We start from the raw sequence: 288358 nt of genomic DNA on the forward strand, positions 1-288358 counted from the left end.
TAATCAATATGAGTGGAAGAAGGGAGGAAATGGGTGGAGGAACATAGTAATGTCACTCTTAAATATTGTGCAATATGTTCCAGGACTCCTGGTTCTCCTGTTCTGTATTCATCACTTTCAGATAACAATCAGATTAAAGGCTTCTATTTGGCAAGGGAGAATTGGGTGCTTGGTTGGTTGTTTGGTTTTGTGTCAAAAAGTTCAAATAGACAAAACTTCTGATACCTTGAAAAAAAAGGATTTTTTAAAAAAAGCTTTAAGTCAAAACAAATTAGATGGTGTGAGAAATACTTAAAGGGTAACATACAGGTTCAAGGAGTGATTTGGCATATTTGACAGAATTTTAACCATTCAAAAGTTGTCTGTTGGTCACAAGAGATTTAGTTAAATCAAATTTGTCTCAGTTCTTGCTGAGGCTCCTTTTCAAGATTATACAGAGTTTCAGAAGTCACATGAGTGCTCTGCATCTAATATACATTTTTTCCAGGTGCAAGAATTCCGGAGGACAGCTTACAGACTCAGCGTAAAAGGGGGAAAAAAGCTATCTTTAATGTGGAAAATAGTGATTTCACAACAGGAAGAATTACTACATTTTCCCTTCTAGGTATTCCCTTGGACCTTTCTTTAATGAGATGCCTAGGACCTAATCTGAATAAAAATAGTATAGAATACAGTATAGAACCTTCTTTGAGAAAAATTAAATCTGAGACAACTTCCATGTAACAGTCTAAGCCAACACAGTAGCCATAGCTCCTCACTACTTTGAATAGTTTTGTACCTTATGCAGCTGCACCTGCCAACCCATTACATTGTGTACAACATTATTCACTATCCCCTTAAAAGATCTGTAAAAGTTTTCTACAACAAGGAAAATCCCTAGATTTCTTTTCTTTCTGTTTTGTTTTTGTTTGGTTGGTTTTTGTTTTGGTTTGGTTTTTCCCCTGGCCTTTGCTAGGAGGGAATTGGCAAGTTATTTGGTTTATTTAGCTTTCCTTTTGTTTATTTGTAATCGTATTATAGATATGAGGAACAGTGAGCCTTATCTTGTGTTCTGTGAAAAACTATTTGGTTGATTCTTGAAGGTGCAGTTTAACCAGCAACTGGTCTGTTCTAATGGTTCAATGCCACTGAAAAGCAGTCCCACTAACTCTTTCAACTACCCAATCCTGTCCTATTCCTTGTGATGGCTCAGATGTTCAGTGAACTCTTCATGGAACTGATTCAGCCCATTAATCTAACAGAAAAAGTATCAACTTTCACTGGATTGTCTGCCAGGTTCTGCCATGAACTGGTTCATGCATGAGTCTGATGGGTACCTGGGCTGATGGGAAGTACACTCAGCAAGAATGGGGGAGACTGGAGCAGTCTCTCTGGCAGAAGAGAGATTAACACACTGTGTGTGACTTCACCCTGAAGCTGTAGTTTAATGGTATGCAGGCTCTGACAGCAGAGCTGACCCAGGAGGAACTTTGTGAGCTCCATCACTGAAGCAACAAAACTCACTCAAAAAAACCCTGAGTTTTCCAATCCTTAATTAAACATACCCCACTTTTCAGTTACTTACACAGACAGCTTGCTTCAGAAGTATCTTGACAAGTACTAGTAGCAACAAAACTATTGTAACCCTCCTGAAACAGAAATTTGCTGGATCCTTTTTCTTTGTGCAATAAATACATTAACTCTCTAATCAATCCTAAAACTTTCTAAGACCAATGAAATGGGGAGGGTAGAAGAAAAAGAGGAAGAATTAAAAGAGAGTACAGAAATTAATTTTAACTTTTATATCAATTCAAAAGGAGCTTAAAGCTGGCCATTTCTAATATATTGCCCTCAACAGGTCACATGTGAGGAACCTACTCTTCTCAACACAACTGTACTTTCATGTGTATATGAAAGATCCAGCTTTGTAATTGTGGCTGGTAAGAAAGTGTTAGAATAGATAGTAGTTAACTCTGACCATGGGGTACAGCTGGTTTCTATTTTTTCCCAACAGAGGCACTGCAGAGAGGATACGGAAGGTGCTGGACAGTCCAGGAACTTTCTTTGACCTGAAGTCTGATGGATCCTCCAGTCCCAGCTCTCCAGAATTCCCCAGGAGGATAAGCAAGTGAGTTGAAAATAATTTTAGTATTTGAAATACACTCAGTGTGTCTGGTATTGACTTAAGCATGGTGCATGTCTTGCTCTCTTGGAGGATTTACTAAGATTGCCCACACCAGGCATTGCAGTATCTTAAAAGTTGTATGTCTGGCCATGGAACAGTAATTCAAGCATGCAAGTAAGTAAGTCAGCTTTCTTAAACAGCCAGTGAATAAAGATTGAACCATTTAAAGGTGATTTGGCTGTATCTTTACTGTAATGTTAGTTTGCATCCAACAGGATACACAAAGCCCTAGCAGTTCAGTTGTCCATGCTTACTCATGTATTTTTTTCCTCTGTAGTTTGCTCTGGGTTGATTTTGGAGCTTCATGGAGAAGCTTGGACAAGGGTTTGTTGGAATGTTGAGTTGTGTTCAAGTTCTGCCCCTTCAAGCAGGATTCACGCTGCTGCTCCAAACCAGTCTGAACTACTAGTCTGTTTTCAGTCCCCCCAAAGTGTTACAGTGGGGTCTCGTGTGTTGCACCTAAGTTTCATCGCTAAAGTACGCCATACCATACCTAGTGTACTCCTGCAAAATACTTCACGTGGTAGTCTGCAAAATAGTTCTTCAGTTTCTGGTGGTCAAAAACTATATAAAAATGTACTTTCCTGGTAGTGCATCTTTGCTGTTGCTAAGCTGCATTATGCTGGGATGTGATCCTATCTAGGATACTTCAGGACTTAATGGAAACTATACATTTACATTTACAAGATTCCAGAGCAGCCTGTCTCTAAATCCAGGACTGCAGCTGACTTTCTGGAACAGCTTGCCACACCTGATTTTTTTCATGAGAACTTGGATGAGACCTGTGGCAAAAAGGGCACTGAGTACTTTGTAGTAAGGCATGTCCCTTTCTCAGGACTGGGGCTGCTCTAGGAAACTTTCGGGAAATGCTCTAGAGCCAGGCCTGTGTGTTGCTCCAGGTGCCAAGTCTGATAAGGAAGGGCCTTCCTTCCAGGTAGATCCAAAGCTCCATAAGAATTGCAGGCTGGTGACTATCTGCAGTAGTTCAGCTGTGCGACTACCCAAAATGTTGTCACAGCCAAGGTGCAGAGTTCTGGTAAATATGTTTTTGTGATACTAGTTTTTGGTTTAGGTGGGTGTCCAAAATTTTGGTGGAGGATGAGAGCACAGCTAGGAGATATAGACCATTTAAGATGCTAGCTCTGGCAGCAAACGATAAGAGAGAATGCAGGACATGGAATCACTGATTGGTCAGCAGCTCCTTCCAGCCTTACCACATTATTCTACCTCCCCATCCTCATACTGCCTGGGACCTTGTTAATGAATTAGAGGTTCACACGTGAAGGACTCTTGCTCTGATTAGGCAGATGAAGTAACCTTGCATAATCAGCAAGAATTCTGCCTAGTAAGAAAACATCTCATAATTTGGTTAGTCCTGGTTAGCATACTGTAGAATGTGTGCATGTCCTGGAAGAAAATGATGAAGCTTTCTTGACATCTGTTCCTGATTTCTACATTTGATTGCGGGCTTCATCCACTTCCCAGCCCCCAGTGTCTATTCATCAGCTGAGGTGAACCAGATGCAATGGCTGTTTCAAATTGATATGACATGCTTTCAGAGAGCAAACATACCATGGGATTTCACTGACAATACTTGCATGAATATTGTTTATGCACATGAGGCATGACCTGTACGATTTGGCAGTCTATTTCTGTCACCAGGATTCTCTCTGAGCATCTTTTTCCAGTCCTGGATCCAAAACCACTTGTACAATCACCAGAAGAAGTCTTTTCACAGTTGTGGTAGTTTAGCTCTTTCCTGGACAGTTTGTTTACAAGGTGGGATGTAACATGGAGTTTAGTACAACTGGTGATTAGCCAGAGTTAGAGTTGTAATTTCAGAGTTAGGGACCAGCCCATGTACAAGTCATAGCTTCTGCATCATAGCTGGGACAGGGAATCAAGGACATGGAATTCCACCACATAGAGCGCACTATATTCGCCAAAACAGTATTAGCACATTATTGCAGTAACAGTCTAGGAGTTTAATTCTAACAGGCTATCTCAAAGATAGTTCTACTGAAATAGTATTGTTCATTAATTGTGAAGCCACAAATCAGGATTGTGATATAGGCATATTTCTAATGCAAAAAGAGTTCCAGCTGGTTCTAGAGCAATTTCTGCAGCCCATATTAAAAATGTCATCCCTGGCAGTATGTCAATCAATCCACTCCTGGTTCTCCCCAGAGAGTAGTGTCACAGGAAATTTCTCTGTCACAAAAATGTTCAGCATGTTGCTGCTGGTCTTAAATAATAATTACAGATTCTAGACCGAATCAAACCCTTAGTCCATGTTGTGCTAAAACCAAGCTGGAAATAATGTAAAGGGAACACAGATTAATTCTTTTACAGTAGCGCTCTCTTTCCTCACATGCTGATTGCCAACACACCATTCTGCAGTGATTAGCTTGCAGTCCATGAAACTGCATTGTTCAGTTGGGCTTCTCTACCACGTGCAGGGACAATTACCCTTAGTTTTTCTGCTTTACTGTCCAGGTAGGCTTCCAAATAATCCTTCTTCCCATGGGATAGACTTAAAAGAATGAACCCCGCCTAAGTAACCACATAGCAAACCTCCTCAGGATCAGATGGCTTTCTGGGTTGCATCTGAAAAATCAAGCACTGTACTGTGTACACCCAAATCCTAGGAAAAGTTTTTTTGTGTTTTCCATCCTTAGACTCATCTGAGTAGGGACATCAAGCCAATCAAGCGCGGACCAGATGCTTCTCTGTCATTGGTTACCTACTGAAGATACCGGCAAGACTTTCGGGGTGAAATGAGAGCCTTGGCTAAGAGGAGCATGAACTTACTTAGAGGACCTCAAGGACTGTGGAGAGACCAAGTGGCACCATGTAATGCTCCACTGGCAGTTCCAGGAGCAGGAGTCCTGGGAAAGGGACGTGTCCAGATAACTTCTATTGGAGCATTTTGGCTCTAGCCCATTCCCATTGCCCAGTTAGCAGCCATTGAAACAGCCTCTACTAGTGATGAGGGAAAGAGGCTGCTGCTGAGTGCCTCTCCTTCTCTTCCCCTCCCCTCTTCTCAGATGAGCCAGAAGAGAACAGCTTCGCCTGCAGAAGGCAAGAGCAGACAAACATCTTTCCACCTCTGTCTCTACTGTCTTTGGATGACATAGGTCAGTAGGTGAGGATGGAGAAACCTGCTGAGGAAGGATGCTGAGAAGGAGATACTTTGTAAAAATCTGGGCTCTAACTCACTTAAATTCATGTTATTGATTTGCTCTGCCAATAGAGAAGCGTGTTGGTCTTCATTTCCTCCAAAATATATTTCCTAACCTCCTGAGGAAATACCTTTGGCCTATATTGGCCCTGTCTTTACTGTTCTCCCTGTTGCATGCTGGCATGTGATATGCCTGGGACTTTAGGTTTCATTACTGCTTGTAGGTCAAGACTGGCCACATTTTGCAGTGTTTCTGAAGGAATAAACATATTTAGTATCTTGAAGGTGTCTTATCTTTCTTGCCTCTCCTAGCTTTTTTGGGTTTCTTAACATTTTTAAGCACTCATCTCTCTCTTATTGGCTGATCTCTTCTGCAGGCAGTGAGTATTTCACCATAAATGTTAGGTTTACATGCACAGTGCACCTTCCACCATGTGAGCTTATCAGCCTCATGAACTGCTCTTTCTCCTAGATGACTGTAAGCAGTGGATCCCAAATTCTGAGCTGGGAGAAGCTGACCTAAAGGGTCCTTTTTGACAGATATGAAACATGGTATATATCATGGCTATCTCAGTGACCATGACATTTGAGAGAGTGGCAGTCAAGTGATCCAATAGATTTTGCTTTGAATGTTCCTATTGTAATGGCCCTGTGGGAGCTAAAAGTCTAGTGGGATGGACCTACAGGAGCCTGGCTACTGGCAGCTGTGCACATACAAAATCACCAGGAAGGGCATCCTCACCTAGGTATGTTCCTATCTGTAAGCAGGAGGACCTTTCTGACATGTCTGTGCAAGAGCTTGACACTCAATCCTAATGGCTTGGCACTGAGACATCCTAAAATAATGCAGATCTCAGTAATTTGTTTGTGCCTTCCCATTGCTTCCTTGAATTTTCTTAGTTAATAATTCTATAATACTGGTTAATGTCTCTAAGTTTTCCTTACTCCTCCTGTTAAAACTGTCTGGAAACATAGCAGTAACAATTCATAAGCTCTACGACATGAAAAGTGTGCTTTTATAGCTTCCTTGTACTGTCTGGAATTTCACCAGACCAAACACAATAGGCTGAGAGTGGATGTGGGTGGCCAAGGCTGGGTAGTGCCTTGCCTTTATACTCAGTTTAACACCTCAACATGTTGTATTTAGGCTTCTAAAATCTCTAATCTCCAAAGTGAAGGCATCTGTTGATTTTAATGAATGTCTAGAGGTTAACAGTGCTTAAATGCAGGTGGTTTGACTCACTCTGCTTGAAGACACTTAGGTCTGTGACTTAAAAATTCAGTCTTGTCCTTTGATTATAGTTATCCAGCATGGAAACAAGAAGTGGTGTTTCTACTAAATGAAGTAGCAACTAGAAATTAAGGAATGCAAGCCAGTTCACCAGAATTGGAAAAACTAGCTGTGGATGAATAATTTCCTGTTGCTGACTACTATATGGTAAAGTTATGTCACAAAAAGTGCAAGCCTATGTGTAACAATAAGCCTGATAATGTTGAATGCTTACATTTCACAGAATGCTCAGGAGTCAGACTTCAGGATACTGCGTGTTGCAGCCATTCTCACGTTCTTCATCCAGTGTAAGCAGTTGCTGTAGTAGTTTGAGGGAAAATGAAACATCTGAGGAAGAGGAGAATGACAGGGTGGGTGTATGAACTCTAACAGGCTACCCTCCCTGATTTTACCAAGTGCTTTATTAAAACACGTCTTCTTTGCCCTCTCCAGGAGCTGAGGTGCTCTCTTAAGGGCCTTCCAAAACAGGATTCAAAGGTTCAGACTATGTGGCTGGATGACAGTGACTGCACACCCAGTACTTCCAGCTCACCAGGTAAAAAAGAAAGAAAGAAAAACAGAAAAAATCCTCTGGTTATGCTTCTAGAAACATATGTGATGTTGAGCTACAATCATTTTGGAAAATCTTTCGTATGCCATCCTTGAGATTTGGGAAAGCATAGGTAGATAATAGGCTGAGAGAAATGGGAGAGAAGCCAGCATGCAAATCCTAATGGGGAATGGAGAATGGGAAGTGTGTTCCAGTAGCATGAATAAATATTGCTGTACACACTGCAGAAGGAGCTACAGTAGATTGCAAAGAATGAGTGTGTTCCTGTGTGAGTGTGTTCATGTGTTTCTATGGAGAACAAGCAAGAACAGAACAAGCAAGGGCTCAGTTAGCTTTAATTTTCTTAGGACAGTCTCAAGATGATATTCGAAAGAAATTACAGAAACTGGAGGGGGCACAATTACGAGATCTGGATGTTATGTTAGAAACAGCCTGGAAAGTTAATAATAAGAGAGAAAAGGAACAGTCAAGGCATTATCAGCAAGACCTGTTGTCCAAGGAGAAGGTGGGGGAGTAGGAACAGGAGTCCGTGGTAGATGAATTAGAAACGGTCAAGGGCGTGGTTTTTGGAATGTTCAGGGAATTCCTTTGGGACCTGTTGTAAAGCTTGGTTCAAATCAATGTGCTTATTGTAAGCAGCAAGGACACTGGAAAAACGAATGCCCGAACTGTCCCGGTTCCATGAGTTGGGTACCAAATGCAGTAGGAAATGCAGTACAAACTATAGTGCTGGGGGAGTATAGTAATGACAGCTGACTATATGAAAGCACAAAAATGGATACCCAGAATAAGGAGCCCTTAGTGACGGTACAAGTGGGAGACCAGGATGTGAGATTTTTTGTGGACACAGGGGCTACCTATTCTGTGCTAAATTCCTTACAGGGAACAGTAGGTCATAAAACGACAACGATTGTTGGTGCCACAGGGAAGGAAGAAGTACGGCCATTCCTACAACCCTTAGATTTGTGTTTTGGAGGAAAGGAATTAACCCACAAGTTCTTATATGTTCCAGACTGTCCAGTTTCCCTTTTAGGACGGGATTTATTGACCACATTGGATGCCGTAATAACATTTGAGGATGGAAACCTGGTAATGAAAATTCCAGAATCTAAGGTAGGACAAATTCTGTTATTAAAAGAAAACCTGGTAGTGAAAATACCACAAGCAGTGGAGGAGGCTGTGATGGACTGACATACCTGGGAAATCAAAACCAGCCCAGCCTGTAAAAGTGGAACTGAAGGAAGATGCCAAGCCAGTACAGTTGAGGCAGTACCCACTGAAACTAGAAGCTAGGTTAGGCATAGTACCTCTAATTGAAAAATTCTTGAAATATGGTATTCTAGAGGAATGTGAATCAGAATATAATACTCCAATTTTTCCAGTAAAGAAACCTGATGGTAGTTATCAATTAGTCCAAGATTTGCGGGCTGTAAACCAGATCACTAAGGACATTTATCCGGTAGCTGCAAATCCATATACCTTGTTAACATCTGTGAAAGAGAAATATAAATGGTTTACTGTACTTGATTTAAAAGATGCCTTCTTCTGCATACCCCTTGACCATGAAAGCAAAAATTCCCATTGCCTTTGAATGGGAAAATCCACACAATGGGAGGAAAACTCAATTAACCTGGACACACCTTCCACAAGGGTTCAAGAATAGCCCAACCATCTTTGGAAATCAACTAGCCAAGGAACTCGAGGAATGGACTACAAAAGGTCATATCATGATCCCTCGACAATGGTATTTGTTGCTACAATATGTAGATGATATTCTGATTGCGACTATGGGAAAAAGGATAGAAGAGTTTGTATCCCATATGGTGACAACAGTATTGGAACAAAAGGGGGGCCATTGGCTTTCCTCAAGCAGAATGATGAAATACCAGGTAATTCTGACAGAACAAGATGATGTTGTTCTAAAAATTACTAACCTAATGAATCCTGCGGAGTTTTTGGGTGCAGGTACTGAAGAAGGAGATCTGGAACATGATTGTGTGGAAGTCATCGAATACACCCATGCAAGTCGTCCTGATTTGAGAGACACCCCGCTGGCAGAAACTGACTGGGAACTCTTTAGTGATGGCAGTAGCTTTGTGGAAAGTGGAGTATGGTATGCAGGATATGCGATCACTACTGTCAAGACAGTAATTGAGGCCAAACCCTTACCACCAAACACCTCAGCACAAAAAGCGGAATTAATCGCCTTGACTAGGGCATTGGAACTCAGTGAGAACAAGAAAGGTAACATATGGACTGACTCAAAATATACTTTCGGAGTTGTTCATGTGCATGGAGCCTTTGGAAAGAGTGGGGACTGCTCTCTTCACAAGGAACAAACATTAAATACCAGAAGGAAATACTGAACTTGATTAATGCCATTCAGAAACCATCACAAGTTGCTATAATGCACTGTAAAGCTCATCAAAGTGGAACATTGAAAATTATTGGGGGAAATCAGCTTGCTGATCAAACAGCTCGGTCGGTGGCACGGCAAGTGAGAACAATGGTGGGTCTTGTCTCCCAGAAGGTAAGAGCAATTGATTTATTACCTTCAGAGCCACCTAAATATTCCATAGAAGATGAAAAACTTGTAAGTCTAGTAAGAGCCAGCAAGAATAATTCTGGGTGGTATGTAACCACCAATGGACAAGTTGTGGTGCCAAGCACTATTATGAGAGGAATACTTCAGACAGAACACCAGAAGTGTCACTGGGGTGCAGAAGCATTGGTAACTTATCTAAGGAAACAAATTATCTCGGTCCAGATGTTAACAATGGCAAAGTCTATTACAGCTAAGTGTGAAATTTGCTTGAAAAATAATCCTCTAGTAAAAAGAAAAATAGAAATGGGGAAAATTAAGACAGGCATGCAACCCGGGGATTATTGGCAAATAGATTACACGGAACTCCCCAGAACTCGTGGATGTAGATATCTACTCGTTGTGGTGTATACCTTTTCTGGATGGCCAGAAGCCTTCCCTTGTCACACCAATCAAGCAAAAGAAACTGTGAAATGGTTATTAAAAGAAATAATCCCTAGATTTGGGGTACCAATAGGAATATCATCCGATAGGGGGCCCCATTTTGTGGCACAACTGATAAAGGAGGTTAGCAGATGTTTAGGGATTCATTGGCATCTGCATACTCCCGGGAGGTTTTCTCGGTAAGGACCAGCTGATTGTTTCCAGGGTTTAAGGTGTTTAGGTGCAGAGGGTTCTGTTTCCGAAGGTGCAAGACACGGCACATCCAATTCTAAAGCGTTACTGCTACTGTTTTCTATAGCCATACACGTGCCCTCCGGTGGCCACTGTACTTCACTAGGCAGGTCATATTCAGGCCACCGGCGAGTACAATATTCAGTTAATTTCTTTTTACTCATTGATTGTCCGAATCCACCCTCCTTCCAATGTTTCAACAGGCAATCTAATGGTGACATCTTTGTATTGCACGTATCAACACAGAAGGATATAGATAACTAACACAGAAAGATAACACAGGTAACTTTACCAGAACAACAGTAAACACGGATCAAATCACCAGTTTCAACAGTAAATACAGATTAAATCACCAGAACTACAGACCAGGTGCTGAGCAGCACTAATAACCAGACCAGGTGCACACAAATTACCAGACCAGACCAGATGCCGAGCCCGCAGAGGTTTCCCTCTGTCTGACGGACGGCTGCCTAGGCAATACCCCGGGAGCTCCCTGCCCAACCGAGCGTGGCTTTCGCTGCGTCTGACCGGCAGGCTACCAGATGCCTGACCAGCAGGCTACCAGACCAAAACCAGACCAGGTGGGTAGCCAATAATCCAGATAAAACACCTTCTTACCAGTCAGAGGTCCGTCATGAGCAGCAGAGGGTCAGTCGCATCCGATGCACTCCCCAAGAATACCTCGGTGCTAGCCGGAGCAGGATCGAGACGTGACCCACCTCAGCAGCCCACGAGGTCCCACCTGGGTCGCCAAAATGTTAGCAATAAGGACACATAACCACAGGCGTAGTTATATGCGGTGCTTTATTTCAGCGCTGGGAAACCAGGGGTTCACACCCAAAGCTGGCTTCCCTGCTCAGTTTAAGTTACACAGTATTTATACAGTCCATTCACATACATATTCGTATATTCATTAAGATACGTAACGGTTACTCAACATTGATTGCAACATCGATTGCAACATCTTGGAACTATTTTGATCATGTGCAGTGTCCTCTGGTGGTCTTTCAGGGAGTCTTCAGGATGAAGTAAGTAGTCTTCATCACTTCTGTCCCTTTCACCTTTGGGTACTGCACAGGCGAGCTACTTCTATAGCTAGATAACTGCTGACTTGCTCAACCTCCGGAGATACTGCATGTACTTCTCCTCACTCTATGCGTATTTAGGCTAAGATAAAGCTAGGTTGTTAAGATAAGAGTATACTCGAACACGATATGCTTGAACATCCTTTCAGGGACAGTTTACAAAACTGATTCATCATTTCAGGAACGTTTTGTAAAACTGGTTCTGTTACTAACACACACATAGGATTCCTCACCGAAAAACACGCAGAAGCCTTTCCACAAGCTTCTAGGTATATGCGCCCATACGTGCACGCATACGCAGCTAGAGAAAAGCACCTACCTTTTCATGCACACTTCTGCAAGCACGCCCTCTCACTTCTACTTACAGGAGGACGTACGAGAAACGCACTTTCATGCTGGAGGGTAAACACGTCTGTTTAAGATGGAGACACTGCACACACGTACACATGGCTTCATATTTGGAGGGTACCCCCAGATATGCTCCTGTTTTGGGATCAAACTGTGTGTGAATGAAGTTGTGCTTATAAATACTCGTCTGTCCACGTGCGTGTGCCTGGTTGTGGGTTCCATTCATGTTTGAGCTTAAATGAGTGTACAGCTGTGGTGTTTGTTGGAACGCTTCTGCATCTCTCCAGTTGTACAGTCCTGCATTTCTCATGTGGACAGACGCAAGGGAGCTCTGCTAGGAAAGAATCAGCGACAGACATAGGCAGAACTGAACGCTGAGCCATGGTACTTCTCATCCATGGCAAATGCTTCACAGTCACCTGAGGAAAGACACTTAGCAATCAACCTACAGGAGAAACGGAACAGAACATGTCATAACAAGAAAGTGCAACAGAGCATCTCTTCACAAGCTTGTCCCTGATCTATAGCTGAAGGCAAACACTTGTGTGCTTGTGTGAGAGGCAGTGTCTTTCCTGTCACCGTCTGGTAGTTTTGCACAGTCACAGGTGCTGGCACGACTGTCAACGTCTAGGATACCTGCAGACTTGACCCAGTGCTTGTGGAGACAGTGTCCCTGAAAGTCTCTGTGTGCCTTAGCGCCTGCTGAATCCAGCCATTTCTCAACCCGCATGTGAGTCCCTCTTTCTCTCCACACACATGGGTGTTTATTTCGTCTCCTGTGTGCATCTGCACTGGTGTTGTGCTCCAGTGAATGTGTCTGCTGACACTTTGTGTGTGTTGGTTGTGCCTGTGTGCAACAGAACAATCATGACACCTCAAGTGAACAGAGAAAACGGGAATCATCTAGGTAGAGGAGACAAAGGCAGAACAAGGCAGGATTGAAATGTGTTTATGTAGACGCTTTCCCTGTGCTGACTTTTCACAGTTATACCAGAAAAAAATCCGAGAGGTAGCCCTACCCGAGAAACGCTTCCAAAGAGGTCATTTAGCGAAAGAACAGCAGAGCCTGTGCGATATGACTGCACGTGTAGCCATTCGTGTATCAAACGTCTGCATAGAAATTTGTCAGTCTGCACAGACATAGACGTGCTTGTACTTTTATACACGACGGTGGTGGTGCATAATTTTGAACGGAGTCCCGTGTTTGTACACGCTTGTGAGACGGTCCGATGGGGTGTACAGGCTCGTGCGTTTATTTGGAGTCTTGTTTATACAAGAGCTGAAGCATGTGCACAAGTGTGAGTGTTTGGGGAAGAGTTTCTGCATATATGGAGCTGACCTCTCCCCTGCTTGCGTGTGGACACAGATGCGATAGGAATGGAAGCTGCTGAAGCAATATAGACTGTGGACAAGGTACAAAGGACTTACCCATCCTCAAGCAATGCCATGATACCTGCTCTCTAACCACCTGCAGAACGAAGGGATATTTTTCAAATTTTAGATCCTCCAGCACGAGGACGTGCGGACAGAAGATTAAGTTGTATAGAAGCAGGGTTCTTAGCTTATATTTGACTAGAAATTAATAGATCTACTGGATGTAAGGAACTAATAATTTTCTTCGTGTAAGTGTGTACCAGTTGCGCTTCAGAGGAGAACTGCCAGCGTGGAGAGGTAGATCGTCAGACAGATAAAAAGACCCTCAGAATCTCCGCCGAAACAGACTGCATGTCCTGCAATTGACGCTAGATAACATCAGTAGCCTGCTTTTAGGCCATTCTTTCTCCTGTAGACGCTTGGTATGTGAAAAATTGCCCCAAATTGTTATGAATATGCAAGAATTGGAGCCTACTGCTTTCCTTTTTCTTTTCCGCATGCACACATAGGCTCCCTCACCGAAACACAGGCAGAAAGAAGCCTTTCCACAAACACACAGATGTGTGCAAAAGCTACCGCCTGCGTGCTCACGCAGCTACGGAAAAGCACCTACCTGTTCCCACAGTGATATAGAATGTTTCCAAATAGGTCATTTAGCCAAAGAAGAGTGGAGCGTGGTATCAGGGAAAAATCATATCTGAAGGACCTTGCGCTAATTCCTGCTAGCAAGGAAAGGCTTCCAACTTCAGCACCTCTTCTTCCTCTCTATTTCTCTTTCAGACTATGTTCCTTCTTCTTTCCTTTACAATTGCCTAGGACGTGCTCCCCTCCATTCCAACCCGGCTCATCAGCCCTTCTGGGATACTCACACTTGTGCACCTGCTGCAGCTCTTGTAGAAAGAAGTTTCACACACGCTCATTCCATCCTTGCAATCATAAATCGAGCTGAACACACATGCACGGTTGTGATCTCACACCATTCTACACATACCATTTCCTATACACCTATACAGAGCCACAAAATCCCAAGGTCTCACAGACCTTCCAAGAGCACATAGGCTTGTCTCTGATCTATAGCTGAGGGTAAACACTTGTGTGCTTGTTGGAGATCATCCGTCTTTCCTGTAAGTGTTGGAGTGTTTCGCTCAGGTCTAATGTGCTCAAGCTCGATAATCAAGGTCTAGGATATCTGCAGACCGGTCCCTGCTTGTGTAGAGACAGTGTGCCTGAAAGTCTGTGTTCGTTAGCGCCTGCTGTATCTAACCGTCGCTCCATACTCGTCTGAGTCTTTCCCTCCAAAATCATGGGGGTGAATTTCGTCGCACATGTGCATCTTGCGCTAGTGTTGAGCTCAGCTGAGTGTGTGTCTTGACGCTTGGTGTGCGTTGGCTGTGCCCGTGTGTAACACAGCACAGTCAGGAGTGCGCAAGTGAACAGAGAAAAGGAAAATCGCATAGGTAGAAGCAACGAAGCAAAACCGATTCAGGATTGACGTTTGCTCGACAGAGACAGATTCCCCGCGCTGACATTTCACAGTTACACGAGAAGAAAGCTGAGCGGTACATCGACCGGAGAAATGTTTCCGCAGAGGTGATGTAGTGAAAGAACAGCAGTGTGCGCGGCAGTCAGGACTGTGCCTGAAAAGCGCCAAAACCCGCAGAGCCTGCGTTCAAAAGCTGGTGGCGATGTGACTACACTGAGGCACGTTCCCGTGTCTGCGACTGTATAGAGTGCTGTTTCATGTTCACACAAAGGCTCACGGTCCGCTTTTTCTTCTGTGTGTGCACACGAGTTTCCGTTGTCTCTTCCGAACACCGGTACCTCTGTGCGTGCAGAACGACGTGGTCAAACGCATCTGCCTGTGTTTTGGTAAACAATGGAGTGTACGTGTTCGGACAGCGGCATCTCCACAGACGTCTCCACAGACCCAGTTCTGAAAGCCCCGCACCCTTGGACTGAACGTAGAAACAACCAATTGCATCGGTGTGCGCAATCACATATTCAAGACGGACGTCTTTAATCTCACAGAAACACTACTGTATTTGCGTTCAAGCATGTATCCGAAACGATGTGTGATCAGATGAGCTGCCGGTATTTGCTCTGTTCTGCATGCTTCGTTGTAGCTCTCTTGACGGCCGCAGGCTTATCGGCTTGCTTTATACGACTGTGTAAAGGGATAGCTTGAGAAAGCTTGCCTTTTGCCTACTTCAGCGCCGGAAACTAGTTGCTACGCCTTCCCTTTTTTCCACGTGCACACACACGATTCCTCACCGAGAACCACGCAGAAACCTTTCCACAATCACCCAGCTGTGTGCACACATCGCCACGTGCACGCACACGCAGCTAGAGAAAAGCACCTACCTTTTCACGCACCGATGAGTAAAGCAAACGCCTGGCCACACACATGCACACTTCCACAAGCGCGCCCACTCCCGTCTCTTGACAGAAAGACGTACGTGAAATGTAGTGACATGCTCGAGGGTATACAAGTTTGTTGATGTGTAGCGTACTGCAAGAAAGCATACATGCGTGCACGAGAATACACCTTTTAAGGATATCTGTAGAAATGCGCCTGCTGCTCGGGTTTATGACACACGTGCTTTCCTATGGGCTTTGTGTCACACACATTGTCCATGGCGGTTTGTGACACACACACTGTCTAATGGGGTTTATGACACACGCACTGTCCAAGGGGGTTTGTGAAATACACACTGTCCATGGGAGTTTGTGATATGAACACTGTCCACTGGGGTTTGTGACAAACACGCATTCCAAAGGGGATTGTGACACACGCGATATCCACGGGTGTTTGAGACACACACGCTGTCCAATGGTTTTTTGACACATGCACTGTCCAGGAGAGTTTGTGACACAGACGCTGTCCAATGGGGTTTCTGACACATACACTGTTTAGAAGGGTCTGAGACACACACAGTATGCTGTGGGTTTTGTGACACACACACTGCCCGGGGGGGTTGTGACACATACCCTGTCCAAAGGAGATTGTCACACTCATGCTGTCTAATGGGGTTTGGAACACACAAACACTTTAATGATGCTTGTGACACACAAGCTGTCCAGGGGCGTTTGTGACACAAATGATGTCATATCGGTTTTGTGAGACACAAGCTGTCCAGTGGAGTTTGTGAGACACACACGGTCCATGGCGGTTTATGACACACACGCCGTACAATGAGGTTTGTGAGACACACACGGTCCATGGCGATTTGTGACACACACACTGTCCAGCGGGGCTTTGTGACATGCACACAATCCAATGGGGTTTGTGACACACAAACTGTGCAATGATGCTTGTGACACACACACTATCCAAGGGTGTTTGCGACACACACACTGTCCAATGTGGTTTGTGACACACACACTGTCCATGGGAGTTTGTGACACATACACTGTCCAATCGGGTTTGGGACACACACTGTCCGATGGGGTTTTTGACACGCACTCTGTCCAGGGGCGTTTTTAACACATACACAGTCCAGGGGGGGTTTGTGACACACACTCTGTCCAAGCGGGTTTGTGACACACACACTGTACAAAGGGGTTTGTGACGCACACACTCTCCAATGTGGTTTGTGACACACACACTGTCCATGGGAGTTTGTGACACACACTGTCTAATGGGGTTTTTGACACACAGACAGTACAATGGTGTTTGTGACACACAGACATTCCAATGGGGTTTGTGACACACACACACTGTCCAATGGGATTTGTGATACACACACTCTCCAATGCGGTTTGTGACACACACACAGTCCATGGGGGTTTGTGACACACACACACTATCCAATAGCGTTTATGACACACACACTGTCCAATGGGGTTTTGACACACACTCTTTCTAATGGGGTTTGGGACACATGCACTGTCCACGTGCGTTTGTGACACACACACTGTCCATGGGGGTTTGTGATACACACACTGTTCAATGGGTTTTTGAAAAAGCACTGTCCAGGAGACTTTGTGAGACACACGTCATCCAATGGGGTTTGTGATACACACACTGTCGAGGGGGGGTTGTGACACACTGTCCATTGGGATTTGTGACACACAAACTCCACCTTAAGCTCGAATGGAGCATCAAGGCACACGCATGCTCTCTCTTTCCCTATACCGAGTCGTGTATAGAAACCGCTAAACCTGCGATCCGCAGTAAGATACCACGAAGCATGCCGTACGGAGAAAATACCAAAAGATCCTCAGTTCACACATTGTTTCTGATACATGCTTGAACGCAAATACGTTTTTGCTGCTGTGGTATAAAAGACGCCAGTCAGAATATGTGATTGCACGCACCGGTGAAATTGTCACATAGCCACCCGCTTTTGAATGCAGGCTCTGCTGGTTTTGGCACTCTCCAGGCACACTCCCGATCACAGACCCGATTGGACAGCATATGTGTCACAAACGCCCCTGGACAGGGTGTGTGTCACAAACCCCATTGGAAAGTGTGAATGTCACAAATCCCATTGGACAGAGTGTGTATAAGAAACCCCATTGAACAGCGTGTGTGTCAAAAACCCTATTGGACAGCGTGTATTTCACTTACCCCATTGGACAGTATGCGTGTCAAAAATCCCCTGGACAACATGTGTGTAATAAACCCCATTGACAGCGTGTATGTCACTAACAACCCTTGACAGCCTGTCTATCACTAACCCCATTGGAAAGTGTGTGTGATGCAAACCCCGTTGGACTTTGTTTGTGTCAAATACCCCCCTGGATAGGGTGTGTGTGTCACAAAACCCATTGGACAGTGTGCTTTTTACAAACCACGTTAGACAATGTGTGTGTCACAAACACCATTGGACAGTGTGTGTTTCACAAACCCCATTGGACAGTGTCTCTTTCTCAAACCCCATTGGACTGTGTGTCTGTCACAAACCGTCCTGGACAGCGTCTCTATCTCAAACCCCATTGGCCAGCGTGTGTGTCACAAATCCCCCTGGACAGCGTGTGTGTAACAAACCTCATTGGACAGTATGTGTGTCACAAACCCCATTGGACCGTGTGTGCCTGTCACAAACCCCATTGGACAATGTGTGTTAGAAACTCCTTTGGACAGTGTGTGTGTCAGAACCCCTCCTGGACCGTGTGTGTGTCTCAAACCCCATTGTACAGTGTGTGTGTCACAAACACTTCTGGACAGCGTGTCTGTCACAAATCTCATTGGACAGTATGTGTGTCACAACCCCCCTTGGACACTGTGTGTGTCACAAACTGCCATGGACCGTTTGTGTGACAAAAACCCATTGGACAGCATCTACTTCAGAAACGCCCCTGGACAGGGTGTGTGTCACAAACCCCATTGGACAGCGTGTGTGTCACAACCACTCCTGGGCATTGTGTGTGTCACATACCCCATTGGACAGCGAGTATGTCACAAACCCCTTTGTACTACATGAGTGTAACAATCCCTGTTTTACATTGTGTGTGTCACAAACCCCAATACACAGTGTATGTGTCAGAATCCCCCTTCGACATTGTGTGTGTCACAAACCCTCTTGGACACTGTGTGTGCCACAAACCACCATGGACCGTCTGTGTGACACAAACCCCATTGGACAGCATCTGTGTCACAAACCCTATTGGAGAACGTGTGTCTAACAAACCCATAGGACAGTGTTTGTGTCACATACCCCTTTGGACAGAGTGTGTGGGACAAACACCATTAGATAGAGTGTCTGTCTTACATCCCATTTAACTGTGTGTGTGTCACAAGCCCCATTAGACAGTGTGTGTGTCACAAACCCCGTTCGACGGCGTGTGTTACAACCCCCCTAGAGAGTGTGTGTGTCACAAACCCCTTTGTTCAGTGTTTGTGTCACAAACACCATTCGATAGAGTGTGTGTCACAAACACAATTGGACAGCGTGTCAGTCAGAGACCCCGTTGGACTGTGTGTGTGTCACTAACCCGATTGAACAGCGTGTGTGTCACAAACCTCATTGGACAGTGTGTGATTCAGAAACACCATTGGACTGTGTCTCTGTCTCAAACCCCATAAGACTCTGTGTTTGTCACAAACCACATTAGACAACAAGTGTGTCATAAACCTCACTGGACAGTGTGTGTTTCACAAACACAATTAGGCTGTGAGTGTGTCACAAAGTCTCCTGGACACTGTGTGTGTCACACACCCCATTAGACAGAGTATGTATCACAAACCCGATTGGACAGCGTATGTGTCACAAACGCCCCTGGACAGGGTGTGTGGCACAAACCCCATTGGAAAGTGTGAATGTCACAAATCCCATTGGACAGAGTGTGTATAAGAAACCCCATTGAACAGCGTGTGTGTCAAAAACCCTATTGGACAGCGTGTATTTCACAAACCCCATTGGACAGTATGCGTGTCACAAATCCCCTGGACAGCATGTGTGTTATAAACCCCATTGACAGCGTGTATGTCACTAACAACCCTTGACAGCCTGTCTGTCACTAACCCCATTGGAAAGTGTGTGTGACGCAAACACCGTTGGACTGTGTTTGTGTCAAATACCCCCCTGGATAGGGTGTGTGTGTCACAAAACCCATTGGACAGTGTGCTTTTTACAAACCACGTTAGACACCGTGTGTGTCACAAACACCATTGGCCAGTGTGTGTTTCACAAACCCCATTGGACAGTGTCTCTTTCTCAAAACCCATTGGACTGTGTGTCTGTCACAAACCCTCCTGGACAGTGTCTCTATCTCAAACCCCATTGGACAGCGAGTGTGTCACAAACCCCCCTAGACAGTATGTGTGTCACAAAACCCATTGGACAGTGTGTGTGTGTCACAAACCCAATTGGACAATGTGTGTTAGAAACTCCTTTGGACAGTGTGTGTGTCAGAACCCCACCTGGACCGTGTGTGTGTCTCAAACCCCATTGTACATTGTGTGTGTCACAAACACTTCTGGACAGCGTGTCTGTCACAAATCTCATTGGACAGTGTGTGTGTCACAAACCCCCTTAGACACTGTGTGTGTCACAAACTGCCATGGACAGTTTGTGTGACAAAAACCCATTGGACAGCATCTGCTTCACAAACGCCCCTGGACAGGGTGTGTGTCACAAACCCCATTGGACAGGGTGTGTGTCACAACCACCCCTGGACAGCGTGTGTGTCACAAACCCTATGGGACAGTCTGTGTGTCACAAACCCATTTGGACTCTGTGTGTGTCACAAGCCCCATGGCACAGCGTGTCTGTCAAAAACCCCGTTAGAAAGTGTGTGTCAGAAACCGCGTTGGACAGTGTGTGTGTCACTAACGCCCCTGGGTAATGTGTGTCTCACAAAAACCATTGGACAATGTGCTTGTTACAAACCACGTAGACAACGTGTGTGTCACAAACCCCATTGGACAGTGTGTGTTTCACAAACACCATTGGACAGTGTCTATGTCTCAAACTCCATTGGACTGTCTGTGTGTTACAATCCCCATTAGACAGTGTCTCTGTCTGAAACCCCATTGGACTCTGTGTCTGTCACACCCCGCCGCGGACAATGTCTCTCTCTCAAACCCCATTGGACAGCGAGTGTGTCACAAACTCCCCTAGGTAGTGTGTGTGTCTCAAACCCCATTGGACTGTGTGTGTGTGACAAACACCATTAGACAGTGTGTCTGTCTCAAATCTCATTCAACTGTGTGTGTGTCACAAGCCCCATTGGACAGTGCGTGTGTCACAAACACCATTGGACAGTGCGTGTGTCAGAAACCCTCCTGGACAGCGTGTGTGTCTCAAATCCCATTGGACAGTGTGTGTGTCACAAACACCCCTGGGCACTGTGTGTGTCACATACCCCATTGGACAGCGAGTATGTCACAAACCCCTTTGTACTACATGAGTGTAACAGTCCCCGTTTTACATTGTGTGTGTCACAAACCCCAATACACAGTGTGTGTGTCAGAATTCCCCTTCGACATTGTGTGTGTCACAAACCCTCTTGGACACTGTGTGTGCCACAAACCACCATGGACCGTCTGTGTGACACAAATCCCATTGGACAGCATCTGTGTCACAAACCCTATTGGAGAACGTGTGTCTAACAAACCCATAGGACAGTGTATGTGTCACAAACCCCTTTGGACAGAGTGTGTGTGTCACAAAACCCGTTGGACAGCGTGTCAGTCACAGACCCCGTTGGACTGTGTGTGTCACAGACCCCCATTGAACAGCGTGTGTGTCACAAACACCATTTGACAGTGTCTCTGTCTCAAACCCCATTGGACTGGGTGTGTGTCACAAACCCCATTGGACAGTCTGTGTTTCACAAACACCATTGGACAGTGTCTCTGTCACAAACCCCTTTGGACTGTGTGTGTGTGTGTCACAAATCCCATTGGACAGCGTGTCTGTCAAAAACCCCGTTGGAAAGTGTGTGTAAGAAACTGCATTGGACAGTGTGTGTGTCACAGACCCCACTGGACAGCGTGTGTGTCACAAACCACGTTGGACAGCGTGTGTGTCACAAACCCCACTGGACAGCGTGTGTGTCACAAAACCCATTGGACAGTGTGTTTGTCACAAACCACGTTAGACAACAAGTGTGTCATAAACCTCAGTGGACAGTGTGTGTTTCACAAACACAATTGGACTGTGAGTGTGTCACAAAGCCTCCTGGACACCCCTGGACAGCCTTTGTGTCACAGACGCCCCTGGATAGATTGTATGTCACAAACCCCATTGGACAGCGTCTCTGTCAAAAAACTTGTTTGAACGTGTGTGTCACAAATTGCGCTGGACAGTATGTGTGTCACAAACCCTATTGAACAGCCTCTGTCTCATAAAATCGATTAGACAGCGTGTGTGTCACTGACTACACTGAACAGCATGTGTGTCACAAATCCCATTGGACAGCGTGTGTTTCACAAACCCCATTGGATAGCGTGTGTGTCACAAACCCTCCAGGACAGTGTGTGTGTCACATACTCCCGGCTACAGTATGTGTGTCTCAAAACCCCTTGGACTGCCTGTGTGTCGCAAACTCCATTGGACAGCGTGTGTGTCACAAACCCCATTCCACAGCGTGTGTGTCACAAACCCCAATGGACAGCATCTGTGTCTCAAATCCCCATGGACAGTGTGTGTCACAAACCCCACTGGAGAGCATGTGTGTCACAAACCTTATTGGACACTGTGTGTGTCACAAACCGCCATGGACCGTGTGGTTCTCTCAAACCCGATTGGACAACGTGTGTATCACAAACCGGAGACGACAGTGTGTGTGTCACAAACCCTCCTGGACAGCGTGTGTCTCACAAAACCCCCGGACAGCGTGTGTCTTACAAACCCCATTGGACTGTGTGTGTGTCACGGACTCCTTTGGACAGTATGTGTGTGTCATAAACCACATTGGACAGTGTGTGTGTCACAAACCCCCTGGACAGTGTGTGTGTCACAAACCTCACTGGACAGTGTGTTTGTCACAAACCTCATAGGACAGTTTGTGTGTCATAAACCCCATTGGAAAGCGCATGTGTCACAAACCCCCCTGGACAGTGTGTCTGTCACAAACCCCATTAGACAACGTGTGTGTCACAAACCCATTTGGATATTGTGTGTGTCACAAACACCTTTGGACTGTGTGTGTGTCACAAAGCTCATTGGACTGCGTGTGTGTAACAAATCCCATTGAACAGTGTGTGTGTCAGAAACCCCCCTGGGCAGTGTGTGTGTCACAAACCCCCATTGGACAGTGTGTGTGTCACAAACCCCATTGGACAGCGTGTGTGTCACAAACACCAGTAGGCAGTGTGTGTGTCATAAACCCCCATGGACAGTGTGTATTTCATAAACTCCCATGGACAGTGTGTATTTTATAAAGCCCCTTCGACAGTTTCTGTGGATAACAAGCCGCTTTGGATAGTGTGTGTGTCACCACCACCATTAAACTGTGTATGTGTCACAAACCCCATTGAACAGTGTGTGTGTCACAAACCTGACTGGACAGTGTGTGTATGACAAACACCCCTGGACAGTGTGTGTGCCAGAAACGACCCTGGACAGGCTTTGTGTCACAAAACCCTTTGGACAGGGAGTGTTTCTCAAACCCTATTGGACATCGTGTGTGTCACAAACCCCCCTGTATACAGTGTGTGTCACAAACCCCATTGGAGAGTGTGTGTATCACAAACCCCGTTTGACAGCGTGTGTGTCACAAACCCCCTAGAGAGTGTGTGTGTTTCAAACCCATTTGGACTGTGTGTGTGTCACAAACTTCATTAGACACTGTTTTTGTCACAAACCCCCCTGGACAGTATCACAGTATCACAGTATCACAGTATGTTTTGATTGGAAGGGACCTCAAAAGATCGTCTAGTCCAATCCCCCTGCTGGAGCAGGAATTCCTAGGTGAGGTCGCACAGGACCATGTCCAGGTGGGTCTTGAATGTCTTCAGAGAAGGAGACTCCACAACCCCCCTAGGCAGCCTGTTCCAGTGCTCTATCACCCTTACTGAGAAGAATTTTTTTCTCCAATTGAAGTGGAACCTCTTGTGGTCCAGCTTGATCCCATTACCCCTTGTCCTATTATTGTTTGCCACCGAGAAGAGCCTGCCATCCTCGTGGCACTCACCCTTTATATATTTATAAACATTAATAAGGTCACCCCTCAGTCTCCTCTTCTCCAAACTAAAGAGACCCAGCTCCCTCAGCCTTTCCTCATAAGGGAGGTGCTCCATTCCCTTAATCATCTTGGTTGCCCTACGCTGGACGCTCTCCAGCAGTTCCCTTTCCTTCTTGAACTGAGGGGCCCAGAACTGGACACAATATTCCAGATGTGGTCTCACCAGGGCAGTGTAGAGGGGAAGGAGGACCTCTCTTGATCTACTAACCACCCCCCTTCTAATACACCCCAGGATGCCATTGGCCTTCCTGGCCACAAGGGCACAGTGCTGGCTCATGGTCATCCTGTTGTCCACCAGGACCTTCAGGTCCCTTTCCCCTACACTGCTCTCTAATATGTAATTTCCCAACCTATACGGGAACCTGGGGTTGTTCCTGCCCAGATGCAGGACTCTACACTTTCCCTTGTTAAATTTCATCAGGTTATTCCCCGCTCAACTCTCCAGCCTGTCCAGGTCTCGCTGGATGGCAGCACAGCCTTCTGGCATGTCAGCCACTCCTCCCAGCTTAGTGTCATCAGCAAACTTGCTGATAGTACACTCTATTCCCTCGTCTAAATCGTTAATGAATATATTGAATAATATTGGCCCCAGTACTGACCCCTGAGGCACTCCACTAGATACTGGCCTCCAACTAGACTCCGCACCATTGACTACCACTCTCTGGCTTCTCTCCTTAAGCCAGTTTGTAGCCCACCTCACTACTCTATTGTCTAGACCACACCTCCTCAACTTAGCTGTGGGGATGCTGTGGGAGACTGTGTCAAAGGCTTTACTGAAGTCAAGGTAGACCACATCCACGGCTCTGCCATCATCCATCCACCTTGTTACATTCTCATAAAAGTCTATGAGGTTGGTCAAGCATGACCTACCCTTGGTAAAGCCATGCTGACTGCCCCTAATAACCCTCTTATCCTTGATATGCCTTGAGATGGCACCAAGGATAAGCTGTTCCATTACTTTCCCAGGGACAGAGGTGAGGCTGACCGGTCTATAATTACCCGGGTCCTCCTTCTTGCCCTTTTTGAAGACTGGAGTGACATTTGCTTTCCTCCATTCCTCGGGCACCTCTCCCCTTTCCCAAGACTTGGCAAAGATGATGGAGAGCGGTCCAGCAATGACTTCAGCCAGCTCCCTCAGCACCCGCGGATGCATCCCATCTGGACCCATGGATTTATGGATGTCCAGACTATTTAATTGCTCCTTAACCCAGTCCTCATCAACTAAAGCAAACTCCTCCATGGACCTGGCTTCATCCGGGGTCTCAGGGGTACAGGGCTCCCCAGGACAGCCTCCGGCAGAGTAGACAGAGACAAAGAAGGCATTCAGTAATTCTGCTTTCTCTGTATCTTCCGCCACCAGGGCACCCACCCCATTCCTCAGTGGGCCTACATTGCCTCTGGTATTAGTTTTATCCGCTATGTATTTGAAAAAGTTCTTTTTGCTGTCCTTGACACCTCTCGCCAGCTGTAATTCTAAGGAGGCCTTGGCTATCCTAGCTGCCTTCCTACATCCTCTAACAGCAGCCTTATATTCTTCCCAAGTGGCCAGCCCCTGCTTCCATGACCTGTAAACTCTCCTCTTCTGCTTGAGCATACCCAACAGATTCCCTATTCAACCATGCAGGCCTCCTGGCACCCTTCCTTGACCTCCTACGTGTGGGGATGCTCTGATCCCGAGCGTGGAAGAAGCAATCTCTGAATGCAATCCAGCTCTCTTGGGCCCCTTTTTCTTCAAGCAGTCTTGCCCATGGGATTTCCCCCAGCAATTGCTTGAAAAGGCCAAAGTTAGCCCTGCTAAAGTCCAGGGTTGCAATTCTACTTGCTATTCTGTTCCTGCCACACAAGATGCTGAACTCCACCATCTTGTGGTCACTGCAACCCAGGCAGCCCCCAACCTTTACTGCTTCGACCAGACCCTCCTTGTTAGTGAGGATGAGATCCAGCAGTGCACCTCTCCTAGTCGGCTCCTCCACCATCTACATGAGGAAGTTATCATCAATGCACTGGAGGAACCTTCTGAACTGTGGCTGGCTGGCTGAATGGTCCTTCCAGCAAACATCAGGGAAGTTAAAATCACCCAAAACAACCAGGGCCTGTGACTGTGAGGCCACTCTCAGCTGCCCATAGAAGGCCTCATCAACTTCCTCAGCCTGATCTGGTGGCCTGTAATAGACACCCACAACAGTGTCACCCCTGCCAGCCTGCCCCTTGATCCTGACCCATACACTCTCAACTCGCTCATCCTCCACTCCTGGGCAGAATTTAGTACATTGTAGTTGCTCTCTCACATAGAGAGCAACTCCACCACCACGCCTGGCTGGCCTGTCTTTTCTGAAAAGGGCATAGCCATCCATGACCACATTCCAGTCATGTGAACTGTCCCACCATGTTTCTGTAATTGCCACCAGATCATAATCTCCCGACCGGACATAGGATTCTAACTCCTCCTGTTTATTCGCCATGCTGCGCACATTGGTGTAGAGGCATTTCAGGGAGCGAGTGGAGCACACTCATTTCTCCCTAGGGACATAGGAGGCCACCCGGCCCTCATCAGTTTTAGAATGCTGCCCCACTGGGACAAGCCCAGCTACAACCCCATCCCCCTTCCAGCCTAGTTTTAAAGCTCTCCAAATGAGCCCAGCTAATTCCTGCCCCAGCATTCTTCTGCCGCTACGAGATAAACCTTTCCCACGTGACACTGTCCGGATTGGTGTCTTATAGAACCAACCATTATCAAAAAATCCAAACCCCTGCCTATAGCACCACTCTTGGAGCCAACCATTTAGAGAATGAATTTTCCTATTCCATCCCACATCGTCACTTGAAGATGGAAGGAGTGAAGAGAAGATCACTTGAGCCCCTGAGTCTTTCACCATCCTTCCCAAGACCTTGAAATCATTCTTCATTCCCCTCAGACTACACGAAGCAGCTTCCTCCCCATCTGTCTGGAAGACCAGCAGCGGGTAGTAGTCTGTCGGGTGCGCCAGTTTGGGGAGCTTTCTAGTGATATCCTTGATCCGGGCTCCAGGTAGACTACAAACTTCCCTAAGATGAGGATCAACTCTGCATACTGGGCCCTCTGTTCCTTTCAGAAGGGAATTTCCTATTACTATCACCCTTCTTTCTTTCTTATCAGAGGCAGTCTTAAGTTGTGGAGTCAACCACCTCTTCCTATGTGATCTTGTAGGCAGGCATGGCACCGCCTCCTCACCTACCTCTTCTTCAAGATCCAGGGCCTCAAACCTATTACGGAGGGGCACCTGGGGAGACAAAGCAGGCAGGGAGGAGGGCTGCCCGTGACGCCGAACCGGAACACGCTTCCAAGCCTCGTCGTCTTTTAGGTCCCCTACCTCTGCCTGACAGCAACAAGGGTGGGGCCGACTCAGGACTTCTGCCTCTGTCCGAGAGGACAGGAGGTCCATCTCCTTTTGGGGGGTACCTCCCTGGGACCTTTCCGACTGGCAAGTCAGGATGTTACTCCACCAGTCAATCTCCCTTTCGCACTCCCTGATAGTGGGATCTGAAAAAGCTGTTCAAAGGGGTTCGTGAGACACACACTGTACAGGGGTATTTGTGACACACACTCTGTCCAATGGTGTTTGTGACACACACACTATCCAAAGTAGTTTGTGACACACATGTTGGATAGCATGTGTATCACAAACGCCCCTGGACAGCGTGTATATCATAAACCGCCCTGGGCAGTGTGTGTGTCACAAATCCCATTGGACAACGTGTGTGTTACTAACCCAGGTGGACAGTGAGTCACAAACACCATTAGACAGACTGTGTGTGTCACAGACCCTATTGGACAGTGCGTGTGTCACAAATCCATTTGGACAGTGTGTTTGTCACAAACCTCATTGGACATTTGGTGTGTCAGAAACCCCATTAGACAACGTGTGTGTTCACTCTACTCCGTTGGACAGTGCATGTGCATCACAAACCCCATTGGACAGTGTGTGTGTCACAAAGCCCCCTGGACTGTGTGTGTCAAAACTCTCCCTGGACAATGTGTGTGTCACAAACATCATTGAAAAGTTTGTCAGTCACAAGCCCCATTGGAGAGTGTGTGTGTCACAAACCCCTTTGGACAGCGTGTATGTCACAAACCCCATAGACAGTGTGTATTTCTCAAACCAATTTAGACTGTGGGTGTGTCACAAACCCCATTGGACACTGTGTTTGTCAAAAACCCCCCTGGACAGCGTATTTGTCACAAACCTTATTGTACAGTGTATGTGTCACAAACCCTCAATGACAGTGTGTTTGTCAAAAACCCCATTGCAGAGCATGTGTGTCTCAAACCCCATTGGACATTGTGTGTGTCACAAATCCCACTGGACAGTGGATCTGTAACAAACACCATTTGACAGTGTGTGTGTCACAAGCACCATTGGACTTTGTGTATTGCACAAACTCCATTGGACACCGTGTGTGTAACAAACCCCATTAGACAGCGTGTGTAGTCACAAACGCCATTGAACAGCTTGTTTGTCACAAACCCAATTGGACGGTGTGTGTGTCGCAAACCCCTTTGGACAGCGTGTGTGTCACAAACCCCACTGGAAAGCATGTGAGTAACAAACCCCATTGGACAGCGTGTGTCTCATAATCCCCTTTGAACAGCTTGTGTGTCACAAACCCGAGTGGAGAGCGGGTGTGTCAGAAATCCCACTGGACACCCTGTGTTTAACAAACCCCCCTGGGCAGTGTGTGTGTGTCACAAACTCCATTGGACAACGTGTGTGTCACAAACCACGGTGGACAGTGAGCGTGTCACAAACACCATTGGACTGTCTGTCTGTCGCAAACCCCATTGGACTGTGTGTGTTTCACAAATCCCATTAGACAGCATGAGTGTCACAAACATCACTGGACAGCGTATGTGTCACAACCCCCCCTGGACAGTGTGTGTGTCACAAAACCCATTGGACAGTGTGTGTGTCACAAACCCCCTAGGAAGTGTGTGTGTCTAAAACCCCACTGGAGTGTGCGTGTGTCACATACCCCATTGGACAGTGTGTTTGTCACAAACGCCCCTGGACAGTGTGTGTGTGATAAACCTTATTTGACAGTGTGTATGTCACAAACCCCCATGGACAGTGTGTGTGTCACAAACCCCATTGGAGTGTGTCTGTGTCAAATACGCCATTGGACAGCGTATGTGTCACAAATCCCCCTGGACACCGTGTGTGTCAAAAACCCATTGGACACTGTGTGAGTCATACACCCTATTTGACAGCGTGTGTTTCACAAACCCCATTGGAGAATGTGTGTGTCACAAACCCAATTGGACAGTGTCTGTCTCACAAACGCCCCTGGACAGCGTGTGTGTCACTAACCCAATAGGACAGCACGTGTGTGTCACAATCCCAATAGGACAGCATGTGTGTGTCAAAAACCCCATTGGACAGTTTTGTGTGTAACAAACCCAATTGGACTTAGTGTGTGTTTCACAAACCGCATTAGACAGTGTTTGTGTCACAAACCCCGTTGGACAGCGTGTGTGTCAAAAACCTCCATGGACAGTGCGTGTGTCACAAACCCCATTGGACAACGTGTGTGTCACAAACCCCATTGGACAGTGTATGTGTCACAACCCCCCCTTGACAGCGTGTGTGTCACAAAGCCCATTGGACAGTGTGTGTGTCACAAACCCCCTAGACACAGTGTGTGTCTCAAACCCCATTGGAGTGTGTGTGTCACATAACCCATTGGACAGTCTGTTTGTCACAAACCCCCCTGGACAGTGTGTGTCATAAACCCTATTTGACAGTGTATGTGTCACAGACCCCATGGACAGTGTGTGTTTCTCAAACCACATTGGACATTGTGTGTGTCACAAACCCCATTGGACAGTGTGTCTGTAACAAACACCATTTGACAGTGTGTGTGTCACAAGCACCATTGGACTTTGTGCATTGCACAAACTACATTGGACACCGTGTGTGTAACAAACCCCATTAAACAGCGTGTGTAGTCACAAACCCCATTGAACAGCTTGTTTTTCACAAACCCGATTGGACAGTGTGTATGTCGCAAACCCCTTTGGACATCGTGTGTGTCACAAACCCCACTGGAGAACATGTGAGTAACAAACCCCATTGGACAGCATGTGTGTCACAAACCACGGTGGACAGTGAGCGTGTCACAAACACCATTGGACTCTGTGTGTCACAAACCCCATTGGACAGTGTGTGTGTCACAAACCTCCTAGGAAGTGTGTGTGTCTAAAACCCCACTGGAGTGTGTGTGTGTCACATACCACATTGGACAGTGTGTGTGTCATAAACCTTATTTGACAGTGTGTATGTCACAAACCCCCATGGACAGTGTGTGTGTCACAAACCCCTTTGGACTGCATGTGCGTCGCAAACTCAATTAGAGAATGTGTGTGTCACAAAGCCCATTGGACAGCGTGTGTGTCACAAACCCCCGTTGGACAGTGTGTGTATCTCAAACCCATTTGGACTGTGCGTTTTACACATACTCCATTGGACACTGTGTTTGTCACAACACCCCCTGAACAGTGTGAGTCTCAAAAGCGCATTGGACAGTGTGTGTGTCACAAAACCCTTTGGACAACATTTGTGTCACAAACCCTATTCCACAGCATGTGTATTACAAAACCCTTTGGCCAGCATGTGTGTCACATACCCCAAAAGCAGTGTGTGTATCTCAAACATATGAACCCCCATGGACAGTGTGTATTTCATAAACCCCCATGGACAGTGTGTATTTCATAAACCCCCTTCGACAGTTTTTGTGGGTAACAAGCCCCTTTGGATAGTGTGTGTGTCACAACCACCATTAAACAGTGTGTGTGTCACAAAAACCATTGGACCCTGAGTCTGGAACAAGCCCCAATGAACAGCGTGTGTGTCACAAACCTGACTGGACACTGTGTGTGTGACAAACACCCCTGGACAGCGTGTGTGCCAGAAACGACCCTGGACAGGCTTTGTGTCACAAAACCTTTTAGACAGAGAGTGTGTCTCAAACCCTATTGGACATCGTGTGTGTCACAAACCCCCCTGTACACAGTGTGTGTCACCAACACCATTTGACAGCGTGTATGTGACAAACCCCCTAGACAGTGTGTGTGTTTCAAACCCGTTTGGACTGTGTGTGTGTCACAAACCCCACTGTGTTTTTAAAAAACCTCCCTGAACACTGTGTGTGTCAACACCCCACTGACAGCATGTGTGTCACAAACCTTATTGGACAGTGTGTGTCACAAACCCCATTGGACAGCGTGTATGTCACAAACCCGATACGACAGCATGTGTGTCACAAACAGCATTGAACAGTTTGTGTGTCACAAACCCCATTGGAGAGTGTGCATGTCACAAACCTCATTGGACAGAGTGTGTGTCACAAACCCCCTATACAGTGTGTGTATCTGAAACCCATTTGGACCGTGTGTGTGTCTGAAACCCCATTGGACAGTGTGTGTGTCACAAACCACCTTGACATTGTGTGTGTCACCAAACTCATTTGACAACGTGTGTGTCACAAACCGCATTGGACTGTGTGTTTACCACAAACCCCCATTGGACAGCGTGTGTGTCACTAATTCCATTGGACAGTGTGTGTGTGTTACAAACCCCACTGGACAGTGTGTGTGTCACAAACCCAGTAGGACAGCATATGTGTGTCACAAACCCCATTGGGAAGTTTTGTGTTTCACACAACCAATTGGACTTCATGTGTTTCACAAACCCCATTCCACAGTGTTTGTGTCGCTGTCGAGGGTTAAGATTGCGGGGTGACAATAAAACCCTGGCAGATGTATTGTTAACCCCCTCTTCCCCCCCGACTCCCCCCTTTTGCCCCTCCCTCTCCCCCCTTCCACTCAGGACAGGTGATCGGGAGAGAAAAAGAAGGACAGAGAGAAGAGAGTTAAAAAAATTAAAGATGTTTTACTAATGCTACTAATAAGAATAGAGAAAATAATACAAAATATACAAAACCAATCTTGAAAGTCTCAGCAACTGCAGAGCCAGCACCCAAAGTCCTGGATTAGACTCCACAGCCAACCAGAGCTGGATTCAGTCTGTCACTAGGCCTCAGTTCGCAGGGACGACTAGCAAGGTCCTCTCCTAATGTCGGCCATAGGGAAAAGGGAAAAGAAGGGCCGAGATCCTTGTGATCTCCCATTTTATATGAAGTATTCATGTGAATGGAATGTTATACACAGTTGGTCAGTTGTTCCTCGTCGCCCCTCTCGCGAGATGTCCATCCATGCTTATCAATAAGTTTGCATTCCATTGCTAGGTTTTACCAAAACATGTGTCTGGTTCTCCAGGAAAATGCAGTTAATATGAAGGCTTTAGCTGACAGGCAAAATTCACTGAAAGAGAAACTTGTTTTTAACAAAACCAGGACATTTCACCCCTTATAATATGCCATTCACTGAATGCTTAGATCTTATCAATACAATCTATCAATACAATCTAATGAATCACTACTACTATATATATATATATACATATGTACATATATACCCAGGAGTAATTAATCTTAATCAGTGGACCATCCTTTAAAAAGTTCATTAAGTTCATTTTGTCACAACAGTCTCCCAGGGCAGGAAAAATGGTACAAGTGCATTTCATGACCACTGTTTGTGGGTTAAAGACATCAACTTCGAAGAAGTTGTCAGGCGCCACTCGAAGAAGCTAGCTCTAGTTTCATCATCCCTGTCTTGATCTGAAAGACACTTATTAAATACTGTTAGTACGACAATTCACATCATGCAGTTCAGTATTGAATATTTTCACCTAAGCTCAAATCCCCTTGAGGTACACACCGAACTTCTCCATCCTTAAGCATCACCCACCAGGTGCTGCCAGGTCCCTGGGCAAAAACAATCCCACGAATGGGCTTGCCTTTGCCTGAGGCAGGAGTAACCCAGACTGCCTTTCCTAACATATTTTTCATGTGTACTACAGGGACTTTATCTCCTTCTACAGTCCGTAGAATTTCTGATTGGGCAGGCCCGGCTCGATTGGTTGATCCCCTGGTGTTGACCAACCAAGTGGCTTTTGCTAAATGTGAATCCCAGTTTTTAAAGGTTCCACCACCAAGTGCCTTTAGTGTAGTTTTTAGCAAACCGTTGTACCTTTCAATTTTCCCAGAGGCTGGTGCATGATATGGAATATGATATACCCACTCAATACCATGTTCTTTTGCCCAATTGTCTATAATACTGTTTTTGAAATGAGTACCATTGTCTGATTCAATTCTTTCTGGCGTACCATGTCGCCAAAGGACTTGCTTTTCAAGGCCCAAGATAGTATTTCGGGCTGTAGCATGAGGTACAGCATATGTTTCCAACCATCCAGTGGTTGCTTCCACCATTGTAAGTACATAACGCTTACCTTGACGTGTTTGTGGAAGTGTAATATAATCGATCTGCCAAGCTTCTCCATACTTATACTTTAACCATCGCCCCCCATACCATACAGGCTTTAACCGTTTCGCTTGTTTGATTTCGGCACAAGTTTCACATTCATGAATAACCTGTGAAATAGTGTCCATAGTTAGATCCACCCCTCGATCGCGAGCCCATTTATATGTTGCATCTCTACCTTGATGCCCTGAAGCATCATGGGCCCACCGAGCTAGGAAAAGTTCACCTTTATGTTGCCAGTCCAAGTCCACCTCAGCTACTTTAATTTTAGCAGCTTGATCCGCTTGTTGGTTGTTTAGATGTTCCTCGGTGGCTCGACTTTTAGGCACATGAGCATCTACATGACGAACTTTCACAGGCAGGCTCTCTAGCCGAGCAGCAATGTCTTGCCACAGTGTGGCAGCCCAAATGGGTTTACCTCTGCGCTGCCAGTTGCTTTTCTTCCATTGCTGTAGCCACCACCACAAGGCATTTGCTACCATCCATGAGTCAGTATAGAGATAAAGTATTGGCCACTTTTCTCGTTCAGCAATGTCCAAAGCCAGCTGGATGGCTTTCACTTCTGCAAACTGACTAGATTCACCTTGTCCTTCAGTGGCTTCTGTAACTTGTCGTGTGGGACTCCACACAGCAGCTTTCCACCTTCGATGTTTTCCTACAAGACGACAGGATCCATCTGTGAACAGTGCATACTGCTTATCAGTCTCTGAAAGAGTATTATACGGTGGTGCTTCTTCAGCACGTTTTACTTCCTCCTCATCTGGAGACATCCCAAAGTCTTTGCTTTCTGGCCAATCTGTAATCACTTCTAAGATCCCTGGGCGATTGGGACTTCCAATTCGAGCTCGTTGTGTGATCAATGCAATCCATTTACTCCACGTAACTTCGGTCGCATGATGTGGAGAGGGAACCGTCCCTTTGAACATCCAGCTCAGCACCGGCAGTTGAGGTGCTAGGAGGAGCTGTGCTTCAGTACCGATCACTTCTGAAGCAGCTCGAACTCCTTCGTATGCTGCTAGTATCTCTTTTTCAGTTGGAGTATAGTTGGCCTCAGATCCTTTGTATCCTCGACTCCAAAAACCTAAGGGTCGACCTCGGGTTTCTCCTGGTGCTTTCTGCCAAAGGCTCCAGGTAAGTCCATTATCTCCGGCTGCAGTGTAGAGCACGTTTTTAACATCTAGTCCAGTCCGAACTGGTCCAAGGGCCACCGCATGAGTTATCTCACGCTTAATTTGTTCAAAGGCTTGTCGTTGTTCAGGGCCCCACTCAAATTGGTTCTTTTTACGAGTCACTCGATAGAGAGGGCTCACAATCTGGCTGTAGTCAGGAATATGCATTCTCCAAAAACCTACAATGCCCAAGAAAGTCTGTGTCTCCTTTTTATTAGTAGGTGGAGACATTGCAGCAATTTTGTTGATCACATCCATTGGGATCTGGCGACGGCCATCTTGCCATTTTATTCCTAAAAACTGGATCTCTCGTGCAGGTCCCTTGACCTTACTTCGTTTTATGGCAAAACCAGCATCCAAAAGAATCTGAATTATTCTCTCACCTTTCTTGAAGACTTCTTTCGCTGTGTCGCCCCATACGATGATGTCATCAATATACTGCAAGTGTTCTGGAGCTTTACCTTGCTCCAGCGTGGTCTGGATCAGTCCATGGCAGATGGTAGGACTGTGTTTCCACCCCTGGGGCAAGCGATTCCACGTGTACTGGATGCCTCTCCAGGTGAAAGCAGACTGCGGCCTGCACTCTGCTGCTACAGGAATAGAGAAAAATGCATTAGCAATGTCAATTGTAGCATACCACTTAGCTGCCTTTGACTCCAGTTCAAATTGCAGTTCTAGCATGTCAGGCACAGCAGCACTCAGTGGTGGCGTAACTTCATTCAGGCCACGATAGTCCACAGTTAGTCTCCACTCATCACTAGACTTACGCACTGGCCAGATTGGGCCGTTAAAAGGTGAGCGAGTCTTACTGATCACACCCTGGCTTTCCAATTGACGGATCAACTTCTGGATAGGAATCAAAGAGTCTCGATTGGTGCGATATTGCCGGCGATGCACTGTCGTGCTAGCAGTTGGCACCTGCTGATCGTCAACCATCAGCAGTCCTACAACAGAAGGATCATCTGAAAGACCAGGCAAATCAGACAGCTGTTCAATTTTCTCAGTGTCCACAGCTGCTATACCAAATGCCCACCTATACCCTTTTGGGTCCTTAAAATACCCTCTCTTGAGGTAGTCTATGCCAAGGATGCATGGAGCATCTGGACCAGTCACAATGGGATGCTTTTCCCAGTTTTTTCCAGTTAGGCTCATTTCAGCCTCTACAACAGTCAGTTCCTGGGATCCCCCAGTCACTCCAACAATATTGATGGATTGCGTTCCTTTATAATTAGAAGGAATTATTGTGCACTGTGCACCAGTGTCCACTAAAGCTTTGTACTCCTGGGGGTGTGTTGTACCAGGCCATCGTATTTGTACAGTCCAATAAACTCTGTTACCCCTTTCCTCCACCTGGTTGGAGGCAGGGCACCTCTAATTTCTGTTTTGCACAGTCTCTGGGTGTGAATTAGAGGTTCCTTCAAGAGCATCAGAATCTCTTCTGCTCCTTTTGTAAACTGGAGCAGCCACCTTCCTAGGAGTTTTTCCTTTGATCTCACGTACTCGTTCTTGAAGCTCTGAGGTAGGCCTCCCATGCCACTTATTCATGTTTTCTCCCTGCTCATGTAGGAAGAACCACAGTGAACCTCTTTTTGTGGGCTGCCTCTGTCCTCTCTCTCGAGATTGGAAACGCCTTTTCCTAACAGCTGAAACATAGGTTTGTGCAGGTCGTGAATGGTATGTGTCCTCTCTGAGTTCTTTGATTTCTTGCAATAGCTTTTCAAACCGGTCATCAGATTTTTCACACAGTTTCTCCACAGCAGAGACACAAGCCCGTAGAGAACCAGCAAGGCTGTCCTCAAATTCACGGAGCTGCTCAATCACTTCAGTAATATCTTGTCCAACTCTAGATGACCAGAGCATTCCTGCCAATGACTTAGCATATGCAGGTGATGCACTTTGTACAAATCTGCGCCACAGAGGTCGTGAACAATTGATTCTATCTGGGTCTGTTCCCTCTTGGCTGTTTGGTCCAAAATAGATGATCTCTCGCACAGCTAATTCTCTCAGGAACTGAATACCTTTCTCCATAGTATTCCATTTCCCTAACCTGGATATACAGTCTTCCTTGTAGGGAAATCTTACTTTCATAGCTGCCAGGAGTCGGGTCCAGAGAGTAGTGGCATTAGACTCTCTTGAAATTGCCCTATCAATGGTGGAATCTCTTGACAGAGATCCCAGCTGCCTGGCTTCACCACCTTCCAGTTCAATTGTATCTGCCCCATTGTCCCAGCATCGGAGCAGCCAGGTTAAAATATTCTCGCCTTCACGACGACTAAAGTCTTTTCGCAGATCTCTCAGCTCACCTGGAGAAAAGGACCGAGTGGTGGTCACTTCATCTCCTCCCTGTCCTGATGGTGCCCCTTGAGTTGATGTTGGCCCTGTGCCATCATCTGCTGCACGGGTGGTCTTTCTAGTGACTTTCTTACAACCAGCAACTGATGCTGATATGGGTTTACCATCATTTGATTCATTTCCAGAGTCTCAATGACTGTCACAGTGATCGCTATGGTTACAGCAGCAACAGTGTCCAGTGTGTGAAGAAGGGGGGGCTGCCTTTAAGGCTGCAGACTTAGTGTTATCAGAAGTGACCTTGGCAGAAGAACTCTGTGTAGGAGCTGTACCTTCAGCCTGCGAAGGCGCCGTGGCGGGGACAGCAGCTGCAACGGCAGCTTTCACTGTTTTGCTCTTACTCGAGCGGCTCGGAGTGCTTTTTGCCGAAGCTTCCGAAGACGCACCGCAAATCTCAGGACAACAAAGAGACGCAAACCTCCTGTTGAACGCCATTTCTCTTAACAGAAGCACAAACTGACACACATTCAGCAAACCAGATAACACCATCACAGTTCTATCAAAACTCCAAGGGTATTCGAAATTCTCTAAAACATTTGCGAACTGTCCTAGCGAAAAAACGAAAGTATTGTTAGTCAGCCTTTCTAAAGGTTCGCTTGACCAATTAGCAAACACAGACCCGTACGGCTCTTTAATCTCTCCTGGAGGCTTTTCAAGGTAAAGCAGAAGCGAGTAGAAATTCATTAGCGGCTGCAGTATAATGAAATAAACCAGTGACAAACCACACAGTATCATCATGAGCATTGTCCAGTTCCTTGTTGTTATATAATGAATACTTCGATTTAAAAAGAAAGCCCAACACAGATATGGAATCAGTGAGCACAATGCAGAAAATAACTGATACAACTTGAGCCATAACATCTTTAAATCAGTGGAATTCACTTTGCCTTAATAGCACTAAATAATATCCGAAGCAAACAGGCGCGCGAGTATCACAACTCTATGAGTTGGCACCGTGCCAAGAAAATTGAAAGGCACGTCAGAGCCGTAGAAAAGCCAAAAAATCTCCAAATTTACCCCTTTCTCTTGCCCCACGCTGGGCGCCAATTATCTGTCGAGGGTTAAGATTGCGGGGTGACAATAAAACCCTGGTAGATGTATTGTTAACCCCCTCTTCCCCCCCGACTCCCCCCTTTTGCCCCTCCCTCTCCCCCCTTCCACTCAGGACAGGTGATCGGGAGAGAAAAAGAAGGACAGAGAGAAGAGAGTTAAAAAAATTAAAGATGTTTTACTAATGCTACTAATAAGAATAGAGAAAATAATACAAAATATACAAAACCAATCTTGAAAGTCTCAGCAACTGCAGAGCCAGCACCCAAAGTCCTGGATTAGACTCCACAGCCAACCAGAGCTGGATTCAGTCTGTCACTAGGCCTCAGTTCGCAGGGACGACTAGCAAGGTCCTCTCCTAATGTCGGCCATAGGGAAAAGGGAAAAGAAGGGCCGAGATCCTTGTGATCTCCCATTTTATATGAAGTATTCATGTGAATGGAATGTTATACACAGTTGGTCAGTTGTTCCTCGTCGCCCCTCTCGCGAGATGTCCATCCATGCTTATCAATAAGTTTGCATTCCATTGCTAGGTTTTACCAAAACATGTGTCTGGTTCTCCAGGAAAATGCAGTTAATATGAAGGCTTTAGCTGACAGGCAAAATTCACTGAAAGAGAAACTTGTTTTTAACAAAACCAGGACAGTCGCAAACCCCATTGAACAGCGTGTGTGTCAAAAATCCCATAGACAGCCTTTGTGTCTCAAACCCCAGTGGACTGTGTGTCACAAACCCCATTGGAGAGTGTGTGTGTCACAAACCCAGTAGGACAGCATATGTGTGTCACAAACCCCATTGGGAAGTATTGTGTCACAACCCCCCCCGGACAGTGTGTATGTCACAAAAGCCATTAGGCAGTGTATGTGTCACAAACCCCATTGGACACTGTGTTTGTTACACCCCCCCTGGACAGTGTGTGTGTCAAAAGCGCATTGGACAGTATGTGTGTCACAAACCCCTTTGGAAAACGTGTGTTTCACAGATCCCATTGGACAGTGTGTGTGTCACAAACACCACTGGATAGTGTGTGTGTCACAAACCCTTCTGGACAGTGTGCTTGTTACAAACCCCATTGGACAGCGCCTGTGTCACAAACTCCTTTGGACAGTGTGTGTGTGTCACAACCCCATTTGACAATGTGTGTTTCACAAACCCCTTTGGACAGTGTGTGTGTCACTAATTCCATTGGACAGTGTGTGTGTTACAAACCCTATTGGACAGTGTGTTTGTGTCACAAACCCAATAGGACAGCATGTGCGTGTCACAAACCCATTGGACAGTGTGTTTGTCACAAACCTCATTGGACAGAGTGTGTGTCATAAATCCCATTGGAAATCGTGTGTATTACAAAACCCACTGGAGAGTTTGTGTGTTACAAAGCCCATTTGACAACTTTTGTGTCACAAAACCCTTTGGACAGAGTGTGTGTCACAAACACCATTGGACAGTGTGTGTGTCACAAACCCAATAGGACAGCATGTGTGTGTCACAAATCCCATTGGACAGTTTCGTGTGTCACAAACCCAATTAGACTTCATGTGTGTTTCACAAACCCCATTCCACAGTGTTTGTGTCACAAACCCCATTAAACAGCGTCTGTGTCAAAAACCCCATAGACATCGTGTGTCTGTCGCAAACCCCATTGGACTCTGTGTGTGTCACAAAACCCTTTGGACAGTGTGTGTGTCACAAACCCCATTGGAAATCGTGTGTGTCACAAACCAGCCCGGAGAGTGTGTGTCTCACAAAACCTATTTGACAACATGTGTGTCACAATCCCCTTTGGACAGTGTGTGTGTGTCACGCACACCATTGGAAAGTGTGTGTGTCACAAACACCATTAGACTGTGTGTGTGTCACAAACCCGATTGCACAGAGTGTGAGTCACAAACCTCCACGGACATCGTGTGTGTCACAAAACCTATTGGACAGTGTGTGTGTCATAAACACAATAGGACAGCATGTGTGTGTCACAAACTCAATTGGATAGCATGTTTGTCTCACAAACCCCATTCGACAGTGTGTGTGTCACAGACCCCATTGGACAGCATGTGTGTCACAAACCCCATTGGACATTGTGTCTGTCGAAAACCCCATTGGACTGTGTGTGTGTCACAAACCCTTTTAGACAGCATGAGTGTCTCTAATCCCATTGGACAGCATATGTGTCACAACCCCCCCTGGACAGTTTGTGTGTACAAAAACCCATTGGACAGTGTGTGTGTCACAAACCCCATAGGAGAGCGTGTGTGTCACAAACCCGAATGGACAGTGTGTGTGTCTCAAACCCCACTGGAGTGTGTGTGAGTCACATACCCCATTGGACAGTGTGTGTGTTACGAACCCCCATGGACAGCCTATGTCTCACAAACCCCTTTGGATTATGTGTGTGTCACAAACCCCATTGGACAGTTTGTGTGTCACAAACTCCTTTGGACAGTGTGTGTGTTTCAGAAAACCCATTGGACAGTGTGCTTGTCACAAACCTCCTTGCACAGTGTGTGTGTCATAAACCCCATTGGAAATCGTGTGTGGCACAAACACCCCTGGAGAATGTGTGTGTCAGAAAACCCTTTTGACAATGTGTGTCACAAACCCCATTTGACAGTGTGTGTGTGTGTCACAATCCCATTGGGCAGTTTGTGTGTCACAAAACCCCATGGATAGTGTGGGTGTCACAAACATCCTAGACAGTGTGTGTGTCACCAACCCCATTGGACAGCATATGTGTCAAAATCCCCATAGACAGCATGTGTGCCTCAAACCCCACTGGACTGTGTGTCACAAACCCCATTGGACAGTGTGTCTGTCGCAAACCCTATTGGACTCTGTGTGTGTCACAAACCCCATGGGACAGCGTGTTTGTCAAAAACCCCCCTGGACAGTGTGTGTGTCAAAAGCCTATTGGACAGTGTGTGTGTGTCACAAACCCCCTAGATAGTGTTTGTGTCTCAAACCCCATTGCAGTGTGTGTGTGTCACATACCCCATTGGACAGTGTGTTTGTCGCAAACCCCCCTGGACAGTGTCAAAAAGCCCATTGGACAGTGTGTGTGTCATAAACCCTATTGGACAGCGTGTGTGTTACAAACCTCCATGGACAGTGTGTGTGTCTCTAACACCCTAGACAGTTTGTGTATCTCAAACCCATTTGGACTTTGTGTGTGTCACAAAACCCATTGGCCCTGTGATTGTCAAAATCCCGCCTGGACTGTGTGCAGGTCAAAAGCGCATTGGACAATATGTGTGTCACAAACATCTTTGGAAAACGCCTGTGTGTCACAAACCCCCTGGACAGCTTGTGTGTCACAAAGCCCTTTGGACACTGTGTGTTTGTCACAAACTCCATTGGACAGCGTGTGTGTGTCACAAACCCCATTGGACAGTGTGTGTGTTAATAACTCCAGTAAACAGCGTGAAACAAACCACCTAGACAGCCTGTGTGTCGCAAACCCCATGGGACTGTGTGTGTATCACACACCCCTTTAGAAAGCATGATTTTCACAAACTCCATTGGACAGCGTGTGTGTGTCACAACCCCCCCGGACAGCCTGTGTGTCACAAAACGCGTCGGACAGTATGTGTCTCACAGACCCCCTAGAGTGTGTGTGTCTCAAACCCCACTGGAGTGTGAAGGACGACGTTGCCCAGTCCTGCAAACAAAGGGGAAAAGCTCAGACCCTTCAACATGGCCCCGGATTTGTCGAGACTTGTCGATCTTTCGCAATCACCCCTTTCCCCCGCAGACTCTTCTCTACTCGGAGGGCTATAAAAAAAGCTCGCTTAAAACAGCACTGATAGGGAATCCACCACCCTGAGGACCCTCAGCCCACCAGCCTCACCACGGGAACTAGACTAGACATCGGAGGATGCTGCCCTCCTAAACTACAAACCCCAGCATCCTCGCTGCGGGACACTGGAGGGCATACACACATCTCATCATCCATGCTGTGGAGCCCTAAGAGTGACTGGATCCCTCATCTGTTTTTTTCTTCCTTTCTCTCTGCTCTTTCCGCCTCTCCTTTTTTCTATACCCCCATTTCTTTGTCTCTCCTTCTGTGAATGGTGATATATTACTCTCTTTCTCTCTCTCTTACACCTTAGTTTTCCTTCCCTCTGTACCACTCTTTTTCTCTCACTCTTCCTTTTGAACATATAAGAGTAACATTATCTTAAGCTCTGCTGTTGGATTCTTCTAAGTCCCATATTATAGCTACTAATGGTTGCCAATACATGGCTCGTAGTAGGACTCTTGCTGTTAATGTATTGATAAGTTCTGTGATATCATAAACTATTTTTGCAAAGCCACTATTTGCTGTAACTAGTATTCCAACACATACTTTTAGTAAAACTCATAACTGAATTGGACCCCTGGAGTGATTGTCTGTCATTCACTTCACATAACCGCACAGAATTAACCGACAGTTAACTCACACCTGGTCTCATCTGTTGAGTCAGGGCGTGTGTCGCATTCAGAGTTAACTCATCCCTCATCCCATCTGTTGGGACAGAACAGAGGGGAGGCTCTACAGCTTCCTCACAAGGGGAGAAGGAGGGACAGGCACTGATCTCTTCTCTCTGGTGACCAATGACAGAACCCAAGGGAATAGCAGGAAGATGTGCCAGAGGAGGTTCAGGTTGGACATGAGGAAAAGGTTCTTCACCCAGAGGGTAGTGGAGCATTGGAACAGGCTCCCGAGGGAGGTGTCACAGCCTGTCAATATTCAAGAAAAGACTAGATAGTGCCATCAGGCATACAGTGTGAACTGTGGGGTTGTCATATGCAGGAACAGGAGGAGATGGACTCGATGATCCCTGTGGGTCCCTTCCAACTCAGGACATTCTATGATTTTAATTTTCTCATTGCAAAAATTGATTCAAATAAATAAATGCCATTAATATTCCAATTTAACCACAAGGCACTAAAGCTTAAGTAAATGGGAAAATGGATGGAAAAAAATTTTCCTTCAGTCTCTTAAGTACTAGAATATTCTCAAGGCAGAATGAGTTAAACGCCCTTTTGAAAAGCCTTTACAGAAAATCCTGCATTGGCTCTAGGGTCCTGACTGGGACTATTTCATTAAATGATACAGGCAACCCTATTACAGTAACCAAAACAATGGCATTGCAGACAGGGAAAGATGAAAACAATAGTAGGAAGAGACAAGACAAACGGTAACCTTCCCCAGCTCTTTCTCATGTCATTAAATGAAATCCAGTAAATTTCTGTGCCCTATAAAACAGAAAGCAAGACAAGAACTAGGACCCTATGCCCCTCATCAACATGAAGCTATCAATGTTCCTTGTGCTATGTCCCTGATCAATATGAAGCTATCATATATACCAGGCTCCCCATAGCACAAGGAACAATAGAAGGTGGTTACTCCACTCCCAGCACACTTGTTGGTGGGAAAAGAGATGGGTATCCTGTCCAAATTTTTATATTCTCGGTGTTCTTGTAGATTTCCAAGGCATAAGGACCAAATCAACATTTCTACATAATACGAGACATAGCACTTTGATTAAAATGTTTCTACAATAGAAACATCACAGAACCTGAGCTTCTGTATATTTTCTTCTCTCTCAGCATGACTGAAAGTTGAGCATAAAGTTACATAGGCATCCATACAGAGTCATGTTACAGTGAAAGAGCTGTGTGCAAAAGCTGCAGACAGGGAATTGGTTTTCTAGTAGAGCTTCTTTCAACTGGAGGGCCCAAACAGGTAGCACTTCCCTGACAGATGGGAATCCTGTTCTGGGATCCCCTGAAGCAGATGTAGCTGGTTTGAATTCCATAGATTAGGCCAACCAGCTGCATCTGAGCTGCAGTCTCCAGCAGGGCAACCTCTCAGCGCTGTGCTCTGCAGCATGAGCAATGCAGACATAGCTTTCAGTTAGGTGAATGAGTTTTACCTGACTTATATGATGCAAGCAATACATCCCCCAAAATGGCATAAATTTTTCCTTGTGCTCTTTGATGTAAACAACAACAACAACAAAAAATCTGAATTTGTCCTGCTTCAATTCCCAAGCTTTAAGCTTCAGAAATTCATCAGCCCCTTTGAAAAACATACAAGTATATTCTAGTTCCATGTGTAGATTCTTAATAAATTGATTGAATTACTCTTTCATTTTCTGTTTGCTAGGTAGAGGCACTAAGCAGTCCTGCAGTAAAACACTTGCATTCCAGAATCTTGGTCTTTGTCAGCCTCACCTCCTAGCCCCATCCAGATAAAAATGTATTTATGAAATCTGAATACTCAACAAACATGAACAGAGATTGCTAAATAGCAGCAGCCACACTAAATAGGGAGGACCTATGTGAACCTATAGAATAGAGAACAGCATAGCAGACTGGAGACTCCTGGTCAGAGAACAGAGAGTGTGTGAAGGGCAAGGAGAGATGGTGGCAGCTACTGGATTTCTAGGTCTACTGGTAATAGATCTAATTATTGCCTTTCACTGAAAATTGATGCAAAGAAATAAATACCATTAATATTCCATATTGATCAAGTTTGCTAAAAGTGCAAGCAGAGCTGTTAGGATGACAGCTGGCTGAATCCGCACCTCTTCCAAAAGCCCAAGAACAGGTTTCCACTTCAAGGATCAATATCAGCAAATCAGTACAGAGGAATCTATTGGCTCTGTTCACCTTGTAGAAAGTGTCCCCAGTTGTGTCATGAGTGAGCTGAACTACCACATAAGCGTGTAGGAAATTAGAAGCAATCATATCAGGGACAAAAGGTGTGCTTTCATCCTGGAAGATGATGGCTACAATGTCATTCCCAATGTGACGCTTCCGCTGAAGCTAGAGACAGAAAAATAATAAAGTGAGAAGGCAGGTGAAAAAGAGTAGAACAGTACAATGGGCCCTTAAATACCAGTCTATTTAACATCTTCAGTCCATCTGTTGAACCAAACCCCTCATCAATTAATTTTACCATTACTCCAGCTATAATTCCCACTGTTATGCAATTAGGCATTCGCCCCTCTAACTAGCCCCACATTGAATACCCCTCCCCTCTTAGCCACACAACTGAATTCCTTAGTTCCCCTTCCAATACCTGCTGGGAATCTCCCTCTGTGAAGGGCAGCTTTGTAGACACAGGAAACATGATCTCCTTGCCTCGGAAATTTGTATACACTGACTCAGTGCCCGTTTGACATCTAGTGACATCCAAGCCTCCCCGAGACCTGAGCAAATCCATACCACACCATAGATAAGGCAGGACAGAGATGAGGAAGTGGAAAGAAATGAAAATATATCAGTAACAGTACCTTGGTACATCAATATTATCAAAGGTGATTTTAAGAAATCACTGATAGTGGGGCATCACATCTTCCCAAAACAAATGCACTGCCTGAAGCAGCACAATGTTTCTGCTGATGAACATGCTCGCTAAAAGCTATGAAGCTAAACCAGGAATCCTCAAAGGAGCTACTTTATTTGGCATTCTTCTGAGAAACACAAACCGTATTTTAGAACTACCAAAAGGACAGGCTACCCCACAGAAAGAGACTGAAACAATACTGACCCCTATTATTGTGAAACAAACTTACATTCGCACAGTCAAATAAAATTATTCTCTGCTGCCACTGTGGGTCAGATTGAGACACCAGAAGAGAAACGAAACACACCATGCCTTAAAGCGAAAGAGCAACAGGGCGCACTGCGCAGGATTGTCCCTGATCTATAGCTGAGAGCAAACACTTGTGTGCTTGTCAGAGAGATTGTGTCTTGTGTGTAAGTGTCTGGGAGTTTGGCACAGGTCAGTGTGGTTGATTCGATAATCAACGTCTAGGATACTTGCAGAGCGGTCCCTGTTGGTGTGGGGACAGTCTGCGTGTAAGTCAGTCTGTGCTCGTTAGCGCCTGCTGTAGCTATCCGTCGCTCTGCACGCGTGTGGGTCCATGTCTTTCTCTCCACAAGCATGTGAGCTGATTTCGTCGCACATGTGCATCTGTGCTAGTGTTGAGCTCAGCGGAGTGTGCCTCTCGACACTTGGTGTGCTTTGGCTGTGCCTATGTGTAACACAGCACAGCCATGACTGCTCCAGTGAAGAGAGACCAGGGAAATCATCAAGGCAGAGTCTAGAGGGGAAAACCGAAGAGGGATTGACATGTGCTCGACAGAGACGGATTCCCTGCGCTGACATTTCTCAGTAACACGAGAAGGAATCAGAGCTGTAGATCGACCGGAGAAATGTTTCCGAAGACGCCATTTAGCGTATGAACAGCAGCGTGCGCAGCTTTCAGGAGTGTGCCTGAAGAGTGCCAAAACCAGCAGAGCCTGTGCTCAAAAGCTGGTGGCTGTGTGACTGCATTGATGCACGTTCGCGTGTCTGCGAGTGTATAGACGGCTGTTTCATGTTCACACAAAAAGGCACCTGGTCGGGTTTTTCTTCTATGCGTGCACACGCGTTTCCGTTGTCTCTTCGGAACAGACGTACCCCTCTGCATGCTAAACGACGTGGTAAAAGGCGTCTGCCTATATTTTGGTAAACAACCGAGTGTGCGTGTTCCGACAGCGGCATTTCCGCAGACGACTCCACAGAGCCAGTTCTCAAAACCCCGCACACCAGGATTGAACGGATTAACCAAGCAATTTCACCGGTGCGTGCAATCATATATTCTGACGGACGTCTTTCATGCCACAGCAGCACGAACGTATTTGCGTTCAAGCCTGTATCAGAAACAATGTGTGGACCGAGGATCTGTTGGTATTCTCTCCGTACGGCATGCTTCGTGGCAGCTTACTTGCGGATCGCAGGCTTAGCGGTTTCTATACACGACTCGCTATAGGGAGAGAAAGAGAGCGCATGGGAAAACTTGCGTTTTCTGCGCCGGAACCTAGTTGCTACGCCTTCTGTTTGTCCACGGGAACACACACGATTCCCCACTGAAAACCAAGCAGAAATCTTTCCACATGCTCCCAGGTATGTGCACCCACCACCTCGTGCACGCGAACGCAGCTAGAGAAAAGCACCTACCTTTTCACAAACTGATGCGTAAGCAAACGCCTGGCCACACACATGCACACATCCACAAGCGCGCCCACTCCCATCTATGGGCAGAAAGACGTAAGCGAAGCGTACCGACGTGCTTGAGGGTAAACACGTCCGTTGATGGTTGGCGTACTGCAACACGCATACGTGGCTGCACGAGAATATTCTTTTGGAGGGTACCTGCAGATATGTCCCTGTACTTGGACGACCGTGTGCGTGAAAGCGTTTGTGTCTACAAACCACTGTCTGTCCACATGCGTGTGCCTTGGTGCGGGCTCCATTCGTTCTTAAGCTGGAGTGCACAGCTGCGCCGTTTGTTTTCAACGTTCCGCGTGTTGCACGACGTTGCCCAGTCCTGCATTTCTCACGCCACAGCGTGCAGGAACGTATTGCGTTCAAGCATGTATCAGAAACAATGTGTGGACCGAGGATCTGTTGGTATTTTCTCCGTACGACATGCCTCGTGGTAGCTTACTTGCCGAGCACTTAGCCGCTTAGCGATACACACGCTGTCCAATTGGGTTTGTGACACATACACAGTCAAATTTCAGTGTGTGTCAAAAACCCCCATGGACAGGGTGTGTGTCAGAATTCCCCTTGAACATTTTGTGTGTCACAAAACCCCTTGGACACTGGGTGTCTCACAAACCGCCATGGACCCTCTGTGTGACACATTCCCCATTGGACAGCATGTCAGTCACAAACCCCGTTGGAATGTGTGTGTGTCACAAACCCCGTTGGACTGTGTGTGTGTCACAAACCACAATGGAAAGCGTGTGTGTCACAGACCCGAGTGGAGAGCGAGTGTGTGACACAGAACATTGGACTGTGTGTGTGTCACAAACCCCTTTGAACGGCGTGTGTGTCTCAAACCCCATTGGACAGGGTGTGGGACTCAAACCTCATTGGAGAGTGTGTGTCACAAACCCCATTGGACAACGTGTGTGTCACAAACCCCTCTGGACAGCGTGTGTGTCAGAAACACCATTGGACAGTGTGTGTGTCACAAACACCATTGGACTCTGTGTGTGTCACAAACCCCATTGGATAATGTTTGTGCCTCAGACTCCCCTGGACAGTGTCTGTGTCACAAAAGCCATTGGAAAGTGAGGTTGTCATAAACCAGATTAGAGAACGTGTGTGACACAAAACCAATTGGACAGTGTGTATGTCAAAAACCCCATTTGAAAATGTGTCTGTCTCAAACCGAAATGGACTATGTGTGTGTCACGAACTCCCCTGGACAGTGTCTCTATCTCAAACCCCATTGGACAGCGAGTGTGTCGCAAACCCCCCGAGACAGTGTGTGTGTCTCAAACTCAATGGACTGTGTCTTTCTGACAAAAAACAATAGACTGTGTGTCTCAAACGCCATTTAACTGTTTGTGTGTCACAAACCCTTTTGGACAGTGTGTGTTTCAGAAACACCATTGGACAGCGTGTGTGTCAAAATCGCCGTTAGACAGCATGTGTCACAACCCCCCTGGACAGTCTGTGTGTCAACAAATACCACTGGACAGTGGGTGTGTAACAAACCCCATTTTACAGTGTGTGTGTCACAAAGCCCCATTGGACAGTGTGTGTCTCACAAACACCATTGGACAGTGCGTGTGTCACAAACACTCCTGGACAGCGTGTGTGTCTCAAACCCCATTAGACAGCGTGTGTGTCACAAACACCCCTGGGCACTGTGTGTTTCATGTACCCCATTGGACAACGTGTATGTCACAAACCCCTTTGTACTACATGTGTGTAACAGTCCCCGTTTTACATTGTGTGTGTCACAAACCCCAATACACAGTGTGTGTGTCAGAATCCCCCTTCGACATTGTGTGTGTCACAAACCCTCTTGGACACTGTGTGTGCCACAAACCACCATGGACCGTCTGTGTGACACAAACCCCATTGGACAGCATCTGTGTCACAAACCCTATTGGAAAACGTGTGTCTAACAAACCCATAGGACAGTGTATGTGTCACAAACCCCTTTGGACAGAGTGTGTGTGTCACAAAACTCGTTGGACAGCGTGTCAGTCACAGACCCCGTTGGACTGTGTGTGTCACAGACCCCCGTAGAACAGCGTGTGTGTCAAAAACACCATTTGACAGTGTCTCTGTCTCAAACCCCATTGGACTGTGTGTGTGTCACAAACCCCATTGGACAGTCTGTGTTTCACAAACCCCATTGAACAGTGTCTCTTTCTCAAACACCATTGGACTGTGTGTCTGTCACAAACCCTCCTGGACAGCGTCTCTATCTCAAACCCCATTCGACAGCGAGTGTGTCACAAACCCCCCTAGACAGTGTGTGTGTCTCGAGCCCCATTGGACTGTGTGTGTGTGACAAACACCATTAGACAGTGTGTCTGTCTCAAATCCCATTTAATTGTGTGTGTGTCACAAGCCTCATTGGACAGTGTGTGTGTCTCAAACCCCATTGGACAGTGTGTGTGTCACAAACCCCGTTCGACAGCGTGTGTCACAACCCCCCTAGACATTGTGTATATCACAAACACCCCTGGGCAGTGTGTGTGTTACAAACCCCATTGAAAAGTGTGTGTGTCACAAATCCTATTGGACAGAGTGTGTAAAACAAACCCCATTGGACAGCGTATGTGTCAAAAACCCTATTGGACAGCGTGTATGTCTCAAAACCCATTGGACTGTATGTGTGTCACAAACCCCCATGGACAGCGTATGTGTCAGAAACCGCGCTGGACAGTGTGTGTGTCACTAACGCCCCTGGATAATGTGTGTGTCACAAAAACCAATGGACAGTGTGCTTGTTACAAACCACGTAGACAACGTGTGTGTCACAAACCCCATTGGACAGTGTGTGTTTCACAAACACCATTGGAAAGTGTCTATGTCTCAAACCCCATTGGACTGTGCGTCTGTCACAAACCCTCCTGGACAGCGTCTCTATCTCAAACCCCATTGGACAGCGAGTGTGTCACAAACCCCCCTAGACAGTGTGTGTGTCTCGAACCCCATTGGACTGTGTGTGTGACAAACACCATTAGACAGTGTGTCTGTCTCAAATCCCATTTAATTGTGTGTGTTCACAAGCCCCATTGGACAGTGTGTGTGTGACAAACACCATTAGACAGTGTGTCTGTCTCAAATCCCATTTAATTGTGTGTGTTCACAAGCCTCATTGGACAGTGTGTGTGTCTCAAACCCCATTGGACGGTGTGTGTGTCACAAACCCCGTTCGACAGCGTGTGTCACAATCCCCCTAGACATTGTGTGTGTCACAAACCCCTTTGTTCAATGTGTGTGTCACAAACACCATTCGATAGAATGTGTGTCACAAACACAATTGGACAGCGTGTCAGTCAGAGACCTCGTTGGACTGTGTGTGTGTCACTAACCCGATTGAACAGCATGTGTGTCACAAACTGTCATGGAATATTACCCCGAGGGACAACAGGGTCCAAAGCAGCCTTTATTAAACTGGTGAAACAGGGTTTTAATATTCCAAAGTGACTTAAATACAGGTTCGAATATCAGCTGGAAACTTATTTAGGGGCGGCAACCACTACAGCAGGCGGTCCACAGAGTGCATGCACGTGGCTTCACTCAAAACAATGCCGGAGTCGCCCCTGAGTCCCGGAGAAGCACACACTTGCCCAAGCCTATCCGTAATTATTTTAAAGAGATAATTTAAAGTATGTGTGCAAACGTGCACAGAAAGTATGAATATACTCGCAATCCTGCGAGAAGTTTTACTCACGGCCGTGACGGCGAGGCAAGCGGAAACTCCGTTCCGGGGAGCTGGGTGGGGGGCCGTAGCTCCTGGCGGCAGTGGCTAAGCTCGTTCTCCGAGAAAACTCCAGGGCCAAAGAGAAGTTTTCGACGAGTGTCCCGTTTTAAGAGCTTGACCTGACTGCAGTCATTCCTCCTATTCCCGAAAGCCCCCCAAAAACATCCCCCACCCTGGGTGTGGGCGCCCAGCGGCTTTTTGCCCCTAACGACTCTGGTGTGGGTGCTCTGGGGCCAGACAAAGAAGTCATTAGGCCCATGGCAGCCAGGAGAGAGGGGGATGTGCCCACTCCTCCATACTGAAGGAGGGAGGGGGAGAGTGGGGGCAGAAGAGGGGGAGAGAGGCGAGGGGGGGGTTGCATTCTGCCACAATCCCACCCTGTGACTACAGTCATGGTCAAGTCATAACTCCAGAGTGGTGTGACAGCCACCTCTTGCCTCCAAAGTAAAAGGGGACATTCCTGCCAGTGAGCCTTAATGTCCACTGTGGATCGCCATATCTCATGTGTTGACTTACCCCTGCCAAACAGTTATTAATAACAATATACAATAGAATCGAGGTAATTGCAACAATCAACAATTGCCCAAGGTAATTAATGAGTCCCAGCATCAGTCACAGTTCATTAGTGTTTCCATTCCCGTGACTGTCTTCCTTCTGAATGACTTGCTGGTTTTAGCTGGATCCTTTTCCACCCCGTCATTGTTGTCGGTGTTTTCAAGGCATCTGGATGCTTTTCCATCCCTTGCTGGTGTTAGCTGGATCTTCTTCCACAACAGGAACAGAGATTTTGTAGAAAGAAAACCTACAGCAACACTCATCAGCTGTTTTAACCTGAGCATTTGGCTTATGCAAGAGTAGCAGCTTTATTCTGCATTCCCCATCAGGCACTCGTGCACACACATTAAATCACACGCGCCCGGACACCCATAGGCCATGTGGGGTCCCCGGCTGCTGCAGCAATGGGGAGCTGGTGTAGCTAAAACTTCACACCAAACACACACAAGCAAACACCTTAAGACAACTACTGCAATGGGGGTTTAAGTTAAAAGGTTAAGCTTCTGCTGTAACAAAACGGGCTGTATACAGCAAAATACACGTGCCTCTTTTAACCCTCCAAAGTAATGGCTTATTATTATTATTATTATTTTGTGCAAATTTTAAAATCTTCAAATATGCATAAAAGCAATATCAACAACAAAAGTTGTTAAGTCTGCTAATACTGAAACTTCCGTAATGCAAAGGCACATGTCCAGGCCGAAGCAAAGGCTAGTGCCATGATTCTGCTTGCTGCTGGTCAGAATCCTCTATTAGTCTCTTAATAGGAGACAGCTTGTTGTGGAGATACACGCATCTGTACTTCTCTTCCACCCTGTCATCTTCCTTTGCCCTGCAAGAAAACACAAAGAACAGACCTCGGTCCCTTTGGAACCGGGCTTTCATAGTCAACATGTTAGACTAGCTCAGAAGTTCTGAGCAGAAAATATCTCTTGGACCTTTTGTTTTAGGGGCAGGTCTTTATCGAGTTGCTGCCTGTTATTGACTCTTTATCAAAATCATTAATGACCTCCATAATGCCTCATTTAGCTGCAGTGGAGTGCCAGTAAATTTTTTTGATAGCAAGTAATATTAGCAGCTACTTTTAGCAAGCAGCAGTGCTAAGGCACATTGCCGGGTCCTAATGGGAGCTGCCTCTGAACCTCAGAGAGCACTGAGCCGGGACGGGGTTGCTGGTCGCAAGCCGCGGCTTTTTTTTTTTTTTTTTTTTTTAACTTCAGTTTGCAAGCCGGGGTGGGGGGGCGCTCCCGCCCGCAGTGAGTCGGGGGGGGGCGGCCAGCCGGAAGGTGGTTGCCTGCCCGCGCTCGCGAGGCCGGGCCGCCCCGCCCCACACCACCAGGACTTAGGGTCCAGGAACGGTGGCGGGCCGGGGGGAGATGCGCAGAGAGGCGACAGAAGTTTTACGGGGGGAAGTTTGCGTCCGTTATTCGGGTTATGCCCGTACTGGACATGCGTTTCTAGCAGCTCTCTCAGGCCGCTCCGTTTCATGCCGCCAGTCCCGGGGCAGTCGCCGGCACTCGCGGGGTGGGGCTTTGCTATGCCAGACCCCCCGAGTTGCCGGTACGGGGAGGGGGCCGTCTGGACACCGCGGCTTTTTATTTGCCTTTCTTCAAGATCATTAACAACCTCCGTAGTGCCCCGTTTTGCTGCATTTAGCAGGGGGGAACGTGAGGTACAGGTTATTGTAGATGTGGGTGGAGCAGGAGCAAGTTGCAAGGGTGCAGAGGTAAATGGCAATATTTTAATACAGGCTACCTCTACCCTGTGACTTCCAAAGCTCCAAATCTCCCCATTAGGTAAGCACCATCGTCTACCTGCCAAAATATCGAATCCCAATATGTTCGCTTTATAAGGACTCAGGGCAACTTCCACAGCCGTTGTCCGCTTTTTCCCAGGCAGCAAAAGGTGGATTCGAGCTAAAGGACATCTCTCTGCTACACCCGTTACCCCTACTATATTGATGGCCTTCCTTGATGGTTTAATCCCGAGTTTGTCAGCTTGCCCCCTGTTCAAAACACTGATTTGTGCGCCCGTGTCAATTAGAAATTTCACACTTATCCGCCTTGGACCAACGGGGATATGTATGTATGGTTTTTTATCACTGGACCATTGGCAAGAGAATACAGAGCGGGTGGGGCGGTCCCGGTTCCCATCCGCCTTTACTAGTTTTTTGATTCCCTTTGTGAGGATGCGAAAGGGTTAGTGTTTCGCTTGTCCTCGGAGGGGGGGGGCGGTTGCCGGTGCCTTCTCTTTGTTCTCTGATCTTCCCTCTAAGTATTCCACTAGCTCCTGTAAATGCTCAGTGGAGAGCTTTGTGCACCAGTTTTCGAGGCACGCCCAAAGCGGCTGCACGGTGCCAGAGGTCGCTCCGCTGCAAACTGCTACTCTGATTTGACTGGCAGCCAAAACGCTCCGGTTTCTGTGACGGGAGGGGCGGCCTGGTGGGGGGGGGGGTCCCTGAAGAGGCTCGGCTCGGCTCGTCTTCCGGACCGCCCGGCTTCTATACGGGCTGCCGCTCGGGTCTACCCACCCCATCTCGCGCCCATGTGTAACCACATTGTGTAAAATTTCCGCCCAGGTTAATACATGTTCAGGAGGACTTCGGGGATTTTGCTTACTGCGATCGATAGCCCCCTGAATTTTTTCCTTAAGGGATTGGACATATATTTTTAAGGCATCCGGTAATCCTTTAATAAGCAGCCAAAGGTGGACCGGATCCACCGGCGCCGCCATAGGGGGGGACTGCCGGCCTCTTTCATACATTGCTTGTATACAAGCCGCCTTTTGAACTCCCTCGGCAAGGTCCGATAAACCTTTTATAACAATTGCCACTGGCTCCCCACGTTCCCTGGGATCTATACCACCAGCCCAGTAAGCTACACGAGATGTGATGGACTGATCACCGTCTGGACCATCACTTAAAAATACCCCTGGGCCCCAGAAACCTGTGGCCTCGTCCTTACTCAATAATATTCTATCACCCCCAGTAAGTGAAACGCGCCAAAGATATTCAGTCTCTGTCTCGCCCGGCTTCCGTGAGAATCTAGTTTGTAAATCCCCTAGCTCCAGTCCTGAATATGGCGTGCTATGGGTAGCCGTGCGTGGATTTCTGCCTCGGCCGTCCGTATGTGTTTCAGTTCTAATAAGAGGACGCACGTTCTTAGTCTCTACCCTCCCTTCATCAGCGCTGTTTTCAGAGTCAGTATCTCTGTTGAGAAGCGGGGGGGCCGAGGAGCACGCCTGAGCTGGGGGGACGCTAGAGGAAGCTCTCATATTAATTAACAAAAACTCAAGTTTTTGTTCCAAAAAACCAAGTTTCTGTTCTAACAAGCCAAATCTCTTCTCTAAGTAATCCGATCGTATGCTTTGTCGCGAAAAGTCCTGTATTAGACAATCAAACTGTTCGCTCTGCCGCGAGAGGTTTTGCTTTAAAAGGTCAAACTCTTTGCCTTGTCGCGAAAGGTCCTGCTTTAAGGAGTTAAACTGTTCGCTCTGCTGCGAAAAGTCCTGCTTTAAGGAGTCAAACTTTTCGCTCTGTTGCGAAAAGTCCTGCTTTAAGGAGTCAAACTTTTCGTTTTGCTGCGAAAAGTCCTGCTTTAAGGAGTCAAACTTTTCGCTTTGCTGCGAAAGGTTTTGCTTTAAAGAGTCAAATTGTTTGGTTTGCCACAAAAGGTCCTGCTTTAAGGAGTCAAACTTTTCCCTTTGCCGCGAGAAGTTTTCCTCCATTCGGTGCTTAAGTTTACACAGATCCTGAGCTACCTTTAAGCAAACACACAAACTGAAGCACATTGCGCACCACATAATGAAAAACCACGCCGCAAAATGCCAGGTTTCTGCAGAAATGTTACTCAACCCTCTAAAAAGTACCTCCATGTCTGATATCCTGCCGAATACGCCAAATTGTCACGGAATATTACCCCGAGGGACAACAGGGTCCAAAGCAGCCTTTATTAAACTGGTGAAACAGGGTTTTAATATTCCAAAGTGACTTAAATACAGATTCGAATATCAGCTGGAAACTTATTTAGGGGCGGCAACCGCTACAGCAGGCGGTCCACAGAGTGCATGCACGTGGCTTCACTCAAAACAATGCCGGAGTCGCCCCTGAGTCCCGGAGAAGCACACACTTGCCCAAGTCTATCCGTAATTATTTTAAAGAGATAATTTAAAGTATGTGTGCAAACGTGCACAGAAAGTATGAATATACTCGCAATCCTGCGAGAAGTTTTACTCACGGTCGTGGCGGCGAGGCAAGCGGAGACTCCGTTCCGGGGAGCTGGGGGGGGGGCCGTAGCTCCTGGCGGCAGTGGCTAAGCTCGTTCTCCGAGAAAACTCCAGGGCCAAAGAGAAGTTTTCGACGAGTGTCCCGTTTTAAGAGCTTGACCTGACTGCAGTCATTCCTCCTATTCCCGGAAGCCCCCCAAAAACATCCCCCACCCTGGGTGTGGGCGCCCAGCAGCTTTTTGCCCCTAGTGACTCTGGTATGGGTGCTCTGGGGCCAGACAAAGAGGCTGTTAGGCCTGCGGCAGCCAGGAGAGAGGGGGATGTGCCCACTCCTCCATACTGAAGGAGGGAGGGGGAGAGTGGGGGCAGAAGAGGGGGAGAGAGGCGAGGGGGAGGTTGCATTCTGCCACACAAACCTCATTGGACAGTGTGTGATTCAGAAACACCATTGGACTGTGTCTCTGTCTCAAACCCCATAAGACTCTGTGTGTGACACAAACCCCATTGGAGAGTATCTGTGTCACAAACCCTATTGGAGAACGTGTGTCTAACAAACCCATAGGACAGTGTATGTGTCACAAACCCCTTTGGACAGAGTGTGTGTGTCACAAAACCCATTGGACAGCGTGTCAGTCACAGACTCCGTTGGACTGTGTGTGTCACAGACCCCCATTGAGCAGCGTGTGTGTCACAAACACCATTTGACAGTGTCTCTGTCTCAAACCCCATTGGACTGTGTGTGTGTCACAAACCCCATTGGACAGTCTGTGTTTCACAAACACCATTGGACAGTGTCTCTGTCACAAACCCCTTTGGACTGTGTGTATGTGTGTCACAAACCCCATTGGACAGTATGCGTGTCACAAATCCCCTGGACAGCATGTGTGTAATAAACCCCATTGACAGCGTGTATGTCACTAACAACCCTTGACAGCCTGTCTGTCACTAACCCCATTGGAAAGTGTGTGTAACGCAAACCCCGTTGGACTGTGTTTGTGTCAAATACCCCTCTGGATAGGGTGTGTGTGTCACAAAACCCATTGGACAGTGTGCTTTTTACAAACCACGTTAGACACCGTGTGTGTCACAAACACCATTGGCCAGTGTGTGTTTCACAAACCCCATTGGACAGTGTCTCTTTCTCAAACCCCATTGGACTGTGTGTCTGTCACAAACCCCCCTGGACAACGTGTGTGTAACAAACCTCATTGGACAGTATGTGTGTCACAAACCCCATTGGACAGTGTGTGCGTGTCACAAACCCCATTGGACAATGTGTGTTAGAAACTCCTTTGGACAGTGTGTGTGTCAGAACACCTCCTGGACCGTGTGTGTGTCTCAAACCCCATTGTACAGTGTGTGTGTCACAAACACTTCTGGACAGCGTGTCTGTCACAAATCTCATTGGACAGTATGTGTGTCACAAACCCCCTTGGACACTGTGTGTGTCACAAACTGCCATGGACCGTTTGTGTGACAAAAACCCATTGGACAGCATCTGCTTCACAAACGCCCCCGGACAGGGTGTGTGTCACAAACCCCATTGGACAGCGTGTGTGTCACAACCACCTCTGGACAGCGTGTGTGTCACAAACCCTATGGGACAATCTGTGTGTCTCAAACCCATTTGGACTCTGTGTGTGTCACAAGACCCATTGGACAGCGTGTCTGTCAAAAACCCCGTTGGAAAGTGTGTGTCAGAAACCGCGTTGGACAGTGTGTGTGTCACAAACGCCCCTGGATAATGTGTGTGTCACAAAAACCATTGGACAGTGTGCTTGTTACAAACCACGTAGACAACGTGTGTGTCACAAACCCCATTGGACAGTTTGTGTTTCACAAACACCATTGGACAGTGTCTATGTCTCAAACCTCATTGGACTGTCTGTGTGTTACAATCCCCATTAGACAGTGTCTCAAACCCCATTGGACTGTGTGTGTGTGACAAACACCATTAGACAGTGTGTCTGTCTCAAATCTCATTCAACTGTGTGTGTGTCACAAGCCCCATTGGACAGTGTGTGTGTCACAAACACCATTGGACAGTGCGTGTGTCAGAAACCCTCCTGGACAGTGTGTGTGTCTCAAACCCCATTGGACAGCGTGTGTGTCAAAAACCCCTTTGTACTACATGTGTGTAACAGTCCCCCTTTTACATTGTGCGTGTCACAAACCCCAATACACAGTGTGTGTGTCAGAATCCCCCTTCGACATTGTGTGTGTCACAAACCCTCTTGGACACTGTGTGTGCCACAAACCACCATGGACCGTCTGTGTGACACAAACCCCATTGGACAGCATCTGTGTCACAAACCCTATTGGAGAACGTGTGTCTAACAAACCCATAGGACAGTGTATGTGTCACAAACCCCTTTGGACAGAGTGTGTGTGTCACAAAACCCATTGGACAGCGTGTCAGTCACAGACCCCGTTGGACTGTGTGTGTCACAGACCCCCATTGAACAGCGTGTGTGTCACAAACACCATTTGACAGTGTCTCTGTCTCAAACCCCATTGGACTGTGTGTGTGTCACAAACCCCATTGGACAGTCTGTGTTTCAAAAAAACCATTGGACAGTGTCTCTGTCACAAACCCCTTTGGACTGTGTGTGTGTGTGTCACAAATCCCATTGGACAGCGTGTCTGTCAAAAACCCCATTGGAAAGTGTGTGTAAGAAACCACATTGAACAGTGTGTGTGTCACAGACCCCACTGGACAGCGTGTGTGTCACAAACCACGTTGGACAGCGTGTGTGTCACAAACCCCACTGGACAGCGTGTGTGTCACAAAACCCATTGGACAGTGTGTTTGTCACAAACCACGTTAGACAACAAGTGTGTCATAAATCTCACTGGACAGTGTGTGTTTCACAAACACAATTGGACTGTGAGTGTGTCACAAAGCCTCCTGGACACTGTGTGTGTCACACACCCCATTGGACAGAGTATGTATCCAAACCCGAATGGACAGCGTATGTGTCACAAACGCCCCTGGACAGGCTGTGTGTCACAAACCCCATTGGAAAGTTTGAATGTCACAAATCCCATTGGACAGAGTGTGTATAAGAAACCCCATTGAACAGCGTGTGTGTCAAAAACCCTATTGGACAGCGTGTATTTCACAAACCCCATTGGACAGTATGCGTGTCACAAATCCCCTGGACAGCATGTGTGTAATAAACCCCTATTGACAGCGTGTATGTGACTAACAACCCTTGACAGCCTGTCTGTCACTAACCCCATTGGAAAGTGTGTGTGACGCAAACCCCGTTGGACTGTGTTTGTGTCAAATACCCCCCTGGATAGGGTGTGTGTGTCACAAAACCCATTGGACAGTGTGCTTTTTACAAACCACGTTAGACACCGTGTGTGTCACAAACACCATTGGACAGTGTGTGTTTCACAAACCCCATTGGACAGTGTCTCTTTCTCTAACCCCATTGGACTGTGTGTCTGTCACAAACCCTCCTGGACAGCGTCTCTATCTCAAACCCCATTGGACAGCGAGTGTGTCACAAACCCCCCTAGACAGAGTGTGTGTCTCAAACCCCATTGGACTGTGTGTGTGTGGCAAACACCATTAGACAGTGTGTCTGTCTCAAATCCCATTTAATTGTGTGTGTGTCACAAGCTCCATTGGACAGTGTGTGTGTCACAAACACCATTGGACAGCGTGTGTGTCACAAACACCAGTATGCAGTGTGTGTGTCATAAACCCCCATGGACAGTGTGTATTTCATAAACCCCCATGGACAGTGTGTATTTTATAAACCCCCTTCGACAGTTTCTGTGGATAACAAGCCCCTTTGGATAGTGTGTGTGTCACCATCACCATTAAACTGTGTGTGTGTCACAAACCCCATTGAACAGTGTGTGTGTCACAAACCTGACTGGACAGTGTGTGTATGACAAACACCCCTGGACAGTGTGTGTGCCAGAAACGACCCTGGACAGGCTTTGTGTCACAAAACCCTTTGGACAGGGAGTGTTTCTCAAACCCTATTGGACATCGTGTGTGTCACAAACCCCCCTGTACACAGTGTGTGTCACAAACCCCATTGGAGAGTGTGTGTATCACAAACCCCGTTTGACAGCGTGTGTGTCACAAACTCCCTAGAGAGTGTGTGTGTTTCAAACCCATTTGGACTGTGTGTGTGTCACAAACTTCATTAGACACTGTTTTTGTCACAAACCCCCCTGGACAGTATCACAGTATCACAGTATCACAGTATGTTTGGGATTGGAAGGGACCTCAAAAGATCATTTAGTCCAATCCCCCTGCTGGAGAAAGGAATTCCTAGGTGAGGTCGCACAGGACCATGTCCAGGTGGGTCTTGAATGTCTTCAGAGAAGGAGACTCCACAACCCCCCTAGGCAGCCTGTTCCAGTGCTCTATCACCCTTAATTTTTTTCTCCAATTGAAGTGGAACCTCTTGTGGTCCAGCTTGATCCCATTACCCCTTGTCCTATTATTGTTTGCCACCGAGGAGAGCCTGCCATCCTCGTGGCACTCACCCTTTATATATTTATAAACATTAATAAGGTCACCCCTTGTGGCAGAATGCAACCCCCCCTCGCCTCTCTCTCCCTCTTCTGCCCCCCACTCTCCCCCCTCCCTCCTTCAGTATGGAGGAGTGGGCACATCCCCCTCTCTCCTGGCTGCCATGGGCCTAATGGCTTCTTTGTCTGGCCCCAGAGCACCCACACCAGAGTCGTTAGGGGCAAAAAGCCGCTGGGCGCCCACACCCAGGGTGGGGGATGTTTTTGGGGGGCTTCCGGGAATAGGAGGAATGACTGCAGTCAGGTCAACCTCTTAAAAAACGGGACACTCGTCGAAAACTTCCTTTTGGGTTGGAGTTTTCTCAGAGAACGAGCTTAGCCACTGCCGCCAGGAGCTACGGCCCCCCCCCCAGCTCCCCGGAACGGAGTCTCCGCTTGCCTCGCCGCCATGGCCGTGAGTAAAACTTCTCGCAGGATTGCGAGTATATTCATACTTTCTGTGCACGTTTGCACACATACTTTAAATTATCTCTTTAAAATAATTACGGATAGGCTTGGGCAAGTGTGTGCTTCTCCGGGACTCAGGGGCGACTCCGGCATTGTTTTGAGTGAAGCCACGTGCATGCACTCTGTGGACCGCCTGCTGTAGTGGTTGCCGCCCCTAAATAAGTTTCCAGCTGATATTCGAACCTGTATTTAAGTCACTTTGGAATATTAAAACCCTGTTTCACCAGTTTAATAAAGGCTGCTTTGGACCCTGTTGTCCTTCGGGGTAATATTCCGTGACAATTTGGCGTAGTCGGCAGGATATCAGACATGGAGGTACTTTTTAGAGGGTTGAGTAACATTTCTGCAGAAACCTGGCATTTTGCGGCGTGGTTTTTCATTATATGGTGCGCGATGTGCTTCAGTTTGTGTGTTTGCTTAAAGGTAGCACAGGATCTGTGTAAACTTAAGCACCGAATGGAGGAAAACTTCTCGCGGCAAAGGGAAAAGTTTGACTCCTTAAAGCAGGACCTTTTGTGGCAAACCAAACAATTTGACTCTTTAAAGCAAAACCTTTCGCAGCAAAGCGAAAAGTTTGACTCCTTAAAGCAGGACTTTTCACAGCAAAGCGAAAAGTTTGACTCCTTAAAGCAGGACTTTTCGCAGCAGAGCGAACAGTTTAACTCCTTAAAGCAGGACCTTTCGCGGCAAGGCAAAGAGTTTGACCTTTTAAAGCAAAACCACTCGCGGCAGAGCGAACAGTTTGACTGTCTAATACAGGACTTTTCGCGACAAAGCATACGATCGGATTACTTAGAACAGAGATTTGGCTTGTTAGAACAGAAACTTGGTTTTTTGGAACAAAAACTTGAGTTTTTGTTAATTAATATGAGAGCTTCCTCTAGCGTCCCCCCAGCTCAGGCGTGCTCCTCGGCCCCCCCGCTTCTCAACAGAGATACTGACTCTGAAAACAGCGCTGATGAAGGGGGGGTAGAGACTAAGAACGTGCGTCCTCTTATTAGAACTGAAACACATACGGACGGCCGAGGCAGAAATCCACGCACGGCTACCCATAGCACACCATATTCAGGACTGGAGCTAGGGGATTTACAAACTAGATTCTCACGGAAGCCGGGCGAGACAGAGACTGAATATCTTTGGCGCGTTTCACTTACTGGGGGTGATAGAATATTATTGAGTAAGGACGAGGCCACAGGTTTCTGGGGCCCAGGGGTATTTTTAAGTGATGGTCCAGACGGTGATCAGTCCATCACATCTCGTGTAGCTTACTGGGCTGGTGGTATAGATCCTAGGGAACGTGGGGAGCCGGTGGCAATTGTTATAAAAGGTTTATCGAACCTTGCCGAGGGAGTTTAAAAGGCGGCTTGTATACAAGCAATGTATGAAAGAGGCCGGCAGTCCTCCCCTATGGCGGCGCCGGTGGATCCGGTCCACCTTTGGCTGCTTATTAAAGGATTACCGGATGCCTTAAAAATATATGTCCAATCCCTTAAGGAAAAAATTCAGGGGGCTATCGATCGTAATAAGCAAAATCCCCGAAGTCCTCCTGAACATGTATTAACCTGGGCGGAAATTTTACACAATGTGGTTACACATGGGCGCGAGATGGGGTGGGTAGACCCGAGCGGCAGCCCGTATAGAAGCCGGGCGGTCCGGAAGACGAGCCGAGCCGAGCCTCTTCAGGGACCCTCCCCCACCAGGCCGCACCCCCCCGTCACAGAAACCGGAGCGTTTTGGCTGCCAGTCAAATCAGAGTAGCAGTTTGCAGCGGAGCGACCTCTGGCACCGTGCAGCCGCTTTGGGCGTGCCTTGAAAACTGGTGCACAAGCTCTCCACTGAGCATTTACAGGAGCTAGTGGAATACTTAGAGGGAAGATCAGAGAACAAAGAGAAGGCACCGGCAACCGCCCCCTCCCCCGAGGACAAGTGAAACACTAACCCTTTCGCATCCTCACAAAGGGAGTCAAAAAACTAGTAAAGGCGGATGGGAACCGGGACCGCCCCACCCGCTCTGTATTCTCTTGCCAATGGTCCAGTGATAAAAAACCATACATACATATCCCCGTTGGCCCAAGGCGGATAAGTGTAAAATTTCTAATTGACACGGGCGCACAAATCAGTGTTTTGAACAGGGGGCAAGCTGACAAACTCGGGATTAAACCATCAAGGAAGGCCATCATTATAGTAGGGGTAACGGGTGTAGCAGAGAGATGTCCTTTAGCTCGAATCCACCTTTTGCTGCCTGGGAAAAAGCGGACAACGGCTGTGGAAGTTGCCCTGAGTCCTTATAAAGCGAACATATTGGGATTCGATATTTTGGCAGGTAGACGATGGTGCTTACCTAATGGGGAGATTTGGAGCTTTGGAAGTCACAGGGCAGAGGTAGCCTGTATTAAAATATTGCCATTTACCTCTACACCCTTGCAACTTGCTCCTGCTCCACCCACATCTACAATAACCTGTACCCCACGTCCCCCCCTGCTAAATGCAGCAAAACGGGGCACTACGGAGGTTGTTAATGATCTTGAAGAAAGGCAAATAAAAAGCCGCAGTGTCCAGACGGCCCCCTCCCCATACCGGCAACTCGGGGGGTCTGGCATAGCAAAGCCCCACCCCGCGAGTGCCGGCGACTGCCCCGGGACTGGCGGCATGAAACGGAGAGGCCTGAGAGAGCTGCTAGAAACGCATGTCCAGTACGGGCATAACCCGAAAAACGGATGCAAACTTCCCCCCGTAAAACTTCTGTCGCCTCTCTGCACATCTCCCCCCGGCCCGCTACTGTTCCTGGACCCTAAGTCCTGGTGGTGTGGGGCGGGGCGGCCCGGCCTCGCGAGCGCGGGCAGGCAACCACCTTCCGGCTGTCCGCCCCCCCGCCCCGACTCGCTGCGGGCGGGAGCGCCCCCCCCACCCCGGCTTGCAAACTGAAGTTAAAAAAAAAAAAAAAAAAAAAGCCGCGGCTTGCGACCAGCAACCCCGCCCCGGCTCAGTGCTCTCTGAGGTTCAGAGGCAGCTCCCATTAGGACCCGGCAACGTACCTTAGCACTGCTGCTTGCTAAAAGTAGCTGCTAATATTACTTGCTATCAAAAAAAATTTACTGGCACTCCACTGCAGCTAAATGAGGCATTATGGAGGTCATTAATGATTTTGATAAAGAGTCAATAACAGGCAGTAACTCGATAAAGACCTGCCCCTAAAACAAAAGGTCCAAGAGATATTTTCTGCTCAGAACTTCTGAGCTAGTCTAACATGTTGACTATGAAAGCCCGGTTCCAAAGGGACCGAGGTCTGTTCTTTGTGTTTTCTTGCAGGGCAAAGGAAGATGACAGGGTGGAAGAGAAGTACAGATGCGTGTATCTCCACAACAAGCTGTCTCCTATTAAGAGACTAATAGAGGATTCTGACCAGTAGCAAGCAGAACCATGGCACTAGCCTTTGCTTCGGCCTGGACATGTGCCTTTGCATTACGGAAGTTTCAGTATTAGTAGACTTAACAACTTTTGTTGTTGATATTGCTTTTATGCATATTTGAAGATTTTAAAATTTGCACAAAATAATAATAATAAGTCATTGCTTTGGAGGGTTAAAGAGGCACGTGTATTTTGCTGTATACAGCCCGTTTTGTTACAGCAGAAGTTTAACCTTTTAACTTAAACCCCCATTGCAGTGGTTGTCTTAAGGTGTTTGCTTGTGTGTGTTTGGTGTGAAGTTTTAGCTACACCAGCTCCCCATTGCTGCAGCAGCCGGGGACCCCACATGGCCTATGGGTGTCCGGGCGCGTGTGATTTAATGTGTGTGCACGAGTGCCTGATGGGGAATGCAGAATAAAGCTGCTACTCTTGCGTAAGTAAAATGCTCAGGTTAAAACAGCTGATGAGTGTTGCTGTAGGTTTTCCTTCTACAAAATCTCTGTTCCTGTTGTGGAAGAAGATCCAGCTAACACCAGCAAGGGATGGAAAAGCATCCAGATGCCTTGAAAACACCGCCAACAATGACGGGGTGGAAAAGGATCTAGCTAAAACCAGCAAGCCATTCAGAAGGAAGACAGTCACAGGAATGGAAACACTAATGAACTGTGACTGATGCTGGGACTCATTAATTACCTTGGGCAATTGTTGATTGTTGCAATTACCTCGATTCTATTGTATATTGTGATTAATAACTGTTTGGCAGGGGTAAGTCAACACATGAGATATGGCGATCCACAGTGGACATTAAGGCTCACTGGCAGGAATGTCCCCTTTTACTTTGGAGGCAAGAGGTGGCTGTCACACCACTCTGGAGTTATGACTTGACCATGACTGTAGTCACAGGGTGGGATTGTGGCAGAATGCAACCCCCCCTCGCCTCTCTCCCCCTCTTCTGCCCCCCACTCTCCCCCCTCCCTCCTTCAGTATGGAGGAGTGGGCACATCCCCCTCTCTCCTGGCTGCCATGGGCCTAATGACTTCTTTGTCTGGCCCCAGAGCACCCACACCAGAGTCGTTAGGGGCAAAAAGCCGCTGGGCGCCCACACCCAGGGTGGGGGATGTTTTTGGGGGGCTTCCGGGAATAGGAGGAATGACTGCAGTCAGGTCAAGCTCTTAAAAAACGGGACACTCGTCGAAAACTTCCTTTTGGGTTGGAGTTTTCTCAGAGAACGAGCTTAGCCACTGCCGCCAGGAGCCACGGCCCCCCCCCCAGCTCCCTGGAACGGAGTCTCCGCTTGCCTCGCCGCCACGGCCGTGAGTAAAACTTCTCGCAGGATTGCGAGTATATTCATACTTTCTGTGCACGTTTGCACACATACTTTAAATTATCTCTTTAAAATAATTACGGATAGGCTTGGGCAAGTGTGTGCTTCTCCGGGACTCAGGGGCGACTCCGGCATTGTTTTGAGTGAAGCCACGTGCATGCACTCTGTGGACCGCCTGCTGTAGTGGTTGCCGCCCCTAAATAAGTTTCCAGCTGATATTCGAACCTGTATTTAAGTCACTTTGGAATATTAAAACCCTGTTTCACCAGTTTAAAAAAGGCTGCTTTGGACCCTGTTGTCCTTCGGGGTAATATTCCGTGACACCCCTCAGTCTCCTCTTCTCCAAACTAAAGAGACCCAGCTCCCTCAGCCTTTCCTCATAAGGGAGGTGCTCCATTCCCTTAATCATCTTGGTTGCCCTACACTGGACGCTCTCCAGCAGTTCCCTTTCCTTCTTGAACTGAGGGGCCCAGAACTGGACACAATATTCCAGATGTGGTCTCACCAGGGCAGTGTAGAGGGGAAGGAGGACCTCTCTTGATCTACTAACCACCCCCCTTCTAATACACCCCAGGATGCCATTGGCCTTCCTGGTCACAAGGGCACAGTGCTGGCTCATGGTCATCCTGTTGTCCACCAGGACCTTCAGGTCCCTTTCCCCTACACTGCTCTCTAATATGTAATTTCCCAACCTATACGGGAACCTGGGGTTGTTCCTGCCCAGATGCAGGACTCTACACTTTCCCTTGTTAAATTTCATCAGGTTATTCCCCGCTCAACTCTCCAGCCTGTCCAGGTCTCGCTGGATGGCAGCACAGCCTTCTGGCGTGTCAGCCACTCCTCCCAGCTTAGTGTCATCAGCAAACTTGCTGATAGTACACTCTATTCCCTCGTCTAAATCGTTAATGAATATATTGAATAATATTGGCCCCAGTACTGACCCCTGAGGCACTCCACTAGATACTGGCCTCCAACTAGACTCCGCACCATTGACTACCACTCTCTGGCTTCTCTCCTTAAGCCAGTTTGTAGCCCACCTCACTACTCTATTGTCTAGACCACACCTCCTCAACTTAGCTGTGGGGATGCTGTGGGAGACTGTGTCAAAGGCTTTACTGAAGTCAAGGTAGACCACATCCACGGCTCTGCCATCATCCATCCACCTTGTTACATTCTCATAAAAGTCTATGAGGTTGGTCAAGCATGACCTACCCTTGGTAAAGCCATGCTGACTGCCCCTAATAACCCTCTTATCCTTGATATGCCTTGAGATGGCACCAAGGATAAGCTGTTCCATTACTTTCCCAGGGACAGAGGTGAGGCTGACCGGTCTATAATTACCCGGGTCCTCCTTCTTGCCCTTTTTGAAGACTGGAGTGACATTTGCTTTCCTCCATTCCTCGGGCACCTCTCCCCTTTCCCAAGACTTGGCAAAGATGATGGAGAGCGGTCCAGCAATGACTTCAGCCAGCTCCCTCAGCACCCGCGGATGCATCCCATCTGGACCCATGGATTTATGGATGTCCAGACTATTTAATTGCTCCTTAACCCAGTCCTCATCAACTAAAGCAAACTCCTCCATGGACCTGGCTTCATCCGGGGTCTCAGGGGTACAGGGCTCCCCAGGACAGCCTCCGGCAGAGTAGACAGAGACAAAGAAGGCATTCAGTAATTCTGCTTTCTCTGTATCTTCCGCCACCAGGGCACCCACCCCATTCCTCAGTGGGCCTACATTGCCTCTGGTATTAGTTTTATCCGCTATGTATTTGAAAAAGTTCTTTTTGCTGTCCTTGACACCTCTCGCCAGCTGTAATTCTAAGGAGGCCTTGGCTATCCTAGCTGCCTTCCTACATCCTCTAACAGCAGCCTTATATTCTTCCCAAGTGGCCAGCCCCTGCTTCCATGACCTGTAAACTCTCCTCTTCTGCTTGAGCATACCCAACAGATTCCCTATTCAACCATGCAGGCCTCCTGGCACCCTTCCTTGACTTCCTACGTGTGGGGATGCTCTGATCCCGAGCGTGGAAGAAGCAATCTCTGAATGCAATCCAGCTCTCTTGGGCCCCTTTTTCTTCAAGCAGTCTTGCCCATGGGATTTCCCCCAGCAATTGCTTGAAAAGGCCAAAGTTAGCCCTGCTAAAGTCCAGGGTTGCAATTCTACTTGCTATTCTGTTCCTGCCACACAAGATGCTGAACTCCACCATCTTGTGGTCACTGCAACCCAGGCAGCCCCCAACCTTTACTGCTTCGACCAGACCCTCCTTGTTAGTGAGGATGAGGTCCAGCAGTGCACCTCTCCTAGTCGGCTCCTCCACCATCTGCATGAGGAAGTTATCATCAATGCACTGGAGGAACCTTCTGAACTGTGGCTGGCTGGCTGAATGGTCCTTCCAGCAAACATCAGGGAAGTTAAAATCACCCAAAACAACCAGGGCCTGTGACTGTGAGGCCACTCTCAGCTGCCCATAGAAGGCCTCATCAACTTCCTCAGCCTGATCTGGTGGCCTGTAATAGACACCCACAACAGTGTCACCCCTGCCAGCCTGCCCCTTGATCCTGACCCATACACTCTCAACTCGCTCATCCTCCACTCCTGGGCAGAATTTAGTACATTGTAGTTGCTCTCTCACATAGAGAGCAACTCCACCACCACGCCTGGCTGGCCTGTCTTTTCTGAAAAGGGCATAGCCATCCATGACCACATTCCAGTCATGTGAACTGTCCCACCATGTTTCTGTAATTGCCACCAGATCATAATCTCCCGACCGGACATAGGATTCTAACTCCTCCTGTTTATTCGCCATGCTGCGCGCATTGGTGTAGAGGCATTTCAGGGAGCGAGTGGAGCACACCCATTTCTCCCTAGGGGCATAGGAGGCCACCCGGCCCTCATCAGTTTTAGAATGCTGCCCCACTGGGACAAGCCCAGCTACAAGCCCATCCCCCTTCCAGCCTAGTTTTAAAGCTCTCCAAATGAGCCCAGCTAATTCCTGCCCCAGCATTCTTCTGCCGCTACGAGATAAACCTTTCCCACGTGACACTGTCCGGATTGGTGTCTTATAGAACCAACCATTATCAAAAAATCCAAACCCCTGCCTATAGCACCACTCTTGGAGCCAACCATTTAGAGAATGAATTTTCCTATTCCATCCCACATCGTCACTTGAAGATGGAAGGAGTGAAGAGAAGATCACTTGAGCCCCTGAGTCTTTCACCATCCTTCCCAAGACCTTGAAATCATTCTTCATTCCCCTCAGACTACACGAAGCAGCTTCCTCCCCATCTGTCTGGAAGACCAGCAGCGGGTAGTAGTCTGTCGGGTGCGCCAGTTTGGGGAGCTTTCTAGTGATATCCTTGATCTGGGCTCCAGGTAGACTACAAACTTCCCTAAGATGAGGATCAACTCTGCATACTGGGCCCTCTGTTCCTTTCAGAAGGGAATTTCCTATTACTATCACCCTTCTTTCTTTCTTATCAGAGGCAGTCTTAAGTTGTGGAGTCAACCACCTCTTCCTATGTGATCTTGTAGGCAGGCATGGCACCGCCTCCTCACCTACCTCTTCTTCAAGATCCAGGGCCTCAAACCTATTACGGAGGGGCACCTGGGGAGACAAAGCAGGCAGGGAGGAGGGCTGCCCGTGACGCCGAACCGGAACACGATTCCAACCCTCGTCGTCTTTTAGGTCCCCTACCTCTGCCTGACAGCAACAAGGGTGGGGCCGACTCAGGACTTCTGCCTCTGTCCGAGAGGACAGGAGGTCCATCTCCTTTTGGGGGGTACCTCCCTGGGACCTTTCCGACTGGCAAGTCAGGATGTTACTCCACCAGTCAATCTCCCTTTCGCACTCCCTGATAGTGGGATCTGAAAAAGCTGTTCAAAGGGGTTCGTGAGACACACACTGTACAGGGGTATTTGTGACACACACTCTGTCCAATGGTGTTTGTGACACACACACTATCCAAAGTAGTTTGTGACACACATGTTGGATAGCGTGTGTATCACAAACGCCCCTGGACAGCGTGTATATCATAAACCGCCCTGGGCAGTGTGTGTGTCACAAATCCCATTGGACAACGTGTGTGTTACTAACCCAGGTGGACAGTGAGTCACAAACACCATTAGACAGACTGTGTGTGTCACAGACCCTATTGGACAGTGCGTGTGTCACAAATCCATTTGGACAGTGTGTTTGTCACAAACCTCATTGGACATTTGGTGTGTCAGAAACCCCATTAGACAACGTGTGTGTCCACTCTACTCCGTTGGACAGTGCATGTGCATCACAAACCCCATTGGACAGTGTGTGTGTCACAAAGCCCCCTGGACTGTGTGTGTCAAAACCCTCCCTGGACAAGGTGTGTGTCACAAACATCATTGAAAAGTTTGTCAGTCACAAGCCCCATTGGAGAGTGTGTGTGTCACAAACCCCTTTGGACAGCGTGTATGTCACAAACCCCATAGACAGTGTGTATTTCTCAAATTGGATAGTGCGTGTGTCACAACCACCATTAAACAGTGTGTGTGTCACATAAACCATTGGACCCTGAGTCTGGAACAAGCCCCAATGAACAGCGTGTGTGTCACAAACCTGACTGGACACTGTGTGTGTGACAAACACCCCTGGACAGCGTGTGTGCCAGAAACGACCCTGGACAGGCTTTGTGTCACAAAACCTTTTAGACAGAGAGTGTGTCTCAAACCCTATTGGACATCGTGTGTGTCACAAACCCCCCTGTACACAGTGTGTGTCACAAACATCATTGAACAATTTGTGTGTCACAAACACCATTTGACAGGGTGTGTGTGACAAACTCCCTAGACAGTGTGTGTGTTTCAAACCCGTTTGGACTGTGTGTGTGTCACAAACACCATTAGACACTGTGTTTTTAAAAAACCCCCCTGAACACTCTGTGTGTCAACACCCCACTGACAGCATGTGTGTCACAAACCTTATTGGACAGTGTGTGTCACAAACCCCATTGGACAGCGTGTGTGTCACAAACCCGATACGAGAGCATGTGTGTCACAAACAGCATTGAACAGTTTGTGTGCCACAAACCCCATTGGAGAGTGTGCATGTCACAAACCTCATTGAACAGAGTGTGTGTCACAAACCCCCTATACAGTGTGTGTATCTGAAACCCATTTGGACCGTGTGTGTGTCAGAAACCCCATTGGACAGTGTGTGTGTCACAAACCACCTTGACATTGTGCGTGTCACCAAACTCATTTGACAACGTGTGTGTCACAAACTGCATTGGACTGTGTGTTTACCACAAACCCCCATTGGACAGCGTGTGTGTCACTAATTCCATTGGACAGTGTGTGTGTGTTACAGACCCCACTGGACAGTGTGTGTGTCACAAACCCAGTAGGACAGCATATGTGTGTCACAAACACCATTGGGAAGATTTGTGTTTCACACAACCAATTGGACTTCATGTGTTTCACAAACCCCATTCCACAGTGTTTGTGTCGCAAACCCCATTGAACAGCGTGTGTGTCAAAAATCCCATAGACAGCCTTTGTGTCTCAAACCCCAGTGGACTGTGTGTCACAAACCCCATTGGAGAGTGTGTGTGTCACAAACCCAGTAGGACAGCATATGTGTGTCACAAACCCCATTGGGAAGTATTGTGTCACAACCTCCCCCTGGACAGTGTGTATGTCACAAAAGCCGTTAGGCCGTGTGTGTGTCACAAACCCCATTGGAATGTGTATGTGTCACAAACCCCATTGGACACTGTGTTTGTTACACCCCCCCTGGACAGTGTGTGTGTCAAAAGCGCATTGGACAGTATGTGTGTCACAAACCCCTTTGGAAAACGTGTGTTTCACAGATCCCATTGGACAGTGTGTGTGTCACAAACACCACTGGATAGTGTGTGTGTCACAAACCCTTCTGTAGAGTGTGTTTGTTACAAACCCCATTGGACAGCATGTGCGTGTCACAAACCCATTGAACAGTGTGTTTGTCACAAACCTCATTGGACAGAGTGTGTGTCATAAACCCCATTGGAAATCGTGTGTATTACAAAACCCACTGGAGAGTTTGTGTGTTACAAAGCCCATTTGACAACTTTTGTGTCACAAAACCCTTTGGACAGAGTGTGTGTCACAAACACCATTGGACAGTGTGTGTGTCACAAACCCAATAGGACAGCATGTGTGTGTCACAAATCCCATTGGACAGTTTCGTATGTCACAAACCCAATTAGACTTCATGTGTGTTTCACAAACCCCATTCCACAGTGTTTGTGTCACAAACCCCATTAAACAGCGTCTGTGTCAAAAACCCCATAGACATCGTGTGTCTGTCGCAAACCCCATTGGACTCTGTGTGTGTCAGAAAACCCTTTGGACAGTGTGTGTGTCACAAACCCCATTGGAAATCGTGTGTGTCACAAACCAGCCCGGAGAGTGTGTGTCTCACAAAACCTATTTGACAACATGTGTGTCAAAAACCCCTTTGGACAGTGTGTGTGTGTCACGCACACCATTGGAAAGTGTGTGTGTCACAAACACCATTAGACTGTGTGTGTGTCACAAACCCGATTGCACAGAGTGTGAGTCACAAACCTCCACGGACATCGTGTGTGTCACAAAACCTATTGGACAGTGTGTGTGTCATAAACCCTATTGGACAGCGTGTGTGTTACAAACCTCCATGGACAGTGTGTGTATCTCAAACACCCTAGACAGTTTGTGTATCTCAAACCCATTTGGACTTTGTGTGTGTCACAAAACCCATTGGCCCTGTGATTGTCAAAATCCCGCCTGGACTGTGTGCAGGTCAAAAGCGCATTGGACAATATGTGTGTCACAAACATCTTTGGAAAACGTCTGTGTGTCACAAACCCCCTGGACAGCTTGTGTGTCACAAAGCCCTTTGGACACTGTGTGTTTGTCACAAACTCCATTGGACAGCGTGTGTGTGTCACAAACCCCATTGGACAGTGTGTGTGTTAATAACTCCAGTAAACAGCGTGAAACAAACCACCTAGACAGCCTGTGTGTCGCAAACCCCATGGGACTGTGTGTGTATCACACACCCCTTTAGAAAGCATGATTTTCACAAACCCGACTGGACAGCGTATGTGTCACAACCCCCCCGGACAGCCTGTGTGTCACAAAACGCGTCGGACAGTATGTGTCTCACAGACCCCCTAGACAGTGTGTGTGTCTCAAACCCCACTGGAGTGTGAAGGACGACGTTGCCCAGTCCTGCATTTCTCACGCGGACACATGCAAGGCAGTTCTGCTAGTAAGAGAGCATAGACAGTCGTAGGCAGTACTGAATGCTGCTCCGAGATACTTCTCACTTATAGCTAATGCTTCACAGTGGCCCGAGGAAGGACCCTCAGCAGTCGATCTACAAAGAGAAAAGAAACAGATCATGCCTAAAAGCGAAAGAGCAACAGGGCGTCTCTGCGCAAGCTTGTCCCTGATCTATGGCTGAGAGCAAACACTTGTGTGCTTGTCGGAGAGAATGTGTCTTGTCTGTAAGTGTCTGGGAGTTTTGCGCAGGTCAGTGTGGCTGGTTTGATAATCAACGTCTAGGATACCTGCAGAGCGGTCCCTGTTGGTGTGCGGCCAGTGTGCCTGTAAGTCAGTCTGTGTTCCTAGCGCCTGCTGGATCTATCCATCGCTCCACACGCGTGTGAGTCCATGTCTTTCTCTCCACAAGCACGTGTGTTGATTTCGTCGCACATGTGCATCTGTGCTAGTGTTGAGCTCAGCAGAGTGTGTCTCTTGACACTTGGTGTGCGTTGGCTGTGCCTGTGTGTAACACAGCGCAGCCATGACTGCTCCAGTGAAGTGGGAGTCCAGTGAACAAGGAAAATCATCTAGGCAGACTCAAGAGAGGAAAACCAAAGAGGGATTGACGTGTGCTCGACAGAGACGGATTCCCTGTGCTGACAGTTCTCAGTAACAGGACAGGAAAGCAGAACTGTAGATCGATCGGAGAAATGCTTCCCTAGACGACATTTTGCAAGTGAACTGTGCGCGGCTTTCGGGAGTGTGCCTGGAGAGTGCCAAAACCAGCAGAGCCTGCATTCAAAAGCGGGTGGCTATGTGACAATTTCACCGGTGCGTGCAATCACATATTCTGACTGGCGTCTTTTATACCACAGCAGCAAAAACGTATTTGCGTTCAAGCATGTATCAGAAACAATGTGTGAACTGAGGATCTTTTGGTATTTTCTCCGTACGGCATGCTTCGTGGTATCTTACTGCGGATCGCAGGTTTAGCGGTTTCTATACACGACTCGGTATAGGGAAAGAGAGAGCATGCGTGTGCCTTGATGCTCCATTCGAGCTTAAGGTGGAGTTTGTGTGTCACAAATCCCAATGGACAGTGTGTCACAACCCCCCCTCGACAGTGTGTGTATCACAAACCCCATTGGATGACGTGTGTCTCACAAAGTCTCCTGGACAGTGCTTTTTCAAAAACCCATTGAACAGTGTGTGTATCACAAACCCCCATGGACAGTGTGTGTGTCACAAACGCACGTGGACAGTGCATGTGTCCCAAACCCCATTAGAAAGAGTGTGTGTCAAAACCCCATTGGACAGTGTGTGTGTCATAAACGCTATTGGATAGTGTGTGTGTGTCACAAACCCCCATGGACTGTGTGTGTGTCACAAACCGCATTGGAGAGTGTGTGTATCACAAATCCCATTGGACAGTGTGTGTGTGTCACAAACCGCATTGGAGAGTGTGTGTATCACAAACACCATTGTACTGTCTGTGTGTCAAAAACCTCATTAGACAGTGTGTGTCACAAACTCCCATGGACAGTGTGTGTGTCACAAACCACATTGGAGAGTGTGTGCGTCACAAACCCCTTTGTACAGTGTGTGTGTCACAAACCCGCTTGGACAGAGTGTGTGTCACAAACCCCCCCTGGACTGTGTATGTGTTAAAAACGCCCCTGGACAGGGTGTGTGTCAAAAACCCCATCGGACAGTGTGTGTCCCAAACCCGATTGGACAGTGTATGTGTCACAAACTCCCATGGACAGTGTGTGTGTCACAAACCACATTGGACAGTGTGTGTGTCACAAACACCCTTGGATAGTGTGTGTGTCACAAGCATCATTGCACAGTTTGTGTGTCACAAACCCCATTGGATTGTGTGCATGTCACAAAGCCCCGCTGGACAGTGTGTGTGTCACAAATCGCCATGGACCGTGTGTGTCTCACAAACCCCATTGTACAGCGTGTGTGTCATAAACCGCCATGGACCGTGTGTGTCTCACAAACTCCACTGGACAGCTTGTGTCTCACAAAACCGATATGACATCATTTGTGTCACAAACGCCCCTGGACAGCTTGTGTGTCACAAGCATCATTAAAGTGTTTGTGTGTTCCAAACCCCATTAGACAGCATGAGTGTGACAATCCCCTTTGGACAGGGTATGTGTCACAACCCCCCCGGGCAGTGTGTGTGTCACAAAACCCACAGCATACTGTGTGTGTCTCAGACCCTTCTAAACAGTGTATGTGTCAGAAACCCCATTGGACAGCGTCTGTGTCACAAACTCTCCTGGACAGTGCATGTGTCAAAAAACCATTGGACAGCGTGTGTGTCTCAAACACCCGTGGATATCGTGTGTGTCACAATCCCCTTTGGAATGCGTGTTTGTCAGAAACCCCATTGGACAGTGTTCATATCACAAACTCCCATGGACAGTGTGTATTTCACAAACCCCCTTGGACAGTGCGTGTGTCATAAACCCCATTAGACAGTGTGTGTGTCACAAACCGCCATGGACAGTGTGTGTGACACAAACCCCATAGGAGAGCACGTGTGTCACAAACCCGAGCAGCAGGCGCATTTCTGCAGATATCCTTAAAAGGTGTATTCTCGTGCACGCACGTATGCTTTCTTGCAGTACGCTACACATCAACAAACTTGTATACCCTCGAGCATGTCACTACATTTCACGTACGTCTTTCTGTCAAGAGACGGGAGTGGGCGCGCTTGTGGAAGTGTGCATGTGTGTGGCCAGGCGTTTGCTTTACTCATCGGTGCGTGAAAAGGTAGGTGCTTTTCTCTAGCTGCGTGTGCGTGCACGTGGCGATGTGTGCACACAGCTGGGTGATTGTGGAAAGGTTTCTGCGTGGTTCTCGGTGAGGAATCGTGTGTGTGCACGTGGAAAAAAGGGAAGGCGTAGCAACTAGTTTCCGGCGCTGAAGTAGGCAAAAGGCAAGCTTTCTCAAGCTATCCCTTTACACAGTCGTATAAAGCAAGCCGATAAGCCTGCGGCCGTCAAGAGAGCTACAACGAAGCATGCAGAACAGAGCAAATACCGGCAGCTCATCTGATCACACATCGTTTCGGATACATGCTTGAATGCAAATACAGTAGTGTTTCTGTGAGATTAAAGACGTCCGTCTTGAATATGTGATTGCGCACACCGATGCATTTGGTTGTTTCTACGTTCAGTCCAAGGGTGCGGGGCTTTCAGAACTGGGTCTGTGGAGACGTCTGCGGAGATGCCGCTGTCCGAACACGTACACTCCATTGTTTACCAAAACACAGGCAGATGCGTTTGACCACGTCGTTCTGCACGCACAGAGGTACCGCTGTTCGGAAGAGACAACGGAAACGCGTGTGCACACACAGAAGAAAAAGTGGACCGTGAGCCTTTGTGTGAACATGAAACAGCACTCTATACAGTCGCAGACACGGGAACGTGCCTCAGTGTAGTCACATCGCCACCAGCTTTTGAACGCAGGCTCTGCGGGTTTTGGCGCTTTTCAGGCACAGTCCTGACTGCCGCGCACACTGCTGTTCTTTCACTACATCACCTCTGCGGAAACATTTCTCCGGTCGATGTACCGCTCAGCTTTCTTCTCGTGTAACTGTGAAATGTTAGCGCGGGGAATCTGTCTCTGTCGAGCAAACGTCAATCCTGAATCGGTTTTGCTTCGTTGCTTCTACCTATGCGATTTTCCTTTTCTCTGTTCACTTGCGCACTCCTGACTGTGCTGTGTTACACACGGGCACAGCCAACGCACACCAAGCGTCAAGACACACACTCAGCTGAGCTCAACACTAGCGCAAGATGCACATGTGCGACGAAATTCACCCCCATGATTTTGGAGGGAAAGACTCAGACGAGTATGGAGCGACGGTTAGATACAGCAGGCGCTAACGAACACAGACTTTCAGGCACACTGTCTCTACACAAGCAGGGACCGGTCTGCAGATATCCTAGACCTTGATTATCGAGCTTGAGCACATTAGACCTGAGCGAAACACTCCAACACTTACAGGAAAGACGGATGATCTCCAACAAGCACACAAGTGTTTACCCTCAGCTATAGATCAGAGACAAGCCTATGTGCTCTTGGAAGGTCTGTGAGACCTTGGGATTTTGTGGCTCTGTATAGGTGTATAGGAAATGGTATGTGTAGAATGGTGTGAGATCACAACCGTGCATGTGTGTTCAGCTCGATTTATGATTGCAAGGATGGAATGAGCGTGTGTGAAACTTCTTTCTACAAGAGCTGCAGCAGGTGCACAAGTGTGAGTATCCCAGAAGGGCTGATGAGCCGGGTTGGAATGGAGGGGAGCACGTCCTAGGCAATTGTAAAGGAAAGAAGAAGGAACATAGTCTGAAAGAGAAAAAGAGAGGAAGAAGAGGTGCTGAAGTTAGAAGTCTTTCCTTGCTAGCAGGAATTAGCGCAAGGTCCTTCAGATATGATTTTTCCCTGATACCATGCTCCGCTCTTCTTTGGCTAAATGACCTATTTGGAAACATTCTATATCACTGTGGGAACAGGTAGGTGCTTTTCCGTAGCTGCGTGAGCACGCAGGCGGTAGCTTTTGCACACATCTGTGTGTTTGTGGAAAGGCTTCTTTCTGCCTGTGTTTCGGTGAGGGAGCCTATGTGTGCATGCGGAAAAGAAAAAGGAAAGCAGTAGGTTCCAATTCTTGCATATTCATAACAATTTGGGGCAATTTTTCACATACCAAGCGTCTACAGGAGAAAGAATGGCCTAAAAGCAGGCTACTGATTATTTCACAGTCTTTGCTGTTATCTAGCGTCAATTGCAGGACATGCAGTCTGTTTCGGCGGAGATTCTGAGGGTCTTTTTATCTGTCTGACGATCTACCTCTCCACGCTGGCAGTTCTCCTCTGAAGCGCAACTGGTACACACTTACACGAAGAAAATTATTAGTTCCTTACATCCAGTAGATCTATTAATTTCTAGTCAAATATAAGCTAAGAACCCTGCTTCTATACAACTTAATCTTCTATCCGCACGTCCTCGTGCTGGAGGATCTAAAATTTGAAAAATATCCCTTCGTTCTGCAGGTGGTTAGAGAGCAGGTATCATGGCATTGCTTGAGGATGGGTAAGTCCTTTGTACCTTGTCCACAGTCTATATTGCTTCAGCAGCTTCCATTCCTATCGCATCTGTGTCCACACGCAAGCAGGGGAGAGGTCAGCTCCATATATGCAGAAACTCTTCCCCAAACACTCACACTTGTGCACATGCTTCAGCTCTTGTATAAATAAGACTCCAAATAAACGCACGAGCCTGTACACCCCATCGGACCGTCTCACAAGCGTGTACAAACACGGGACTCCGTTCAAAATTATGCACCACTACCGTCGTGTATAAAAGTACAAGCACGTCTATGTCTGTGCAGACTGACAAATTTCTATGCAGACGTTTGATACACGAATGGCTACACGTGCAGTCATATCCCACAGGCTCTGCTGTTCTTTCGCTAAATGACCTCTTTGGAAGCGTTTCTCGGGTAGGGCTACCTCTCGGATTTTTTTCTGGTATAACTGTGAAAAGTCAGCACAGGGAAAGCGTCTACATAAACACATTTCAATCCTGCCTTGTTCTGCCTTTGTCTCCTCTACCTAGATGATTCCCGTTTTCTCTGTTCACTTGAGGTGTCATGATTGTTCTGTTGCACACAGGCACAACCAACACACACAAAGTGTCAGCAGACACATTCACTTGAGCACAACACCAGTGCAGATGCACACAGGAGACGAAATAAACACCCATGTGTGTGGAGAGAAAGAGGGACTCACATGCGGGTTGAGAAATGGCTGGATTCAGCAGGCGCTAAGGCACACAGAGACTTTCAGGGACACTGTCTCCACAAGCACTGGGTCAAGTCTGCAGGTATCCTAGACGTTGACAGTCATGCCAGCACCTGTGACTGTGCAAAACTACCAGACGGTGACAGGAAAGACACTGCCTCTCACACAAGCACACAAGTGTTTGCCTTCAGCTATAGATCAGGGACAAGCTTGTGAAGAGATGCTCTGTTGCACTTTCTTGTTATGACATGTTCTGTTCCGTTTCTCCTGTAGGTTGATTGCTAAGTGTCTTTCCTCAGGTGACTGTGAAGCATTTGCCATGGATGAGAAGTACCATGGCTCAGCGTTCAGTTCTGCCTATGTCTGTCGCTGATTCTTTCCTAGCAGAGCTCCCTTGCGTCTGTCCACATGAGAAATGCAGGACTGTACAACTGGAGAGATGCAGAAGCGTTCCAACAAACACCACAGCTGTACACTCATTTAAGCTCAAACATGAATGGAACCCACAACCAGGCACACGCACGTGGACAGACGAGTATTTATAAGCACAACTTCATTCACACACAGTTTGATCCCAAAACAGGAGCATATCTGGGGGTACCCTCCAAATGTGAAGCCATGTGTACGTGTGTGCAGTGTCTCCATCTTAAACAGACGTGTTTACCCTCCAGCATGAAAGTGCGTTTCTCGTACGTCCTCCTGTAAGTAGAAGTGAGAGGGCGTGCTTGCAGAAGTGTGCATGAAAAGGTAGGTGCTTTTCTCTAGCTGCGTATGCGTGCACGTATGGGCGCATATACCTAGATGCTTGTGGAAAGGCTTCTGCGTGTTTTTCGGTGAGGAATCCTATGTGTGTGTTAGTAACAGAACCAGTTTTACAAAACGTTCCTGAAATGATGAATCAGTTTTGTAAACTGTCCCTGAAAGGATGTTCAAGCATATCGTGTTCGAGTATACTCTTATCTTAACAACCTAGCTTTATCTTAGCCTAAATACGCATAGAGTGAGGAGAAGTACATGCAGTATCTCCGGAGGTTGAGCAAGTCAGCAGTTATCTAGCTATAGAAGTAGCTCGCCTGTGCAGTACCCAAAGGTGAAAGGGACAGAAGTGATGAAGACTACTTACTTCATCCTGAAGACCCCCTGAAAGACCACCAGAGGACACTGCACATGATCAAAATAGTTCCAAGATGTTGCAATCGATGTTGCAATCAATGTTGAGTAACCGTTACGTATCTTAATGAATATACGAATATGTATGTGAATGGACTGTATAAATACTGTGTAACATAAACTGAGCAGGGAAGCCAGCTTTGGGTGCGAACCCCTGGTTTCCCAGCGCTGAAATAAAGCACTGCATATAACTACGCCTGTGGTTATGTGTCCTTATTGCTAACATTTTGGCGACCCAGGTGGGACCTCGTGGGCTGCTGAGGTGGGTCACGTCTCGATCCTGCTCCGGCTAGCACCGAGGTATTCTTGGGGAGTGCATCGGATGCGACTGACCCTCTGCTGCTCATGACGGACCTCTGACTGGTAAGAAGGTGCTTTATCTGGATTATTGGCTACCCACCTGGTCTGGTTTTGGTCTGGTAGCCTGCTGGTCAGGCATCTGGTAGCCTGCCGGTCAGACGCAGCGAAAGCCACGCTCAGTTGGGCAGGGAGCTCCCGGGGTATTGCCTAGGCAGCCGTCCATCAGCCAGAGGGAAACCTCTGCGGGCTCGGCATCTGGTCTGATCTGGTTATTTGTGCCGCAGGCTCGGCACCTGGTCTGGTTTGGTAATTTGTGCGCACCTGGTCTGGTTATTAGTGCTGCTCAGCACCTGGTCTGTAGTTCTGGTGATTTAATCTGTATTTACTGTTGAAATTGGTGATTTGATCCGTGTTTACTGTTGTTCTGGTAAAGTTACCTATGTTATCTTTCTGCGTTAGTTATCTATATCCTTCTGTGTTGATACGTGCAATACAAAGATGTCACCATTAGATTGCCTGTTGAAACATTGGAAGGAGGGTGGATTCGGACAATCAATGAGTAAAAAGAAATTAACTGAATATTGTACTCGCCGGTGGCCTGAATATGACCTGCCTAGTGAAGTACAGTGGCCACCGGAGGGCACGTGTATGGCTATAGAAAACAGTAGCAGTAACGCTTTAGAATTGGATGTGCCGTGTCTTGCACCTTCGGAAACAGAACCCTCTGCACCTAAACACCTTAAACCCTGGAAACAATCAGCTGGTCCTTACCGAGAAAACCTCCCGGGAGTATGCAGATGCCAATGAATCCCTAAACATCTGCTAACCTCCTTTATCAGTTGTGCCACAAAATGGGGCCCCCTATCGGATGATATTCCTATTGGTACCCCAAATCTAGGGATTATTTCTTTTAATAACCATTTCACAGTTTCTTTTGCTTGGTTGGTGTGACAAGGGAAGGCTTCTGGCCATCCAGAAAAGGTATACACCACAACGAGTAGATATCTATATCCACGAGTTCTGGGGAGTTCCGTGTAATCTATTTGCCAATAATCCCCGGGTTGCATGCCTGTCTTAATTTTCCCCATTTCTATTTTTCTTTTTACTAGAGGATTATTTTTCAAGCAAATTTCACACTTAGCTGTAATAGACTTTGCCATTGTTAACATCTGGACCGAGATAATTTGTTTCCTTAGATAAGTTACCAATGCTTCTGCACCCCAGTGACACTTCTGGTGTTCTGTCTGAAGTATTCCTCTCATAATAGTGCTTGGCACCACAACTTGTCCATTGGTGGTTACATACCACCCAGAATTATTCTTGCTGGCTCTTACTAGACTTACAAGTTTTTCATCTTCTATGGAATATTTAGGTGGCTCTGAAGGTAATAAATCAATTGCTCTTACCTTCTGGGAGACAAGACCCACCATTGTTCTCACTTGCCGTGCCACCGACCGAGCTGTTTGATCAGCAAGCTGATTTCCCCCAATAATTTTCAATGTTCCACTTTGATGAGCTTTACAGTGCATTATAGCAACTTGTGATGGTTTCTGAATGGCATTAATCAAGTTCAGTATTTCCTTCTGGTATTTAATGTTTGTTCCTTGTGAAGAGAGCAGTCCCCACTCTTTCCAAAGGCTCCATGCACATGAACAACTCCGAAAGCATATTTTGAGTCAGTCCATATGTTACCTTTCTTGTTCTCACTGAGTTCCAATGCCCTAGTCAAGGCGATTAATTCCGCTTTTTGTGCTGAGGTGTTTGGTGGTAAGGGTTTGGCCTCAATTACTGTCTTGACAGTAGTGATCGCATACCCTGCATACCGTACTCCACTTTCCACAAAGCTACTGCCATCAGTAAAGAGTTCCCAGTCAGTTTCTGCCAGCGGGGTGTCTCTCAAATCAGGACGACTTGCATGGGTGTATTCGATGACTTCCACACAATCATGTTCCAGATCTCCTTCTTCAGTACCTGCACCCAAAAACTCCGCAGGATTCATTAGGTTAGTAATTTTTAGAACAACATCATCTTGTTCTGTCAGAATTACCTAGTATTTCATCATTCTGCTTGAGGAAAGCCAATGGCCCCCCTTTTGTTCCAATACTGTTGTCACCATATGGGATACAAACACTTCTATCCTTTTTCCCATAGTCGCAATCAGAATATCATCTACATATTGTAGCAACAAATACCATTGTCGAGGGATCATGATATGACCTTTTGTAGTCCATTCCTCGAGTTCCTTGGCTAGTTGATTTCCAAAGATGGTTGGGCTATTCTTGAACCCTTGTGGAAGGCGTGTCCAGGTTAATTGAGTTTTCCTCCCATTGTGTGGATTTTCCCATTCAAAGGCAATGGGAATTTTTGCTTTCATGGTCAAGGGGTATGCAGAAGAAGGCATCTTTTAAATCAAGTACAGTAAACCATTTATATTTCTCTTTCACAGATGTTAACAAGGTATATGGATTTGCAACTACCGGATAAATGTCCTTAGTGATCTGGTTTACAGCCCGCAAATCTTGGACTAATTGATAACTACCATCAGGTTTCTTTACTGGAAAAATTGGAATATTATATTCTGATTCACATTCCTCTAGAATACCATATTTCAAGAATTTTTCAATTAGAGGTACTATTCCTAACCTAGCTTCTAGTTTCAGTGGGTACTGCCTCAACTGTACTGGCTTGGCATCTTCCTTCAGTTCCACTTTTACAGGCTGGGCTGGTTTTGATTTCCCAGGTATGTCAGTCCATCACAGCCTCCTCCACTGCTTGTGGTATTTTCACTACCAGGTTTTCTTTTAATAACAGAATTTGTCCTACCTTAGATTCTGGAATTTTCATTATCAGGTTTCCATCCTCAAATGTTATTACGGCATCCAATGTGGTCAATAAATCCCGTCCTAAAAGGGAAACTGGACAGTCTGGAACATATAAGAACTTGTGGGTTAATTCCTTTCCTCCAAAACACAAATCTAAGGGTTGTAGGAATGGCCGTACTTCTTCCTTCCCTGTGGCACCAACAATCGTTGTTGTTTTATGACCTACTGTTCCCTGTAAAGAATTTAGCACAGAATAGGTAGCCCCTGTGTCCACAAAAAATCTCACATCCTGGTCTCCCACTTGTACCGTCACTAAGGGCTCCTTATTCTGGGTATCCATTTTTGTGCTTTCATATAGTCAGCTGTCATTACTATACTCCCCCAGCACCATAGTTTGTACTGCATTTCCTACTGCATTTGGTACCCAACTCATGGAACCGGGACAGTTCGGGCATTCGTTTTTCCAGTGTCCTTGCTGCTTACAATAAGCACATTGATTTGAACCAAGCTTTACAACAGGTCCCAAAGGAATTCCCTGAACATTCCAAAAACCACGCCCTTGACCGTTTCTAATTCATCTACCACGGACTCCTGTTCCTACTCCCCCACCTTGTCCTTGGACAACAGGTCTTGCTGATAATGCCTTGACTGTTCCTTTTCTCTCTTATTATTAACTTTCCAGGCTGTTTCTAACATAACATCCAGATCTCGTAATTGTGCCCCCTCCAGTTTCTGTAATTTCTTTCGAATATCATCTTGAGACTGTCCTAAGAAAATTAAAGCTAACTGAGCCCTTGCTTGTTCTGTTCTTGCTTGTTCTCCATAGAAACACATGAACACACTCACACAGGAACACACTCATTCTTTGCAATCTACTGTAGCTCCTTCTGCAGTGTGTACAGCAATATTTATTCATGCTACTGGAACACACTTCCCATTCTCCATTCCCCATTAGGATTTGCATGCTGGCTTCTCTCCCATTTCTCTCAGCCTATTATCTACCTATGCTTTCCCAAATCTCAAGGATGGCATACGAAAGATTTTCCAAAATGATTGTAGCTCAACATCACATATGTTTCTAGAAGCATAACCAGAGGATTTTTTCTGTTTTTCTTTCTTTCTTTTTTACCTGGTGAGCTGGAAGTACTGGGTGTGCAGTCACTGTCATCCAGCCACGTAGTCTGAACCTTTGAATCCTGTTTTGGAAGGCCCTTAAGAGAGCACCTCAGCTCCTGGAGAGGGCAAAGAAGATGTGTTTTAATAAAGCACTTGGTAAAATCAGGGAGGGTAGCCTGTTAGAGTTCATACACCCACCCTGTCATTCTCCTCTTCCTCAGATGTTTCATTTTCCCTCAAACTACTACAGCAACTGCTTACACTGGATGAAGAACGTGAGAATGGCTGCATCACGCAGTATCCTGAAGTCTGACTCCTGAGCATTCTGTGAAATGTAAGCATTCAACATTATCAGGCTTATTGTTACACATAGGCTTGCACTTTTTGTGACATAACTTTATCATATAGTAGTCAGCAACAGGAAATTATTCATCCACAGCTAGTTTTTCCAATTCTGGTGAACTGGCTTGCATTCCTTAATTTCTAGTTGCTACTTCATTTAGTAGAAACACCACTTCTTGTTTCCATGCTGGATAACTATAATCAAAGGACAAGACTGAATTTTTAAGTCACAGACCTAAGTGTCTTCAAGCAGAGTGAGTCAAACCACCTGCATTTAAGCACTGTTAACCTCTAGACATTCATTAAAATCAACAGATGCCTTCACTTTGGAGATTAGAGATTTTAGAAGCCTAAATACAACATGTTGAGGTGTTAAACTGAGTATAAAGGCAAGGCACTACCCAGCCTCGGCCACCCACATCCACTCTCAGCCTATTGTGTTTGGTCTGGTGAAATTCCAGACAGTACAAGGAAGCTATAAAAGCACACTTTTCATGTCATAGAGCTTATGAATTGTTACTGCTATGTTTCCAGACAGTTTTAACAGGAGGAGTAAGGAAAACTTATAGACATTAACCAGTATTATAGAATTATTAACTAAGAAAATTCAAGGAAGCAATGGGAAGGCACAAACAAATTACTGAGATCTGCATTATTTTAGGATGTCTCAGTGCCAAGCCATTAGGATTGAGTGTCAAGCTCTTGCACAGACATGTCAGAAAGGTCCTCCTGCTTACAGATAGGAACATACCTAGGTGAGGATGCCCTTCCTGGTGATTTTGTATGTGCACAGCTGCCAGTAGCCAGGCTCCTGTAGGTCCATCCCACTAGACTTTTAGCTCCCACAGGGCCATTACAATAGGAACATTCAAAGCAAAATCTATTGGATCACTTGACTGCCACTCTCTCAAATGTCATGGTCACTGAGATAGCCATGATATATACCATGTTTCATATCTGTCAAAAAGGACCCTTTAGGTCAGCTTCTCCCAGCTCAGAATTTGGGATCCACTGCTTACAGTCATCTAGGAGAAAGAACAGTTCATGAGGCTGATAAGCTCACATGGTGGAAGGTGCACTGTGCATGTAAACCTAACATTTATGGTGAAATACTCACTGCCTGCAGAAGAGATCAGCCAATAAGAGAGAGATGAGTGCTTAAAAATGTTAAGAAACCCAAAAAAGCTAGGAGAGGCAAGAAAGATAAGACACCTTTAAGATACTAAATATGTTTATTCCTTCAGAAACACTGCAAAATGTGGCCAGTCTTGACCTACAAGCAGTAATGAAACCTAAAGTCCCAGGCATATCACATGCCAGCATGCAACAGGGAGAACAGTAAAGACAGGGCCAATATAGGCCAAAGGTATTTCCTCAGGAGGTTAGGAAATATATTTTGGAGGAAATGAAGACCAAGATGCTTCTCTATTGGCAGAGCAAATCAATAACATGAATTTAAGTGAGTTAGAGCCCAGATTTTTACAAAGTATCTCCTTCTCAGCATCCTTCCTCAGCAGGTTTCTCCATCCTCACCTACTGACCTATGTCATCCAAAGACAGTAGAGACAGAGGTGGAAAGATGTTTGTCTGCTCTTGCCTTCTGCAGGCCAAGCTGTTCTCTTCTGGCTCATCTGAGAAGAGGGGAGGGGAAGAGAAGGAGAGGCACTCAGCAGCAGCCTCTTTCCCTCATCACTAGTAGAGGCTGTTTCAATGGCTGCTAACTGGGCAATGGGAATGGGCTAGAGCCAAAATGCTCCAATAGAAGTTATCTGGACACGTCCCTTTCCCAGGACTCCTGCTCCTGGAACTGCCAGTGGAGCATTACATGGTGCCACTTGGTCTCTCCACAGTCCTTGAGGTCCTCTAAGTAAGTTCATGCTCCTCTTAGCCAAGGCTCTCATTTCACCCCAAAAGTCTTGCCAGTATCTTCAGTAGGTAACCAATGACAGAGAAGCATCTGGTCCGCGCTTGATTGGCTTGATGTCCCTACTCAGATGAGTCTAAGGATGGAAAACACAAAAAAACTTTTCCTAGGATTTGGGTGTACACAGTACAGTGCTTGATTTTTCAGATGCAACCCAGAAAGCCATCTGATCCTGAGGAGGTTTGCTATGTGGTTACTTAGGCGGGGTTCATTCTTTTAAGTCTGTCCCATGGGAAGAAGGATTATTTGGAAGCCTACCTGGACAGTAAAGCAGAAAAACTAAGGGTAATTGTCCCTGCACGTGGTAGAGAAGCCCAACTGAACAATGCAGTTTCATGGACTGCAAGCTAATCACTGCAGAATGGTGTGTTGGCAATCAGCATGTGAGGAAAGAGAGCGCTACTGTAAAAGAATTAATCTGTGTTCCCTTTACATTATTTCCAGCTTGGTTTTAGCACAACATGGACTAAGGGTTTGATTCGGTCTAGAATCTGTAATTATTATTTAAGACCAGCAGCAACATGCTGAACATTTTTGTGACAGAGAAATTTCCTGTGACACTACTCCCTGGGGAGAACCAGGAGCGGATTGATTGACATACTGCCAGGGATGACATTTTTAATATGGGCTGCAGAAATTGCTCTAGAACCAGCTGGAACACTTTTTGCATTAGAAATATGCCTATATCACAATCCTGATTTGTGGCTTCACAATTAATGAACAATACTATTTCAGTAGAACTATCTTTGAGATAGCCTGTTAGAATTAAACTCCTAGACTGTTACTGCAATAATGTGCTAATACTGTTTTGGTGAAAATAGTGCGCTCTATGTGGTGGAATTCCATGTCCTTGATTCCCTGTCCCAGCTATGATGCAGAAGCTATGACTTGTACATGGGCTGGTCCCTAACTCTGAAATTACAACTCTAACTCTGGCTAATCACCAGTTGTACTAAACTCCATGTTACATCCCACCTTGTAAACAAACTGTCCAGGAAAGAGCTAAACTACCACAACTGTGAAAAGACTTCTTCTGGTGATTGTACAAGTGGTTTTGGATCCAGGACTGGAAAAAGATGCTCAGAGAGAATCCTGGTGACAGAAATAGACTGCCAAATCGTACAGGTCATGCCTCATGTGCATAAACAATATTCATGCATGTATTGTCAGTGAAATCCCATGGTATGTTTGCTCTCTGAAAGCATGTCATATCAATTTGAAACAGCCATTGCATCTGGTTCACCTCAGCTGATGAATAGACACTGGGGGCTGGGAAGTGGATGAAGCCCGCAATCAAATGTAGAAATCAGGAACAGATGTCAAGAAAGCTTCATCATTTTCTTCCAGGACATGCACACATTCTACAGTATGCTAACCAGAACTAACCAAATTATGAGATGTTTTCTTACTAGGCAGAATTCTTGCTGATTATGCAAGGTTACTTCATCTGCCTAATCAGAGCAAGAGTCCTTCACGTGTGAACCTCTAATTCATTAACAAGGTCCCAGGCAGTATGAGGATGGGGAGGTAGAATAATGTGGTAAGGCTGGAAGGAGTTGCTGACCAATCAGTGATTCCATGTCCTGCATTCTCTCTTATCCTTTGCTGCCAGAGCTAGCATCTTAAACGGTCTATATCTCCTAGCTGTGCTCTCATCCTCCACCAAAATTTGGGACACCCACCTAAACCAAAAACTAGTATCACAAAAACATATTTACCAGAACTCTGCACCTTGGCTGTGACAACATTTTGGGTAGTCGCACAGCTGAACTACTGCAGATAGTCACCAGCCTGCAATTCTTATGGAGCTTTGGATCTACCTGGAAGGAAGGCCCTTCCTTATCAGACTTGGCACCTGGAGCAACACACAGGCCTGGCTCTAGAGCATTTCCCGAAAGTTTCCTAGAGCAGCCCCAGTCCTGAGAAAGGGACATGCCTTACTACAAAGTACTCAGTGCCCTTTTTGCCACAGGTCTCATCCAAGTTCTCATGAAAAAAATCAGGTGTGGCAAGCTGTTCCAGAAAGTCAGCTGCAGTCCTGGATTTAGAGACAGGCTGCTCTGGAATCTTGTAAATGTAAATGTATAGTTTCCATTAAGTCCTGAAGTATCCTAGATAGGATCACATCCCAGCATAATGCAGCTTAGCAACAGCAAAGATGCACTACCAGGAAAGTACATTTTTATATAGTTTTTGACCACCAGAAACTGAAGAACTATTTTGCAGACTACCACGTGAAGTATTTTGCAGGAGTACACTAGGTATGGTATGGCGTACTTTAGCGATGAAACTTAGGTGCAACACATGAGACCCCACTGTAACACTTTGGGGGGACTGAAAACAGACTAGTAGTTCAGACTGGTTTGGAGCAGCAGCGTGAATCCTGCTTGAAGGGGCAGAACTTGAACACAACTCAACATTCCATCAAACCCTTGTCCAAGCTTCTCCATGAAGCTCCAAAATCAACCCAGAGCAAACTACAGAGGAAAAAAATACATGAGTAAGCATGGACAACTGAACTGCTAGGGCTTTGTGTATCCTGTTGGATGCAAACTAACATTACAGTAAAGATACAGCCAAATCACCTTTAAATGGTTCAATCTTTATTCACTGGCTGTTTAAGAAAGCTGACTTACTTACTTGCATGCTTGAATTACTGTTCCATGGCCAGACATACAACTTTTAAGATACTGCAATGCCTGGTGTGGGCAATCTTAGTAAATCCTCCAAGAGAGCAAGACATGCACCATGCTTAAGTCAATACCAGACACAGTGAGTGTATTTCAAATACTAAAATTATTTTCAACTCACTTGCTTATCCTCCTGGGGAATTCTGGAGAGCTGGGACTGGAGGATCCATCAGACTTCAGGTCAAAGAAAGTTCCTGGACTGTCCAGCACCTTCCGTATCCTCTCTGCAGTGCCTCTGTTGGGAAAAAATAGAAACCAGCTGTACCCCATGGTCAGAGTTAACTACTATCTATTCTAACACTTTCTTACCAGCCACAATTACAAAGCTGGATCTTTCATATACACGTGAAAGTACAGTTGTGTTGAGAAGAGTAGGTTCCTCACATGTGACCTGTTGAGGGCAATATATTAGAAATGGCCAGCTTTAAGCTCCTTTTGAATTGATATAAAAGTTAAAATTAATTTCTGTACTCTCTTTTAATTCTTCCTCTTTTTCTTCTACCCTCCCCATTTCATTGGTCTTAGAAAGTTTTAGGATTGATTAGAGAGTTAATGTATTTATTGCACAAAGAAAAAGGATCCAGCAAATTTCTGTTTCAGGAGGGTTACAATAGTTTTGTTGCTACTAGTACTTGTCAAGATACTTCTGAAGCAAGCTGTCTGTGTAAGTAACTGAAAAGTGGGGCATGTTTAATTAAGGATTGGAAAACTCAGGGTTTTTTTGGGTGAGTTTTGTGGCTTCAGTGATGGAGCTCACAAAGTTCCTCCTGGGTCAGCTCTGCTGTCAGAGCCTGCATACCATTAAACTACAGCTTCAGAGTGAAGTCACACACAGTGTGTTAATCTCTCTTCTGCCAGAGAGACTGCTCCAGTCTCCCCCATTCTTGCTGAGTGTACTTCCCATCAGCCCAGGTACCCATCAGACTCATGCATGAACCAGTTCATGGCAGAACCTGGCAGACAATCCAGTGAAAGTTGATACTTTTTCTGTTAGATTAATGGGCTGAATCAGTTCCATGAAGAGTTCACTGAACATCTGAGCCATCACAAGGAATAGGACAGGATTGGGTAGTTGAAAGAGTTAGTGGGACTGCTTTTCAGTGGCATTGAACCATTAGAACAGACCAGTTGCTGGTTAAACTGCACCTTCAAGAATCAACCAAATAGTTTTTCACAGAACACAAGATAAGGCTCACTGTTCCTCATATCTATAATACGATTACAAATAAACAAAAGGAAAGCTAAATAAACCAAATAACTTACCAATTCCCTCCTAGCAAAGGCCAGGGGAAAAACCAAACCAAAACAAAAACCAACCAAACAAAAACAAAACAGAAAGAAAACAAATCTAGGGATTTTCCTTATTGTAGAAAACTTTTACAGATCTTTTAAGGGAATAGTGAATAATGTTGTACACAATGTAATGAGTTGGCAGGTGCAGCTGCATAAGGTACAAAACTATTCAAAGTAGTGAGGAGCTATGGCTACTGTGTTGGCTTAGACTGTTACATGGAAGTTGTCTCAGATTTAATTTTTCTCAAAGAAGATTCTATACTGTATTCTATACTATTTTTATTCAGATTAGGTCCTAGGCATCTCATTAAAGAAAGGTCCAAGGGAATACCTAGAAGGGAAAATGTAGTAATTCTTCCTGTTGTGAAATCACTGTTTTCCACATTAAAGATAGCTTTTTTCCCCCTTTTACGCTGAGTCTGTAAGCTGTCCTCCGGAATTCTTGCACCTGGAAAAAATGTATATTAGATGCAGAGCACTCATGTGACTTCTGAAACTCTGTATAATCTTGAAAAGGAGCCTCAGCAAGAACTGAGACAAATTTGATTTAACTAAATCTCTTGTGACCAACAGACAACTTTTGAATGGTTAAAATTCTGTCAAATATGCCAAATCACTCCTTGAACCTGTATGTTACCCTTTAAGTATTTCTCACACCATCTAATTTGTTTTGACTTAAAGCTTTTTTTAAAAAATCCTTTTTTTTCAAGGTATCAGAAGTTTTGTCTATTTGAACTTTTTGACACAAAACCAAACAAACAACCAAGCACCCAATTCTCCCTTGCCAAATAGAAGCCTTTAATCTGATTGTTATCTGAAAGTGATGAATACAGAACAGGAGAACCAGGAGTCCTGGAACATATTGCACAATATTTAAGAGTGACATTACTATGTTCCTCCACCCATTTCCTCCCTTCTTCCACTCATATTGATTATTCTCCTTTACAAAGAGCCCTTTTTGTTTTGTTTGTTTCTGTCAATTGTCCATTTCTCCATTAACTCATAATGAGGCTTTTCTTCCCATTCCAACCATTTCCATTTCCATACTCATTCCTGTCAATTACCTTTCTGTCCTTATACATGCCTTTCTATCTCCCCTTTCTCATCTCCTTCTATGTTTTTTTTTTTTTTCTGTCTTTGTCTCATCTTCCCACGGCTCATACCTCTTTTCCTCCCGTATGTTCTCAATGCCAATGGCACTACTCCGTCGCCCATGGAACCAGCTAGCTCGAGTACGTGAGGGGCTCCTACCAGGCAAGGTAAAAGACTAGAAAAAAGGAAAGTGTGACAGAAAAGAGAGCGGGAAACATGACGGGAAACACTGTGGAGAACTGAAAGCATGGAAGAGAGTTTGCAATGTGGATCCAGATCCTCTCCTTTGCTTTGCAATACAATAGAACAGCTCAGCTCCACTGGTGCAAGGAGTACTTTCTGTCAGTGAGAAACATAATCTAGGGCTTACAAAGGTGGTACAAGAAAGAGACTGAAAGATACAGAAACAAAGTCAGAACAAGATACACAGCCACTATACAGAGAAAGAGGCTCAGGAAGGGAGGTATCCCCATGTGATGAGAGAAGGAGAGGCAGAATCAGGAAGGCAGAGAAAAATAGAAGTTAAAGGAGAGAAGGAGGCAGCAAACTCATCATTACTACGCTGTGAATTAGTTGTGCTGACATAAGGAATGCATACAACTGAGGAAACTGTCACCAATAAATTTCCATACTGAAAGGAACCTTCTTGGCTTACTCAGAGATGTGTTTTTGTAGTTTGCCTGTATACTGACATCACTAGTGCAAAGACCATAATCAGCTAGATGCACTTTGGCCAAAGTGACCATAATTCCAGTATCAGAAACATGGATCCTTTTCTGGTAACATTTGTCATGGATTTGTTATGCTCACACTGATCACATACGTTTGGTATCCTTATCAAATAAGAAAGCCTTTGATAGTGACTAGAAATATTCACTCTTTCTCACCCCAAACTTTATTAACTCTGCTATTTGTTCCCAACATACAAATTATGTTTACAGCAAAAACGCACCTTGAATAAGCATTGCACACCTGTTTATATTACAGAAAAGAATCTGATTGGTGAAATTGAAGAAAATGGAACAGATCTAGTGTCTTTATATTCTCAGCTCTTGCCATATGAGAATACAGCACCATTCTAGTCAAACCACAGTACATGCATTTTTTTAAGGTATGGCAACATACAGGATCTAATCCAGGATAGATATCTGATGCAGAATCATGTTTGGCTTTCTCCTCCCAGTCTGCATCAATCTCAGCTCTAGTTTACACATGAACTGAGGCTAGAGATAGGCACAGACAAAACAGATTGCAACACGTGCTGTCACCACTTGTGAGATGGGATTGTACAACAGAAAGACATTCACAGAAAGACAAAAGGACAAACTAATAGAGAAAGAGAACTAAGAATGTATGGATGGCTCACAAAGGTATGCCAGGTTTCTTCTTACAGCCCACTCAAATACCTTACCGCAGCAATGGCCTTAGGGCCCTCGGTGACACTCTGGCTGAGGGCAAGGCCAGGTGTAGCTGGGCGGCTGGGCAGGGTGGCTGGCTGCTGCTTTCTCATGGATATCCCCATGGTATCCAGGCTCTGGCTGCGGCCTCTAATCACCCGCTGAACAGTGGGGAAGCAGGGAAACAAACAAACACAGATACACATATAGACCTGCACACAGTAGAGCAGTAGGAAAAGTACCACAGTTTGGGTGGAAAGGTGTGATAAACCAGCACCAAAACCACAGAAATCCTAATTCCTAGAAGACAGCATCTTAGATATTACCCATTTTTGGTCCTAGCCAATTCATGGAGCTCACTGCCAGTGGAGATCTCTTCCTCAAGTTTATTCTCTACTTTCACTTCCCTTTTCCTGTTGCAAAAAATAGAGATTCCCTACCAGTATCCCAGCAGATTGGATAAGACAGCATAATCTGAAGAATTCTTACCCAGTACAGGCTACAAAACAGAAAATCAAACTCCTGTTCAAGACTGTAAGGTTCAGTCTTGCATGAACTTGGGTGTTGGTTCCAAAGGGAAAGGAGCCATACTAAAGTCTGCAGCATCTGGAAAAGCTATTTTTGAGTTTACTCAGCCTTTTCCAGCCTTCTGCAAAGGTCATATGTCTACATGACATGCAAATCACAGCATCTGCTATAAGTCAGAAAAGGACATTTTGGGATAATTAGTGTAAGACCCAGATGGGTAGGAAATTCCTGTTTAGCAGCAAAGGCAGGATAGACTGATTGTATGTAAAAACACACCTCATCAAAGCATCCCAGTTCTGACCAAAGCTACGCATATAACTATATGTAAATGGATTAGTTTGACAGCCCTTAACAACTCTAACTAGCCCACCATGGTCATCTGAAGAAATAATGTATTTCTCTGTCCAGACAGCTAACTTACACAAAAGAAGTGGTGAGGCACTTCCACAGAAGTGGGAGAGGAAAAGTAGATAGGAAAATGATATAAGATTCTCAGTTCAAAACTCAGTTTTCCTGTTTGTACAAAAACTTTCCTATCTCGTATCATCTTGATCACTTTTAAAATAAGTTCTGCCACCTGATTAAAAAAAAAAAAAAAAGAAAAAGAAAAAGAACAAAGTGTAATCTACACTGAACAAAAGAAAGTAAATTATCTCTGGCTTTTAGAGAGTAAGTAAAGCATCACAGTTTCTCTAGATGGTACACTCACAGATACATTAGAAACGCTCTTGCAGTGGCTCTTGCAAATATTTCAGTTATGAGGAAAATTAAGTGAAAGAGATATGCTGTAGGAACTGAAAGCTGCTTGCTACTAGGTATTACTATTCCTCTTGCAAACACTCATTCCTTTTTCTGTAAGTCATGGAGTGACACCTCGTCTAACATTAGACGACAGCATGAAGCATAAAGAATTTCATTTCTTAGGGACAATAAGGAATTCCACCCTAAGCCACACTGTAGCTCTGTAGAAAGGCGCACAGGAAGGGGAAAAATTTTTCTTGAGACATATGGCAAAGGACAGTTGAAGATGCTCTAGAGAAAGGCTGCTGGATTGAAAGACTTCTTCTGTCTCACCCTAAGCACAGTTGACCAGCAGGGTGAATATTCCTTGGAGGGACACACAATGAGCTTGAGAAAATTATGAGCAACTGGGTAAAGGAATCAATCCACTATGGCTCACCTTGAAATTCTCAAGGAAGCTCCCACTGCCATTCTCTATCTTGTCATCCTCCCCTATGGGCAACCCCATCATACTGCGGCTGCGAAGCTGCAGCTCCTCAAAAAGGCTCTCCAAGAGGGCACTCCGAGTTCTTTCCTGCGTCAACATTAGGAATGAAAACACAACTATTATTGGGGGCGGAGGGATTATTTTTCCTGTTTTTGCAATGTCTCACGTCTGTCTTAAAAAAACAAAAACAAAACCAAACATCATGAAGATTATTTTAAACAGTATGAAGTGGTTTTAGATGTGGTTTTAGTGGTTTAGATTTTATGGAACATATTACAATAGTACCTAGCCATTTTAAACTCTTTCTAAAGCAAGTCATAAAGGACACCGGTACTTTTTTTACAGGTGATGAAAAAGAGGCATGAATTGAGGGCATTTTTTTCTAGATCAGGTAAGCAGCAGAGTGTGGAACAGAATTTTAGTACCTTGAACCAAAATCAGTGAGATCAGTACACATCCTGCAGCACAATACTGAGTTTCAGCTAAAACAGAATTTCCTCCAGCAAAATGCATGCATCATATTCCCACTCTTACTTGAGGATTAGATCTTTACATTAGGAGGTACCTGTTCATATTCTATCACACCGGCTGTGAAATACAAAGGAAGTATCACATAGCCAAGTATCATAACATTTCATCTTCCTTTTTTAAGCAACACAAAATAAGAAGTAAAAAGTTATACTGTATTTTCTTAATCTGGCAGTAATATAATTTTATAATTTTTAATGCAAACAACAAGGTAATAGACCCACCTCTAATTTAGCAAATTTATCAGCTCGATAGCAGCTGTACTCAGCATTGATGAGCTTGGCCAAAAGGAATTCACGAAACTCTGCACTCTGCAAAACAGGATGAAGACTAGACTAGAAATGAAAACAATAATAAAAATATCACATGAGAAAAGCTCTGCCTTTCTGCTCTTTAGACCTCCAAAGTCATGTAGCCAGACTGACAACACTGACTCAGAACTCCAGGGTATGTACCATATTACCCTGCCATCTAACAGTGGACAAGAGAAACAAGCCTTTCTAAATATGGCTGGATTTGGCAGAGGGGGTCCAAAGAAGGGGACCATATTACCATATTACCCTGCCATCTAACAGTGGACAAGAGAAACAAACCTTTCTAAATATGGCTGGATTTGGCAGAGGGGGTCCAAAGAAGGGGACGTCATCTCGGGCTGTGACTGAAACCTGAAAAAATATAAGCGGGAAAAAATAAGTATCATAATACAAGTGAGACTATCAAAGCCTTCAGACTGCTATGGTATATCTGATCCCTCCTGAATAATTCACATATCGAAAAGAACTCAAATATGTTATCCCATGCATCCAGCTCTTTCTGAACTCAGTGAATAAATGTGCTGATTTATCTTCCAGAAATTCAGTCAGCTAGATGTGCACACAGTAAAAGCAACAAAACCAATAAAGTGAATTGGTTTTTAGAAATCTTTAATAACAAGCAGTATATTTGGAAAAAAAAAAAAAAAGCTTCTATTCAGCCGGCAAGATTTACCTCCACTAGAAGAACCTCTGTCAATGTGATTATAGTGATCTTTTTTTTTTCTTTTTTTTGACAGAGAATTTTCAGTGGAACTACACTGCACAGTGAGGGGAGTATCTCAGTGACACCACCTCTCTGAGACACATATGGTACACATACAAAAGCACTTTCTCAGCAAGAGATAAGGATATCCATGTGGTTTTTTGTCTTTTTTTTTTTTTTTAACCGTGCTCCTGCCCGACATATCAATGCCAAAAAAGTTACTGTAATGAAGTTTTTATATAGTCAGTTGGCTCTTCACACCATTTACTTGTAATTATACACAGCTATCTTACCAGATACACACAGCAATTAAGAATATTTCACAGGCTTTTTTTTGCCAAGTTTGATGTGGTAGTTCAGATTTCTCACATCATAGGCCAGCACCCTTAATTACAAGGCCTCTCACACCCTCCCAATAGATATCTACCAGTTAAAATCCTGCCTTGCATTTTGTCAGGCATGTCAGCATCATATCTGTGCCTCGCAAAATTATGGAGAAGATTATTCTAGAAGTTACTGAAAAACATCTGAATGACAACACAGTCCTGCTTAACAAACTTAATTTCTTGCTACGACAAGGTTACCCACCTAGTTTACCAAGGGAAGCCTGTCGATGTGATCTTTTTGGATTTCAGTAAAGCCTTTGATACTGTCTCTCACAGCATCCTCCTGGACAAGATGTCCAGCATACAGCTGGAAAAACACTTGTGGGTGAGTAATTGGCTGATGGGCTGGGCTCAGAGGGTTCTAGTAAGTGGGGTTATGTCAGGTGGTGACCAGTCACTAGTGGGGTTCCTCAGGGATCCATCTTAGGGCCAGTGCTGTTCAATGTCTTCATAAATGACTTGGACACAGGACTTGAGGGAATACTAAGTTAGCCAATGACACTAAACTGGGAGGAGCTGTTGACACTCTCAGATGCAGAGAGGCCCTGCAGAGTGACCTGAGCAAATTGGAGAAATGGGCAATCACCAACTGCATGAAATTCAACAAGGGCAAGTGCCAGATATTGCACCTGGGGCACCGCAGCCCTGGCTGTACATACAGACTGGGGAACAAGATACTGGAGAGCAGTTCCGTGGAGAGGCATCTGAGGGTTCTGGTCAACAGCAAGTTGAACATGAGCCACCAGTGTGTCCTGGCTGCCAAGAGGGCCAACCATGTCCTGGGTTGCATCAAGCACAGCATTGCCAGCTGGACCAGGGAAGTGATTGTCCCGCTCTCCTCTGCACTGGTGTGGCCTCACTTGGAGCACTGTGTGCAGTTCTGGGCACCACGGTATAAAAAAAGATACTGGAGAGTGTCCAGAAGAGGGCTACAAAGTTGGTGAAGGGTTTGGAGGGGAAGCCATATGAGGAGCAGCTAAAGTCACTTGGTTTGTTCAGCCTGGAGGAGGGTGTTGTGTATTGATAAGGATCATGGCTGAAAACATTGTAGCGAAACTAGTTCATCCAGCCACAGGAGATGACACATTCAGTATAGGGTGAACTGCGATTTACATATCAACAACAAGCTAACAAGCCACAGCCCAGGCCAGCTGGCCAATACTGGAGGTGGGGGGATGAGCTGGAGGGTACATAGCTCCATCTTCTGATATGCACAGCTTGGCAAACAAAGGGGAAAAGCTCAGACCCTTCAACATGGCCCCGGATTTGTCGAGACTTGTCGATCTTTCGCAATCACCCCTTTCCCCCGCAGACTCTTCTCTACTCGGAGGGCTATAAAAAAAGCTCGCTTAAAACAGCACTGATAGGGAATCCACCATCCTGAGGACCCTCAGCCCACCAGCCTCACCACGGGAACTAGACTAGACATCGGAGGATGCTGCCCTCCTAAACTACAAACCCCAGCATCCTCGCTGCGGGACACCGGAGGGCATACACACATCTCATCATCCACGCTGTGGAGCCCTAAGAGTGACTGGATCCCTCATCTGTTTTTTTCTTCCTTTCTCTCTGCTCTTTCCGCCTCTCCTTTTTTCTATACCCCCATTTCTTTGTCTCTCCTTCTGTGAATGGTGATATATTACTCTCTTTCTCTCTCTCTTACACCTTAGTTTTCCTTCCCTCTGTACCACTCTATTTCTCTCTCTCTTCCTTTTGAACATATAAGAGTAACATTATCTTAAGCTCTGCTGTTGGATTCTTCTAAGTCCCATATTATAGCTACTAATGGTTGCCAATACATGGCTCGTAGTAGGACTCTTGCTGTTAATGTATTGATAAGTTCTGTGATATCATAAACTATTTTTGCAAAGCCACTATTTGCTGTAACTAGTATTTCAACACAAACTTTTAGTAAAACTCATAACTGAATTGGACCCCTGGAGTGATTGTCTGTCATTCACTTCACATAACCGCACAGAATTAACCGACAGTTAACTCACACCTGGTCTCATCTGTTGAGTCAGGGCGTGTGTCGCATTCAGAGTTAACTCATCCCTCATCCCATCTGTTGGGACAGAACAGAGGGGAGGCTCTACAGCTTCCTCACAAGGGGAGAAGGAGGGGCAGGCACTGATCTCTTCTCTCTGGTGACCAATGACAGAACCCAAGGGAACAGCAGGAAGATGTGCCAGAGGAAGTTCAGGTTGGACATGAGGAAAAGGTTCTTCACCCAGAGGGTAGTGGAGCATTGGAACAGGCTCCCGAGGGAGGTGTCACAGCCTGTCAATATTCAAGAAAAGACTAGACAGTGCCATCAGGCATACAATGTGAACTGTGGGGTTGTCATATGCAGGAACAGGAGGAGATGGACTCGATGATCCCTGTGGGTCCCTTCCAACTCAGGACATTCTATGATTTTAATTTTCTCATTGCAAAAATTGATTCAAATAAATAAATGCGTGTGTCACAAATCCCATTAGACAGCATGAGTGTCACAAACATCACTGGACAGCGTATGTGTCACAACCCCCCCTGGACAGTGTGTGTGTCACAAAACCCATTGGACAGTGTGTGTGTCACAAACCCCCTAGGAAGTGTGTGTGTCCAAAACCCCACTGGAGTGTGCGTGTGTCACATACCCCATTGGACAGTGTGTTTGTCACAAACGCCCCTGGACAGTGTGTGTGTGATAAATCTTATTTGACAGTGTGTATGTCACAAACCCCCATGGACAGTGTGTGTGTCACAAACCCCATTGGAGTGTGTCTGTGTCAAATACGCCATTGGACAGCGTGTGTGTCACAAATCCCCCTGGACACCGTGTGTGTCAAAAACCCATTGGACACTGTGTGAGTCATACACCCTATTTGACAGCGTGTGTTTCACAAATCCCATTGGAGAATGTGTGTGTCACAAACCCAATTGGACAGTGTCTGTCTCACAAACGCCCCTGGACAGCGTGTGTGTCACTAACCCAATAGGACAGCACGTGTGTGTCACAAACCCAATAGGACAGCATGTGTGTGTCAAAAACCCCATTGGACAGTTTTGTGTGTCACAATCCCAATTGGACTTAGTGTGTGTTTCACAAAACGCATTAGACAGTGTTTGCGTCACAAACCCCATTGGACAGCGTGTGTGTCAAAAACCTCCATGGACAGTGCGTGTGTCACAAACCGCATTGGACAACGTGTGTGTCACAAACCCCATTGGACAGTGTATGTGTCACAACCCCCCCTTGACAGCGTGTGTGTCACAAAGCCCATTGGACAGTGTGTGTGTCACAAACCCCCTAGACATAGTGTGTGTCTCAAACCTCATTGGAGTGTGTGTGTCACATAACCCATTGGACAGTCTGTTTGTCACAAACCCTCCTGGACAGTGTGTGTCATAAACCCTATTTGACAGTGTATGTGTCACAGACCCCATGGACAGTGTGTGTTTCTCAAACCACATTGGACATTGTGTGTGTCACAAACCCCATTGGACAGTGTGTCTGTAACAAACACCATTTGACAGTGTGTGTGTCACAAGCACCATTGGACTTTGTGCATTGCACAAACTACATTGGACACCGTGTGTGTAACAAACCCCATTAAACAGCGTGTGTAGTCACAAACCCCATTGAACAGCTTGTTTTTCACAAACCCGATTGGACAGTGTGTGTGTCACAAACCCCATTGGACAGTGTCTCTTTCTCTAACCCCACTGGACTGTGTGTCTGTCACAAACCCTCCTGGAAAGCGTCTCTATCTCAAACCCCATTGGACAGCGTGTGTGTCACAAACCCCCCTAGACAGTGTGTGTGTCTCGAACCCCATTGGACTGTGTGTGTGTGACAAACACCATTAGACAGTGTGTCTGTCTCAAATCCCATTTAATTGTGTGTGTGTCACAAGCTCCATTGGACAGTGTGTGTGTCACAAACACCACTGGACAGTGTGTGTGTCACAAACCCTCCTGGACAGCGTGTGTGTCTCAAACCCCATTGGACGGTGTGTGTGTCACAAACCCCGTTCGACAGCGTGTGTCACAATCCCCCTAGACAGTGTGTGTGTCACAAACCCCTTTGTTCAGTGTGTGTGTCACAAACACCATTCGATAGAGTGTGTGTCACAAACACAATTGGACAGCGTGTCAGTCAGAGACCTCGTTGGACTGTGTGTGTGTCACTAACCCGATTGAACAGCGTATGTGTCACAAACCTCATTGGACAGTGTGTGATTCAGAAACACCATTGGACTCTGGACTCTGGACTCTGGACTCTGTCTCAAACCCCATAAGACTCTGTGTGTGACACAAACCCCATTGGACAGCATCTGTGTCACAAACCCTATTGGAGAACGTGTGTCTAACAAACCCATAGGACAGTGTATGTGTCACAAACCCCTTTGGACAGAGTGTGTGTGTCACAAAACCCATTGGACAGCGTGTCAGTCACAGACCCCGTTGGACTGTGTGTGTCACAGACCCCCATTGAGCAGCGTGTGTGTCACAAACACCATTTGACAGTGTCTCTGTCTCAAACCCCATTGGACTGTGTGTGTGTCACAAACCCCATTGGACAGTCTGTGTTTCACAAACACCATTGGACAGTGTCTCTGTCACAAACCCCTTTGGACTGTGTGTGTGTGTGTCACAAACCCCATTGGACAGTATGCGTGTCATAAATCCCCTGGACAGCATGTGTGTAATAAACCCCATTGACAGCGTGTATGTCACTAACAGCCCTTGACAGCCTGTCTGTCACTAACCCCATTGCAAAAGTGTGTGTGACGCAAACCCCGTTGGACTGTGTTTGTGTCAAATACCCCCCTGGATAGGGTGTGTGTGTCACAAAACCTATTGGACAGTGTGCTTTTTACAAACCACGTTAGACACCGTGTGTGTCACAAACACCATTGGACAGTGTGTGTTTCACAAACCCCATTGGACAGTGTCTCTTTCTCTAACCCCACTGGACTGTGTGTCTGTCACAAACCCTCCTGGACAGCGTCTCTATCTCAAACCCCATTGGACAGCGTGTGTGTCACAAACCCCCCTAGACAGTGTGTGTGTCTCGAACCCCATTGGACTGTGTGTGTGTGACAAACACCATTAGACAGTGTGTCTGTCTCAAATCCCATTTAATTGTGTGTGTGTCACAAGCTCCATTGGACAGTGTGTGTGTCACAAACACCACTGGACAGTGTGTGTGTCACAAACCCTCCTGGACAGCGTGTGTGTCTCAAACCCCATTGGACGGTGTGTGTGTCACAAACCCCGTTCGACAGCGTGTGTCACAATCCCCCTAGACAGTGTGTGTGTCACAAACCCCTTTGTTCAGTGTGTGTGTCACAAACACCATTCGATAGAGTGTGTGTCACAAACACAATTGGACAGCGTGTCAGTCAGAGACCTCGTTGGACTGTGTGTGTGTCACTAACCCGATTGAACAGCGTATGTGTCACAAACCTCATTGGACAGTGTGTGATTCAGAAACACCATTGGACTCTGGACTCTGGACTCTGGACTCTGTCTCAAACCCCATAAGACTCTGTGTGTGACACAAACCCCATTGGACAGCATCTGTGTCACAAACCCTATTGGAGAACGTGTGTCTAACAAACCCATAGGACAGTGTATGTGTCACAAACCCCTTTGGACAGAGTGTGTGTGTCACAAAACCCATTGGACAGCGTGTCAGTCACAGACCCCGTTGGACTGTGTGTGTCACAGACCCCCATTGAGCAGCGTGTGTGTCACAAACACCATTTGACAGTGTCTCTGTCTCAAACCCCATTGGACTGTGTGTGTGTCACAAACCCCATTGGACAGTCTGTGTTTCACAAACACCATTGGACAGTGTCTCTGTCACAAACCCCTTTGGACTGTGTGTGTGTGTGTCACAAACCCCATTGGACAGTATGCGTGTCATAAATCCCCTGGACAGCATGTGTGTAATAAACCCCATTGACAGCGTGTATGTCACTAACAGCCCTTGACAGCCTGTCTGTCACTAACCCCATTGCAAAAGTGTGTGTGACGCAAACCCCGTTGGACTGTGTTTGTGTCAAATACCCCCCTGGATAGGGTGTGTGTGTCACAAAACCTATTGGACAGTGTGCTTTTTACAAACCACGTTAGACACCGTGTGTGTCACAAACACCATTGGACAGTGTGTGTTTCACAAACCCCATTGGACAGTGTCTCTTTCTCTAACCCCACTGGACTGTGTGTCTGTCACAAACCCTCCTGGACAGCGTCTCTATCTCAAACCCCATTGGACAGCGTGTGTGTCACAAACCCCCCTAGACAGTGTGTGTGTCTCGAACCCCATTGGACTGTGTGTGTGTGACAAACACCATTAGACAGTGTGTCTGTCTCAAATCCCATTTAATTGTCTGTGTGTCACAAGCTCCATTGGACAGTGTGTGTGTCACAAACACCATTGGACAGTGTGTGTGTCACAAACCCTCCTGGACAGCGTGTGTGTCTCAAACCCCATTGGACGGTGTGTGTGTCACAAACCCCGTTCGACAGCGTGTGTCACAATCCCCCTAGACAGTGTGTGTGTCACAAACCCCTTTGTTCAGTGTGTGTGTCACAAACACCATTCGATAGAGTGTGTGTCACAAACACAATTGGACAGCGTGTCAGTCAGAGACCTCGTTGGACTGTGTGTGTGTCACTAACCCGATTGAACAGCGTGTGTGTCACAAACCTCATTGGACAGTGTGTGATTCAGAAACACCATTGGACTGTGTCTCTGTCTCAAACCCCATAAGACTCTGTGTGTGACACAAACCCCATTGGACAGCATCTGTGTCACAAACCCTATTGGAGAACGTGTGTCTAACAAACCCATAGGACAGTGTATGTGTCACAAACCCTCAATGACAGTGTGTTTGTCAAAAACCCCATTGCAGAGCATGTGTGTCTCAAACCCCATTGGACATTGTGTGTGTCACAAACCCCATTGGACAGTGTGTCTGTAACAAACCCCATTAGACACCGTGTGTAGTCACAAACGCCATTGAACAGCTTGTTTTTCACAAACCCAATTGGACGGTGTGTGTGTCGCAAACCGCTTTGAACAGCGTGTGTGTCACAAACGCCCCTGGACAAGGTGTGTGTCACAAACCCCATTGGAAAGTGTGAATGTCACAAATCCCATTGGACAGAGTGTGTATAAGAAACCCCATTGAACAGCGTGTGTGTCAAAAACCCTATTGGACAGCGTGTATTTCACAAACCCCATTGGACAGTATGCGTGTCACAAATCCCCTGGACAGCATGTGTGTAATAAACCCCATTGACAGCGTGTATGTCACTAACAACCCTTGACAGCCTGTCTGTCACTAACCCCATTGGAAAGTGTGTGTGACGCAAACCCCGTTGGACTGTGTTTGTGTCAAATACCCCCCTGGATAGGGTGTGTGTGTCACAAAACCCATTGGACAGTGTGCTTTTTACAAACCACGTTAGACAATGTGTGTGTCACAAACCCGATTGGACAGTGTGTGTGTCACAAACCCCATTGGACAGTGTCTCTTTCTCTAACCCCACTGGACTGTGTGTCTGTCACAAACCCTCCTGGACAGCGTCTCTATCTCAAACCCCATTGGACAGCGTGTGTGTCACAAACCCCCCTAGACAGTGTGTGTGTCTCGAACCCCATTGGACTGTGTGTGTGTGACAAACACCATTAGACAGTGTGTCTGTCTCAAATCCCATTTAATTGTGTGTGTGTCACAAGCTCCATTGGACAGTGTGTGTGTCACAAACACCATTGGACAGTGTGTGTGTCACAAACCCTCCTGGACAGCGTGTGTGTCTCAAACCCCATTGGACGGTGTGTGTGTCACAAACCCCGTTCGACAGCGTGTGTCACAATCCCCCTAGACAGTGTGTGTGTCACAAACCCCTTTGTTCAGTGTGTGTGTCACAAACACCATTCGATAGAGTGTGTGTCACAAACACAATTGGACAGCGTGTCAGTCAGAGACCTCGTTGGACTGTGTGTGTGTCACTAACCCGATTGAACAGCGTATGTGTCACAAACCTCATTGGACAGTGTGTGATTCAGAAACACCATTGGACTGTGTCTCTGTCTCAAACCCCATAAGACTCTGTGTGTGACACAAACCCCATTGGACAGCATCTGTGTCACAAACCCTATTGGAGAACGTGTGTCTAACAAACCCATAGGACAGTGTAGGTGTCACAAACCCCTTTGGACAGAGTGTGTGTGTCACAAAACCCATTGGACAGCGTGTCAGTCACAGACCCCGTTGGACTGTGTGTGTCACAGACCCCCATTGAGCAGCGTGTGTGTCACAAACACCATTTGACAGTGTCTTTCTCAAACCCCATTGGACTGTGTGTGTGTCACAAACCCCATTGGACAGTCTGTGTTTCACAAACACCATTGGACAGTGTCTCTGTCACAAACCCCTTTGGACTGTGTGTGTGTGTGTCACAAACCCCATTGGACAGTATGTGTGTCATAAATCCCCTGGACAGCATGTGTGTAATAAACCCCATTGACAGCGTGTATGTCACTAACAACCCTTGACAGCCTGTCTGTCACTAACCCCATTGCAAAAGTGTGTGTGACGCAAACCCCATTGGACTGTGTTTGTGTCAAATACCCCCCTGGATAGGGTGTGTGTGTCACAAAACCTATTGGACAGTGTGCTTTTTACAAACCACGTTAGACAATGTGTGTGTCACAAACCCGATTGGACAGTGTGTGTGTCACAAACCCCATTGGACAGTGTCTCTTTCTCTAACCCCACTGGACTGTGTGTCTGTCACAAACCCTCCTGGACAGCGTCTCTATCTCAAACCCCATTGGACAGCGTGTGTGTCACAAACCCCCCTAGACAGTGTGTGTGTCTCGAACCCCATTGGACTGTGTGTGTGTGACAAACACCATTAGACAGTGTGTCTGTCTCAAATCCCATTTAATTGTCTGTGTGTCACAAGCTCCATTGGACAGTGTGTGTGTCACAAACACCATTGGACAGTGTGTGTGTCACAAACCCTCCTGGACAGCGTGTGTGTCTCAAACCCCATTGGACGGTGTGTGTGTCACAAACCCCGTTCGACAGCGTGTGTCACAATCCCCCTAGACAGTGTGTGTGTCACAAACCCCTTTGTTCAGTGTGTGTGTCACAAACACCATTCGATAGAGTGTGTGTCACAAACACAATTGGACAGCGTGTCAGTCAGAGACCTCGTTGGACTGTGTGTGTGTCACTAACCCGATTGAACAGCGTGTGTGTCACAAACCTCATTGGACAGTGTGTGATTCAGAAACACCATTGGACTGTGTCTCTGTCTCAAACCCCATAAGACTCTGTGTGTGACACAAACCCCATTGGACAGCATCTGTGTCACAAACCCTATTGGAGAACATGTTTCTAAAAAACCCATAGGACAGTGTAGGTGTCACAAACCCCTTTGGACAGAGTGTGTGTGTCACAAAACCCATTGGACAGCGTGTCAGTCACAGACCCCGTTGGACTGTGTGTGTCACAGACCCCCATTGAGCAGCGTGTGTGTCACAAACACCATTTGACAGTGTCTCTGTCTCAAACCCCATTGGACTGTGTGTGTGTCACAAACCCCATTGGACAGTCTGTGTTTCACAAACACCATTGGACAGTGTCTCTGTCACAAACCCCTTTGGACTGTGTGTGTGTGTGTCACAAACCCCATTGGACAGTATGCGTGTCATAAATCCCCTGGACAGCATGTGTGTAATAAACCCCATTGACAGCGTGTATGTCACTAACAACCCTTGACAGCCTGTCTGTCACTAACCCCATTGTAAAAGTGTGTGTGACGCAAACCCCGTTGGACTGTGTTTGTGTCAAATACCCCCCTGGATAGGGTGTGTGTGTCACAAAACCCATTGGACAGTGTGCTTTTTACAAACCACGTTAGACACCGTGTGTGTCACAAACACCATTGGACAGTGTGTGTTTCACAAACCCCATTGGACAGTGTCTCTTTCTCAAAACCCATTGGACTGTGTGTCTGTCACAAACCCTCCTGGACAGCGTCTCTATCTCAAACCCCATTGGACAGCGAGTGTGTCACAAACCCCCCTAGACAGTGTGTGTGTCTCAAACCCCATTGGACTGTGTGTGTGGGACAAACACCATTAGACAGTGTGTCTGTCTCAAATCCCATTTAATTGTCTGTGTGTCACAAGCCCCATTGGACAGTGTGTGTGTCATAAACACCATTGGACAGTGTGTGTGTCAGAAACCCTCCTGGACAGCGTGTGTCTCTCAAACCCCATTAGACAGTGTGTGTGTCACAAACCCCGTTCGACAGCGTGTGTCACAACCCCCCTAGACAGTGTGTGTATCACAAACACCCCTGGGCAGTGTGTGTGTTACAAACCCCATGAAAAAGTGTGTGTGTCACAAATCCCATTGTACAGAGTGTGTATAAGAATCCCCATTGGACAGCGTGTGTGTCAAAAACCCTATTGGACAGCGTGTATGTCACAAAACCCATTGGACTGTACGTGTGTCACAAACCCCCCTGGACACCGTATGTGTCAGAAACCGCGTTGGACAGTGTGTGTGTCACTAACGCCCCTGGATAATGTGTGTGTCACAAAAACCATTGGACAGTGTGCTTGTTACAAACCACGTAGACAACGTGTGTGTCACAAACCCCATTGGATAGTGTGTTTGTCACAAACCTTATTGGACAGTGTGTGTGTCATAAACTCCATTCAACAGTGTGTGTGTGTCACAAACCGCATTGGACAATGTGTGTGTCACAAAATCCTTTGGACAGTGTGTGTGTGTCTCAAATCCCATTGGACAGCGAGTATATCACAAACCCCTCTAGGCAGTGTGTGTGTCACAAACCCCCCTGGACAGCGTGTGTGTAACAAACCTCATTGGACAGTATGTGTGTCACAAATCCCATTGGACTGTGTGTGTGTGTCACAAACCTCATTGAAGTGCATGTGATTCACAAACACCATTGGTCTGTGTGTGTGTCACAAAGTCCCTTTGGACTGCGTGTGTGTCGCAAACTCCATTGGACAGTGGTATGCAACACATCCCCTAGGCGGAGTGTGTGTCACAAACCGCATTGGACTGTGTGTGTGTCACAAACACCATTGGACAGCGTGTATGCCACACATCCCCTAGACGGAGTGAGTGTCACAAACCGCATTGGACAGTGTGTGTGTCACAAACCCCATTGGACTGTGTGTGTGTGTCACAAACTCCCCGGACTGTGTGTGTGTCACAAACCCAATTGGAAAGAGTGTGCGTCAGAATCTCGATTAGACCGCGTCTGTGTCACAAAGCCATTGGACAGCGTTTGTGTCACAAACCCCCCTGGACAGCGTGTGTGTAACAAACCTCATTGGACAGTATGTGTGTCACAAACACCATTGGACTGTGTGTGTATGTCACAATCCCCCCGGACTGTGTGTGTGTCACATACCCAATTGGAAAGAGTGTGCGTCAGAATCCCGATTGGACAGCGTCTGTGTCACAAACCCCATTGGACAGTGTGTGTGTGTCACAAACCCCATTGTACAGTGTGTGTGTCACAAACACTTCTGGACAGCGTGTCTGTCACAATTCTCATTGGACAGTATGTGTGTCACAAACCCCATTGGACAATGTGTGTGTCACAAACTCCTTTGGGCAGTGTGTGTGTGTCACAAACCCCATTGGACAGCGTGTGTGCCACACATCTCCTAGACAGAGTGTGTGTCACAAACCGCATTGGACAGTGTCTGTGTCACAGACCCCCTAGACAGCGTGTGTTTCTCAAAACCCATTGGACTGTGTGTTTGTCACAAATCCCATTGGACAGCATGTGTTTTCACAAACCCCATTGGATAGCTTGTATCACAAACCCCCCTGGACAGTGTGTGTGTCATAAACACCCCTGGACAGTAAGTCTGTCACAAACCCCATTGGAAAGTGTGTGTGTCACAAAACCCGTTGGACTGTGTGTGTCACAAACCCCATTGAACAGCCTGTGTGTCACAAACCCGATTGGATAACGTGTCTCTAACAAATCCTGTGGGATAGTGTGTGTGTCACAAACACCCCTGGACAGCGTTTGTGTCACAGACGCCCCTGGATAGATTGTATGTCACAAACCCCATTGGACAGCGTCTCTGTCAAAAAACTTGTTTGAACGTGTGTGTCACAAATTGTGCTGGATAGTATGTGTGCCACAAATCCTATTGAACAGCCTCTGTCTCATAAAACCGATTAGACAGCGTGTGTGTCACTGACTACACTGAACAGCATGTGTGTCACAAACCCCATTGGACAGCGTGTCTTTCACAAACCCCATTGGATAGCGTGTGTGTCACAAACCCTCCAGGACAGTGTGTGTGTCACATACTCCCGGCTACAGTATGTGTGTCTCAAAACCCCTTGGACTGCCTGTGTGTCGCAAACTCCATTGGACAGCGTGTGTGTCACAAACCCCATTCCACAGCGTGTGTGTCACAAACCCCAATGGACAGCATCTGTGTCTCAAATCCCCATGGACAGTGTGTGTCACAAACCCCACTGGAGAGCATGTGTGTCACAAACCTTATTGGACACTGTGTGTGTCACAAACCGCCATGGACCGTGTGGTTCTCTCAAACCCGATTGGACAACGTGTGTATCACAAACCGGAGACGACAGCGTGTGTGTCACAAACCCTCCTGGACAGCGTGTGTCTCACAAAACCCCCGGACAGCGTGTGTCTTACAAACCCCATTGGACTGTGTGTGTGTCACGGACTCCTTTGGACAGTATGTGTGTGTCATAAACCACATTGGACAGTGTGTGTGTCACAAACCCCCTGGACAGTGTGTGTGTCACAAACCTCACTGGACAGTGTGTTTGTCACAAACCTCATAGGACAGTTTGTGTGTCATAAACCCCATTGGAAAGCGTATGTGTCACAAACCCCCCTGGACAACGTGTCTGTCACAAACCCCATTAGACAACGCGTGTGTCACAAACCCATTTGGATAGTGTGTGTGTCACAAACACCTTTGGACTGTGTGTGTGTCACAAAGCTCATTGGACTGCGTGTGTGTAACAAATCCCATTGAACAGTGTGTGTGTCAGAAACCCCCCTGGGCAGTGTGTGTGTCACAAACCCCCATTGGACAGTGTGTGTGTCACAAACCCCATTGGACAGCGTGTGTGTCACAAACACCAGTAGGCAGTGTGTGTGTCATAAACCCCCATGGACAGTGTGTATTTCATAAACCCCCATGGACAGTGTGTATTTTATAAAGCCCCTTCGACAGTTTCTGTGGATAACAAGCCCCTTTGGATAGTGTGTGTGTCACCACCACCATTAAACTGTGTGTGTGTCACAAACCCCATTGAACAGTGTGTGTGTCACAAACCTGACTGGACAGTGTGTGTATGACAAACACCCCTGGACAGTGTGTGTGCCAGAAACGACCCTGGACAGGCTTTGTGTCACAAAACCCTTTGGACAGGGAGTGTTTCTCAAACCCTATTGGACATCGTGTGTGTCACAAACCCCCCTGTATACAGTGTGTGTCACAAACCCCATTGGAGAGTGTGTGTATCACAAACCCCGTTTGACAGCGTGTGTGTCACAAACCCCCTAGAGAGTGTGTGTGTTTCAAACCCATTTGGACTATGTGTGTGTCACAAACTTCATTAGACACTGTTTTTGTCACAAACCCCCCTGGACAGTATCACAGTATCACAGTATGTTTGGGATTGGAAGGGACCTCAAAAGATCATCTAGTCCAATCCCCCTGCTGGAGCAGGAATTCCTAGGTGAGGTCGCACAGGACCATGTCCAGGTGGGTCTTGAATGTCTTCAGAGAAGGAGACTCCACAACCCCCCTAGGCAGCCTGTTCCAGTGCTCTATCACCCTTACTGAGAAGAATTTTTTTCTCCAATTGAAGTGGAACCTCTTGTGGTCCAGCTTGATCCCATTACCCCTTGTCCTATTATTGTTTGCCACCGAGAAGAGCCTGCCATCCTCGTGGCACTCACCCTTTATATATTTATAAACATTAATAAGGTCACCCCTCAGTCTCCTCTTCTCCAAACTAAAGAGACCCAGCTCCCTCAGCCTTTCCTCATAAGGGAGGTGCTCCATTCCCTTAATCATCTTGGTTGCCCTACGCTGGACGCTCTCCAGCAGTTCCCTTTCCTTCTTGAACTGAGGGGCCCAGAACTGGACACAATATTCCAGATGTGGTCTCACCAGGGCAGTGTAGAGGGGAAGGAGGACCTCTCTTGATCTACTAACCACCCCCCTTCTAATACACCCCAGGATGCCATTGGCCTTCCTGGCCACAAGGGCACAGTGCTGGCTCATGGTCATCCTGTTGTCCACCAGGACCTTCAGGTCCCTTTCCCCTACACTGCTCTCTAATATGTAATTTCCCAACCTATACGGGAACCTGGGGTTGTTCCTGCCCAGATGCAGGACTCTACACTTTCCCTTGTTAAATTTCATCAGGTTATTCCCCGCTCAACTCTCCAGCCTGTCCAGGTCTCGCTGGATGGCAGCACAGCCTTCTGGCGTGTCAGCCACTCCTCCCAGCTTAGTGTCATCAGCAAACTTGCTGATAGTACACTCTATTCCCTCGTCTAAATCGTTAATGAATATATTGAATAATATTGGCCCCAGTACTGACCCCTGAGGCACTCCACTAGATACTGGCCTCCAACTAGACTCCGCACCATTGACTACCACTCTCTGGCTTCTCTCCTTAAGCCAGTTTGTAGCCCACCTCACTACTCTATTGTCTAGACCACACCTCCTCAACTTAGCTGTGGGGATGCTGTGGGAGACTGTGTCAAAGGCTTTACTGAAGTCAAGGTAGACCACATTCACGGCTCTGCCATCATCCATCCACCTTGTTACATTCTCATAAAAGTCTATGAGGTTGGTCAAGCATGACCTACCCTTGATAAAGCCATGCTGACTGCCCCTAATAACCCTCTTATCCTTGATATGCCTTGAGATGGCACCAAGGATAAGCTGTTCCATTACTTTCCCAGGGACAGAGGTGAGGCTGACCGGTCTATAATTACCCGGGTCCTTCTTCTTGCCCTTTTTGAAGACTGGAGTGACATTTGCTTTCCTCCATTCCTCGGGCACCTCTCCCCTTTCCCAAGACTTGGCAAAGATGATGGAGAGCGGTCCAGCAATGACTTCAGCCAGCTCCCTCAGCACCGGCGGATGCATCCCATCTGGACCCATGGATTTATGGATGTCCAGACTATTTAATTGCTCCTTAACCCAGTCCTCATCAACTAAAGCAAACTCCTCCATGGACCTGGCTTCATCCGGGGTCTCAGGGGTACAAGGCTCCCCAGGACAGCCTCCGGCAGAGTAGACAGAGACAAAGAAGGCATTCAGTAATTCTGCTTTCTCTGTATCTTCCGCCACCAGGGCACCCACCCCATTCCTCAGTGGGCCTACATTGCCTCTGGTATTAGTTTTATCCGCTATGTATTTGAAAAAGTTCTTTTTGCTGTCCTTGACACCTCTCGCCAGCTGTAATTCTAAGGAGGCCTTGGCTATCCTAGCTGCCTTCCTACATCCTCTAACAGCAGCCTTATATTCTTCCCAAGTGGCCAGCCCCTGCTTCCATGACCTGTAAACTCTCCTCTTCTGCTTGAGCATACCCAACAGATTCCCTATTCAACCATGCAGGCCTCCTGGCACCCTTCCTTGACTTCCTACGTGTGGGGATGCTCTGATCCCGAGCGTGGAAGAAGCAATCTCTGAATGCAATCCAGCTCTCTTGGGCCCCTTTTTCTTCAAGCAGTCTTGCCCATGGGATTTCCCCCAGCAATTGCTTGAAAAGGCCAAAGTTAGCCCTGCTAAAGTCCAGGGTTGCAATTCTACTTGCTATTCTGTTCCTGCCACACAAGATGCTGAACTCCACCATCTTGTGGTCACTGCAACCCAGGCAGCCCCCAACCTTTACTGCTTCGACCAGACCCTCCTTGTTAGTGAGGATGAGGTCCAGCAGTGCACCTCTCCTAGTCGGCTCCTCCACCATCTGCATGAGGAAGTTATCATCAATGCACTGGAGGAACCTTCTGAACTGTGGCTGGCTGGCTGAATGGTCCTTCCAGCAAACATCAGGGAAGTTAAAATCACCCAAAACAACCAGGGCCTGTGACTGTGAGGCCACTCTCAGCTGCCCATAGAAGGCCTCATCAACTTCCTCAGCCTGATCTGGTGGCCTGTAATAGACACCCACAACAGTGTCACCCCTGCCAGCCTGCCCCTTGATCCTGACCCATACACTCTCAACTCGCTCATCCTCCACTCCTGGGCAGAATTTAGTACATTGTAGTTGCTCTCTCACATAGAGAGCAACTCCACCACCACGCCTGGCTGGCCTGTCTTTTCTGAAAAGGGCATAGCCATCCATGACCACATTCCAGTCATGTGAACTGTCCCACCATGTTTCTGTAATTGCCACCAGATCATAATCTCCCGACCGGACATAGGATTCTAACTCCTCCTGTTTATTCGCCATGCTGCGCGCATTGGTGTAGAGGCATTTCAGGGAGCGAGTGGAGCACACCCATTTCTCCCTAGGGGCATAGGAGGCCACCCGGCCCTCATCAGTTTTAGAATGCTGCCCCACTGGGACAAGCCCAGCTACAAGCCCATCCCCCTTCCAGCCTAGTTTTAAAGCTCTCCAAATGAGCCCAGCTAATTCCTGCCCCAGCATTCTTCTGCCGCTACGAGATAAACCTTTCCCACGTGACACTGTCCGGATTGGTGTCTTATAGAACCAACCATTATCAAAAAACCCAAACCCCTGCCTATAGCACCACTCTTGGAGCCAACCATTTAGAGAATGAATTTTCCTATTCCATCCCACATCGTCACTTGAAGATGGAAGGAGTGAAGAGAAGATCACTTGAGCCCCTGAGTCTTTCACCATCCTTCCCAAGACCTTGAAATCATTCTTCATTCCCCTCAGACTACACGAAGCAGCTTCCTCCCCATCTGTCTGGAAGACCAGCAGCGGGTAGTAGTCTGTCGGGTGCGCCAGTTTGGGGAGCTTTCTAGTGATATCCTTGATCTGGGCTCCAGGTAGACTACAAACTTCCCTAAGATGAGGATCAACTCTGCATACTGGGCCCTCTGTTCCTTTCAGAAGGGAATTTCCTATTACTATCACCCTTCTTTCTTTCTTATCAGAGGCAGTCTTAAGTTGTGGAGTCAACCACCTCTTCCTATGTGATCTTGTAGGCAGGCATGGCACCGCCTCCTCACCTACCTCTTCTTCAAGATCCAGGGCCTCAAACCTATTACGGAGGGGCACCTGGGGAGACAAAGCAGGCAGGGAGGAGGGCTGCCCGTGACGCCGAACCGGAACACGATTCCAACCCTCGTCGTCTTTTAGGTCCCCTACCTCTGCCTGACAGCAACAAGGGTGGGGCCGACTCAGGACTTCTGCCTCTGTCCGAGAGGACAGGAGGTCCATCTCCTTTTGGGGGGTACCTCCCTGGGACCTTTCCGACTGGCAAGTCAGGATGTTACTCCACCAGTCAATCTCCCTTTCGCACTCCCTGATAGTGGGATCTGAAAAAGCTGTTCAAAGGGGTTCGTGAGACACACACTGTACAGGGGTATTTGTGACACACACTCTGTCCAATGGTGTTTGTGACACACACACTATCCAAAGTAGTTTGTGACACACATGTTGGATAGCATGTGTATCACAAACGCCCCTGGACAGCGTGTATATCATAAACCACCCTGGGCAGTGTGTGTGTCACAAATCCCATTGGACAACGTGTGTGTTACTAACCCAGGTGGACAGTGAGTATGTCACAAACACCACTAGACAGACTGTGTGTGTCACAGACCCTATTGGACAGTGCGTGTGTCACAAATCCATTTGGACAGTGTGTTTGTCACAAACCTCATTGGACATTTGGTGTGTCAGAAACCCCATTAGACAACGTGTGTGTCCACTCTACTCCGTTGGACAGTGCATGTGCATCACAAACCCCATTGGACAGTGTGTGTGTCACAAAGCCCCCTGGACTGTGTGTGTCAAAACTCTCCCTGGACAATGTGTGTGTCACAAACATCATTGAACAGTTTGTCAGTCACAAACCCCATTGGAGAGTGTGTGTGTCACAAACCCCTTTGGACAGCGTGTATGTCACAAACCCCATAGACAGTGTGTATTTCTCAAACCAATTTAGACTGTGGGTGTGTCACAAACCCCATTGGACACTGTGTTTGTCAAAAACCCCCCTGGACAGCGTGTGTGTCACAAACCTTATTGGACAGTGTATGTGTCACAAACCCTCAATGACAGTGTGTTTGTCAAAAACCCCATTGCAGAGCATGTGTGTCTCAAACCCCATTGGACATTGTGTGTGTCACAAACCCCATTGGACAGTGTGTCTGTAACAAACCCCATTAGACAGCGTGTGTAGTCACAAACGCCATTGAACAGCTTGTTTTTCACAAACCCAATTGGACGGTGTGTGTGTCGCAAACCGCTTTGAACAGCGTGTGTGTCACAAACGCCCCTGGACAAGGTGTGTGTCACAAACCCCATTGGAAAGTGTGAATGTCACAAATCCCATTGGACAGAGTGTGTATAAGAAACCCCATTGAACAGCGTGTGTGTCAAAAACCCTATTGGACAGCGTGTATTTCACAAACCCCATTGGACAGTATGCGTGTCACAAATCCCCTGGACAGCATGTGTGTAATAAACCCCATTGACAGCGTGTATGTCACTAACAACCCTTGACAGCCTGTCTGTCACTAACCCCATTGGAAAGTGTGTGTGACGCAAACCCCGTTGGACTGTGTTTGTGTCAAATACCCCCCTGGATAGGGTGTGTGTGTCACAAAACCCATTGGACAGTGTGCTTTTTACAAACCACGTTAGACAATGTGTGTGTCACAAACACCATTGGACAGTGTGTGTTTCACAAACCCCATTGGACAGCATCTGTGTCACAAACCCTATTGGAGAACGTGTGTCTAACAAACCCATAGGACAGTGTAGGTGTCACAAACCCCTTTGGACAGAGTGTGTGTGTCACAAAACCCATTGGACAGCGTGTCAGTCACAGACCCCGTTGGACTGTGTGTGTCACAGACCCCCATTGAGCAGTGTGTGTGTCACAAACACCATTTGACAGTGTCTCTGTCTCAAACCCCATTGGACTGTGCGTGTGTCACAAACCCCATTGGACAGTCTGTGTTTCACAAACACCATTGGACAGTGTCTCTGTCACAAACCCCTTTGGACTGTGTGTGTGTGTGTCACAAACCCCATTGGACAGTATGCGTGTCATAAATCCCCTGGACAGCATGTGTGTAATAAACCCCATTGTCAGCGTGTATGTCACTAACAACCCTTGACAGCCTGTCTGTCACTAACCCCATTGTAAAAGTGTGTGTGACGCAAACCCCGTTGGACTGTGTTTGTGTCAAATACCCCCCTGGATAGGGTGTGTGTGTCACAAAACCTATTGGACAGTGTGCTTTTTACAAACCACGTTAGACACCGTGTGTGTCACAAACACCATTGGACAGTGTGTGTTTCACAAACCCCATTGGACAGTGTCTCTTTCTCAAAACCCATTGGACTGTGTGTGTGTCACAAACCCTCCTGGACAGCGTCTCTATCTCAAACCCCATTGGACAGCGAGTGTGTCACAAACCCCCCTAGACAGTGTGTGTGTCTCAAACCCCATTGGACTGTGTGTGTGGGACAAACACCATTAGACAGTGTGTCTGTCTCAAATCCCATTTAATTGTCTGTGTGTCACAAGCCCCATTGGACAGTGTGTGTGTCATAAACACCATTGGACAGCGTGTGTGTCAGAAACCCTCCTGGACAGCGTGTGTCTCTCAAACCCCATTAGACAGTGTGTGTGTCACAAACCCCGTTCGACAGCGTGTGTCACAACCCCCCTAGACAGTGTGTGTATCACAAACACCCCTGGGCAGTGTGTGTGTTACAAACCCCATGAAAAAGTGTGTGTGTCACAAATCCCATTGTACAGAGTGTGTATAAGAATCCCCATTGGACAGCGTGTGTGTCAAAAACCCTATTGGACAGCGTGTATGTCACAAAACCCATTGGACTGTACGTGTGTCACAAACCCCCCTGGACACCGTATGTGTCAGAAACCGCGTTGGACAGTGTGTGTGTCACTAACGCCCCTGGATAATGTGTGTGTCACAAAAACCATTGGACAGTGTGCTTGTTACAAACCACGTAGACAACGTGTGTGTCACAAACCCCATTGGATAGTGTGTTTGTCACAAACCTTATTGGACAGTGTGTGTGTCATAAACTCCATTCAACAGTGTGTGTGTGTCACAAACCGCATTGGACAATGTGTGTGTCACAAAATCCTTTGGACAGTGTGTGTGTGTCTCAAACCCCATTGGACAGCGAGTATATCACAAACCCCTCTAGGCAGTGTGTGTGTCACAAACCCCCCTGGACAGCGTGTGTGTAACAAACCTCATTGGACAGTATGTGTGTCACAAATCCCATTGGACTGTGTGTGTGTGTCACAAACCTCATTGAAGTGCATGTGATTCACAAACACCATTGGTCTGTGTGTGTGTCACAAAGTCCCTTTCGACTGCGTGTGTGTCACAAGCTCCATTGGACAGTGGTATGCAACACATCCCCTAGGCGGAGTGTGTGTCACAAACCGCATTGGACTGTGTGTGTGTCACAAACACCATTGGACAGCGTGTATGCCACACATCCCCTAGACGGAGTGTGTGTCACAAACCGCATTGGACAGTGTGTGTGTCACAAACCCCATTGGACTGTGTGTGTGTGTCACAAACTCCCCGGACTGTGTGTGTGTCACAAACCCAATTGGAAAGAGTGTGCGTCAGAATCTCGATTAGACCGCGTCTGTGTCACAAAGCCATTGGACAGCGTTTGTGTCACAAACCCCCCTGGACAGCGTGTGTGTAACAAACCTCATTGGACAGTATGTGTGTCACAAACACCATTGGACTGTGTGTGTATGTCACAATCCCCCCGGACTGTGTGTGTGTCACATACCCAATTGGAAAGAGTGTGCGTCAGAATCCCGATTGGACAGCGTCTGTGTCACAAACCCCATTGGACAGTGTGTGTGTGTCACAAACCCCATTGTACAGTGTGTGTGTCACAAACACTTCTGGACAGCGTGTCTGTCACAATTCTCATTGGACAGTATGTGTGTCACAAACCCCATTGGACAATGTGTGTGTCACAAACTCCTTTGGGCAGTGTGTGTGTGTCACAAACCCCATTGGACAGCGTGTGTGCCACACATCTCCTAGACAGAGTGTGTGTCACAAACCGCATTGGACAGTGTCTGTGTCACAGACCCCCTAGACAGCGTGTGTTTCTCAAAACCCATTGGACTGTGTGTTTGTCACAAATCCCATTGGACAGCATGTGTTTTCACAAACCCCATTGGATAGCTTGTATCACAAACCCCCCTGGACAGTGTGTGTGTCATAAACACCCCTGGACAGTAAGTCTGTCACAAACCCCATTGGAAAGTGTGTGTGTCACAAAACCCGTTGGACTGTGTGTGTCACAAACCCCATTGAACAGCCTGTGTGTCACAAACCCGATTGGATAACGTGTCTCTAACAAATCCTGTGGGATAGTGTGTGTGTCACAAACACCCCTGGACAGCGTTTGTGTCACAGACGCCCCTGGATAGATTGTATGTCACAAACCCCATTGGACAGCGTCTCTGTCAAAAAACTTGTTTGAACGTGTGTGTCACAAATTGTGCTGGATAGTATGTGTGCCACAAATCCTATTGAACAGCCTCTGTCTCATAAAACCGATTAGACAGCGTGTGTGTCACTGACTACACTGAACAGCATGTGTGTCACAAACCCCATTGGACAGCGTGTCTTTCACAAACCCCATTGGATAGCGTGTGTGTCACAAACCCTCCAGGACAGTGTGTGTGTCACATACTCCCGGCTACAGTATGTGTGTCTCAAAACCCCTTGGACTGCCTGTGTGTCGCAAACTCCATTGGACAGCGTGTGTGTCACAAACCCCATTCCACAGCGTGTGTGTCACAAACCCCAATGGACAGCATCTGTGTCTCAAATCCCCATGGACAGTGTGTGTCACAAACCCCACTGGAGAGCATGTGTGTCACAAACCTTATTGGACACTGTGTGTGTCACAAACCGCCATGGACCGTGTGGTTCTCTCAAACCCGATTGGACAACGTGTGTATCACAAACCGGAGACGACAGCGTGTGTGTCACAAACCCTCCTGGACAGCGTGTGTCTCACAAAACCCCCGGACAGCGTGTGTCTTAAAAACCCCATTGGACTGTGTGTGTGTCACGGACTCCTTTGGACAGTATGTGTGTGTCATAAACCACATTGGACAGTGTGTGTGTCACAAACCCCCTGGACAGTGTGTGTGTCACAAACCTCACTGGACAGTGTGTTTGTCACAAACCTCATAGGACAGTTTGTGTGTCATAAACCCCATTGGAAAGCGTATGTGTCACAAACCCCCCTGGACAGTGTGTCTGTCACAAACCCCATTAGACAACGTGTGTGTCACAAACCCATTTGGATAGTGTGTGTGTCACAAACACCTTTGGACTGTGTGTGTGTCACAAAGCTCATTGGACTGCGTGTGTGTAACAAATCCCATTGAACAGTGTGTGTGTCAGAAACCCCCCTGGGCAGTGTGTGTGTCACAAACCCCCATTGGACAGTGTGTGTGTCACAAACCCCATTGGACAGCGTGTGTGTCACAAACACCAGTAGGCAGTGTGTGTGTCATAAACCCCCATGGACAGTGTGTATTTCATAAACCCCCATGGACAGTGTGTATTTTATAAAGCCCCTTCGACAGTTTCTGTGGATAACAAGCCCCTTTGGATAGTGTGTGTGTCACCACCACCATTAAACTGTGTGTGTGTCACAAACCCCATTGAACAGTGTGTGTGTCACAAACCTGACTGGACAGTGTGTGTATGACAAACACCCCTGGACAGTGTGTGTGCCAGAAACGACCCTGGACAGGCTTTGTGTCACAAAACCCTTTGGACAGGGAGTGTTTCTCAAACCCTATTGGACATCGTGTGTGTCACAAACCCCCCTGTATACAGTGTGTGTCACAAACCCCATTGGAGAGTGTGTGTATCACAAACCCCGTTTGACAGCGTGTGTGTCACAAACCCCCTAGAGAGTGTGTGTGTTTCAAACCCATTTGGACTGTGTGTGTGTCACAAACTTCATTAGACACTGTTTTTGTCACAAACCCCCCTGGACAGTATCACAGTATCACAGTATGTTTGGGATTGGAAGGGACCTCAAAAGATCATCTAGTCCAATCCCCCTGCTGGAGCAGGAATTCCTAGGTGAGGTCGCACAGGACCATGTCCAGGTGGGTCTTGAATGTCTTCAGAGAAGGAGACTCCACAACCCCCCTAGGCAGCCTGTTCCAGTGCTCTATCACCCTTACTGAGAAGAATTTTTTTCTCCAATTGAAGTGGAACCTCTTGTGGTCCAGCTTGATCCCATTACCCCTTGTCCTATTATTGTTTGCCACCGAGAAGAGCCTGCCATCCTCGTGGCACTCACCCTTTATATATTTATAAACATTAATAAGGTCACCCCTCAGTCTCCTCTTCTCCAAACTAAAGAGACCCAGCTCCCTCAGCCTTTCCTCATAAGGGAGGTGCTCCATTCCCTTAATCATCTTGGTTGCCCTACGCTGGACGCTCTCCAGCAGTTCCCTTTCCTTCTTGAACTGAGGGGCCCAGAACTGGACACAATATTCCAGATGTGGTCTCACCAGGGCAGTGTAGAGGGGAAGGAGGACCTCTCTTGATCTACTAACCACCCCCCTTCTAATACACCCCAGGATGCCATTGGCCTTCCTGGCCACAAGGGCACAGTGCTGGCTCATGGTCATCCTGTTGTCCACCAGGACCTTCAGGTCCCTTTCCCCTACACTGCTCTCTAATATGTAATTTCCCAACCTATACGGGAACCTGGGGTTGTTCCTGCCCAGATGCAGGACTCTACACTTTCCCTTGTTAAATTTCATCAGGTTATTCCCCGCTCAACTCTCCAGCCTGTCCAGGTCTCGCTGGATGGCAGCACAGCCTTCTGGCGTGTCAGCCACTCCTCCCAGCTTAGTGTCATCAGCAAACTTGCTGATAGTACACTCTATTCCCTCGTCTAAATCGTTAATGAATATATTGAATAATATTGGCCCCAGTACTGACCCCTGAGGCACTCCACTAGATACTGGCCTCCAACTAGACTCCGCACCATTGACTACCACTCTCTGGCTTCTCTCCTTAAGCCAGTTTGTAGCCCACCTCACTACTCTATTGTCTAGACCACACCTCCTCAACTTAGCTGTGGGGATGCTGTGGGAGACTGTGTCAAAGGCTTTACTGAAGTCAAGGTAGACCACATTCACGGCTCTGCCATCATCCATCCACCTTGTTACATTCTCATAAAGGTCTATGAGGTTGGTCAAGCATGACCTACCCTTGATAAAGCCATGCTGACTGCCCCTAATAACCCTCTTATCCTTGATATGCCTTGAGATGGCACCAAGGATAAGCTGTTCCATTACTTTCCCAGAGACAGAGGTGAGGCTGACCGGTCTATAATTACCCGGGTCCTTCTTCTTGCCCTTTTTGAAGACTGGAGTGACATTTGCTTTCCTCCATTCCTCGGGCACCTCTCCCCTTTCCCAAGACTTGGCAAAGATGATGGAGAGCGGTCCAGCAATGACTTCAGCCAGCTCCCTCAGCACCCGCGGATGCATCCCATCTGGACCCATGGATTTATGGATGTCCAGACTATTTAATTGCTCCTTAACCCAGTCCTCATCAACTAAAGCAAACTCCTCCATGGACCTGGCTTCATCCGGGGTCTCAGGGGTACAGGGCTCCCCAGGACAGCCTCCGGCAGAGTAGACAGAGACAAAGAAGGCATTCAGTAATTCTGCTTTCTCTGTATCTTCCGCCACCAGGGCACCCACCCCATTCCTCAGTGGGCCTACATTGCCTCTGGTATTAGTTTTATCCGCTATGTATTTGAAAAAGTTCTTTTTGCTGTCCTTGACACCTCTCGCCAGCTGTAATTCTAAGGAGGCCTTGGCTATCCTAGCTGCCTTCCTACATCCTCTAACAGCAGCCTTATATTCTTCCCAAGTGGCCAGCCCCTGCTTCCATGACCTGTAAACTCTCCTCTTCTGCTTGAGCATACCCAACAGATTCCCTATTCAACCATGCAGGCCTCCTGGCACCCTTCCTTGACTTCCTACGTGTGGGGATGCTCTGATCCCGAGCGTGGAAGAAGCAATCTCTGAATGCAATCCAGCTCTCTTGGGCCCCTTTTTCTTCAAGCAGTCTTGCCCATGGGATTTCCCCCAGCAATTGCTTGAAAAGGCCAAAGTTAGCCCTGCTAAAGTCCAGGGTTGCAATTCTACTTGCTATTCTGTTCCTGCCACACAAGATGCTGAACTCCACCATCTTGTGGTCACTGCAACCCAGGCAGCCCCCAACCTTTACTGCTTCGACCAGACCCTCCTTGTTAGTGAGGATGAGGTCCAGCAGTGCACCTCTCCTAGTCGGCTCCTCCACCATCTGCATGAGGAAGTTATCATCAATGCACTGGAGGAACCTTCTGAACTGTGGCTGGCTGGCTGAATGGTCCTTCCAGCAAACATCAGGGAAGTTAAAATCACCCAAAACAACCAGGGCCTGTGACTGTGAGGCCACTCTCAGCTGCCCATAGAAGGCCTCATCAACTTCCTCAGCCTGATCTGGTGGCCTGTAATAGACACCCACAACAGTGTCACCCCTGCCAGCCTGCCCCTTGATCCTGACCCATACACTCTCAACTCGCTCATCCTCCACTCCTGGGCAGAATTTAGTACATTGTAGTTGCTCTCTCACATAGAGAGCAACTCCACCACCACGCCTGGCTGGCCTGTCTTTTCTGAAAAGGGCATAGCCATCCATGACCACATTCCAGTCATGTGAACTGTCCCACCATGTTTCTGTAATTGCCACCAGATCATAATCTCCCGACCGGACATAGGATTCTAACTCCTCCTGTTTATTCGCCATGCTGCGCGCATTGGTGTAGAGGCATTTCAGGGAGCGAGTGGAGCACACCCATTTCTCCCTAGGGGCATAGGAGGCCACCCGGCCCTCATCAGTTTTAGAATGCTGCCCCACTGGGACAAGCCCAGCTACAAGCCCATCCCCCTTCCAGCCTAGTTTTAAAGCTCTCCAAATGAGCCCAGCTAATTCCTGCCCCAGCATTCTTCTGCCGCTACGAGATAAACCTTTCCCACGTGACACTGTCCGGATTGGTGTCTTATAGAACCAACCATTATCAAAAAATCCAAACCCCTGCCTATAGCACCACTCTTGGAGCCAACCATTTAGAGAATGAATTTTCCTATTCCATCCCACATCGTCACTTGAAGATGGAAGGAGTGAAGAGAAGATCACTTGAGCCCCTGAGTCTTTCACCATCCTTCCCAAGACCTTGAAATCATTCTTCATTCCCCTCAGACTACACGAAGCAGCTTCCTCCCCATCTGTCTGGAAGACCAGCAGCGGGTAGTAGTCTGTCGGGTGCGCCAGTTTGGGGAGCTTTCTAGTGATATCCTTGATCCGGGCTCCAGGTAGACTACAAACTTCCCTAAGATGAGGATCAACTCTGCATACTGGGCCCTCTGTTCCTTTCAGAAGGGAATTTCCTATTACTATCACCCTTCTTTCTTTCTTATCAGAGGCAGTCTTAAGTTGTGGAGTCAACCACCTCTTCCTATGTGATCTTGTAGGCAGGCATGGCACCGCCTCCTCACCTACCTCTTCTTCAAGATCCAGGGCCTCAAACCTATTACGGAGGGGCACCTGGGGAGACAAAGCAGGCAGGGAGGAGGGCTGCCCGTGACGCCGAACCGGAACACGATTCCAACCCTCGTCGTCTTTTAGGTCCCCTACCTCTGCCTGACAGCAACAAGAGTGGGGCCGACTCAGGACTTCTGCCTCTGTCCGAGAGGACAGGAGGTCCATCTCCTTTTGGGGGGTACCTCCCTGGGACCTTTCCGACTGGCAAGTCAGGATGTTACTCCACCAGTCAATCTCCCTTTCGCACTCCCTGATAGTGGGATCTGAAAAAGCTGTTCAAAGGGGTTCGTGAGACACACACTGTACAGGGGTATTTGTGACACACACTCTGTCCAATGGTGTTTGTGACACACACACTATCCAAAGTAGTTTGTGACACACATGTTGGATAGCATGTGTATCACAAACGCCCCTGGACAGCGTGTATATCATAAACCACCCTGGGCAGTGTGTGTGTCACAAATCCCATTGGACAACGTGTGTGTTACTAACCCAGGTGGACAGTGAGTATGTCACAAACACCACTAGACAGACTGTGTGTGTCACAGACCCTATTGGACAGTGCGTGTGTCACAAATCCATTTGGACAGTGTGTTTGTCACAAACCTCATTGGACATTTGGTGTGTCAGAAACCCCATTAGACAACGTGTGTGTCCACTCTACTCCGTTGGACAGTGCATGTGCATCACAAACCCCATTGGACAGTGTGTGTGTCACAAAGCCCCCTGGACTGTGTGTGTCAAAACTCTCCCTGGACAATGTGTGTGTCACAAACATCATTGAACAGTTTGTCAGTCACAAACCCCATTGGAGAGTGTGTGTGTCACAAACCCCTTTGGACAGCGTGTATGTCACAAACCCCATAGACAGTGTGTATTTCTCAAACCAATTTAGACTGTGGGTGTGTCACAAACCCCATTGGACACTGTGTATGTCAAAAACTCCCCTGGACAGCATGTGTGTCACAAACCTTATTGGACAGTGTATGTGTCACAAACCCTCAATGACAGTGTGTTTGTCAAAAACCCCATTGCAGAGCATGTGTGTCTCAAACCCCATTGGACATTGTGTGTGTCACAAACCCCATTGGACAGTGTGTCTGTAACAAACCCCATTAGACAGCGTGTGTAGTCACAAACGCCATTGAACAGCTTGTTTTTCACAAACCCAATTGGACGGTGTGTGTGTCGCAAACCGCTTTGAACAGCGTGTGTGTCACAAACCCCACTGGAAAGCATGTGAGTAACAAACCCCATTGGACAGCGTGTGTCTCATAATCCCCTTTGAACAGCTTGTGTGTCACAAACTCGACTGGAGAGCGGGTGTGTCAGAAACCCCACTGGACACCCTGTGTTTAACAAACTCCCCTGGGCAGTGTGTGTGTGTCACAAACTCCATTGGACAACGTGTGTGTCACAAACCACGGTGGACAGTGAGCGTGTCACAAACACCATTGGACTGTCTGTCTGTCGCAAACCCCATTGGACTGTGTGTGTGTCACAAACCCCATTAGACAGCATGAGTGTCACAAACATCACTGGACAGCGTATGTGTCACAACCCCCCCTGGACAGTGTGTGTGTCACAAAACCCATTGGACAGTGTGTGTGTCACAACCCCCTAGGAAGTGTGTGTGTCTAAAACCCCACTGGAGTGTGCGTGTGTCACATACCTCATTGGACAGTGTGTTTGTCACAAACGCCCCTGGACAGTGTGTGTGTCATAAACCTTATTTGACAGTGTGTATGTCACAAACCCCCATGGACAGTGTGTGTGTCACAAACCCCATTGGAGTGTGTCTGTGTCAAATACACCATTGGACAGCGTGTGTGTCACAAATCCCCCTGGACACCGTGTGTGTCGAAAACCCATTGGACACTGTGTGAGTCATACACCCTATTTGACAGCGGGTGTTTCACAAACCCCATTGGAGAGTGTGTGTGTCACAAACCCGATTGGACAGTGTGTGTCTCACAAACGCCCCTGGACAGCGTGTGTGTCACTAACCCAATAGGACAGCACGTGTGTGTCACAAACCCAATAGGACAGCATGTGTGTGTCAAAAACCCCATTGGACAGTTTTGTGTGTAACAAACCGAATTGGACTTAGTGTGTGTTTCACAAACCCCATTAGACAGTGTTTGCGTCACAAACCCCATTGGACAGCGTGTGTGTCAAAAACCTCCATGGACAGTGCGTGTGTCACAAACCCCATTGGACAACGTGTGTGTCACAAACCCCATTGGACAGTGTATGTGTCACAACCCCCCCTTGACAGCGTGTGCGTCACAAAGCCCATTGGACAGTGTGTGTGTCACAAACCCCCTAGACACGGTGTGTGTCTCAAACCCCATTGGAGTGTGTGTGTCACATAACCCATTGGACAGTCTGTTTGTCACAAACCCCCCTGGACAGTGTGTGTCATAAACCCTATTTGACAGTGTATGTGTCACAGACCCCATGGACAGTGTGTGTTTCTCAAACCACATTGGACATTGTGTGTGTCACAAACCCCATTGGACAGTGTGTCTGTAACAAACACCATTTGACAGTGTGTGTGTCACAAGCACCATTGGACTTTGTGCATTGCACAAACTACATTGGACACCGTGTGTGTAACAAACCCCATTAAACAGTGTGTGTAGTCACAAACCCCATTGAACAGCTTGTTTTTCACAAACCCGATTGGACAGTGTGTGTGTCGCAAACCCCTTTGGACATCGTGTGTGTCACAAACCCCGCTGGAGAACACGTGAGTAACAAACCCCATTGGACAGCATGTGTGTCACAAACCACGGTGGACAGTGAGCGTTTCACAAACACCATTGGACTCTGTGTGTCACAAACCCCATTGGACAGTGTGTGTGTCACAAACCCCCTAGGAAGTGTGTGTGTCTAAAACCCCACTGGAGTGTGTGTGTGTCACATACCACATTGGACAGTGTGTGTGTCATAAACCTTATTTGACAGTGTGTATGTCACAAACCCCCATGGACAGTGTGTGTGTCACAAACCCCTTTGGACTGCATGTGCGTCGCAAACCCAATTAGAGAATGTGTGTGTCACAAAGCCCATTGGACAGCGTGTGTGTCACAAACCCCCGTTGGACAGTGTGTGTATCTGAAACCCATTTGGACTGTGCGTGTTACACATACCCCATTGGACACTGTGTTTGTCACAACACCCCCTGGACAATGTGAGTCTCAAAAGCGCATTGGACAGTGTGTGTGTCACAAAACCCTTTGGACAACATGTGTGTCACAAACCCTATTCCACAGCATGTGTATTACAAAACCCTTTGGCCAGCATGTGTGTCACATACCCCAAAAGCAGTGTGTGTATCTCAAACATATGAACCCCCATGGACAGTGTGTATTTCATAAACCCCCATGGACAGTGTGTATTTCATAAACCCCTTTCGACAGTTTCTGTGGGTAACAAGCCCCTTTGGATAGTGCGTGTGTCACAACCACCATTAAACAGTGTGTGTGTCACATAAACCATTGGACCCTGAGTCTGGAACAAGCCCCAATGAACAGCGTGTGTGTCACAAACCTGACTGGACACTGTGTGTGTGACAAACACCCCTGGACAGCGTGTGTGCCAGAAACGACCCTGGACAGGCTTTGTGTCACAAAACCTTTTAGACAGAGAGTGTGTCTCAAACCCTATTGGACATCGTGTGTGTCACAAACCCCCCTGTACACAGTGTGTGTCACAAACATCATTGAACAATTTGTGTGTCACAAACACCATTTGACAGGGTGTGTGTGACAAACTCCCTAGACAGTGTGTGTGTTTCAAACCCGTTTGGACTGTGTGTGTGTCACAAACACCATTAGACACTGTGTTTTTAAAAAACCCCCCTGAACACTCTGTGTGTCAACACCCCACTGACAGCATGTGTGTCACAAACCTTATTGGACAGTGTGTGTCACAAACCCCATTGGACAGCGTGTGTGTCACAAACCCGATACGAGAGCATGTGTGTCACAAACACCATTGAAGAGTTTGTGTGCCACAAACCCCATTGGAGAGTGTGCATGTCACAAACCTCATTGGACAGAGTGTGTGTCACAAACCCCCTATACAGTGTGTGTATCTGAAACCCATTTGGACCGTGTGTGTGTCAGAAACCCCATTGGACAGTGTGTGTGTCACAAACCACCTTGACATTGTGTGTGTCACCAAACTCATTTGACAACGTGTGTGTCACAAACTGCATTGGACTGTGTGTTTACCACAAACCCCCACTGGACAGCGTGTGTGTCACTAATTCCATTGGACAGTGTGTGTGTGTTACAGACCCCACTGGACAGTGTGTGTGTCACAAACCCAGTAGGACAGCATATGTGTGTCACAAACCCCATTGGGAAGTTTTGTGTTTCACACAACCAATTGGACTTCATGTGTTTCACAAACCCCATTCTACAGTGTTTGTGTCGCAAACCCCATTGAACAGCGTGTGTGTCAAAAACCCCATAGACAGCCTTTGTGTCTCAAACCCCAGTGGACTGTGTGTCACAAACCCCATTGGAGAGTGTGTGTGTCACAAACCCAGTAGGACAGCATATGTGTGTCACAAACCCCATTGGGAAGTATCGTGTCACAACCCCCCCCTGGACAGTGTGTATGTCACAAAAGCCGTTAGGCCGTGTGTGTGTCACAAACCCCATTGGAATGTGTATGTGTCACAAACCCCATTGGACACTGTGTTTGTTACACCCCCCCTGGACAGTGTGTGTGTCAAAAGCGCATTGGACAGTATATGTGTCACAAACCCCTTTGGAAAACGTGTGTTTCACAGATCCCATTGGACAGTGTGTGTGTCACAAACACCACTGGATAGTGTGTGTGTCACAAACCCTTCTGTAGAGTGTGTTTGTTACAAACCCCATTGGACAGCATGTGCGTGTCACAAACCCATTGAACAGTGTGTTTGTCACAAACCTCATTGGACAGAGTGTGTGTCATAAACCCCATTGGAAATCGTGTGTATTACAAAACCCACTGGAGAGTTTGTGTGTTACAAAGCCCATTTGACAACTTTTGTGTCACAAAACCCTTTGGACAGAGTGTGTGTCACAAACACCATTGGACAGTGTGTGTGTCACAAACCCAATAGGACAGCACGTGTGTGTCACAAATCCCATTGGACAGTTTCGTGTGTCACAAACCCAATTAGACTTCATGTGTGTTTCACAAACCCCATTCCACAGTGTTTGTGTCACAAACCCCATTAAACAGCGTCTGTGTCAAAAACCCCATAGACATCGTGTGTCTGTCGCAAACCCCATTGGACTCTGTGTGTGTCACAAAACCCTTTGGACAGTGTGTGTGTCACAAACCCCATTGGAAATCGTGTGTGTCACAAACCAGCCCGGAGAGTGTGTGTCTCACAAAACCTATTTGACAACATGTGTGTCACAAACCCCTTTGGACAGTGTGTGTGTGTCACGCACACCATTGGAAAGTGTGTGTGTCACAAACACCATTAGACTGTGTGTGCGTCACAAACCCGATTGCACAGAGTGTGAGTCACAAACCTCCACGGACATCGTGTGTGTCACAAAACCTATTGGACAGTGTGTGTGTCATAAACACAATAGGACAGCATGTGTGTGTCACAAACCCAATTGGATAGCATGTTTGTCTCACAAACCCCATTCGACAGTGTGTGTGTCACAGACCCCATTGGACAGCATGTGTGTCACAAACCCCATTGGACATTGTGTCTATCGAAAACCCCATTGGACTGTGTGTGTGTCACAAACCCTTTTAGACAGCATGAGTGTCTCTAATCCCATTGGACAGCATATGTGTCACAACCCCCCCTGGACAGTTTGTGTGTACAAAAACCCATTGGACAGTGTGTGTGTCACAAACCCCATAGGAGAGCGTGTGTGTCACAAACCCGAATGGACAGCGTCTGTGTCACAAACCCCACTGGACAGTGTGTGTGTCTCAAACCCCACTGGAGTGTGTGTGAGTCACATACCCCATTGGACAGTGTGTGTGTTACGAACCCCCATGGACAGCCTATGTCTCACAAACCCCTTTGGATTATGTGTGTGTCACAAACCCCATTGGACAGTTTGTGTGTCACAAACTCCTTTGGACAGTGTGTGTGTTTCAGAAACCCCATTGGACAGTGTGCTTGTCACAAACCTCCTTGCACAGTGTGTGTGTCATAAACCCCATTGGAAATCGTGTGTGGCACAAACACCCCTGGAGAATGTGTGTGTCAGAAAACCCTTTTGACAATGTGTGTCACAAACTCCATTTGACAGTGTGTGTGTGTGTCACAATCCCATTGGGCAGTTTGTGTGTCACAAAACCCCATGGACAGTGTGGGTGTCACAAACATCCTAGACAGTGTGTGTGTCACCAACCCCATTGGACAGCATATGTGTCAAAATCCCCATAGACAGCATGTGTGCCTCAAACCCCACTGGACTGTGTGTCACAAACCCCATTGGACAGTGTGTCTGTCGCAAACCCTATTGGACTCTGTGTGTGTCACAAACCCCATGGGACAGCGTGTTTGTCAAAAACCCCCCTGGACAGTGTGTGTGTCAAAAGCCTATTGGACAGTGTGTGTGTGTCACAAACCCCCTAGATAGTGTTTGTGTCTCAAACCCCATTGCAGTGTGTGTGTGTCACATACCCCATTGGACAGTGTGTTTGTCGCAAACCCCCCTGGACAGTGTCAAAAAGCCCATTGGACAGTGTGTGTGTCATAAACCCTATTGGACAGCGTGTGTGTTACAAACCTCCATGGACAGTGTGTGTGTCTCTAACACCCTAGACAGTTTGTGTATCTCAAACCCATTTGGACTTTGTGTGTGTCACAAAACCCATTGGCCCTGTGATTGTCAAAATCCCGCCTGGACTGTGTGCAGGTCAAAAGCGCATTGGACAATATGTGTGTCACAAACATCTTTGGAAAACGTCTGTGTGTCACAAACCCCCTGGACAGCTTGTGTGTCACAAAGCCCTTTGGACACTGTGTGTTTGTCACAAACTCCATTGGACAGCGTGTGTGTGTCACAAACCCCATTGGACAGTGTGTGTGTTAATAACTCCAGTAAACAGCGTGAAACAAACCACCTAGACAGCCTGTGTGTCGCAAACCCCATGGGACTGTGTGTGTATCACACACCCCTTTAGAAAGCATGATTTTCACAAACCCGATTGGACAGCGTATGTGTCACAACCCCCCCGGACAGCCTGTGTGTCACAAAACGCGTCGGACAGTATGTGTCTCACAGACCCCCTAGACAGTGTGTGTGTCTCAAACCCCACTGGAGTGTGAAGGACGACGTTGCCCAGTCCTGCATTTCTCACGCGGACACATGCAAGGCAGTTCTGCTAGTAAGAGAGCATAGACAGTCGTAGGCAGTACTGAATGCTGCTCCGAGATACTTCTCACTTATAGCTAATGCTTCACAGTGGCCCGAGGAAGGACCCTCAGCAGTCAATCTACAAAGAGAAAAGAAACAGATCATGCCTAAAAGCGAAAGAGCAACAGGGCGTCTCTGCGCAAGCTTGTCCCTGATCTATGGCTGAGAGCAAACACTTGTGTGCTTGTCGGAGAGAATGTGTCTTGTCTGTAAGTGTCTGGGAGTTTTGCGCAGGTCAGTGTGGCTGGTTTGATAATCAACGTCTAGGATACCTGCAGAGCGGTCCCTGTTGGTGTGCGGCCAATGTGCCTGTAAGTCAGTCTGTGTTCCTAGCGCCTGCTGGATCTATCCATCGCTCCACACGCGTGTGAGTCCATGTCTTTCTCTCCACAAGCACGTGTGTTGATTTCGTCGCACATGTGCATCTGTGCTAGTGTTGAGCTCAGCAGAGTGTGTCTCTTGACACTTGGTGTGCGTTGGCTGTGCCTGTGTGTAACACAGCGCAGCCATGACTGCTCCAGTGAAGTGGGAGTCCAGTGAACAAGGAAAATCATCTAGGCAGACTCAAGAGAGGAAAACCAAAGAGGGATTGACGTGTGCTCGACAGAGACGGATTCCCTGTGCTGACAGTTCTCAGTAACAGGACAGGAAAGCAGAACTGTAGATCGATCGGAGAAATGCTTCCCTAGACGACATTTTGCAAGTGAACTGTGCGCGGCTTTCGGGAGTGTGCCTGGAGAGTGCCAAAACCAGCAGAGCCTGCATTCAAAAGCGGGTGGCTATGTGACAATTTCACCGGTGCGTGCAATCACATATTCTGACTGGCGTCTTTTATATCACAGCAGCAAAAACGTATTTGCGTTCAAGCATGTATCAGAAGCAATGTGTGAACTGAGGATCTTTTGGTATTTTCTCCGTACGGCATGCTTCGTGGTATCTTACTGCGGATCGCAGGTTTAGCGGTTTCTATACACGACTCGGTATAGGGAAAGAGAGAGCATGCGTGTGCCTTGATGCTCCATTCGAGCTTAAGGTGGAGTTTGTGTGTCACAAATCCCAATGGACAGTGTGTCACAACCCCCCCTCGACAGTGTGTGTATCACAAACCCCATTGGATGACGTGTGTCTCACAAAGTCTCCTGGACAGTGCTTTTTCAAAAACCCATTGAACAGTGTGTGTATCACAAACCCCCATGGACAGTGTGTGTGTCACAAACGCACGTGGACAGTGCATGTGTCCCAAACCCCATTAGAAAGAGTGTGTGTCAAAACCCCATTGGACAGTGTGTGTGTCATAAACGCTATTGGATAGTGTGTGTGTGTCACAAACCCCCATGGACTGTGTGTGTGTCACAAACCGCATTGGAGAGTGTGTGTATCACAAATCCCATTGGACAGCGAGTGTATCACAAACCCCATTGGAATGTCTGTGTGTCACAAACACCATTGTACTGTCTGTGTGTCAAAAACCTCATTAGACAGTGTGTGTCACAAACTCCCATGGACAGTGTGTGTGTCACAAACCACATTGGAGAGTGTGTGCGTCACAAACCCCTTTGTACAGTGTGTGTGTCACAAACCCGCTTGGACAGAGTGTGTGTCACAAACCCCCCTGGACTGTGTATGTGTTAAAAACGCCCCTGGACAGGGTATGTGTCAAAAACCCCATTGGACAGTGTGTGTCACAAACCTGATTGGACAGTGTATGTGTCACAAACTCCCATGGACAGTGTGTGTGTCACAAACCACATTGGACAGTGTGTGTGTCGCAAACACCCTTGGATAGTGTGTGTGTCACAAGCATCATTGCACAGTTTGTGTGTCACAAACCCCATTGGATTGTGTGCATGTCACAAAGCCCCGCTGGACAGTGTGTGTGTCACAAATCGCCATGGACCGTGTGTGTCTCACAAACCCCATTGTACAGCGTGTGTGTCATAAACCGCCATGGACCGTGTGTGTCTCACAAACTCCACTGGACAGCTTGTGTCTCACAAAACCGATATGACATCATTTGTGTCACAAACGCCCCTGGACAGTTTGTGTGTCACAAGCATCATTAAAGTGTTTGTGTGTTCCAAACCCCATTAGACAGCATGAGTGTGACAATCCCCTTTGGACAGGGTATGTATCACAACCCCCCCGGGCAGTGTGTGTGTCACAAAACCCACAGCATACTGTGTGTGTCTCAGACCCTTCTAAACAGTGTATGTGTCAGAAACCCCATTGGACAGCGTCTGTGTCACAAACTCTCCTGGACAGTGCATGTGTCAAAAAACCATTGGACAGCGTGTGTGTCTCAAACACCCGTGGATATCGTGTGTGTCACAATCCCCTTTGGAATGCGTGTTTGTCAGAAACCCCATTGGACAGTGTTCATATCACAAACTCCCATGGACAGTGTGTATTTCACAAACCCCCTTGGACAGTGCGTGTGTCATAAACCCCATTAGACAGTGTGTGTGTCACAAATCGCCATGGACAATGTGTGTGACACAAACCCCATAGGAGAGCATGTGTGTCACAAACCCGAGCAGCAGGCGCATTTCTGCAGATATCCTTAAAAGGTGTATTCTCGTGCACGCACGTATGCTTTTTTGCAGTACGCTACATATCAACAAACTTGTATACCCTCGAGCATGTCACTACATTTCACGTACGTCTTTCTGTCAAGAGACGGGAGTGGGCGCGCTTGTGGAAGTGTGCATGTGTGTGGCCAGGCGTTTGCTTTACTCATCGGTGCGTGAAAAGGTAGGTGCTTTTCTCTAGCTGCGTGTGCGTGCACGTGGCGATGTGTGCACACAGCTGGGTGATTGTGGAAAGGTTTCTGCGTGGTTCTCGGTGAGGAATCGTGTGTGTGCACGTGGAAAAAAGGGAAGGCGTAGCAACTAGTTTCCAGCGCTGAAGTAGGCAAAAGGCAAGCTTTCTCAAGCTATCCCTTTACACAGTCGTATAAAGCAAGCCGATAAGCCTGTGGCCGTCAAGAGAGCTACAACGAAGCATGCAGAACAGAGCAAATACCGGCAGCTCATCTGATCACACATCGTTTCGGATACATGCTTGAACGCAAATACAGTAGTGTTTCTGTGAGATTAAAGACGTCCGTCTTGAATATGTGATTGCGCACACCGATGCAATTGGTTGTTTCTACGTTCAGTCCAAGGGTGCGGGGCTTTCAGAACTGGGTCTGTGGAGACGTCTGCGGAGATGCCGCTGTCCGAACACGTACACTCCATTGTTTACCAAAACACAGGCAGATGCGTTTGACCACGTCGTTCTGCACGCACAGAGGTACCGCTGTTCGGAAGAGACAACGGAAACGCGTGTGCACACACAGAAGAAAAAGCGGACCGTGAGCCTTTGTGTGAACATGAAACAGCACTCTATACAGTCGCAGACACGGGAACGTGCCTCAGTGTAGTCACATCGCCACCAGCTTTTGAACGCAGGCTCTGCGGGTTTTGGCGCTTTTCAGGCACAGTCCTGACTGCCGCGCACACTGCTGTTCTTTCACTACATCACCTCTGCGGAAACATTTCTCCGGTCGATGTACCGCTCAGCTTTCTTCTCGTGTAACTGTGAAATGTTAGCGCGGGGAATCTGTCTCTGTCGAGCAAACGTCAATCCTGAATCGGTTTTGCTTCGTTGCTTCTACCTATGCGATTTTCCTTTTCTCTGTTCACTTGCGCACTCCTGACTGTGCTGTGTTACACACGGGCACAGCCAACGCACACCAAGCGTCAAGACACACACTCAGCTGAGCTCAACACTAGCGCAAGATGCACATGTGCGACAAAATTCACCCCCATGATTTTGGAGGGAAAGACTCAGACGAGTATGGAGCGACGGTTAGATACAGCAGGCGCTAACGAACACAGACTTTCAGGCACACTGTCTCTACACAAGCAGGGACCGGTCTGCAGATATCCTAGACCTTGATTATCGAGCTTGAGCACATTAGACCTGAGCGAAACACTCCAACACTTACAGGAAAGACGGATGATCTCCAACAAGCACACAAGTGTTTACCCTCAGCTATAGATCAGAGACAAGCCTATGTGCTCTTGGAAGGTCTGTGAGACCTTGGGATTTTGTGGCTCTGTATAGGTGTATAGGAAATGGTATGTGTAGAATGGTGTGAGATCACAACCGTGCATGTGTGTTCAGCTCGATTTATGATTGCAAGGATGGAATGAGCGTGTGTGAAACTTCTTTCTACAAGAGCTGCAGCAGGTGCACAAGTGTGAGTATCCCAGAAGGGCTGATGAGCCGGGTTGGAATGGAGGGGAGCACGTCCTAGGCAATTGTAAAGGAAAGAAGGAACATAGTCTGAAAGAGAAAAAGAGAGGAAGAAGAGGTGCTGAAGTTAGAAGCCTTTCCTTGCTAGCAGGAATTAGCGCAAGGTCCTTCAGATATGATTTTTCCCTGATACCACGCTCCGCTCTTCTTTGGCTAAATGACCTATTTGGAAACATTCTATATCACTGTGGGAACAGGTAGGTGCTTTTCCGTAGCTGCGTGAGCACGCAGGCGGTAGCTTTTGCACACATCTGTGTGTTTGTGGAAAGGCTTCTTTCTGCCTGCGTTTCGGTGAGGGAGCCTATGTGTGCATGCGGAAAAGAAAAGGGAAAGCAGTAGGCTCCAATTCTTGCATATTCATAACAATTTGGGGCAATTTTTCACATACCAAGCGTCTACAGGAGAAAGAATGGCCTAAAAGCAGGCTACTGATGTTATCTAGCGTCAATTGCAGGACATGCAGTCTGTTTCGGCGGAGATTCTGAGGGTCTTTTTATCTGTCTGACGATCTACCTCTCCACGCTGGCAGTTCTCCTCTGAAGCGCAACTGGTACACACTTACACGAAGAAAATTATTAGTTCCTTACATCCAGTAGATCTATTAATTTCTAGTCAAATATAAGCTAAGAACCCTGCTTCTATACAACTTAATCTTCTATCCGCACGTCCTCGTGCTGGAGGATCTAAAATTTGAAAAATATCCCTTCGTTCTGCAGGTGGTTAGAGAGCAGGTATCATGGCATTGCTTGAGGATGGGTAAGTCCTTTGTACCTTGTCCACAGTCTATATTGCTTCAGCAGCTTCCATTCCTATCGCATCTGTGTCCACACGCAAGCAGGGGAGAGGTCAGCTCCATATATGCAGAAACTCTTCCCCAAACACTCACACTTGTGCACATGCTTCAGCTCTTGTATAAATAAGACTCCAAATAAACGCACGAGCCTGTACACCCCATCGGACCGTCTCACAAGCGTGTACAAACACGGGACTCCGTTCAAAATTATGCACCACTACCGTCGTGTATAAAAGTACAAGCACGTCTATGTCTGTGCAGACTGACAAATTTCTATGCAGACGTTTGATACACGAATGGCTACACGTGCAGTCATATCGCACAGGCTCTGCTGTTCTTTCGCTAAATGACCTCTTTGGAAGCGTTTCTCGGGTAGGGCTACCTCTCGGATTTTTTTCTGGTATAACTGTGAAAAGTCAGCACAGGGAAAGCGTCTACATAAACACATTTCAATCCTGCCTTGTTCTGCCTTTGTCTCCTCTACCTAGATGATTCCCGTTTTCTCTGTTCACTTGAGGTGTCATGATCGTTCTGTTGTACACAGGCACAACCAACACACACAAAGTGTCAGCAGACACATTCACTTGAGCACAACACCAGTGCAGATGCACACAGGAGACGAAATAAACACCCATGTGTGTGGAGAGAAAGAGGGACTTACATGCGGGTTGAGAAATGGCTGGATTCAGCAGGCGCTAAGGCACACAGAGACTTTCAGGGACACTGTCTCCACAAGCACTGGGTCAAGTCTGCAGGTATCCTAGACGTTGACAGTCGTGCCAGCACCTGTGACTGTGCAAAACTACCAGACGGTGACAGGAAAGACACTGCCTCTCACACAAGCACATAAGTGTTTGCCTTCAGCTATAGATCAGGGACAAGCTTGTGAAGAGATGCTCTGTTGCACTTTCTTGTTATGACATGTTCTGTTCCGTTTCTCCTGTAGGTTGATTGCTAAGAGTCTTTCCTCAGGTGACTGTGAAGCATTTGCCATGGATGAGAAGTACCATGGCTCAGCGTTCAGTTCTGCCTATGTCTGTCGCTGATTCTTTCCTAGCAGAGCTCCCTTGCGTCTGTCCACATGAGAAATGCAGGACTGTACAACTGGAGAGATGCAGAAGCGTTCCAACAAACACCACAGCTGTACACTCATTTAAGCTCAAACATGAATGGAACCCACAACCAGGCACACGCACGTGGACAGACGAGTATTTATAAGCACAACTTCATTCACACACAGTTTGATCCCAAAACAGGAGCATATCTGGGGGTACCCTCCAAATGTGAAGCCATGTGTACGTGTGTGCAGTGTCTCCATCTTAAACAGACGTGTTTACCCTCCAGCATGAAAGTGCGTTTCTCGTACGTCCTCCTGCAAGTAGAAGTGAGAGGGCGTGCTTGCAGAAGTGTGCATGAAAAGGTAGGTGCTTTTCTCTAGCTGCGTATGCGTGCACGTATGGGCGCATATACCTAGATGCTTGTGGAAAGGCTTCTGCGTGTTTTTCGGTGAGGAATCCTATGTGTGTGTTAGTAACAGAACCAGTTTTACAAAACGTTCCTGAAATGATGAATCAGTTTTGTAAACTGTCCCTGAAAGGATGTTCAAGCATATCGTGTTCGAGTATACTCTTATCTTAACGACCTAGCTTTATCTTAGCCTAAATACGCATAGAGTGAGGAGAAGTACATGCAGTATCTCCGGAGGTTGAGCAAGTCAGCAGTTATCTAGCTATAGAAGTAGCTCGCCTGTGCAGTACCCAAAGGTGAAAGGGACAGAAGTGATGAAGACTACTTACTTCATCCTGAAGACCCCCTGAAAGACCACCAGAGGACACTGCACATGATCAAAATAGTTCCAAGATGTTGCAATCGATGTTGCAATCAATGTTGAGTAACCGTTACGTATCTTAATGAATATACGAATATGTATGTGAATGGACTGTATAAATACTGTGTAACTTAAACTGAGCAGGGAAGCCAGCTTTGGGTGTGAACCCCTGGTTTCCCAGCGCTGAAATAAAGCACCGCATATAACTACGCCTGTGGTTATGTGTCCTTATTGCTAACATTTTGGCGACCCAGGTGGGACCTCGTGGGCTGCTGAGGTGGGTCACGTCTCGATCCTGCTCCGGCTAGCACCGAGGTATTCTTGGGGAGTGCATCGGATGCGACTGACCCTCTGCTGCTCATGACGGACCTCTGACTGGTAAGAAGGTGTTTTATCTGGATTATTGGCTACCCACCTGGTCTGGTTTTGGTCTGGTAGCCTGCTGGTCAGGCATCTGGTAGCCTGCCGGTCAGACGCAATGAAAGCCACGCTCGGTTGGGCAGGGAGCTCCCGGGGTATTGCCTAGGCAGCCGTCCGTCAGACAGAGGGAAACCTCTGCGGGCTCGGCATCTGGTCTGGTTTGGTAATTTGTGTGCACCTGGTCTGGTTATTAGTGCTGCTCAGCACCTGGTCTGTAGTTCTGGTGATTTAATCTGTATTTACTGTTGAAACTGGTGATTTGATCCGTGTTTACTGTTGTTCTGGTAAAGTTACCTGTGTTATCTTTCTGTGTTAGTTATCTATATCCTTCTGTGTTGATACGTGCAATACAAAGATGTCACCATTAGATTGCCTGTTGAAACATTGGAAGGAGGGTGGATTCGGACAATCAATGAGTAAAAAGAAATTAACTGAATATTGTACTCGCCGGTGGCCTGAATATGACCTGCCTAGTGAAGTACAGTGGCCACCGGAGGGCACGTGTATGGCTATAGAAAACAGTAGCAGTAACGCTTTAGAATTGGATGTGTCGTGTCTTGCACCTTCGGAAACAGAACCCTCTGCACCTAAACACCTTAAACCCTGGAAACAATCAGCTGGTCCTTACCGAGAAAACCTCCCGGGAGTATGCAGATGCCAATGAATCCCTAAACATCTGCTAACCTCCTTTATCAGTTGTGCCACAAAATGGGGCCCCCTATCGGATGATATTCCTATTGGTACCCCAAATCTAGGGATTATTTCTTTTAATAACCATTTCACAGTTTCTTTTGCTTGGTTGGTGTGACAAGGGAAGGCTTCTGGCCATCCAGAAAAGGTATACACCACAACGAGTAGATACCTATATCCACGAGTTCTGGGGAGTTCCGTGTAATCTATTTGCCAATAATCCCCGGGTTGCATGCCTGTCTTAATTTTCCCCATTTCTATTTTTCTTTTTACTAGAGGATTATTTTTCAAGCAAATTTCACACTTAGCTGTAATAGACTTTGCCATTGTTAACATCTGGACCGAGATAATTTGTTTCCTTAGATAAGTTACCAATGCTTCTGCACCCCAGTGACACTTCTGGTGTTCTGTCTGAAGTATTCCTCTCATAATAGTGCTTGGCACCACAACTTGTCCATTGGTGGTTACATACCACCCAGAATTATTCTTGCTGGCTCTTACTAGACTTACAAGTTTTTCATCTTCTATGGAATATTTAGGTGGCTCTGAAGGTAATAAATCAATTGCTCTTACCTTCTGGGAGACAAGACCCACCATTGTTCTCACTTGCCGTGCCACCGACCGAGCTGTTTGATCAGCAAGCTGATTTCCCCCAATAATTTTCAATGTTCCACTTTGATGAGCTTTACAGTGCATTATAGCAACTTGTGATGGTTTCTGAATGGCATTAATCAAGTTCAGTATTTCCTTCTGGTATTTAATGTTTGTTCCTTGTGAAGAGAGCAGTCCCCACTCTTTCCAAAGGCTCCATGCACATGAACAACTCCGAAAGCATATTTTGAGTCAGTCCATATGTTACCTTTCTTGTTCTCACTGAGTTCCAATGCCCTAGTCAAGGCGATTAATTCCGCTTTTTGTGCTGAGGTGTTTGGTGGTAAGGGTTTGGCCTCAATTACTGTCTTGACAGTAGTGATCGCATATCCTGCATACCGTACTCCACTTCCCACAAAGCTACTGCCATCAGTAAAGAGTTCCCAGTCAGTTTCTGCCAGCGGGGTGTCTCTCAAATCAGGACGACTTGCATGGGTGTATTCGATGACTTCCACACAATCATGTTCCAGATCTCCTTCTTCAGTACCTGCACCCAAAAACTCCGCAGGATTCATTAGGTTAGTAATTTTTAGAACAACATCATCTTGTTCTGTCAGAATTACCTGGTATTTCATCATTCTGCTTGAGGAAAGCCAATGGCCCCCCTTTTGTTCCAATACTGTTGTCACCATATGGGATACAAACACTTCTATCCTTTTTCCCATAGTCGCAATCAGAATATCATCTACATATTGTAGCAACAAATACCATTGTCGAGGGATCATGATATGACCTTTTGTAGTCCATTCCTCGAGTTCCTTGGCTAGTTGATTTCCAAAGATGGTTGGGCTATTCTTGAACCCTTGTGGAAGGCGTGTCCAGGTTAATTGAGTTTTCCTCCCATTGTGTGGATTTTCCCATTCAAAGGCAATGGGAATTTTTGCTTTCATGGTCAAGGGGTATGCAGAAGAAGGCATCTTTTAAATCAAGTACAGTAAACCATTTATATTTCTCTTTCACAGATGTTAACAAGGTATATGGATTTGCAACTACCGGATAAATGTCCTTAGTGATCTGGTTTACAGCCCGCAAATCTTGGACTAATTGATAACTACCATCAGGTTTCTTTACTGGAAAAATTGGAGTATTATATTCTGATTCACATTCCTCTAGAATACCATATTTCAAGAATTTTTCAATTAGAGGTACTATGCCTAACCTAGCTTCTAGTTTCAGTGGGTACTGCCTCAACTGTACTGGCTTGGCATCTTCCTTCAGTTCCACTTTTACAGGCTGGGCTGGTTTTGATTTCCCAGGTATGTCAGTCCATCACAGCCTCCTCCACTGCTTGTGGTATTTTCACTACCAGGTTTTCTTTTAATAACAGAATTTGTCCTACCTTAGATTCTGGAATTTTCATTATCAGGTTTCCATCCTCAAATGTTATTACGGCATCCAATGTGGTCAATAAATCCCGTCCTAAAAGGGAAACTGGACAGTCTGGAACATATAAGAACTTGTGGGTTAATTCCTTTCCTCCAAAACACAAATCTAAGGGTTGTAGGAATGGCCGTACTTCTTCCTGCCCTGTGGCACCAACAATCGTTGTCGTTTTATGACCTACTGTTCCCTGTAAGGAATTTAGCACAGAATAGGTAGCCCCTGTGTCCACAAAAAATCTCACATCCTGGTCTCCCACTTGTACCGTCACTAAGGGCTCCTTATTCTGGGTATCCATTTTTGTGCTTTCATATAGTCAGCTGTCATTACTATACTCCCCCAGCACCATAGTTTGTACTGCATTTCCTACTGCATTTGGTACCCAACTCATGGAACCGGGACAGTTCGGGCATTCGTTTTTCCAGTGTCCTTGCTGCTTACAATAAGCACATTGATTTGAACCAAGCTTTACAACAGGTCCCAAAGGAATTCCCTGAACATTCCAAAAACCACGCCCTTGACCGTTTCTAATTCATCTACCACGGACTCCTGTTCCTACTCCCCCACCTTCTCCTTGGACAACAGGTCTTGCTGATAATGCCTTGACTGTTCCTTTTCTCTCTTATTATTAACTTTCCAGGCTGTTTCTAACATAACATCCAGATCTCGTAATTGTGCCCCCTCCAGTTTCTGTAATTTCTTTCGAATATCATCTTGAGACTGTCCTAAGAAAATTAAAGCTAACTGAGCCCTTGCTTGTTCTGTTCTTGCTTGTTCTCCATAGAAACACATGAACACACTCACACAGGAACACACTCATTCTTTGCAATCTACTGTAGCTCCTTCTGCAGTGTGTACAGCAATATTTATTCATGCTACTGGAACACACTTCCCATTCTCCATTCCCCGTTAGGATTTGCATTCTGGCTTCTCTCCCATTTCTCTCAGCCTATTATCTACCTATGCTTTCCCAAATCTCAAGGATGGCATACGAAAGATTTTCCAAAATGATTGTAGCTCAACATCACATATGTTTCTAGAAGCATAACCAGAGGATTTTTTCTGTTTTTCTTTCTTTCTTTTTTACCTGGTGAGCTGGAAGTACTGGGTGTGCAGTCACTGTCATCCAGCCACATAGTCTGAACCTTTGAATCCTGTTTTGGAAGGCCCTTAAGAGAGCACCTCAGCTCCTGGAGAGGGCAAAGAAGACGTGTTTTAATAAAGCACTTGGTAAAATCAGGGAGGGTAGCCTGTTAGAGTTCATACACCCACCCTGTCATTCTCCTCTTCCTCAGATGTTTCATTTTCCCTCAAACTACTACAGCAACTGCTTACACTGGATGAAGAACGTGAGAATGGCTGCATCACGCAGTATCCTGAAGTCTGACTCCTGAGCATTCTGTGAAATGTAAGCATTCAACATTATCAGGCTTATTGTTACACATAGGCTTGCACTTTTTGTGACATAACTTTACCATATAGTAGTCAGCAACAGGAAATTATTCATCCACAGCTAGTTTTTCCAATTCTGGTGAACTGGCTTGCATTCCTTAATTTCTAGTTGCTACTTCATTTAGTAGAAACACCACTTCTTGTTTCCATGCTGGATAACTATAATCAAAGGACAAGACTGAATTTTTAAGTCACAGACCTAAGTGTCTTCAAGCAGAGTGAGTCAAACCACCTGCATTTAAGCACTGTTAACCTCTAGACATTCATTAAAATCAACAGATGCCTTCACTTTGGAGATTAGAGATTTTAGAAGCCTAAATACAACATGTTGAGGTGTTAAACTGAGTATAAAGGCAAGGCACTACCCAGCCTCGGCCACCCACATCCACTCTCAGCCTATTGTGTTTGGTCTGGTGAAATTCCAGACAGTACAAGGAAGCTATAAAAGCACACTTTTCATGTCGTAGAGCTTATGAATTGTTACTGCTATGTTTCCAGACAGTTTTAACAGGAGGAGTAAGGAAAACTTAGAGACATTAACCAGTATTATAGAATTATTAACTAAGAAAATTCAAGGAAGCAATGGGAAGGCACAAACAAATTACTGAGATCTGCATTATTTTAGGATGTCTCAGTGCCAAGCCATTAGGATTGAGTGTCAAGCTCTTGCACAGACATGTCAGAAAGGTCCTCCTGCTTACAGATAGGAACATACCTAGGTGAGGATGCCCTTCCTGGTGATTTTGTATGTGCACAGCTGCCAGTAGCCAGGCTCCTGTAGGTCCATCCCACTAGACTTTTAGCTCCCACAGGGCCATTACAATAGGAACATTCAAAGCAAAATCTATTGGATCACTTGACTGCCACTCTCTCAAATGTCATGGTCACTGAGATAGCCATGATATATACCATGTTTCATATCTGTCAAAAAGGACCCTTTAGGTCAGCTTCTCCCAGCTCAGAATTTGGGATCCACTGCTTACAGTCATCTAGGAGAAAGAGCAGTTCATGAGGCTGATAAGCTCACATGATGGAAGGTGCACTGTGCATGTAAACCTAACATTTATGGTGAAATACTCACTGCCTGCAGAAGAGATCAACCAATAAGAGAGAGATGAGTGCTTAAAAATGTTAAGAAACCCAAAAAAGCTAGGAGAGGCAAGAAAGATAAGACACCTTTAAGATACTAAATATGTTTATTCCTTCAGAAACACTGCAAAATGTGGCCAGTCTTGACCTACAAGCAGTAATGAAACCTAAAGTCCCAGGCATATCACATGCCAGCATGCAACAGGGAGAACAGTAAAGACAGGGCCAATATAGGCCAAAGGTATTTCCTCAGGAGGTTAGGAAATATATTTTGGAGGAAATGAAGACCAACACGCTTCTCTATTGGCAGAGCAAATCAATAACATGAATTTAAGTGAGTTAGAGCCCAGATTTTTACAAAGTATCTCCTTCTCAGCACCCTTCCTCAGCAGGTTTCTCCATCCTCACCTACTGACCTATGTCATCCAAAGACAGTAGAGACAGAGGTGGAAAGATGTTTGTCTGCTCTTGCCTTCTGCAGGCGAAGCTGTTCTCTTCTGGCTCATCTGAGAAGAGGGGAGGGGAAGAGAAGGAGAGGCACTCAGCAGCAGCCTCTTTCCCTCATCACTAGTAGAGGCTGTTTCAATGGCTGCTAACTGGGCAATGGGAATGGGCTAGAGCCAAAATGCTCCAATAGAAGTTATCTGGACACGTCCCTTTCCCAGGACTCCTGCTCCTGGAACTGCCAGTGGAGCATTACATGGTGCCACTTGGTCTCTCCACAGTCCTTGAGGTCCTCTAAGTAAGTTCATGCTCCTCTTAGCCAAGGCTCTCATTTCACCCCAAAAGTCTTGCCGGTATCTTCAGTAGGTAACCAATGACAGAGAAGCATCTGGTCCGCGCTTGATTGGCTTGATGTCCCTACTCAGATGAGTCTAAGGATGGAAAACACAAAAAAACTTTTCCTAGGATTTGGGTGTACACAGTACAGTGCTTGATTTTTCAGATGCAACCCAGAAAGCCATCTGATCCTGAGGAGGTTTGCTATGTGGTTACTTAGGCGGGGTTCATTCTTTTAAGTCTATCCCATGGGAAGAAGGATTATTTGGAAGCCTACCTGGACAGTAAAGCAGAAAAACTAAGGGTAATTGTCCCTGCACGTGGTAGAGAAGCCCAACTGAACAATGCAGTTTCATGGACTGCAAGCTAATCACTGCAGAATGGTGTGTTGGCAATCAGCATGTGAGGAAAGAGAGCGCTACTGTAAAAGAATTAATCTGTGTTCCCTTTACATTATTTCCAGCTTGGTTTTAGCACAACATGGACTAAGGGTTTGATTCGGTCTAGAATCTGTAATTATTATTTAAGACCAGCAGCAACATGCTGAACATTTTTGTGACAGAGAAATTTCCTGTGACACTACTCTCTGGGGAGAACCAGGAGTGGATTGATTGACATACTGCCAGGGATGACATTTTTAATATGGGCTGCAGAAATTGCTCTAGAACCAGCTGGAACTCTTTTTGCATTAGAAATATGCCTATATCACAATCCTGATTTGTGGCTTCACAATTAATGAACAATACTATTTCAGTAGAACTATCTTTGAGATAGCCTGTTAGAATTAAACTCCTAGACTGTTACTGCAATAATGTGCTAATACTGTTTTGGCGAATATAGTGCGCTCTATGTGGTGGAATTCCATGTCCTTGATTCCCTGTCCCAGCTATGATGCAGAAGCTATGACTTGTACATGGGCTGGTCCCTAACTCTGAAATTACAACTCTAACTCTGGCTAATCACCAGTTGTACTAAACTCCATGTTACATCCCACCTTGTAAACAAACTGTCCAGGAAAGAGCTAAACTACCACAACTGTGAAAAGACTTCTTCTGGTGATTGTACAAGTGGTTTTGGATCCAGGACTGGAAAAAGATGCTCAGAGAGAATCCTGGTGACAGAAATAGACTGCCAAATCGTACAGGTCATGCCTCATGTGCATAAACAATATTCATGCAAGTATTGTCAGTGAAATCCCATGGTATGTTTGCTCTCTGAAAGCATGTCATATCAATTTGAAACAGCCATTGCATCTGGTTCATCTCAGCTGATGAATAGACACTGGGGGCTGGGAAGTGGATGAAGCCCGCCATCAAATGTAGAAATCAGGAACAGATGTCAAGAAAGCTTCATCATTTTCTTCCAGGACATGCACACATTCTACAGTATGCTAACCAGGACTAACCAAATTATGAGATGTTTTCTTACTAGGCAGAATTCTTGCTGATTATGCAAGGTTACTTCATCTGCCTAATCAGAGCAAGAGTCCTTCACGTGTGAACCTCTAATTCATTAACAAGGTCCCAGGCAGTATGAGGATGGGGAGGTAGAATAATGTGGTAAGGCTGGAAGGAGTTGCTGACCAATCAGTGATTCCATGTCCTGCATTCTCTCTTATCCTTTGCTGCCAGAGCTAGCATCTTAAATGGTCTATATCTCCTAGCTGTGCTCTCATCCTCCACCAAAATTTTGGACACCCACCTAAACCAAAAACTAGTATCACAAAAACATATTTACCAGAACTCTGCACCTTGGCTGTGACAACATTTTGGGTAGTCGCACAGCTGAACTACTGCAGATAGTCACCAGCCTGCAATTCTTATGGAGCTTTGGATCTACCTGGAAGGAAGGCCCTTCCTTATCAGACTTGGCACCTGGAGCAACACACAGGCCTGGCTCTAGAGCATTTCCCGAAAGTTTCCTAGAGCAGCCCCAGTCCTGAGAAAGGGACATGCCTTACTACAAAGTACTCAGTGCCCTTTTTGCCACAGGTCTCATCCAAGTTCTCATGAAAAAAATCAGGTGTGGCAAGCTGTTCCAGAAAGTCAGCTGCAGTCCTGGATTTAGAGACAGGCTGCTCTGGAATCTTGTAAATGTAAATGTATAGTTTCCATTAAGTCCTGAAGTATCCTAGATAGGATCACATCCCAGCATAATGCAGCTTAGCAACAGCAAAGATGCACTACCAGGAAAGTACATTTTTATATAGTTTTTGACCACCAGAAACTGAAGAACTATTTTGCAGACTACCACGTGAAGTATTTTGCAGGAGTACACTAGGTATGGTATGGCGTACTTTAGCGATGAAACTTAGGTGCAACACATGAGACCCCACTGTAACACTTTGGGGGGACTGAAAACAGACTAGTAGTTCAGACTGGTTTGGAGCAGCAGCGTGAATCCTGCTTGAAGGGGCAGAACTTGAACACAACTCAACATTCCAACAAACCCTTGTCCAAGCTTCTCCATGAAGCTCCAAAATCAACCCAGAGCAAACTACAGAGGAAAAAAATACATGAGTAAGCATGGACAACTGAACTGCTAGGGCTTTGTGTATCCTGTTGGATGCAAACTAACATTACAGTAAAGATACAGCCAAATCACCTTTAAATGGTTCAATCTTTATTCACTGGCTGTTTAAGAAAGCTGACTTACTTACTTGCATGCTTGAATTACTGTTCCATGGCCAGACATACAACTTTTAAGATACTGCAATGCCTGGTGTGGGCAATCTTAGTAAATCCTCCAAGAGAGCAAGACATGCACCATGCTTAAGTCAATACCAGACACACTGAGTGTATTTCAAATACTAAAATTATTTTCAACTCACTTGCTTATCCTCCTGGGGAATTCTGGAGAGCTGGGACTGGAGGAACCATCAGACTTCAGGTCAAAGAAAGTTCCTGGACTGTCCAGCACCTTCCGTATCCTCTCTGCAGTGCCTCTGTTGGGAAAAAATAGAAACCAGCTGTACCCCATGGTCAGAGTTAACTACTATCTATTCTAACACTTTCTTACCAGCCACAATTACAAAGCTGGATCTTTCATATACACATGAAAGTACAGTTGTGTTGAGAAGAGTAGGTTCCTCACATGTGACCTGTTGAGGGCAATATATTAGAAATGGCCAGCTTTAAGCTCCTTTTGAATTGATATAAAAGTTAAAATTAATTTCTGTACTCTCTTTTAATTCTTCCTCTTTTTCTTCTACCCTCCCCATTTCATTGGTCTTAGAAAGTTTTAGGATTGATTAGAGAGTTAATGTATTTATTGCACAAAGAAAAAGGATCCAGCAAATTTCTGTTTCAGGAGGGTTACAATAGTTTTGTTGCTACTAGTACTTGTCAAGATACTTCTGAAGCAAGCTGTCTGTGTAAGTAACTGAAAAGTGGGGCATGTTTAATTAAGGATTGGAAAACTCAGGGTTTTTTTGGGTGAGTTTTGTGGCTTCAGTGATGGAGCTCACAAAGTTCCTCCTGGGTCAGCTCTGCTGTCAGAGCCTGCATACCATTAAACTACAGCTTCAGGGTGAAGTCACACACAGTGTGTTAATCTCTCTTCTGCCAGAGAGACTGCTCCAGTCTCCTCCATTCTTGCTGAGTGTACTTCCCATCAGCCCAGGTACCCATCAGACTCATGCATGAACCAGTTCATGGCAGAACCTGGCAGACAATCCAGTGAAAGTTGATACTTTTCCTGTTAGATTAATGGGCTGAATCAGTTCCATGAAGAGTTCACTGAACATCTGAGCCATCACAAGGAATAGGACAGGATTGGGTAGTTGAAAGAGTTAGTGGGACTGCTTTTCAGTGGCATTGAACCATTAGAACAGACCAGTTGCTGGTTAAACTGCACCTTCAAGAATCAACCAAATAGTTTTTCACAGAACACAAGATAAGGCTCACTGTTCCTCATATCTATAATACGATTACAAATAAACAAAAGGAAAGCTAAATAAACCAAATAACTTACCAATTCCCTCCTAGCAAAGGCCAGGGGAAAAACCAAACCAAAACAAAAACCAACCAAACAAAAACAAAACAGAAAGAAAAGAAATCTAGGGATTTTCCTTATTGTAGAAAACTTTTACAGATCTTTTAAGGGGATAGTGAATAATGTTGTACACAATGTAATGGGTTGGCAGGTGCAGCTGCATAAGGTACAAAACTATTCAAAGTAGTGAGGAGCTATGGCTACTGTGTTGGCTTAGACTGTTACATGGAAGTTGTCTCAGATTTAATTTTTCTCAAAGAAGGTTCTATACTGTATTCTATACTATTTTTATTCAGATTAGGTCCTAGGCATCTCATTAAAGAAAGGTCCAAGGGAATACCTAGAAGGGAAAATGTAGTAATTCTTCCTGTTGTGAAATCACTATTTTCCACATTAAAGATAGCTTTTTTCCCCCTTTTACGCTGAGTCTGTAAGCTGTCCCCTGGAATTCTTGCACCTGGAAAAAATGTATATTAGATGCAGAGCACTCATGTGACTTCTGAAACTCTGTATAATCTTGAAAAGGAGCCTCAGCAAGAACTGAGACAAATTTGATTTAACTAAATCTCTTGTGACCAACAGACAACTTTTGAATGGTTAAAATTCTGTCAAATATGCCAAATCACTCCTTGAACCTGTATGTTACCCTTTAAGTATTTCTCACACCATCTAATTTGTTTTGACTTAAAGCTTTTTTTAAAAAATCCTTTTTTTTCAAGGTATCAGAAGTTTTGTCTATTTGAACTTTTTGACACAAAACCAAACAAACAACCAAGCACCCAATTCTCCCTTGTCAAATAGAAGCCTTTAATCTGATTGTTATCTGAAAGTGATGAATACAGAACAGGAGAACCAGGAGTCCTGGAACATATTGCACAATATTTAAGAGTGACATTACTATGTTCCTCCACCCATTTCCTCCCTTCTTCCACTCATATTGATTATTCTCCTTTACAAAGAGCCCTTTTTGTTTTGTTTGTTTCTGTCAATTGTCCATTTCTCCATTAACTCATAATGAGGCTTTTCTTCCCATTCCAACCATTTCCATTTCCATACTCATTCCTGTCAATTACCTTTCTGTCCTTATACATGCCTTTCTATCTCCCCTTTCTCATCTCCTTCTATGTTTTTTTTTTTTTTTCTGTCTTTGTCTCATCTTCCCACGGCTCATACCTCTTTTCCTCCCGTATGTTCTCAATGCCAATGGCACTACTCCGTCGCCCATGGAACCAGCTAGCTCGAGTACGTGAGGGGCTCCTACCAGGCAAGGCAAAAGACTAGAAAAAAGGAAAGTGTGACAGAAAAGAGAGCGGGAAACATGACGGGAAACACTGTGGAGAACTGAAAGCATGGAAGAGAGTTTGCAATGTGGATCCAGATCCTCTCCTTTGCTTTGCAATACAATAGAACAGCTCAGCTCCACTGGTGCAAAGAGTACTTTCTGTCAGTGAGAAACATAATCTAGGGCTTACAAAGGTGGTACAAGAAAGAGACTGAAAGATACAGAAACAAAGTCAGAACAAGATACACAGCCACTATACAGAGAAAGAGGCTCAGGAAGGGAGGTATCCCCATGTGATGAGAGAAGGAGAGGCAGAATCAGGAAGGCAGAGAAAAATAGAAGTTAAAGGAGAGAAGGAGGCAGCAAACTCATCATTACTACGCTGTGAATTAGTTGTGCTGACATAAGGAATGCATACAACTGAGGAAACTGTCACCAATAAATTTCCATACTGAAAGGAACCTTCTTGGCTTACTCAGAGATGTGTTTTTGTAGTTTGCCTGTATACTGACATCACTAGTGCAAAGACCATAATCAGCTAGATGCACTTTGGCCAAAGTGACCATAATTCCAGTATCAGAAACATGGATCCTTTTCTGGTAACATTTGTCATGGATTTGTTATGCTCACACTGATCACATATGTTTGGTATCCTTATCAAATAAGAAAGCCTTTGATAGTGACTAGAAATATTCACTCTTTCTCACCCCAAACTTTATTAACTCTGCTATTTGTTCCCAACATACAAATTATGTTTACAGCAAAAACGCACCTTGAATAAGCATTGCACACCTGTTTATATTACAGAAAAGAATCTGATTGGTGAAATTGAAGAAAATGGAACAGATCTAGTGTCTTTATATTCTCAGCTCTTGCCATATGAGAATACAGCACCATTCTAGTCAAACCACAGTACATGCATTTTTTTAAGGTATGGCAACATACAGGATCTAATCCAGGATAGATATCTGATGCAGAATCATGTTTGGCTTTCTCCTCCCAGTCTGCATCAATCTCAGCTCTAGTTTACACATGAACTGAGGCTAGAGATAGGCACAGACAAAACAGATTGCAACACGTGCTGTCACCACTTGTGAGATGGGATTGTACAACAGAAAGACATTCACAGAAAGACAAAAGGACAAACTAATAGGGAAAGAGAACTAAGAATGTATGGATGGCTCACAAAGGTATGCCAGGTTTCTTCTTACAGCCCACTCAAATACCTTACCGCAGCAATGGCCTTAGGGCCCTCGGTGACACTCTGGCTGAGGGCAAGGCCAGGTGTAGCTGGGCGGCTGGGCAGGGTGGCTGGCTGCTGCTTTCTCATGGATATCCCCATGGTATCCAGGCTCTGGCTGCGGCCTCTAATCACCCGCTGAACAGTGGGGAAGCAGGGAAACAAACAAACACAGATACACATATAGACCTGCACACAGTAGAGCAGTAGGAAAAGTACCACAGTTTGGGTGGAAAGGTGTGATAAACCAGCACCAAAACCACAGAAATCCTAATTCCTAGAAGACAGCATCTTAGATATTACCCATTTTTGGTCCTAGCCAATTCATGGAGCTCACTGCCAGTGGAGATCTCTTCCTCAAGTTTATTCTCTACTTTCACTTCCCTTTTCCTGTTGCAAAAAATAGAGATTCCCTACCAGTATCCCAGCAGATTGGATAAGACAGCATAATCTGAAGAATTCTTACCCAGTACAGGCTACAAAACAGAAAATCAAACTCCTGTTCAAGACTGTAAGGTTCAGTCTTGCATGAACTTGGGTGTTGGTTCCAAAGGGAAAGGAGCCATACTAAAGTCTGCAGCATCTGGAAAAGCTATTTTTGAGTTTACTCAGCCTTTTCCAGCCTTCTGCAAAGGTCATATGTCTACATGACATGCAAATCACAGCATCTGCTATAAGTCAGAAAAGGACATTTTGGGATAATTAGTGTAAGACCCAGATGGGTAGGAAATTCCTGTTTAGCAGCAAAGGCAGGATAGACTGATTGTATGTAAAAACACACCTCATCAAAGCATCCCAGTTCTGACCAAAGCTACGCATATAACTATATGTAAATGGATTAGTTTGACAGCCCTTAACAACTCTAACTAGCCCACCATGGTCATCTGAAGAAATAATGTATTTCTCTGTCCAGACAGCTAACTTACACAAAAGAAGTGGTGAGGCACTTCCACAGAAGTGGGAGAGGAAAAGTAGATAGGAAAATGATATAAGATTCTCAGTTCAAAACTCAGTTTTCCTGTTTGTACAAAAACTTTCCTATCTCGTATCATCTTGATCACTTTTAAAATAAGTTCTGCCACCTGATTAAAAAAAAAAAAAAGAAAAAGAAAAAGAAAAAGAACAAAGTGTAATCTACACTGAACAAAAGAAAGTAAATTATCTCTGGCTTTTAGAGAGTAAGTAAAGCATCACAGTTTCTCTAGATGGTACACTCATAGATACATTAGAAACGCTCTTGCAGTGGCTCTTGCAAATATTTCAGTTATGAGGAAAATTAAGTGAAAGAGATATGCTGTAGGAACTGAAAGCTGCTTGCTACTAGGTATTACTATTCCTCTTGCAAACACTCATTCCTTTTTCTGTAAGTCATGGAGTGACACCTCGTCTAACATTAGACGACAGCATGAAGCATAAAGAATTTCATTTCTTAGGGACAATAAGGAATTCCACCCTAAGCCACACTGTAGCTCTGTAGAAAGGCGCACAGGAAGGGGAAAAATTTTTCTTGAGACATATGGCAAAGGACAGTTGAAGATGCTCTAGAGAAAGGCTGCTGGATTGAAAGACTTCTTCTGTCTCACCCTAAGCACAGCTGACCAGCAGAGTGAATATTCCTTGGAGGGACACACAATGAGCTTGAGAAAATCATGAGCAACTGGGTAAAGGAATCAATCCACTATGGCTCACCTTGAAATTCTCAAGGAAGCTCCCACTGCCATTCTCTATCTTGTCATCCTCCCCTATGGGCAACCCCATCATACTGCGGCTGCGAAGCTGCAGCTCCTCAAAAAGGCTCTCCAAGAGGGCACTCCGAGTTCTTTCCTGCGTCAACATTAGGAATGAAAACACAACTATTATTGGGGGCGGAGGGATTATTTTTCCTGTTTTTGCAATGTCTCACGTCTGTCTTAAAAAAACAAAAACAAAACCAAACATCATGAAGATTATTTTAAACAGTATGAAGTGGTTTTAGATGTGGTTTTAGTGGTTTAGATTTTATGGAACATATTACAATAGTACCTAGCCATTTTAAACTCTTTCTAAAGCAAGTCATAAAGGACACCGGTACTTTTTTTACAGGTGATGAAAAAGAGGCATGAATTGAGGGCATTTTTTTCTAGATCAGGTAAGCAGCAGAGTCTGGAACAGAATTTTAGTACCTTGAACCAAAATCAGTGAGATCAGTACACATCCTGCAGCACAATACTGAGTTTCAGCTAAAACAGAATTTCCTCCAGCAAAATGCATGCATCATATTCCCACTCTTACTTGAGGATTAGATCTTTACATTAGGAGGTACCTGTTCATATTCTATCACACCTGCTGTGAAATACAAAGGAAGTATCACATAGCCAAGTATCATAACATTTCATCTTCCTTTTTTAAGCAACACAAAATAAGAAGTAAAAAGTTATACTGTATTTTCTTAATCTGGCAGTAATATAATTTTATAATTTTTAATGCAAACAACAAGGTAATAGATCCACCTCTAATTTAGCAAATTTATCAGCTCGATAGCAGCTGTACTCAGCATTGATGAGCTTGGCCAAAAGGAATTCACGAAACTCTGCACTCTGCAAAACAGGATGAAGACTAGACTAGAAATGAAAACAATAATAAAAATATCACATGAGAAAAGCTCTGCCTTTCTGCTCTTTAGACCTCCAAAGTCATGTAGCCAGACTGACAACACTGACTCAGAACTCCAGGGTATGTACCATATTACCCTGCCATCTAACAGTGGACAAGAGAAACAAGCCTTTCTAAATATGGCTGGATTTGGCAGAGGGGGTCCAAAGAAGGGGACCATATTACCATATTACCCTGCCATCTAACAGTGGACAAGAGAAACAAACCTTTCTAAATATGGCTGGATTTGGCAGAGGGGGTCCAAAGAAGGGGACGTCATCTTGGGCTGTGACTGAAACCTGAAAAAATATAAGGGGGAAAAAATAAGTATCATAACACAAGTGAGACTATCAAAGCCTTCAGACTACTATGGTATATCTGATCCCTCCTGAATAATTCACATATCGTAAAGAACTCAAATATGTTATCCCATGCATCCAGCTCTTTCTGAACTCAGTGAATAAATGTGCTGATTTATCTTCCAGAAATTCAGTCAGCTAGATGTGCACACAGTAAAAGCAACAAAACCAATAAAGTGAATTGGTTTTTAGAAATCTTTAATAACAAGCAGTATATTTGGAAAAAAAAAAAAGCAGCTTCTATTCAGTCGGCAAGATTTACCTCCACTAGAAGAACCTCTGTCAATGTGATTATAGTGATCTTTTTTTTTTTCTTTTTTTGACAGAGAATTTTCAGTGAAACTACACTGCACAGTGAGGAGAGTATCTCAGTGACACCACCTCTCTGAGACACATATGGTACACATACAAAAGCACTTTCTCAGCAAGAGATAAGGATATCCATGTGGTTTTTTGTCTTTTTTTTTTTTTTTAACCGTGCTCCTGCCCGACATATCAATGCCAAAAAAGTAACTGTAATGAAGTTTTTATATAGTCAGTTGGCTCTTCACACCATTTACTTGTAATTATACACAGCTATCTCACCAGATACACACAGCAATTAAGAATATTTCACAGGCTTTTTTTTGCCAAGTTTGATGTGGTAGTTCAGATTTCTCACATCATAGGCCAGCACCCTTAATTACAAGGCCTCTCACACCCTCCCAATAGATATCTACCAGTTAAAATCCTGCCTTGCATTTTGTCAGGCATGTCAGCATCATATCTGTGCCTCGCAAAATTATGGAGAAGATTATTCTAGAAGTTACTGAAAAACATCTGAATGACAACACAGTCCTGCTTAACAAACTTAATTTCTTGCTACGACAAGGTTACCCACCTAGTTTACCAAGGGAAGCCTGTCGATGTGATCTTTTTGGATTTCAGTAAAGCCTTTGATACTGTCTCTCACAGCATCCTCCTGGACAAGATGTCCAGCATACAGCTGGAAAAACACTTGTGGGTGAGTAATTGGCTGATGGGCTGGGCTCAGAGGGTTCTAGTAAGTGGGGTTATGTCAGGTGGTGACCAGTCACTAGTGGGGTTCCTCAGGGATCCATCTTAGGGCCAGTGCTGTTCAATGTCTTCATAAATGACTTGGACACAGGACTTGAGGGAATACTAAGTTAGCCAATGACACTAAACTGGGAGGAGCTGTTGACACTCTCAGATGCAGAGAGGCCCTGCAGAGTGATCTGAGCAAATTGGAGAAATGGGCAATCACCAACTGCATGAAATTCAACAAGGGCAAGTGCCAGATATTGCACCTGGGGCACCGCAGCCCTGGCTGTACATACAGACTGGGGAACAAGATACTGGAGAGCAGTTCCGTGGAGAGGCATCTGAGGGTTCTGGTCAACAGCAAGTTGAACATGAGCCACCAGTGTGTCCTGGCTGCCAAGAGGGCCAGCCATGTCCTGGGTTGCATCAAGCACAGCATTGCCAGCTGGACCAGGGAAGTGATTGTCCCGCTCTCCTCTGCACTGGTGTGGCCTCACTTGGAGCACTGTGTGCAGTTCTGGGCACCACGGTATAAAAAAAGATACTGGAGAGTGTCCAGAAGAGGGCTACAAAGTTGGTGAAGGGTTTGGAGGGGAAGCCATATGAGGAGCAGCTAAAGTCACTTGGTTTGTTCAGCCTGGAGGAGGGTGTTGTGTATTGATAAGGATCATGGCTGAAAACATTGTAGCGAAACTAGTTCATCCAGCCACAGGAGATGACACATTCAGTATAGGGTGAACTGCGATTTACATATCAACAACAAGCTAACAAGCCACAGCCCAGGCCAGCTGGCCAATACTGGAGGTGGGGGATGAGCTGGAGGGTACATAGCTCCATCTTCTGATATGCACAGCTTGGCAAACAAAGGGGAAAAGCTCAGACCCTTCAACATGGCCCCGGATTTGTCGAGACTTGTCGATCTTTCGCAGTCACCCCTTTCCCCCGCAGACTCTTCTCTACTCGGAGGGCTATAAAAAAAGCTCGCTTAAAACAGCACTGATAGGGAATCCACCACCCTGAGGACCCTCAGCCCACCAGCCTCACCACGGGAACTAGACTAGACATCGGAGGATGCTGCCCTCCTAAACTACAAACCCCAGCATCCTCGCTGCGGGACACCGGAGGGCATACACACATCTCATCATCCATGCTGCGGAGCCCTAAGAGTGACTGGATCCCTCATCTGTTTTTTTCTTCCTTTCTCTCTGCTCTTTCCGTCTCTCCTTTTTTCTATACCCCCATTTCTTTGTCTCTCCTTCTGTGAATGGTGATATATTACTCTCTTTCTCTCTCTCTTACACCTTAGTTTTCCTTCCCTCTGTACCACTCTTTTTCTCTCTCTCTTCCTTTTGAACATATAAGAGTAACATTATCTTAAGCTCTGCTGTTGGATTCTTCTAAGTCCCATATTATAGCTACTAATGGTTGCCAATACATGGCTCGTAGTAGGACTCTTGCTGTTAATGTATTGATAAGTTCTGTGATATCATAAACTATTTTTGCAAAGCCACTATTTGCTGTAACTAGTATTCCAACACATACTTTTAGTAAAACTCATAACTGAATTGGACCCCTGGAGTGATTGTCTGTCATTCACTTCACATAACCGCACAGAATTAACCGACAGTTAACTCACACCTGGTCTCATCTGTTGAGTCAGGGCGTGTGTCGCATTCAGAGTTAACTCATCCCTCATCCCATCTGTTGGGACAGAACAGAGGGGAGGCTCTACAGCTTCCTCACAAGGGGAGAAGGAGGGGCAGGCACTGATCTCTTCTCTCTGGTGACCAATGACAGAACCCAAGGGAATAGCAGGAAGATGTGCCAGAGGAGGTTCAGGTTGGACATGAGGAAAAGGTTCTTCACCCAGAGGGTAGTGGAGCATTGGAACAGGCTCCCGAGGGAGGTGTCACAGCCTGTCAATATTCAAGAAAAGACTAGACAGTGCCATCAGGCATACAATGTGAACTGTGGGGTTGTCATATGCAGGAACAGGAGGAGATGGACTCGATGATCCCTGTGGATCCCTTCCAACTCAGGACATTCTATGATTTTAATTTTCTCATTGCAAAAATTGATTCAAATAAATAAATGCCATTAATATTCCAATTTAACCACAAGGCACTAAAGCTTAAGTAAATGGGAAAATGGATGGAAAAAAATTTTCCTTCAGTCTCTTAAGTACTAGAATACTCTCAAGGCAGAATGAGTTAAACGCCCTTTTGAAAAGCCTTTACAGAAAATCCTGCATTGGCTCTAGGGTCCTGACTGGGACTATTTCATTAAATGATACAGGCAACCCTATTACAGTAACCAAAACAATGGCATTGCAGACAGGGAAAGATGAAAACAATAGTAGGAAGAGACAAGACAAACGGTAACCTTCCCCAGCTCTTTCTCATGTCATTAAATGAAATCCAGTAAATTTCTGTGCCCTATAAAACAGAAAGCAAGACAAGAACTAGGACCCTATGCCCCTCATCAACATGAAGCTATCAATGTTCCTTGTGCTATGTCCCTGATCAATATGAAGCTATCATATATACCAGGCTCCCCATAGCACAAGGAACAATAGAAGGTGGTTACTCCACTCCCAGCACACTTGTTGGTGGGAAAAGAGATGGGTATCCTGTCCAAATTTTTATATTCTCGGTGTTCTTGTAGATTTCCAAGGCATAAGGACCAAATCAACATTTCTACATAATACGAGACATAGCACTTTGATTAAAATGTTTCTACAATAGAAACATCACAGAACCTGAGCTTCTGTATATTTTCTTCTCTCTCAGCATGACTGAAAGTTGAGCATAAAGTTACATAGGCATCCATACAGAGTCATGTTACAGTGAAAGAGCTGTGTGCAAAAGCTGCAGACAGGGAATTGGTTTTCTAGTAGAGCTTCTTTCAACTGGAGGGCCCAAACAGGTAGCACTTCCCTGACAGATGGGAATCCTGTTCTGGGATCCCCTGAAGCAGATGTAGCTGGTTTGAATTCCATAGATTAGGCCAACCAGCTGCATCTGAGCTGCAGTCTCCGGCAGGGCAACCTCTCAGCGCTGTGCTCTGCAGCATGAGCAATGCAGACATAGCTTTCAGTTAGGTGAATGAGTTTTACCTGACTTATATGATGCAAGCAATACATCCCCCAAAATGGCATAAATTTTTCCTTGTGCTCTTTGATGTAAACAACAACAACAACAAAAAATCTGAATTTGTCCTGCTTCAATTCCCAAGCTTTAAGCTTCAGAAATTCATCAGCCCCTTTGAAAAACATACAAGTATATTCTAGTTCCATGTGTAGATTCTTAATAAATTGATTGAATTACTCTTTCATTTTCTGTTTGCTAGGTAGAGGCACTAAGCAGTCCTGCAGTAAAACACTTGCATTCCAGAATCTTGGTCTTTGTCAGCCTCACCTCCTAGCCCCATCCAGATAAAAATGTATTTATGAAATCTGAATACTCAACAAACATGAACAGAGATTGCTAAATAGCAGCAGCCACACTAAATAGGGAGGACCTATGTGAACCTATAGAATAGAGAACAGCATAGCAGACTGGAGACTCCTGGTCAGAGAACAGAGAGTGTGTGAAGGGCAAGGAGAGATGGTGGCAGCTACTGGATTTCTAGGTCTACTGGTAATAGATCTAATTATTGCCTTTCACTGAAAATTGATGCAAAGAAATAAATACCATTAATATTCCATATTGATCAAGTTTGCTAAAAGTGCAAGCAGAGCTGTTAGGATGACAGCTGGCTGAATCCGCACCTCTTCCAAAAGCCCAAGAACAGGTTTCCACTTCAAGGATCAATATCAGCAAATCAGTACAGAGGAATCTATTGGCTCTGTTCACCTTGTAGAAAGTGTCCCCAGTTGTGTCATGAGTGAGCTGAACTACCACATAAGCGTGTAGGAAATTAGAAGCAATCATATCAGGGACAAAAGGTGTGCTTTCATCCTGGAAGATGATGGCTACAATGTCATTCCCAATGTGACGCTTCCGCTGAAGCTAGAGACAGAAAAATAATAAAGTGAGAAGGCAGGTGAAAAAGAGTAGAACAGTACAATGGGCCCTTAAATACCAGTCTATTTAACATCTTCAGTCCATCTGTTGAACCAAACCCCTCATCAATTAATTTTACCATTACTCCAGCTATAATTTCCATTGTTATGCAATTAGGCATTTGCCCCTCTAACTAGCCCCACATTGAATGCCCCTCCCCTCTTAGCCACACAACTGAATTCCTTAGTTCCCCTTCCAATACCTGCTGGGAATCTCCCTCTGTGAAGGGCAGCTTTGTAGACATATGAAACATGATCTCCTTGCCTCGGAAATTTGTATACACTGACTCAGTGCCCGTTTGACATCTAGTGACATCCAAGCCTCCCTGAAACCTGAGCAAATCCATACCACACCATAGATAAGGCAGGACAGAGATGAGGAAGTGGAAAGAAATGAAAATATATCAGTAACAGTACCTTGGTACATCAATATTATCAAAGGTGATTTTAAGAAATCACTGATAGTGGGGCATCACATCTTCCCAAAACAAATGCACTGCCTGAAGCAGCACAATGTTTCTGCTGATGAACATGCTCGCTAAAAGCTATGAAGCTAAACCAGGAATCCTCAAAGGAGCTACTTTATTTGGCATTCTTCTGAGAAACACAAACCGTATTTTAGAACTACCAAAAGGACAGGCTACCCCACAGAAAGAGACTGAAACAATACTGACCCCTATTATTGTGAAACAAACTTACATTCGCACAGTCAAATAAAATTATTCTCTGCTGCCACTGTGGGTCAGATTGAGACACCAGAAGAGAAACGAAACACACCATGCCTTAAAGCGAAAGAGCAACAGGGCGCACTGCGCAGGATTGTCCCTGATCTATAGCTGAGAGCAAACACTTGTGTGCTTGTCAGAGAGATTGTGTCTTGCGTGTAAGTGTCTGGGAGTTTGGCACAGGTCAGTGTGGTTGATTCGATAATCAACGTCTAGGATACTTGCAGAGCGGTCCCTGTTGGTGTGGGGACAGTCTGCGTGTAAGTCAGTCTGTGCTCGTTAGCGCCTGCTGTAGCTATCCGTCGCTCTGCACGCGTGTGGGTCCATGTCTTTCTCTCCACAAGCATGTGAGCTGATTTCATCGCACATGTGCATCTGTGCTAGTGTTGAGCTCAGCGGAGTGTGCCTCTCGACACTTGATGTGCTTTGGCTGTGCCTGTGTGTAACACAGCACAGCCATGACTGCTCCAGTGAAGAGAGACCAGGGAAATCATCAAGGCAGAGTCTAGAGGGGAAAACCGAAGAGGGATTGACGTGTGCTCGACAGAGACGGATTCCCTGCGCTGACATTTCTCAGTAACACGAGAAGAAATCAGAGCTGTAGATCGACCGGAGAAATGTTTCCGAAGACGCCATTTAGCGTCTGAACAGCAGCGTGCGCGGCTTTCAGGAGTGTGCCTGAAGAGTGCCAAAACCAGCAGAGCCTGTGCTCAAAAGCTGGTGGCTGTGTGACTGCATTGATGCACGTTCGCGTGTCTGCGAGTGTATAGACGGCTGTTTCATGTTCACACAAAAAGGCACCTGGTCCGGTTTTTCTTCTATGCGTGCACACGCGTTTCCGTTGTCTCTTCGGAACAGACGTACCCCTCTGCATGCTAAACGACGTGGTAAAAGGCGTCTGCCTATATTTTGGTAAACAACCGAGTGTGCGTGTTCCGACAGCGGCATTTCCGCAGACGACTCCACAGAGCCAGTTCTCAAAACCCCGCACACCAGGATTGAACGGATTAACCAAGCAATTTCACCGGTGCACGCAATCACATATTCTGACGGACGTCTTTCATGCCACAGCAGCACGAACGTATTTGCGTTCAAGCCTGTATCAGAAACAATGTGTGGACCGAGGATCTGTTGGTATTCTCTCCGTACGGCATGCTTCGTGGCAGCTTACTTGCGGATCGCAGGCTTAGCGGTTTCTATACACGACTCGCTATAGGGAGAGAAAGAGAGCGCATGGGAAAACTTGCGTTTTCTGCGCCGGGACCTAGTTGCTACGCCTTCTGTTTGTCCACGGGAACACACACGATTCCCCACTGAAAACCAAGCAGAAATCTTTCCACATGCTCCCAGGTATGTGCACCCACCACCTCGTGCACGCGAACGCAGCTAGAGAAAAGCACCTACCTTTTCACAAACTGATGCGTAAGCAAACGCCTGGCCACACACATGCACACATCCACAAGCGCGCCCACTCCCATCTATGGGCAGAAAGACGTAAGCGAAGCGTACCGACGTGCTTGAGGGTAAACATGTCCGTTGATGGTTGGCGTACTGCAACACGCATACGTGGCTGCACGAGAATATTCTTTTGGAGGGTACCTGCAGATATGTCCCTGTACTTGGACGACCGTGTGCGTGAAAGCGTTTGTGTCTACAAATCACTGTCTGTCCACATGCGTGTGCCTTGGTGCGGGCTCCATTCGTTCTTAAGCTGGAGTGAGTGCACAGCTGCGCCGTTTGTTTTCAACGTTCCGCGTGTTGCACGACGTTGCCCAGTCCTGCATTTCTCACGCCACAGCGTGCAGGAACGTATTGCGTTCAAGCATGTATCAGAAACAATGTGTGGACCGAGGATCTGTTGGTATTTTCTCCGTACGACATGCCTCGTGGTAGCTTACTTGCCGAGCACTTAGCCGCTTAGCGATACACACGCTGTCCAATTGGGTTTGTGACACATACACAGTCAAATTTCAGTGTGTGTCAAAAACCCCCATGGACAGGGTGCGTGTCAGAATTCCCCTTGAACATTTTGTGTGTCACAAAACCCCTTGGACACTGGGTGTCTCACAAACCGCCATGGACCGTCTGTGTGACACATTCCCCATTGGACAGCATGTCAGTCACAAACCCCGTTGGAATGTGTGTGTGTCACAAACCCCGTTGGACTGTGTGTGTGTCACAAACCACAATGGAAAGCGTGTGTGTCACAGACCCGAGTGGAGAGCGAGTGTGTGACACAGAACATTGGACTGTGTGTGTGTCACAAACCCCTTTGAACTGCGTGTGTGTCTCAAACCCCATTGGACAGGGTGTGGGACTCAAACCTCATTGGATAGTGTGTGTCACAAATCCCATTGGACAACGTGTGTGTCACAAACCCCTCTGGACAGCGTGTATGTCAGAAACACCATTGGACAGTGTGTGTGTCACTAACACCATTGGACTCTGTGTGTGTCACAAACCCCATTGGATAGTGTTTGTGCCTCGGACTCCCCTGGACAGTGTCTGTGTCACAAAAGCCATTGGAAAGTGAGGTTGTCATAAACCAGTTTAGAGAACGTGTGTGACACAAAACCAATTGGACAGTGTGTGTGTCAAAAACCCCATTTGAAAGTGTGTCTGTCTCAAACCGAAAAGGACTATGTGTGTGTCACGACCTCCCCTGGACAGTGTCTCTATCTCAAATCCCATTGGACAGCGAGTGTGTCGCAAAACACCCCTAGACAGTGTGTGTGTCTCAAACTCAATGGACTGTGTCTTTCTGACAAAAACTATTAGACTGTGTGTCTCAAACGCCATTTAACTGTTTGTGTGTCACAAACCCTTTTGGACAGTGTGTGTTTCAGAAACACCATTGGACAGCGTGTGTGTCAAAACCCCCGTTAGACAGCATGTGTCACAACCCCCCTGGACAGTCTGTGTGTCAACAAACACCACTGGACAGTGGGTGTGTAACAAACCCCATTTTACAGTGTGTGTGTCACAAACCGCCATTGGACAGTGTGTGTGTGTCACAAACCCCATTGGACAATGTGTGTTAGAAACTCCTTTGGACTGTGTGTGTGTCACTAAACCGATTGAACAGCGTCTGTGTCACAAACCTCATTGGACAGTGTGTGATTCAGAAACACCATTGGACTGTGTCTCTGTCTCAAACCCCATAAGACTGTGTGTGTGTCACAAACCCCCGTGACAGTGTCTCTTCTCAAACCCCATTGGACAGCGAGTATATCACAAACCCCTCTAGACAGTGTGTGTGTCACAAACCCCCCTGGACAGGATGTGTGTAACAAACCTCATTAGACAGTATGTGTGTCTCAAACCCCATTGAACTCTGTGTGTATGTGTCACTAACCCCACTGAAGTGCATGTGAGTCACAAACACCATTGGACTGTGTGCATGTCACAAAGTCCCTTTGGGCTGCATTTGTGTCGCAAACCCCATTGGACAGCGTGTATGCCACACATCCCCTAGACGGAGTGTGTGTCACAAACCGCATTGGACAGTGTGTGTGTCACAAACACCATTGGACTGTGTGTGTATGTCACAACCCCCCCGGACTGTGTGTGTGTCACAAACCCAATTGGAAAGAGTGTGCGTCAGAATCCCGATTGGACAGCGTCTGTGTCACAAACCGCATTGGACAGCGTGTGTGTCACAAACCCCCCTGGACAGCGTGTGTGTAACAAACCTCATTGGACAGTATGTGTGTCACAAACCCCCCTAGACAGTGTGTGTGTGTCACAAACCCCATTGGACAATGTGTGTTAGAAACTCCTTTGGACAGTGTGTGTGTCAGAACCCCTCCTGGACCGTGTGTGTGTCTCAAACCCCATTGTACAGTGTGTGTGTCACAAACACTTCTGGACAGCGTGTCTGTCACAAATCTCATTGGACAGTATGTGTGTCACAAACCCCCTTGAACACTGTGTGTGTCACAAACTGCCATGGACCGGTTGTGTGACAAAAACACTTTGGACAGCATCTGCTTCACAAACGCCCCTGGACAGGGTGTGTATCACAAACCCCATTGGACAGCGTGTGTGTCACAACCACCCCTGGACAGCGTGTGTGTCACAAACCCTATGGGACAGTCTGTGTGTCACAAACCCATTTGGACTCTGTATGTGTCACAAGCCCCATTGGACAGCGTGTCTGTCAAAAACCCCGTTCAAAGTGTGTGTCAGAAACCGCGTTGGACAGTGTGTGTGTCACTAACGCCCCTGGATAATGTGTGTCTCACAAAAACCATTGGACAGTGTGCTTGTTACAAACCACGTAGACAACGTGTGTGTCACAAACCCCATTGGACAGTGTGTGTTTCACAAACACCATTGGACAGTGTCTATGTCTCAAACCCCATTGGACTGTCTGTGTGTTACAATCCCCATTAGACAGTGTCTCTGTCTCAAACCCCTTTGGGCTGTGTGTTTGTCACACCCTCCCCGGACAGTGTCTCTCTCTCAAACCCCATTGGACAGCGAGTGTGTCACAAACTCCCCTAGGTAGTGTGTGTGTCTCAAACCCCATTGGATTGTGTGTGTGTGACAAACACCATTAGACAGTGTGTCTGTCTCAAATCTCATTCAACTGTGTGTGTGTCACAAGCCCCATTGGACAGCATCTGTGCCACAAACCCTATTGGAGAACGTGTGTCTAACAAACCCATAGGACAGTGTATGTGTCACAAACCCCTTTGGACAGCGTGTCAGTCACAGACCCCGTTGGACTGTGTGTGTCACAGACCCTCATTGAACAGCATGTGTGTCACAAACCCCATTTGACAATGTCTCTGTCTCAAACCCCATTGGACTGTGTGTGTGTCACAAACCCTCCTGGACAGCGTCTCTATCTCAAACCCCATTGGACAGCGAGTGTGTCACAAACCCCCCTAGACAGTGTGTGTGTCTCAAACCCCATTGGACTGTGTGTGTGTGTCACAAACCCCATTGGACAGTGTGTATGTCAGAACTCCTCCTGGACCATGTGTGTGTCTCAAACTCCATTGTACAGTGTGTGTGTCACAAACACTTCTGGACATCGTGTCTGATACAAATCTCATTGGACAGTGTGTGTGTCACAAACCCCCTTGGACACTGTGTGTGTCACAAACTGCCATGGACCGTTTGTGTGACAAAAACCCATTGGACAGCATCTGCTTCAGAAACGCCCCTGGACAGGGTGTTTGTCACAAACCCCATTGGACAGCGTGTGTGTCACAACCACCCCTGGACAGCGTGTGTGTCACAAACCCTACGGGACAGTCTGTGTGTCACAAACCCATTTGGACTCTGTGCGTGTCACAAACCCTATGGGACAGTCTGTGTGTCACAAACCCATTTGGACTCTGTGTATGTCACAAGCCCCATTGGACAGCGTGTCTGTCAAAAACCCCGTTGGAAAGTGTGTGTCAGAAACTGCGTTGGACAGTGTGTGTGTCACAAACGCCCCTGGATAATGTGTGTGTCACAAAAACCATTGGACAGTGTGCTTGTTACAAACCACGTAGACAACGTGTGTGTCACAAACCCCATTGGACAGTGTGTGTTTCACAAACACCATTGGACAGTGTCTATGTCAGAAACCCTCCTGGACAGTGTGTGTGTCTCTAACCCCATTGGACACTGTGTGTGTCACAAACACCATTGAACAGTGTGTGTGTCACAAACCCCGTTCGACAGCGTGTGTCACAACCCCCTTAGACAGTGTGTGTGTCACAAACCCCTTTGTTCAGTGTGTGTGTCACAAACACCATTCGATAGAGTGTGTGTCACAAACACAATTGGACAGCGTGTCAGTAAGAGACCCCGTTGGACTGTGTGTGTGTCACTAACCCGATTGAACAGCGTGTGTGTCACAAACCTCATTGGACAGTGTGTGATTCAGAAACACCATTGGACTGTGTCTCTGTCTCAAACCCCATAAGACTGTGTGTGTGTCACAAACCCCCGTGACAGTGTCTCTGTCTCAAACCCCATTGGACAGCGAGTATATCACAAACCCCCCTAGACAGTGTGTGTGTCACAAACCCCCCTGGACAGGGTATGTGTAACAAACCTCATTGGACAGTATGTGTGTCTCAAACCCCATTGGACTCTGTGTGTGTGTCTCAAACCCCATTGAAGTGCATGTGAGTCACAAACACCATTGGACTGTGTGTGTAAGTCACAACCCCCCCGAACTGTGTGTGTCTCACAAACCCAATTGGAAAGAGTGTTGCGTCAGAATCCTGATTGGACAGCGTCTGTGTCACAAACCGCATTGGACAGTGTGTGTGTCACAAACCCCCCTGGACAGCGTGTGTGTAACAAAACTCATTGGACAGTATGTGTGTCACAAACCCCATTGGACAGCGTGTGTGTCACAACCACCTCTGGACAGCGTGTGTGTCACAAACCCTATGGGACAGTCTGTGTGTCACAAACCCATTTGGACTCTGTACGTGTCACAAACCCTATGGGACATTCTGTGTGTCACAAACCCATTTGGACTCTGTGTGTGTCACAAGCCCCATTGGACAGCGTGTCTGTCAAAAACCCCGTTGGAAAGTGTGTGTCAGAAACCACGTTGGACAGTGTGTGTGTCACTAACGCCCCTGGGTAATGTGTTTCTCACAAAAACCATTGGACAGTGTGCTTGTTACAAACCACGTAGACAACGTGTGTGTCACAAACCCCATTGGACAGTGTGTGTTTCACAAACACCATTGGACAGTGTCTATGTCTCAAACCCCATTGGACTGTCTGTGTGTTACAATCCCCATTAGACAGTGTCTCTGTCTCAAACCCCATTGGACTGTGTGTCTGTCACACCCCCCCCCCGACAGTGTCTCTCTCTCAAACCCCATTGGACAGCGAGTGTGTCACAAACTCCCCTAGGTAGTGTGTGTGTCTCAAACCCCATTGGACTGTTTGTGTGTGACAAACACCATTAGACAGTGTGTCTGTCTCAAATCTCATTCAACTGTGTGTGTGTCACAAGCCCCATTGGACAGTGTGTGTGTCACAAACACCATTGGACAGTGCGTGTGTCAGAGACCCTCCTGGACAGTGTGTGTGTCTCAAACCCCATTGAACAGCGTGTGTGTCACGAACACCATTTGACAGTGTCTCTGTCTCAAACCCCATTGGACTGTGTGTGTGTCACAAACCCCATTGGACAGTCTGTGTTTCACAAACACCATTGGACAGTGTCTCTGTCACAAACCCCTTTGGACTCTGTGTGTGTGTGTCACAAATCCCATTGGACAACGTGTCTGTCAAAAACCCCGTTGGAAAGTGTGTGTAAGAAACCGCATTGGACAGTGTGTGTGTCACAGACCCCACTGGACAGCGTGTGTGTCACAAACCACATTGGACAGCATGTGTGTCACAAACCCCACTGGACAGCGTGTGTGTCACAAAACCCATTGGACAGTGTGTTTGTCACAAACCACGTTAGACAACAAGTGTGTCATAAACCTCACTGGACAGTGTGTGTTTCACAAACACAATTGGACTGTGAGTGTGTCACAAAGCCTCCTGGACACCCCTGGACAGCCTTTGTGTCACAGACGCCCCTGGATAGATTGTATGTCACAAACCCCATTGGACAGCGTCTCTGTCAAAAAACTTGTTTGAACGTGTGTGTCACAAATTGCGCTGGACAGTATGTCTGTCACAAACCCTATTGAACAGCCTCTGTCTCATAAAACCGATTAGACAGCGTGTGTGTCACTGACTACACTGAACAGCATGTGTGTCACAAACCCCATTGGACAGCGTGTCTTTCACAAACCCCATTGGATAGCGTGTGTGTCACAAACCCTCCAGGACAGTGTGTGTGTCACATACTCCCGGCTACCGTATGTGTGTCTCAAAACCCCTTGGACTGCCTGTGTGTCGCAAACTCCATTGGACAGCGTGTGTGTCACAAACCCCATTCCACAGCGTGTGTGTCACAAACCCCAATGGACAGCATCTGTGTCTCAAATCCCCATGGACAGTGTGTGTCACAAACCCCACTGGAGAGCATGTGTGTCACAAACCTTATTGGACACTGTGTGTGTCACAAACCGCCATGGACCGTGTGGTTCTCTCAAACCCGATTGGACAACGTGTGTATCACAAACCGGAGACGACAGCGTGTGTGTCACAAACCCTCCTGGACAGCGTGTGTTTCACAAACCCCCCGGACAGCGTGTGTCTTACAAACCCCATTGGACTGTGTGTGTGTCACGGACTCCTTTGGACAGTATGTGTGTGTCATAAACCACATTGGACAGTGTGTGTGTCACAAACCCCCTGGACAGTGTGTGTGTCACAAACCTCACTGGACAGTGTGTTTGTCACAAACCTCATAGGACAGTTTGTGTGTCATAAACCCCATTGGAAAGCGTATGTGTCACTAACCCCCCTGGACAGTGTGTCTGTCACAAACCCCATTAGACAACGTGTGTGTCACAAACCCATTTGGATAGTGTGTGTGTCACAAACACCTTTGGACTGTGTGTGTGTCACAAAGCTCATTGGACTGCGTGTGTGTAACAAATCCCATTGAACAGTGTGTGTGTCAGAAACCCCCCTGGGCAGTGTGTGTGTCACAAACCCCCATTGGACAGTGTGTGTGTCACAAACCCCATTGGACAGCGTGTGTGTCACAAACACCAGTAGGCAGTGTGTGTGTCATAAACCCCCATGGACAGTGTGTATTTCATAAACCCCCATGGACAGTGTGTATTTTATAAAGCCCCTTCGACAGTTTCTGTGGATAACAAGCCCCTTTGGATAGTGTGTGTGTCACCACCACCATTAAACTGTGTGTGTGTCACAAACCCCATTGAACAGTGTGTGTGTCACAAACCTGACTGGACAGTGTGTGTATGACAAACACCCCTGGACAGTGTGTGTGCCAGAAACGACCCTGGACAGGCTTTGTGTCACAAAACCCTTTGGACAGGGAGTGTTTCTCAAACCCTATTGGACATCGTGTGTGTCACAAACCCCCCTGTACACAGTGTGTGTCACAAACCCCATTGGAGAGTGTGTGTATCACAAACCCCGTTTGACAGCGTGTGTGTCACAAACCCCCTAGAGAGTGTGTGTGTTTCAAACCCATTTGGACTGTGTGTGTGTCACAAACTTCATTAGACACTGTTTTTGTCACAAACCCCCCTGGACAGTATCACAGTATCACAGTATGTTTGGGATTGGAAGGGACCTCAAAAGATCATCTAGTCCAATCCCCCTGCTGGAGCAGGAATTCCTAGGTGAGGTCGCACAGGACCATGTCCAGGTGGGTCTTGAATGTCTTCAGAGAAGGAGACTCCACAACCCCCCTAGGCAGCCTGTTCCAGTGCTCTATCACCCTTACTGAGAAGAATTTTTTTCTCCAATTGAAGTGGAACCTCTTGTGGTCCAGCTTGATCCCATTACCCCTTGTCCTATTATTGTTTGCCACCGAGAAGAGCCTGCCATCCTCGTGGCACTCACCCTTTATATATTTATAAACATTAATAAGGTCACCCCTCAGTCTCCTCTTCTCCAAACTAAAGAGACCCAGCTCCCTCAGCCTTTCCTCATAAGGGAGGTGCTCCATTCCCTTAATCATCTTGGTTGCCCTACGCTGGACGCTCTCCAGCAGTTCCCTTTCCTTCTTGAACTGAGGGGCCCAGAACTGGACACAATATTCCAGATGTGGTCTCACCAGGGCAGTGTAGAGGGGAAGGAGGACCTCTCTTGATCTACTAACCACCCACCTTCTAATACACCCCAGGATGCCATTGGCCTTCCTGGCCACAAGGGCACAGTGCTGGCTCATGGTCATCCTGTTGTCCACCAGGACCTTCAGGTCCCTTTCCCCTACACTGCTCTCTAATATGTAATTTCCCAACCTATACGGGAACCTGGGGTTGTTCCTGCCCAGATGCAGGACTCTACACTTTCCCTTGTTAAATTTCATCAGGTTATTCCCCGCTCAACTCTCCAGCCTGTCCAGGTCTCGCTGGATGGCAGCACAGCCTTCTGGCGTGTCAGCCACTCCTCCCAGCTTAGTGTCATCAGCAAACTTGCTGATAGTACACTCTATTCCCTCGTCTAAATCGTTAATGAATATATTGAATAATATTGGCCCCAGTACTGACCCCTGAGGCACTCCACTAGATACTGGCCTCCAACTAGACTCCGCACCATTGACTACCACTCTCTGGCTTCTCTCCTTAAGCCAGTTTGTAGCCCACCTCACTACTCTATTGTCTAGACCACACCTCCTCAACTTAGCTGTGGGGATGCTGTGGGAGACTGTGTCAAAGGCTTTACTGAAGTCAAGGTAGACCACATTCAAGGCTCTGCCATCATCCATCCACCTTGTTACATTCTCATAAAAGTCTATGAGGTTGGTCAAGCATGACCTACCCTTGATAAAGCCATGCTGACTGCCCCTAATAACCCTCTTATCCTTGATATGCCTTGAGATGGCACCAAGGATAAGCTGTTCCATTACTTTCCCAGGGACAGAGGTGAGGCTGACCGGTCTATAATTACCCGGGTCCTTCTTCTTGCCCTTTTTGAAGACTGGAGTGACATTTGCTTTCCTCCATTCCTCGGGCACCTCTCCCCTTTCCCAAGACTTGGCAAAGATGATGGAGAGCGGTCCAGCAATGACTTCAGCCAGCTCCCTCAGCACCCGCGGATGCATCCCATCTGGACCCATGGATTTATGGATGTCCAGACTATTTAATTGCTCCTTAACCCAGTCCTCATCAACTAAAGCAAACTCCTCCATGGACCTGGCTTCATCCGGGGTCTCAGGGGTACAGGGCTCCCCAGGACAGCCTCCGGCAGAGTAGACAGAGACAAAGAAGGCATTCAGTAATTCTGCTTTCTCTGTATCTTCCGCCACCAGGGCACCCACCCCATTCCTCAGTGGGCCTACATTGCCTCTGGTATTAGACAACGTGTGTGTCACAAACCCATTTGGATAGTGTGTGTGTCACAAACACCTTTGGACTGTGTGTGTGTCACAAAGCTCATTGGACTGCGTGTGTGTAACAAATCCCATTGAACAGTGTGTGTGTCAGAAACCCCCCTGGGCAGTGTGTGTGTCACAAACCCCCATTGGACAGTGTGTGTGTCACAAACCCCATTGGACAGCGTGTGTGTCACAAACACCAGTAGGCAGTGTGTGTGTCATAAACCCCCATGGACAGTGTGTATTTCATAAACTCCCATGGACAGTGTGTATTTTATAAAGCCCCTTCGACAGTTTCTGTGGATAATAAGCCCCTTTGGATAGTGTGTGTGTCACCACCACCATTAAACTGTGTATGTGTCACAAACCCCATTGAACAGTGTGTGTGTCACAAACCTGACTGGACAGTGTGTGTATGACAAACACCCCTGGACAGTGTGTGTGCCAGAAACGACCCTGGACAGGCTTTGTGTCACAAAACCCTTTGGACAGGGAGTGTTTCTCAAACCCTATTGGACATCGTGTGTGTCACAAACCCCCCTGTACACAGTGTGTGTCACAAACCCCATTGGAGAGTGTGTGTATCACAAACCCCGTTTGACAGCGTGTGTGTCACAAACCCCCTAGAGAGTGTGTGTGTTTCAAACCCATTTGGACTGTGTGTGTGTCACAAACTTCATTAGACACTGTTTTTGTCACAAACCCCCCTGGACAGTATCACAGTATCACAGTATGTTTGGGATTGGAAGGGACCTCAAAAGATCATCTAGTCCAATCCCCCTGCTGGAGCAGGAATTCCTAGGTGAGGTCGCACAGGACCATGTCCAGGTGGGTCTTGAATGTCTTCAGAGAAGGAGACTCCACAACCCCCCTAGGCAGCCTGTTCCAGTGCTCTATCACCCTTACTGAGAAGAATTTTTTTCTCCAATTGAAGTGGAACCTCTTGTGGTCCAGCTTGATCCCATTACCCCTTGTCCTATTATTGTTTGCCACCGAGAAGAGCCTGCCATCCTCGTGGCACTCACCCTTTATATATTTATAAACATTAATAAGGTCACCCCTCAGTCTCCTCTTCTCCAAACTAAAGAGACCCAGCTCCCTCAGCCTTTCCTCATAAGGGAGGTGCTCCATTCCCTTAATCATCTTGGTTGCCCTACTGCTGGACGCTCTCCAGCAGTTCCCTTTCCTTCTTGAACTGAGGGGCCCAGAACTGGACACAATATTCCAGATGTGGTCTCACCAGGGCAGTGTAGAGGGGAAGGAGGACCTCTCTTGATCTACTAACCACCCACCTTCTAATACACCCCAGGATGCCATTGGCCTTCCTGGCCACAAGGGCACAGTGCTGGCTCATGGTCATCCTGTTGTCCACCAGGACCTTCAGGTCCCTTTCCCCTACACTGCTCTCTAATATGTAATTTCCCAACCTATACGGGAACCTGGGGTTGTTCCTGCCCAGATGCAGGACTCTACACTTTCCCTTGTTAAATTTCATCAGGTTATTCCCCGCTCAACTCTCCAGCCTGTCCAGGTCTCGCTGGATGGCAGCACAGCCTTCTGGCGTGTCAGCCACTCCTCCCAGCTTAGTGTCATCAGCAAACTTGCTGATAGTACACTCTATTCCCTCGTCTAAATCGTTAATGAATATATTGAATAATATTGGCCCCAGTACTGACCCCTGAGGCACTCCACTAGATACTGGCCTCCAACTAGACTCCGCACCATTGACTACCACTCTCTGGCTTCTCTCCTTAAGCCAGTTTGTAGCCCACCTCACTACTCTATTGTCTAGACCACACCTCCTCAACTTAGCTGTGGGGATGCTGTGGGAGACTGTGTCAAAGGCTTTACTGAAGTCAAGGTAGACCACATTCACGGCTCTGCCATCATCCATCCACCTTGTTACATTCTCATAAAAGTCTATGAGGTTGGTCAAGCATGACCTACCCTTGGTAAAGCCATGCTGACTGCCCCTAATAACCCTCTTATCCTTGATATGCCTTGAGATGGCACCAAGGATAAGCTGTTCCATTACTTTCCCAGAGACAGAGGTGAGGCTGACCGGTCTATAATTACCCGGGTCCTTCTTCTTGCCCTTTTTGAAGACTGGAGTGACATTTGCTTTCCTCCATTCCTCGGGCACCTCTCCCCTTTCCCAAGACTTGGCAAAGATGATGGAGAGCGGTCCAGCAATGACTTCAGCCAGCTCCCTCAGCACCCGCGGATGCATCCCATCTGGACCCATGGATTTATGGATGTCCAGACTATTTAATTGCTCCTTAACCCAGTCCTCATCAACTAAAGCAAACTCCTCCATGGACCTGGCTTCATCCGGGGTCTCAGGGGTACAGGGCTCCCCAGGACAGCCTCCGGCAGAGTAGACAGAGACAAAGAAGGCATTCAGTAATTCTGCTTTCTCTGTATCTTCCGCCACCAGGGCACCCACCCCATTCCTCAGTGGGCCTACATTGCCTCTGGTATTAGTTTTATCCGCTATGTATTTGAAAAAGTTCTTTTTGCTGTCCTTGACACCTCTCGCCAGCTGTAATTCTAAGGAGGCCTTGGCTATCCTAGCTGCCTTCCTACATCCTCTAACAGCAGCCTTATATTCTTCCCAAGTGGCCAGCCCCTGCTTCCATGACCTGTAAACTCTCCTCTTCTGCTTGAGCATACCCAACAGATTCCCTATTCAACCATGCAGGCCTCCTGGCACCCTTCCTTGACTTCCTACGTGTGGGGATGCTCTGATCCCGAGCGTGGAAGAAGCAATCTCTGAATGCAATCCAGCTCTCTTGGGCCCCTTTTTCTTCAAGCAGTCTTGCCCATGGGATTTCCCCCAGCAATTGCTTGAAAAGGCCAAAGTTAGCCCTGCTAAAGTCCAGGGTTGCAATTCTACTTGCTATTCTGTTCCTGCCACACAAGATGCTGAACTCCACCATCTTGTGGTCACTGCAACCCAGGCAGCCCCCAACCTTTACTGCTTCGACCAGACCCTCCTTGTTAGTGAGGATGAGGTCCAGCAGTGCACCTCTCCTAGTCAGCTCCTCCACCATCTGCATGAGGAAGTTATCATCAATGCACTGGAGGAACCTTCTGAACTGTGGCTGGCTGGCTGAATGGTCCTTCCAGCAAACATCAGGGAAGTTAAAATCACCCAAAACAACCAGGGCCTGTGACTGTGAGGCCACTCTCAGCTGCCCATAGAAGGCCTCATCAACTTCCTCAGCCTGATCTGGTGGCCTGTAATAGACACCCACAACAGTGTCACCCCTGCCAGCCTGCCCCTTGATCCTGACCCATACACTCTCAACTCGCTCATCCTCCACTCCTGGGCAGAATTTAGTACATTGTAGTTGCTCTCTCACATAGAGAGCAACTCCACCACCACGCCTGGCTGGCCTGTCTTTTCTGAAAAGGGCATAGCCATCCATGACCACATTCCAGTCATGTGAACTGTCCCACCATGTTTCTGTAATTGCCACCAGATCATAATCTCCCGACCGGACATAGGATTCTAACTCCTCCTGTTTATTCGCCATGCTGCGCGCATTGGTGTAGAGGCATTTCAGGGAGCGAGTGGAGCACACCCATTTCTCCCTAGGGGCATAGGAGGCCACCCGGCCCTCATCAGTTTTAGAATGCTGCCCCACTGGGACAAGCCCAGCTACAAGCCCATCCCCCTTCCAGCCTAGTTTTAAAGCTCTCCAAATGAGCCCAGCTAATTCCTGCCCCAGCATTCTTCTGCCGCTACGAGATAAACCTTTCCCACGTGACACTGTCCGGATTGGTGTCTTATAGAACCAACCATTATCAAAAAATCCAAACCCCTGCCTATAGCACCACTCTTGGAGCCAACCATTTAGAGAATGAATTTTCCTATTCCATCCCACATCGTCACTTGAAGATGGAAGGAGTGAAGAGAAGATCACTTGAGCCCCTGAGTCTTTCACCATCCTTCCCAAGACCTTGAAATCATTCTTCATTCCCCTCAGACTACACGAAGCAGCTTCCTCCCCATCTGTCTGGAAGACCAGCAGCGGGTAGTAGTCTGTCGGGTGCGCCAGTTTGGGGAGCTTTCTAGTGATATCCTTGATCTGGGCTCCAGGTAGACTACAAACTTCCCTAAGATGAGGATCAACTCTGCATACTGGGCCCTCTGTTCCTTTCAGAAGGGAATTTCCTATTACTATCACCCTTCTTTCTTTCTTATCAGAGGCAGTCTTAAGTTGTGGAGTCAACCACCTCTTCCTATGTGATCTTGTAGGCAGGCATGGCACCGCCTCCTCACCTACCTCTTCTTCAAGATCCAGGGCCTCAAACCTATTACGGAGGGGCACCTGGGGAGACAAAGCAGGCAGGGAGGAGGGCTGCCCGTGACGCCGAACCGGAACACGATTCCAACCCTCGTCGTCTTTTAGGTCCCCTACCTCTGCCTGACAGCAACAAGGGTGGGGCCGACTCAGGACTTCTGCCTCTGTCCGAGAGGACAGGAGGTCCATCTCCTTTTGGGGGGTACCTCCCTGGGACCTTTCCGACTGGCAAGTCAGGATGTTACTCCACCAGTCAATCTCCCTTTCGCACTCCCTGATAGTGGGATCTGAAAAAGCTGTTCAAAGGGGTTCGTGAGACACACACTGTACAGGGGTATTTGTGACACACACTCTGTCCAATGGTGTTTGTGACACACACACTATCCAAAGTAGTTTGTGACACACATGTTGGATAGCGTGTGTATCACAAACGCCCCTGGACAGCGTGTATATCATAAACCGCCCTGGGCAGTGTGTGTGTCACAAATCCCATTGGACAACGTGTGTGTTACTAACCCAGGTGGACAGTGAGTATGTCACAAACACCACTAGACAGACTGTGTGTGTCACAGACCCTATTGGACAGTGCGTGTGTCACAAATCCATTTGGACAGTGTGTTTGTCACAAACCTCATTGGACATTTGGTGTGTCAGAAACCCCATTAGACAACGTGTGTGTCCACTCTACTCCGTTGGACAGTGCATGTGCATCACAAACCCCATTGGACAGTGTGTGTGTCACAAAGCCCCCTGGACTGTGTGTGTCAAAACTCTCCCTGGACAATGTGTGTGTCACAAACATCATTGAACAGTTTGTCAGTCACAAACCCCATTGGAGAGTGTGTGTGTCACAAACCCCTTTGGACAGCGTATATGTCACAAACCCCATAGACAGTGTGTATTTCTCAAACCAATTTAGACTGTGGGTGTGTCACAAACCCCATTGGACACTGTGTTTGTCAAAAACTCCCCTGGACAGCGTGTGTGTCACAAACCTTATTGGACAGTGTATGTGTCACAAACCCTCAATGACAGTGTGTTTGTCAAAAACCCCATTGCAGAGCATGTGTGTCTCAAACCCCATTGGACATTGTGTGTGTCACAAACCCCATTGGACAGTGTGTCTGTAACAAACCCCATTAGACAGCGTGTGTAGTCACAAACGCCATTGAACAGCTTGTTTTTCACAAACCCAATTGGACGGTGTGTGTGTCGCAAACCGCTTTGAACAGCGTGTGTGTCACAAACCCCACTGGAAAGCATGTGAGTAACAAACCCCATTGGACAGCGTGTGTCTCATAATCCCCTTTGAACAGCTTGTGTGTCACAAACTCGACTGGAGAGCGGGTGTGTCAGAAACCCCACTGGACACCCTGTGTTTAACAAACTCCCCTGGGCAGTGTGTGTGTGTCACAAACTCCATTGGACAACGTGTGTGTCACAAACCACGGTGGACAGTGAGCGTGTCACAAACACCATTGGACTGTCTGTCTGTCGCAAACCCCATTGGACTGTGTGTGTGTCACAAACCCCATTAGACAGCATGAGTGTCACAAACATCACTGGACAGCGTATGTGTCACAACCCCCCCTGGACAGTGTGTGTGTCACAAAAGCCATCGGACAGTGTGTGTGTCACAAACCCCCTAGGAAGTGTGTGTGTCTAAAACCCCACTGGAGTGTGCGTGTGTCACATACCCCATTGGACAGTGTGTTTGTCACAAACGCCCCTGGACAGTGTGTGTGTCATAAACCTTATTTGACAGTGTGTATGTCACAAACCCCCATGGACATTGTGTGTGTCACAAACCCCATTGGAGTGTGTCTGTGTCAAATACGCCATTGGACAGCGTGTGTGTCACAAATCCCCCTGGACACCGTGTGTGTCGAAAACCCATTGGACACTGTGTGAGTCATACACCCTATTTGACAGCGTGTGTTTCACAAACCCCATTGGAGAGTGTGTGTGTCACAAACCCGATTGGACAGTGTGTGTCTCACAAACGCCCCTGGACAGCGTGTGTGTCACTAACCCAATAGGACAGCACGTGTGTGTCACAAACCCAATAGGACAGCATGTGTGTGTCAAAAACCCCATTGGACAGTTTTGTGTGTAACAAACCGAATTGGACTTAGTGTGTGTTTCACAAACCCCATTAGACAGTGTTTGCGTCACAAACCCCATTGGACAGCGTGTGTGTCAAAAACCTCCATGGACAGTGCGTGTGTCACAAACCCCATTGGACAACGTGTGTGTCACAAACCCCATTGGACAGTGTATGTGTCACAACCCCCCCTTGACAGCGTGTGCGTCACAAAGCCCATTGGACAGTGTGTGTGTCACAAACCCCCTAGACACGGTGTGTGTCTCAAACCCCATTGGAGTGTGTGTGTCACATAACCCATTGGACAGTCTGTTTGTCACAAACCCCCCTGGACAGTGTGTGTCATAAACCCTATTTGACAGTGTATGTGTCACAGACCCCATGGACAGTGTGTGTTTCTCAAACCACATTGGACATTGTGTGTGTCACAAACCCCATTGGACAGTGTGTCTGTAACAAACACCATTTGACAGTGTGTGTGTCACAAGCACCATTGGACTTTGTGCATTGCACAAACTACATTGGACACCGTGTGTGTAACAAACCCCATTAAACAGTGTGTGTAGTCACAAACCCCATTGAACAGCTTGTTTTTCACAAACCCGATTGGACAGTGTGTGTGTCGCAAACCCCTTTGGACATCGTGTGTGTCACAAACCCCGCTGGAGAACACGTGAGTAACAAACCCCATTGGACAGCATGTGTGTCACAAACCACGGTGGACAGTGAGCGTTTCACAAACACCATTGGACTCTGTGTGTCACAAACCCCATTGGACAGTGTGTGTGTCACAAACCCCCTAGGAAGTGTGTGTGTCTAAAACCCCACTGGAGTGTGTGTGTGTCACATACCACATTGGACAGTGTGTGTGTCATAAACCTTATTTGACAGTGTGTATGTCACAAACCCCCATGGACAGTGTGTGTGTCACAAACCCCTTTGGACTGCATGTGCGTCGCAAACCCAATTAGAGAATGTGTGTGTCACAAAGCCCATTGGACAGCGTGTGTGTCACAAACCCCCGTTGGACAGTGTGTGTATCTGAAACCCATTTGGACTGTGCGTGTTACACATACCCCATTGGACACTGTGTTTGTCACAACACCCCCTGGACAGTGTGAGTCTCAAAAGCGCATTGGACAGTGTGTGTGTCACAAAACCCTTTGGACAACATGTGTGTCACAAACCCTATTCCACAGCATGTGTATTACAAAACCCTTTGGCCAGCATGTGTGTCACATACCCCAAAAGCAGTGTGTGTATCTCAAACATATGAACCCCCATGGACAGTGTGTATTTCATAAACCCCCATGGACAGTGTGTATTTCATAAACCCCTTTCGACAGTTTCTGTGGGTAACAAGCCCCTTTGGATAGTGCGTGTGTCACAACCACCATTAAACAGTGTGTGTGTCACATAAACCATTGGACCCTGAGTCTGGAACAAGCCCCAATGAACAGCGTGTGTGTCACAAACCTGACTGGACACTGTGTGTGTGACAAACACCCCTGGACAGCGTGTGTGCCAGAAACGACCCTGGACAGGCTTTGTGTCACAAAACCTTTTAGACAGAGAGTGTGTCTCAAACCCTATTGGACATCGTGTGTGTCACAAACCCCCCTGTACACAGTGTGTGTCACAAACATCATTGAACAATTTGTGTGTCACAAACACCATTTGACAGGGTGTGTGTGACAAACTCCCTAGACAGTGTGTGTGTTTCAAACCCGTTTGGACTGTGTGTGTGTCACAAACACCATTAGACACTGTGTTTTTAAAAAACCCCCCTGAACACTCTGTGTGTCAACACCCCACTGACAGCATGTGTGTCACAAACCTTATTGGACAGTGTGTGTCACAAACCCCATTGGACAGCGTGTGTGTCACAAACCCGATACGAGAGCATGTGTGTCACAAACACCATTGAAGAGTTTGTGTGCCACAAACCCCATTGGAGAGTGTGCATGTCACAAACCTCATTGGACAGAGTGTGTGTCACAAACCCCCTATACAGTGTGTGTATCTGAAACCCATTTGGACCGTGTGTGTGTCAGAAACCCCATTGGACAGTGTGTGTGTCACAAACCACCTTGACATTGTGTGTGTCACCAAACTCATTTGACAACGTGTGTGTCACAAACTGCATTGGACTGTGTGTTTACCACAAACCCCCACTGGACAGCGTGTGTGTCACTAATTCCATTGGACAGTGTGTGTGTGTTACAGACCCCACTGGACAGTGTGTGTGTCACAAACCCAGTAGGACAGCATATGTGTGTCACAAACCCCATTGGGAAGTTTTGTGTTTCACACAACCAATTGGACTTCATGTGTTTCACAAACCCCATTCTACAGTGTTTGTGTCGCAAACCCCATTGAACAGCGTGTGTGTCAAAAACCCCATAGACAGCCTTTGTGTCTCAAACCCCAGTGGACTGTGTGTCACAAACCCCATTGGAGAGTGTGTGTGTCACAAACCCAGTAGGACAGCATATGTGTGTCACAAACCCCATTGGGAAGTATCGTGTCACAACCCCCCCCGGACAGTGTGTATGTCACAAAAGCCGTTAGGCCGTGTGTGTGTCACAAACCCCATTGGAATGTGTATGTGTCACAAACCCCATTGGACACTGTGTTTGTTACACCCCCCCTGGACAGTGTGTGTGTCAAAAGCGCATTGGACAGTATGTGTGTCACAAACCCCTTTGGAAAACGTGTGTTTCACAGATCCCATTGGACAGTGTGTGTGTCACAAACACCACTGGATAGTGTGTGTGTCACAAACCCTTCTGTAGAGTGTGTTTGTTACAAACCCCATTGGACAGCATGTGCGTGTCACAAACCCATTGAACAGTGTGTTTGTCACAAACCTCATTGGACAGAGTGTGTGTCATAAATCCCATTGGAAATCGTGTGTATTACAAAACCCACTGGAGAGTTTGTGTGTTACAAAGCCCATTTGACAACTTTTGTGTCACAAAACCCTTTGGACAGAGTGTGTGTCACAAACACCATTGGACAGTGTGTGTGTCACAAACCCAATAGGATAGCATGTGTGTGTCACAAATCCCATTGGACAGTTTCGTGTGTCACAAACCCAATTAGACTTCATGTGTGTTTCACAAACCCCATTCCACAGTGTTTGTGTCACAAACCCCGTTAAACAGCGTCTGTGTCAAAAACCCCATAGACATCGTGTGTCTGTCGCAAACCCCATTGGACTCTGTGTGTGTCACAAAACCCTTTGGACAGTGTGTGTGTCACAAACCCCATTGGAAATCGTGTGTGTCACAAACCAGCCCGGAGAGTGTGTGTCTCACAAAACCTATTTGACAACATGTGTGTCACAAACCCCTTTGGACAGTGTGTGTGTGTCACGCACACCATTGGAAAGTGTGTGTGTCACAAACACCATTAGACTGTGTGTGTGTCACAAACCCGATTGCACAGAGTGTGAGTCACAAACCTCCACGGACATCGTGTGTGTCACAAAACCTATTGGACAGTGTGTTTGTCATAAACACAATAGGACAGCATGTGTGTGTCACAAACCCAATTGGATAGCATGTTTGTCTCACAAACCCCATTCGACAGTGTGTGTGTCACAGACCCCATTGGACATTGTGTCTATCGAAAACCCCATTGGACTGTGTGTGTGTCACAAACCCTTTTAGACAGCATGAGTGTCTCTAATCCCATTAGACAGCATATGTGTCACAACCCCCCCTGGACAGTTTGTGTGTACAAAAACCCATTGGACAGAGTGTGTGTCACAAACCCCATAGGAGAGCGTGTATGTCACAAACCCGAATGGACAGCGTCTGTGTCACAAACCCCACTGGACAGTGTGTGTGTCTCAAACCCCACTGGAGTGTGTGTGAGTCACATACCCCATTGGACAGTGTGTGTGTTACGAACCCCCATGGACAGCCTATGTCTCACAAACCCCTTTGGATTATGTGTGTGTCACAAACCCCATTGGACAGTTTGTGTGTCACAAACTCCTTTGGACAGTGTGTGTGTTTCAGAAACCCCATTGGACAGTGTGCTTGTCACAAACCTCCTTGCACAGTGTGTGTGTCATAAACCCCATTGGAAATCGTGTGTGGCACAAACACCCCTGGAGAATGTGTGTGTCAGAAAACCCTTTTGACAATGTGTGTCACAAACTCTATTTGACAGTGTGTGTGTGTGTCACAATCCCATTGGGCAGTTTGTGTGTCACAAAACCCCATGGACAGTGTGGGTGTCACAAACATCCTAGACAGTGTGTGTGTCACCAACCCCATTGGACAGCATATGTGTCAAAATCCCCATAGACAGCATGTGTGCCTCAGACCCCACTGGACTGTGTGTCACAAACCCCATTGGACAGTGTGTCTGTCGCAAACCCTATTGGACTCTGTGTGTGTCACAAACCCCATGGGACAGCGTGTTTGTCAAAAACCCCCCTGGACAGTGTGTGTGTCAAAAGCCTATTGGACAGTGTGTGTGTGTCACAAACCCCCTAGATAGTGTTTGTGTCTCAAACCCCATTGCAGTGTGTGTGTGTCACATACCCCATTGGACAGTGTGTTTGTCGCAAACCCCCCTGGACAGTGTCAAAAAGCCCATTGGACAGTGTGTGTGTCATAAACCCTATTGGACAGCGTGTGTGTTACAAACCTCCATGGACAGTGTGTGTGTCTCTAACACCCTAGACAGTTTGTGTATCTCAAACCCATTTGGACTTTGTGTGTGTCACAAAACCCATTGGCCCTGTGATTGTCAAAATCCCGCCTGGACTGTGTGCAGGTCAAAAGCGCATTGGACAATATGTGTGTCACAAACATCTTTGGAAAACGTCTGTGTGTCACAAACCCCCTGGACAGCTTGTGTGTCACAAAGCCCTTTGGACACTGTGTGTTTGTCACAAACTCCATTGGACAGCGTGTGTGTGTCACAAACCCCATTGGACAGTGTGTGTGTTAATAACTCCAGTAAACAGCGTGAAACAAACCACCTAGACAGCCTGTGTGTCGCAAACCCCATGGGACTGTGTGTGTATCACACACCCCTTTAGAAAGCATGATTTTCACAAACCCGATTGGACAGCGTATGTGTCACAACCCCCCCGGACAGCCTGTGTGTCACAAAACGCGTCGGACAGTATGTGTCTCACAGACCCCCTAGACAGTGTGTGTGTCTCAAACCCCACTGGAGTGTGAAGGACGACGTTGCCCAGTCCTGCATTTCTCACGCGGACACATGCAAGGCAGTTCTGCTAGTAAGAGAGCATAGACAGTCGTAGGCAGTACTGAATGCTGCTCCGAGATACTTCTCACTTATAGCTAATGCTTCACAGTGGCTAGAGGAAGGACCCTCAGCAGTCGATCTACAAAGAGAAAAGAAACAGATCATGCCTAAAAGCGAAAGAGCAACAGGGTGTCTCTGCGCAAGCTTGTCCCTGATCTATGGCTGAGAGCAAACACTTGTGTGCTTGTCGGAGAGAATGTGTCTTGTCTGTAAGTGTCTGGGAGTTTTGCGCAGGTCAGTGTGGCTGGTTTGATAATCAACGTCTAGGATACCTGCAGAGCGGTCCCTGTTGGTGTGCGGCCAGTGTGCCTGTAAGTCAGTCTGTGTTCCTAGCGCCTGCTGTATCTATCCATCGCTCCACACGCGTGTGAGTCCATGTCTTTCTCTCCACAAGCACGTGTGTTGATTTCGTCGCACATGTGCATCTGTGCTAGTGTTGAGCTCAGCAGAGTGTGTCTCTTGACACTTGGTGTGCGTTGGCTGTGCCTATGTGTAACACAGCGCAGCCATGACTGCTCCAGTGAAGTGGGAGTCCAGTGAACAAGGAAAATCATCTAGGCAGACTCAAGAGAGGAAAACCGAAGAGGGATTGACGTGTGCTCGACAGAGACGGCATCCCTGTGCTGACAGTTCTCAGTAACATGACAGGAAAGCAGAACTGTAGATCGATCGGAGAAATGCTTCCCTAGACGACATTTTGCAAGTGAACTGTGCGCGGCTTTCGGGAGTGTGCCTGGAGAGTGCCAAAACCAGCAGAGCCTGCATTCAAAAGCGGGTGGCTATGTGACAATTTCACCGGTGCGTGCAATCACATATTCTGACTGGCGTCTTTTATACCACAGCAGCAAAAACGTATTTGCGTTCAAGCATGTATCAGAAACAATGTGTGAACTGAGGATCTTTTGGTATTTTCTCCGTACGGCATGCTTTGTGGTATCTTACTGCGGATCGCAGGTTTAGCGGTTTCTATACACGACTCGGTATAGGGAAAGAGAGAGCATGCGTGTGCCTTGATGCTCCATTCAAGCTTAAGGTGGAGTTTGTGTGTCACAAATCCCAATGGACAGTGTGTCACAACCCCCCCTCGACAGTGTGTGTATCACAAACCCCATTGGATGACGTGTGTCTCACAAAGTCTCCTGGACAGTGCTTTTTCAAAAACCCATTGAACAGTGTGTGTATCACAAACCCCCATGGACAGTGTGTGTGTCACAAACGCACGTGGACAGTGCATGTGTCCCAAACCCCATTAGAAAGAGTGTGTGTAAAAACCCCATTGGACAGTGTGTGTGTCATAAACGCTATTGGATAGTGTGTGTGTGTCACAAACCCCCATGGACTGTGTGTGTGTCACAAACCGCATTGGAGAGTGTGTGTATCACAAACCCCATTGGACAGCGAGTGTATCACAAACCCCATTGGAATGTCTGTGTGTCACAAACACCATTGTACTGTCTGTGTGTCAAAAACCTCATTAGACAGTGTGTGTCACAAACTCCCATGGACAGTGTGTGTGTCACAAACCACATTGGAGAGTGTGTGCGTCACAAACCCCTTTGTACAGTGTGTGTGTCACAAACCCGCTTGGACAGAGTGTGTGTCACAAACCCCCCTGGACTGTGTATGTGTTAAAAACGCCCCTGGACAGGGTGTGTGTCAAAAACCCCATTGGACAGTGTGTGTCACAAACCCGATTGGACAGTGTATGTGTCACAAACTCCCATGGACAGTGTGTGTGTCACAAACCACATTGGACAGTGTGTGTGTCACAAACACCCTTGGATAGTGTGTGTGTCACAAGCATCATTGCACAGTTTGTGTGTCACAAACCCCATTGGATTGTGTGCATGTCACAAAGCCCCGCTGGACAGTGTGTGTGTCACAAATCGCTATGGACCGTGTGCGTCTCACAAACCCCATTGTACAGCGTGTGTGTCATAAACCGCCATGGACCGTGTGTGTCTCACAAACTCCACTGGACAGCTTGTGTCTCACAAAACCGATATGACATCATTTGTGTCACAAACGCCCCTGGACAGCTTGTGTGTCACAAGCATCATTAAAGTGTTTGTGTGTTCCAAACCCCATTAGACAGCATGAGTGTGACAATCCCCTTTGGACAGGGTATGTATCACAACCCCCCCGGGCAGTGTGTGTGTCACAAAACCCACAGCATACTGTGTGTGTCTCAGACCCTTCTAAACAGTGTATGTGTCAGAAACCCCATTGGACAGCGTCTGTGTCACAAACTCTCCTGGACAGTGCATGTGTCAAAAAACCATTGGACAGCGTGTGTGTCTCAAACACCCGTGGATATCGTGTGTGTCACAATCCCCTTTGGAATGCGTGTTTGTCAGAAACCCCATTGGACAGTGTTCATATCACAAACTCCCATGGACAGTGTGTATTTCACAAACCCCCTTGGACAGTGCGTGTGTCATAAACCCCATTAGACAGCGTGTGTGTCACAAACCGCCATGGACAATGTGTGTGACACAAACCCCATAGGAGAGCATGTGTGTCACAAACCCGAGCAGCAGGCGCATTTCTGCAGATATCCTTAAAAGGTGTATTCTCGTGCACGCACGTATGCTTTTTTGCAGTACGCTACACATCAACAAACTTGTATACCCTCGAGCATGTCACTACATTTCACGTACGTCTTTCTGTCAAGAGACGGGAGTGGGCGCGCTTGTGGAAGTGTGCATGTGTGTGGCCAGGCGTTTGCTTTACTCATCGGTGCGTGAAAAGGTAGGTGCTTTTCTCTAGCTGCGTGTGCGTGCACGTGGCGATGTGTGCACACAGCTGGGTGATTGTGGAAAGGTTTCTGCGTGGTTCTCGGTGAGGAATCGTGTGTGTGCACGTGGAAAAAAGGGAAGGCGTAGCAACTAGTTTCCAGCGCTGAAGTAGGCAAAAGGCAAGCTTTCTCAAGCTATCCCTTTACACAGTCGTATAAAGCAAGCCGATAAGCCTGCGGCCGTCAAGAGAGCTACAACGAAGCATGCAGAACAGAGCAAATACCGGCAGCTCATCTGATCACACATCGTTTCGGATACATGCTTGAACGCAAATACAGTAGTGTTTCTGTGAGATTAAAGACGTCCGTCTTGAATATGTGATTGCGCACACCGATGCAATTGGTTGTTTCTACGTTCAGTCCAAGGGTGCGGGGCTTTCAGAACTGGGTCTGTGGAGACGTCTGCGGAGATGCCGCTGTCCGAACACGTACACTCCATTGTTTACCAAAACACAGGCAGATGCGTTTGACCACGTCGTTCTGCACGCACAGAGGTACCGCTGTTCGGAAGAGACAACGGAAACGCGTGTGCACACACAGAAGAAAAAGCGGACCGTGAGCCTTTGTGTGAACATGAAACAGCACTCTATACAGTCGCAGACACGGGAACGTGCCTCAGTGTAGTCACATCGCCACCAGCTTTTGAACGCAGGCTCTGCGGGTTTTGGCGCTTTTCAGGCACAGTCCTGACTGCCGCGCACACTGCTGTTCTTTCACTACATCACCTCTGCGGAAACATTTCTCCGGTCGATGTACCGCTCAGCTTTCTTCTCGTGTAACTGTGAAATGTCAGCGCGGGGAATCTGTCTCTGTCGAGCAAACGTCAATCCTGAATCGGTTTTGCTTCGTTGCTTCTACCTATGCGATTTTCCTTTTCTCTGTTCACTTGCGCACTCCTGACTGTGCTGTGTTACACACGGGCACAGCCAACGCACACCAAGCGTCAAGACACACACTCAGCTGAGCTCAACACTAGCGCAAGATGCACATGTGCGACGAAATTCACCCCCATGATTTTGGAGGGAAAGACTCAGACGAGTATGGAGCGACGGTTAGATACAGTAGGCGCTAACGAACACAGATTTTCAGGCACACTGTCTCTACACAAGCAGGGACCGGTCTGCAGATATCCTAGACCTTGATTATCGAGCTTGAGCACATTAGACCTGAGCGAAACACTCCAACACTTACAGGAAAGACAGATGATCTCCAACAAGCACACAAGTGTTTACCCTCAGCTATAGATCAGAGACAAGCCTATGTGCTCTTGGAAGGTCTGTGAGACCTTGGGATTTTGTGGCTCTGTATAGGTGTATAGGAAATGGTATGTGTAGAATGGTGTGAGATCACAACCGTGCATGTGTGTTCAGCTCGATTTATGATTGCAAGGATGGAATGAGCGTGTGTGAAACTTCTTTCTACAAGAGCTGCAGCAGGTGCACAAGTGTGAGTATCCCAGAAGGGCTGATGAGCCGGGTTGGAATGGAGGGGAGCACGTCCTAGGCAATTGTAAAGGAAAGAAGGAACATAGTCTGAAAGAGAAAAAGAGAGGAAGAAGAGGTGCTGAAGTTAGAAGCCTTTCCTTGCTAGCAGGAATTAGCGCAAGGTCCTTCAGATATGATTTTTCCCTGATACCACGCTCCGCTCTTCTTTGGCTAAATGACCTATTTGGAAACATTCTGTATCACTGTGGGAACAGGTAGGTGCTTTTCCGTAGCTGCGTGAGCACGCAGGCGGTAGCTTTTGCACACATCTGTGTGTTTGTGGAAAGGCTTCTTTCTGCCTGCGTTTCGGTGAGGGAGCCTATGTGTGCATGCGGAAAAGAAAAGGGAAAGCAGTAGGCTCCAATTCTTGCATATTCATAACAATTTGGGGCAATTTTTCACATACCAAGCGTCTACAGGAGAAAGAATGGCCTAAAAGCAGGCTACTGATGTTATCTAGCGTCAATTGCAGGACATGCAGTCTGTTTCGGCGGAGATTCTGAGGGTCTTTTTATCTGTCTGACGATCTACCTCTCCACGCTGGCAGTTCTCCTCTGAAGCGCAACTGGTACACACTTACACGAAGAAAATTATTAGTTCCTTACATCCAGTAGATCTATTAATTTCTAGTCAAATATAAGCTAAGAACCCTGCTTCTGTACAACTTAATCTTCTATCCGCACGTCCTCGTGCTGGAGGATCTAAAATTTGAAAAATATCCCTTCGTTCTGCAGGTGGTTAGAGAGCAGGTATCATGGCATTGCTTGAGGATGGGTAAGTCCTTTGTACCTTGTCCACAGTCTATATTGCTTCAGCAGCTTCCATTCCTATCGCATCTGTGTCCACACGCAAGCAGGGGAGAGGTCAGCTCCATATATGCAGAAACTCTTCCCCAAACACTCACACTTGTGCACATGCTTCAGCTCTTGTATAAATAAGACTCCAAATAAACGCACGAGCCTGTACACCCCATCGGACCGTCTCACAAGCGTGTACAAACACGGGACTCCGTTCAAAATTATGCACCACTACCGTCGTGTATAAAAGTACAAGCACGTCTATGTCTGTGCAGACTGACAAATTTCTATGCAGACGTTTGATACACGAATGGCTACACGTGCAGTCATATCGCACAGGCTCTGCTGTTCTTTCGCTAAATGACCTCTTTGGAAGCGTTTCTCGGGTAGGGCTACCTCTCGGATTTTTTTCTGGTATAACTGTGAAAAGTCAGCACAGGGAAAGCGTCTACATAAACACATTTCAATCCTGCCTTGTTCTGCCTTTGTCTCCTCTACCTAGATGATTCCCGTTTTCTCTGTTCACTTGAGGTGTCATGATTGTTCTGTTGCACACAGGCACAACCAACACACACAAAGTGTCAGCAGACACATTCACTGGAGCACAACACCAGTGCAGATGCACACAGGAGACGAAATAAACACCCATGTGTGTGGAGAGAAAGAGGGACTCACATGCGGGTTGAGAAATGGCTGGATTCAGCAGGCGCTAAGGCACACAGAGACTTTCAGGGACACTGTCTCCACAAGCACTGGGTCAAGTCTGCAGGTATCCTAGACGTTGACAGTCGTGCCAGCACCTGTGACTGTGCAAAACTACCAGACGGTGACAGGAAAGACACTGCCTCTCACACAAGCACACAAGTGTTTGCCTTCAGCTATAGATCAGGGACAAGCTTGTGAAGAGATGCTCTGTTGCACTTTCTTGTTATGACATGTTCTGTTCCGTTTCTCCTGTAGGTTGATTGCTAAGTGTCTTTCCTCAGGTGACTGTGAAGCATTTGCCATGGATGAGAAGTACCATGGCTCAGCGTTCAGTTCTGCCTATGTCTGTCGCTGATTCTTTCCTAGCAGAGCTCCCTTGCGTCTGTCCACATGAGAAATGCAGGACTGTACAACTGGAGAGATGCAGAAGCGTTCCAACAAACACCACAGCTGTACACTCATTTAAGCTTAAACATGAATGGAACCCACAACCAGGCACACGCACGTGGACAGACGAGTATTTATAAGCACAACTTCATTCACACACAGTTTGATCCCAAAACAGGAGCATATCTGGGGGTACCCTCCAAATGTGAAGCCATGTGTACGTGTGTGCAGTGTCTCCATCTTAAACAGACGTGTTTACCCTCCAGCATGAAAGTGCGTTTCTCGTACGTCCTCCTGTAAGTAGAAGTGAGAGGGCGTGCTTGCAGAAGTGTGCATGAAAAGGTAGGTGCTTTTCTCTAGCTGCGTATGCGTGCACGTATGGGCGCATATACCTAGAAGCTTGTGGAAAGGCTTCTGCGTGTTTTTCGGTGAGGAATCCTATGTGTGTGTTAGTAACAGAACCAGTTTTACAAAACGTTCCTGAAATGATGAATCAGTTTTGTAAACTGTCCCTGAAAGGATGTTCAAGCATATCGTGTTCGAGTATACTCTTATCTTAACGACCTAGCTTTATCTTAGCCTAAATACGCATAGAGTGAGGAGAAGTACATGCAGTATCTCCGGAGGTTGAGCAAGTCAGCAGTTATCTAGCTATAGAAGTAGCTCGCCTGTGCAGTACCCAAAGGTGAAAGGGACAGAAGTGATGAAGACTACTTACTTCATCCTGAAGACTCCCTGAAAGACCACCAGAGGACACTGCACATGATCAAAATAGTTCCAAGATGTTGCAATCGATGTTGCAATCAATGTTGAGTAACCGTTACGTATCTTAATGAATATACGAATATGTATGTGAATGGACTGTATAAATACTGTGTAACTTAAACTGAGCAGGGAAGCCAGCTTTGGGTGTGAACCCCTGGTTTCCCAGCGCTGAAATAAAGCACCGCATATAACTACGCCTGTGGTTATGTGTCCTTATTGCTAACATTTTGGCGACCCAGGTGGGACCTCGTGGGCTGCTGAGGTGGGTCACGTCTCGATCCTGCTCCGGCTAGCACCGAGGTATTCTTGGGGAGTGCATCGGATGCGACTGACCCTCTGCTGCTCATGACGGACCTCTGACTGGTAAGAAGGTGTTTTATCTGGATTATTGGCTACCCACCTGGTCTGGTTTTGGTCTGGTAGCCTGCTGGTCAGGCATCTGGTAGCCTGCCGGTCAGACGCAGCGAAAGCCACGCTCGGTTGGGCAGGGAGCTCCCGGGGTATTGCCTAGGCAGCCGTCCGTCAGCCAGAGGGAAACCTCTGCGGGCTCGGCATCTGGTCTGGTCTGGTTATTTGTGTGCACCTGGTCTGGTTATTAGTGCTGCTCAGCACCTGGTCTGTAGTTCTGGTGATTTAATCTGTATTTACTGTTGAAACTGGTGATTTGATCCGTGTTTACTGTTGTTCTGGTAAAGTTACCTGTGTTATCTTTCTGTGTTAGTTATCTATATCCTTCTGTGTTGATACGTGCAATACAAAGATGTCACCATTAGATTGCCTGTTGAAACATTGGAAGGAGGGTGGATTCGGACAATCAATGAGTAAAAAGAAATTAACTGAATATTGTACTCGCCGGTGGCCTGAATATGACCTGCCTAGTGAAGTACAGTGGCCACCGGAGGGCACGTGTATGGCTATAGAAAACAGTAGCAGTAACGCTTTAGAATTGGATGTGCCGTGTCTTGCACCTTCGGAAACAGAACCCTCTGCACCTAAACACCTTAAACCCTGGAAACAATCAGCTGGTCCTTACCGAGAAAACCTCCCGGGAGTATGCAGATGCCAATGAATCCCTAAACATCTGCTAACCTCCTTTATCAGTTGTGCCACAAAATGGGGCCCCCTATCGGATGATATTCCTATTGGTACCCCAAATCTAGGGATTATTTCTTTTAATAACCATTTCACAGTTTCTTTTGCTTGGTTGGTGTGACAAGGGAAGGCTTCTGGCCATCCAGAAAAGGTATACACCACAACGAGTAGATATCTATATCCACGAGTTCTGGGGAGTTCCGTGTAATCTATTTGCCAATAATCCCCGGGTTGCATGCCTGTCTTAATTTTCCCCATTTCTATTTTTCTTTTTACTAGAGGATTATTTTTCAAGCAAATTTCACACTTAGCTGTAATAGACTTTGCCATTGTTAACATCTGGACCGAGATAATTTGTTTCCTTAGATAAGTTACCAATGCTTCTGCACCCCAGTGACACTTCTGGTGTTCTGTCTGAAGTATTCCTCTCATAATAGTGCTTGGCACCACAACTTGTCCATTGGTGGTTACATACCACCCAGAATTATTCTTGCTGGCTCTTACTAGACTTACAAGTTTTTCATCTTCTATGGAATATTTAGGTGGCTCTGAAGGTAATAAATCAATTACTCTTACCTTCTGGGAGACAAGACCCACCATTGTTCTCACTTGCCGTGCCACCGACCGAGCTGTTTGATCAGCAAGCTGATTTCCCCCAATAATTTTCAATGTTCCACTTTGATGAGCTTTACAGTGCATTATAGCAACTTGTGATGGTTTCTGAATGGCATTAATCAAGTTCAGTATTTCCTTCTGGTATTTAATGTTTGTTCCTTGTGAAGAGAGCAGTCCCCACTCTTTCCAAAGGCTCCATGCACATGAACAACTCCGAAAGCATATTTTGAGTCAGTCCATATGTTACCTTTCTTGTTCTCACTGAGTTCCAATGCCCTAGTCAAGGCGATTAATTCCGCTTTTTGTGCTGAGGTGTTTGGTGGTAAGGGTTTGGCCTCAATTACTGTCTTGACAGTAGTGATCGCATATCCTGCATACCGTACTCCACTTTCCACAAAGCTACTGCCATCAGTAAAGAGTTCCCAGTCAGTTTCTGCCAGCGGGGTGTCTCTCAAATCAGGATGACTTGCATGGGTGTATTCGATGACTTCCACACAATCATGTTCCAGATCTCCTTCTTCAGTACCTGCACCCAAAAACTCCGCAGGATTCATTAGGTTAGTAATTTTTAGAACAACATCATCTTGTTCTGTCAGAATTACCTGGTATTTCATCATTCTGCTTGAGGAAAGCCAATGGCCCCCCTTTTGTTCCAATACTGTTGTCACCATATGGGATACAAACACTTCTATCCTTTTTCCCATAGTCGCAATCAGAATATCATCTACATATTGTAGCAACAAATACCATTGTCGAGGGATCATGATATGACCTTTTGTAGTCCATTCCTCGAGTTCCTTGGCTAGTTGATTTCCAAAGATGGTTGGGCTATTCTTGAACCCTTGTGGAAGGCGTGTCCAGGTTAATTGAGTTTTCCTCCCATTGTGTGGATTTTCCCATTCAAAGGCAATGGGAATTTTTGCTTTCATGGTCAAGGGGTATGCAGAAGAAGGCATCTTTTAAATCAAGTACAGTAAACCATTTATATTTCTCTTTCACAGATGTTAACAAGGTATATGGATTTGCAACTACCGGATAAATGTCCTTAGTGATCTGGTTTACAGCCCGCAAATCTTGGACTAATTGATAACTACCATCAGGTTTCTTTACTGGAAAAATTGGAGTATTATATTCTGATTCACATTCCTCTAGAATACCGTATTTCAAGAATTTTTCAATTAGAGGTACTATTCCTAACCTAGCTTCTAGTTTCAGTGGGTACTGCCTCAACTGTACTGGCTTGGCATCTTCCTTCAGTTCCACTTTTACAGGCTGGGCTGGTTTTGATTTCCCAGGTATGTCAGTCCATCACAGCCTCCTCCACTGCTTGTGGTATTTTCACTACCAGGTTTTCTTTTAATAACAGAATTTGTCCTACCTTAGATTCTGGAATTTTCATTACCAGGTTTCCATCCTCAAATGTTATTACGGCATCCAATGTGGTCAATAAATCCCGTCCTAAAAGGGAAACTGGACAGTCTGGAACATATAAGAACTTGTGGGTTAATTCCTTTCCTCCAAAACACAAATCTAAGGGTTGTAGGAATGGCCGTACTTCTTCCTGCCCTGTGGCACCAACAATCGTTGTCGTTTTATGACCTACTGTTCCCTGTAAGGAATTTAGCACAGAATAGGTAGCCCCTGTGTCCACAAAAAATCTCACATCCTGGTCTCCCACTTGTACCGTCACTAAGGGCTCCTTATTCTGGGTATCCATTTTTGTGCTTTCATATAGTCAGCTGTCATTACTATACTCCCCCAGCACCATAGTTTGTACTGCATTTCCTACTGCATTTGGTACCCAACTCATGGAACCGGGACAGTTCGGGCATTCGTTTTTCCAGTGTCCTTGCTGCTTACAATAAGCACATTGATTTGAACCAAGCTTTACAACAGGTCCCAAAGGAATTCCCTGAACATTCCAAAAACCACGCCCTTGACCGTTTCTAATTCATCTACCACGGACTCCTGTTCCTACTCCCCCACCTTGTCCTTGGACAACAGGTCTTGCTGATAATGCCTTGACTGTTCCTTTTCTCTCTTATTATTAACTTTCCAGGCTGTTTCTAACATAACATCCAGATCTCGTAATTGTGCCCCCTCCAGTTTCTGTAATTTCTTTCGAATATCATCTTGAGACTGTCCTAAGAAAATTAAAGCTAACTGAGCCCTTGCTTGTTCTGTTCTTGCTTGTTCTCCATAGAAACACATGAACACACTCACACAGGAACACACTCATTCTTTGCAATCTACTGTAGCTCCTTCTGCAGTGTGTACAGCAATATTTATTCATGCTACTGGAACACACTTCCCATTCTCCATTCCCCATTAGGATTTGCATGCTGGCTTCTCTCCCATTTCTCTCAGCCTATTATCTACCTATGCTTTCCCAAATCTCAAGGATGGCATACGAAAGATTTTCCAAAATGATTGTAGCTCAACATCACATATGTTTCTAGAAGCATAACCAGAGGATTTTTTCTGTTTTTTTTTCTTTCTTTTTTACCTGGTGAGCTGGAAGTACTGGGTGTGCAGTCACTGTCATCCAGCCACGTAGTCTGAACCTTTGAATCCTGTTTTGGAAGGCCCTTAAGAGAGCACCTCAGCTCCTGGAGAGGGCAAAGAAGACGTGTTTTAATAAAGCACTTGGTAAAATCAGGGAGGGTAGCCTGTTAGAGTTCATACACCCACCCTGTCATTCTCCTCTTCCTCAGATGTTTCATTTTCCCTCAAACTACTACAGCAACTGCTTACACTGGATGAAGAACGTGAGAATGGCTGCATCACGCAGTATCCTGAAGTCTGACTCCTGAGCATTCTGTGAAATGTAAGCATTCAACATTATCAGGCTTATTGTTACACATAGGCTTGCACTTTTTGTGACATAACTTTACCATATAGTAGTCAGCAACAGGAAATTATTCATCCACAGCTAGTTTTTCCAGTTCTGGTGAACTGGCTTGCATTCCTTAATTTCTAGTTGCTACTTCATTTAGTAGAAACACCACTTCTTGTTTCCATGCTGGATAACTATAATCAAAGGACAAGACTGAATTTTTAAGTCACAGACCTAAGTGTCTTCAAGCAGAGTGAGTCAAACCACCTGCATTTAAGCACTGTTAACCTCTAGACATTCATTAAAATCAACAGATGCCTTCACTTTGGAGATTAGAGATTTTAGAAGCCTAAATACAACATGTTGAGGTGTTAAACTGAGTATAAAGGCAAGGCACTACCCAGCCTCGGCCACCCACATCCACTCTCAGCCTATTGTGTTTGGTCTGGTGAAATTCCAGACAGTACAAGGAAGCTATAAAAGCACACTTTTCATGTCGTAGAGCTTATGAATTGTTACTGCTATGTTTCCAGACAGTTTTAACAGGAGGAGTAAGGAAAACTTATAGACATTAACCAGTATTATAGAATTATTAACTAAGAAAATTCAAGGAAGCAATGGGAAGGCACAAACAAATTACTGAGATCTGCATTATTTTAGGATGTCTCAGTGCCAAGCCATTAGGATTGAGTGTCAAGCTCTTGCACAGACATGTCAGAAAGGTCCTCCTGCTTACAGATAGGAACATACCTAGGTGAGGATGCCCTTCCTGGTGATTTTGTATGTGCACAGCTGCCAGTAGCCAGGCTCCTGTAGGTCCATCCCACTAGACTTTTAGCTCCCACAGGGCCATTACAATAGGAACATTCAAAGCAAAATCTATTGGATCACTTGACTGCCACTCTCTCAAATGTCATGGTCACTGAGATAGCCATGATATATACCATGTTTCATATCTGTCAAAAAGGACCCTTTAGGTCAGCTTCTCCCAGCTCAGAATTTGGGATCCACTGCTTACAGTCATCTAGGAGAAAGAGCAGTTCATGAGGCTGATAAGCTCACATGGTGGAAGGATTCACGCTGCTGCTCCAAACCAGTCTGAACTACTAGTCTGTTTTCAGTCCCCCCAAAGTGTTACAGTGGGGTTTCATGTGTTGCACCTAAGTTTCATCGCTAAAGTACGCCATACCATACCTAGTGTACTCCTGCAAAATACTTCACGTGGTAGTCTGCAAAATAGTTCTTCAGTTTCTGGTGGTCAAAAACTATATAAAAATGTACTTTCCTGGTAGTGCATCTTTGCTGTTGCTAAGCTGCATTATGCTGGGATGTGATCCTATCTAGGATACTTCAGGACTTAATGGAAACTATACATTTACATTTACAAGATTCCAGAGCAGCCTGTCTCTAAATCCAGGACTGCAGCTGACTTTCTGGAACAGCTTGCCACACCTGATTTTTTTCATGAGAACTTGGATGAGACCTGTGGCAAAAAGGGCACTGAGTACTTTGTAGTAAGGCATGTCCCTTTCTCAGGACTGGGGCTGCTCTAGGAAACTTTCGGGAAATGCTCTAGAGCCAGGCCTCTGTGTTGCTCCAGGTGCCAAGTCTGATAAGGAAGGGCCTTCCTTCCAGGTAGATCCAAAGCTCCATAAGAATTGCAGGCTGGTGACTATCTGCAGTAGTTCAGCTGTGCGACTACCCAAAATGTTGTCACAGCCAAGGTGCAGAGTTCTGGTAAATATGTTTTTGTGATACTAGTTTTTGGTTTAGGTGGGTGTCCAAAATTTTGGTGGAGGATGAGAGCACAGCTAGGAGATATAGACCATTTAAGATGCTAGCTCTGGCAGCAAAGGATAAGAGAGAATGCAGGACATGGAATCACTGATTGGTCAGCAACTCCTTCCAGCCTTACCACATTATTCTACCTCCCCATCCTCATACTGCCTGGGACCTTGTTAATGAATTAGAGGTTCACACGTGAAGGACTCTTGCTCTGATTAGGCAGATGAAGTAACCTTGCATAATCAGCAAGAATTCTGCCTAGTAAGAAAACATCTCATAATTTGGTTAGTCCTGGTTAGCATACTGTAGAATGTGTGCATGTCCTGGAAGAAAATGATGAAGCTTTCTTGACATCTGTTCCTGATTTCTACATTTGATGGCGGGCTTCATCCACTTCCCAGCCCCCAGTGTCTATTCATCAGCTGAGATGAACCAGATGCAATGGCTGTTTCAAATTGATATGACATGCTTTCAGAGAGCAAACATACCATGGGATTTCACTGACAATACTTGCATGAATATTGTTTATGCACATGAGGCATGACCTGTACGATTTGGCAGTCTATTTCTGTCACCAGGATTCTCTCTGAGCATCTTTTTCCAGTCCTGGATCCAAAACCACTTGTACAATCACCAGAAGAAGTCTTTTCACAGTTGTGGTAGTTTAGCTCTTTCCTGGACAGTTTGTTTACAAGGTGGGATGTAACATGGAGTTTAGTACAACTGGTGATTAGCCAGAGTTAGAGTTGTAATTTCAGAGTTAGGGACCAGCCCATGTACAAGTCATAGCTTCTGCATCATAGCTGGGACAGGGAATCAAGGACATGGAATTCCACCACATAGAGCGCACTATATTCGCCAAAACAGTATTAGCACATTATTGCAGTAACAGTCTAGGAGTTTAATTCTAACAGGCTATCTCAAAGATAGTTCTACTGAAATAGTATTGTTCATTAATTGTGAAGCCACAAATCAGGATTGTGATATAGGCATATTTCTAATGCAAAAAGAGTTCCAGCTGGTTCTAGAGCAATTTCTGCAGCCCATATTAAAAATGTCATCCCTGGCAGTATGTCAATCAATCCACTCCTGGTTCTCCCCAGAGAGTAGTGTCACAGGAAATTTCTCTGTCACAAAAATGTTCAGCATGTTGCTGCTGGTCTTAAATAATAATTACAGATTCTAGACCGAATCAAACCCTTAGTCCATGTTGTGCTAAAACCAAGCTGGAAATAATGTAAAGGGAACACAGATTAATTCTTTTACAGTAGCGCTCTCTTTCCTCACATGCTGATTGCCAACACACCATTCTGCAGTGATTAGCTTGCAGTCCATGAAACTGCATTGTTCAGTTGGGCTTCTCTACCACGTGCAGGGACAATTACCCTTAGTTTTTCTGCTTTACTGTCCAGGTAGGCTTCCAAATAATCCTTCTTCCCATGGGATAGACTTAAAAGAATGAACCCCGCCTAAGTAACCACATAGCAAACCTCCTCAGGATCAGATGGCTTTCTGGGTTGCATCTGAAAAATCAAGCACTGTACTGTGTACACCCAAATCCTAGGAAAAGTTTTTTTGTGTTTTCCATCCTTAGACTCATCTGAGTAGGGACATCAAGCCAATCAAGCGCGGACCAGATGCTTCTCTGTCATTGGTTACCTACTGAAGATACCGGCAAGACTTTTGGGGTGAAATGAGAGCCTTGGCTAAGAGGAGCATGAACTTACTTAGAGGACCTCAAGGACTGTGGAGAGACCAAGTGGCACCATGTAATGCTCCACTGGCAGTTCCAGGAGCAGGAGTCCTGGGAAAGGGACGTGTCCAGATAACTTCTATTGGAGCATTTTGGCTCTAGCCCATTCCCATTGCCCAGTTAGCAGCCATTGAAACAGCCTCTACTAGTGATGAGGGAAAGAGGCTGCTGCTGAGTGCCTCTCCTTCTCTTCCCCTCCCCTCTTCTCAGATGAGCCAGAAGAGAACAGCTTCGCCTGCAGAAGGCAAGAGCAGACAAACATCTTTCCACCTCTGTCTCTACTGTCTTTGGATGACATAGGTCAGTAGGTGAGGATGGAGAAACCTGCTGAGGAAGGGTGCTGAGAAGGAGATACTTTGTAAAAATCTGGGCTCTAACTCACTTAAATTCATGTTATTGATTTGCTCTGCCAATAGAGAAGCGTGTTGGTCTTCATTTCCTCCAAAATATATTTCCTAACCTCCTGAGGAAATACCTTTGGCCTATATTGGCCCTGTCTTTACTGTTCTCCCTGTTGCATGCTGGCATGTGATATGCCTGGGACTTTAGGTTTCATTACTGCTTGTAGGTCAAGACTGGCCACATTTTGCAGTGTTTCTGAAGGAATAAACATATTTAGTATCTTAAAGGTGTCTTATCTTTCTTGCCTCTCCTAGCTTTTTTGGGTTTCTTAACATTTTTAAGCACTCATCTCTCTCTTATTGGTTGATCTCTTCTGCAGGCAGTGAGTATTTCACCATAAATGTTAGGTTTACATGCACAGTGCACCTTCCATCATGTGAGCTTATCAGCCTCATGAACTGCTCTTTCTCCTAGATGACTGTAAGCAGTGGATCCCAAATTCTGAGCTGGGAGAAGCTGACCTAAAGGGTCCTTTTTGACAGATATGAAACATGGTATATATCATGGCTATCTCAGTGACCATGACATTTGAGAGAGTGGCAGTCAAGTGATCCAATAGATTTTGCTTTGAATGTTCCTATTGTAATGGCCCTGTGGGAGCTAAAAGTCTAGTGGGATGGACCTACAGGAGCCTGGCTACTGGCAGCTGTGCACATACAAAATCACCAGGAAGGGCATCCTCACCTAGGTATGTTCCTATCTGTAAGCAGGAGGACCTTTCTGACATGTCTGTGCAAGAGCTTGACACTCAATCCTAATGGCTTGGCACTGAGACATCCTAAAATAATGCAGATCTCAGTAATTTGTTTGTGCCTTCCCATTGCTTCCTTGAATTTTCTTAGTTAATAATTCTATAATACTGGTTAATGTCTATAAGTTTTCCTTACTCCTCCTGTTAAAACTGTCTGGAAACATAGCAGTAACAATTCATAAGCTCTACGACATGAAAAGTGTGCTTTTATAGCTTCCTTGTACTGTCTGGAATTTCACCAGACCAAACACAATAGGCTGAGAGTGGATGTGGGTGGCCGAGGCTGGGTAGTGCCTTGCCTTTATACTCAGTTTAACACCTCAACATGTTGTATTTAGGCTTCTAAAATCTCTAATCTCCAAAGTGAAGGCATCTGTTGATTTTAATGAATGTCTAGAGGTTAACAGTGCTTAAATGCAGGTGGTTTGACTCACTCTGCTTGAAGACACTTAGGTCTGTGACTTAAAAATTCAGTCTTGTCCTTTGATTATAGTTATCCAGCATGGAAACAAGAAGTGGTGTTTCTACTAAATGAAGTAGCAACTAGAAATTAAGGAATGCAAGCCAGTTCACCAGAATTGGAAAAACTAGCTGTGGATGAATAATTTCCTGTTGCTGACTACTATATGGTAAAGTTATGTCACAAAAAGTGCAAGCCTATGTGTAACAATAAGCCTGATAATGTTGAATGCTTACATTTCACAGAATGCTCAGGAGTCAGACTTCAGGATACTGCGTGATGCAGCCATTCTCACGTTCTTCATCCAGTGTAAGCAGTTGCTGTAGTAGTTTGAGGGAAAATGAAACATCTGAGGAAGAGGAGAATGACAGGGTGGGTGTATGAACTCTAACAGGCTACCCTCCCTGATTTTACCAAGTGCTTTATTAAAACACGTCTTCTTTGCCCTCTCCAGGAGCTGAGGTGCTCTCTTAAGGGCCTTCCAAAACAGGATTCAAAGGTTCAGACTACGTGGCTGGATGACAGTGACTGCACACCCAGTACTTCCAGCTCACCAGGTAAAAAAGAAAGAAAGAAAAACAGAAAAAATCCTCTGGTTATGCTTCTAGAAACATATGTGATGTTGAGCTACAATCATTTTGGAAAATCTTTCGTATGCCATCCTTGAGATTTGGGAAAGCATAGGTAGATAATAGGCTGAGAGAAATGGGAGAGAAGCCAGCATGCAAATCCTAATGGGGAATGGAGAATGGGAAGTGTGTTCCAGTAGCATGAATAAATATTGCTGTACACACTGCAGAAGGAGCTACAGTAGATTGCAAAGAATGAGTGTGTTCCTGTGTGAGTGTGTTCATGTGTTTCTATGGAGAACAAGCAAGAACAGAACAAGCAAGGGCTCAGTTAGCTTTAATTTTCTTAGGACAGTCTCAAGATGATATTCGAAAGAAATTACAGAAACTGGAGGGGGCACAATTACGAGATCTGGATGTTATGTTAGAAACAGCCTGGAAAGTTAATAATAAGAGAGAAAAGGAACAGTCAAGGCATTATCAGCAAGACCTGTTGTCCAAGGAGAAGGTGGGGGAGTAGGAACAGGAGTCCGTGGTAGATGAATCAGAAACGGTCAAGGGCGTGGTTTTTGGAATGTTCAGGGAATTCCTTTGGGACCTGTTGTAAAGCTTGGTTCAAATCAATGTGCTTATTGTAAGCAGCAAGGACACTGGAAAAACGAATGCCCGAACTGTCCCGGTTCCATGAGTTGGGTACCAAATGCAGTAGGAAATGCAGTACAAACTATGGTGCTGGGGGAGTATAGTAATGACAGCTGACTATATGAAAGCACAAAAATGGATACCCAGAATAAGGAGCCCTTAGTGACGGTACAAGTGGGAGACCAGGATGTGAGATTTTTTGTGGACACAGGGGCTACCTATTCTGTGCTAAATTCCTTACAGGGAACAGTAGGTCATAAAACGACAACGATTGTTGGTGCCACAGGGCAGGAAGAAGTACGGCCATTCCTACAACCCTTAGATTTGTGTTTTGGAGGAAAGGAATTAACCCACAAGTTCTTATATGTTCCAGACTGTCCAGTTTCCCTTTTAGGACGGGATTTATTGACCACATTGGATGCCGTAATAACATTTGAGGATGGAAACCTGGTAATGAAAATTCCAGAATCTAAGGTAGGACAAATTCTGTTATTAAAAGAAAACCTGGTAGTGAAAATACCACAAGCAGTGGAGGAGGCTGTGATGGACTGACATACCTGGGAAATCAAAACCAGCCCAGCCTGTAAAAGTGGAACTGAAGGAAGATGCCAAGCCAGTACAGTTGAGGCAGTACCCACTGAAACTAGAAGCTAGGTTAGGAATAGTACCTCTAATTGAAAAATTCTTGAAATACGGTATTCTAGAGGAATGTGAATCAGAATATAATACTCCAATTTTTCCAGTAAAGAAACCTGATGGTAGTTATCAATTAGTCCAAGATTTGCGGGCTGTAAACCAGATCACTAAGGACATTTATCCGGTAGTTGCAAATCCATATACCTTGTTAACATCTGTGAAAGAGAAATATAAATGGTTTACTGTACTTGATTTAAAAGATGCCTTCTTCTGCATACCCCTTGACCATGAAAGCAAAAATTCCCATTGCCTTTGAATGGGAAAATCCACACAATGGGAGGAAAACTCAATTAACCTGGACACGCCTTCCACAAGGGTTCAAGAATAGCCCAACCATCTTTGGAAATCAACTAGCCAAGGAACTCGAGGAATGGACTACAAAAGGTCATATCATGATCCCTCGACAATGGTATTTGTTGCTACAATATGTAGATGATATTCTGATTGCGACTATGGGAAAAAGGATAGAAGTGTTTGTATCCCATATGGTGACAACAGTATTGGAACAAAAGGGGGGCCATTGGCTTTCCTCAAGCAGAATGATGAAATACCAGGTAATTCTGACAGAACAAGATGATGTTGTTCTAAAAATTACTAACCTAATGAATCCTGCGGAGTTTTTGGGTGCAGGTACTGAAGAAGGAGATCTGGAACATGATTGTGTGGAAGTCATCGAATACACCCATGCAAGTCGTCCTGATTTGAGAGACACCCCGCTGGCAGAAACTGACTGGGAACTCTTTACTGATGGCAGTAGCTTTGTGGAAAGTGGAGTACGGTATGCAGGATATGCGATCACTACTGTCAAGACAGTAATTGAGGCCAAACCCTTACCACCAAACACCTCAGCACAAAAAGCGGAATTAATCGCCTTGACTAGGGCATTGGAACTCAGTGAGAACAAGAAAGGTAACATATGGACTGACTCAAAATATGCTTTCGGAGTTGTTCATGTGCATGGAGCCTTTGGAAAGAGTGGGGACTGCTCTCTTCACAAGGAACAAACATTAAATACCAGAAGGAAATACTGAACTTGATTAATGCCATTCAGAAACCATCACAAGTTGCTATAATGCACTGTAAAGCTCATCAAAGTGGAACATTGAAAATTATTGGGGGAAATCAGCTTGCTGATCAAACAGCTCGGTTGGTGGCACGGCAAGTGAGAACAATGGTGGGTCTTGTCTCCCAGAAGGTAAGAGCAATTGATTTATTACCTTCAGAGCCACCTAAATATTCCATAGAAGATGAAAAACTTGTAAGTCTAGTAAGAGCCAGCAAGAATAATTCTGGGTGGTATGTAACCACCAATGGACAAGTTGTGGTGCCAAGCACTATTATGAGAGGAATACTTCAGACAGAACACCAGAAGTGTCACTGGGGTGCAGAAGCATTGGTAACTTATCTAAGGAAACAAATTATCTCGGTCCAGATGTTAACAATGGCAAAGTCTATTACAGCTAAGTGTGAAATTTGCTTGAAAAATAATCCTCTAGTAAAAAGAAAAATAGAAATGGGGAAAATTAAGACAGGCATGCAACCCGGGGATTATTGGCAAATAGATTACACGGAACTCCCCAGAACTCGTGGATATAGATATCTACTCGTTGTGGTGTATACCTTTTCTGGATGGCCAGAAGCCTTCCCTTGTCACACCAACCAAGCAAAAGAAACTGTGAAATGGTTATTAAAAGAAATAATCCCTAGATTTGGGGTACCAATAGGAATATCATCCGATAGGGGGCCCCATTTTGTGGCACAACTGATAAAGGAGGTTAGCAGATGTTTAGGGATTCATTGGCATCTGCATACTCCCGGGAGGTTTTCTCGGTAAGGACCAGCTGATTGTTTCCAGGGTTTAAGGTGTTTAGGTGCAGAGGGTTCTGTTTCCGAAGGTGCAAGACACGGCACATCCAATTCTAAAGCGTTACTGCTACTGTTTTCTATAGCCATACACGTGCCCTCCGGTGGCCACTGTACTTCACTAGGCAGGTCATATTCAGGCCACCGGCGAGTACAATATTCAGTTAATTTCTTTTTACTCATTGATTGTCCGAATCCACCCTCCTTCCAATGTTTCAACAGGCAATCTAATGGTGACATCTTTGTATTGCACGTATCAACACAGAAGGATATAGATAACTAACACAGAAAGATAACACAGGTAACTTTACCAGAACAACAGTAAACACGGATCAAATCACCAGTTTCAACAGTAAATACAGATTAAATCACCAGAACTACAGACCAGGTGCTGAGCAGCACTAATAACCAGACCAGGTGCACACAAATTACCAGACCAGACCAGATGCCGAGCCCGCAGAGGTTTCCCTCTGTCTGATGGACGGCTGCCTAGGCAATACCCCGGGAGCTCCCTGCCCAACCGAGCGTGGCTTTCGCTGCGTCTGACCGGCAGGCTACCAGATGCCTGACCAGCAGGCTACCAGACCAAAACCAGACCAGGTGGGTAGCCAATAATCCAGATAAAACACCTTCTTACCAGTCAGAGGTCCGTCATGAGCAGCAGAGGGTCAGTCGCATCCGATGCACTCCCCAAGAATACCTCGGTGCTAGCCGGAGCAGGATCGAGACGTGACCCACCTCAGCAGCCCACGAGGTCCCACCTGGGTCGCCAAAATGTTAGCAATAAGGACACATAACCACAGGCGTAGTTATATGCGGTGCTTTATTTCAGCGCTGGGAAACCAAGGGTTCACACCCAAAGCTGGCTTCCCTGCTCAGTTTAAGTTACACAGTATTTATACAGTCCATTCACATACATATTCGTATATTCATTAAGATACGTAACGGTTACTCAACATTGATTGCAACATCGATTGCAACATCTTGGAACTATTTTGATCATGTGCAGTGTCCTCTGGTGGTCTTTCAGGGAGTCTTCAGGATGAAGTAAGTAGTCTTCATCACTTCTGTCCCTTTCACCTTTGGGTACTGCACAGGCGAGCTACTTCTATAGCTAGATAACTGCTGACTTGCTCAACCTCCGGAGATACTGCATGTACTTCTCCTCACTCTATGCGTATTTAGGCTAAGATAAAGCTAGGTCGTTAAGATAAGAGTATACTCGAACACGATATGCTTGAACATCCTTTCAGGGACAGTTTACAAAACTGATTCATCATTTCAGGAACGTTTTGTAAAACTGGTTCTGTTACTAACACACACATAGGATTCCTCACCGAAAAACACGCAGAAGCCTTTCCACAAGCTTCTAGGTATATGCGCCCATACGTGCACGCATACGCAGCTAGAGAAAAGCACCTACCTTTTCATGCACACTTCTGCAAGCACGCCCTCTCACTTCTACTTACAGGAGGACGTAGGAGAAACGCACTTTCATGCTGGAGGGTAAACACGTCTGTTTAAGATGGAGACACTGCACACACGTACACATGGCTTCACATTTGGAGGGTACCCCCAGATATGCTCCTGTTTTGGGATCAAACTGTGTGTGAATGAAGTTGTGCTTATAAATACTCGTCTGTCCACGTGCGTGTGCCTGGTTGTGGGTTCCATTCATGTTTGAGCTTAAATGAGTGTACAGCTGTGGTGTTTGTTGGAACGCTTCTGCATCTCTCCAGTTGTACAGTCCTGCATTTCTCATGTGGACAGACGCAAGGGAGCTCTGCTAGGAAAGAATCAGCGACAGACATAGGCAGAACTGAACGCTGAGCCATGGTACTTCTCATCCATGGCAAATGCTTCACAGTCACCTGAGGAAAGACACTTAGCAATCAACCTACAGGAGAAACGGAACAGAACATGTCATAACAAGAAAGTGCAACAGAGCATCTCTTCACAAGCTTGTCCCTGATCTATAGCTGAAGGCAAACACTTGTGTGCTTGTGTGAGAGGCAGTGTCTTTCCTGTCACCGTCTGGTAGTTTTGCACAGTCACAGGTGCTGGCACGACTGTCAACGTCTAGGATACCTGCAGACTTGACCCAGTGCTTGTGGAGACAGTGTCCCTGAAAGTCTCTGTGTGCCTTAGCGCCTGCTGAATCCAGCCATTTCTCAACCCGCATGTGAGTCCCTCTTTCTCTCCACACACATGGGTGTTTATTTCGTCTCCTGTGTGCATCTGCACTGGTGTTGTGCTCCAGTGAATGTGTCTGCTGACACTTTGTGTGTGTTGGTTGTGCCTGTGTGCAACAGAACAATCATGACACCTCAAGTGAACAGAGAAAACGGGAATCATCTAGGTAGAGGAGACAAAGGCAGAACAAGGCAGGATTGAAATGTGTTTATGTAGACGCTTTCCCTGTGCTGACTTTTCACAGTTATACCAGAAAAAAATCCGAGAGGTAGCCCTACCCGAGAAACGCTTCCAAAGAGGTCATTTAGCGAAAGAACAGCAGAGCCTGTGCGATATGACTGCACGTGTAGCCATTCGTGTATCAAACGTCTGCATAGAAATTTGTCAGTCTGCACAGACATAGACGTGCTTGTACTTTTATACACGACGGTAGTGGTGCATAATTTTGAACGGAGTCCCGTGTTTGTACACGCTTGTGAGACGGTCCGATGGGGTGTACAGGCTCGTGCGTTTATTTGGAGTCTTGTTTATACAAGAGCTGAAGCATGTGCACAAGTGTGAGTGTTTGGGGAAGAGTTTCTGCATATATGGAGCTGACCTCTCCCCTGCTTGCGTGTGGACACAGATGCGATAGGAATGGAAGCTGCTGAAGCAATATAGACTGTGGACAAGGTACAAAGGACTTACCCATCCTCAAGCAATGCCATGATACCTGCTCTCTAACCACCTGCAGAACGAAGGGATATTTTTCAAATTTTAGATCCTCCAGCACGAGGACGTGCGGATAGAAGATTAAGTTGTACAGAAGCAGGGTTCTTAGCTTATATTTGACTAGAAATTAATAGATCTACTGGATGTAAGGAACTAATAATTTTCTTCGTGTAAGTGTGTACCAGTTGCGCTTCAGAGGAGAACTGCCAGCGTGGAGAGGTAGATCGTCAGACAGATAAAAAGACCCTCAGAATCTCCGCCGAAACAGACTGCATGTCCTGCAATTGACGCTAGATAACATCAGTAGCCTGCTTTTAGGCCATTCTTTCTCCTGTAGACGCTTGGTATGTGAAAAATTGCCCCAAATTGTTATGAATATGCAAGAATTGGAGCCTACTGCTTTCCCTTTTCTTTTCCGCATGCACACATAGGCTCCCTCACCGAAACGCAGGCAGAAAGAAGCCTTTCCACAAACACACAGATGTGTGCAAAAGCTACCGCCTGCGTGCTCACGCAGCTACGGAAAAGCACCTACCTGTTCCCACAGTGATACAGAATGTTTCCAAATAGGTCATTTAGCCAAAGAAGAGCGGAGCGTGGTATCAGGGAAAAATCATATCTGAAGGACCTTGCGCTAATTCCTGCTAGCAAGGAAAGGCTTCTAACTTCAGCACCTCTTCTTCCTCTCTTTTTCTCTTTCAGACTATGTTCCTTCTTTCCTTTACAATTGCCTAGGACGTGCTCCCCTCCATTCCAACCCGGCTCATCAGCCCTTCTGGGATACTCACACTTGTGCACCTGCTGCAGCTCTTGTAGAAAGAAGTTTCACACACGCTCATTCCATCCTTGCAATCATAAATCGAGCTGAACACACATGCACGGTTGTGATCTCACACCATTCTACACATACCATTTCCTATACACCTATACAGAGCCACAAAATCCCAAGGTCTCACAGACCTTCCAAGAGCACATAGGCTTGTCTCTGATCTATAGCTGAGGGTAAACACTTGTGTGCTTGTTGGAGATCATCCGTCTTTCCTGTAAGTGTTGGAGTGTTTCGCTCAGGTCTAATGTGCTCAAGCTCGATAATCAAGGTCTAGGATATCTGCAGACCGGTCCCTGCTTGTGTAGAGACAGTGTGCCTGAAAATCTGTGTTCGTTAGCGCCTACTGTATCTAACCGTCGCTCCATACTCGTCTGAGTCTTTCCCTCCAAAATCATGGGGGTGAATTTCGTCGCACATGTGCATCTTGCGCTAGTGTTGAGCTCAGCTGAGTGTGTGTCTTGACGCTTGGTGTGCGTTGGCTGTGCCCGTGTGTAACACAGCACAGTCAGGAGTGCGCAAGTGAACAGAGAAAAGGAAAATCGCATAGGTAGAAGCAACGAAGCAAAACCGATTCAGGATTGACGTTTGCTCGACAGAGACAGATTCCCCGCGCTGACATTTCACAGTTACACGAGAAGAAAGCTGAGCGGTACATCGACCGGAGAAATGTTTCCGCAGAGGTGATGTAGTGAAAGAACAGCAGTGTGCGCGGCAGTCAGGACTGTGCCTGAAAAGCGCCAAAACCCGCAGAGCCTGCGTTCAAAAGCTGGTGGCGATGTGACTACACTGAGGCACGTTCCCGTGTCTGCGACTGTATAGAGTGCTGTTTCATGTTCACACAAAGGCTCACGGTCCGCTTTTTCTTCTGTGTGTGCACACGCGTTTCCATTGTCTCTTCCGAACACCGGTACCTCTGTGCGTGCAGAACGACGTGGTCAAACGCATCTGCCTGTGTTTTGGTAAACAATGGAGTGTACGTGTTCAGACAGCGGCATCTCCGCAGACGTCTCCACAGACCCAGTTCTGAAAGCCCCGCACCCTTGGACTGAACGTAGAAACAACCAATTGCATCGGTGTGCGCAATCACATATTCAAGACGGACGTCTTTAATCTCACAGAAACACTACTGTATTTGCGTTCAAGCATGTATCCGAAACGATGTGTGATCAGATGAGCTGCCGGTATTTGCTCTGTTCTGCATGCTTCGTTGTAGCTCTCTTGATGGCCGCAGGCTTATCGGCTTGCTTTATACGACTGTGTAAAGGGATAGCTTGAGAAAGCTTGCCTTTTGCCTACTTCAGCGCTGGAAACTAGTTGCTACGCCTTCCCTTTTTTCCACGTGCACACACACGATTCCTCACCGAGAACCACGCAGAAACCTTTCCACAATCACCCAGCTGTGTGCACACATCGCCACGTGCACGCACACGCAGCTAGAGAAAAGCACCTACCTTTTCACGCACCGATGAGTAAAGCAAACGCCTGGCCACACACATGCACACTTCCACAAGCGCGCCCACTCCCGTCTCTTGACAGAAAGACGTACGTGAAATGTAGTGACATGCTCGAGGGTATACAAGTTTGTTGATGTGTAGCGTACTGCAAAAAAGCATACGTGCGTGCACGAGAATACACCTTTTAAGGATATCTGCAGAAATGCGCCTGCTGCTCGGGTTTGTGACACACATGCTCTCCTATGGGGTTTGTGTCACACACATTGTCCATGGCGGTTTGTGACACACACACTGTCTAATGGGGTTTATGACACACGCACTGTCCAAGGGGGTTTGTGAAATACACACTGTCCATGGGAGTTTGTGATATGAACACTGTCCAATGGGGTTTCTGACAAACACGCATTCCAAAGGGGATTGTGACACACACGATATCCACGGGTGTTTGAGACACACACGCTGTCCAATGGTTTTTTGACACATGCACTGTCCAGGAGAGTTTGTGACACAGACGCTGTCCAATGGGGTTTCTGACACATACACTGTTTAGAAGGGTCTGAGACACACACAGTATGCTGTGGGTTTTGTGACACACACACTGCCCGGGGGGGTTGTGATACATACCCTGTCCAAAGGGGATTGTCACACTCATGCTGTCTAATGGGGTTTGGAACACACAAACACTTTAATGATGCTTGTGACACACAAGCTGTCCAGGGGCGTTTGTGACACAAATGATGTCATATCGGTTTTGTGAGACACAAGCTGTCCAGTGGAGTTTGTGAGACACACACGGTCCATGGCGGTTTATGACACACACGCTGTACAATGGGGTTTGTGAGACGCACACGGTCCATGGCGATTTGTGACACACACACTGTCCAGCGGGGCTTTGTGACATGCACACAATCCAATGGGGTTTGTGACACACAAACTGTGCAATGATGCTTGTGACACACACACTATCCAAGGGTGTTTGTGACACACACACTGTCCAATGTGGTTTGTGACACACACACTGTCCATGGGAGTTTGTGACACATACACTGTCCAATCGGGTTTGTGACACACACTGTCCAATGGGGTTTTTGACACACACCCTGTCCAGGGGCGTTTTTAACACATACACAGTCCAGGGGGGTTTGTGACACACACTCTGTCCAAGCGGGTTTGTGACACACACACTGTACAAAGGGGTTTGTGACGCACACACTCTCCAATGTGGTTTGTGACACACACACTGTCCATGGGAGTTTGTGACACACACTGTCTAATGAGGTTTTTGACACACAGACAGTACAATGGTGTTTGTGACACACAGACATTCCAATGGGGTTTGTGATACACTCGCTGTCCAATGGGGTTTGTGATACACACACTCTCCAATGCGGTTTGTGACACACACACAGTCCATGGGGGTTTGTGACACACACACACTATCCAATAGCGTTTATGACACACACACTGTCCAATGGGGTTTTGACACACACTCTTTCTAATGGGGTTTGGGACACATGCACTGTCCACGTGCGTTTGTGACACACACACTGTCCATGGGGGTTTGTGATACACACACTGTTCAATGGGTTTTTGAAAAAGCACTGTCCAGGAGACTTTGTGAGACACACGTCATCCAATGGGGTTTGTGATACACACACTGTCGAGGGGGGGTTGTGACACACTGTCCATTGGGATTTGTGACACACAAACTCCACCTTAAGCTTGAATGGAGCATCAAGGCACACGCATGCTCTCTCTTTCCCTATACCGAGTCGTGTATAGAAACCGCTAAACCTGCGATCCGCAGTAAGATACCACGAAGCATGCCGTACGGAGAAAATACCAAAAGATCCTCAGTTCACACATTGTTTCTGATACATGCTTGAACGCAAATACGTTTTTGCTGCTGTGGTATAAAAGACGCCAGTCAGAATATGTGATTGCACGCACCGGTGAAATTGTCACATAGCCACCCGCTTTTGAATGCAGGCTCTGCTGGTTTTGGCACTCTCCAGGCACACTCCCGAAAGCCGCGCACAGTTCACTTGCAAAATGTCGTCTAGGGAAGCATTTCTCCGATTGATCTACAGTTCTGCTTTCCTGTCATGTTACTGAGAACTGTCAGCACAGGGAAGCCGTCTCTGTCGAGCACACGTCAATCCCTCTTTGGTTTTCCTCTCTTGAGTCTGCCTAGATGATTTTCCTTGTTCACTGGACTCCCACTTCACTGGAGCAGTCATGGCTGCGCTGTGTTACACATAGGCACAGCCAACGCACACCAAGTGTCAAGAGACACACTCTGCTGAGCTCAACACTAGCACAGATGCACATGTGCGACGAAATCAACACACGTGCTTGTGGAGAGAAAGACATGGACTCACACGCGTGTGGAGCGATGGATAGATCCAGCAGGCGCTAGGAACACAGACTGACTTACAGGCACACTGGCCGCACACCAACAGGGACCGCTCTGCAGGTATCCTAGACGTTGATTATCAAACCAGCCACACTGACCTGCGCAAAACTCCCAGACACTTACAGACAAGACACATTCTCTCCAACAAGCACACAAGTGTTTGCTCTCAGCCATAGATCAGGGACAAGCTTGCGCAGAGACACCCTGTTGCTCTTTCGCTTTTAGGCATGATCTGTTTCTTTTCTCTTTGTAGATCGACTGCTGAGGGTCCTTCCTCGAGCCACTGTGAAGCATTAGCTATAAGTGAGAAGTATCTCGGAGCAGCATTCAGTACTGCCTACGACTGTCTATGCTCTCTTACTAGCAGAACTGCCTTGCATGTGTCCGCGTGAGAAATGCAGGACTGGGCAACGTCGTCCTTCACACTCCAGTGGGGTTTGAGACACACACACTGTCTAGGGGGTCTGTGAGACACATACTGTCCGACGCGTTTTGTGACACACAGGCTGTCCGGGGGGGTTGTGACACATACGCTGTCCAATCGGGTTTGTGAAAATCATGCTTTCTAAAGGGGTGTGTGATACACACACAGTCCCATGGGGTTTGCGACACACAGGCTGTCTAGGTGGTTTGTTTCACGCTGTTTACTGGAGTTATTAACACACACACTGTCCAATGGGGTTTGTGACACACACACGCTGTCCAATGGAGTTTGTGACAAACACACAGTGTCCAAAGGGCTTTGTGACACACAAGCTGTCCAGGGGGTTTGTGACACACAGACGTTTTCCAAAGATATTTGTGACACACATATTGTCCAATGCGCTTTTGACCTGCACACAGTCCAGGCGGGATTTTGACAATCACAGGGCCAATGGGTTTTGTGACACACACAAAGTCCAAATGGGTTTGAGATACACAAACTGTCTAGGGTGTTAGAGACACACACACTGTCCATGGAGGTTTGTAACACACACACTGTCCAATAGGGTTTATGACACACACACTGTCCAATGGGCTTTTTGACACTGTCCAGGGGGGTTTGCGACAAACACACTGTCCAATGGGGTATGTGACACACACACACTGCAATGGGGTTTGAGACACAAACACTATCTAGGGGGTTTGTGACACACACACACTGTCCAATAGGCTTTTGACACACACACTGTCCAGGGGGGTTTTTGACAAACACGCTGTCCCATGGGGTTTGTGACACACACAGAGTCCAATAGGGTTTGCGACAGACACACTGTCCAATGGGGTTTGTGATACACAGTCCAGTGGGGTCTGAGGCACACATGCTGTCTATGGGGATTTTGACACATATGCTGTCCAATGGGGTTGGTGACACACACACTGTCTAGGATGTTTGTGACACCCACACTGTCCATGGGGTTTTGTGACACACAAACTGCCCAATGGGATTGTGACACACACACACACTGTCAAATAGAGTTTGTGACACACATTGTCAAAAGGGTTTTCTGACACACACATTCTCCAGGGGTGTTTGTGCCACACACGATTTCCAATGGGGTTTATGACACACACACTGTGCAAGGAGGTTTGTGACAAGCACACTGTCCAATGGGGTTTCTGAAACACACACACTGTCCAAAGGAGTTTGTGACACACAAACTGTCCAATGGGGTTTGTGACACACACATAATCCAAAGGGGTTTGTGAGACATAGGCTGTCCATGGGGGTTCGTAACACACACACTGTCCAATGGGGTATGTGACTCACACACACTCCAGTGGGGTTTGAGACACACACACTGTCCAGTGGGGTTTGTGACACAGACGCTGTCCATTCGGGTTTGTGACATACACGCTCTCCTATGGGGTTTGTGACACACACTCTGTCCAATGGGTTTTTGTACACACAAACTGTCCAGGGGGGGTTGTGACACATATGCTGTCCAATGGGATTAGAGACACTCATGCTGTCTAAAAGGGTTTGTGACACACACACAGTCCAATGGGGTTTTCGATAGACACAATGTCCAATGGGGTCTGTGACACACACACTGTCGAATGGGGTTTGTGAGACAAACATGCTATCCAATTGGGTTTGTGACACACACATGCTGTCCTATTGTGTTTATGACAAACACACTGTCCAATAGGTTTTGTGACACACACGATGTCCGTGGAGGTTTGTGACTCACACTCTGTGCAATCGGGTTTGTGACACACACACAGTCTAATGGTGTTTGTGACACACACACTTTCCAATGGTGTGCGTGACACACACACACTGTCCAAAGGGGTTTGTGACACACATGTTGTCAAATAGGTTTTGTGAGACACACACTCTCCGGGCTGGTTTGTGACACACACGATTTCCAATGGGGTTTGTGACACACACACTGTCCAAAGGGTTTTGTGACACACACAGAGTCCAATGGGGTTTGCGACAGACACACGATGTCTATGGGGTTTTTGACACAGACGCTGTTTAACGGGGTTTGTGACACAAACACTGTGGAATGGGGTTTGTGAAACACACATGAAGTCTAATTGGGTTTGTGACACACGAAACTGTCCAATGGGATTTGTGACACACACATGCTATCCTATTGGGTTTGTGACACACACACTGTCCAATGGTGTTTGTGACACACACTCTGTCCAAAGGGTTTTGTGACACAAAAGTTGTCAAATGGGCTTTGTAACACACAAACTCTCCAGTGGGTTTTGTAATACACACGATTTCCAATGGGATTTATGACACACACTCTGTCCAATGAGGTTTGTGACAAACACACTGTTCAATGGGTTTGTGACACGCACATGCTGTCCAATGGGGTTTGTAACAAACACACTCTACAGAAGGGTTTGTGACACACACACTATCCAGTGGTGTTTGTGACACACACACTGTCCAATGGGATCTGTGAAACACACGTTTTCCAAAGGGGTTTGTGACACACATACTCTCCAATGCGCTTTTGACACACACACTGTCCAGGGGGGGTGTAACAAACACAGTGTCCAATGGGGTTTGTGACACATACACATTCCAATGGGGTTTGTGACACACACACGGCCTAACGGCTTTTGTGACATACACACTGTCCAGGGGGGGGTTGTGACACGATACTTCCCAATGGGGTTTGTGACACACATATGCTGTCCTACTGGGTTTGTGACACACACACTCTCCAATGGGGTTTGTGACACACAGTCCACTGGGGTTTGAGACACAAAGGCTGTCTATGGGGTTTTTGACACACACGCTGTTCAATGGGGTTTGCGACACAAACACTGTAGAATGGGGTTTGTGAAACACATGAAGTCCAATTGGTTGTGTGAAACACAAAACTTCCCAATGGGGTTTGTGACACACATATGCTGTCCTACTGGGTTTGTGACACACACACTGTCCAGTGGGGTCTGTAACACACACACACTGTCCAATGGAATTAGTGACACACACGCTGTCCAGTGGGGGTTTGTGGTAAACACACAGTCCAATGCAGTTTGTGACACACACGTTGTCAAATGAGTTTGGTGACACACACAATGTCAAGGTGGTTTGTGACACACACACTGTCCAATGGGGTTTCTGACACACACACGGTCCAAATGGGTTTCAGATACACACACTGTATAGGGGGTTTGTGACACACACTCTGTCCAATGAGGTTTGTGACATGCACACTCTCCAGTGGGGTTTGTGGCACACAAACTCTTCAATGGTGTTTGTGACACACATGCTCTCGTATCGGGTTTGTGACACACACGCTGTCCAATGGGGTTTGTGACACACACTGTCCAATAAGGTTTGTGACACACATGCTGTCAGTGGGGTGTTGACACACAGAGTGTTCAGGGGGGTTTTTTAAAAACACAGTGTCTAATGGTGTTTGTGACACACACACAGTCCAAACGGGTTTGAAACACACACACTGTCTAGGGAGTTTGTCACACACACCCTGTCAAATGGTGTTTGTGACACACAAATTGTTCAATGATGTTTGTGACACACACTGTGTACAGGGGGGTTTGTGACACACACGATGTCCAATAGGGTTTGAGACACACTCTCTGTCTAAAAGGTTTTGTGACACAAAGCCTGTCCAGGGTCGTTTCTGGCACACACGCTGTCCAGGGGTGTTTGTCACACACACAGTGTCCAGTCAGGTTTGTGACACACACGCTGTTCATTGGGGCTTGTTCCAGACTCAGGGTCCAATGGTTTATGTGACACACACACTGTTTAATGGTGGTTGTGACACACGCACTATCCAAAGGGGCTTGTTACCCACAGAAACTGTCGAAAGGGGTTTATGAAATACACACTGTCCATGGGGGTTTATGAAATACACACTGTCCATGGGGGTTCATATGTTTGAGATACACACACTGCTTTTGGGGTATGTGACACACATGCTGGCCAAAGGGTTTTGTAATACACATGCTGTGGAATAGGGTTTGTGACACACATGTTGTCCAAAGGGTTTTGTGACACACACACTGTCCAATGCGCTTTTGAGACTCACACTGTCCAGGGGGTGTTGTGACAAACACAGTGTCCAATGGGGTATGTGTAACACGCACAGTCCAAATGGGTTTCAGATACACACACTGTCCAACGGGGGTTTGTGACACACACGCTGTCCAATGGGCTTTGTGACACACACATTCTCTAATTGGGTTTGCGACGCACATGCAGTCCAAAGGGGTTTGTGACACACACACTGTCCATGGGGGTTTGTGACATACACACTGTCAAATAAGGTTTATGACACACACACTGTCCAATGTGGTATGTGACACACACACACTCCAGTGGGGTTTTAGACACACACACTTCCTAGGGGGTTTGTGACACACACACTGTCCAATGGGGTTTGTGACACACAGAGTCCAATGGTGTTTGTGAAACGCTCACTGTCCACCGTGGTTTGTGACACACATGCTGTCCAATGGGGTTTGTTACTCACGTGTTCTCCAGCGGGGTTTGTGACACACACGATGTCCAAAGGGGTTTGCGACACACACACTGTCCAATCGGGTTTGTGAAAAACAAGCTGTTCAATGGGGTTTGTGACTACACACACTGTTTAATGGGGTTTGTTACACACACGGTGTCCAATGTAGTTTGTGCAATGCACAAAGTCCAATGGTGCTTGTGACACACACACTGTCAAATGGTGTTTGTTACAGACACACTGTCCAATGGGGTTTGTGACACACACAATGTCCAATGTGGTTTGAGAAACACACACTGTCCATGGGGTCTGTGACACATACACTGTCAAATAGGGTTTATGACACACACTGTCCAGGGGGGTTTGTGACAAACAGACTGTCCAATGGGTTATGTGACACACACACTCCAATGGGGTTTGAGACACACACCGTGTCTAGGGGGTTTGTGACACACACACTGTCCAATGGGCTTTGTGACGCACACGCTGTCAAGGGGGGGTTGTGACACATACACTGTCCAATGGGGTTTGTGACACACACGTTGTCCAATGGGGTTTGTGACACACGCACTGTCCATGGAGGTTTTTGACACACACGCTGTCCAATGGGGTTTGTGACGCAAACACTGTCTAATGGGGTTTGTGAAACACACACTAAGTCCAATTCGGTTTGTTACACACAAAACTGTCCAATGGGGTTTTTGACACACACATGCTGTCCTATTGGGTTTGTGACACACACGTGCTGTCCTATTGGGTTAGTGACACACACGCTGTCCAGGGGCGTTTGTGAGACACACACTGTCCAATCGGGTTTGTGACACACACACTCTCCAATGGGGTTTGTGAAACACACGCTGTCAAATAGGGTGTATGACTCACACAGTGTCCAATGGGTTTTCGACACACACGGTGTCCAGGGGGATTTGTGACACGCACGCTGTCCAATGGCGTATTTGACACAGACACACTCCAATGGGGTTTGTGACACACACAATGTCCATGGGGGTTTGTGACATACACACTGTCAAATAAGGTTTATGACACACACACTGTCCAGGGGCGTTTGTGACAAACACACTGTCCAATGGGGTATGTGACACACGCACACTCCAGTGGGGTTTTAGACACACACACTTCCTAGGGGGTTTGTGACACACACACTGTCCGATGGCTTTTGTGACACACACACTGTCCAGGGGGGGTTGTGACACATACGCTGTCCAGTGATGTTTGTGACACTCATGCTGTCTAATGGGGTTTGTGACACACACACAGTCCAATGGGGTTTGCGACAGACAGACAGTCCAATGGTGTTTGTGACACGCTCACTGTCCACCGTGGTTTGTGACACACACGTTGTCCAATGGAGTTTGTGACACACACACACTGCCCAGGGGAGTTTGTTAAACACAGGGTGTCCAGTGGGGTTTCTGACACACCCGCTCTCCAGTCGAGTTTGTGACACACAAGCTGTTCAAAGGGGATTATGAGACACACGCTGTCCAATGGGGTTTGTTACTCACATGCTTTCCAGTGGGGTTTGTGACACACACGCTGTTCAAAGCGGTTTGCGACACACACACCGTCCAATTGGGTTTGTGAAAAACAAGCTGTTCAATGGCGTTTGTGACTACACACGCTGTCTAATGGGGTTTGTTACAGACACACTGTCCAATGGGGTTTGTGACACACACAATGTCCAATGGGGTTTGAGACACACATGCTCTGCAATGGGGTTTTTGACAAACACACTGTCATTGAGGGTTTGTGACACATACACTGTCCAATAAGGTTTGTGACACACACGCTGTCCAGGGGAGTTTTTGACAAACACAGTGTCCAATGGGGTTTGTGACACACCCACAGTCTAAATTGGTTTGAGAAATACACACTGTCTATGGGGTTTGTGACATATACGCTGTCCAAAGGGGTTTGTGACACACACACTCTCCAATGGGGTTTGTGACTGACAAACTGTTCAATGATGTTTGTGACACACACATTGTCCAGGGAGAGTTTTGACACACACAGTCCAGGGGGCTTTGTGACACACACACTGTCCAATGGGGTTTGTGATGCACATGCACTGTCCAACGGAGTAGAGTGGACACACACGTTGTCTAATGGGGTTTCTGACACACCAAATGTCCAATGAGGTTTGTGACAAACACACTGTCCAAATGGATTTGTGACACACGCACTGTCCAATAGGGTCTGTGACACACACAGTCTGTCTAGTGGTATTTGTGACATACTCACTGTCCACCTGGGTTAGTAACACACACGTTGTCCAATGGGATTTGTGACACACACACTGCCCAGGGTGGTTTATGATATACACGCTGTCCAGGGGCGTTTGTGATACACATGCTATCCAACATGTGTGTCACAAACTACTTTGGATAGTGTGTGTGTCACAAACACCATTGGACAGAGTGTGTGTCACAAATATCCCTGTACAGTGTGTGTCTCACGAACCCCTTTGAACAGCTTTTTCAGATCCCACTATCAGGGAGCGCGAAAGGGAGATTGACTGGTGGAGTAACATCCTGACTTGCCAGTCGGAAAGGTCCCAGGGAGGTACCCCCCAAAAGGAGATGGACCTCCTGTCCTCTCGGACAGAGGCAGAAGTCCTGAGTCGGCCCCACTCTTGTTGCTGTCAGGCAGAGGTAGGGGACCTAAAAGACGACGAGGGTTGGAAGCGTGTTCCGGTTCGGCGTCACGGGCAGCCCTCCTCCCTGCCTGCTTTGTCTCCCCAGGTGCCCCTCCGTAATAGGTTTGAGGCCCTGGATCTTGAAGAAGAGGTAGGTGAGGAGGCGGTGCCATGCCTGCCTACAAGATCACATAGGAAGAGGTGGTTGACTCCACAACTTAAGACTGCCTCTGATAAGAAAGAAAGAAGGGTGATAGTAATAGGAAATTCCCTTCTGAAAGGAACAGAGGGCCCAGTATGCAGAGTTGATCCTCATCTTAGGGAAGTTTGTAGTCTACCTGGAGCCCGGATCAAGGATATCACTAGAAAGCTCCCCAAACTGGCGCACCCGACAGACTACTACCCGCTGCTGGTCTTCCAGACAGATGGGGAGGAATCTGCTTCGTGTAGTCTGAGGGGAATGAAGAATGATTTCAAGGTCTTGGGAAGGATGGTGAAAGACTCAGGGGCTCAAGTGATCTTCTCTTCACTCCTTCCCTCTTCAAGTGACGATGTGGGATGGAATAGGAAAATTCATTCTCTAAATGGTTGGCTCCAAGAGTGGTGCTATAGGCAGGGGTTTGGATTTTTTGATAATGGTTGGTTCTATAAGACACCAATCCGGACAGTGTCACGTGGGAAAGGTTTATCTCGTAGCGGCAGAAGAATGCTGGGGCAGGAATTAGCTGGGCTCATTTGGAGAGCTTTAAAACTAGGCTGGAAGGGGGATGGGCTTGTAGCTGGGCTTGTCCCAGTGGGGCAGCATTCTAAAACTGATGAGGGCCGGGTGGCCTCCTATGCCCCTAGGGAGAAATGGGTGTGCTCCACTCCCTCCCTGAAATGCCTCTACACCAATGCGCGCAGCATGGCGAATAAACAGGAGGAGTTAGAATCCTATGTCCGGTCGGGAGATTATGATCTGATGGCAATTACAGAAACATGGTGGGACAGTTCACATGACTGGAATGTGGTCATGGATGGCTATGCCCTTATCAGAAAAGACAGGCCAGCCAGGCGTGGTGGTGGAGTTGCTCTCTATGTGAGAGAGCAACTACAATGTACTAAATTCTGCCCAGGAGTGGAGGATGAGCGAGTTGAGAGTGTATGGGTCAGGATCAAGGGGCAGGCTGGCAGGGGTGACACTGTTGTGGGTGTCTATTACAGGCCACCAGATCAGGCTGAGGAAGTTGATGAGGCCTTCTATGGGCAGCTAATACCAGAGGCAATGTAGGCCCACTGAGGAATGGGGTGGGTGCCCTGGTGGCGGAAGATACAGAGAAAGCAGAATTACTGAATGCCTTCTTTGTCTCTGTCTACTCTACCGGAGGCTGTCCTGGGGAGCCCTGTACCCCTGAGACCCCGGATGAAGCCAGGTCCATGGAGGAGTTTGCTTTAGGTGATGAGAACTGGGTTAAGGAGCAATTAAATAGTCTGGACATCCATAAATCCATGGGTCCAGATGGGATGCATCCGCGGGTGCTGAGGGAGCTGGCTGAAGTCATTGCTGGACCGCTCTCCATCATCTTTGCCAAGTCTTGGGAAAGGGGAGAGGTGCCCGAGGAATGGAGGAAAGCAAATGTCACTCCAGTCTTCAAAAAGGGCAAGAAGGAGGACCCGGGTAATTATAGACCGGTCAGCCTCACCTCTGTCCCTGGGAAAGTAATGGAACAGCTTATCCTTGGTGCCATCTCAAGGCATATCAAGGATAAGAGGGTTATTAGGGGCAGTCAGCATGGCTTTATCAAGGGTAGGTCATGCTTGACCAACCTCATAGACTTTTATGAGAATGTAACAAGGTGGATGGATGATGGCAGAGCCGTGAATGTGGTCTACCTTGACTTCAGTAAAGCCTTTGACACAGTCTCCCACAGCATCCCCACAGCTAAGTTGAGGAGGTGTGGTCTAGACAATAGAGTAGTGAGGTGGGCTACAAACTGGCTTAAGGAGAGAAGCCAGAGAGTGGTAGTCAATGGTGCGGAGTCTAGTTGGAGGCCAGTATCTAGTGGAGTGCCTCAGGGGTCAGTACTGGGGCCAATATTATTCAATATATTCATTAACGATTTAGACGAGGGAATAGAGTGTACTATCAGCAAGTTTGCTGATGACACTAAGCTGGGAGGAGTGGCTGACACGCCAGAAGGCTGTGCTGCCATCCAGCGAGACCTGGACAGGCTGGAGAGTTGAGCGGGGAATAACCTGATGAAATTTAACAAGGGAAAGTGTAGAGTCCTGCATCTGGGCAGGAACAACCCCAGGTTCCCGTATAGGTTGGGAAATTACATATTAGAGAGCAGTGTAGGGGAAAGGGACCTGAAGGTCCTGGTGGACAACAGGATGACCATGAGCCAGCACTGTGCCCTTGTGGCCAGGAAGGCCAATGGCATCCTGGGGTGTATTAGAAGGGGGGTGGTTAGTAGATCAAGAGAGGTCCTCCTTCCCCTCTACACTGCCCTGGTGAGACCACATCTGGAATATTGTGTCCAGTTCTGGGCCCCTCAGTTCAAGAAGGAAAGGGAACTGCTGGAGAGCGTCCAGCGTAGGGCAACCAAGATGATTAAGGGAATGGAGCACCTCCCTTATGAGGAAAGGCTGAGGGAGCTGGGTCTCTTTAGTTTGGAGAAGAGGAGACTGAGGGGTGACCTTATTAATGTTTATAAATATATAAAGGGTGAGTGCCACGAGGATGGCAGGCTCTTCTCGGTGGCAAACAATAATAGGACAAGGGGTAATGGGATCAAGCTGGACCACAAGAGGTTCCACTTCAATTGGAGAAAAAAATTCTTCTCAGTAAGGGTGATAGAGCACTGGAACAGGCTGCCTAGGGGGGTTGTGGAGTCTCCTTCTCTGAAGACATTCAAGACCCACCTGGACATGGTCCTGTGCGACCTCACCTAGGAATTCCTGCTCCAGCAGGGGGATTGGACTAGATGATCTTTTGAGGTCCCTTCCAATCCCAAACATACTGTGATACTGTGATACTGTCCAGGGGGGTTTGTGACAAAAACAGTGTCTAATGAAGTTTGTGACACACACACAGTCCAAATGGGTTTGAAACACACACACTCTCTAGGGGGTTTGTGACACACACGCTGTCAAACGGGGTTTGTGATACACACACTCTCCAATGGGGTTTGTGACACACACTGTGTACAGGGGGGTTTGTGACACACACGATGTCCAATAGGGTTTGAGAAACACTCCCTGTCCAAAGGGTTTTGTGACACAAAGCCTGTCCAGGGTCGTTTCTGGCACACACACTGTCCAGGGGTGTTTGTCATACACACACTGTCCAGTCAGGTTTGTGACACACACACTGTTCAATGGGGTTTGTGACACACACACAGTTTAATGGTGGTGGTGACACACACACTATCCAAAGGGGCTTGTTATCCACAGAAACTGTCGAAGGGGCTTTATAAAATACACACTGTCCATGGGGGTTTATGAAATACACACTGTCCATGGGGGTTTATGACACACACACTGCCTACTGGTGTTTGTGACACACACGCTGTCCAATGAGGTTTGTGACACACACACTGTCCAATGGGGGTTTGTGACACACACACTGCCCAGGGGGGTTTCTGACACACACACTGTTCAATGGAATTTGTTACACACACGCAGTCCAATGAGCTTTGTGACACACACACAGTCCAAAGGTGTTTGTGACACACACACTATCCAAATGGGTTTGTGACACACACGTTGTCTAATGGGGTTTGTGACAGACACACTGTCCAGGGGGGTTTGTGACACATACACTTTCCAATGGGGTTTATGACACACAAACTGTCCTATGAGGTTTGTGACAAACACACTGTCCAGTGAGGTTTGTGACACACACACTGTCCAGGGGGTTTGTGACACACACACTGTCCAATGTGGTTTATGACACACACATACTGTCCAAAGGAGTCCGTGACACACACACAGTCCAATGGGGTTTGTAAGACACACGCTGTCCGGGGGGTTTGTGAGACACACGCTGTCGTCTCCGGTTTGTGATACACACGTTGTCCAATCGGGTTTGAGAGAACCACACGGTCCATGGCGGTTTGTGACACACACAGTGTCCAATAAGGTTTGTGACACACATGCTCTCCAGTGGGGTTTGTGACACACACTGTCCATGGGGATTTGAGACACAGATGCTGTCCATTGGGGTTTGTGACACACACGCTGTGGAATGGGGTTTGTGACACACACGCTGTCCAATGGAGTTTGCGACACACAGGCAGTCCAAGGGGTTTTGAGACACACATACTGTAGCCGGGAGTATGTGACACACACACTGTCCTGGAGGGTTTGTGACACACATGCTATCCAATGGGGTTTGTGAAACACACGCTGTCCAATGGGGTTTGTGACACACATGCTGTTCAGTGTAGTCAGTGACACACACGCTGTCTAATCGGTTTTATGAGACAGAGGCTGTTCAATAGGATTTGTGGCACACATACTATCCAGCACAATTTGTGACACACACGTTCAAACAAGTTTTTTGACAGAGACGCTGTCCCATGGGGTTTGTGACATACAATCTATCCAGGGGCGTCTGTGACACAAACGCTGTCCAGGGGTGTTTGTGACACACACATTATCCCACGAGGTTTGTTAGAGACACGTTATCCAATCGGGTTTGTGACACACAGGCTGTTCAATGGGGTTTGTGACACACACAGTCCAATGGGTTTTGTGACACACACACTTTCCAATGGGGTTTGTGACACACACACTGTCCAGGAGGGTTTCTGACACACGCACTGTTCGATGGTGTTTGTGACACACACACTGAACAAAGGGGTTTGTGACACACATACTGTCCAATGGGGTTTGAGACACACACACTGTCTAATGGGGCTTGTGACACACACACAGTTAAATGGGATTTAAGACAGACACTCTGTCTAATGGTGTTTGTCCCACACACACTGTCCAATGGGGTTTGAGACACACACGTTGTTCAGGAGGGTTTCTGACACACACACTGTCCAATGGTGTTTGTGACACACACACTGTCCAATGGGGCTTGTGACACACACACACAGTTAAATGGGATTTGAGACAGACACTGTGTCTAATGGTGTTTGTCCCAAACACACAGTCCAATGAGGTTTGAGACACACACACTGTCTAGGGGGGTTTATGACAAACATGCTGTCCAATGGGGTTTGAGACAGAGATACTGTCCAGGAGGGTTTGTGACAGACACACAGTCCAATGGGGTTTGAGACATAGACACTTTCCAATGGTGTTTGTGAAACACACACTGTCCAATGGGGTTTGTGACACACACGTTGTCTACGTGGTTTGTAACAAGCACACTGTCCAATGGTTTTTGTGACACACACATTATCCAGGGGCGTTAGTGACACACACTGTCCAGCGCGGTTTCTGACACATATGCTGTCCATGGGGGTTTGTGACACACATACAGTCCAATGGGTTTTGAGACACACACACTGTCTAGGGGAGTTTGTGACACACTCGCTGTCCAATGGGGTTTGAGATAGAGACGCTGTCCAGGAGGGTTTGTGACAGACACACAGTCCAATGGGGTTTGAGACAGAGACACTGTCCAATGGGGTTTGTGACACACACGCTGTTCAATGGGGGTCTGTGACACACACAGTCCAACGGGGTCTGTGACTGACACACTGTCCAATGGGTTATGTGACACACACACTCTGTCCAAAGGGGTTTGTTACACATACACTGTCCTATGGGTTTGTTAGACACACGTTCTCCAATAGGGTTTGTGACACAGATGCTGTCCAATGGAGTTTGTGTCACACAGACGGTCCATGGTGGTTTGTGGCACACACAGTGTCCAAGAGGGTTTGTGACACACACAATGTCGAAGGGGGTTTCTGACACACACACTGTGTATTGGGGTTTGTAACACACACAATGTAAAACGGGGACTGTTACACACATGTAAGGGGTTTGTGACATACTCGCTGTCCAATGGGGTATGTGACACACACAGTGCCCAGGGGTGTTTGTGACACACACGCTGTCCAATGGGGTTTGAGACACACACGCTGTCCAGGAAGGTTTCTGACACACGCACTGTCCAATGGTGTTTGTGACACACACACTGTCCAATGGGGCTTGTGACACACACACAGTTGAATGAGATTTGAGACAGACACACTGTCTAATGGTGTTTGTCACACACACACAGTCCAATGGGGTTTGAGACACACACACTACCTAGGGGAGTTTGTGACACACTCGCTGTCCAATGGGGTTTGAGAGAGAGACACTGTCCAGGGGGGGTTGTGACAGACACACAGTCCAATGGGGTTTGAGACAGAGACACTGTCTAATGGGGATTGTAACACACAGACAGTCCAATGGGGTTTGAGACATAGACACTGTCCAATGGTGTTTGTGAAACACACACTGTCCAATGGGGTTTGTGACACACACGTTGTCTACGTGGTTTGTAACAAGCACACTGTCCAATGGTTTTTGTGACACACACATTATCCAGGGGCGTTAGTGACACACACACTGTCCAACGCGGTTTCTGACACACACTTTCCGACGGGGTTTTTGACAGACACGCTGTCCCATGGGGCTTGTGACACACACAGAGTCCAAATGGGTTTGTGACACACAGAGTGTCCCATAGGGTTTGTGACACACACGCTCTCCAGGGGTGGTTGTGACACACACGCTGTCCAATGGGGTTTGTGACACACACCCTGTCCAGGGACGTTTGTGAAGCAGATGCTGTCCAATGGGTTTTTGTCACACAAACGGTCCATGGCAGTTTGTGACACACACAGTGTCCAAGGGGGTTTGTGACACACATACTGTCCAATGAGATTTGTGACAGACACGCTGTCCAGAAGTGTTTGTGACACACACACTGTACAATGGGTTTTGAGACACACACACGGTCCAGGAGGGGTTCTGACACACACACTGTCCAAAGGAGTTTCTAACACACATTGTCCAATGGGGTTTGTGACACACACACACTGTCCAATGGGGTTTGTGACACACATACTGTCCAATGAGATTTGGTACACACACGCTGTCCAGGGGGGTTTGTGACACACACGCTGTCCAATGGGGTTTGTGACACAGACGCTGTCCAATCAGAATTCTGACGCACACTCTTTCCAATTGGGTTTGTGACACACACACAGTCCGGGGGGGTTGTGACATACACACACAGTCCAATGGTGTTTGTGACACACACACTATTCAATGCAGTTTGTGACACACACTCCGTCTAGGGGATGTGTGGCATACACGCTGTCCAATGGGGTTTGCGACACACACGCAGTCCAAAGGAACTTTGTGACACGCACACAGTCCAATGGTGTTTGTGACTCACATGCACTTCAGTGGGGTTTGTGACACACACACAGAGTCCAATGGGGTTTGAGACACACATACTGTCCAATGAGGTTTGTTACACACACGCTGTCCAGGCGAGTTTGTGACACACACACTGTCTAGGGGGATTTGTGATATACTCGCTGTCCAATGGGGTTTGAGACAGAGACACTGTCACGGGGGTTTGTGACACACACACAGTCTTATGGGGTTTGAGACAGAGACACAGTCCAATGGTGTTTCTGAATCACACACTGTCCAATGAGGTTTGTGACACACACGCTGTTCAATCGGGTTAGTGACATACACACAGTCCAACGAAGTCTCTGACTGACACACTCGCTGTCCAATGGGGTTTGAGATAGAGACGCTGTCCAGGAGGGTTTGTGACAGACACACAGTCCAATGGGGTTTGAGAAAGAGACACTGTCCAATGGGGTTTGTGAAACACACACTGTCCAATGGTGTTTGTGACACACACGTTGTCTAACGTGGTTTGTAAAAAGCACACTGTCCAATGGGTTTTGTGACACACACACCCTATCCAGGGGGGTATTTGACACAAACACAGTCCAACGGGGTTTACGTCACACACACTTTCCAATGGGGTTAGTGACAGACAGGCTGTCAAGGGTTGTTAGTGACATACACGCTGTCAATGGGGTTTATTACACACATGCTGTCCAGGGGATTTGTGACACGCATACTGTCCAACGGGGTTTGTGAAATACACGCTGTCCAATAGGGTTTTTGACACACACGCTGTTCAATGGGGTTTCTTATACACACTCTGTCCAATGGGATTTGTGACATTCACACTTTCCAATGGGGTTTGTGAAACACACCTTGTCCAGGGGCGTTTGTGACACATACGCTGTCCAATCGGGTTTGTGATACATACTCTGTCCAATGGGGTGTGTGACACACACAGTGTCCAGGAGGCTTTGTGACACACTCACAGTCCAATTGTGTTTGTGAAACACACACTGTCCAGTGAGGTTTATGACACACTTGTTGTCTAATGTGGTTTGTGAGAAACACACTGTCCAATGGGTTTTGTGACACACACGCTGTCCAGTGGGGTTTGTGACACACACGCTGTCCAACGTGGTTTGTGACACACACGCTGTCCAGTGGGGTCTGTGACACACACACTGTCCAATGCGGTTTCTTACACACACTTTCCAACGGGGTTTTTGACAGACACGCTGTCCAATGGGATTTGTGACACACACACACACAGTCCAAAGGGGTTTGTGACAGAGACACTGTCCAATGGTGTTTGTGAAACACAGACTGTCCAATGGGGTTTGTGACACACACACAGTCCAATGGGGTTTGAGACAGAGACACTGTCAAATGGTGTTTGTGACACACACGCTGTTCAATGGGGGTCTGTGACACACACAGTCCAACGGGGTCTGTGACTGACACACTGTCCAATGGGTTATGTGACACACACACTCTGTCCAAAGGGGTTTGTTACACATACACTGTCCTATGGGTTTGTTAGACACACGTTCTCCAATAGGGTTTGTGACACAGATGCTGTCCAATGGAGTTTGTGTCACACAGACGGTCCATGGTGGTTTGTGGCACACACAGTGTCCAAGAGGGTTTGTGACACACACAATGTCGAAGGGGGTTTCTGACACACACACTGTGTATTGGGGTTTGTAACACACACAATGTAAAACGGGGACTGTTACACACATGTAAGGGGTTTGTGACATACTCGCTGTCCAATGGGGTATGTGACACACACAGTGCCCAGGGGTGTTTGTGACACACACGCTGTCCAATGGGGTTTGAGACACGCACGCTGTCCAGGAAGGTTTCTGACACACGCACTGTCCAATGGTGTTTGTGACACACACACTGTCCAATGGGGCTTGTGACACACACACAGTTGAATGAGATTTGAGACAGACACACTGTCTAATGGTGTTTGTCACACATACACAGTCCAAAGGGGTTTGAGACACACACACTACCTAGGGGAGTTTGTGACACACTCGCTGTCCAATGGGGTTTGAGAGAGAGACACTGTCCGGGGGGGGTTGTGACAGACACACAGTCCAATGGGGTTTGAGACATAGACACTGTCCAATGGTGTTTGTGAAACACACACTATCCAATGGGGTTTGTGACACACACGTTGTCTACGTGGTTTGTAACAAGCACACTGTCCAATGGTTTTTGTGACACACACATTATCCAGGGGCGTTTGTGACACACACACTGTCCAACGCAGTTTCTGACACACACTTTCCAACGGGGTTTTTGACAGACACGCTGTCCAATGGGACTTGTGACACACACACAGAGTCCAAATGAGTTTGTGACACACAGACTGTCCCATAGGGTTTGTGACACACACGCTGTCCAGGGGTGGTTGTGACACACACGCTGTCCAATGGGGTTTGTGACACACACACCGTCCAGGGGCGTTTCTGAAGCAGATGCTGTCCAATGGGTTTTTGTCACACAAACGGTCCATGGCAGTTTGTGACACACAAAATGTCCAAGGGGGTTTGTGACACACATACTGTCCAATGAGATTTGTGACAGACACACTGTCCAGAAGTGTTTGTGACACACACTGTACAATGGGTTTTGAGACACACACACGGTCCAGGTGGGGTTCTGACACACACACTGTCCAAAGGAGTTTCTAACACACATTGTCCAATGGGGTTTGTGACACACACGCACTGTCCAATGGGGTTTGTGACACACATACTGTCCAATGAGGTTTTGTACACACACGCTGTCCAGGGGGGTTTGTGACACACACGCTGTCCAATGCGGTTTGTAACACAGACACTGTCCATTCGGGATTCTGACGCACACTCTTTCCAATTGGTTTTGGGACACACATACAGTCCGGTGGGGTTGTGACATATACACACAGTCCAATGGTGTTTGTGACACACACACTCTCCAATGCGGTTTGTGACACACACTCCGTCTAGGGGATGTGTGGCATACACGCTGTCCAATGGGGTTTGCGACACACACGCAGTCCAAAGGGACTTTGTGACACACACACAGTCCAATGGTGTTTGTGACTCACATGCACTTCGACGGGGTTTCTGACACACACACACAGTCCAATGCGGTTTGTGACACACATACTGTCCAATGAAGTTTGTTAAACACACGCTGTCCAGGGGGGTTTGTGACACACACACTGTCTAGGGGGGTTTGTGATAAACTCGCTGTCCAATGGGGTTTGAGACAGAGACACTGTCACGGGAGTTTGTGACACACACAGAATCTTATGGGGATTGACACACAGACACAGTCCAATGGTGTTTCTGAATCACACACTGTCCAATGGGGTTTGTGACACACACACAGTCCAAAGGGGTTTGTGACAGAAACACTGTCCAATGGTGTTTGTGAAACACAGACTGTCCAGTGGGGTTTGTGACACACACACAGTCCAATGGGGTTTGAGACAGAGACACTGTCAAATGGTGTTTGTGACACACACGCTGTTCAATGGGGGTCTGTGACACACACAATCCAACAGGGTCTGTGACTGACACGCTGTCCAATGGGGTTTGTTACACACACACTCTGTCCAAAGGGGTTTGTGACACATACACTGTCCTATGGGTTTGTTAGACACACATTCTCCAACAGAGTTTGTGACACAGATGCTGTCCAATGGGGTTTGTGTCACACAGACGGTCCATGGTGGTTTGTGGCACACACAGTGTCCAAGAGGGTTTGTGACACACACAATGTCGAAGGGGGATTCTGACACATACACTGTGTATTGGGGTTTGTGACACACACGCTGTTCAATCGGGTTAGTGACACACACACAGTCCAACGGGGTCTCTGACTGACACGCTGTCCAATTGTGTTTGTGACACACACTCTATCGAATGGTGTTTGTGACACACACACTGAACAAAGGGGTTTGTGACACACACATTGTCTAGGGGGGTTGTGACACACGCTGTCGAATGGGGTTTGTGACACACACACTGTCTAATGAGGTTTGAGACACACACACTGTCCAGGAGGGTTTGTGACACACACACTGTCCAATGGTGTTTGTGACACACACACTGTCCAATGGGGCTTGTGACACACACACAGTTAAATGGGATTTAAGACAGACACTCTGTCTAATGGGGTTTGTCCCATACACACTGTCCAATGGGGTTTGAGACACACACGCTGTTCAGGATGCTTTCTTACACACACGCTTTCCAATGGTGTTTGTGACACACACACTGTCCAATGGGGCTTGTGACACACACACAGTTCAATGGGATTTGAGACAGACACTCTGTCTAATGGTGTTTGTCCCACACACACAGTCCAATGGGGTTTGAGACACACACACTGTCTAGAGTTGTTTGTGACACACATGCTGTCTAATGGGGTTTGAGACAGAGATACTGTCCAGAAGGGTTTGTTACAGACACACCGTACAATGGGGTTTGAGACATAGACACTTTCCAATGGTGTTTGTGAAACACACACTGTCCAATGGGATTTGTGACACACACGTTGTCTACGTGGTTTGTAACAAGCACACTGTCCAATGGTTTTTGTGACACACATATTATTCAGGGGCGTTAGTGACACACACACTGTCCAACGCGGTTTCTGACACATATGCTGTCCATGGGGGTTTGTGACACACATACAGTCCAATGGGTTTTGAGACACATACGCTGTCCATTCGGGTTTTTGACACACACGCTGTCCAATGGGGTTTGTTATACACACTGTGTCCAATGGTATTTGTGACACACACACTGACCAGGGGTGTTTGTGATACACACACTGTCTACGGGGGTTGTGACACACACTGTCGAACGGGGTTTGTGACACACACACTGTCCAATGGGATTTGAGACACACACGCTGTCCAGGAGGATTTCTGACACACACACCGTCCAATGGTGTTTGTGACACAAACACTGTCCAATGGGGCTTGTGATACACACACAATTAAATGGGATTTGAGACAGACACTCTGTCTAATGGTTTTTGTCACACACACACAGTCCAATGGGGTTTGAGACACACACACTGTCTAGGGGGGTTTGTGACACACCCACTGTCCAATGGGGTTTGAGATAGAGACGCTGTCCAGGAGGGTTTGTGACAGACACACAGTCCAATGGGGTTTGAGAAAGAGACACTGTCCAATGTGGTTTGTGATACACACACTGTCCAATGGTGTTTGTGACACACACGTTGTCTAACGTGGTTCCTAAAAAGCACACTGTCCAATGGATTTTGAGACAAATACACCCTATCCAGGGGGGTATTTGACACAAATACAGTCCAACGGGGTTTGCATCACACACACTTTCCAATGGGGTTAGTGACAGACAGGCTGTCAAGGGTTGTTAGTGACATACACGCTGTCAATGGGGTTTATTACACACATGCTGTCCAGGGGATTTGTGACACGCATACTGTCCAATGGGGTTTGTGAAATACACGCTGCCCAATAGGGTTTTTGACACACACGCTGTTCAATGGGGTTTCTTATACACACTCTGTCCAATGGGATTTGTGACATTCACACTTTCCAATGGGGTTTGTGACACACACCCTGTCGAGGGGCGTTTGTGACACATACGCTGTCCAATCGGGTTTGTGATACATACTCTGTCCAATAGAGTGTGTGACACACACAGTGTCCAGGAGGCTTTGTGACACACTCACAGTCCAATTGTGTTTGTGAAACACACACTGTCCAGTGAGGTTTATGACACACTTGTTGTCTAACGTGGTTTGTGACAAACACACTGTCCAATGGGTTTTGTGACACACACGCTGTCCAGTGGGGTTTGTGACACACACGCTATCCCACGTGGTTTGTGACACACACACTGTCCAGTGAGGTCTGTGACACACACACTGTCCAATGCGGTTTCTTACACACAATTTCCAACGGGGTGTTTGACAGACACGCTGTCCAATGAGATTTGTGACACACAAACAGTCCAAAGGGGTTTGTGACAGAGACACTGTCCAATGGTGTTTGTGAAACACAGACTGTCCAATGGGCTTTGTGACACACACACTCTGTCCAAAGGGGTTTGTGACACATACACTGTCCTATGGGTTTGTTAGACACACGTTCTCCAATAGGGTTTGTGACACAGATGCTGTCCAATGGGGTTTGTGTCACACAGACGGTCCATGGTGGTTTGTGGCACACACAGTGTCCAAGAGGGTTTGTGACACACACAATGTCGAAGGGGGATTCTGACACACACACTGTGTATTGGGGTTTGTGACACACACAATGTAAAACGGGGACTGTTACACACATGTAGTACAAAGGGGTTTGTGACATACTCGTTGTCCAATGGGTTATGTGACACACACACTATCCAATGGGGTTTGTGACACACATACTGTCCAAAGAGATTTGTTACACACACTCTGTTCAGGGGGGTTTGTGACACACACACTGTCCAAAGAGGTTTGTGACACACACATTGTCTACGTGGTTTGTAACAAGCACACTGTCCAATGGTGTTTGTGACACACACACTGTCCAATGGGGCTTGTGACACACACACAATTAAATGGGATTTGAGACAGACACACAGTCTAATGGTGTTTGTCTCACACACACAGTCCAATGGGGTTTGAGACACACACACTGTCTAGGGCGGTTTGTGACACACTCGCTGTCCAATGGGGTTTGAGAGAGAGACGATGTCCAGGAGGGTTTGTGACAGACACACAGTCCAATGGGGTTTGAGAAAGAGACACTGTCCAATGGGGTTTGAGAAAGAGACATTGTCCAATCGTGTTTGTGAAACACACACTGTCCAATGGTGTTTGTGACACACACGTTGTCTAACGTGGTTTGTAAAAAGTACACTGTCCAATGGGTTTTGTGACACACACACCCTATCCAGGGGGGTATTTGACACAAACACAGTCCAACGGGGTTTGCGTCACACACACTTTCCAATGGGGTTAGTGACAGACAGGCTGTCAAGGGTTGTTAGTGACATACACACTGTCAATGGGATTTATTACACACATGCTGTCCAGGGGATTTGTGACACGCATACTGTCCAATGGGGTTTGTGAAATACACGCTGCCCAATAGGGTTTTTGACACACACGCTGTTCAATGGGGTTTCTTATACACACTCTGTCCAATGGGATTTGTGACATTCACACTTTCCAATGGGGTTTGTGACACATACCCTGTCCAGGGGCATTTGTGACACATATGCTGTCCAATCGGGTTTGTGATACATACTCTGTCCAATGGGGTGTGCGACACACACAGTGTCCAGGAGGCTTTGTGACACACTCACAGTCCAATTGTGTTTGTGAAACACACACTGTCCAGTGAGGTTTATGACACACTTGTTGTCTAACGTGGTTTGTGACAAACACACAGTCTTATGGGGTTTGAGACAGAGATACAGTCCAATGGTGTTTCTGAATCACACACTGTCCAATGAGGTTTGTGACACACACGCTGTTCAATCGGGTTAGTGACACACACACAGTCCAACGGGGTCTCTGACTGACACGCTGTCCAATTGTGTTTGTGTCACACACTCTATCGAATGGTGTTTGTGACACACACACTGAACAAAGGGGTTTGTGACACACACACTCTCTAGGGGGGTTTGTAACACACGATGTCGAACGGGGTTTGTGACACACACACTGTCTAATGGGGTTTGAGACACACACGCTGTCCAGGAGGCTTTCTGACACACACACTGTTCAATGGTCTTTGTGACACACACACTGTCCAAGGGGCCTTGTGACACACACACAGTTAAATGGGATTTAAGACAGACACTCTGTCTAATGGTGTTGGTTCCACACACACTGTCCAATGGGGTTTGAGACACACACGCAATCCAAAGGGACTTTGTGACACGCACACAGTCCAACGCGGTTTCTGACACACACTCCGTCTAGGGGATGTGTGGCATACACGCTGTCCAATGGGGTTTGCGACACACACGCAGTCCAAAGGGACTTTGTGACACGCACACAGTCCAACGCGATTTATGACACACACTTTCCAACGGGGTTTTTGACAGACACGCTGTCCCATGGGGCTTCTGACACACACAGAGTCCAAATGGGTTTGTGACACACACGCTGTCCAATGGGGTTTGAGACACACACGCTGTTCAGGATGCTTTCTTACACACATGCTGTCCAATGGTGTTTGTGACACACACACTGTCCAATGGCGCTTGTGACACACACATTGTCCAATGGGGTTTGAGACACACACACTTTCCAATGGTGTTTGTGAAACACACACAGTCCAATGGGGTGTGAGACACACACGTTGTCTACGTGGTTTGTAACAAGAACACTGTCCAATGGTGTTTGTGGCACACACACTGTCCAATGGGGCTTGTGACACACACACAATTAAATGGGATTTGAGACAGACACACTGTCTAATGGTGTTTGTCTCACACACACAGTCCAATGGGGTTTGAGACACACACAAGGTCTAGGGGGGTTTGTGACACACTCGCTATCCAATGGGGTTTGATATAGAGACGCTGTCCAGGAGGGTTTGTGACAGACACACAGTCTAATGGGGTTTGAGAAAGAGACACTGTCCAATGGAGTTTGAGAAAGAGACATTGTCCAATGGTGTTTGTGAAACACACACTGTCCAATGGAGTTTCTAACACACATTGTTCAATGGGGTTTGTGACACACACACACTGTCCAATGGGGGTTTGTGACACACATACTGTCCAATGAGGTTTGTTACACACACACTGTCCAGGGGGGTTTGTGACACACACGCTGTCCAATGGGGTTTGTAACACAGACGCTGTCCATTCGGGATTCTGACGCACACTCTTTCCAATTGAGTTTGTGACACACACACAGTCCGGGGGGGTTGTGACATACACACACAGTCCAACGGTGTTTGTGACACACACACTGTCCAATGAGGTTTGTGACACACACTCCGTCTAGGGGATGTGTGGCATACACACTGTCCAATGGGGTTTGCACACAAACGCAGTCCAAAGGGACTTTGTGACACACACACAGTCCAATGGTGTTTGTGACTCACATGCACTTCAACGGGGTTTGTGACACACACACACAGTCCAATGGGGTTTGTGACACACATACTGTCCAATGAGGTTTGTTACACACACGTTGTCCAGGGGGGTTTGTGACACACACACTGTCTAGGGGAATTTGTGATATACTCGCTGTCCAATGGCGTTTGAGACAGAGACACTGTCACGGGGGTTTGTGACACACACAGAGTCTTATGGGGTTTGAGACAGAGACACAGTCCAATGGTGTTTCTGAATCACACACTGTCCAATCAGGTTTGTGACACACACACAGTCCAAAGGGGTTTGTGACAGAGATACTGTCCAATGGTGTTTGTGAAACACAGACTGTCCAATGGGTTTTGTGACACACACACAGTCCAATGGGGTTTGAGACAGAGACACTGTCAAATGGTGTTTGTGACACACACGCTGTTCTATGGGGGTCTGTGTCACACACAGTCCAATGGAGTCTGTGACTGACACACTGTCCAATGGGTTTTGTGACACACACACTCTGTCCAAAGGGGTTTGTTACACATACACTGTCCTATGGGTTTGTTAGACACACGTTCTCCAATAGGGTTTGTGACACAGATACTGTCCAATGGGGTTTGTGTCACACAGACGGTCCATGGTGATTTGTGGCACACACAGTGTCCAAGAGGGTTTGTGACACACACAATGTCGAATGGGGATTCTGACACACACACTGTGTATTGGGGTTTGTGACACACACAATGTAAAACGGGGACTGTTACACACATGTAGTACAAAGGGGTTTGTGACATACACGCTGTCCAATCGGGGTACATGAAACACACAGTGCCCAGGGGTGTTTGTGACACACACACTGTCTAATGGGGTTTGAGACACACACGCTGTCCAGGAGTGTTTGTGACACACGCACTGTCCAATGGTGTTTGTGACACACACACTGTCCAATGGGAGTTTGTGACACACACACTGGAAAATGGGGTTTTTTACACACCCACTGTCCAGTGGTGTTTGTTGACACACAGACTGTCCAGGGGGGTTGTGACACATGCTGTCTAACGGGGGTTTTGACACACACGCTGTCCAATGGTGTTTCTGAAACACACACTGTCCAAAAGGGTTTGTGACACACAAACAGTTAAATGGCGTTTGAGACACACAGTCTATTGTTTTTTGTCAGAAAGAAACAGTCCATTGAGTTTGAGACACACACACTGTCTCGGGGGGTTTGCGACACACTCGCTGTCCAATGGGGTTTGAGATAGAGACACTGTCCAGGGGAGTTCGTGACACACACATAGTCCATTTCGTTTTGAGACAGACACACTTTCAAATGGGGTTTTTGACACACACACTGTCCAATTGGTTTTGTGTCACACACGTTCTCTAAACTGGTTTATGACAACCTCACTTTCCAATGGTTTTTGTGACACAGACACTGTCCAGGGGAGTCTGAGGCACAAACACTATCCAATGGGGTTTTTGACACACACAGAGTCCAATGGTGTTTGTGACACACACACTGTCCAATGGTGTTTCTGACACACACGCTGTCCAGAGGGGTTTGTGACACACACGTTGTCCAATGGGGTTTGTGACACACACTCTCCAATGAGGTTTGAGTCCCACACCCTGTCCAATGGGCTTTGAGACACACACGCCGTTCAAAGGGGTTTGTGACACACACACAGTCCAATGTTCTGTGTCACACACTCGCTCTCCACTCGGGTCTGTGACACACACGCTTTCCATTGTGTTTTGTGACACACACACAGTCCAACGGGGTTTGTGACACACACACATTCCAACGGGGTTTGTGACTGACATGCTATCCAATGGGGAATGTGTCACACAGACGGTCCATGGCGGTTTGTGAGACACCCAGTGTCCAAGGGGTTTTGTGACACACAAAATGTTCAAGGGGAATTCTGACACACACCCTGTCCATGGGGGTTTTTGACACACACTGAAATTTGACTGTATATGTGTCACAAACCCAATTGGACAGCGTGTGTATCGCTAAGCGGCTAAGTGCTCGGCAAGTAAGCTACCACGAGGCATGTCGTACGGAGAAAATACCAACAGATCCTCGGTCCACACATTGTTTCTGATACATGCTTGAATGCAATACGTTTCTGCACGCTGTGGCGTGAGAAATGCAGGACTGGGCAACGTCGTGCAACACGCGGAACGTTGAAAACAAACGGCGCAGCTGTGCACTCACTCCAGCTTAAGAACGAATGGAGCCCGCACCAAGGCACACGCATGGGGACAGACAGTGGTTTGTAGACACAAACGCTTTCACGCACACGGTCGTCTAAGTACAGGGACATATCTGCAGGTACCCTCCAAAAGAATATTATCGTGCAGCCACGTATGCGTGTTGCAGTACGCCAACCATCAACGGACGTGTTTACCCTCAAGCACGTCAGTACGCTTCGCTTACGTCTTTCTGCCCATAGATGGGAGTGGGCGCGCTTGTGGATGTGTGCATGTGTGTGGCCAGGCGTTTGCTTATGCATCAGTTTGTGAAAAGGTAGGTGCTTTTCTCTAGCTGCGTTCGCGTGCACGAGGTGGTGGGTGCACATACCTGGGAGCATGTGGAAAGATTTCTGCTTGGTTTTCAGTGGGGAATCGTGTGTGTTCCCGTGGACAAACAGAAGGCGTAGCAACTAGGTTCCGGCGCAGAAAACGCAAGTTTTCCCATGCGCTCTCTTTCTCTCCCTATAGCGAGTCGTGTATAGAAACCGCTAAGCCTGCGATCCGCAAGTAAGCTGCCACGAAGCATGCCGTACGGAGAGAATACCAACAGATCCTCGGTCCACACATTGTTTCTGATACAGGCTTGAACGCAAATACGTTCGTGCTGCTGTGGCATGAAAGACGTCCGTCAGAATATGTGATTGCGCGCACCGGTGAAATTGCTTGGTTAATCCATTCAATCCTGGTGTGCGGGGTTTTGAGAACTGGCTCTGTGGAGTCGTCTGCGGAAATGCCGCTGTCGGAACACGCACACTCGGTTGTTTACCAAAATATAGGCAGACGCCTTTTACCACGTCGTTTAGCATGCAGAGGGGTACGTCTGTTCCGAAGAGACAACGGAAACGCGTGTGCACACATAGAAGAAAAACCCGACCAGGTGCCTTTTTGTGTGAACATGAAACAGCCGTCTATACACTCGCAGACACGCGAACGTGCATCAATGCAGTCACACAGCCACCAGCTTTTGAGCACAGGCTCTGCTGGTTTTGGCACTCTTCAGACACACTCCTGAAAGCCGCGCACGCTGCTGTTCATACGCTAAATGACGTCTTCGGAAACATTTCTCCGGTCGATCTACAGCTCTGATTTCTTCTCGTGTTACTGAGAAATGTCAGCGCAGGGAATCCGTCTCTGTCGAGCACACGTCAATCCCTCTTCGGTTTTCCCCTCTAGACTCTGCCTTGATGATTTCCCTGGTCTCTCTTCACTGGAGCAGTCATGGCTGTGCTGTGTTACACACAGGCACAGCCAAAGCACACCAAGTGTCGAGAGGCACACTCCGCTGAGCTCAACACTAGCACAGATGCACATGTGCGACGAAATCAGTTCACATGCTTGTGGAGAGAAAGACATGGACCCACACGCGTGCAGAGCGACGGATAGCTACAGCAGGCGCTAACGAGCACAGACTGACTTACACGCAGACTGTCCCCACACCAACAGGGACCGCTCTGCAAGTATCCTAGACGTTGATTATCGAATCAACCACACTGACCTGTGCCAAACTCCCAGACACTTACACGCAAGACACAATCTCTCTGACAAGCACACAACTGTTTGCTCTCAGCTATAGATCAGGGACAATCCTGCGCAGTGCGCCCTGTTGCTCTTTCGCTTTAAGGCATGGTGTGTTTCGTTTCTCTTCTGGTGTCTCAATCTGACCCACAGTGGCAGCAGAGAATAATTTTATTTGACTGTGCGAATGTAAGTTTGTTTCACAATAATAGGGATCAGTATTGTTTCAGTCTCTTTCTGTGGGGTAGCCTGTCCTTTTGGTAGTTCTAAAATACGGTTTGTGTTTCTCAGAAGAATGCCAAATAAAGTAGCTCCTTTGAGGATTCCTGGTTTAGCTTCATAGCTTTTAGCGAGCATGTTCATCAGCAGAAACATTGTGCTGCTTCAGGCAGTGCATTTGTTTTGGGAAGATGTGATGCCCCACTATCAGTGATTTCTTAAAATCACCTTTGATAATATTGATGTACCAAGGTACTGTTACTGATATATTTTCATTTCTTTCCACTTCCTCATCTCTGTCCTGCCTTATCTATGGTGTGGTATGGATTTGCTCAGGTTTCGGGGAGGCTTGGATGTCACTAGATGTCAAACGGGCACTGAGTCAGTGTATACAAATTTCCGAGGCAAGGAGATCATGTTTCCTGTGTCTACAAAGCTGCCCTTCACAGAGGGAGATTCCCAGCAGGTATTGGAAGGGGAACTAAGGAATTCAGTTGTGTGGCTAAGAGGGGAGGGGTATTCAATGTGGGGCTAGTTAGAGGGGCGAATGCCTAATTGCATAACAGTGGGAATTATAGCTGGAGTAATGGTAAAATTAATTGATGAGGGGTTTGGTTCAACAGATGGACTGAAGATGTTAAATAGACTGGTATTTAAGGGCCCATTGTACTGTTCTACTCTTTTTCACCTGCCTTCTCACTTTATTATTTTTCTGTCTCTAGCTTCAGCGGAAGCGTCACATTGGGAATGACATTGTAGCCATCATCTTCCAGGATGAAAGCACACCTTTTGTCCCTGATATGATTGCTTCTAATTTCCTACACGCTTATGTGGTAGTTCAGCTCACTCATGACACAACTGGGGACACTTTCTACAAGGTGAACAGAGCCAATAGATTCCTCTGTACTGATTTGCTGATATTGATCCTTGAAGTGGAAACCTGTTCTTGGGCTTTTGGAAGAGGTGCGGATTCAGCCAGCTGTCATCCTAACAGCTCTGCTTGCACTTTTAGCAAACTTGATCAATATGGAATATTAATGGTATTTATTTCTTTGCATCAATTTTCAGTGAAAGGCAATAATTAGATCTATTACCAGTAGACCTAGAAATCCAGTAGCTGCCACCATCTCTCCTTGCCCTTCACACACTCTCTGTTCTCTGACCAGGAGTCTCCAGTCTGCTATGCTGTTCTCTATTCTATAGGTTCACATAGGTCCTCCCTATTTAGTGTGGCTGCTGCTATTTAGCAATCTCTGTTCATGTTTGTTGAGTATTCAGATTTCATAAATACATTTTTATCTGGATGGGGCTAGGAGGTGAGGCTGACGAAGACCAAGATTCTGGAATGCAAGTGTTTTACTGCAGGACTGCTTAGTGCCTCTACCTAGCAAACAGAAAATGAAAGAGTAATTCAATCAATTTATTAAGAATCTACACATGGAACTAGAATATACTTGTATGTTTTTCAAAGGGGCTGATGAATTTCTGAAGCTTAAAGCTTGGGAATTGAAGCAGGACAAATTCAGATTTTTTGTTGTTGTTGTTGTTTACATCAAAGAGCACAAGGAAAAATTTATGCCATTTTGGGGGATGTATTGCTTGCATCATATAAGTCAGGTAAAACTCATTCACCTAACTGAAAGCTATGTCTGCATTGCTCATGCTGCAGAGCACAGCGCTGAGAGGTTGCCCTGCCGGAGACTGCAGCTCAGATGCAGCTGGTTGGCCTAATCTATGGAATTCAAACCAGCTACATCTGCTTCAGGGGATCCCAGAACAGGATTCCCATCTGTCAGGGAAGTGCTACCTGTTTGGGCCCTCCAGTTGAAAGAAGCTCTACTAGAAAACCAATTCCCTGTCTGCAGCTTTTGCACACAGCTCTTTCACTGTAACATGACTCTGTATGGATGCCTATGTAACTTTATGCTCAACTTTCAGTCATGCTGAGAGAGAAGAAAATATACAGAAGCTCAGGTTCTGTGATGTTTCTATTGTAGAAACATTTTAATCAAAGTGCTATGTCTCGTATTATGTAGAAATGTTGATTTGGTCCTTATGCCTTGGAAATCTACAAGAACACCGAGAATATAAAAATTTGGACAGGATACCCATCTCTTTTCCCACCAACAAGTGTGCTGGGAGTGGAGTAACCACCTTCTATTGTTCCTTGTGCTATGGGGAGCCTGGTATATATGATAGCTTCATATTGATCAGGGACATAGCACAAGGAACATTGATAGCTTCATGTTGATGAGGGGCATAGGGTCCTAGTTCTTGTCTTGCTTTCTGTTTTATAGGGCACAGAAATTTACTGGATTTCATTTAATGACATGAGAAAGAGCTGGGGAAGGTTACCGTTTGTCTTGTCTCTTCCTACTATTGTTTTCATCTTTCCCTGTCTGCAATGCCATTGTTTTGGTTACTGTAATAGGGTTGCCTGTATCATTTAATGAAATAGTCCCAGTCAGGACCCTAGAGCCAATGCAGGATTTTCTGTAAAGGCTTTTCAAAAGGGCGTTTAACTCATTCTGCCTTGAGAGTATTCTAGTACTTAAGAGACTGAAGGAAAATTTTTTTCCATCCATTTTCCCATTTACTTAAGCTTTAGTGCCTTGTGGTTAAATTGGAATATTAATGGCATTTATTTATTTGAATCAATTTTTGCAATGAGAAAATTAAAATCATAGAATGTCCTGAGTTGGAAGGGACCCACAGGGATCATCGAGTCCATCTCCTCCTGTTCCTGCATATGACAACCCCACAGTTCACATTGTATGCCTGATGGCACTGTCTAGTCTTTTCTTGAATATTGACAGGCTGTGACACCTCCCTCGGGAGCCTGTTCCAATGCTCCACTACCCTCTGGGTGAAGAACCTTTTCCTCATGTCCAACCTGAACCTCCTCTGGCACATCTTCCTGCTATTCCCTTGGGTTCTGTCATTGGTCACCAGAGAGAAGAGATCAGTGCCTGCCCCTCCTTCTCCCCTTGTGAGGAAGCTGTAGAGCCTCCCCTCTGTTCTGTCCCAACAGATGGGATGAGGGATGAGTTAACTCTGAATGCGACACACGCCCTGACTCAACAGATGAGACCAGGTGTGAGTTAACTGTCGGTTAATTCTGTGCGGTTATGTGAAGTGAATGACAGACAATCACTCCAGGGGTCCAATTCAGTTATGAGTTTTACTAAAAGTATGTGTTGGAATACTAGTTACAGCAAATAGTGGCTTTGCAAAAATAGTTTATGATATCACAGAACTTATCAATACATTAACAGCAAGAGTCCTACTACGAGCCATGTATTGGCAACCATTAGTAGCTATAATATGGGACTTAGAAGAATCCAACAGCAGAGCTTAAGATAATGTTACTCTTATATGTTCAAAAGGAAGAGAGAGAGAAAAAGAGTGGTACAGAGGGAAGGAAAACTAAGGTGTAAGAGAGAGAGAAAGAGAGTAATATATCACCATTCACAGAAGGAGAGACAAAGAAATGGGGGTATAGAAAAAAGGAGAGACGGAAAGAGCAGAGAGAAAGGAAGAAAAAAACAGATGAGGGATCCAGTCACTCTTAGGGCTCCACAGCGTGGATGATGAGATGTGTGTATGCCCTCCGGTGTCCCGCAGCGAGGATGCTGGGGTTTGTAGTTTAGGGGGGCAGCATCCTCCGATGTCTAGTCTAGTTCCCGTGGTGAGGCTGGTGGGCTGAGGGTCCTCAGGATGGTGGATTCCCTATCAGTGCTGTTTTAAGCGAGCTTTTTTTATAGCCCTCCGAGTAGAGAAGAGTCTGCGGGGGAAAGGGGTGACTGCGAAAGATCGACAAGTCTCGACAAATCCGGGGCCATGTTGAAGGGTCTGAGCTTTTCCCCTTTGTTTGCCAAGCTGTGCATATCAGAAGATGGAGCTATGTACCCTCCAGCTCATCCCCCACCTCCAGTATTGGCCAGCTGGCCTGGGCTGTGGCTTGTTAGCTTGTTGTTGATATGTAAATCGCAGTTCACCCTATACTGAATGTGTCATCTCCTGTGGCTGGATGAACTAGTTTCGCTACAATGTTTTCAGCCATGATCCTTATCAATACACAACACCCTCCTCCAGGCTGAACAAACCAAGTGACTTTAGCTGCTCCTCATATGGCTTCCCCTCCAAACCCTTCACCAACTTTGTAGCCCTCTTCTGGACACTCTCCAGTATCTTTTTTTATACCGTGGTGCCCAGAACTGCACACAGTGCTCCAAGTGAGGCCACACCAGTGCAGAGGAGAGCGGGACAATCACTTCCCTGGTCCAGCTGGCAATGCTGTGCTTGATGCAACCCAGGACATGGTTGGCCCTCTTGACAGCCAGGACACACTGGTGGCTCATGTTCAACTTGCTGTTGACCAGAACCCTCAGATGCCTCTCCACGGAACTGCTCTCCAGTATCTTGTTCCCCAGTCTGTATGTACAGCCAGGGCTGCGGTGCCCCAGGTGCAATATCTGGCACTTGCCCTTGTTGAATTTCATGCAGTTGGTGATTGCCCATTTCTCCAATTTGCTCAGATCACTCTGCAGGGCCTCTCTGCATCTGAGAGTGTCAACAGCTCCTCCCAGTTTAGTGTCATTGGCTAACTTAGTATTCCCTCAAGTCCTGTGTCCAAGTCATTTATGAAGACATTGAACAGCACTGGCCCTAAGATGGATCCCTGAGGAACCCCACTAGTGACTGGTCACCACCTGACATAACCCCACTTACTAGAACCCTCTGAGCCCAGCCCATCAGCCAATTACTCACCCACAAGTGTTTTTCCAGCTGTATGCTGGACATCTTGTCCAGGAGGATGCTGTGAGAGACAGTATCAAAGGCTTTACTGAAATCCAAAAAGATCACATCGACAGGCTTCCCTTGGTAAACTAGGTGGGTAACCTTGTCGTAGCAAGAAATTAAGTTTGTTAAGCAGGACTGTGTTGTCATTCAGATGTTTTTCAGTAACTTCTAGAATAATCTTCTCCATAATTTTGCGAGGCACAGATATGATGCTAACATGCCTGACAAAATGCAAGGCAGGATTTTAACTGGTAGATATCTATTGGGAGGGTGTGAGAGGCCTTGTAATTAAGGGTGCTGGCCTATGATGTGAGAAATCTGAACTACCACATCAAACTTGGCAAGAAAAAGCCTGTGAAATATTCTTAATTGCTGTGTGTATCTGGTAAGATAGCTGTGTATAATTACAAGTAAATGGTGTGAAGAGCCAACTGACTATATAAAAACTTCATTACAGTTACTTTTTTGGCATTGATATGTCGGGCAGGAGCACGGTTAAAAAAAAAAAAAGACAAAAAACCACATGGATATCCTTATCTCTTGCTGAGAAAGTGCTTTTGTATGTGTACCATATGTGTCTCAGAGAGGTGGTGTCACTGAGATACTCCCCTCACTGTGCAGTGTAGTTTCACTGAAAATTCTCTGTCAAAAAAAAGAAAAAAAAAAGATCACTATAATCACATTGACAGAGGTTCTTCTAGTGGAGGTAAATCTTGCCGGCTGAATAGAAGCTTTTTTTTTTTTTTTCCAAATATACTGCTTGTTATTAAAGATTTCTAAAAACCAATTCACTTTATTGGTTTTGTTGCTTTTACTGTGTGCACATCTAGCTGACTGAATTTCTGGAAGATAAATCAGCACATTTATTCACTGAGTTCAGAAAGAGCTGGATGCATGGGATAACATATTTGAGTTCTTTTCGATATGTGAATTATTCAGGAGGGATCAGATATACCATAGCAGTCTGAAGGCTTTGATAGTCTCACTTGTGTTATGATACTTATTTTTTCCCCCTTATATTTTTTCAGGTTTCAGTCACAGCTCGAGATGACGTCCCCTTCTTTGGACCCCCTCTGCCAAATCCAGCCATATTTAGAAAGGTTTGTTGCTCTTGTCCACTGTTAGATGGCAGGGTAATATGGTAATATGGTCCCCTTCTTTGGACCCCCTCTGCCAAATCCAGCCATATTTAGAAAGGCTTGTTTCTCTTGTCCACTGTTAGATGGCAGGGTAATATGGTACATACCCTGGAGTTCTGAGTCAGTGTTGTCAGTCTGGCTACATGACTTTGGAGGTCTAAAGAGCAGAAAGGCAGAGCTTTTCTCATGTGATATTTTTATTATTGTTTTCATTTCTAGTCTAGTCTTCATCCTGTTTTGCAGAGTGCAGAGTTTCGTGAATTCCTTTTGGCCAAGCTCATCAATGCTGAGTACAGCTGCTATCGAGCTGATAAATTTGCTAAATTAGAGGTGGGTCTATTACCTTGTTGTTTGCATTAAAAATTATAAAATTATATTACTGCCAGATTAAGAAAATACAGTATAACTTTTTACTTCTTATTTTGTGTTGCTTAAAAAAGGAAGATGAAATGTTATGATACTTGGCTATGTGATACTTCCTTTGTATTTCACAGCAGGTGTGATAGAATATGAACAGGTACCTCCTAATGTAAAGATCTAATCCTCAAGTAAGAGTGGGAATATGATGCATGCATTTTGCTGGAGGAAATTCTGTTTTAGCTGAAACTCAGTATTGTGCTGCAGGATGTGTACTGATCTCACTGATTTTGGTTCAAGGTACTAAAATTCTGTTCCAGACTCTGCTGCTTACCTGATCTAGAAAAAAATGCCCTCAATTCATGCCTCTTTTTCATCACCTGTAAAAAAAGTACCGGTGTCCTTTATGACTTGCTTTAGAAAGAGTTTAAAATGGCTAGGTACTATTGTAATATGTTCCATAAAATCTAAACCACTAAAACCACATCTAAAACCACTTCATACTGTTTAAAATAATCTTCATGATGTTTGGTTTTGTTTTTGTTTTTTTAAGACAGACGTGAGACATTGCAAAAACAGGAAAAATAATCCCTCCGCCCCCAATAATAGTTGTGTTTTCATTCCTAATGTTGACGCAGAAAAGAACTCGGAGTGCCCTCTTGGAGAGCCTTTTTGAGGAGCTGCAGCTTCGCAGCCGCAGTATGATGGGGTTGCCCATAGGGGAGGATGACAAGATAGAGAATGGCAGTGGGAGCTTCCTTGAGAATTTCAAGGTGAGCCATAGTGGATTGATTCCTTTACCCAGTTGCTCATAATTTTCTCAAGCTCATTGTGTGTCCCTCCAAGGAATATTCACCCTGCTGGTCAGCTGTGCTTAGGGTGAGACAGAAGAAGTCTTTCAATCCAGCAGCCTTTCTCTAGAGCATCTTCAACTCTCCTTTGCCATATGTCTCAAGAAAAATTTTTCCCCTTCCTGTGCGCCTTTCTACAGAGCTACAGTGTGGCTTAGGGTGGAATTCCTTATTGTCCCTAAGAAATGAAATTCTTTATGCTTCATGCTGTCGTCTAATGTTAGACGACGTGTCACTCCATGACTTACAGAAAAAGGAATGAGTGTTTGCAAGAGGAATAGTAATACCTAGTAGCAAGCAGCTTTCAGTTCCTACAGCATATCTCTTTCACTTAATTTTCCTCATAACTGAAATATTTGCAAGAGCCACTGCAAGAGCGTTTCTAATGTATCTGTGAGTGTACCATCTAGAGAAACTGTGATGCTTTACTTACTCTCTAAAAGTCAGAGATAATTTACTTTCTTTTGTTCAGTGTAGATTACACTTTGTTCTTTTTCTTTTTCTTTTTTTTTTTTTTTTTTTAATCAGGTGGCAGAACTTATTTTAAAAGTGATCAAGATGATACGAGATAGGAAAGTTTTTGTACAAACAGGAAAACTGAGTTTTGAACTGAGAATCTTATATCATTTTCCTATCTACTTTTCCTCTCCCACTTCTGTGGAAGTGCCTCACCACTTCTTTTGTGTAAGTTAGCTGTCTGGACAGAGAAATACATTATTTCTTCAGATGACCATGGTGGGCTAGTTAGAGTTGTTAAGGGCTGTCAAACTAATCCATTTACATATAGTTATATGCGTAGCTTTGGTCAGAACTGGGATGCTTTGATGAGGTGTGTTTTTACATACAATCAGTCTATCCTGCCTTTGCTGCTAAACAGGAATTTCCTACCCATCTGGGTCCTACACTAATTATCCCAAAATGTCCTTTTCTGACTTATAGCAGATGCTGTGATTTGCATGTCATGTAGACATATGACCTTTGCAGAAGGCTGGAAAAGGCTGAGTAAACTCAAAAATAGCTTTTCCAGATGCTGCAGACTTTAGTATGGCTCCTTTCCCTTTGGAACCAACACCCAAGTTCATGCAAGACTGAACCTTACAGTCTTGAACAGGAGTTTGATTTTCTGTTTTGTAGCCTGTACTGGGTAAGAATTCTTCAGATTATGCTGTCTTATCCAATCTGCTGGGATACTGGTAGGGAATCTCTATTTTTTGCAACAGGAAAAGGGAAGTGAAAGTAGAGAATAAACTTGAGGAAGAGATCTCCACTGGCAGTGAGCTCCATGAATTGGCTAGGACCAAAAATGGGTAATATCTAAGATGCTGTCTTCTAGGAATTAGGATTTCTGTGGTTTTGGTGCTGGTTTATCACACCTTTCCACCCAAACTGTGGTACTTTTCCTACTGCTCTACTGTGTGCAGGTCTATATGTGTATCTGTGTTTGTTTGTTTCCCTGCTTCCCCACTGTTCAGCGGGTGATTAGAGGCCGCAGCCAGAGCCTGGATACCATGGGGATATCCATGAGAAAGCAGCAGCCAGCCACCCTGCCCAGCCGCCCAGCTACACCTGGCCTTGCCCTCAGCCAGAGTGTCACCGAGGGCCCTAAGGCCATTGCTGCGGTAAGGTATTTGAGTGGGCTGTAAGAAGAAACCTGGCATACCTTTGTGAGCCATCCATACATTCTTAGTTCTCTTTCCCTATTAGTTTGTCCTTTTGTCTTTCTGTGAATGTCTTTCTGTTGTACAATCCCATCTCACAAGTGGTGACAGCACGTGTTGCAATCTGTTTTGTCTGTGCCTATCTCTAGCCTCAGTTCATGTGTAAACTAGAGCTGAGATTGATGCAGACTGGGAGGAGAAAGCCAAACATGATTCTGCATCAGATATCTATCCTGGATTAGATCCTGTATGTTGCCATACCTTAAAAAAATGCATGTACTGTGGTTTGACTAGAATGGTGCTGTATTCTCATATGGCAAGAGCTGAGAATATAAAGACACTAGATCTGTTCCATTTTCTTCAATTTCACCAATCAGATTCTTTTCTGTAATATAAACAGGTGTGCAATGCTTATTCAAGGTGCATTTTTGCTGTAAACATAATTTGTATGTTGGGAACAAATAGCAGAGTTAATAAAGTTTGGGGTGAGAAAGAGTGAATATTTCTAGTCACTATCAAAGGCTTTCTTATTTAATAAGGATACCAAACGTATGTGATCAGTGTGAGCATAACAAATCCATGACAAATGTTACCAGAAAAGAATCCATGTTTCTGATACTGGAATTATGGTCACTTTGGCCAAAGTGCATCTAGCTGATTATGGTCTTTGCACTAGTGATGTCAGTATACAGGCAAACTACAAAAACACATCTCTGAGTAAGCCAAGAAGGTTCCTTTCAGTATGGAAATTTATTGGTGACAGTTTCCTCAGTTGTATGCATTCCTTATGTCAGCACAACTAATTCACAGCGTAGTAATGATGAGTTTGCTGCCTCCTTCTCTCCTTTAACTTCTATTTTTCTCTGCCTTCCTGATTCTGCCTCTCCTTCTCTCATCACATGGGGATACCTCCCTTCCTGAGCCTCTTTCTCTGTATAGTGGCTGTGTATCTTGTTCTGACTTTGTTTCTGTATCTTTCAGTCTCTTTCTTGTACCACCTTTGTAAGCCCTAGATTATGTTTCTCACTGACAGAAAGTACTCCTTGCACCAGTGGAGCTGAGCTGTTCTATTGTATTGCAAAGCAAAGGAGAGGATCTGGATCCACATTGCAAACTCTCTTCCATGCTTTCAGTTCTCCACAGTGTTTCCCGTCATGTTTCCCGCTCTCTTTTCTGTCACACTTTCCTTTTTTCTAGTCTTTTGCCTTGCCTGGTAGGAGCCCCTCACGTACTCGAGCTAGCTGGTTCCATGGGCGACGGCGTAGTGCCATTGGCATTGAGAACATACGGGAGGAAAAGAGGTATGAGCCGTGGGAAGATGAGACAAAGACAGAAAAAAAAAAAAAACATAGAAGGAGATGAGAAAGGGGAGATAGAAAGGCATGTATAAGGACAGAAAGGTAATTGACAGGAATGAGTATGGAAATGGAAATGGTTGGAATGGGAAGAAAAGCCTCATTATGAGTTAATGGAGAAATGGACAATTGACAGAAACAAACAAAACAAAAAGGGCTCTTTGTAAAGGAGAATAATCAATATGAGTGGAAGAAGGGAGGAAATGGGTGGAGGAACATAGTAATGTCACTCTTAAATATTGTGCAATATGTTCCAGGACTCCTGGTTCTCCTGTTCTGTATTCATCACTTTCAGATAACAATCAGATTAAAGGCTTCTATTTGGCAAGGGAGAATTGGGTGCTTGGTTGTTTGTTTGGTTTTGTGTCAAAAAGTTCAAATAGACAAAACTTCTGATACCTTGAAAAAAAAGGATTTTCTAAAAAAAGCTTTAAGTCAAAACAAATTAGATGGTGTGAGAAATACTTAAAGGGTAACATACAGGTTCAAGGAGTGATTTGGCATATTTGACAGAATTTTAACCATTCAAAAGCTGTCTGTTGGTCACAAGAGATTTAGTTAAATCAAATTTGTCTCAGTTCTTGCTGAGGCTCCTTTTCAAGATTATACAGAGTTTCAGAAGTCACATGAGTGCTCTGCATCTAATATACATTTTTTCCAGGTGCAAGAATTCCAGGGGACAGCTTACAGACTCAGCGTAAAAGGGGGAAAAAAGCTATCTTTAATGTGGAAAATAGTGATTTCACAACAGGAAGAATTACTACATTTTCCCTTCTAGGTATTCCCTTGGACCTTTCTTTAATGAGATGCCTAGGACCTAATCTGAATAAAAATAGTATAGAATACAGTATAGAATCTTCTTTGAGAAAAATTAAATCTGAGACAACTTCCATGTAACAGTCTAAGCCAACACAGTAGCCATAGCTCCTCACTACTTTGAATAGTTTTGTACCTTATGCAGCTGCACCTGCCAACCCATTACATTGTGTACAACATTATTCACTATCCCCTTAAAAGATCTGTAAAAGTTTTCTACAATAAGGAAAATCCCTAGATTTCTTTTCTTTCTGTTTTGTTTTTGTTTGGTTGGTTTTTGTTTTGGTTTGGTTTTTCCCCTGGCCTTTGCTAGGAGGGAATTGGTAAGTTATTTGGTTTATTTAGCTTTCCTTTTGTTTATTTGTAATCGTATTATAGATATGAGGAACAGTGAGCCTTATCTTGTGTTCTGTGAAAAACTATTTGGTTGATTCTTGAAGGTGCAGTTTAACCAGCAACTGGTCTGTTCTAATGGTTCAATGCCACTGAAAAGCAGTCCCACTAACTCTTTCAACTACCCAATCCTGTCCTATTCCTTGTGATGGCTCAGATGTTCAGTGAACTCTTCATGGAACTGATTCAGCCCATTAATCTAACAGAAAAAGTATCAACTTTCACTGGATTGTCTGCCAGGTTCTGCCATGAACTGGTTCATGGATGAGTCTGATGGGTACCTGGGCTGATGGGAAGTACACTCAGCAAGAATGGGGGAGACTGGAGCAGTCTCTCTGGCAGAAGAGAGATTAACACACTGTGTGTGACTTCACCCTGAAGCTGTAGTTTAATGGTATGCAGGCTCTGACAGCAGAGCTGACCCAGGAGGAACTTTGTGAGCTCCATCACTGAAGCCACAAAACTCACCCAAAAAAACCCTGAGTTTTCCAATCCTTAATTAAACATACCCCACTTTTCAGTTACTTACACAGACAGCTTGCTTCAGAAGTATCTTGACAAGTACTAGTAGCAACAAAACTATTGTAACCCTCCTGAAACAGAAATTTGCTGGATCCTTTTTCTTTGTGCAATAAATACATTAACTCTCTAATCAATCCTAAAACTTTCTAAGACCAATGAAATGGGGAGGGTAGAAGAAAAAGAGGAAGAATTAAAAGAGAGTACAGAAATTAATTTTAACTTTTATATCAATTCAAAAGGAGCTTAAAGCTGGCCATTTCTAATATATTGCCCTCAACAGGTCACATGTGAGGAACCTACTCTTCTCAACACAACTGTACTTTCATGTGTATATGAAAGATCCAGCTTTGTAATTGTGGCTGGTAAGAAAGTGTTAGAATAGATAGTAGTTAACTCTGACCATGGGGTACAGCTGGTTTCTATTTTTTCCCAACAGAGGCACTGCAGAGAGGATACGGAAGGTGCTGGACAGTCCAGGAACTTTCTTTGACCTGAAGTCTGATGGATCCTCCAGTCCCAGCTCTCCAGAATTCCCCAGGAGGATAAGCAAGTGAGTTGAAAATAATTTTAGTATTTGAAATACACTCACTGTGTCTGGTATTGACTTAAGCATGGTGCATGTCTTGCTCTCTTGGAGGATTTACTAAGACTGTCCACATCAGGCATTGCAGTATCTTAAAAGTTGTATGTCTGGCCATGGAACAGTAATTCAAGCATGCAAGTAAGTAAGTCAGCTTTCTTAAACAGCCAGTGAATAAAGATTGAACCATTTAAAGGTGATTTGGCTGTATCTTTACTGTAATGTTAGTTTGCATCCAACAGGATACACAAAGCCCTAGCAGTTCAGTTGTCCATGCTTACTCATGTATTTTTTTCCTCTGTAGTTTGCTCTGGGTTGATTTTGGAGCTTCATGGAGAAGCTTGGACAAGGGTTTGTTGGAATGTTGAGTTGTGTCCAAGTTCTGCCCCTTCAAGCAGGATTCACGCTGCTGCTCCAAACCAGTCTGAACTACTAGTCTGTTTTCAGTCCCCCCAAAGTGTTACAGTGGGGTTTCATGTGTTGCACCTAAGTTTCATCGCTAAAGTACGCCATACCATACCTAGTGTACTCTTGCAAAATACTTCACGTGGTAGTCTGCAAAATAGTTCTTCAGTTTCTGGTGGTCAAAAACTATATAAAAATGTACTTTCCTGGTAGTGCATCTTTGCTGTTGCTAAGCTGCATTATGCTGGGATGTGATCCTATCTAGGATACTTCAGGACTTAATGGAAACTATACATTTACATTTACAAGATTCCAGAGCAGCCTGTCTCTAAATCCAGGACTGCAGCTGACTTTCTGGAACAGCTTGCCACACCTGATTTTTTTCATGAGAACTTGGATGAGACCTGTGGCAAAAAGGGCACTGAGTACTTTGTAGTAAGGCATGTCCCTTTCTCAGGACTGGGGCTGCTCTAGGAAACTTTCGGGAAATGCTCTAGAGCCAGGCCTCTGTGTTGCTCCAGGTGCCAAGTCTGATAAGGAAGGGCCTTCCTTCCAGGTAGATCCAAAGTTCCATAAGAATTGCAGGCTGGTGACTATCTGCAGTAGTTCAGCTGTGCGACTACCCAAAATGTTGTCACAGCCAAGGTGCAGAGTTCTGGTAAATATGTTTTTGTGATACTAGTTTTTGGTTTAGGTGGGTGTCCAAAATTTTGGTGGAGGATGAGAGCACAGCTAGGAGATATAGACCATTTAAGATGCTAGCTCTGGCAGCAAAGGATAAGAGAGAATGCAGGACATGGAATCACTGATTGGTCAGCAACTCCTTCCAGCCTTACCACATTATTCTACCTCCCCATCCTCATACTGCCTGGGACCTTGTTAATGAATTAGAGGTTCACACGTGAAGGACTCTTGCTCTGATTAGGCAGATGAAGTAACCTTGCATAATCAGCAAGAATTCTGCCTAGTAAGAAAACATCTCATAATTTGGTTAGTTCTGGTTAGCATACTGTAGAATGTGTGCATGTCCTGGAAGAAAATGATGAAGCTTTCTTGACATCTGTTCCTGATTTCTACATTTGATGGCGGGCTTCATCCACTTCCCAGCCCCCAGTGTCTATTCATCAGCTGAGGTGAACCAGATGCAATGGCTGTTTCAAATTGATATGACATGCTTTCAGAGAGCAAACATACCATGGGATTTCACTGACAATACTTGCATGAATATTGTTTATGCACATGAGGCATGACCTGTACGATTTGGCAGTCTATTTCTGTCACCAGGATTCTCTCTGAGCATCTTTTTCCAGTCCTGGATCCAAAACCACTTGTACAATCACCAGAAGAAGTCTTTTCACAGTTGTGGTAGTTTAGCTCTTTCCTGGACAGTTTGTTTACAAGGTGGGATGTAACATGGAGTTTAGTACAACTGGTGATTAGCCAGAGTTAGAGTTGTAATTTCAGAGTTAGGGACCAGCCCATGTACAAGTCATAGCTTCTGCATCATAGCTGGGACAGGGAATCAAGGACATGGAATTCCACCACATAGAGCGCACTATATTCGCCAAAACAGTATTAGCACATTATTGCAGTAACAGTCTAGGAGTTTAATTCTAACAGGCTATCTCAAAGATAGTTCTACTGAAATAGTATTGTTCATTAATTGTGAAGCCACAAATCAGGATTGTGATATAGGCATATTTCTAATGCAAAAAGAGTTCCAGCTGGTTCTAGAGCAATTTCTGCAGCCCATATTAAAAATGTCATCCCTGGCAGTATGTCAATCAATCCGCTCCTGGTTCTCCCCAGGGAGTAGTGTCACAGGAAATTTCTCTGTCACAAAAATGTTCAGCATGTTGCAGCTGGTCTTAAATAATAATTACAGATTCTAGACCGAATCAAACCCTTAGTCCATGTTGTGCTAAAACCAAGCTGGAAATAATGTAAAGGGAACACAGATTAATTCTTTTACAGTAGCGCTCTCTTTCCTCACATGCTGATTGCCAACACACCATTCTGCAGTGATTAGCTTGCAGTCCATGAAACTGCATTGTTCAGTTGGGCTTCTCTACCACGTGCAGGGACAATTACCCTTAGTTTTTCTGCTTTACTGTCCAGGTAGGCTTCCAAATAATCCTTCTTCCCATGGGACAGACTTAAAAGAATGAACCCCGCCTAAGTAACCACATAGCAAACCTCCTCAGGATCAGATGGCTTTCTGGGTTGCATCTGAAAAATCAAGCACTGTACTGTGTACACCCAAATCCTAGGAAAAGTTTTTTTGTGTTTTCCATCCTTAGACTCATCTGAGTAGGGACATCAAGCCAATCAAGCGCGGACCAGATGCTTCTCTGTCATTGGTTACCTACTGAAGATACTGGCAAGACTTTTGGGGTGAAATGAGAGCCTTGGCTAAGAGGAGCATGAACTTACTTAGAGGACCTCAAGGACTGTGGAGAGACCAAGTGGCACCATGTAATGCTCCACTGGCAGTTCCAGGAGCAGGAGTCCTGGGAAAGGGACGTGTCCAGATAACTTCTATTGGAGCATTTTGGCTCTAGCCCATTCCCATTGCCCAGTTAGCAGCCATTGAAACAGCCTCTACTAGTGATGAGGGAAAGAGGCTGCTGCTGAGTGCCTCTCCTTCTCTTCCCCTCCCCTCTTCTCAGATGAGCCAGAAGAGAACAGCTTGGCCTGCAGAAGGCAAGAGCAGACAAACATCTTTCCACCTCTGTCTCTGCTGTCTTTGGATGACATAGGTCAGTAGGTGAGGATGGAGAAACCTGCTGAGGAAGGATGCTGAGAAGGAGATACTTTGTAAAAATCTGGGCTCTAACTCACTTAAATTCATGTTATTGATTTGCTCTGCCAATAGAGAAGCATGTTGGTCTTCATTTCCTCCAAAATATATTTCCTAACCTCCTGAGGAAATACCTTTGGCCTATATTGGCCCTGTCTTTACTGTTCTCCCTGTTGCATGCTGGCATGTGATATGCCTGGGACTTTAGGTTTCATTACTGCTTGTAGGTCAAGACTGGCCACATTTTGCAGTGTTTCTGAAGGAATAAACATATTTAGTATCTTGAAGGTGTCTTATCTTTCTTGCCTCTCCTAGCTTTTTTGGGTTTCTTAACATTTTTAAGCACTCATCTCTCTCTTATTGGCTGATCTCTTCTGCAGGCAGTGAGTATTTCACCATAAATGTTAGGTTTACATGCACAGTGCACCTTCCACCATGTGAGCTTATCAGCCTCATGAACTGCTCTGTCTCCTAGATGACTGTAAGCAGTGGATCTCAAATTCTGAGCTGGGAGAAGCTGACCTAAAGGGTCCTTTTTGACAGATATGAAACATGGTATATATCATGGCTATCTCAGTGACCATGACATTTGAGAGAGTGGCAGTCAAGTGATCCAATAGATTTTGCTTTGAATGTTCCTATTGTAATGGCCCTGTGGGAGCTAAAAGTCTAGTGGGATGGACCTACAGGAGCCTGGCTACTGGCAGCTGTGCACATACAAAATCACCAGGAAGGGCATCCTCACCTAGGTATGTTCCTATCTGTAAGCAGGAGGACCTTTCTGACATGTCTGTGCAAGAGCTTGACACTCAATCCTAATGGCTTGGCACTGAGACATCCTAAAATAATGCAGATCTCAGTAATTTGTTTGTGCCTTCCCATTGCTTCCTTGAATTTTCTTAGTTAATAATTCTATAATACTGGTTAATGTCTATAAGTTTTCCTTACTCCTCCTGTTAAAACTGTCTGGAAACATAGCAGTAACAATTCATAAGCTCTACGACATGAAAAGTGTGCTTTTATAGCTTCCTTGTACTGTCTGGAATTTCACCAGACCAAACACAATAGGCTGAGAGTGGATGTGGGTGGCCGAGGCTGGGTAGTGCCTTGCCTTTATACTCAGTTTAACACCTCAACATGTTGTATTTAGGCTTCTAAAATCTCTAATCTCCAAAGTGAAGGCATCTGTTGATTTTAATGAATGTCTAGAGGTTAACAGTGCTTAAATGCAGGTGGTTTGACTCACTCTGCTTGAAGACACTTAGGTCTGTGACTTAAAAATTCAGTCTTGTCCTTTGATTATAGTTATCCAGCATGGAAACAAGAAGTGGTGTTTCTACTAAATGAAGTAGCAACTAGAAATTAAGGAATGCAAGCCAGTTCACCAGAATTGGAAAAACTAGCTGTGGATGAATAATTTCCTGTTGCTGACTACTATATGATAAAGTTATGTCACAAAAAGTGCAAGCCTATGTGTAACAATAAGCCTGATAATGTTGAATGCTTACATTTCACAGAATGCTCAGGAGTCAGACTTCAGGATACTGCGTGATGCAGCCATTCTCACGTTCTTCATCCAGTGTAAGCAGTTGTTGTAGTAGTTTGAGGGAAAATGAAACATCTGAGGAAGAGGAGAATGACAGGGTGGGTGTATGAACTCTAACAGGCTACCCTCCCTGATTTTACCAAGTGCTTTATTAAAACACATCTTCTTTGCCCTCTCCAGGAGCTGAGGTGCTCCCTTAAGGGCCTTCCAAAACAGGATTCAAAGGTTCAGACTATGTGGCTGGATGACAGTGACTGCACACCCAGTACTTCCAGCTCACCAGGTAAAAAAGAAAGAAAGAAAAACAGAAAAAATCCTCTGGTTATGCTTCTAGAAACATATGTGATGTTGAGCTACAATCATTTTGGAAAATCTTTCGTATGCCATCCTTGAGATTTGGGAAAGCATAGGTAGATAATAGGCTGAGAGAAATGGGAGAGAAGCCAGCATGCAAATCCTAATGGGGAATGGAGAATGGGAAGTGTGTTCCAGTAGCATGAATAAATATTGCTGTACACACTGCAGAAGGAGCTACAGTAGATTGCAAAGAATGAGTGTGTTCCTGTGTGAGTGTGTTCATGTGTTTCTATGGAGAACAAGCAAGAACAGAACAAGCAAGGGCTCAGTTAGCTTTAATTTTCTTAGGACAGTCTCAAGATGATATTCGAAAGAAATTACAGAAACTGGAGGGGGCACAATTACGAGATCTGGATGTTATGTTAGAAACAGCCTGGAAAGTTAATAATAAGAGAGAAAAGGAACAGTCAAGGCATTATCAGCAAGACCTGTTGTCCAAGGAGAAGGTGGGGGAGTAGGAACAGGAGTCCGTGGTAGATGAATTAGAAACGGTCAAGGGCGTGGTTTTTGGAATGTTCAGGGAATTCCTTTGGGACCTGTTGTAAAGCTTGGTTCAAATCAATGTGCTTATTGTAAGCAGCAAGGACACTGGAAAAACGAATGCCCGAACTGTCCCGGTTCCATGAGTTGGGTACCAAATGCAGTAGGAAATGCAGTACAAACTATGGTGCTGGGGGAGTATAGTAATGACAGCTGACTATATGAAAGCACAAAAATGGATACCCAGAATAAGGAGCCCTTAGTGACGGTACAAGTGGGAGACCAGGATGTGAGATTTTTTGTGGACACAGGGGCTACCTATTCTGTGCTAAATTCCTTACAGGGAACAGTAGGTCATAAAACGACAACGATTGTTGGTGCCACAGGGAAGGAAGAAGTATGGCCATTCCTACAACCCTTAGATTTGTGTTTTGGAGGAAAGGAATTAACCCACAAGTTCTTATATGTTCCAGACTGTCCAGTTTCCCTTTTAGGACGGGATTTATTGACCACATTGGATGCCGTAATAACATTTGAGGATGGAAACCTGGTAATGAAAATTCCAGAATCTAAGGTAGGACAAATTCTGTTATTAAAAGAAAACCTGGTAGTGAAAATACCACAAGCAGTGGAGGAGGCTGTGATGGACTGACATACCTGGGAAATCAAAACCAGCCCAGCCTGTAAAAGTGGAACTGAAGGAAGATGCCAAGCCAGTACAGTTGAGGCAGTACCCACTGAAACTAGAAGCTAGGTTAGGAATAGTACCTCTAATTGAAAAATTCTTGAAATATGGTATTCTAGAGGAATGTGAATCAGAATATAATACTCCAATTTTTCCAGTAAAGAAACCTGATGGTAGTTATCAATTAGTCCAAGATTTGCGGGCTGTAAACCAGATCACTAAGGACATTTATCCGGTAGTTGCAAATCCATATACCTTGTTAACATCTGTGAAAGAGAAATATAAATGGTTTACTGTACTTGATTTAAAAGATGCCTTCTTCTGCATACCCCTTGACCATGAAAGCAAAAATTCCCATTGCCTTTGAATGGGAAAATCCACACAATGGGAGGAAAACTCAATTAACCTGGACACGCCTTCCACAAGGGTTCAAGAATAGCCCAACCATCTTTGGAAATCAACTAGCCAAGGAACTCGAGGAATGGACTACAAAAGGTCATATCATGATCCCTCGACAATGGTATTTGTTGCTACAATATGTAGATGATATTCTGATTGCGACTATGGGAAAAAGGATAGAAGTGTTTGTATCCCATATGGTGACAACAGTATTGGAACAAAAGGGGGGCCATTGGCTTTCCTCAAGCAGAATGATGAAATACCAGGTAATTCTGACAGAACAAGATGATGTTGTTCTAAAAATTACTAACCTAATGAATCCTGCGGAGTTTTTGGGTGCAGGTACTGAAGAAGGAGATCTGGAACATGATTGTGTGGAAGTCATCGAATACACCCATGCAAGTCGTCCTGATTTGAGAGACACCCCGCTGGCAGAAACTGACTGGGAACTCTTTACTGATGGCAGTAGCTTTGTGGAAAGTGGAGTACGGTATGCAGGGTATGCGATCACTACTGTCAAGACAGTAATTGAGGCCAAACCCTTACCACCAAACACCTCAGCACAAAAAGCGGAATTAATCGCCTTGACTAGGGCATTGGAACTCAGTGAGAACAAGAAAGGTAACATATGGACTGACTCAAAATATACTTTCGGAGTTGTTCATGTACATGGAGCCTTTGGAAAGAGTGGGGACTGCTCTCTTCACAAGGAACAAACATTAAATACCAGAAGGAAATACTGAACTTGATTAATGCCATTCAGAAACCATCACAAGTTGCTATAATGCACTGTAAAGCTCATCAAAGTGGAACATTGAAAATTATTGGGGGAAATCAGCTTGCTGATCAAACAGCTCCGTCGGTGGCACGGCAAGTGAGAACAATGGTGGGTCTTGTCTCCCAGAAGGTAAGAGCAATTGATTTATTACCTTCAGAGCCACCTAAATATTCCATAGAAGATGAAAAACTTGTAAGTCTAGTAAGAGCCAGCAAGAATAATTCTGGGTGGTATGTAACCACCAATGGACAAGTTGTGGTGCCAAGCACTATTATGAGAGGAATACTTCAGACAGAACACCAGAAGTGTCACTGGGGTGCAGAAGCATTGGTAACTTATCTAAGGAAACAAATTATCTCGGTCCAGATGTTAACAATGGCAAAGTCTATTACAGCTAAGTGTGAAATTTGCTTGAAAAATAATCCTCTAGTAAAAAGAAAAATAGAAATGGGGAAAATTAAGACAGGCATGCAACCCGGGGATTATTGGCAAATAGATTACACGGAACTCCCCAGAACTCGTGGATATAGATATCTACTCGTTGTGGTGTATACCTTTTCTGGATGGCCAGAAGCCTTCCCTTGTCACACCAACCAAGCAAAAGAAACTGTGAAATGGTTATTAAAAGAAATAATCCCTAGATTTGGGGTACCAATAGGAATATCATCCGATAGGGGGCCCCATTTTGTGGCACAACTGATAAAGGAGGTTAGCAGATGTTTAGGGATTCATTGGCATCTGCATACTCCCGGGAGGTTTTCTCGGTAAGGACCAGCTGATTGTTTCCAGAGTTTAAGGTGTTTAGGTGCAGAGGGTTCTGTTTCCGAAGGTGCAAGACACGACACATCCAATTCTAAAGCGTTACTGCTACTGTTTTCTATAGCCATACACGTGCCCTCCGGTGGCCACTGTACTTCACTAGGCAGGTCATATTCAGGCCAGCGGCGAGTACAATATTCAGTTAATTTCTTTTTACTCATTGATTGTCCGAATCCACCCTCCTTCCAATGTTTCAACAGGCAATCTAATGGTGACATCTTTGTATTGCACGTATCAACACAGAAGGATATAGATAACTAACACAGAAAGATAACACAGGTAACTTTACCAGAACAACAGTAAACACGGATCAAATCACCAGTTTCAACAGTAAATACAGATTAAATCACCAGAACTACAGACCAGGTGCTGAGCAGCACTAATAACCAGACCAGGTGCACACAAATTACCAGACCAGACCAGATGCCGAGCCCGCAGAGGTTTCCCTCTGTCTGACGGACGGCTGCCTAGGCAATACCCCGGGAGCTCCCTGCCCAACCGAGCGTGGCTTTCGCTGCGTCTGACCGGCAGGCTACCAGATGCCTGACCAGCAGGCTACCAGACCAAAACCAGACCAGGTGGGTAGCCAATAATCCAGATAAAACACCTTCTTACCAGTCAGAGGTCCGTCATGAGCAGCAGAGGGTCAGTCGCATCCGATGCACTCCCCAAGAATACCTCGGTGCTAGCCGGAGCAGGATCGAGACGTGACCCACCTCAGCAGCCCACGAGGTCCCACCTGGGTCGCCAAAATGTTAGCAATAAGGACACATAACCACAGGCGTAGTTATATGCGGTGCTTTATTTCAGCGCTGGGAAACCAGGGGTTCACACCCAAAGCTGGCTTCCCTGCTCAGTTTAAGTTACACAGTATTTATACAGTCCATTCACATACATATTCGTATATTCATTAAGATACGTAACGGTTACTCAACATTGATTGCAACATCGATTGCAACATCTTGGAACTATTTTGATCATGTACAATGTCCTCTGGTGGTCTTTCAGGGGGTCTTCAGGATGAAGTAAGTAGTCTTCATCACTTCTGTCCCTTTCACCTTTGGGTACTGCACAGGCGAGCTACTTCTATAGCTAGATAACTGCTGACTTGCTCAACCTCCGGAGATACTGCATGTACTTCTCCTCACTCTATGCGTATTTAGGCTAAGATAAAGCTAGGTCGTTAAGATAAGAGTATACTCGAACACGATATGCTTGAACATCCTTTCAGGGACAGTTTACAAAACTGATTCATCATTTCAGGAACGTTTTGTAAAACTGGTTCTGTTACTAACACACACATAGGATTCCTCACCGAAAACACGCAGAAGCCTTTCCACAAGCATCTAGGTATATGCGCCCATACGTGCACGCATACGCAGCTAGAGAAAAGCACCTACCTTTTCATGCACACTTCTGCAAGCACGCCCTCTCACTTCTACTTACAGGAGGACGTACGAGAAACGCACTTTCATGCTGGAGGGTAAACACGTCTGTTTAAGATGGAGACACTGCACACACGTACACATGGCTTCACATTTGGAGAGTACCCCCAGATATGCTCCTGTTTTGGGATCAAACTGTGTGTGAATGAAGTTGTGCTTATAAATACTCGTCTGTCCACGTGCGTGTGCCTGGTTGTGGGTTCCATTCATGTTTAAGCTTAAATGAGTGTACAGCTGTGGTGTTTGTTGGAACGCTTCTGCATCTCTCCAGTTGTACAGTCCTGCATTTCTCATGTGGACAGACGCAAGGGAGCTCTGCTAGGAAAGAATCAGCGACAGACATAGGCAGAACTGAACGCTGAGCCATGGTACTTCTCATCCATGGCAAATGCTTCACAGTCACCTGAGGAAAGACACTTAGCAATCAACCTACAGGAGAAACGGAACAGAACATGTCATAACAAGAAAGTGCAACAGAGCATCTCTTCACAAGCTTGTCCCTGATCTATAGCTGAAGGCAAACACTTGTGTGCTTGTGTGAGAGGCAGTGTCTTTCCTGTCACCGTCTGGTAGTTTTGCACAGTCACAGGTGCTGGCACGACTGTCAACGTCTAGGATACCTGCAGACTTGACCCAGTGCTTGTGGAGACAGTGTCCCTGAAAGTCTCTGTGTGCCTTAGCGCCTGCTGAATCCAGCCATTTCTCAACCCGCATGTGAGTCCCTCTTTCTCTCCACACACATGGGTGTTTATTTCGTCTCCTGTGTGCATCTGCACTGGTGTTGTGCTCCAGTGAATGTGTCTGCTGACACTTTGTGTGTGTTGGTTGTGCCTGTGTGCAACAGAACAATCATGACACCTCAAGTGAACAGAGAAAACGGGAATCATCTAGGTAGAGGAGACAAAGGCAGAACAAGGCAGGATTGAAATGTGTTTATGTAGACGCTTTCCCTGTGCTGACTTTTCACAGTTATACCAGAAAAAAATCCGAGAGGTAGCCCTACCCGAGAAACGCTTCCAAAGAGGTCATTTAGCGAAAGAACAGCAGAGCCTGTGTGATATGACTGCACGTGTAGCCATTCGTGTATCAAACGTCTGCATAGAAATTTGTCAGTCTGCACAGACATAGACGTGCTTGTACTTTTATACACGACGGTAGTGGTGCATAATTTTGAACGGAGTCCCGTGTTTGTACACGCTTGTGAGACGGTCCGATGGGGTGTACAGGCTCGTGCGTTTATTTGGAGTCTTATTTATACAAGAGCTGAAGCATGTGCACAAGTGTGAGTGTTTGGGGAAGAGTTTCTGCATATATGGAGCTGACCTCTCCCCTGCTTGCGTGTGGACACAGATGCGATAGGAATGGAAGCTGCTGAAGCAATATAGACTGTGGACAAGGTACAAAGGACTTACCCATCCTCAAGCAATGCCATGATACCTGCTCTCTAACCACCTGCAGAACGAAGGGATATTTTTCAAATTTTAGATCCTCCAGCACGAGGACGTGCGGACAGAAGATTAAGTTGTATAGAAGCAGGGTTCTTAGCTTATATTTGACTAGAAATTAATAGATCTACTGGATGTAAGGAACTAATAATTTTCTTCGTGTAAGTGTGTACCAGTTGCGCTTCAGAGGAGAATTGCCAGCGTGGAGAGGTAGATCGTCAGACAGATAAAAAGACCCTCAGAATCTCCGCCGAAACAGACTGCATGTCCTGCAATTGACGCTAGATAACATCAGTAGCCTGCTTTTAGGCCATTCTTTCTCCTGTAGACGCTTGGTATGTGAAAAATTGCCCCAAATTGTTATGAATATGCAAGAATTGGAGCCTACTGCTTTCCCTTTTCTTTTCCGCATGCACACATAGGCTCCCTCACCGAAACGCAGGCAGAAAGAAGCCTTTCCACAAACACACAGATGTGTGCAAAAGCTACCGCCTGCGTGCTCACGCAGCTACGGAAAAGCACCTACCTGTTCCCACAGTGATATAGAATGTTTCCAAATAGGTCATTTAGCCAAAGAAGAGCGGAGCGTGGTATCAGGGAAAAATCATATCTGAAGGACCTTGCGCTAATTCCTGCTAGCAAGGAAAGGCTTCTAACTTCAGCACCTCTTCTTCCTCTCTATTTCTCTTTCAGACTATGTTCCTTCTTTCCTTTACAATTGCCTAGGACGTGCTCCCCTCCATTCCAACCCGGCTCATCAGCCCTTCTGGGATACTCACACTTGTGCACCTGCTGCAGCTCTTGTAGAAAGAAGTTTCACACACGCTCATTCCATCCTTGCAATCATAAATCGAGCTGAACACACATGCACGGTTGTGATCTCACACCATTCTACACATACCATTTCCTATACACCTATACAGAGCCACAAAATCCCAAGGTCTCACAGACCTTCCAAGAGCACATAGGCTTGTCTCTGATCTATAGCTGAGGGTAAACACTTGTGTGCTTGTTGGAGATCATCCGTCTTTCCTGTAAGTGTTGGAGTGTTTCGCTCAGGTCTAATGTGCTCAAGCTCGATAATCAAGGTCTAGGATATCTGCAGACCGGTCCCTGCTTGTGTAGAGACAGTGTGCCTGAAAGTCTGTGTTCGTTAGCGCCTGCTGTATCTAACCGTCGCTCCATACTCGTCTGAGTCTTTCCCTCCAAAATCATGTGGGTGAATTTCGTCGCACATGTGCATCTTGCGCTAGTGTTGAGCTCAGCTGAGTGTGTGTCTTGACGCTTGGTGTGCGTTGGCTGTGCCCGTGTGTAACACAGCACAGTCAGGAGTGCGCAAGTGAACAGAGAAAAGGAAAATCGCATAGGTAGAAGCAACGAAGCAAAACCGATTCAGGATTGACGTTTGCTCGACAGAGACAGATTCCCCGCGCTGACATTTCACAGTTACACGAGAAGAAAGCTGAGCGGTACATCGACCGGAGAAATGTTTCCGCAGAGGTGATGTAGTGAAAGAACAGCAGTGTGCGCGGCAGTCAGGACTGTGCCTGAAAAGCGCCAAAACCCGCAGAGCCTGCGTTCAAAAGCTGGTGGCGATGTGACTACACTGAGGCACGTTCCCGTGTCTGCGACTGTATAGAGTGCTGTTTCATGTTCACACAAAGGCTCACGGTCCGCTTTTTCTTCTGTGTGTGCACACGCGTTTCCATTGTCTCTTCCGAACACCGGTACCTCTGTGCGTGCAGAACGACGTGGTCAAACGCATCTGCCTGTGTTTTGGTAAACAATGGAGTGTACGTGTTCAGACAGCGGCATCTCCGCAGACGTCTCCACAGACCCAGTTCTGAAAGCCCCGCACCCTTGGACTGAACGTAGAAACAACCAATTGCATCGGTGTGCGCAATCACATATTCAAGACGGACGTCTTTAATCTCACAGAAACACTACTGTATTTGCATTCAAGCATGTATCCGAAACGATGTGTGATCAGATGAGCTGCCGGTATTTGCTCTGTTCTGCATGCTTCGTTGTAGCTCTCTTGACGGCCGCAGGCTTATCGGCTTGCTTTATACGACTGTGTAAAGGGATAGCTTGAGAAAGCTTGCCTTTTGCCTACTTCAGCGCTGGAAACTAGTTGCTACGCCTTCCCTTTTTTCCACGTGCACACACACGATTCCTCACCGAGAACCACGCAGAAACCTTTCCACAATCACCCAGCTGTGTGCACACATCGCCACGTGCACGCACACGCAGCTAGAGAAAAGCACCTACCTTTTCACGCACCGATGAGTAAAGCAAACGCCTGGCCACACACATGCACACTTCCACAAGCGCACCCACTCCCGTCTCTTGACAGAAAGACGTACGTGAAATGTAGTGACATGCTCGAGGGTATACAAGTTTGTTGATGTGTAGCGTACTGCAAAAAAGCATACGTGCGTGCACGAGAATACACCTTTTAAGGATATCTGCAGAAATGCGCCTGCTGCTCGGGTTTGTGACACACGTGCTCTCCTATGGGGTTTGTGTCACACACATTGTCCATGGCGGTTTGTGACACACACACTGTCTAATGGGGTTTATGACACACGCACTGTCCAAGGGGGTTTGTGAAATACACACTGTCCATGGGAGTTTGTGATATGAACACTGTCCAATGGGGTTTCTGACAAACACGCATTCCAAAGGGGATTGTGACACACACGATATCCACGGGTGTTTGAGACACACACGCTGTCCAATGGTTTTTTGACACATGCACTGTCCAGGAGAGTTTGTGACACAGACGCTGTCCAATGGGGTTTCTGACACATACACTGTTTAGAAGGGTCTGAGACACACACAGTATGCTGTGGGTTTTGTGACACACACACTGCCCGGGGGGGTTGTGATACATACCCTGTCCAAAGGGGATTGTCACACTCATGCTGTCTAATGGAGTTTGGAACACACAAACACTTTAATGATGCTTGTGACACACAAGCTGTCCAGGGGTGTTTGTGACACAAATGATGTCATATCGGTTTTGTGAGACACAAGCTGTCCAGTGGAGTTTGTGAGACACACACGGTCCATGGCGGTTTATGACACAAACGCCGTACAATGAGGTTTGTGAGACACATACGGTCCATGGCGATTTGTGACACACACACTGTCCAGCGGGGCTTTGTGACATGCACACAATCCAATGGGGTTTGTGACACACAAACTGTGCAATGATGCTTGTGACACACACACTATCCAAGGGTGTTTGCGACACACACACTGTCCAATGTGGTTTGTGACACACACACTGTCCATGGGAGTTTGTGACACATACACTGTCCAATCGGGTTTGTGACACACACTGTCCGATGGGGTTTTTGACACACACCCTGTCCAGGGGCGTTTTTAACACATACACAGTCCAGGGGGTGTTTGTGACACACACTCTGTCCAAGCGGGTTTGTGACACACACACTGTACAAAGGAGTTTGTGACGCACACACTCTCCAATGTGGTTTGTGACACACACACTGTCCATGGGAGTTTGTGACACACACTGTCTAATGAGGTTTTTGACACACAGACAGTACAATGGTGTTTGTGACACACAGACATTCCAATGAGGTTTGTGATACACTCGCTGTCCAATGGGGTTTGTGATACACACACTCTCCAATGCGGTTTGTGACACACACACAGTCCATGGGGGTTTGTGACACACACACACTATCCAATAGCGTTTATGACACACACACTGTCCAATGGGGTTTTGACACACACTCTTTCTAATGGGATTTGGGACACATGCACTGTCCACGTGCGTTTGTGACACACACACTGTCCATGGGGGTTTGTGATACACACACTGTTCAATGGGTTTTTGAAAAAGCACTGTCCAGGAGACTTTGTGAGACACACGTCATCCAATGGGGTTTGTGATACACACACTGTCGAGGGGGGGTTGTGACACACTGTCCATTGGGATTTGTGACACACAAACTCCACCTTAAGCTCGAATGGAGCATCAAGGCACACGCATGCTCTCTCTTTCCCTATACCGAGTCGTGTATAGAAACCGCTAAACCTGCGATCCGCAGTAAGATACCACGAAGCATGCCGTACGGAGAAAATACCAAAAGATCCTCAGTTCACACATTGTTTCTGATACATGCTTGAACACAAATACGTTTTTGCTGCTGTGGTATAAAAGACGCCAGTCAGAATATGTGATTGCACGCACCGGTGAAATTGTCACATAGCCACCCGCTTTTGAATGCAGGCTCTGCTGGTTTTGGCACTCTCCAGGCACACTCCCTAAAGCCGCGCACAGTTCACTTGCAAAATGTCGTCTAGGGAAGCATTTCTCCGATCGATCTACAGTTTTGCTTTCCTGTCATGTTACTGAGAACTGTCAGCACAGGGAATCCGTCTCTGTCGAGCACACGTCAATCCCTCTTTGGTTTTCCTCTCTTGAGTCTGCCTAGATGATTTTCCTTGTTCACTGGACTCCCACTTCACTGGAGCAGTCATGGCTGCGCTGTGTTACACACAGGCACAGCCAACGCACACCAAGTGTCAAGAGACACACTCTGCTGAGCTCAACACTAGCACAGATGCACATGTGCGACGAAATCAACACACGTGCTTGTGGAGAGAAAGACATGGACTCACACGCGTGTGGAGCGATGGATAGATCCAGCAGGCGCTAGGAACACAGACTGACTTACAGGCACACTGGCCGCACACCAACAGGGACCGCTCTGCAGGTATCCTAGACGTTGATTATCAAACCAGCCACACTGACCTGCGCAAAACTCCCAGACACTTACAGACAAGACACATTCTCTCCGACAAGCACACAAGTGTCTAGGATGTTTGTGACACCCACACTATCCATGGGGTTTTGTGACACACAAACTGCCCAATGGGATTGTGACACACACACACACTGTCCAATGGGGTTTGTGACACACATTGTCAAAAGGGTTTTCTGACACACACATTCTCCAGGGGTGTTTGTGCCACACACGATTTCCAATGGGGTTTATGACACACACACTGTGCAAGGAGGTTTGTGACAAGCACACTGTCCAATGAGGTTTCTGAAACACACACACTGTCCAAAGGAGTTTGTGACACACAAACTGTCCAATGGGGTTTGTTACACACACATAATCGAAAGGGGTTTGTGAGACATAGGCCATCCATGGGGGTTCGTAACACACACACTGTCCAATGGGGTATGTGACTCACACACACTCCAGTGGGGTTTGAGACACACACACTGTCCAGTGGGGTTTGTGACACAGACGCTGTCCATTCGGGTTTGTGACACACACGCTCTCCTATGGGGTTTGTGACACACACACTGTCCAATGGGTTTTTGTACACACAAACTGTCCAGGGGGGGTTGTGACACATATGCTGTCCAATGGGATTAGAGACCCTCATGCTGTCTAAAAGGGTTTGTGACACACACACAGTCCAATGGGGTTTTCGACAGACACAATGTCCAATGGGATTTGTGACACACATGCTGTCCAATGGGGTCTGTGACACACACACTGTCGAATGGGGTTTGTGAGACAAACATGCTATCCAATTGGGTTTGTGACACACACATGCTGTCCTATTGTGTTTATGACACACACACTGTCCAATAGGTTTTGTGACACACACAATGTCCGTGGAGGTTTGTGACTCACACTCTGTGCAATCGGGTTTGTGACGCACACACAGTCTAATGGTGTTTGTGACACACACACTTTCCAATGGTGTGCGTGACACACACACACTGTCCAAAGGGGATTGTGACACACATGTTGTCAAATATGTTTTGTGAGACACACACTCTCCGGGCTGGTTTGTGACACACACGATTTCCAATGGAGTTTGTGACACACACACTGTCCAAAGGGTTTTGTGACACACACGGAGTCCAATGGGGTTTGCGACAGACACACGATGTCTATGGGGTTTTTGACACAGACGCTGTTTAATGGGGTTTGTGACACAAACACTGTGGAATGGGGTTTGTGAAACACACATGAAGTCTAATTGGGTTTGTGACACACGAAACTGTCCAATGGGATTTGTGACACACACATGCTGTCCTATTGGGTTTGTGACACACACACTGTCCAATGGTGTTTGTGACACACACTCTGTCCAAAGGGTTTTGTGACACAAAAGTTGTCAAATGGGCTTTGTAACACACAATGTCTCCAGTGGGTTTTGTAATACACACGATTTCCAATGGGATTTATGACACACACTCTGTCCAATGAGGTTTGTGACAAACACACTGTCCAATGGGTTTGTGACACACACATGCTGTCCTATTGGGTTTGTGACACACACACTGTCCAATGGTGTTTGTGACACACACTCTGTCCAAAGGGTTTTGTGACACAAAAGTTGTCAAATGGGCTTTGTAACACACAAACTCTCCAGTGGGTTTTGTAATACACACGATTTCCAATGGGATTTATGACACACACTCTGTCCAATGAGGTTTGTGACAAACACACTGTCCAATGGGTTTGTGACACGCACATGCTGTCCTATTGGGTTTGTGACACAAATACACTGTCCAATAGGGTTTGTAACACACACACTGTCCAATGGAATTAGTGACACACACACTGTCCAAAGGGGTTTGTGAAACACACATTGTCAAATGGGGTTGTGACACACACACACTGTCCAAAGGAGTTTGTGACACAGGCGCTGTCCAATGGGGTTTGTAACAAGCACACTGTCCAGAAGGGTTTGTGACACACACACTATCCAGTGGTGTTTGTGACACACACACTGTCCAATGGGATCTGTGAAACATACGTTTTCCAAAGGGGTTTGTGACACACATACTGTCCAATGCGCTTTTGACACACACACTGTCCAGGGGGGGTGTAACAAACACAGTGTCCAATGGGGTTTGTGACACATACACATTCCAATGGGGTTTGTGACACACACACTGCCTAACGGCTTTTGTGACATACACACTGTCCAGGGGGGGGTTGTGACACAATACTTCCCAATGGGGTTTGTGACACACATATGCTGTCCTACTGGGTTTGTGACACATACACTCTCCAATGGGGTTTGTGACACACAGTCCACTGGGGTTTGAGACACAAAGGCTGTCTATGGGATTTTTGACACACACGCTGTTCAATGGGGTTTGCGACTGTCCTGGTTTTGTTAAAAACAAGTTTCTCTTTCAGTGAATTTTGCCTGTCAGCTAAAGCCTTCATATTAACTGCATTTTCCTGGAGAACCAGATACATGTTTTGGTAAAACCTAGCAATGGAATGCAAACTTATTGATAAGCATGGATGGACATCTCACGAGAGGGGCGACGAGGAACAACTGACCAACTGTGTATAACATTCCATTCACGTGAATACTTCATATAAAATGGGAGATCACAAGGATCTCGGCCCTTCTTTTCCCTTTTCCCTATGGCCGACATTAGGAGAGGACCTTGCTAGTCGTCCCTGCGAACTGAGGCCTAGTGACAGACTGAATCCAGCTCTGGTTGGCTGTGGAGTCTAATCCAGGACTTTGGGTGCTGGCTCTGCAGTTGCTGAGACTTTCAAGATTGGTTTTGTATATTTTGTATTATTTTCTCTATTCTTATTAGTAGCATTAGTAAAACATCTTTAATTTTTTTAACTCTCTTCTCTCTGTCCTTCTTTTTCTCTCCTGATCACCTGTCCTGAGTGGAAGGGGGGAGAGGGAGGGGCAAAAGGGGGGAGTGGGGGGGGAAGAGGGGGTTAACAATACATCTGCCAGGGTTTTATTGTCACCCCGCAATCTTAACCCTCGACAGATAATTGGCGCCCAGCGTGGGGCAAGAGAAAGGGGTAAATTTGGAGATTTTTTGGCTTTTCTACGGCTCTGACGTGCCTTTCAATTTTCTTGGCACGGTGCCAACTCATAGAGTTGTGATACTCGCGCGCCTGTTTGCTTCGGATATTATTTAGTGCTATTAAGGCAAAGTGAATTCCACTGATTTAAAGATGTTATGGCTCAAGTTGTATCAATTATTTTCTGCATTGTGCTCACTGATTCCATATCTGTGTTGGGCTTTCTTTTTAAATCGAAGTATTCATTATATAACAACAAGGAACTGGACAATGCTCATGATGATACTGTGTGGTTTGTCACTGGTTTATTTCATTATACTGCAGCCGCTAATGAATTTCTACTCGCTTCTGCTTTACCTTGAAAAGCCTCCAGGAGAGATTAAAGAGCCGTACGGGTCTGTGTTTGCTAATTGGTCAAGCGAACCTTTAGAAATGCTGACTAACAATACTTTCGTTTTTTCGCTAGGACAGTTCGCAAATGTTTTAGAGAATTTCGAATACCCTTGGAGTTTTGATAGAACTGTGATGGTGTTATCTGGTTTGCTGAATGTGTGTCAGTTTGTGCTTCTGTTAAGAGAAATGGCGTTCAACAGGAGGTTTGCGTCTCTTTGTTGTCCTGAGATTTGCGGTGCGTCTTCGGAAGCTTCGGCAAAAAGCACTCCGAGCCGCTCGAGAAAGAGCAAAACAGTGAAAGCTGCCGTTGCAGCTGCTGCCCCCGCCACGGCGCCTTCGCAGGCTGAAGGTACAGCTCCTACACAGAGTTCTTCTGCCAAGGTCACTTCTGATAACACTAAGTCTGCAGCCTTAAAGGCAGCCCCCCCTTCTTCACACACTGGGCACTGTTGCTGCTGTAACCATAGCGATCACTGTGACAGTCATTCAGACTCTGGAAATGAATCAAATGATGGTAAACCCATATCAGCATCAGTTGCTGGTTGTAAGAAAGTCACTAGAAAGACCACCCGTGCAGCAGATGATGGCACAGGGCCAACATCAACTCAAGGGGCACCATCAGGACAGGGAGGAGATGAAGTGACCACCATTCGGTCCTTTTCTCCAGGTGAGCTGAGAGATCTGCGAAAAGACTTTAGTCGTCGTGAAGGCGAGAATATTTTAACCTGGCTGCTCCGATGCTGGGACAATGGGGCAGATACAATTGAACTGGAAGGTGGTGAAGCCAGGCAGCTGGGATCTCTGTCAAGAGATTCCACCATTGATAGGGCAATTTCAAGAGAGTCTAATGCCACTACTCTCTGGACCCGACTCCTGGCAGCTATGAAAGTAAGATTTCCCTACAAGGAAGACTGTATATCCAGGTTAGGGAAATGGAATACTATGGAGAAAGGTATTCAGTTCCTGAGAGAATTAGCTGTGCGAGAGATCATCTATTTTGGACCAAACAGCCAAGAGGGAACAGACCCAGATAGAATCAATTGTTCACGACCTCTGTGGCGCAGATTTGTACAAAGTGCATCACCTGCATATGCTAAGTCATTGGCAGGAATGCTCTGGTCATCTAGAGTTGGACAAGATATTACTGAAGTGATTGAGCAGCTCCGTGAATTTGAGGACAGCCTTGCTGGTTCTCTACGGGCTTGTGTCTCTGCTGTGGAGAAACTGTGTGAAAAATCTGATGACCGGTTTGAAAAGCTATTGCAAGAAATCAAAGAACTCAGAGAGGACACATACCATTCACGACCTGCACAAACCTATGTTTCAGCTGTTAGGAAAAGGCGTTTCCAATCTCGAGAGAGAGGACAGAGGCAGCCCACAAAAAGAGGTTCACTGTGGTTCTTCCTACATGAGCAGGGAGAAAACATGAATAAGTGGCATGGGAGGCCTACCTCAGAACTTCAAGAACGAGTACGTGAGATCAAAGGAAAAACTCCTAGGAAGGTGGCTGCTCCAGTTTACAAAAGGAGCAGAAGAGATTCTGATGCTCTTGAAGGAACCTCTAATTCACACCCAGAGACTGTGCAAAACAGAAATTAGAGGTGCCCTGCCTCCAACCAGGTGGAGGAAAGGGATAACAGAGTTTATTGGACTGTACAAATACGATGGCCTGGTACAACACACCCCCAGGAGTACAAAGCTTTAGTGGACACTGGTGCACAGTGCACAATAATTCCTTCTAATTATAAAGGAACGCAATCCATCAATATTGTTGGAGTGACTGGGGGATCCCAGGAACTGACTGTTGTAGAGGCTGAAATGAGCCTAACTGGAAAAAACTGGGAAAAGCATCCCATTGTGACTGGTCCAGATGCTCCATGCATCCTTGGCATAGACTACCTCAAGAGAGGGTATTTTAAGGACCCAAAAGGGTATAGGTGGGCATTTGGTATAGCAGCTGTGGACACTGAGAAAATTGAACAGCTGTCTGATTTGCCTGGTCTTTCAGATGATCCTTCTGTTGTAGGACTGCTGATGGTTGACGATCAGCAGGTGCCAACTGCTAGCACGACAGTGCATCGCCGGCAATATCGCACCAATCGAGACTCTTTGATTCCTATCCAGAAGTTGATCAGTCAATTGGAAAGCCAGGGTGTGATCAGTAAGACTCGCTCACCTTTTAACGGCCCAATCTGGCCAGTGCGTAAGTCTAGTGATGAGTAGAGACTAACTGTGGACTATCGTGGCCTGAATGAAGTTACGCCACCACTGAGTGCTGCTGTGCCTGACATGCTAGAACTGCAATTTGAACTGGAGTCAAAGGCAGCTAAGTGGTATGCTACAATTGACATTGCTAATGCATTTTTCTCTATTCCTGTAGCAGCAGAGTGCAGGCCGCTGTTTGCTTTCACCTGGAGAGGCATCCAGTACACGTGGAATCGCTTGCCCCAGGGGTGGAAACACAGTCCTACCATCTGCCATGGACTGATCCAGACCACGCTGCAGCAAGGTAAAGCTCCAGAACACTTGCAGTATATTGATGACATCATCGTATGGGGCGACACAGCAAAAGAAGTCTTCAAGAAAGGTGAGAGAATAATTCAGATTCTTTTGGATGCTGGTTTTGCCATAAAACGAAGCAAGGTCAAGGGACCTGCACGAGAGATCCAGTTTTTAGGAATAAAATGGCAAGATGGCCGTCGCCAGATCCCAATGGATGTGATCAACAAAATTGCTGCAATGTCTCCACCTACTAATAAAAAGGAGACACAGACTTTCTTGGGCATTGTAGGTTTTTGGAGAATGCATATTCCTGACTACAGCCAGATTGTGAGCCCTCTCTATCGAGTGACTCGTAAAAAGAACCAATTTGAGTGGGGCCCTGAACAACGACAAGCCTTTGAACAAATTAAGCGTGAGATAACTCATGCGGTGGCCCTTGGACCAGTTCGGACTGGACTAGATGTTAAAAACGTGCTCTACACTGCAGCCGGAGATAATGGACTTACCTGGAGCCTTTGGCAGAAAGCACCAGGAGAAACCCGAGGTCGACCCTTAGGTTTTTGGAGTCGAGGATACAAAGGATCTGAGGCCAACTATACTCCAACTGAAAAAGAGATACTAGCAGCATACGAAGGAGTTCGAGCTGCTTCAGAAGTGATCGGTACTGAAGCACAGCTCCTCCTAGCACCTCGACTGCCGGTGCTGAGCTGGATGTTCAAAGGGACGGTTCCCTCTCCACATCATGCGACCGAAGTTACGTGGAGTAAATGGATTGCATTGATCACACAACGAGCTCGAATTGGAAGTCCCAATCGCCCAGGGATCTTAGAAGTGATTACAGATTGGCCAGAAAGCAAAGACTTTGGGATGTCTCCAGATGAGGAGGAAGTAAAACGTGCTGAAGAAGCACCACCGTATAATACTCTTTCAGAGACTGATAAGCAGTATGCACTGTTCACAGATGGATCCTGTCGTCTTGTAGGAAAACATCGAAGGTGGAAAGCTGCTGTGTGGAGTCCCACACGACAAGTTACAGAAGCCACTGAAGGACAAGGTGAATCTAGTCAGTTTGCAGAAGTGAAAGCCATCCAGCTGGCTTTGGACATTGCTGAACGAGAAAAGTGGCCAATACTTTATCTCTATACTGACTCATGGATGGTAGCAAATGCCTTGTGGTGGTGGCTACAGCAATGGAAGAAAAGCAACTGGCAGCGCAGAGGTAAACCCGTTTGGGCTGCCACACTGTGGCAAGACATTGCTGCTCGGCTAGAGAGCCTGCCTGTGAAAGTTCGTCATGTAGATGCTCATGTGCCTAAAAGTCGAGCCACCGAGGAACATCTAAACAACCAACAAGCGGATCAAGCTGCTAAAATTAAAGTAGCTGAGGTGGACTTGGACTGGCAACATAAAGGTGAACTTTTCCTAGCTCGGTGGGCCCATGATGCTTCAGGGCATCAAGGTAGAGATGCAACATATAAATGGGCTCGCGATCGAGGGGTGGATCTAACTATGGACACTATTTCACAGGTTATTCATGAATGTGAAACTTGTGCCGAAATCAAACAAGCGAAACGGTTAAAGCCTGTATGGTATGGGGGGCGATGGTTAAAGTATAAGTATGGAGAAGCTTGGCAGATCGATTATATTACACTTCCACAAACACGTCAAGGTAAGCGTTATGTACTTACAATGGTGGAAGCAACCACTGGATGGTTGGAAACATATGCTGTACCTCATGCTACAGCCCGAAATACTATCTTGGGCCTTGAAAAGCAAGTCCTTTGGCGACATGGTACGCCAGAAAGAATTGAATCAGACAATGGTACTCATTTCAAAAACAGTATTATAGACAATTGGGCAAAAGAACATGGTATTGAGTGGGTATATCATATTCCATATCATGCACCAGCCTCTGGGAAAATTGAAAGGTACAACGGTTTGCTAAAAACTACACTAAAGGCACTTGGTGGTGGAACCTTTAAAAACTGGGATTCACATTTAGCAAAAGCCACTTGGTTGGTCAACACCAGGGGATCAACCAATCGAGCCGGGCCTGCCCAATCAGAAATTCTACGGACTGTAGAAGGAGATAAAGTCTCTGTAGTACACATGAAAAATATGTTAGGAAAGGCAGTCTGGGTTACTCCTGCCTCAGGCAAAGGCAAGCCCATTCGTGGGATTGTTTTTGCCCAGGGACCTGGCAGCACCTGGTGGGTGATGCTTAAGGATGGAGAAGTTCGGTGTGTACCTCAAGGGGATTTGAGCTTAGGTGAAAATATTCAATACTGAACTGCATGATGTGAATTGTCGTACTAACAGTATTTAATAAGTGTCTTTCAGATCAAGACAGAGATGATGAAACTAGAGCTAGCTTCTTCGAGTGGCGCCTGACAACTTCTTCGAAGTTGATGTCTTTAACCCACAAACAGTGGTCATGAAATGCACTTGTACCATTTTTCCTGCCCTGGGAGACTGTTGTGACAAAATGAACTTAATGAACTTTTTAAAGGATGGTCCACTGATTAAGATTAATTACTCCTGGGTATATATGTACATATGTATATATATATATATAGTAGTAGTGATTCATTAGATTGTATTGATAGATTGTATTGATAAGATCTAAGCATTCAGTGAATGGCATATTATAAGGGGTGGAATGTCCTGGTTTTGTTAAAAACAAGTTTCTCTTTCAGTGAATTTTGCCTGTCAGCTAAAGCCTTCATATTAACTGCATTTTCCTGGAGAACCAGATACATGTTTTGGTAAAACCTAGCAATGGAATGCAAACTTATTGATAAGCATGGATGGACATCTCGCGAGAGGGGCGACGAGGAACAACTGACCAACTGTGTATAACATTCCATTCACGTGAATACTTCATATAAAATGGGAGATCACAAGGATCTCGGCCCTTCTTTTCCCTTTTCCCTATGGCCGACATTAGGAGAGGACCTTGCTAGTCGTCCCTGCGAACTGAGGCCTAGTGACAGACTGAATCCAGCTCTGGTTGGCTGTGGAGTCTAATCCAGGACTTTGGGTGCTGGCTCTGCAGTTGCTGAGACTTTCAAGATTGGTTTTGTATATTTTGTATTATTTTCTCTATTCTTATTAGTAGCATTAGTAAAACATCTTTAATTTTTTTAACTCTCTTCTCTCTGTCATTCTTTTTCTCTCCCGATCACCTGTCCTGAGTGGAAGGGGGGAGAGGGAAGGGCAAAAGGGGGGAGTGGGGGGGGAAGAGGGGGTTAACAATACATCTGCCAGGGTTTTATTGTCACCTCGCAATCTTAACCCTCGACAGCGACACAAACACTGTGGAATGGGGTTTGTGAAACACATGAAGTCCAATTGGTTGTGTGAAACACAAAACTTCCCAATGGGGTTTGTGACACACATATGCTGTCCTACTGGGTTTGTGACACACACACTGTCCAGTGGGGTTTGTAACACACACACACTGTCCAATGGAATTAGTGACACACACGCTGTCCAATGGGGGTTTGTGGTAAACACACAGTCCAATGCGGTTTGTGACACACACGTTGTCAAATGAGTTTGGTGACACACACAATGTCAAGGTGGTTTGTGACACACACACTGTCCAATGGAGTTTCAGACACACACACGGTCCAAATGGGTTTCAGATACACACACTGTATAGGGGGTTTGTGACACACACTCTGTCCAATGAGGTTTGTGACATGCACACTCTCCAATGGGGTTTGTGACACACAAACTGTTCAATGCTGTTTGTGACACACATGCTGTCGTATCGGGTTTGTGACATACACGCTGTCCAATGGGGTTTGTGACACACACTGTCCAATAAGGTTTGTGACACACATGCTGTCAGTGGGGTGTTGACATACACAGTGTTCAGGGGGGTTTTTTAAAAACACAGTGGGGTTTGTGACACACACACAGTCCAAACGGGTTTGAAACACACACACTGTCTAGGGGGTTTGTCACACACACGCTGTCAAATGGTGTTTGTGACACACACTGTGTACAGGGGGGTTTGTGACACACACGATGTCCAATAGGGTTTGAGACACACTCTCTGTCTAAAAGGTTTTGTGACACAAAGCCTGTCCAGGGTCGTTTCTGGCACACACGCTGTCCAGGGGTGTTTGTCACACACACAGTGTCCAGTCAGGTTTGTGACACACACGCTGTTCATTGGGGCTTGTTCCAGACTCAAGGTCCAATGGTTTTTGTGACATACACACTGTTTAATGGTGGTTGTGACACACGCACTATCCAAAGGGGCTTGTTACCCACAAAAACTGTCGAAAGGGGTTTATGAAATACACACTGTGCATGGGGGTTCATATGTTTGAGATACACACACTGCTTTTGGGGTATGTGACACACATGCTGGCCAAAGGGTTTTGTAATACACATGCTGTGGAATAGGGTTTGTGACACAAATGTTGTCCAAAGGGTTTTGTGACACACACACTGTCCAATGCGCTTTTGAGACTCACACTGTCCAGGGGGTGTTGTGACAAACACAGTGTCCAATGGGGTATGTGTAACACGCACAGTCCAAATGGGTTTGAGATACACACACTGTCCAACGGGGGTTTGTGACACACACGCTGTCCAATGGGCTTTGTGACACACACATTCTCTAATTGGGTTTGCGACGCACATGCAGTCCAAAGGGGTTTGTGACACACACACTGTCCATGGGGGTTTGTGACATACACACTGTCAAATAAGGTTTATGACACACGCACTGTCCAATGTGGTATGTGACACACACACACTCCAGTGGGGTTTTAGACACACACACTTCCTAGGGGGTTTGTGACACACACACTGTCCAATGGGGTTTGTGACACACAGAGTCCAATGGTGTTTGTGACACACTCACTGTCCACCGTGGTTTGTGACACACATGCTGTCCAATGGGGTTTGTTACTCACATACTCTCCAGTGGGGTTTGTGACACACACGATGTCCAAAGGGGTTTGCGACACACACACTGTCCAATCGGGTTTGTGAAAAACAAGCTGTTCAATGGGGTTTGTGACTACACACGCTGTTTAATGGGGTTTGTTACACACACGGTGTCCAATGTAGTTTGTGCAATGCACAAAGTCCAATGGTGCTTGTGACACACACACTGTCAAATGGTGTTTGTTACAGACACACTGTCCAATGGGGTTTGTGACACACACAATGTCCAATGTGGTTTGAGAAACACACACTGTCCATGGGGTCTGTGACACATACACTGTCAAATAGGGTTTATGACACACACTGTCCAGGGGGGTTTGTGAACAAACAGACTGTCCAATGGGTTATGTGACACACACACTCCAATGGGGTTTGAGACACACACTGTGTCTAGGGGGTTTGTGACACACACACTGTCCAATGGGCTTTGTGACACACACGCTGTCAAGGGGGGGTTGTGACACATACACTGTCCAATGGGGTTTGTGACACACACGTTGTCCAATGGGGTTTGTGACACACGCACTGTCCATGGAGGTTTTTGACACACACGCTGTCCAATGGGGTTTGTGACACAAACACTGTCTAATGCGGTTTGTGAAACACACACTAAGTCCAATTGGGTTTGTGACACACAAAACTGTCCAATGGGGTTTTTGACACACACATGCTGTCCTATTGGGTTTGTGACACACACGTGCTGTCCTATTGGGTTAGTGACACACACGCTGTCCAGGGGCGTTTGTGAGACAGACACTGTCCAATTGGGTTTGTGACACACACATTCTCCAATGGGGTTTGTGAAACACACACTGTCAAATAGGGTGTATGACTCACACAGTGTCCAATGGCGTATTTGACACAGACACACTCCAATGGGGTTTGTGACACACACACTGTCCATGGGGGTTTGTGACATACACACTGTCAAATAAGGTTTATCACACACACACTGTCCAGGGGCGTTTGTGACAAACACACTGTCCAATGGGGTATGTGACACACGCACACTCCAGTGGGGTTTTAGACACACACACTTCCTAGGGGGTTTGTGACACACACACTGTCCAATGGCTTTTGTGACACACACACTGTCCAGGGGGGGTTGTGACACATACGCTGTCCAGTGATGTTTGTGACACTCATGCTGTCTAATGGGGTTTGTGACACACACACAGTCCAATGGGGTTTGCGACAGACAGACAGTCCAATGGTGTTTGTGACACGCTCACTGTCCACCGTGGTTTGTGACACACACGTTGTCCAATGGAGTTTGTGACACACACACACTGCCCAGGGGGGTTTGTTAAACACAGGGTGTCCAGTGGGGTTTCTGACACACCCGCTCTCCAGTCGAGTTTGTGACACACAAGCTGTTCAAAGGGGATTATGAGACACACGCTGTCCAATAGGGTTTGTTACTCACATGCTTTCCAGTGGGGTTTGTGACACACACGCTGTTCAAAGCGGTTTGCGACACACACACCGTCCAATTGGGTTTGTGAAAAACAAGCTGTTCAATGGCGTTTGTGACTACACACGCTGTCTAATGGGGTTTGTTACAGACCCACTGTCCAATGGGGTTTGTGACACACACAATGTCCAATGAGGTTTGAGACACACATGCTCTGCAATGGGGTTTTTGACAAACACACTGTCATTGAGGGTTTGTGACACATACACTGTCCAATAAGGTTTGTGACAAACACGCTGTCCAGGGGGGTTTTTGACAAACACAGTGTCCAATGGGGTTTGTGACACACCCACAGTCTAAATTGGTTTGAGAAATACACACTGTCTATGGGGTTTGTGACATACACGCTGTCCAAAGGGGTTTGTGACACACACACTCTCCAATGGGGTTTGTGACTGACAAACTTTTCAATGATGTTTGTGACACACACATTGTCCAGGGAGGGTTTTGACACACACAGTCCAGGGGGCTTTGTGACACACACACTGTCCAATGGGGTTTGTGATGCACATGCACTGTCCAACGGAGTAGAGTGGACACACACGTTGTCTAATGGGGTTTCTGACACACCAAATGTCCAATGAGGTTTGTGACAAACACACTGTCCAAATGGATTTGTGACACACGCACTGTCCAATAGGGTCTGTGACACACACAGTCTGTCTAATGGTGTTTGTGACTCACTGTCCACCTGGGTTAGTAACACACACGTTGTCCAATGGGATTTGTGACACACACACTGCCCAGGGCGGTTTATGATATACACGCTGTCCAGGGGCGTTTGTGATACACATGCTATCCAACATGTGTGTCACAAACTACTTTGGATAGTGTGTGTGTCACAAACACCATTGGACAGAGTGTGTGTCACAAATACCCCTGTACAGTGTGTGTCTCACGAACCCCTTTGAACAGCTTTTTCAGATCCCACTATCAGGGAGTGCGAAAGGGAGATTGACTGGTGGAGTAACATCCTGACTTGCCAGTCGGAAAGGTCCCAGGGAGGTACCCCCCAAAAGGAGATGGACCTCCTGTCCTCTCGGACAGAGGCAGAAGTCCTGAGTCGGCCCCACCCTTGTTGCTGTCAGGCAGAGGTAGGGGACCTAAAAGACGACGAGGGTTGGAAGCGTGTTCCGGTTCGGCGTCACGGGCAGCCCTCCTCCCTGCCTGCTTTGTCTCCCCAGGTGCCCCTCCGTAATAGGTTTGAGGCCCTGGATCTTGAAGAAGAGGTAGGTGAGGAGGCGGTGCCATGCCTGCCTACAAGATCACATAGGAAGAGGTGGTTGACTCCACAACTTAAGACTGCCTCTGATAAGAAAGAAAGAAGGGTGATAGTAATAGGAAATTCCCTTCTGAAAGGAACAGAGGGCCCAGTATGCAGAGTTGATCCTCATCTTAGGGAAGTTTGTAGTCTACCTGGAGCCCGGATCAAGGATATCACTAGAATGCTCCCCAAACTGGTGCACCCGACAGACTACTACCCGCTGCTGGTCTTCCAGACAGATGGGGAGGAAGCTGCTTCGTGTAGTCTGAGGGGAATGAAGAATGATTTCAAGGTCTTGGGAAGGATGGTGAAAGACTCAGGGGCTCAAGTGATCTTCTCTTCACTCCTTCCCTCTTCAAGTGACGATGTGGGATGGAATAGGAAAATTCATTCTCTAAATGGTTGGCTCCAAGAGTGGTGCTATAGGCAGGGGTTTGGATTTTTTGATAATGGTTGGTTCTATAAGACACCAATCTGGACAGTGTCACGTGGGAAAGGTTTATCTCGTAGCGGCAGAAGAATGCTGGGGCAGGAATTAGCTGGGCTCATTTGGAGAGCTTTAAAACTAGGCTGGAAGGGGGATGGGCTTGTAGCTGGGCTTGTCCCAGTGGGGCAGCATTCTAAAACTGATGAGGGCCGGGTGGCCTCCTATGCCCCTAGGGAGAAATGGGTGTGCTCCACTCGCTCCCTGAAATGCCTCTACACCAATGCGCGCAGCATGGCGAATAAACAGGAGGAGTTAGAATCCTATGTCCGGTCGGGAGATTATGATCTGGTGGCAATTACAGAAACATGGTGGGACAGTTCACATGACTGGAATGTGGTCATGGATGGCTATGCCCTTTTCAGAAAAGACAGGCCAGCCAGGCGTGGTGGTGGAGTTGCTCTCTATGTGAGAGAGCAACTACAATGTACTAAATTCTGCCCAGGAGTGGAGGATGAGCGAGTTGAGAGTGTATGGGTCAGGATCAAGGGGCAGGCTGGCAGGGGTGACACTGTTGTGGGTGTCTATTACAGGCCACCAGATCAGGCTGAGGAAGTTGATGAGGCCTTCTATGGGCAGCTGAGAGTGGCCTCACAGTCACAGGCCCTGGTTGTTTTGGGTGATTTTAACTTCCCTGATGTTTGCTGGAAGGACCATTCAGCCAGCCAGCCACAGTTCAGAAGGTTTCTCCAGTGCATTGATGATAACTTCCTCATGCAGATGGTGGAGGAGCCGACTAGGAGAGGTGCACTGCTGGATCTCATCCTCACTAACAAGGAGGGTCTGGTCGAAGCAGTAAAGGTTGGGGGCTGCCTGGGTTGCAGTGACCACAAGATGGTGGAGTTCAGCATCTTGTGTGGCAGGAACAGAATAGCAAGTAGAATTGCAACCCTGGACTTTAGCAGGGCTAACTTTGGCCTTTTCAAGCAATTGCTGGGGGAAATCCCATGGGCAAGACTGTTTGAAGAAAAAGGGGCCCAAGAGAGCTGGATTGCATTCAGAGATTGCTTCTTCCACGCTCGGGATCAGAGCATCCCCACACGTAGGAGGTCAAGGAAGGGTGCCAGGAGGCCTGCATGGTTGAATAGGGAATCTGTTGGGTATGCTCAAGCAGAAGAGGAGAGTTTACAGGTCATGGAAGCAGGGGCTGGCCACTTGGGAAGAATATAAGGCTGCTGTTAGAGGATGTAGGAAGGCAGCTAGGATAGCCAAGGCCTCCTTAGAATTACAGCTGGCGAGAGGTGTCAAGGACAGCAAAAAGAACTTTTTCAAATACATAGCGGATAAAACTAATACCAGAGGCAATGTAGGCCCACTGAGGAATGGGGTGGGTGCCCTGGTGGCGGAAGATACAGAGAAAGCAGAATTACTGAATGCCTTCTTTGTCTCTGTCTACTCTGCCGGAGGCTGTCCTGGGGAGCCCTGTACCCCTGAGACCCCGGATGAAGCCAGGTCCATGGAGGAGTTTGCTTTAGTTGATGAGGACTGGGTTAAGGAGCAATTAAATAGTCTGGACATCCATAAATCCATGGGTCCAGATGGGATGCATCCGCGGGTGCTGAGGGAGCTGGCTGAAGACATTGCTGGACCGCTCTCCATCATCTTTGCCAAGTCTTGGGAAAGGGGAGAGGTGCCCGAGGAATGGAGGAAAGCAAATGTCACTCCAGTCTTCAAAAAGGGCAAGAAGGAGGACCCGGGTAATTATAGACCGGTCAGCCTCACCTCTGTCCCTGGGAAAGTAATGGAACAGCTTATCCTTGGTGCCATCTCAAGGCATATCAAGGATAAGAGGGTTATTAGGGGCAGTCAGCATGGCTTTACCAAGGGTAGGTCATGCTTGACCAACCTCATAGACTTTTATGAGAATGTAACAAGGTGGATGGATGATGGCAGAGCCGTGGATGTGGTCTACCTTGACTTCAGTAAAGCCTTTGACACAGTCTCCCACAGCATCCCCACAGCTAAGTTGAGGAGGTGTGGTCTAGACAATAGAGTAGTGAGGTGGGCTACAAACTGGCTTAAAGAGAGAAGCCAGAGAGTGGTAGTCAATGGTGCGGAGTCTAGTTGGAGGCCAGTATCTAGTGGAGTGCCTCAGGGGTCAGTACTGGGGCCAATATTATTCAATATATTCATTAACGATTTAGACGAGGGAATAGAGTGTACTATCAGCAAGTTTGCTGATGACACTAAGCTGGGAGGAGTGGCTGACACGCCAGAAGGCTGTGCTGCCATCCAGCGAGACCTGGACAGGCTGGAGAGTTGAGCGGGGAATAACCTGATGAAATTTAACAAGGGAAAGTGTAGAGTCCTGCATCTGGGCAGGAACAACCCCAGGTTCCCGTATAGGTTGGGAAATTACATATTAGAGAGCAGTGTAGGGGAAAGGGACCTGAAGGTCCTGGTGGACAACAGGATGACCATGAGCCAGCACTGTGCCCTTGTGGCCAGGAAGGCCAATGGCATCCTGGGGTGTATTAGAAGGGGGGTGGTTAGTAGATCAAGAGAGGTCCTCCTTCCCCTCTACACTGCCCTGGTGAGACCACATCTGGAATATTGTGTCCAGTTCTGGGCCCCTCAGTTCAAGAAGGAAAGGGAACTGCTGGAGAGCGTCCAGTGTAGGGCAACCAAGATGATTAAGGGAATGGAGCACCTCCCTTATGAGGAAAGGCTGAGGGAGCTGGGTCTCTTTAGTTTGGAGAAGAGGAGACTGAGGGGTGACCTTATTAATGTTTATAAATATATAAAGGGTGAGTGCCACGAGGATGGCAGGCTCTTCTCGGTGGCAAACAATAATAGGACAAAGGGTAATGGGATCAAGCTGGACCACAAGAGGTTCCACTTCAATTGGAGAAAAAAATTCTTCTCAGTAAGGGTGATAGAGCACTGGAACAGGCTGCCTAGGGGGGTTGTGGAGTCTCCTTCTCTGAAGACATTCAAGACCCACCTGGACATGGTCCTGTGCGACCTCACCTAGGAATTCCTGCTCCAGCAGGGGGATTGGACTAGACGATCTTTTGAGGTCCCTTCCAATCCCAAACATACTGTGATACTGTGATACTGTGATACTGTCCAGGGGGGTTTGTGACAAAAACAGTGTCTAATGAAGTTTGTGACACACACACAGTCCAAATGGGTTTGAAACATACACACTCTCTAGGGGGTTTGTGACACACACGCTGTCAAACGGGGTTTGTGATACACACACTCTCCAATGGGGTTTGTGACACACACTGTGTACAGGGGGGTTTGTGACACACACGATGTCCAATAGGGTTTGAGAAACACTCCCTGTCCAAAAGGTTTTGTGACACAAAGCCTGTCCAGTGTCGTTTCTGGCACACACACTGTCCAGGGGTGTTTGTCATACACACATTGTCCAGTCAGGTTTGTGACACACACATTGTTCAATGGGATTTGTGACACACACACAGTTTAATGGTGGTGGTGACACACACACTATCCAAAGGGGCTTGTTATCCACAGAAACTGTCGAAGGGGGTTTATAAAATACACGCTGTCCATGGGGGTTTATGAAATACACACTGTCCATGGGGGTTTATGACACACACACTGCCTACTGGTGTTTGTGACACACACGCTGTCCAATGGGGTTTGTGACACACACACTGTCCAATGGGGGTTTGTGACACACACACTGCCCAGGGTGGTTTCTGACACACACACTGTTCAATGGGATTTGTTACACACACGCAGTCCAATGAGCTTTGTGACACACACACAGTCCAAAGGTGTTTGTGACACACACACTATCCAAATGGGTTTGTGACACACACGTTGTCTAATGGGGTTTGTGACAGACACACTGTCCAGGGGGGTTTGTGACACATGCGCTTTCCAATGGGGTTTATGACACACAAACTGTCCTATGAGGTTTGTGACAAACACACTGTCCAGTGAGGTTTGTGACACACACACTGTCCAGGGGGTTTGTGACACACACACTGTCCAATGTGGTTTATGACACACACATACTGTCCAAAGGAGTCCGTGACACACACACAGTCCAATGGGGTTTGTAAGACACACGCTGTCCGGGGGGTTTGTGAGACACACGCTGTCCAGGAGGGTTTGTGACACACACGCTGTCGTCTCCGGTTTGTGATACACACGTTGTCCAATCGGGTTTGAGAGAACCACACGGTCCATGGCGGTTTGTGACACACACAGTGTCCAATAAGGTTTGTGACACACATGCTCTCCAGTGGGGTTTGTGACACACACTGTCCATGGGGATTTGAGACACAGATGCTGTCCATTGGGGTTTGTGACACACACGCTGTGGAATGGGGTTTGTGACACACACGCTGTCCAATGGAGTTTGCGACACACAGGCAGTCCAAGGGGTTTTGAGACACACATACTGTAGCCGGGAGTATGTGACACACACACTGTCCTGGAGGGTTTGTGACACACACGCTATCCAATGGGGTTTGTGAAACACACGCTGTCCAATGGGGTTTGTGACACACATGCTGTTCAGTGTAGTCAGTGACACACACGCTGTCTAATCGGTTTTATGAGACAGAGGCTGTTCAATAGGGTTTGTGACACACATACTATCCAGCGCAATTTGTGACACACACGTTCAAACAAGTTTTTTGACAGAGACGCTGTCCAATGGGGTTTGTGACATACAATCTATCCAGGGGCGTCTGTGACACAAAGGCTGTCCAGGGGTGTCCAGGAGGCTTTGTGACACACTCACAGTCCAATTGTGTTTGTGAAACACACACTGTCCAGTGAGGTTTATGACACACTTGTTGTCTAACGTGGTTTGTGACAAACACACTGTCCAATGGGTTTTGTGACACACACGCTGTCCAGTGGGGTTTGTGACACACACGCTGTCCAACGTGGTTTGTGACACACACGCTGTCCAGTGGGGTCTGTGACACACACACTGTCCAATGCGGTTTCTTACACACACTTTCCAACGGGGTTTTTGACAGACACGCTGTCCAATGGGATTTGTGACACACACACACACACTCCAAATGGGTTTGTGACAGAGACACTGTCCAATGGTGTTTGTGAAACACAGACTGTCCAATGGGGTTTGTGACACACACACAGTCCAATGGGGTTTGAGACAGAGACACTGTCAAATGGTGTTTGTGACACACACGCTGTTCAATGGGGGTCTGTGACACACACAGTCCAACGGGGTCTGTGACTGACACGCTGTCCAATGGGTTTTGTGACACACACACTCTGTCCAAAGGGGTTTGTGACACATACACTGTCCTATGGATTTGTTAGACACACATTCTCCAATAGGGTTTGTGACACAGATGCTGTCCAATGGGGTTTGTGTCACACAGACGGTCCATGGTGGTTTGTGGCACACACAGTGTCCAAGAGGGTTTGTGACACACACAATGTCGAAGGGGGATTCTGACACACACACTGTGTATTGGGGTTTGTGACACACACAATGTAAAACGGGGACTGTTACACACATGTAGTACAAAGGGGTTTGTGACACACTCGCTGTCCAATGGGGTATGTGACACACACAGTGCCCAGGGGTGTTTGTGACACACACGCTGTCCAATGGGGTTTGAGACACACACACTGTCCAGGAGGGTTTCTGACACATGCACTGTCCAATGGCGTTTGTGACACAAACACTGTCCAATGGGGCTTGTGACACACACACAGTTGAATGAGATTTGAGACAGACACACTGTCTAATGGTGTTTGTCACACACACACAGTCCAATGGGGTTTGAGACACACACACTACCTAGGGGGGTTTGTGACACACTCGCTGTCCAATGGGGTTTGAGAGAGAGACACTGTCCGGGGGGGAGTGTGACAGACACACAGTCCAATAGGGTTTGAGACAGAGACACTGTCCAATGGTGTTTGTGAAACACACACTGTCCAATGGGGTTTGTGACACACACGTTGTCTACGTGGTTTGTAACAAGCACATTGTCCAATGGTTTTTGTGAGACACACATTACCCAGGGGCGTTAGTGACACACACACTGTCCAACGCGGTTTCTGACACACACTTTCTAACGGGATTTTTGACAGACACACTGTCCAATGGGGCTTGTGACACACACAGAGTCCAAATGGGTTTGTGACACACAGACTGTCCCATAGGGTTTGTGACACGTACAGAGTCCAAATGGGTTTGTGACACACAGAGTGTCCCATAGGGTTTGTGACACACACACTGTCCAGGGGTGGTTGTGACACACACGCTGTCCAATGGGGTTTGTGACACACACCCTGTCCAGGGGCGTTTCTGAAGCAGATGCTGTCCAATGGGTTTTTGTCACACAAACGGTCCATGGCAGTTTGTGACACACACAGTGTCCAAGGGGGTTTGTGACACACACACTGTCCAATGAGATTTGTGACAGACACGCTGTCCAGAAGTGTTTGTGACACACACACTGTACAATGAGGTTTGAGACACACACACGGTCCAGGTGGGGTTCTGACACACACACTGTCCAAAGGAGTTTCTAACACACATTGTCCAATGGGGTTTGTGACACACACACACTGTCCAATGGGGTTTCTGACAAACATACTGTCCAATGAGGTTTGTTACACACACGCTGTCCAGGGGGGTTTGTGACACACACACTGTCCAATGCGGTTTGTGACACAGACGCTGTCCAATCAGGATTCTGACGCACACTCTTTCCAATTGGGTTTGTGACACACACACAGTCCGGGGAGGTTGTGACTTACACACACAGTCCAATGGTGTTTGTGACTCATATGCACTTCAATGGGGTTTGTGACACACACACAGAGTCCAATGGGGTTTGAGACACACACACTGTCTAGGGGGGTTTGTGACACACTTGCTGTCCAGGGGGGTTTGTTACACACACACTGTCTAGGGGGGTTTGTGATATACTCACTGTCCAATGGGGTTTGAGACAGAGACACTGTCATGGGGGTTTGTGACACACACACAGGCCTATGGGGTTTGAGACAGAGACACAGTCCAATGGTGTTTCTGAATCACACACTGTCCAATGAGGTTTGTGACACACACGCTGTTCAATCGGATTAGTGACACACACACAGTCCAACGGGGTCTCTGACTGACACGCTGTCCAATTGTGTTTGTGACACACACTCTATCGAATGGTGTTTGTGACACACACACTGAACAAAGGGGTTTATGACACACACACTGTCTAAGGGGGTTGTGACACACGCTGTCGAACGGGGTTTGTGACACACACACTGTCCAATGGTGTTTGTGACACACACAGTGTCCAATGGGGTTAGAGACACACACACTGTCCAGGAGGGTTTCTGACACACGCACTGTCCAATGGTGTTTGTGACACACACACTGTCCAATGGGGCTTGTGATACACACACAATTAAATGGGATTTGACACAGACACACTGTCTAATGGTGTTTGTCCCTCACACGCAGTCCAATGGGGTTTGAGACACACACACTGTCCAATGGGGCTTGTGACACACACACAGTTGAATGAGATTTGAGACAGACACACTGTCTAATGGTGTTTGTCACACACACACAGTCTAATGGGGTTTGAGACACACACACTACCTAGGGGAGTTTGTGACACACTCGCTGTCCAATGAGGTTTGAGAGAGAGACACTGTCCGGGAGGGGTGTGACAGACACACAGTCCAATGGGGTTTGAGACAGAGACACTGTCTAATGGGGATTGTAACACACAGACAGTCCAATGGGGTTTGAGACATAGACACTGTCCAATGGTGTTTGTGAAACACACACTCTCCAATGGGGTTTGTGACACACACGTTGTCTACGTGGTTTGTAACAAGCACACTGTCCAATGGTTTTTGTGACACACACATTATCCAGGGGCGTTTGTGACACACACACTGTCCAATGCGGTTTGTGACACAGACGCTGTCCAATCAGGATTCTGACGCACACTCTTTCCAATTGGGT

At 46.5% G+C, this 288358-nt stretch overlaps 2 protein-coding genes across 2 annotated transcripts; one reads left to right on the forward strand and one right to left on the reverse strand.

The window, feature by feature from the left end:
* Positions 1-51864: 51864 nt before the first annotated feature.
* Positions 51865-158723, reverse strand: LOC308042252 (rap1 GTPase-activating protein 1-like; the record flags this gene model as incomplete). Its single annotated transcript, XM_080347509.1, has 12 exons — positions 51865-51985; positions 52598-52799; positions 141534-141636; positions 141719-141845; positions 146598-146711; positions 148934-149037; positions 150274-150420; positions 151972-152106; positions 152772-152858; positions 153141-153212; positions 158168-158323; positions 158580-158723. 12 exons carry the CDS (start codon positions 158721-158723, stop codon positions 51865-51867), a joined length of 1512 nt encoding a protein of 503 aa, XP_080203635.1.
* Positions 158724-238149: 79426 nt separating this feature from the next.
* LOC308042309 (rap1 GTPase-activating protein 1-like) lies at positions 238150-256249 on the forward strand (the record flags this gene model as incomplete). Its single annotated transcript, XM_080347634.1, has 11 exons — positions 238150-238293; positions 238550-238705; positions 243659-243730; positions 244013-244099; positions 244765-244899; positions 246450-246596; positions 247833-247936; positions 250158-250271; positions 255024-255150; positions 255233-255335; positions 256233-256249. 11 exons carry the CDS (start codon positions 238150-238152, stop codon positions 256247-256249), a joined length of 1206 nt encoding a protein of 401 aa, XP_080203760.1.
* Positions 256250-288358: the final 32109 nt, after the last annotated feature.

This window comes from Nesoenas mayeri, assembly GCF_963082525.1.
Source record: "Nesoenas mayeri genome assembly, chromosome: 1".
NCBI classification, from domain to species: Eukaryota; Metazoa; Chordata; class Aves; order Columbiformes; family Columbidae; genus Nesoenas; species Nesoenas mayeri.